This window comes from Drosophila bipectinata, chromosome 4, assembly GCF_030179905.1.
Source record: "Drosophila bipectinata strain 14024-0381.07 chromosome 4, DbipHiC1v2, whole genome shotgun sequence".
Classification (NCBI taxonomy): domain Eukaryota; kingdom Metazoa; phylum Arthropoda; class Insecta; order Diptera; family Drosophilidae; genus Drosophila; species Drosophila bipectinata.
The window spans coordinates 16,350,376-16,638,733 of NC_091740.1; the positions used below are offsets into that span (position 1 = coordinate 16,350,376).

The 288,358-nt window shown below is 39.9% G+C and overlaps 4 protein-coding genes and 1 long non-coding RNA gene across 9 annotated transcripts; 3 read left to right on the forward strand and 2 right to left on the reverse strand.

The window, feature by feature from the left end:
- The first annotated feature begins 7,727 nt into the window (after window positions 1-7,727).
- Window positions 7,728-212,625, forward strand: Actbeta (inhibin subunit beta). 5 transcript variants are annotated; one of them, XM_043213468.2, is made up of 6 exons: window positions 65,100-65,268; window positions 110,602-111,765; window positions 176,675-177,610; window positions 211,420-211,679; window positions 211,747-212,368; window positions 212,427-212,625. In XM_043213468.2, the coding sequence occupies exons 2-5, from the start codon at window positions 110,724-110,726 to the stop codon at window positions 212,365-212,367; spliced, it is 2,859 nt and encodes a 952-aa protein (XP_043069403.1). In that variant the 5' UTR covers window positions 65,100-65,268; window positions 110,602-110,723; the 3' UTR covers window position 212,368; window positions 212,427-212,625. The 5 variants fall into 5 exon arrangements, with proteins under 5 accessions (XP_070138469.1, XP_043069403.1, XP_070138467.1 ...); XM_070282366.1 differs by having other exon boundaries at window positions 211,591-211,679; XM_070282365.1 differs by lacking the exon at window positions 65,100-65,268 and adding an exon at window positions 65,314-65,613.
- Window positions 156,485-157,673, reverse strand: LOC108132259 (uncharacterized). The gene is made up of 5 exons (XR_011443534.1): window positions 157,391-157,673; window positions 157,213-157,323; window positions 156,987-157,158; window positions 156,845-156,926; window positions 156,485-156,743 (listed from the first exon to the last, which is right to left on the reverse strand). It is a non-coding gene; the product is annotated as an uncharacterized lncRNA (long non-coding RNA).
- An 11,285-nt stretch (window positions 212,626-223,910) lies between the features above and the next one.
- LOC138926920 (craniofacial development protein 2-like) lies at window positions 223,911-224,534 on the reverse strand. Its single transcript, XM_070282533.1, has one exon. It carries the CDS (start codon window positions 224,532-224,534, stop codon window positions 223,911-223,913), a length of 624 nt encoding a protein of 207 aa, XP_070138634.1.
- Window positions 224,535-255,577: 31,043 nt separating this feature from the next.
- LOC122322093 (uncharacterized) lies at window positions 255,578-258,782 on the forward strand. The gene is made up of 2 exons (XM_043213495.1): window positions 255,578-256,119; window positions 256,172-258,782. The coding sequence occupies exons 1-2, from the start codon at window positions 255,578-255,580 to the stop codon at window positions 258,780-258,782; spliced, it is 3,153 nt and encodes a 1,050-aa protein (XP_043069430.1).
- A 25-nt stretch (window positions 258,783-258,807) lies between these two features.
- LOC138926921 (uncharacterized) lies at window positions 258,808-259,779 on the forward strand. The gene has a single exon (XM_070282534.1). The coding sequence runs from the start codon at window positions 258,808-258,810 to the stop codon at window positions 259,777-259,779; it is 972 nt and encodes a 323-aa protein (XP_070138635.1).
- The last annotated feature ends 28,579 nt before the right edge of the window (window positions 259,780-288,358 follow it).

A 288,358-nucleotide genomic window follows, 5' to 3' on the forward strand; every position in this document is an offset into this window, starting at 1 on the left:
GAAAAATGTGGAATGTTGGAACTGCGGTCGTTACGGACATGTTTCGGCAAAGTGCTACTCAAAACAGAAAAACGCAAGATCAGAAAAGGATAACAATAGTGTGAGCAAACGCGAGGAGAACAAAAAGTCGTTCTCGGTTTTCGCTGCCGCAGCGAGCCAAAGTGGACTAACGAAGAATATTTGGTGCATTGACAGTGGGGCAACAGCCCATTTATGTGCAAACAAATCGTAATTTGTTTCAATTCGTAAGCATAAGGAAAAAATAATGCTGGTTGGAGAAAATTACATTGAGGCTGAAGGCATTGGAACAGTAAAACTGTTTTGGCAAGAAAACATTATTGAATTGGTTGATGTATTGTTCGTACAAAACCTTCAGTGTAATTTTATTTTGGTGTCGAGAGCAACTAATAACGGGTTCGAAATAAGTTTTTCGAAAAATAGTGCTAGTGTCAATAATAAGAACGGCGAAACGGTATTAAAAGCAAACAAACAGAATGACTTGTTTATTTTCGAAAATAAAAACAAAACAGCTTTTGCTGCAAAAGGAAAAACAAATCAAGTAATAACGTGGCACAATAGATTCGGACATTTAAATTTCGAAAGTTTAAAATCCATGATTCGAAAAGAACTACGTATGGTAACGTAAAGAACATACGTAATGTACGTATGTGGTACGTAAAGAACTGTATGGTCTACGTGGAGTAACCGGTAGCACGAATGACTTTGTTTGCGAGACTTGTGCGAAAAGCAAGATATGCGTGAAACAATTACCAAAAGTGGCGGAAAATCGTTCGAACAAAGTGTTGGGCCTGATCCATACGGACGTGTGCGGTCCTATGAGTACAGTTTCCAAAGGTGGAGCGCGTTATTTTGCTACATTCATAGACGACAAGACACGTTATGTATCGGTGTATATGCTTAAAACAAAAGACCAAGTTTTTGAGAAGTTCAAAGAATTTATGTTGTTGGCTGAGAAGCCAACTGGGCAGCAGATTAAAGCTATACGGAGCGATAATGGTAGAGAGTACATAAATGGAGCATTCGAAAACTTCCTGGTAAGCAATGGGATTAAGAGGCAGCTCACCGTTCCCCATACTCATTTATGTGCAAACAAATCGTTATTTGTTTCAATTCGTAAGCATAAGGAAAAAATAATGCTGGTTGGAGAAAATTACATTGAGGCTGAAGGCATTGGAACAGTAAAACTGTTTTGGCAAGAAAACATTATTGAATTGGTTGATGTATTGTTCGTACAAAACCTTCAGTGTAATTTTATTTTGGTGTCGAGAGCAACTAATAACGGGTCCGAAATAAGTTTTTCGAAAAATAGTGCTAGTGTCAATAATAAGAACATAAGAGGAACAAACAAACAGAATGACTTGTTTATTTTCGAAAATAAAAACAAAACAGCTTTTGCTGCAAAAGGAAAAACAAATCAAGTAATAACGTGGCACAATAGATTCGGACATTTAAATTTCGAAAGTTTAAAATCCATGATTCGAAAAGAACTACGTATGGTAACGTAAAGAACGTACGTAACGTACGTATGTGGTACGTAAAGAACTGTATGGTCTACGTGGAGTAACCGGTAGCACGAATGACTTTGTTTGCGAGACTTGTGCGAAAAGCAAGATATGCGTGAAACAATTACCAAAAGTGGCGGAAAATCGTTCGAACAAAGTGTTGGGCCTGATCCATACGGACGTGTGCGGTCCTATGAGTACAGTTTCCAAAGGTGGAGCGCGTTATTTTGCTACATTCATAGACGACAGGTTATGTATCGGTGTATATGCTTAAAACAAAAGACCAAGTTTTTGAGAAGTTCAAAGAATTTATGTTGTTGGCTGAGAAGCAAACTGGGCAGCAGATTAAAGCTATACGGAGCGATAATGGTAGAGAGTACATAAATGGAGCATTCGAAAACTTCCTGGTAAGCAATGGGATTAAGAGGCAGCTCACCGTTCCCCATACTCCACAGCAAAAGGGCGTGGCTGAGCGTGCCAATCGGACGCTAGTGGAAATGGCAAGGAGCATGATGGTTCACGCTAATGCGAACGAGTACCTATGGGGGGAAGCGATAATGACTGCGATGTATTTGAGGAACCGATCAGAAACGTCTATATTGCCAGACATGACTCCATACGAAGCATGGTTTGGGAAAAAGCCCAGCGTATCCCATCTTAAGGTGTTTGGTACAAAGGCAATTGTGCTAGACAAGACAATGAAAAGAAAATTTTCTCAGAAAGGAATAGAGCATATCCTGGTTGGGTATTCAGAAACTGCCAAAGCGTATAGACTCTTCAATCCTAAAACGCAAACTATCAAGGAAGCCAGAGATGTGGCGTTCCTTGAGCACGATATAACAAAAACCGAGGATATATCGACTGTAAAATTGGCAGAAAACGGAAGCGTTTTTGGTGAGGAGATAAATGGCGGTCACGATGAAAATGACGGAGATCATGCAAGGACGGACATTCGGGAGCCGAAGATGGTGAAGACGAGTTGGTTGATAGCGTTGAACAAGTTCAGCGAGGCCCAGGTAGGTCTAAGATAATTCGTACTGGAAGGCCAGGACGACCACGTAGGGAGTACAATATGCTTAACGCTATTGGAGTTGCCGACGTCCAAGTACCGAGTGGAGTCAAGGAGGCTTTGAGCTCGACACAGGCTGAAGAATGGAAGGTTGCGATGTAGAAGGATTATTCTCAACTACAGTTCACCAATACATGGAGTCTTGTAAATCTTCCTCCTGGCGAGAGAACTATTGGATGCAAATGGGTGTTTGCGGTTAAAGGAGACTAGTACGGCAACGTGAAACGGTTCAAGGCTCGCTAAGTCGCAAAAGGTTGTGGACAGGAGTACGGCATAAACTACACAGAAACATTTTCCCCAGTGGCTCGGTATTCTTCTATCCGATTGGTGATCGCACTGGCTGTCAAGAACAAAATGTTTATGCATCAAATGGACGTCTCAGCTGCGTATCTAAATAGCGACCTACAAGATGTAGTCTACATGCGGCAACCGGAAGGGTTCGTGGACACAGCGTATCCAAAACGGTTGAAGTTACACAAATCTTTATACTGTCTGAAACAGAATGGGCGTGAATGGAACCAGAAATTGGACAGTAATCTTCAGAGTATTGATTTGTACAATATCCCAGTGAGCCATGCATTTACACCAAGAACAACGGAGCAAAATTTAACTTAATTTTTGTATATGTCGATGATCTAATTATGGCCTGTTCCAGAAAAGAAGACCTTGTCGACATAAAACTTCAAATCGCACGGGAATTCGAAGTAGTAGATGGCGGAGAGCTGAAAAATTTTTTAGGCATGGAGATCGAGCGGGATGAAGAGACGGGCAGTGTGGCAATTGGCCACAAGCAGTATATCGACGGGCTGTTACGAGATTATGGCATGGAAGACTGTAAGCCAAATGCAACGCCTTTGGAGGTTGGTTATCAGAACCTATGTGTTTTGGAAGACTGTCCACGAGCCAACCAGAAGCAGTATCAATCGCTTATTGGATCACTGTTGTACCTAGCAATGACTACGAGGCCGGACATTGTTCATTGTGTGGCAAAGTTGGCTCAGAAGTGCAGTGACCCCCATAAGGAGCATGAGGTGGCCGCTAAGCGCGACCTTCGTTACCTAAGAGGAACTTCGAGCTTGAAGCTGCACTTTGTTTAAACTGGTGTGCCTGTTCACTGCTTTGTGGATGCAGACTGGGCAGGTGACTGAACTGACCGCAAATCGTTCAGTGGTTGGGCGTTCTTTCTGGCTGGAGCAGCGTTTTCGTGGGAGTCGAAGAAGCAGAGCATCATAGCACTCAGTATCACGGAGGCTGAGTATGTGGCGCTTTCAACAGCAGCTTAGGAGGCAGCTTACGTGCTGAAGCTGATATCTGAGATGGGTTTCGAGACGGCGCCAACATTGATGATCTACAGTGACAACCAGAGCGCCCAATGTTTAGCGAAGAATGCAAGTTTTCATGCTAGAAGTAAACATATAGATATCAAGTATCATTTTATAAGAGATTTATATAAGAAGAAGGTTATTGATATTGAATATGTTCCAAACGAAAATATGATTTCAGATGTTCTAACTAAAGCTCTATGTAAAGTTAAGCACACAAAATGTATTACTTCACTGGGGTTAAACTAAAAAAGAATCTTTTGAATTAGATATACCGCGGTGAGAAGGAGTGTTGAAAATATTTGTATATGCACCACTGGATATATTATTCCTCTTATGTTATACACTAAAGTAACGAGTAACGAATTATCATTCTTCTTTAAGTTCTGGTTCTGCCTGCGTGCAGCATTTTTTAGTCTCTAATAAATCGTCAAACCGAATAAAATTAATACAATTCAACAGCTTTCAGCTTTTAAATGCGTCTCCTAAGCCTAAAAAATCCGCTACTAAGGAGGGACACAGAGATCGTTGGACAGCCTGATCCACTCACAATCATGCAGCTGCTCATTTTCCTTGCTGCCCCAATAGAAGGAACGGTCGAAAATAAGTCAGCCCAAAAATGTTCCGTTGATGGGCTGGTGTGCAAAGTAAAACGAGTTCAAACCAGGCTCGGGACATTCATGTTTTTTTAATTTTAAATTTATTTACCATATATTATATTTTTATTCTTTTAATGTGTTTTCCTAAATTTGTAATCCAATCCAACCCGCTGTAAAAATGTCTATAAGTGCGGGTTCTAGCGATTTCATTAGCGGGCGGTTACAGTATATTTACTTTTATTTTTTATTCATTTTTTTTTTACTTTTAATTTTTACTTTATTATTATTATTAATTATTATTAGAAAATGCCGGAAGGACTCCCTTGAAATTTGATTAGCATTTTATTAGCGGGACATAATAAAGAATAAAACAATTTTACAATTGTATAATTAAAGAAAAATATTACAATTAAAGAAAAATAAAAAATTAAAAAATTATAAAAGAAAGAAAAAGTTCAAAGTCCTTACGAGTATTTGAACACAGAAAAATTACACATAGAGTAACTACTCTATGCATTACGCTACCATCCTGTCTCGATCTGCGGCGATTAAAAATACTATTTGTTCTACCAACTACCACATCGGCGCATCGAAAACAGAAACGAGAAATTGAAATTTGGAAGCCAAAACATTTTTACTCCGTCGTGCGAGCAGTCACAAATACAAACATGGGTTCACATTTTTGTTGACGGATACATGTATTTTTCTTGTTTTTAGACAAGAGTTCTTGTTTTTTCTTGTTTGTAGACAAGAGTTCTAAAAATAGAATCGTATGCATGTGCGTTCCCCCCTCACCAACAAGCTCGACGAAAAAAGTTGACCGTTTTGGGCCCTGATGTCCACTCTATGTACTTTATAATCTTTGCTCAAAATGAACCAAGCTTACCAATGCCTTAGAAATAATCCCCATATCATCCACGCAACTGGGTAATCCACCGCTGGGTCCCCAAAACCGGACTGACCGCGGTATTACCGACCGAAGCACCAAACCTCTTACCAAACGAGGATTACACTTGTTAGGCCAATTTTTTTCTCACTGCTCATGGCCTTCTGAGATTAGGAAATTAAAATATTTCTACTTGAGGCACATTTCTTTCTTCGACTTTATTTTTGCCTGTCTAGTAGCCACACATATTCGTGCAATAGTATTATCCAAGTACGGTGAACACAAAAATTCTAGCCCCGTTGGCGTCAAACTCCCAACTTCCGTTTAATATGATGACGGATTCGATAGTGACCGGCTTATAGTTCTTGGTGAATTTAATTTACCAGAACTCACTTGCTCAACTATGAAAAACTCATTCTCTTTATCCCTTTTCACCCATAATGTTTTCACGACGGGCATGTTTAATATATACCTAGGTCAAATCAAGCTAGTTAAAAATTTGTTAGGTAGGCTTTTAGACTTATGTTTTGTATCTGAACCGGATGGTACCACTTTTTCCGTAGCTTAGCTCTTTTCAAGAGAATCAAACCACGCTCGATGTATCAATTAAAGTCATATCTGGTGTCGATAAGAAGTATCCCTGCGTGGCAAATAAGATTTGCTATTTCCGTAAGGCTAACTTTCAGAAACTTAAAAGCCTTTGTTCGGTCCGATATTTATGCTTGGATCGATAAATGTCACCATTGGAAAATTGGGCCATACTTTAAATACATTCGACTCATGTGTGCCGGGAAAATATCCATCCGCTTCAAGAAATTCGTCTTCCCTCTTCCTTCAAATACTGAAAAAAGGCTTTTACTAGAGGTCTGCAAAAATACATTCTTATTGCCTCAGCCATACAATACATCCGTAGGAGTGAGTGAGAGAGCAAGAGAGCATTCTAACTCATGGGCATTATCTTGCTTTGTAACCGAGTGAGTTGTAAGAAGAGAGGTGAGTCGGAATGCAGCCGATTGTCTCGAATGGTTTTTAACACACTCTATGCATTCATTTATTTTCTTCTGTTAAGCAAAAAGCTTCTTTTAATACTTATTTTATAATGAGGGAGTTGACCGACAGGTACATTATAATGAAAGTGTTTTTTTCGCGAATGTATGAATAATGCCTTTATACTTCAAATCAGAGGTCGGCATGGCCCTATCTCGGAAGCCTAGGAAATTTCTCTGCCCGAGCTCTGCCCCACACACACAGTATAAATGTGTGAAACGTCATGCTCACAGCCTACTTTCTGCTATACGTTACTAACACTAATGCGGTAAAATTATATCAATGTATTGAGGTGCCAACCACTGCTTCAAATACATCGGATATAGTGGCCGATGAATAAAAATTCAATAAATTCAAATTCAATAAATCAAGAAATTACAATAAAATATATAAAAAAAAGTCCCAAGCTTCTATCTTCAAAAATACCAAAGTTGGTATATCTACCAAAAACCATTTCCGATCGTTCAGTTATATGACAGCTATAAGATATAGTCGACCGATAGTTATGAAATTTGGTAGGTTGGATCAACTGACAAAAATTGAATCTGTACTAAGTTCCAGCTTTCTATCTTCAAAAACACAAAAGTTGTGTCACTTCCGATCATTCAGTTTTATGGCAGGATAAAGTCGGTCGATACCGGTCGTTCCGACTTATATACTGCGTGCAAAGGAAAGAAGGGTGTGTCCCAAGTTTCCAGTCGATAGCATTACAACTGAGAGACTAGTTCGCGTAGAAACAGACAGACAGACGGACATGCTCATATCAACTCAGGAGGTGATCCTAATCGAGAATGTATAAAGTGACATATTCACTCTCACATCCATCTACTAATACCCAATTACTGCAGCATCAATATTTTGGTGACACATTCATTCTCACACCCATCCATTAAAGTCAAGTAAACAAATAACAAGACCTGCGCATCATTTTTGTTGTGCAGAGAATTTAATGTAAACAAATGACCGATATTCAGCGGCAATCGCGCCTTAAGCGTCTTCGCTTATACAAACCAAATAATCTATAAGCTCTCTCATCCAACGAATCCAGCGACCAACTGCGCACTCATTTTAATGTAAGCAATAGCCAATAGCCAAAACCGAGATTTTCATTCTCTTTGTAAATTAGTCGTAAGCTGAAGTCCAATTGACACACACGAAACCTTTCTTTCGTCGCGCACAATTTTAATAAACAATAAATAATAAAACATTTTAAACATTTGTTTTTAATTTATTAAAAAACGGATCTTAGCGTTGTCCTTAGTCTTTCGACGGGACATTTATTTGACTCAACTATTTCAGTGGCGCAGTCGGTAGGATACTACAAGTATCCGAAAAAAGAACCATGAGTGGAAAATAAGTTAAATTTTATAATCCGCAATTCGCAAAAATACGCGCTTTAACTGGGAAAATAAATCCAATTCGGTCATCCCAAGCAAGTGGAAACAAAACAAAAATTCAAAAACACAAAAACCTGTAAGTCCAAAAGCACGGTAAAAACATCAAATTAAATGACAATCAAACAAAAAAAAAAAAAAAAAAAACAACAACAAAAAAACAAATAAATGTTACAACCAGAGAATACATTAAACGAGAGCAACCTTGCTGAGGCCCGTGGACAACTTAAGAATGTCCCTCCATTTAGGGGAGAGCCAGAAACACTTTTTACCTTCATCAGCAGAGTGGACTACATACTGTCCCTCTACCATACCAATGATGTGCGACAACAACGCATCCTGCTTGGAGCCATTGAGCGGAACATAGAGGGTCATGTGACTAGAACATTGGGTCTGCCAATCATAGAAGACTGGCCGACCTTGAGGTCAAGAATGATCAGCGAGTATAAACCACAGGCGCCGAACTACAAGATGCTGGAGAACTTCCGCGAGACGCCCTACAGGGAAAATCTGAGTGCATTCTGCGAGGAGGCCGAGCGACGACGCCAAATACTCATCTCCGAATTACATCTCGAAGGTAATCAATAAAACCTTATTATTTATTTGCAAGCGGTCAGAGATTCCATGAAAACACTAATTCGAAAATTACCAGTTCAATGGTTTATAATTTTGGCCCATCACGACATTCCAGACTTGAGAAGTCTAATTAACATTGCACAAAATGAGGGCATTTATGAAGAACATATTAATTTTGAAACAAATAGACACATTGAAATAGAAAATAAAACTCCAAATTTTTACCAAAATCCGAAAGCATTTAAAAATTACCCAATCAATCAATCCCAACACCAATATCCTCCCCCATTACAACCCAGCTTCAACCCATACATGCATGCACCCCGACCCATTTATACACAACAATTATCTAACAACCAACCCATGGGACCCGGACAAACTTATCCCGGACCCAACAGGTACATGAATCCTCAACCAATTTTAAACAGAATTCCATTTCCCAAATCTCATTTTAACCTAACCCCTCAAACACAACAACCACGCATGCCATCTAACCCAAACTCCCCACTACAACAAACAGCCAAACGACCAAGGCCATCGGACAGCGAACAAACCAAAATGTTCATTGACGAACTTAGATTACAAGAAGCACAAGAATACGAACAACAACCATACAAACAAGACGAACGAACCATACGAACAAGAATACTACGACTACACTCAGTACCAAGACCAGACTCATGAAGAACAGTGTCAGGCACCACTCAATCAAGATCAAGCCGAAATCAATTTTGACGAAAATTTTCAGTCACCAGCCCCGGAAGATACCAATACTTAATAATTACCCACAAGGGCCACGCTTACAAATATTTTATTAACACAGGATCCACAATCAACATGATGCGAAAGAATTTTTTTTCTCTACCAATACACAATACTGAATGTAAAGTTTTTACATCAAATGGCCCAATGACATTAAAAGATTCAATAACTCTGCCAAGCAACAACATAATTAGGACACCGGAACAATTTTACTTACACGACTTTTTGGTAAAACCTACCCATCGATAGACACAGATTCAAACAAAGGTAAATTTTTCTACACACAAGATTCATATGAGAAACCAATCCCCAAATCAGATAAAAAAATAGACTTTTCACCATTCCGTCTGGATCACCTTAATCCGGAGGAAACCTCTAAATTAAAACATTTATTAAACAAATTTAAAGATTTGCAATATTCTGAAGGAGAACATGTGACATTCACAAACACAATCAAACATGTATCATTCAAAACAATACCCACTTGCTCAAACACAGGAAAATGAGATAGGGAACCAGGTGCAGGAGATGCTTGAGCAGGGATTGATCAGAGAAAGTAATTCACCCTACAATAGTCCCACTTGGGTTGTACCAAAGAAACCCGACGCTTCGGGAAAAGCAAAATACAGAGTAGTCATTGATTACAGGAAGCTGAATGAAATAACCATTCCCGATAGATTTCCTATTCCCGACATGGACGAAATACTTGGAAAACTGGGAAAATACCAGTACTTCAGAACAATTGATTTGAAAACCCCTAGTTTTCATCAGATAGAAATGGATACAGAATCCATACAGAAAACTGAATTTTCAACCAAACGCGGTCATTATGAATACGTTCGCATGCCGTTTGGCCTAAGAAATGCATCCGCCACATTCCAGAGGTGCATGAATAACATACTCCGACCATTAATTAACAAACACTGTTTGGTTTATTTGGATGACATCATTATTTTTTCCACATCTCTCGACGAACACTTAAACTCATTGCAATTGGTTTTTGAAAAACTGTCCGAAGCAAATCTAAAGTTGCAACTAGATAAATGCGAATTCCTGAAAAAGGAAGCAACCTTTCTAGGACACATCGTAACACCCGATGGAATAAAACCAAACCCTCTTAAAGTAGAAGCCATAGCATCATACCCAATCCCAACAAAAGTAAAAGAAATCAGAGCATTCCTAGGAATGACCGGTTATTGCCGAAAGTTTATCCCAAGCTACGCTGACATAGCAAAACCCATGACCCGCTACTTAAAAAAGGAGCAAAAATAGACATAAACAACCACGAATATGTGGAAGCATTCGAGAAACATAAAATCCTAATAACAAGCGAACCAATTCTACAACTTCCCAATTTTGAAAAGAAATTTGTACCAGACGCTAGTAACCTGGCTCTTCGAGCCGTCCTTTTTCAAAACAATCACCCCATATCTTTCATAAGCAGAACGTTGAATGACTATGATTTAAATTACAACACCATCGAAAAAAAATTTCTTGCCATAGTTTGGGCCACAAAAACATTCTGTTACTACTTGTTGGAAAGACATTTCCAAATAGCTAGTGATCATCAGCCTCTCAGATGGTTACATAATTTAAAGGAGCAGAGATGGAGATTTAGTACATATTGAGTACATAAAAGGGAAACAGAATTCAATTTCTGACGCACTGTCCAGAATCTAGGTTGAGGAGAATCATTTCAGTGAAGCCACCCAACATAGTGCAGTAGAAGACAGTAATGATCTTATCCAGTTAACAGAAAAACCAATAAATGTATTAAAAAAACAGATAATCTATATATATAAAAGAACAACGTGTTTTATGTTACAACACTTATAAATCAAGAACGGAAGAACAGATTTGAGTGAAAATTGGTAGGGAGGTAGCTTAGAGCCAGGAGAAGGATATAGGATACTTTTTGTCCCGTTCGACAGCGTTCCTCCCTGGCCCATACTTTTTTATTTAGGCAGACAGCTAAGAAGAAAATGTCAAATGTCAAAATGTCAGTTACAAACGAAGTCAAATTCATAGTCAGGCTCTCAAATTTAACAACGAACCAAAAAGATTGTGTTGCGCTTCCGGGAAAGTGAAATTGCCTCAACTTGAAGCACCACTAGAGCCTCTGCACTCTCTATTGATATTTGTAAGAAATCAATATTAAAACTATTTCTATTAAATAAATAATTAACAAGTGGATTGAAGTGAAGTGAAGTTTAATTAATAATGCCGCGACCAAGACGATCGAATCTTTCCCGACAAAGCCGTAATGCAAGAAGAATACAAAATACTGCATATGAAAGGACTGAAGAAGAACGAGAAATTGCACGTGAACAGAGCCGCAATAGTAAGGCTCGACTTCGTGCTTCTCAAATAGATTTTAATTTGCGACGAAAAATTTTAGCTGATTTGAATCGAGCTGCGTTTCGATACGATTGCAGCAATGATTACAGCTTGCATCCTAGCGTTTGCATTGGGCAAATGGACGTTGTTTGCGAGTATTGTGGTGCATTAAAGTTTTCCGGAGAAACGCCTGGATTATGCTGCGTTAATGATAAAGTGAAGTTGCCAGTAATTCCAAGATCTGCGGCTGCCGACGAAATAAACGCTTGCCTCAAATCGTCAAATCTATGGCGCTATGTGAAGAAACTGCAGCTGATAACAAACATGAGAGTTACATTGCTTAATGATACATCTGCTGAAGATTTCTCGGAGCAATTTCTGACTATCGGTAATGGTCAAGTACCTGTCGATGAATCGAGCGGATTAATATCATTTCCAAATAATTTTTGTAATTTTGTCTCATCAAAAGACGAACTTATCAACAATGTATTTCCAAATATTATTTCTAACTACAAAAATAATGAATGGTTGAGTGAGCGAGCAATTTTAGCGGCTAAGAATAAAGATGTAGATGACCTGAACTACATAATTCAAAATAAGATCATTGGAACAATGCATTCATTCAAATCTATTGACTGCGTCACAAATGAAGATGAAGCCACCAACTATCCAATTGAATTTTTAAACTCTTTGGACGTGCCTGGCTTACCACCGCACAATTTACGCCTAAAGGTTGGCTCCGTAGTAATCATGCTTCGAAACATAAACCAACCAAAACTGTGCAACGGTACGCGTTTGGTGGTTAGTAAATTGATGAACAATGTAATTTACGCTACGATAATGATAGGAAAATTCAAAGGTGAGGAAGTTCTAATTCCGAGGATCCCGATGATCCCAACCGATATGCCGTTTGAATTTAAAAGACTTCAATTTCCGATACGTCTTGCATTTGCCATGACAATCAACAAATCACAAGCCCAATCCTTAAAAGTTTGTGGTTTAAATCTAGAACATTCATGTTTTTCCCATGGTCAATTATACGTGGCATGTTCACGGGTCGGAAAACCATCTGCGTTGTTAAAAAAAATAAAAAAAAAAATGTCGTGTATCACAAGGTGCTTGAGTGAAGAGCTACCTATATACTAAAATACAGAAATAATAATGAATGATTAAGGAGGAGAAACAAAGAATATTGTATACCCACAAGTATTACAGAATTTAATTAATTTGAAAATTATTCTTTTTTGTTTGACTTATTTTTTATGCGTGCAACAACAATATGCCACAGCGAAACGTGGCAGGGTACTGCTAGTACTCATTAAATCAGATCAGAATAGTGTAAAGCAGACAACCGTTTTCGGAAATTCAATAACCACAATTCACTATAACAACATAACTGTTGAGGACGCCAAACAATTCTTACTTGACCACTTCATTTCCAAAAGCATTGCCATGTACATCGTGAGCGATGCCGATTTCGAGATCATCCAGACAGCCTATTGAACAACGTGAGCTCATGCTGAGTTTAAAGAAATCATACTTTAAGCCCATGAAAAACTGTTGCATCCAGGTATCCAAAAAATGACTAAATTATTCAAAGAAAATCATTATTTTCCAAATAGCGAACTTCTGATTCAAAACATCATAAATGAGTGCCGTGTGTGTAACGTAGCCAAGACAGAACACAGAAACACAAAAATGCCTTTTAAAGACACACCTAGCCCTGGGCATTGCCGCGATAAATTTGTAATAGACATCTATTCATCCGAGGGTAAGTTGCATTGCACACCTTAGTTGCATTGACATTTACTCAAAGTTTGCTACTCTAGAACAAATAAAAACAAAAGATTGGATAGAATGCAAACACGCCCTGATGCGTATCTTTAACCAACTCGGAAAACCTACACTGTTAAAGGCAGACAGGGACGGTGCATTTTCCAGCCTAGCTCTTAAGCAATGGCTCGAAAGTAAGTGGGTTAAATTACAATTAAACATAGCTAAAACGGGCGTGGCGGATGTTGAGAGATTACATAAAACAATAAATGAAAAAATTCGCATAATCGATTCCTCCAAAAACGATGAAATCAAACTGGGCAAAATGGAAAATATTCTTTATATTTACAATCACAAAACCAGGCATGACACCACTGGACAGACACCCGCACTCTCTTATATATATTTCTTTACGCCGGACAAGCAACCCTGGACGCACAAAAAATTAAAGAACAAAAAATAAAAAAAATAAACAAAAAAAATTAAATGATGATCGTCAGGAATACGACATAACCACAAAATACAGAAAAGGTCCCCTTCTGAAGGGAAAATTAGAAAACCCATTTCAAGAAAACAAAAATGTCGAACAAACCGACCCGGACCATTACAAAATCACTAATCGGAACAGAACTACTAACTATTATAAATCGCAGTTTTAAAAACGAAAGAAAATTAATGAGGTCCCCATTCCACAGGTATCTGGCGCACAGTAATGATTCTGTCTCTGTTGCTTACCATGAGCCATGCACAACAAATTCAGATAGGCGGCATCGATACAAACCATAGATATCTTCTTTTCTCAAGTAAACCAATTCAAAGACCATCAGCATTCGAACATAATTGCCTAACAGTCAACCTCACAGAAATAAACACTATAACCACATATTTTGGAAACAAAATACAAAACAGTACAGACACACCCCGGATCAAATTTTTGTATAACAAACTGATTAAAGAACTAAGCGGGATCACTCTACACATAGAACGTAGACAAAAACACGGCCTTTTCAATTTCGTAGGCTCAGCTTTTAAATTCCTTTTCGGCACACTCGACGACAATGGCATAATACAATTCGAAGAGAAACTTAATTCGGAGGCGAAAAATTCAATAAAAATGCACGAATTTAACGAAGTAATGCAGTTCGTTATTGATGGATTGCAGAGAATCAAATAGTATGAAAACAATAGAAATAACATTGACACCTTGGCTTATGAACTAATGCAGTTCATTGAGTACATTCAGGACCTTAAAATGGGAATGCAGCTCTCACGACTGGGACTGTTCAACCCAAAACTGCTTAATTACGACAAGCTCCAAAAAGTTAACAGCGAAAACATATTATTAACAAAAACATCCACTTGGATTAACTATAAGAATAATGAAATACTAATAATCTTACATTTCCTATTAATCATGAACTAATTAACACCATTAAAATAATCGCTTATCCCAACATACAAATGAAGGGAAATAAAATTAAAAGAATAACACAATGTAAAGTAAAAATCGAAAATATTATTTTAAGCGGAAATTATTTACACCCCACCGCTCAACATAACTAAAATCAAAATCTTAAAACACAATGACATTATAAAAATGATTTCACAAAACAATATCCCACTTTATACAATTATTATACTGGCTATTCTGGCTTAAAATGGGAATGCAGCTCTCACGACTGGGACTGTTCAACCCAAAACTGCTTAATTACGACAAGCTCCAAAAAGTTAACAGCGAAAACATATTATTAACAAAAACATCCACTTGGATTAACTATAAGAATAATGAAATACTAATAATCTTACATTTCCTATTAATCATGAACTAATTAACACCATTAAAATAATCGCTTATCCCAACATACAAATGAAGGGAAATAAAATTAAAAGAATAACACAATGTAAAGTAAAAATCGAAAATATTATTTTAAGCGGAAATTATTTACACCCCACCGCTCAACATAACTAAAATCAAAATCTTAAAACACAATGACATTATAAAAATGATTTCACAAAACAATATCCCACTTTATACAATTATTATACTGGCTATTCTGGCTTTGGTCGCAATTATTTTGTTTCTTAAGTACATAACATTTAATCCATTTATATTTTTGTATACAAAATTAAGAAAACAAACTGAAAGAAATCAGTTACAACTTCAAAAAAAAGAACTTGGAGAAAACCCATTACCCACACTGTACCCATCAATGCCAGCCCAAGTATAGGCTGCCTTTTTAAGGGGGTAGGAGTGACATATTCACTCTCACATCCATCTACTAATATCCAATTACTGCAGCATCAATATTTTGGTGACACATTCATTCTCACACCCATCCATTAAAGTCAAGTAAACAAATAACAAGAGCTGCGCATCATTTTTGCTGTGCAGAGTATTTAATGTAAACAAATGACCGATATTCAGCGGCAATCGCGCCTTAAGCGTCTTCGCTTATACAAACCAAATAATCTATAAGCTCTCTCATCCAACGAATCCAGCGACCAACTGCGCACTCATTTTAATGTAAACAATAGCCAATAGCCAAAACCGAGATTTTCATTCTCTTTGTAAATTAGTCGTAAGCTGAAGTCCAATTGACACACACGAAACCTTTCTTTCGTCGCGCACAATTTTAATAAACAATAAATAATAAAACATTTTAAACATTTGTTTTTAATTTATTAAAAAACGGATCTTAGCGTTGTCCTTAGTCTTTCGACCGGACATTTATTTGACTCAACTATTTCAGTATATACTTTATACCCAGGTCCGGCAGCAAAAATCTCCTTCAAAGACAGGAGGAGAGCAGCCTTCAGTTCGATAGATCTGTACAAGCGTATGATAGCCTCGCTTGGAGAAGTCTTCCCTGGGGAAAACTAGCGGCGGTTAACTGGGCTGAGATCTCAAGCAAGCCGATGGTGAGAGTATGGCTCGCCGAAAAGCCAGCCGACCCTAACCTCATCCTGGTGTCCTGGTCCGATGCTGAAGATGTTTAACCCAACTTTTACCCCGGCGGAATGGAGAGTCGTCAAGGTGGAGGAGGTAAAAGGACTTTTTTCCTAAAAAAGGAAAAAGCACGTTGTCCTCACGCTGAACGAGGAGACCGCGAAGATCCTAGAAAAGTGGGGGAACCGTATAAAACACGGATTAGAACATGTGATGATACAGATATACAAGTTCGATGCCAGGAGTAAAAAGGAAATGCATTGAGCTGAAGGCAGATGCACAAGAGCCAGACTTGGAGGAGCCAACCGGAGAGGGGCACCAGAAAGGAATGTCGGATGAGGAGGACGAAAGGTGCACCTCGGAGCAAGACTTGGCAAGAGCTTTTGGAGGCGTCGGGATGGTGGAGGATTCTCTGTTGAGCTCCGAGACGGAGGCAGAGGAGAATCGGTAGAGAATCTCAAGGATGTCTTTGACAATATAGCAGAAAAACCTCCACCACAGTAAGTGGAGGTAACTCCTACTCCACCACGCTGATGTGGCCCTTGGAGAGGGATTCTTGGGATGGGACCGTACGAGTACAAGAGCTCTGCTAAGCTGATACAACTGGCAAAAGGCGAGCCTGCATCCTCGCTAAGAAGAAACTTAACCTTTTGTTGCTAACTAATTGCAGCAATGAAGATAAAGTAGCCGACGTCAACGCCCATCATCATCAGGGGGAGAGGGGTGACACTAACGAGAGGGGTGAATCAATATTCGATTTTATCCTAAGCTCAAAACTTCTGGTGGGTAACAGGGGCTCTGAACCCACTTTTCTTCGTCAAGAACAGAACATTGAAGTGAAGGAAACGTCTCCCACCCTATAAAGTATATATATTCTTGATCAGAATCACCTCCTGAGTTAATATGAGTTTATATGTCCATCTGTCCGTTTGTCTGTCTGTTCCTACGCGAACTAGTCTCTCAGTTTTAAAGCTGTCGACTTGAAACTTTGCACACACCCTTCTTTCCTTTGCACGCAGTATATAAGTCGGAACGACCGGAATCGGCCGACCATATCCTATAGCTGCCATATAACTGATTGATCGGAAATGGTAAAACTTCAGTGTTTTTATAGAGTTAGAGAGTTTGAATTTTGTATGAATGCTATTTTTGGCAAAATAATACGACATGCCGGGCCGAAGGATCGGCCGACTATATCCTATAGCTGACATATAACTGAACGATCGAAAATGACCCAACTTTCATGTTACTGAGAATTGAAAGTTGGAACTTAGTACAGATTCTATTTTTTGGTCAGTTAATCCGACCTACCAAATTTCATAACGATAGGCATACTATATATTTTATGTCTTTATAAAGGGTACACCAAAAGTTCGGAGGTAGTTGGACCACGTCCAGCAACGAAACCCTGGAGGTTCTCACAACCACACATTTTATAGGGTGTTCTGAAAAGAAAACAATCCAGGAAACTCGGCGACAGGAGGCAGCTCACCCCTCTTGAGACAGCTTGAATACCTCCTTAGTAACAGGAATCTTATTTGAGATATTTTATTTTCTTAAAGCCGGGTCCACTTTGTGGTTTTGAGTTAGGAAAATCTTCACAGCAATCTTCAGAACGGCTCTCCACGAGATCACTACGTTCGTCGTAAAGACACTTAGTGACATGGAATACGCGCTTATTGCGTTTCTAGACATAGAAGGTGCGTTTGACACCATCCTCCCATGTTCAATAATCAATGCGTTGACGAGACAGGGGTAGCAGATCCTGGTAAACAGGACTTTTGAGGCGACACTAGAAGGAGAGTCAATTCCAAGATTCGTAAGGAGAGGCACTTCGCAAGGAGGTGTACTCTCCCCCCTTCTTTGGAAAGTGGCGATTAACAACCTACTGCGATCCTTGGAAGGTGGTAGATGCAAAGTTATTGCTTATGTGGATGATGTCGCAATTGCCTTCTCTGGAAAATTTCTCCAGACTCTATAAAACCGCTTGACGGACAAACTGTAGGTTCTCTCAGCATGGGCAGATAAGAACGGGCTGGGAGTGAATTCATCCAAGACTAAGCTTGTGATCTTCCCGATGAAGTAAAAAATACCGAGTATAAGGCTTCCAAAACACTTAGTGGTACCCTCAGTGGTAACGACAAGTATCTAGGAATTTCGCTGGGTAAAAAACGGGACTAGAAGCTTAATACTAAAGGAAACAAGGCGACTATCGCACTCTTGCGGCAAGTAACTCAATAGGGGAATGTCTCCAAAAATAGTAAGATGGCTATATACAGCGCTCATTAGACCTATCCTCTTCTACGGGGTAGGTAGCTTGCTTGAACAAACTCCATATTAGACTTCTGCATGAATGTATCCAAAATGACAAATGAATCATTTATTCTAAAAGTGGGCACACTTTTTTTTCAGCACAGTATATTTGGGTATGAATGAGTAGGGTAGTATTTTTTGTTTTATTTGACAGTTTTCACACTCATTCCATAGTTGTACAGCTATTAATGAGTACAGGTAAATTAGTGTGCCGTAGTCAACTTACTGTACAGTATTTTGGTGTTCAGTTGACTTACTGTACAGTGAGAGAAACTTCATGACTGGAACATACACATAAATATTTCTCGTGTTTATGTAATGTCTGATTAAAAAATTTATTTGTATTTTCGTTTCAAATGTATTTATTATAAAAATAAATATCCGAAGTAATACTATATCCGTATTGTTTATGCTCGTTAATTTCGATTTTCACTTCATTAAAGTGAAAATCATAAAGCGCACAAATGTTTCGCGATATAGTTGTGGGATGCGGCAATAAGAAGTCAATATTGACGTTTTCTCCTATTTTCGCACCGACAGAAATAAAAAACTGTGCCAAAGTTTTTAAACCAGAATCCGAAATTAAATTAAACGGTCGACCATTCTTTATTGTCCACTCCGTTGCCAGATTTGTGCACTTCTTTTTGGTGTCTGTGGGTACATCAATGACTGGATTACTGCGCTTTCGGCTATTGGCCATAATGTAGCACTTGTGTTTTACTAAATTTGATGTGCTTTTTTCAAATTTGTAAATGTTTTTGCATATGTTGCACACTACTGCATCAGTCGCCTCTATGCCGTTTGTATTGACCAGTCTAGAAAATGTGTCCCACACTTTGCTCCGACCACGTGAACCAATAGGCTTAAGCTCACCAGCTAATAATTTGGATTTTAGCGTGGCAGCGTACTCTTTAAAAGAGGATTCCGTTGTTTTGTCCTGATTGCAAATAATTTGGTTTTAATACATGTGTTAAAACCTGGTTCTCTGGCACTAAATAGCCACAAACATACAAAAGACAAACATAAACAAATAAAACAACACATAGACTATGTTACAAAACATATATATTTGGACAAAAACTTACGCTATCTTGAGAGTTCAAAAAAAATCCATATTTATGAACTTTTGAAAAAATATTTGTACACGTCAAATAGTTGTACACGTCAACAGACAAACTGTACAGTGTGTTGGAAAAGGCACAAATTTAGTACTCACTAACGACAAGTACAACGATATACTGTACTCACTCGAAGTGAGTACACTGAAAATGTTGTGCTACTTTGTTCCGACCTATAGAGTACACTGTGCAGTATAGAATGAGTGCAGTGTTTTTAAAACACTACACTACTGTACAGATCTGTTATGTCACAAATGAGTACATTCATGCAGAAGTCTACTCCATATGTCCGGAGAGGCTTAGGAAAATGCAAAGGATGGTGGAGGTCTGCATTTCAGGTAGTCTCTGTACCACACCAACAGACGCCCAAGCCTTCATACTTGACCTTTTACCTGTAGAGATAGTGGGGGTCAAGATAGCCACGCTAACGACAATCACGCTACGCGGAGCTATGGAAAAGAACTAATTATGGAAACACCAAAATGGACCTTCACCGTTTCACGCCTATGGCTCACCTTAGTCTTTAAGGTCTCCATTCCATCCAGAGAGGAATGGGCCCAATAAATCCCAGGACCAGAGGGTTTCCTTCATATATGTATACACAAACGGTTCAAAGTTCAATGGCCTGATGGGAGGCGGTTACCACTGCGAGTCTAAATGAGTCCTTCAGACTCCCCGACCACTGCAGTGTGTTCCATGCTGAAGTAATAGTAATCATGCAAGCACTTAGATCCCCAGAACTGACAATCAAGAAACTATTTGTATCGTCTTAGGGGCCACATATTGCGTGACGCGAATTTCAGACTTTTTTGACCCCCTCCCTCCCCTGCGTGACAAACCATGACGCGAGTTTAGACCCCCGTGACCACAGACCGTGACGTTAACCCGAACCGTTAACCTGAAAATTTTGCTCTCGCTCAAATGACGAGAAATATTTTCTGTTCCCAAATGCTCTGTTCTTTCCAGGACGGTTGGACTTTTTTTGACGATTCAAAAAGTCTTTTTTGATTGTAAGTGTGTATGTCAAAGTTAGTGTGTCTTGTTTCATTCGCCTTTATGACATTCAGAAAAATTAATTAAAACGAAAGTGGGACGGGAAATAAACAAAATTAGAACGACGATATACAACATTTTTATACAAATGTAAGGCTAAAATCGCTAAACTTGAGTCCACTTGCACATGTAGTCTTGGCCAACCCGGCTACTGAAGTATCTGTTGACAGAGCATTTTCAGCTTTACAATTTTTTCTATGCGTTGGACGGAGTTCAATAAATACCCAAAACCCTTACTCTTTATTGTTAGGCTAAACTTTGAATAAATATATTAGAAAAAAATTAAAAAAAAAAAATTCAAAAAGTTACACATTGCTCCATCGAACAGAATTCAAAATGTTGAAAAAACTTTTTGAATTGACTTTTTCGGTCAATCGGTCTTTTAATGAGGGCCTCTGTGCGAACTTCAATCATATCTCTCAGTGAGCGATGTTCAGTAGGCGAGCATTTTACAAATATCTCAACGTAAAACTCTCTCTGAGAGAAAGTGATTGTCAAATTTTTTTTTCGGTTGTTCCGAACATAAGGAAAAAAAAGGTTAACAGTTATTTGCGAGCTATGCTCACAACAGACATAAGACCTAAGGCAAGGGCTAACTTAACAATGATTCAAAACCGGCTTAAACTATTAGTTCTGCAACTTCGTCGTAGCCAGATGCCGCGGGATCAGTTTTGCTATCTATCGGAACAATCTTCTCTTTTATACAGGGACCGTAATTGTTATAATTTTTAAAATAATATTTATAAAATAAAAATTATTTGTTGATTTTTATGACAAAAATTGAAATATAACTCTTATTTTCAATTTTTATAATAATAATTAAGAATAAGAATTATTTTTCAATTTTTATAAAAAAAATAAAAATAAAAATTATGATTCAATTTTTATTAAAAAAATTGAAAATAAGTGTTACGATTCAATTTTTATTATAAAAATTGAAAATAAAAATTGAATGCGAATAACTTCTGTACCGAGTGGACTATTAAAAAACCGCTGATTATTAAAATCATTAAAAATTTTATGATCTGTGGCGCAGTACCCTTTCAAATGATGTATCGAATGTCCTTAAAGGACATAATCAAGGATTCCTCAATTATTCAATTTATTTAGTTATATTTCTAGTGTGGGTCAACAGGGGTATATTGGGAATCAATGTCCAATACTATCGAGACCACCGCATTGAAGTAAAGACGCTTGGCGTGATTGCGCTCCATGAAGCATGAAAATTGAAAATGTGCTGAACGAGTTTTTAATAAAAAAGGAGCAAGTCTACACTGTCACTTCAGACAATGGCAAGAATGTCATTAAAGCGATCGACTTCATGAACAAAGAATTGAATTCCGAATTTTGTGACGAGTTTGACGATGACGACCTTATGAAAGATATTCGCGTTCACTCTATACATTCGATTAGATGTGCCGCCTATTCCATGCAATTAGCTGTTCATGACCTGCTAAAAGAGAGGAGTCGGAGATTCCATGCGCACGATCCATAATAAAAACTTTGCGAACTCCGACTTATAGGTAAACAAATTAAATGCATAACATTACACTTAAAAATTACAATACTATTTTAAAATTATGGATACATCCCCCAACCTCTTATGGATGGGGGAGATGAAGGAGTTTTCAAAAGAAAATCTAAGAGAAACATTGCAGTTAACGGAATCAAATTGGGAGGAAATTAACTTGCTGTTGGCGGCACTAGAACCTATTTTTATAGCCACTCAAAAATTGCAAAGCGAACAATTACATTTCGGCGATTTTTATAAGCTTTGGCTTGAAACGAATTTAATACAACAAATATTTCAATATAATCGAAATAATTTTAAGTACTGTACTTTTACATGGTTGGCCCACACTTGAAAATTTCTAATAGAAATATAACTAAATAAATTGAATAATTGAGGATTCCATGATTAAAACATTTTTAGGACCTGTTTTTGTAATAAAGAGTAATATTATCATTGCAGATGCCATTATTAAAATCGAGAATAATCGAGTCTTCCTTTTGTAATGAACACTGTTATTTATGAAATTATTAAGGAATCCTTGATTATGTCCTTTAAGGATATTCGATACATCATTTGAAAGGTACTGCGCCACAGATCATAAAAATGTAAGCGGTTTTTTAATAGTCCAATCGGTTCAGAAGTTATTCGCATTAAATTTTTGTTTTCAATTTTTATAATAAAAATTGAATCGTAACACTTATTTTCAATTTTTTTAATAAAAATTGAATCATAATTTTTATTTTTATTTTTTTTTATAAAAATTGAAAAATAATTCTTATTCTTAATTATTATTATAAAAATTGAAAATAAGAGTTATATTTCAGTTTTAGCAATAGAAATTGAAATAAAAGTTTATTGTTTTTCTGGATTCACCGTTAAAAAATGATATATGTGCCCTTTTCCCACTCCCCACAAAGGCTTTTTTGTCGTTCAAGTTTTTTGAACTCATAAGTCTTATTTGCAGTCCCTGCTTTTATATTCAGCCAGGGATCTACCAAATTACTTTCTATGGATATGACCTTGTATAAACGCCAGATTGGGTCCTAACCGCGGCGCTCCTCACTTGTCCGTCCGTGCTAAGGTTCACCTACAGGATCTTGCCTTTCGGCCAGTGGCCACGCGGCTGCCCGGGATTACACACATACACGATATCCCCTTCTGCAAGAGACTTACTCACTATTATTCTTAAAGGTATTCTTAAAGCCATCGCTTCCAGAACGAATCCCCCAGTTCTTGAGATCCCCCACCCATTTGGGGAGATGCGGGTGGTATGAACTTCCATGTTATCTGGGGTCCAGTAAACTCGCGGGAGATTAGGTTCTTGTCCACATCTTGGAACGCCCAACGCAACTCCATGCAGGCCCCTTGAAAATTGATGCCGTTGGCGCTCCAGAGTTCCGTTGGGCACCCTCGTCGGGCTATAAAGCTGCACACGGCTAAAATACAAGAGTCAGTGATTAATGAATACGCTACCTCAAGATTTGTTGCCCTCGTAGAGAGGCAGGTGACGCCATATCGTTTCTCTCAACTTCGTCTGACCCGCACCATCAGAGGCCCAAAGAAGTCCACACCCGGTTAGCTAAAGGGTCTATTTTTAGATAAGGAAGTTCCGTCATGCGCGGCGGTTTGGGGGCCGCCTGTCGGTTCTTTTTATTGTTGGCAGGAGCGTCGTATCTGAGCAAGGGTGGATCTCAGCTTTGGTATCCAAAATTTTGGCGTAATTCGTTGAACACCGTCTCACGGTTACCGTGCAGAAATCTTCGATGAAAATTCCTAATGATTAGCTGCGTAATGTAATTGCCGCAGGGGATTATGATGCGGTCGTTCCCCTTTAATCATCTTAGCACGTTCATCAAGCTTTAATACTTCATCTGAATCCATAAACGGTACGAGCTTGTATAGAAGGTTATTCTTCTTCAATGATTTTCCTTTTAGTATTTGATTGATTTTCCTGGTAGTACTCTGCCTGAGCGTATGAGAGTTGCGCGTCCTACGTTTCTAAATTCGACACATACGTCGATGAATTTCGTCTTCAATTCCATTCTTGTTTCGTCTCCTTCTACCGCCTCTTTCAGCGGCTAAAATTGCCTCTCTGCCTCCCAAAGAAATATCGGGCCGTCCAACCAAGAAATTTGACCACTTTTTCTGGCCAAAAATAATATTTCACGAACGAAACAAGATATTAGTTCTGATTTTTGATTTAAGTTCACATGGTCAATAGATTTAATATTGAAAAAAATAAGGGCGTGGCACTGTCCTCTATTTAAGAAACACATTCTAACTCGAATAGATTTCGAATTTTGATTTGAGTTTATACAATCAAAAGAACTCAGATTTAAAAATTGTTGGCGTGGCACTTTTTAAAAATAACATGTTAATTCAGGAACTAAGCAAGACATTTCAATTTGGTTATTATACCCTTGCAGAGGGTATTATAATTTTGTCCAAAAGTGTGCAACGCAGTGAAGGAGACATCTCCGACCATATAAAGTATATATATTCTTGATCAGGATCACCTCCTGAGTTGATATGAGCATGTCCGTCTGTCCGTCTGTCCGTCTGACCGTCTGTCCGTCTGTCTGTTTCTACGCAAACTAGTCTCTCAGTTTTAAAGCTATCGACTTGAAACTTTGCACGCACCCTTCTTTCTTTTGCACGCAGTATATAAGTCGGAACAGCCCGGATCGGCCGACTATATCCTATAGCTGCCATATAACTGATTGATCGGAAATGGTATAACTTCGGTGTTTTTAGAGTTAGAGAGTTCAAATTTCACATGAGAGCTATTTTTGGCAGCGTTGTAATTTTAATGTTTAAATATGTTAACGTAATGTTTGGTAATGCTTATTTATTAGGCTTAAGTTTATACAAAAGCTTAGTTGATCGCAAGCCGACTCTCTCTCGGACGCTCGATTCAACGGGCTTTCTATTGAGAGTTTTAGCTCGCAGTGTCTAGGTCGGGCCGTCCTTGAAGCTTGCTTTGAACCTAACGTATCATTTTTATCTGTCGTTTTTTATCAAAAATTTTTTTTTCCCAAAACCAAACAAATATAAAACCACTGTTATTTACTTAATCTTGCGGCCATTCTCGGGCAAAACCAACACGATGGACTGGCAAGACGCCCCCCGCTCCATCAAAATCAAGCCGCCTTCTAAAAAGAAACCCCATTCTAACCTTCAAGATGTCGACTCCAGCGACTCCGAGCTTGGAGAAATGAAACGGAAGTCGGCTAAAAAACCCGTCAGGGATGACGAACCAACCACCAGCAAAGCAGCAAGAGCGGCATTGAAGGCTAATATTGAAAGTAATTATTATGCTATTCTATCTGATCTTGAAGATGAAGTTTTAGACAACGGCACGGAAGCGGTCGATGATAAAGAGGTACTTATGTCTTCTAAGTCCCCCAAGAAGAAGGAAATCAAGCCACCACCGATTTTTATCCCAGATGTCTCTAACATTGCTGCTCTGATTTCCTGCATCGAGGACATCGTTGGCAAAAAGAAGGACTTCTCCTACAAAGCCGCCAGAGACAATCAGTTGAGGATTATGATGCCGGATAAGGAGTCGTACTCTGCCCTCAAATCCCACCTCGATAGTGCCGGGAAAAGGTACTATACGTTCCAGCACAAGGAAGATAGAGCCTATCGAGTTGTTGTGAAAGGTCTGCATCATACCACTCACATCGATGACATTAAAGCGGACTTCCGGCGACAAGGACACGTGGTCCGAGATGTGCGCAATGCCGTAGGGCACATCTCCAAAACACCGATGTCGATCTTCTTTGTCAATCTGGAGCCGTCCAGCAACAATAAGGAGATCTTCAATGTCAAGAGAGTCTGCCACTCTGTGGTTACTGTCGAACCTCCACGCAATTTCCATGATGTGCCGCAATGCTACCGGTGCCAAGGATTTGGGCACAGTCAGCGATACTGCAAGCTGCAGCATCGCTGTGTTAAATGCGGCGATCATCACAGCACAAGCGAGTGTAAGAAGTCACGTGAGGAAGCGGCTAAATGCGTGCACTGTCACGGGGCCCATCCTGCGTCGTACAAAGGATGTCCGGCTTACAAGAAAGCCAAGGCCTGCATGGCTCCTAAGGAACCACGACCACCTCAACCACGCCGCTTAGCGTACCCACCCCCTCAGCCATATCCAATTACGGACACCACAGCCAGAAGCTATGCTGACATAGTTAAAAGAGGAGCCTGGCCTTCACAGACACCAGCGACAGCACAGGGGATGCCACAGGCAGACCAGATGGCGGCATTTATGACGAGGGTGGAAAACCTTCTTGAGAGAGTAATGGACAAAATATTCGAGCGAATGACAGCTATGATGAGCTCCATCCTCTCTCAAGTATGCAGCAAATAGGCCTGCACGTAGCCCTTTGGAACGCTAACGGACTTGTCCAAAACAGGCTTGAGGTGGAACATTTTATACACACTCAATGCATCGACATACTGCTTATAGCAGAAACCCATTTCACCCATAAGTCATTCCTGAAATTGCACGGATATGACGTAATACATGCAGACCATCCTAGCGGAAGAGGACACGGAGGAGCGGCGATCAAAGTCAAGGCCAGCATTGACTACAACGACATAGCAATACTCAAGGAAGACTGGATCCAGTGCGCCAGAATTTCCGTCTCCACTCCTTTGGGAAAAATCACCATTGCGTCTGCATATATACCCCCACAACATAAAGTCTCGGAAGGCCAGTTCGACCTCCTGCTGAGTGATATAGGCGACAAATTCATCGTCGCAGGAGACTTTAACGCCAAGCATCCTTGGTGGGGCTCGAGAGTGAGTAATCCCAAAGGTACTGCATTATTCAAATGCATACAGCGCAGAGCCTATAACTGCCATTCAACTGGAGAGCCCACGTATTGGCCCACAGACCCCCAACGACTGCCGGACCTTCTCGACTTCGCCATCTCCCATGGAATCCATCCGGACTCCATAGCCTGCTCGGCAAAGAAAGATCTCTTCTCTGATCACAGTGCGGTGGAACTCCACATTAACACCCCTGTAGAGAAGAAAGTCGCCCGACTCAGGATGATCAGACCTCGCACCAGCATAGAGAGCTACTCCGAGTGGATGGAGAACGCCCTAGAGAGCGCGCAGCCAGACCTTAGCACGGGTGCTGGTATCGATCAGGCTGTTGAGAATCTCACTCAAGAGATGCACAACGCTGCCTTAATTGCAACTCCTAGGGTTCCATGCAACAATAGGAAGTTGCAAAGGCATTTACACCTGTGGTCTCCTGAAGTGGCTGCACTCCTCAATGAGAAGAGACGACGGAGAAGGATTTGGTTCCAAACCAGGTACCCCAGCGATAAAACAGCTTTCAATCGTGCAACCAAAAAACTCAAGAAGTTGCTGCAGAGGTTGCGGACTTGCGCATTCGAAGAGTACCTGCGCCAGGTCGAGCCTGGGGACCCCCAACATAATTTGTGGAACTTAACCCGCCATTTAAAGCGTCCCAAGCAAAGGGTCGCCCAAATACGAAAATCCGACGGTGGATGGTGTCGTTCGGATCAGGAAAGGGCCGATGCTTTTGCTGCTCACCTCGAAGCAGCCTTCAAGCCATTCAACATGTGCACGGAAGAGGACAGAGCAGAAACGGAGTTTGTACTGGCCCTACCACCCACGAACCTTATCCAGATGGAGCCCGTATCGGAGGAAGAGGTCAAGGAGGAGGTGTCAGGCCTCAACGCCAAAAAATCTCCGGGTGCAGATGGGATAGAGGCACTCGCGGTCAAGCTTCTCCCACCTTCAGGAATAAGGAGGCTCACAAGGATCTATAATGCGTGCCTAGAAAGTGGACACTTCCCCACTTGCTGGAAACAGGCGGAGGTCATCCTGATCCCTAAGCCTGGAAAGCCTGAAACTAATCTCGCCTCATATAGGCCGATTAGTTTACTGTCTGTAATCTCCAAAATACTTGAGAGAGTATTTTTGCGCAGATTGCAGACAGTACTGGACGATGCTGGTTTGATCCCAGATCACCAGTTTGGTTTCAGGCGCTCCCACTCCACCCCCGAGCAATGCCACAGGATCGTGGCAAAAATCCTGGACAGCCTCGAAAGAAAACATTACTGCTGTGCTGTTTTCCTGGATGTCAAGCAGGCGTTTGACAGGGTCTGGCACCCTGGTCTAAAAGCGAAGCTCAAGAGGAACCTGCCACAACAGTATTACGATTTCCTTAACTCGTACTTGACCGACAGGAAGTTTAGGGTCAGAAGCGGAAATGCGACATCGGAGTACAGGCCCATTGAAGCTGGAGTTCCGCAGGGCAGTGTACTTGGTCCCATCCTGTACACCATGTACACAGCCGACATGCCTGTCGCTGAAGAGGAGGGCCTTCTAGTGGCTACTTATGCCGACGACACGGCATTTTTGGCCTCTTCAATCTTGCCAGAGGAGGCTTCTGCAAGACTCCAACGCCAGCTGGACATCCTCGACCCGTGGCTTCGAAGGTGGAACATCGCCGTCAACCATGAGAAGTCAGGCCAAACGACGTTTACAATGAGGAGAGGCGACTGTCCTGGAATCAGTCTCGGAGGCACCCCAATTCCAGCCAGCCCTACACCCAAATATCTGGGTATGACCCTGGATAGAAGGCTCACCTGGAAAACTCACTTGCAGCGCAAACGGACGCAAATCCGGATCAAGCTACGTCAGCTCAACTGGCTCATTGGAAGGAGGTCCAGACTGAAGCAAAGAGTCAAGCTCCTTATATATAAGGCCATTGTAAAGCCAGTCTGGACCTATGGTATCCAGCTATGGGGGACGGCGTGTCTAAGCAACCGAAGGATCATCCAGATCGCCCAAAACAAGGCCCTAAGAACTTTAACTGGAGCTCATCCGTTCCACGACATTGCGATAATCCACGCCCAACTGAGAGTCCCATATGTGAGCGAAGAAGTTCAGCGATTCGCCAATAGGTACGTGGAAAGGCTGGACCGACATCCTAACCCTGAGGCCATCAATCTTTTGGACAACAGCTACACCACAAGGAGGCTGAAACGGACCCACCCATTGGACCTCTGCCACTCGGGCGAAATAACTTAAATTCTATCGCTAAGGTTTACTGTTAAAATTAGTTTCCTAGGATAAGCAAACATTGTACTACTCAATATTTCATTAAGTTAAGGTCCCATTATAAAATTTAATAATTGTCCATATCTCCGGACAGATTTTAAATATAACTATTGATTGATTGATAATAAAAAAAAAAAAAAAAAAAAAAAAGTTTATACAAAGCTTAGTTGATCGCAAGCCGACTCTCTCTCGGACGCTCGATTCAACGGGCTTTCTATTGAGAGTTTTAGCTCGCAGTGTCTAGGTCGGGCCGTCCTCTCCATTATTCGAGAGCTTTAGCTTCGCAGTGACCAGCCGGCCCGCCTCAAAATGTTGAAATGTTGAAAAAACTTTTCAGAAGTTATTCGCATTAAATTTTTGTTTTCAATTTTTATAATAAAAATTGAATCGTAACACTTATTTTCAATTTTTTTAATAAAAATTGAATCATAATTTTTATTTTTATTTTTTTTATAAAAATTGAAAAATAATTCTTATTCTTAATTATTATTATAAAAATTGAAAATAAGAGTTATATTTCAGTTTTAGCAATAGAAATTGAAATAAAAGTTTATTGTTTTTCTGGATTCACCGTTAAAAAATGATATATGTGCCCTTTTCCCACTCCCCACAAAGGCTTTTTTGTCGTTCAAGTTTTTTGAACTCATAAGTCTTATTTGCAGTCCCTGCTTTTATATTCAGCCAGGGATCTACCAAATTACTTTCTATGGATATGACCTTGTATAAACGCCAGATTGGGTCCTAACCGCGGCGCTCCTCACTTGTCCGTCCGTGCTAAGGTTCACCTAGAGGATCTTGCCTTTCGGCCAGTGGCCACGCGGCTGCCCGGGATTACACACATACACGATATCCCCTTCTGCAAGAGACTTACTCACTGGCAGGTATTCTTAAAGCCATCGCTTCCAGAACGAATCCCCCAGTTCTTGAGATCCCCCACCCATTTGGGGAGATGCGGGTGGTATGAACTTCCATGTTATCTGGGGTCCAGTAAACTCGCGGGAGATTAGGTTCATGTTCACATCTTGGAACGCCCAAAGCAACTCCATGCAGGCCCCTTGAAAATTGATGCCGTTGGCGCTCCAGAGTTCCGTTGGGCACCCTCGTCGGGCTATAAAGCTGCACACGGCTAAAATACAAGAGTCAGTGATTAATGAATACGCTACCTCAAGATTTGTTGCCCTCGTAGAGAGGCAGGTGACGCCATATCGTTTCTCTCAACTTCGTCTGACCCGCACCATCAGAGGCCCAAAGAAGTCCACACCCGGTTAGCTAAAGGGTCTATTTTTAGATAAGGAAGTTCCGTCATGCGCGGCGGTTTGGGGGCCGCCTGTCGGTTCTTTTTATTGTTGGCAGGAGCGTCGTATCTGAGCAAGGGTGGATCTCAGCTTTGGTATCCAAAATTTTGGCGTAATTCGTTGAACACCGTCTCACGGTTACCGTGCAGAAATCTTCGATGAAAATTCCTAATGATTAGCTGCGTAATGTAATTGCCGCAGGGGATTATGATGCGGTCGTTCCCCTTTAATCATCTTAGCACGTTCATCAAGCTTTAATACTTCATCTGAATCCATAAACGGTACGAGCTTGTATAGAAGGTTATTCTTCTTCAATGATTTTCCTTTTAGTATTTGATTGATTTTCCTGGTAGTACTCTGCCTGAGCGTATGAGAGTTGCGCGTCCTACGTTTCTAAATTCGACACATACGTCGATGAATTTCGTCTTCAATTCCATTCTTGTTTCGTCTCCTTCTACCGCCTCTTTCAGCGGCTAAAATTGCCTCTCTGCCTGCCAAAGAAATATCGGGCCGTCCAACCAAGAAATTTGACCACTTTTTCTGGCCAAAAATAATATTTCACGAACGAAACAAGATATTAGTTCTGATTTTTGATTTAAGTTCACATGGTCAATAGATTTAATATTGAAAAAAATAAGGGCGTGGCACTGTCCTCTATTTAAGAAACACATTCTAACTCGAATAGATTTCGAATTTTGATTTGAGTTTATACAATCAAAAGAACTCAGATTTAAAAATTGTTGGCGTGGCACTTTTTAAAAATAACATGTTAATTCAGGAACTAAGCAAGACATTTCAATTTGGTTATTATACCCTTGCAGAGGGTATTATAATTTTGTCCAAAAGTGTGCAACGCAGTGAAGGAGACATCTCCGACCATATAAAGTATATATATTCTTGATCAGGATCACCTCCTGAGTTGATATGAGCATGTCCGTCTGTCCGTCTGTCCGTCTGACCGTCTGTCCGTCTGTCTGTTTCTACGCAAACTAGTCTCTCAGTTTTAAAGCTATCGACTTGAAACTTTGCACGCACCCTTCTTTCTTTTGCACGCAGTATATAAGTCGGAACAGCCCGGATCGGCCGACTATATCCTATAGCTGCCATATAACTGATTGATCGGAAATGGTATAACTTCGGTGTTTTTAGAGTTAGAGAGTTCAAATTTCACATGAGAGCTATTTTTGGCAAAATAATACGACATTTCAAATTTCGTAAGGATCGGCCGACTATATCCTATAGCTGCCATAGAACTGAACGATCGGAAATGACCCAAATTTCGTGTTTTTGAAGATAGAAAGCTGGAACTTGGAACAGATTATATTTTTGGTCAGTTTATCCGACCTAACAAATTTCATAACGATCGGCCGACTATATCTTATAGCTGCCATATAACTGAACGATCGGAAGATAGAAGTTTGGGACTTTTTTTAGATTTTGTATTGTAATAAATTGGATTATATATTCATATTCCCATAAGGAGCGGCCAACTATATCCGATGTTTGCGATATATATCCGGTTTTAACTGCAAGGGTATATACACTTCGGCTCCGCCCGAAGTTAGCTTTCCTTTCTTGTTTTTTAGTGTTTTATAAAGCCATAGTCTTTTGGAAAAGTAGAAAGGTAGGTGTCGTTTTTTTTTTAAATTAAAAATTTATTAATTTTTTTTTAAATTTAAATTGGTTATGCACTAGTAACACAGATAACAGATTCACATTAAAGGTTTTGAGGTTGCCTCCTTAAAATATGAATTTCTTCAAAAGCACATTGTCGGGTCAGGCAGCAGCGGTGTAATTTTAATGTTTAAATATGTTAACGTAATGTTTGGTAATGCTTATTTATTAGGCTTAAGTTTATACAAAAGCTTAGTTGATCGCAAGCCGACTCTCTCTCGGACGCTCGATTCAACGGGCTTTCTATTGAGAGTTTTAGCTCGCAGTGTCTAGGTCGGGCCGTCCTCTCCATTATTCGAGAGCTTTAGCTTCGCAGTGACCAGCCGGCCCGCCTCAAAATGTTGAAATGTTGAAAAAACTTTTCAGAAGTTATTCGCATTAAATTTTTGTTTTCAATTTTTATAATAAAAATTGAATCGTAACACTTATTTTCAATGGTTTTAATAAAAATTGAATCATAAGTTTTATTTTTATTTTTTTTATAAAAATTGAAAAATAATTCTTATTCCTAATTATTATTATAAAAATTGAAAATAAGAGTTATATTTCAGTTTTAGCAATAGAAATTGAAATAAAAGTTTATTGTTTTTCTGGATTCACCGTTAAAAAATGATATATGTGCCCTTTTCCCACTCCCCACAAAGGCTTTTTTGTCGTTCAAGTTTTTTGAACTCATAAGTCTTATTTGCAGTCCCTGCTTTTATATTCAGCCAGGGATCTACCAAATTACTTTCTATGGATATGACCTTGTATAAACGCCAGATTGGGTCCTAACCGCGGCGCTCCTCACTTGTCCGTCCGTGCTAAGGTTCACCTAGAGGATCTTGCCTTTCGGCCAGTGGCCACGCGGCTGCCCGGGATTACACACATACACGATATCCCCTTCTGCAAGAGACTTACTCACTGGCAGGTATTCTTAAAGCCATCGCTTCCAGAACGAATCCCCCAGTTCTTGAGATCCCCCACCCATTTGGGGAGATGCGGGTGGTATGAACTTCCATGTTATCTGGGGTCCAGTAAACTCGCGGGAGATTAGGTTCTTGTCCACATCTTGGAACGCCCAACGCAACTCCATGCAGGCCCCTTGAAAATTGATGCCGTTGGCGCTCCAGAGTTCCGTTGGGCACCCTCGTCGGGCTATAAAGCTGCACACGGCTAAAATACAAGAGTCAGTGATTAATGAATACGCTACCTCAAGATTTGTTGCCCTCGTAGAGAGGCAGGTGACGCCATATCGTTTCTCTCAACTTCGTCTGACCCGCACCATCAGAGGCCCAAAGAAGTCCACACCCGGTTAGCTAAAGGGTCTATTTTTAGATAAGGAAGTTCCGTCATGCGCGGCGGTTTGGGGGCCGCCTGTCGGTTCTTTTTATTGTTGGCAGGAGCGTCGTATCTGAGCAAGGGTGGATCTCAGCTTTGGTATCCAAAATTTTGGCGTAATTCGTTGAACACCGTCTCACGGTTACCGTGCAGAAATCTTCGATGAAAATTCCTAATGATTAGCTGCGTAATGTAATTGCCGCAGGGGATTATGATGCGGTCGTTCCCCTTTAATCATCTTAGCACGTTCATCAAGCTTTAATACTTCATCTGAATCCATAAACGGTACGAGCTTGTATAGAAGGTTATTCTTCTTCAATGATTTTCCTTTTAGTATTTGATTGATTTTCCTGGTAGTACTCTGCCTGAGCGTATGAGAGTTGCGCGTCCTACGTTTCTAAATTCGACACATACGTCGATGAATTTCGTCTTCAATTCCATTCTTGTTTCGTCTCCTTCTACCGCCTCTTTCAGCGGCTAAAATTGCCTCTCTGCCTCCCAAAGAAATATCGGGCCGTCCAACCAAGAAATTTGACCACTTTTTCTGGCCAAAAATAATATTTCACGAACGAAACAAGATATTAGTTCTGATTTTTGATTTAAGTTCACATGGTCAATAGATTTAATATTGAAAAAAATAAGGGCGTGGCACTGTCCTCTATTTAAGAAACACATTCTAACTCGAATAGATTTCGAATTTTGATTTGAGTTTATACAATCAAAAGAACTCAGATTTAAAAATTGTTGGCGTGGCACTTTTTAAAAATAACATGTTAATTCAGGAACTAAGCAAGACATTTCAATTTGGTTATTATACCCTTGCAGAGGGTATTATAATTTTGTCCAAAAGTGTGCAACGCAGTGAAGGAGACATCTCCGACCATATAAAGTATATATATTCTTGATCAGGATCACCTCCTGAGTTGATATGAGCATGTCCGTCTGTCCGTCTGTCCGTCTGACCGTCTGTCCGTCTGTCTGTTTCTACGCAAACTAGTCTCTCAGTTTTAAAGCTATCGACTTGAAACTTTGCACGCACCCTTCTTTCTTTTGCACGCAGTATATAAGTCGGAACAGCCCGGATCGGCCGACTATATCCTATAGCTGCCATATAACTGATTGATCGGAAATGGTATAACTTCGGTGTTTTTAGAGTTAGAGAGTTCAAATTTCACATGAGAGCTATTTTTGGCAAAATAATACGACATTTCAAATTTCGTAAGGATCGGCCGACTATATCCTATAGCTGCCATAGAACTGAACGATCGGAAATGACCCAAATTTCGTGTTTTTGAAGATAGAAAGCTGGAACTTGGTACAGATTATATTTTTGGTCAGTTTATCCGACCTAACAAATTTCATAACGATCGGCCGACTATATCTTATAGCTGCCATATAACTGAACGATCGGAAGATAGAAGTTTTGGACTTTTTTTAGATTTTGTATTGTAATAAATTGGATTATATATTCATATTCCCATAAGGAGCGGCCAACTATATCCGATGTTTGCGATATATATCCGGTTTTAACTGCAAGGGTATATACACTTCGGCTCCGCCCGAAGTTAGCTTTCCTTTCTTGTTTTTTAGTGTTTTATAAAGCCATAGTCTTTTGGAAAAGTAGAAAGGTAGGTGTCGTTTTTTTTTTAAATTAAAAATTTATTAATTTTTTTTTAAATTTAAATTGGTTATGCACTAGTAACACAGATAACAGATTCACATTAAAGGTTTTGAGGTTGCCTCCTTAAAATATGAATTTCTTCAAAAGCACATTGTCGGGTCTGGCAGCAGCGGTGTAATTTTAATGTTTAAATATGTTAACGTAATGTTTGGTAATGCTTATTTATTAGGCTTAAGTTTATACAAAAGCTTAGTTGATCGCAAGCCGACTCTCTCTCGGACGCTCGATTCAACGGGCTTTCTATTGAGAGTTTTAGCTCGCAGTGTCTAGGTCGGGCCGTCCTCTCCATTATTCGACAGCTTTAGCTTCGCAGTGACCAGCCGGCCCGCCTCAAAATGTTGAAATGTTGAAAAAACTTTTCAGAAGTTATTCGCATTAAATTTTTGTTTTCAATTTTTATAATAAAAATTGAATCGTAACACTTATTTTCAATTTTTTTAATAAAAATTGAATCATAATTTTTATTTTTATTTTTTTTATAAAAATTGAAAAATAATTCTTATTCTTAATTATTATTATAAAAATTGAAAATAAGAGTTATATTTCAGTTTTAGCAATAGAAATTGAAATAAAAGTTTATTGTTTTTCTGGATTCACCGTTAAAAAATGATATATGTGCCCTTTTCCCACTTCCCACAAAGGCTTTTTTGTCGTTCAAGTTTTTTGAACTCATAAGTCTTATTTGCAGTCCCTGCTTTTATATTCAGCCAGGGATCTACCAAATTACTTTTTATGGATATGACCTTGTATAAACGCCAGATTGGGTCCTAACCGCGGCGCTCCTCACTTGTCCGTCCGTGCTAAGGTTCACCTACAGGATCTTGCCTTTCGGCCAGTGGCCACGCGGCTGCCCGGGATTACACACATACACGATATCCCCTTTTGCAAGAGACTTACTCACTGGCAGGTATTCTTAAAGCCATCGCTTCCAGAACGAATCCCCCAGTTCTTGAGATCCCCCACCCATTTGGGGAGATGCGGGTGGTATGAACTTCCATGTTATCTGGGGTCCAGTAAACTCGCGGGAGATTAGGTTCTTGTCCACATCTTGGAACGCCCAACGCAACTCCATGCAGGCCCCTTGAAAATTGATGCCGTTGGCGCTCCAGAGTTCCTTTGGGCACCCTCGTCGGGCTATAAAGCTGCACACGGCTAAAATACAAGAGTCAGTGATTAATGAATACGCTACCTCAAGATTTGTTGCCCTCGTAGAGAGGCAGGTGACGCCATATCGTTTCTCTCAACTTCGTCTGACCCGCACCATCAGAGGCCCAAAGAAGTCCACACCCGGTTAGCTAAAGGGTCTATTTTTAGATAAGGAAGTTCCGTCATGCGCGGCGGTTTGGGGGCCGCCTGTCGGTTCTTTTTATTGTTGGCAGGAGCGTCGTATCTGAGCAAGGGTGGATCTCAGCTTTGGTATCCAAAATTTTGGCGTAATTCGTTGAACACCGTCTCACGGTTACCGTGCAGAAATCTTCGATGAAAATTCCTAATGATTAGCTGCGTAATGTAATTGCCGCAGGGGATTATGATGCGGTCGTTCCCCTTTAATCATCTTAGCACGTTTATCAAGCTTTAATACTTCATCTGAATCCATAAACGGTACGAGCTTGTATAGAAGGTTATTCTTCTTCAATGATTTTCCTTTTAGTATTTGATTGATTTTCCTGGTAGTACTCTGCCTGAGCGTATGAGAGTTGCGCGTCCTACGTTTCTAAATTCGACACATACGTCGATGAATTTCGTCTTCAATTCCATTCTTGTTTCGTCTCCTTCTACCGCCTCTTTCAGCGGCTAAAATTGCCTCTCTGCCTCCCAAAGAAATATCGGGCCGTCCAACCAAGAAATTTGACCACTTTTTCTGGCCAAAAATAATATTTCACGAACGAAACAAGATATTAGTTCTGATTTTTGATTTAAGTTCACATGGTCAATAGATTTAATATTGAAAAAAATAAGGGCGTGGCACTGTCCTCTATTTAAGAAACACATTCTAACTCGAATAGATTTCGAATTTTGATTTGAGTTTATACAATCAAAAGAACTCAGATTTAAAAATTGTTGGCGTGGCACTTTTTAAAAATAACATGTTAATTCAGAAACTAAGCAAGACATTTCAATTTGGTTATTTTTTAGTGTTTTATAAAGCCATAGTCTTTTGAAAAGTAGAAAAGTAGGTGTCGTTTTTTTTTTAAATTACAAATTTTTTAATTTTTTTTTAATTTCAATCGGTTATGCACTAGTAACACAGATAACAGATTCACATTAAAGGTTTTGAGGTTGCCTCCTTAAAATATGAATTTCTTCAAAAGCACATTGTCGGGTCAGGCAGCAGCGGTGCAATTTTAATGTTTAAATATGTTAACGTAATGTTTGGTAATGCTTATTTATTAGGCTTAAGTTTATACAAAAGCTTAGTTGATCGCAAGCCGACTCTCTCTCGGCCGCTCGATTCAACGGGCTTTCTATTGAGAGTTTTAGCTCGCAGTGTCTAGGTCGGGCCGTCCTCTCCATTATTCGAGAGCTTTAGCTTCGCAGTGACCAGCCGGCCCGCCTCTCTGTATTTACTTTAGTCTCTGCATGCACCATAAGCTGGTCTATCAGATGATCCCGGCTTCATCTGCAGGCAGAAATAAACATTTTTTATAACGTTCATACTAAATTCAAATTCGTCTTTTATTTACGTCATTGAAAATTATCAATGACCAAACACACATAAAAGTGCCATTTCATATTTTACTCATATGAAGAAAATTAAACAATCTACAACATGGACTAAATTACAATGTTTGACTCGGCTCGACTTAGTTAAAATCTCTTTTTAAAAATTAGATCAAATTCTAAAAATTCGTTTGCTTGACTACTTACATTTTCACTTTATTAAAAAGACAACACAAGTTTTTTGGGCCCTTGACATACACAAACACATAATACAAACAACATTGAAAAGTATTCATTTCAAAACTTTTGATTTTGTCCATAAAATGTTCTCTATTATCGTTTTTAAAATCGCCAGTGGCCACGCGGCTGCCCGGGATTACACACATACACGATATCCCCTTGTGCAAGAGGCTTACTCACTGGCAGGTATTCTTAAAGCCATCGCTTCCAGAACGAATCCCCCAGTTCTTGAGATCCCCCACCCATTTGGGGAGATGCGGGTGGTATGAACTTCCATGTTATCTGGGGTCCAGTGAACTCGCGGGAGATTAGGTTCTTGTCCACATCTTGGAACGCCCAACGCAACTCCATGCAGGCCCCTTGAAAATTGGTGCCGTTGGCGCTCAAGAGTTCCGTTGGGCACTCTCGTCGGGCTATAAAGCTGCACTCGGCTAAAATACAAGAGTCAGTGATTAATGAATACGCTACCTCAAGATGTGTTGCCCTCGTAGAGGGGCAGGTGACGCCATATCGTTTCTCTCAACTTCGTCTGACCCGCACCATCAGAGGCCCAAAGAAGTCCACACCCGGTTAGCTAAAGGGTCTATTTTCAGATAAGGAAGTTCCGTCATGCGCGGCGGTTTGGGGGCCGCCTGTCGGTTCTTTTTATTGTTGGCAAGAGCGTCGTATCTGAGCAAGGGTGGATCTCAGCTTTGGTATCCAAAATTTTGGCGTAATTCGTTGAACACCGTCTCATGGTTACCGTGCAGAAATCTTCGATGAAAATTCCTAATGATTAGCTGCGTAATGTAATTGCCGCAGGGAATTATGATGCGGTCGTTCCCCTTTAATCATCTTAGCACGTTCATCAAGCTTTAATACTTCATCTGAATCCATAAACGGTACGAGCTTGTATAGAAGGTTATTCTTCTTCAATGATTTTCCTTTTAGTATTTGATCGATTTTCCTGGTAGTACTCTGCCTGAGCGTATGAGAGTTGCGCGTCCTACGTTTCTAAATTCGACACATACGTCGATGAATTGCGTCTTCAATTCCATTCTTGTTTCGTCTCCTTCTACCGCCTCTTTCAGCGGCTAAAATTGCCTCTCTGCCTCCCAAAGAAATATCGGGCCGTCCAACCAAGAAATTTGACCACTTTTTCTGGCCAAAAATAATATTTCACGAACGAAACAAGATATTAGTTCTGATTTTTGATTTAAGTTGACATGGTCAATAGATTTAATATTGAGAAAAAATAAGGTTGTGGCACTGTCCTCTATTTAAGAAACACATTCTAACTCAAAAACTAAAAAAGATATTTAGATTTCGAATTTTGATTTGAGTTTATACAATCAAAAGAACTCAGATTTAAAAATTGTTGGCGTGGCACTTTTTAAAAATAACATGTTAATTCAGAAACTAAGCAAGACATTTCAATTTGGTTATTTTTTAGTGTTTTATAAAGCCATAGTCTTTTGAAAAGTAGAAAAGTAGGTGTCGTTTTTTTTTTTAAATTAAAAATTTTTTAATATTTTTTAATTTAAATTGGTTATGCACTAGTAACACAGATAACAGATTCACATTAAAGGTTTTGAGGTTGCCTCCTTAAAATATGAATTTCTTCAAAAGCACATTGTCGGGTCAGGCAGCAGCGGTGTAATTTTAATGTTTAAATATGTTAACGTAATGTTTGGTAATGTTTATTTATTAGGCTTAAGTTTATACAAAAGCTTAGTTGATCGCAAGCCGACTCTCTCTCGGACGCTCGATTCAACGGGCTTTCTATTGAGAGTTTTAGCTCGCAGTGTCTAGGTCTGGCCGTCCTCTCCATTATTCGAGAGCTTTAGCTTCGCAGTGACCAGCCGGCCCGCCTCAAAATGTTGAAATGTTGAAAAAACTTTTCAGAAGTTATTCGCATTAAATTTTTGTTTTCAATTTTTATAATAAAAATTGAATCGTAACACTTATTTTCAATTTTTTTAATAAAAATTGAATCATAATTTTTATTTTTATTTTTTTTATAAAAATTGAAAAATAATTCTTATTCTTAATTATTATTATAAAAATTGAAAATAAGAGTTATATTTCAGTTTTAGCAATAGAAATTGAAATAAAAGTTTATTGTTTTTCTGGATTCACCGTTAAAAAATGATATATGTGCCCTTTTCCCACTTCCCACAAAGGCTTTTTTGTCGTTCAAGTTTTTTGAACTCATAAGTCTTATTTGCAGTCCCTGCTTTTATATTCAGCCAGGGATCTACCAAATTACTTTCTATGGATATGACCTTGTATAAACGCCAGATTGGGTCCTAACCGCGGCGCTCCTCACTTGTCCGTCCGTGCTAAGGTTCACCTACAGGATCTTGCCTTTCGGCCAGTGGCCACGCGGCTGCCCGGGATTACACACATACACGATATCCCCTTCTGCAAGAGACTTACTCACTGGCAGGTATTCTTAAAGCCATCGCTTCCAGAACGAATCCCCCAGTTCTTGAGATCCCCCACCCATTTGGGGAGATGCGGGTGGTATGAACTTCCATGTTATCTGGGGTCCAGTAAACTCGCGGGAGATTAGGTTCTTGTCCACATCTTGGAACGCCCAACGCAACTCCATGCAGGCCCCTTGAAAATTGATGCCGTTGGCGCTCCAGAGTTCCGTTGGGCACCCTCGTCGGGCTATAAAGCTGCACACGGCTAAAATACAAGAGTCAGTGATTAATGAATACGCTACCTCAAGATTTGTTGCCCTCGTAGAGAGGCAGGTGACGCCATATCGTTTCTCTCAACTTCGTCTGACCCGCACCATCAGAGGCCCAAAGAAGTCCACACCCGGTTAGCTAAAGGGTCTATTTTTAGATAAGGAAGTTCCGTCATGCGCGGCGGTTTGGGGGCCGCCTGTCGGTTCTTTTTATTGTTGGCAGGAGCGTCGTATCTGAGCAAGGGTGGATCTCAGCTTTGGTATCAAAAATTTTGGCGTAATTCGTTGAACACCGTCTCACGGTTACCGTGCAGAAATCTTCGATGAAAATTCCTAATGATTAGCTGCGTAATGTAATTGCCGCAGGGGATTATGATGCGGTCGTTCCCCTTTAATCATCTTAGCACGTTTATCAAGCTTTAATACTTCATCTGAATCCATAAACGGTACGAGCTTGTATAGAAGGTTATTCTTCTTCAATGATTTTCCTTTTAGTATTTGATTGATTTTCCTGGTAGTACTCTGCCTGAGCGTATGAGAGTCCTACGTTTCTAAATTCGACACATACGTCGATGAATTTCGTCTTCAATTCCATTCTTGTTTCGTCTCCTTCTACCGCCTCTTTCAGCGGCTAAAATTGCCTCTCTGCCTCCCAAAGAAATATCGGGCCGTCCAACCAAGAAATTTGACCACTTTTTCTGGCCAAAAATAATATTTCACGAACGAAACAAGATATTAGTTCTGATTTTTGATTTAAGTTCACATGGTCAATAGATTTAATATTGAAAAAAATAAGGGCGTGGCACTGTCCTCTATTTAAGAAACACATTCTAACTCGAATAGATTTCGAATTTTGATTTGAGTTTATACAATCAAAAGAACTCAGATTTAAAAATTGTTGGCGTGGCACTTTTTAAAAATAACATGTTAATTCAGAAACTAAGCAAGACATTTCAATTTGGTTATTTTTTAGTGTTTTATAAAGCCATAGTCTTTTGAAAAGTAGAAAAGTAGGTGTCGTTTTTTTTTTAAATTAAAAATTTTTTAATATTTTTTAATTTAAATTGGTTATGCACTAGTAACACAGATAACAGATTCACATTAAAGGTTTTGAGGTTGCCTCCTTAAAATATGAATTTCTTCAAAAGCACATTGTCGGGTCTGGCAGCAGCGGTGTAATTTTAATGTTTAAATATGTTAACGTAATGTTTGGTAATGTTTATTTATTAGGCTTAAGTTTATACAAAAGCTTAGTTGATTGCAAGCCGACTCTCTCTCGGCCGCTCGATTAAACGGGCTTTCTATTGAGAGTTTTAGCTCGCAGTGTCTAGGTCGGGCCGCCCTCTCCATTATTCGAGAGCTTTAGCTTCGCAGTGACCAGTCGGGCCGCCCTCTCTGTATTTACTTTAGTCTCTGCATGCACCATAAGCTGGTCTATCAGATGATCATCCGGCTTCATCTGCAGGCAGAAATAAACATTTTTTATAACGTTCATACTAAATTCAAATTCGTCTTTTATTTACGTCATTGAAAATTTTCAATGACCAAACACACATAAAAGTGCCATTTCATATTTTACTCATATGAAGAAAATTAAACAATCTACAACATGGACTAAATTACAATGTTTGACTCGGCTCGACTTAGTTTAAATCTCTTTTTAAAAATTAGTTCTAATTCTAAAAATTCGTTTGCTTGACTACTTACATTTTCACTTTATTAAAAAGACAATACAAGTTTTTAGGGCCCTTGACATACACAAACACAAACAACATTGAAAAGTATTCATTTCAAAACTTTTGATTTTGTCCATAAAATGTTCTCTATTATCGTTTTTAAAATCGCCAGTGGCCACGCGGCTGCCCGGGATTACACACATACTCGATATCCCCTTCTGCAAGAGGCTTACTCTCTGGCAGGTATTTTTAAAGCCATCGCTTCCAGAACGAATCCCCCAGTTCTTGAGATCCCCCACCCATTTGGGGAGATGCGGGTGGTATGAACTTCCATGTTATCTGGGGTCCAGTAAACTCGCGGGAGATTAGGTTCTTGTCCACATCTTGGAACGCCCAACGCAACTCCATGCAGGCCCCTTGAAAATTGATGCCGTTGGCGCTCCAGAGTTCCGTTGGGCACCCTCGTCGGGCTATAAAGCTGCACACGGCTAAAATACAAGAGTCAGTGATTAATGAATACGCTACCTCAAGATTTGTTGCCCTCGTAGAGAGGCAGGTGACGCCATATCGTTTCTCTCAACTTCGTCTGACCCGCACCATCAGAGGCCCAAAGAAGTCCACACCCGGTTAGCTAAAGGGTCTATTTTTAGATAAGGAAGTTCCGTCATGCGCGGCGGTTTGGGGGCCGCCTGTCGGTTCTTTTTATTGTTGGCAGGAGCGTCGTATCTGAGCAAGGGTGGATCTCAGCTTTGGTATCCAAAATTTTGGCGTAATTCGTTGAACACCGTCTCACGGTTACCGTGCAGAAATCTTCGATGAAAATTCCTAATGATTAGCTGCGTAATGTAATTGCCGCAGGGAATTATGATGCGGTCGTTCCCCTTTAATCATCTTAGCACGTTCATCAAGCTTTAATACTTCATCTGAATCCATAAACGGTACGAGCTTGTATAGAAGGTTATTCTTCTTCAATGATTTTCCTTTTAGTATTTGATTGATTTTCCTGGTAGTACTCTGCCTGAGCGTATGAGAGTTGCGCGTCCTACGTTTCTAAATTCGACACATACGTCGATGAATTTCGTCTTCAATTCCATTCTTGTTTCGTCTCCTTCTACCGCCTCTTTCAGCGGCTAAAATTGCCTCTCTGCCTCCCAAAGAAATATCGGGCCGTCCAACCAAGAAATTTGACCACTTTTTCTGGCCAAAAATAATATTTCACGAACGAAACAAGATATTAGTTCTGATTTTTGATTTAAGTTCACATGGTCAATAGATTTAATATTGAAAAAAATAGGGGCGTGGCACTGTCCTCTATTTAAGAAACACATTCTAACTCGAATAGATTTCGAATTTTGATTTGAGTTTATACAATCAAAAGAACTCAGATTTAAAAATTGTTGGCGTGGCACTTTTTAAAAATAACATGTTAATTCAGAAACTAAGCAAGACATTTCAATTTGGTTATTTTTTAGTGTTTTATAAAGCCATAGTCTTTTGAAAAGTAGAAAAGTAGGTGTCGTTTTTTTTTTAAATTAAAAATTTTTTAATATTTTTTAATTTAAATTGGTTATGCACTAGTAACACAGATAACAGATTCACATTAAAGGTTTTGAGGTTGCCTCCTTAAAATATGAATTTCTTCAAAAGCACATTGTCGGGTCTGGCAGCAGCGGTGTAATTTTAATGTTTAAATATGTTAACGTAATGTTTGGTAATGTTTATTTATTAGGCTTAAGTTTATACAAAAGCTTAGTTGATTGCAAGCCGACTCTCTCTCGGCCGCTCGATTAAACGGGCTTTCTATTGAGAGTTTTAGCTCGCAGTGTCTAGGTCGGGCCGCCCTCTCCATTATTCGAGAGCTTTAGCTTCGCAGTGACCAGTCGGGCCGCCCTCTCTGTATTTACTTTAGTCTCTGCATGCACCATAAGCTGGTCTATCAGATGATCATCCGGCTTCATCTGCAGGCAGAAATAAACATTTTTTATAACGTTCATACTAAATTCAAATTCGTCTTTTATTTACGTCATTGAAAATTTTCAATGACCAAACACACATAAAAGTGCCATTTCATATTTTACTCATATGAAGAAAATTAAACAATCTACAACATGGACTAAATTACAATGTTTGACTCGGCTCGACTTAGTTTAAATCTCTTTTTAAAAATTAGTTCTAATTCTAAAAATTCGTTTGCTTGACTACTTACATTTTCACTTTATTAAAAAGACAATACAAGTTTTTAGGGCCCTTGACATACACAAACACAAACAACATTGAAAAGTATTCATTTCAAAACTTTTGATTTTGTCCATAAAATGTTCTCTATTATCGTTTTTAAAATCGCCAGTGGCCACGCGGCTGCCCGGGATTACACACATACACGATATCCCCTTCTGCAAGAGGCTTACTCTCTGGCAGGTATTTTTAAAGCCATCGCTTCCAGAACGAATCCCCCAGTTCTTGAGATCCCCCACCCATTTGGGGAGATGCGGGTGGTATAAACTTCCATGTTATCTGAGGTCCAGTGAACTCGCGGGAGATTAGGTTCTTGTCCACATCTTGGAACGCCCAACGCAACTCCATGCAGGCCCCTTGAAAATTGGTGCCGTTGGCGCTCAAGAGTTCCGTTGGGCACCCTCGTCGGGCTATAAAGCTGCACACGGCTAAAATACAAGAGTCAGTGATTAATGAATACGCTACCTCAAGATGTGTTGCCCTCGTAGAGAGGCAGGTGACGCCATATCGTTTCTCTCAACTTCGTCTGACCCGCACCATCAGAGGCCCAAAGAAGTCCACACCCGGTTAGCTAAAGGGTCTATTTTCAGATAAGGAAGTTCCGTCATGCGCGGCGGTTTGGGGGCCGCCTGTCGGTTCTTTTTATTGTTGGCAGGAGCGTCGTATCTGAGCAAGGGTGGATCTCAGCTTTGGTATCCAAAATTTTGGCGTAATTCGTTGAACACCGTCTCACGGTTACCGTGCAGAAATCTTCGATGAAAATTCCTAATAATTAGCTGCGTAATGTAATTGCCGCAGGGGATTATGATGCGGTCGTTCCCCTTTAATCATCTTAGCACGTTCATTAAGCTTTAATACTTCATCTGAATCCATAAACGGTACGAGCTTGTATAGAAGGTTATTCTTCTTCAATGATTTTCCTTTTAGTATTTGATCGATTTCCCTGGTAGTACTCTGTCTGAGCGTATGAGAGTTGCGCGTCCTACGTTTCTAAATTCGACACATACGTCGATGAATTGCGTCTTCAATTCCATTCTTGTTTCGTCTCCTTCTACCGCCTCTTTCGGCGGCTAAAATTGCCTCTCTACCTCCCAAAGAAATATCGGGCCGTCCAACCAAGAAATTTGACCACTTTTTCTGGCCAAAAATAATATTTCACGAACGAAACAAGATATTAGTTCTGATTTTTGATTTAAGTTCACATGGTCAATAGATTTAATATTGAAAAAAATAAGGGCGTGGCACTGTCCTCTATTTAAGAAACACATTCTAACTCAAAAACTAAAAAAGATATTTAGATTTCGAATTTTGATTTGAGTTTATACAATCAAAAGAACTCAGATTTAAAAATTGTTGGCGTGGCACTTTTTAAAAATAACATGTTAATTCAGAAACTAAGCAAGACATTTCAATTTGGTTATTTTTTAGTGTTTTATAAAGCCATAGTCTTTTGAAAAGTAGAAAAGTAGGTGTCGTTTTTTTTTTTAAATTACAAATTTTTAAATTTTTTTTTAATTTAAATTGGTTATGCACTAGTAACACAGATAACAGATTCACATTAAAGGTTTTGAGGTTGCCTCCTTTAAATATGAATTTCTTCAAAAGCACATTGTCGGGTCAGGCAGCAGCGGTGTAATTTTAATGTTTAAATATGTTAACGTAATGTTTGGTAATGTTTATTTATTAGGCTTAAGTTTATACAAAAGCTTAGTTGATCGCAAGCCGACTCTCTCTCGGCCGCTCGATTCAACGGGCTTTCTATTGAGAGTTTTAGCTCGCAGTGTCTATGTCGGGCCGCCCTCTCCATTATTCGAGAGCTTTAGCTTCGCAGTGACCAGTCGGGCCGCCCTCTCTGTATTTACTTTAGTCTCTGCATGCACCATAAGCTGGTCTATCAGATGATCATCCGGCTTCATCTGCAGGCAGAAATAAACATTTTTTATAACGTTCATACTAAATTCAAATTCGTCTTTTATTTACGTCATTGAAAATTATCAATGACCAAACACACATAAAAGTGTCATTTCATATTTTACTCATATGAAGAAAATTAAACAATCTACAGCATGGACTAAATTACAATGTTTGACTCGGCTCGACTTAGTTTAAATCTCTTTTTAAAAATGAGATCTAATTCTAAAAATTCGTTTGCTTGACTACATTACATTTTCACTTTATGAAAAAGACAACAACATTGAAAAGTATTCATTTCAAAACTTTTGATTTTTCCATAAAATGTTCTCTATTATAGTTTTTAAAATCGCTCCCAAAATCGTAAATTGTTAGCTCATGTAAATGTCAACATCAACAGCTGATTTCTTTGCAGTGGCGCCATCTATGGAAATTTCTGGTATGCAACATTAAAAATGGATCCATAGTGAATGATATGCAGTTAAAATTATTTAAATTCTTTAACTTTCAATAAATGATTTTTGGCCAGAAAAAGCGGTCAAATTTCCTATAGTGCAAGGACTTTCACGGTTGAAATCAGGACCCCTGTTCCACTTAGTGGCGTCATACACCAGTACCGCTACTTCCGCTAGTTTGACGCTAGTACTTTCCAAAATCTCGCTGACACGGAATGCTACAAGCTGTTTGTACTTCCTCTGGTCCGATCGCAGCCCTCCAGACGGTTCTCGAGTCGGTCCAGAATGTCCGTGTGCTCAGCTTCGCGCCGAGTGAGTGAGTAACTCACGGCGGCAAATCTATTCTCGCTCGCGTCTACGAAGATGTGCATCTTCACGTCTGAATCCATTAGCGACTCCTTCATGTGGGGGTGGTCATTTTCTCAACGTCCGAGATATACCGAGGCCATCGTTTCCATTTTATCCATTCTGCTTCAGATATGGGGTCGTCCCACATCCACTTTGTTGCCTTCCTTGCAAAAGTTTTCCATGGCGATATCGTAGGGATACACGTTGGCGAATGAGATCTTTCTTTGTGTCCTACCACATTCCCAGCCCCTTCTCGGTCTGTCTTTCCGTTGCTTCATCTAGTCTCACTAGCGTGGATGCTCCTTCACCGAGTGCGCTTATTACTTCTCTGGAATCTAATATCTTCTGGAATCTTTGGAATCTTCTTTCTCCGTGTCGACGCTGTCCAGCATGTTGTTTACATAGTGATTCTCCAGGATGCACTTTACAGCGCGTGGATATTTCTTCTTGAACGACTCTGCATTTTTTTTCTTCACGTACTGCGTCCAGCTAAAAGAGAAACTAGCCCAAACGACATTACCTGCATGGCGTAGCTCTCTGTCCTATGTGTGTATGGATCTATAAATATAAAACCTTGGTATCTCGGATCTTCGGTGTATATCTTAACCTGGTGAAACATCTCTGCGATATCGCCGCCGATCGTAATAAGTTTCTCTCTAAACCTGTGAAGTATTGGTTCAAACTCCGATAGCAGCATAGTGTTCAGCGAGACCCTTCCATCTTTGTGACTTCATCCCAGACTATGAGAAGCTTTCTCGGCTTAAAAATGACTGCACTGTATCCGGACAGTGGTAGGGGTTGAAGGTGTCTGTGCTGTGCTTTCAAGTGATCAAGTGACTTGACCGAGTGAACATCGCGAAGATCATTTACGTTTGGCCAATGTCGGAGATCCTTAAATCTAGTCTGACCGAGGTCTTCTCATATCGGTGCATTCCGGCAGTCCACTACATACATAGGGGCTGCGGTTGTCCGTTCACTCAAAGGTCTTCTAACAATGGGGTATTCAAGGTTAGAGATGACCCGTCGTCGATGGAGGCATACGTGTTGGCTTGCCTACCATTCCCATACAAAGTCACTGGCAATACCCTGAATAGCATTGCCACAGCCTCTTGTCGATGTTCATGGCACCTGGCTTCGACGGGATCCCAGATGTCGCGATGCAACAGGGAATGATGGCGTTCTAGGCAGCCATCTATTCCACCAGGATTGGGGACGCCGCATCTTTACACCTTGTGGCTCTGGAATCATATCCAGCACAGGCCTCACCGTCGAGTAGCAATTCAGCGATCATAAAGTATCAGTGATAAGGTAGTCATTTCCAGAAATACTGGACACTTCTGCAAGGTTCTGCAATTGATGGTGCACAGCTGGCATCCTTGGCGCACAGTGTGTCTATTTACCGTGCCCCTTCTCTCCATCCTTGACGACAAACTTGGAACTATCACATGGCTCGCTACTTCTGCCATCTGCGATAGCCACGTACTAAACTCTGTTATAGAGGCTTTGTGCATTCCTCAAAACGTCTGCACCATCGATGGCAACATGCTCACTAGCTATCAATTCATGAGCGCTAGGCTATTTAAATACTGGTCAAAATTGCAGGCTTTCATCGTAGCGCAAACATTTTGCTTAGCTTATTTGCTCCCACTTGAGAAAATTGTTTTATCCTTTTCCTATCCAACAAGTCAATGATAATTTCGGGTCGCCCAAATCGTATTCTCAGCGTGGCGATTATGTGCGTTTGTTTGAAATGCGTTCTTGGCTGGTCCTTCCTAAGCATCCCGAAGACGCATCAGATTCTCGGCATCGCATACGTTGCGATGAATAAGGGCCAGTCCTCCGGCCTACCGGAAAACTTCACCAACTCATCCACGCTAGTCTTCCTCACTGTCAAGTGTTTGCGAGATGGTCTGCCCACAGGTTTAATGATCTTAGCGGCTAAGTGGTCCTCCCCACTGGTAGAAAAGGACCAGGGGGGCCTAGCGTGGGCTCTCTGCGTACTGCCGTTCCCTTCCAAACGGGCAACTTCAAAATTTGTATCCGTACCAGCATACAAGAACCGTGTACTGGATGCTCCAGGCATCTTCTCTGCGAGGCCAGTCTCCGAAAGCCCCTCCTTTGGGAGCTTACACAGGAGTGCTTTCCGCCTATGTAGAAGTTGTTGTCGCAACTTCAACAACAACATCCTCCAACAACCTTAGCTCCGTCTGCAGGTACTGCGCTTCTGTTCGTCACCTGAGTAACTCTGGTAGTTGTCCCAAGCCGTCAGGCAGGTCAGATTTTCTGTCCTGATCGACGTCGAGTTATGTGCCGCCATTCTCTGGAGCAGCACTCATGCTCACGGAGTCGGCGCCCATACAGCAAACTGTAACGTGCTCGTTCTTCGCTTCGCAGAGGATCGCCATCACTCCACTGGATTCAGTAGGCATCTCCATGTTGATACCACACTCTGATTCAAGTATTCTCCAAGAATAGTGGGTCCAGTCGCTAACCACTGTTATACATTTCAAGCAGTAATAAGCACTTTAAATCCTAGGAAATTAAAAGTCGTACAATTCATAATCCAATCTTAATTCTATCCTCTCACTTTTCGTCCGCTTTCCTCGAGTGGCAAAGTAGAAAAGAAAGCTGACTTAACAAAGATTCAACACCCGCTTAAGCTATCGGTTCTGAAACTTCGGCATTGCCAGATGACGCTGGAGCAGTTTTACTATCTATCGCAACACTGGCGCTACAGAAATTCGCGAAAAATTGGTTAATTTTCGATCGTTAAGTTATATGGCAACTGTTTGGTCATTGAGAGTTTTCAATGTCGTAAATAAAAAATCAGAATTTAATTAGATTCAACGTTATAACTTTATTCAGGCCGCATATGAAATTAGGATTTATGAAGATTTATAGAAAATATAGGAAATCCAATTTAGGATGCGAGCGCAGTAAGGAGATGAACGAGAGTGGCGCCAACCTTGCAGAATAGGTTGCGCGGATGCTCGCTAAATATAAACGCCGAAGCAGCAAAGCCGAGCGGCCGAAAGAGAGTCGGCTTGCGACCAGCAAAACATCAGTGACTAATTAATTGTTGTGTTTAAATTAGTTGCTTGCTGCTTGACCCGACATTCTCCCCCCAGTTGGGGCTTCTACTCCAACTTCATCCTTAAGGGGGAAAAGGCACAGCTTAGTCACTGCTCGCTTGGTAATTCCAGATGAGGTTTTTATCACCGCCACTCGAAAGATACCATCCCGACCAGGGATTAACTCCATTATTCTCGCAAGCGGCCATTTCATCGGAGGTAGATTCTCGTCCTTTGCTAGCACCACATCGTTCGGGGCCAAGGCAGGACCGCAGGCGCGCCATTTGGAGCGCTGCTGGAGAAGACTTAGGTACTCCTCCTTCCATCGGGACCAGAAAGACTGCTGCAGGAAAGACACGCACTGCCAGCTGTCCAACCGGTTGAAGTTCAGCTTTGTGACATCAGGCTCGATAAAGCTGACTGACGGACCACCAGTTAAAAAATGAGCCGGGGTCAGAACATCAAGGTCTGCAGGATTTTCTGAAAGAAACAATAAGGGTCGTGAATTTATAACAGCCCCAATATGGCACAGCAGCGTTTGCAGCTCCTCGAATCCCAGATCTGCAGATCCGACAGCTCGGTAAAAATGGTGCTTGGCGGTTTTAACTGCCGCTTCCCACAGACCACCGAAATGCGGAGATCGAGGAGGAATAAAATGCCATTCGATGGACTCCATAGAGCACAACTCCAGCAGTGCCCGTTGATGCTCTTCACTTAGAAATAATCGGCGCAGCTCCTTTAGCTCGTTTTTGGCTCCAACAAAGTTGGTTGCGTTGTCAGACCAAATATGTTGAGGACTTCGGCGGGTGCATATAAAACGCTTCAAAGCCTGCAAAAAAGACATTGTGGACAGATCCCTTACAAGCTCCAGGTGGACGGCTTTGGTAGCAAAACAAATGAAAATGCTAATGTAACATTTTACTGGAGCCTTATTACGCACTTCCGGCTTATAATAGAACGGTCCACAAAAATCCACACCAGTGACTCCGAAGACCTGGGAGCCGCTAACTCTTTCCTCCGGAAGATCAGCCATAATGGGCTGCAACAGCCGAGGCTTAGTCTGGAAGCATCGGATGCATTTGTGTAATGCCTTCGTCACGGTTTTTCTCCCCCCAATTGGCCAATATTGGAACCGAATAATTGCCAACAGTGCGCGAGGTCCCGTATGTAAATTTCGCTCATGGAAGTCAACAATTATAGCCTCCGTAACTGGATGGCTTCTTGGAAGTATAATTGGATGCTGACTATCAAAATCCAACGACGAATTTTTTAGCCGACCGTCTACGCGCAACAGTCCAAATTTGTCCAAGAAGGGAGAGGATGAGGCAAGGGCACTGGATACCGCTATGTCCTTTCCATTTTGAAGAGCCTTTATTTCCTCCCAAAAATGCACACGTTGCACTAGCCGCAATAACAGCTGTGTTCCAGATTTTATATCGCTAGCCGTAACACCGTTGTGGTGAATTCGTTGAGAAAACTTGAATACGTAAGCGAATACCCTCTGCAGTGCTGGAAACGAATTAGCGTACTTAGAAACCGCTGTTATATCCACGTACGGAGACTGAATGAGCAGGACCCTTGCACGTAACTCCAGGGTTGATCTCTTAGATGGGACCGCGGTTGGCCACGCCTCTTGGGATCCAACGAGAAATGGAGGACCATGAGACCACAGCTTGTTCTCAACCAAATACCATCATCAAACTTTAGGAAAGACTCCCGATCTTCTTCAGGCACCTTATCCAGAACGTCAGCAACATTGGAGCACCACTTCCTTAACCGAAAATGGCCTTTGGCAAGGATCGCGGATGTTTGCTGCATTATGCTAATAGCTTCATCTATAGAGTCGCCTCCGGAAAGCAGATCATCCACATAAAAGTCGCGACGCAGAATTTCGGCCCCCTTTGGAAACATTATTTGCTCATCATCTGCCAACTGATGCATTGTCCGAACTGCTAAAAATAAGGCAGGCTTCGTTCCGTATGTGACCGTGTCCAGCTTAAAAACCTGTAACTCATCCTGGGTGGAATCCCGCCAAAGAATACACTGAAGATAGCTGTCCTCAGGAAAAACCCTGACGCAACGATACATTTTACAAATATCTCCAGTAATGGCCACCCGATGGCATCGGAACCTTAACAGAATATGCAGTAACTTTGGCTGAATAACTGGGCCAGACATCAACACGTCATTCAATGAATATCCAGAAGTTGTGACAGCAGATCCATCAAAGACAATCCTGAGCTTGGTTGTTGAACTGTCCTCCTTTAAAACACAATGGTGTGGAAGAAAGACTTGACCAGTGACGCTCGCATCAGAAGGGACTGGAGACATGTGACCCAACTCCAGATACTCCTTTATGAAGGCAGCATATTGCTCCTTTAATTGAGGACGGCGACAGGGCTTTCTTTCGAGGGAAAGAAATCGTCGAACGGCTTGGGGGTACGACTCTCCCAGCAGCTTAGAACCGCAATCTAGCTCTTCCTTCGTCCGCTTCACAATAGGCTCGGAGCAGTCTTCGATTTCCCAAAACCGGCGGAGCAAAGAATCCAGCTGATCATTCAGCATTGTTGCATTCCCCCCCCCCCCCCCCCCCCGTTGGGGCCTGTCATCCAACTCCATCCGTAAGGGGAAAGGCACTGCATAATCCGTCCCGCTAGAAGTCGTCCATCGAAGACGGGGATGAGCTCCATAGTTCTGGCCAGTGGTCACATCCAAAACCTCCAACGTCCTGCATCGTCGCTACGAGCTCCGAAACAGTCCATCGAAGGTCACTGCTGATCTGCAAAATGTCCAAATCCTCAAGCTCCCCGTGGATGGCCTTGAAGTCGCTGAACATGGTGGCTATCTGACCATGTCGCACGTGTAGCATGGCATCATCCACCTTGGAAATAGGCTGAAGAGCTCCTTGGATCCTCTGTAAGTCCTGGAGAATACCCAGGGCCTTGCACTTTAAAATTGACGGCCACTCCGGGTTGGAGTGGGTGCTCCTGTGACGGCGCCGCTGGAGCTCATGATTTATTATATTGAGTTCCGAACAACCGAAATAAATTTTATTCAGGCCGCGAGCCTTTTATTTTTATTTTTTTTTTTGAAATTAGGATTTATGAACAATATTTGAAATCCAATTTAGGATGCGAGCGCAATAAGAAGACGAACGAGAGTGGCGCCAACCTTGCAGAATAGGCTGAGCGGATGCTCGCTAACTATAAACGCCGAAGTAGCAAAGCCGAGCAGCCGAAAGAGAGTCGGCTTGCGACCAGCAAAACATCGGGGGAATGTCGGGTCAAGCAGCAGCACGGCGTTTTATGTTTATGTTTAAATAATGTTTAAAAAATGTTTATGTAATGCATAGTGTAATGATTAGTGTAATGTTTATTTAGTAGGCTTAAGTTTGTACAAAGGCTTTGTTGATCGCAAGCCGACTCTCTCTCGGACGCTCGATTCAACAAGCTTTCCATAGAGAGTTTTAGCTCGGCAATGTCTAGGTCGGGACGCCCTCTCCACTTTCGAGAGCTTTAGCTCGAGGTGACTTGTCGGGCCGCCCTCTCTCTGTATTTACTTGAGTCCCTGCATGCACCATAAGCTGGTCTATCTGCGGATCATCCGGCTTCATCTGCATGCAGGAATAAACATTTGTAACGTCCAAAATTAATTAAATTCGTCTTTTATTTACGGCATTGAAAACGCTCAATGAACAAATATTGGTGACCCCGACGTGATGTAGTTAATATAATTAACAATTTAAAAAACTATTGACCCGCGAAAAAACATTTAAAAACATATATACATACAATGTTTGGTCATTGAGAGTTTTCAATGCCGTAAATAAAAAATCAGAATTTAATTAGGTTCAACGTTATAACTTTATTCAGGCCGCATATGAAATTAGGATTTATGAAGATTTATAGAAAATATAGGAAATCCAATTTAGGATGCGAGCGCAGTAAGGAGATGAACGAGAGTGGCGCCAACCTTGCAGAATAGGTTGAGCGGATGCTCGCTAAATATAAACGCCGAAGCAGCAAAGCCGAGCGGCCGAAAGAGAGTCGGCTTGCGACCAGCAAAACATCAGTTACTAATTAATTGTTGTGTTTAAATTAGTTGCTTGCTGCTTGACCCGACAGCAACTTCTTATAGTTCTTCTAATTTCTTATAAGACCGGTTCTTAGATGAAGATGAGATTAGAAGATGTTTTATTTTTCGAAAACTAGAATCCGTAGAAAATCACAATCTCTTACTCTAAAACTGGCTTCACTGGTTTTTTAGTTATACGTTTTTGATTATTTGTGAATTTAGGCTTTTCTTTAAATTGTTGAAGTCTATTATAAAAAAATAGAAACATATCAGAAAAAATATGTTTGAAAATATTTAATAAACATTTCAATTTTTCCAAAATGTTCTGTTAGGGAAACAAACAGACAAACCCACAAACAGATGGACAAAGTAAACAAATTTTAACAAACAAAGTAAACAAAATAAACAAACAACAAAACAAAAATTAAAACAGGTGTGAAGAAGAAAAATTCAGGTTCTTATATAACTTTTGAACGGATTCAGATCGGGCTGATTAAAGTGTCAATCGACGCATATTCAAAATAAGAATGTTGTTTAAGATTTTCAGGTATTTTTTTTTAGGAGACTCCATTGTCCTCTCTAGCTTAAATTTAGTGAACAAAAATCCTTTTACTTACGCCAATTTCTCTAAATTGATAGACTTTTGGAACATTTTTTAACAAAAATGATCTGATTTTCAATACCTTTCAATTGTAATATCATACGTTCAGATCAAACGATCAAAGTTTTTGGATAAGGAAAAAACGGAAAGTGAACTCCACCTACCCCAAAAAAGGCGAATTCTAACCTTATTACTTTATGCAAATGCATTAGCCGCCAAGCACTGGGAATCGGCTTTTCTCTTATAGCGCCGCTCAGACCACCGCCGTCGACCCCCGCTCCGCTCCTCTTCATAAATGTTCCATGCATTCCCTGAAAAGGGAATCCATCTCTAACCACTTTGAGAGGCGCTCAGCTGTTCAAACACGTCCATTTCGGAGGCGAAGAAGAATTTTTTAAATTTAAAGAGGACCTTGCCGAGAGGACCTTTAGCCATATTTCGTATGCGGAGCTCGACATGGCAGAGGTGGACGCCTGGTAGTTCCGGACGGTAGAGAAACTCCACTTTGTGATCAGGATGCGCATGAATCTCCCGGATGACCATCACCTTCGATCTGATGGACTTTGGAAATCTGATCCGAATCCCAGAATGGAGGTAGAGGGTTAAAACCAAAGGAGGTTAAAAAAAAGTTATAACAAAAAAAAAAGTTAAAAAAGTTAAAAAAAATAAAATAATTTTTTCTTATAAAATCTTAAAAAGAGAAAATTTTCCCTTAAATGAAAGATTTTTATTTTCTCGATCCCCCTAACCAGTCATAACCTGATGCTGGTTTGTTCTGTCTATTTTTGTGTTTGCCCGTGGATGTCAGGCTCTGAGTTCGAAGTCAAAGTCTGAAGAAGATCGAGAGCTTGGTATGTTTCTGATATTCGTCAGAGTAACTCCGTTAAATAAATCCAACTATTATTTTGTAACGCAAACTTCGCAAACTAGGGTCTCAGTTTTAAAGCTATCGACCAAAGCCATGAATCTACACACCCTTGTAACGAACAGTTAACCTTAGGAGGTGGCATCCCTGGACCATCGGATGAGAAAAGGGGTTGCACGGTTGCCGGCCAGATCTCGTCGGCTAATGGGTGGATCTGGTAAGGACCGTCTCTCTCTCCCTGATGCTTGCCTCGAAGATCATAAATTATATCGATGATAGAATGCGTGCACAACCTTACAAATTGCGAAAGCCAAACAGATCTTATTTGGACACATCATGGTCCCCGAGACCGCAAAAGGTGGGGGAGGGCACCGGCAAGGCGGTGGCGAATCAAGCGAGGCGAATTATTTTTCTTTTTACTTTATTATAAAATTCAAGTTTATTAAATTAAAGTGTTACTTAAATGTCTATTAAAACTCCATCCCTACTTCCCTTCTTTTGCTAACAATTCAATTTTCTCTGTTGACTTATACTAGTATATTAACTAATAAGTTTCTATGATTAACAAATAAAAATGAGGACTTAAAACAGTGGTGCGTGTGCGCCAAATTCTAATGGAATAGCTCTTAAAGCTACCTTAAATTAGAAAATTATCGCATGTTACTTCACATACTTATTTTTATTTTTTTCTGAGCTTCAAATGAAATTTACATCCCACGCTTATTTACACTGCTCCTTACAAAGGTTAGCGCATGCAGAAACGCGACGTATCTGGGCAATTCTTTTCAATAGGTTCTGTCGACTTTATACACGGGCTACCATTACAAAATCCAGGTTTGGCGACGCTTTTATTTTTTTTATTGATCGGTTTTTTGCTGTAAAGGCTCGTCCAAGGTCTCAAGGTGAGGGCAATCGTTCACTTGGTGGACCTCCTTCGGCCGGGAATCGGACGACACGGTAGTTTAATGACCGGACTAATCCGTGTCGCTTCAATTGGCTTCGTATAAAATTACTAGGATTTACTCACCCCTTCCATCCGCGACGAGCTGATTGAAGCGCTTCCACTTGCTCGAGCCTGGAAAGGAATAATATTCCGGAAAAGCTTTCGCCAACCCGTTCACAAAACAAAATGTTTACTAAGCCAGCCAATAGATGCCTTTATTTAGAACGGAACCCTCCGCTCGCCAACTCCACACGTTCCTACGGGGCACCAGGAGGCCACCAGATAGTCTTTTCAGCTCTCGCCTCTCCGACGACTGCTCTAACCAGGCTGTCTAGACGGAACTCTAGGCCTCTCGCCGATTCCTCGCGGCCACGCCTCGTGGGCGGTCTTGCGCCGCGAACCATCCCAATTTAAGCCATGGACTGATCCTATACGTTATACGTTTTTGATTATTTGTGAATTTAGGCTTTTCTTTAAATTGTTGAAGTCTATTATAAAAAATAGAAACATATCAGAAAAAATATGTTTGAAAATATTTAATAAACATTTCAATTTTTCCAAAATGTTCTGTTAGGGAAACAAACAGACAAACCCACAAACAGATGGACAAAGTAAACAAATTTTAACAAACAAAGTAAACAAAATAAACAAACAACAAAACAAAAATTAAAACAGGTGTGAAGAAGAAAAATTCAGGTTCTTATATAACTTTTGAACGGATTCAGATCGGGCTGATTAAAGTGTCAATCGACGCATATTCAAAATAAGAATGTTGTTTAAGATTTTCAGGTATTTTTTTTTTAGGAGACTCCATTGTCCTCTCTAGCTTAAATTTAGTGAACAAAAATCCTTTTACTTACGCCAATTTCTCTAAATTGATAGACTTTTGGAACATTTTTTAACAAAAATGATCTGATTTTCAATACCTTTCAATTGTTATATCATACGTTCAGATCAAACGATCAAAGTTTTTGGATAAGGAAAAAACGGAAAGTGAACTCCACCTACCCCAAAAAAGGCGAATTCTAACCTTATTACTTTATGCAAATGCATTAGCCGCCAAGCACTGGGAATCGGCTTTTCTCTTATAGCGCCGCTCAGACCACCGCCGTCGACCCCCGCTCCGCTCCTCTTCATAAATGTTCCATGCATTCCCTGAAAAGGGAATCCATCTCTAACCACTTTGAGAGGCGCTCAGCTGTTCAAACACGTCCATTTCGGAGGCGAAGAAGAATTTTTTAAATTTAAAGAGGACCTTGCCGAGAGGACCTTTAGCCATCTTTCGTATGCGGAGCTCGACATGGCAGAGGTGGACGCCTGGTAGTTCCGGACGGTAGAGAAACTCCACTTTGTGATCAGGATGCGCATGAATCTCCCGGATGACCATCACCTTCGATCTGATGGACTTTGGAAATCTGATCCGAATCCCAGAATGGAGGTAGAGGGTTAAAACCAAAGGAGGTTAAAAAAAAGTTATAACAAAAAAAAAAAGTTAAAAAAGTTAAAAAAAATAAAATAATTTTTTCTTATAAAATCTTAAAAAGAGAAAATTTTCCCTTAAATGAAAGATTTTTATTTTCTCGATCCCCCTAACCAGTCATAACCTGATGCTGGTTTGTTCTGTCTATTTTTGTGTTTGCCCGTGGATGTCAGGCTCTGAGTTCGAAGTCAAAGTCAGAAGAAGATCGAGAGCTTGGTATGTTTCTGATATTCGTCAGAGTAACTCCGTTAAATAAATCCAACTATTATTTTGTAACGCAAACTTCGCAAACTAGGGTCTCAGTTTTAAAGCTATCGACCAAAGCCATGAATCTACACACCCTTGTAACGAACAGTTAACCTTAGGAGGTGGCATCCCTGGACCATCGGATGAGAAAAGGGGTTGCACGGTTGCCGGCCAGATCTCGTCGGCTAATGGGTGGATCTGGTAAGGACCGTCTCTCTCTCCCTGATGCTTGCCTCGAAGATCATAAATTATATCGATGATAGAATGCGTGCACAACCTTACAAATTGCGAAAGCCAAACAGATCTTATTTGGACACATCATGGTCCCCGAGACCGCAAAAGGTGGGGGAGGGCACCGGCAAGGCGGTGGCGAATCAAGCGAGGCGAATTATTTTTCTTTTTACTTTATTATAAAATTCAAGTTTATTAAATTAAAGTGTTACTTAAATGTCTATTAAAACTCCATCCCTACTTCCCTTCTTTTGCTAACAATTCAATTTTCTCTGTTGACTTATACTAGTATATTAACTAATAAGTTTCTATGATTAACAAATAAAAATGAGGACTTAAAAAAGTGGTGCGTGTGCGCCAAATTCTAATGGAATAGCTCTTAAAGCTACCTTAAATTAGAAAATTATCGCATGTTACTTCACATACTTATTTTTATTTTTTTCTGAGCTTCAAATGAAATTTACATCCCACGCTTATTTACACTGCTCCTTACAAAGGCTAGCGCATGCAGAAACGCGACGTATCTGGGGAATTCTTTTCAATAGGTTCTGTCGACTTTATACACGGGCTACCATTACAAAATCCAGTTTTGGCGACGCTTTTATTTTTTTTATTGATCGGTTTTTTGCTGTAAAGGCTCGTCCACGGTCTCAAGGTGAGGGCAATCGTTCACTTGGTGGACCTCCTTCGGCCGGGAATCGGACGACACGGTAGTTTAATGACCGGACTAATCCGTGTCGCTTCAATTGGCTTCGTATAAAATTACTAGGATTTACTCACCCCTTCCATCCGCGACGAGCTGATTGAAGCGCTTCCACTTGCTCGAGCCTGGAAAGGAATAATATTCCGGAAAAGCTTTCGCCAACCCGTTCACAAAACAAAATGTTTACTAAGCCAGCCAATAGATGCCTTTATTTAGAACGGAACCCTCCGCTCGCCAACTCCACACGTTCCTACGGGGCACCAGGAGGCCACCAGATAGTCTTTTCAGCTCTCGCCTCTCCGACGACTGCTCTAACCAGGCTGTCTAGACGGAACTCTAGGCCTCTCGCCGATTCCTCGCGGCCACGCCTCGTGGGCGGTCTTGCGCCGCGAACCATCCCAATTTAAGCCATGGACTGATCCGCTGGGAACCCCGCCCGACTCCAGCCCGACCAAAGGCCTGCACGCCTTGCACCAGGCCCTCCGATCTGGAGATTCAAAAAAATTTATATCAGGCACGCTCGATCCTGACCTAACCTAACACACTCACCGCCTCTGCGACTTGGAAAAACTTTGGAGCTTAAGATCTCCGGCTTTAACCAAGTTTCTGTAAAGCCTATAATATGGGATGCAAAGGAAGAACTATCAGAATATAGTTTAGGGAGTTTGCTACGGAGCCCCCTAGTTTTTGATAAGTAAGTGTTAGTGACGATACTAGTTTTTTAGGTTAATCGAGAAAGAAGATGTGGAAGGTTTGTCAGTGGTTCCGATATTGGGAAGTCTCACTCCCACTGGTTTTATAACTTTTTTCTTTACGGAACTAGGCTGATGTTCTTGGACGAAAAGATTCTCTGGCCAAAAACTGGAAGAACAAATCGTCTTGAACATCAGCGCGGGCACACCAATCTTGAAAGAAGACGTGCGCCGTTTATAATTATATTTAAATTTAGTTATGTCCTCCACCTTTATATCGGCTTTTGTTTTGGCTTTGATATAAGCCGAGATATCAATCTGTGAAGTATCAGGGGCAAGCCGAGAAACAAATATATGTTTCGATGGAGGAATCACCTGTAAGGGTTTTGGTGTCGCAGGTACGAGAACTGAAGCACCAGTTGGTGCCGGTGGTCCGGACTTTGGAATACCCTTTTGGGTGACCCTGACGGGGGTTTCATTTACAGGGGTTTCATTTACATGTCCCACAGGGGACATTTGCTTAGACAATTGCTCATTTTCCTTGAAAAATTCGGACGGTGAATTGATCTCAGTTCTAGCCCTTGGGGTGGCCAAAGATATGAGCGGCTGCGTTATTGACGGCTCACAAACAGCGGATTTCTTATGCTAAGGAGACTCCGTTAGTAGCTGAAGGCTGCTAAATTGAGTGTCAAGCGCACGGAGTTGGTCATTGACTTTACGAAAACCAGTGATCAACTCTTTTAATCCATTTTGATCTGTCTCATGAACGACCTCATTTCGCCTTGAACAGCACGACAATTTTCACAACAATAGTGTATACCAGACCTACGGGAAATGGCATCCGAAACTAAGGCAGTGAACCCGGCACACTTGGCGTGTACTACGTTTTCACATAGCCAGCAATGGATGGTAGGCTGGGATGTGGAAATTGTCTTGTTACAAGACTTTATAGCGCAGACAATTTTAAATTCCATTTTTTTAATAAATAAAACAAAATTAATATATAAAAAGTTAAAAAACACTATACGTTGAACCACTGTGCCAAATAGGAAGCCGAAGCGGGAGCTTTGGAGAGTGGAAAAGAAAAATGCAGAAATAGAGATAAGACGGGGAAGAAGCAGAGCTGAGCTATGCTTGGAATTGAAATTATTCAAATTATTAATTCGACTCCATTCACAAATGAGTAAACACCGGTTTACCAATATTTATCATAAACGCAGTGCGCACTAAAAAAACACGACCGTTCGCTTCAGAGAAAGAGAGGGAAGTGAAGAGAGGAAGATAAGAGAAAGAGAGGCTTCCAATATTATTTTGAAGATCTTTGTCTTGTTTTAAAGGTTTCTATTTACTACTATTCATTTATTTCATTTACAACTATTTAGTAAAACGGAAGCCACTTGATATCAGTTAAAGAAAATGACACGCAAAACTGTAAGAGAAGTCAGATGTTATAGATTTGCACTCTACTTATTTTTTTTAACAAATTTTTTTATTAATGATTTTTTAATAATGAGTCCACATCCCCTTGGACTTTACCAACTCTTCTATGCGATTAGGCATACTTTGGGTATACCGTTGTACCATTTCCGGAGGAAAAGCATTCCATACGTCCCATGTCCCTATTGTAAATAAACAAACTTTATCTTTTTATACCCTTGCAGAGGGTATTATAATTTTGTCCAAAAGTGTGCAACGCAGTGAAGGAGACATCTCCGACCCTATAAAGTATATATATTCTTGATCAGGATCACCTCTTGAGTTGATATGAGCATGTCCGTCTGTCCGTCTGTCTGTCCGTCTGTCTGTCTGTTTCTACGCGAACTAGTCTCTCAGTTTTGAAGCTATCGTCTTGAAACTTTGCACACACCCTTCTTTTCTTTGCACGCAGTATATAAGTCGGAACGGCCCGGATCGGCCGACCATATCCTATAGCTGCCATATAACTGATTGATCGGAAATGGTACAACTTTGGTGTTTTTGAAGATAGAAAGCCGATTAGGATCGGCCGACTATATCCTATAGCTGCCATATAACTGAACGATCGGAAATGGTATTTGGTAGAAATATAAACTTTTGTGTTTTTGAAGATAGAAGCTTGGGACATTTTTTTAGATTTTTTATTTTAGTTAATTGGTTTTATTATGATGTAATCATAAGGATCGGTCAACTATATCCGATGTTTGCGATATATATCCGGTTTTAACTGCAAGGGTATATCAACTTCGGCTCCGCCCGAAGTAAGCTTTCCTTTCTTGTTTTTTTTTTTGTTTCATTAATGTCGAAACCTCAAACTTATTTTTTAAAATTTTTCTTATTGTATTTCCTTGAGTTCCTTGAATATAAACCAGTATTTTAAATATTTAAGTATTTATTATAATAGTATTTAAAATATATTAATGCTCTCTGTTTGAAAAAAATGTATAAAAACCAAAATGTCCTACGGAAAAGATTAAGTCTAAACTTTCGTTTTTTTTCGACAATTGTATAAATTCTTTATTCAATTATACAATTCACATATGTATATACAATTTCACATATACAAATATGTGAAAAGTAAAAAATGTATTTAACAATTGTAAATATTATTAGCAAACTTATCTATGCGACATTTGGCAAATATTGGCAAATGTGGCTGGCCTTTTTTATAATTTATAATGTAATTTATGTAGGATTGGCAGTCCTATTTTATAATCGATAAGTTGTTAAGTTCCGTCACACTTTTCTTTAGTGTTGAAAAGCATGAAAAAATGAGAACGAGTAGAGATTGAGCATCAGCAGAGTAGAGCTGGGATACTATCGATGGTCGCGCCATTCGATAGTTTCGATAGTATAGTCATATTTACTTCGATAGTTTCGATAGTATAGTCATATTTACTTCATTTTTTCCCATACATAGGGTTTTTGATTTTTAAGCTATATACATAATAAAAAAGAGAAAATAAAGATCAAAATTATTCTATCTTATCAATAAGATAAATAATAAGGTAGCTTCAACAGAGATGAAGAGATTTTCATGAGAGATACAAAATTCAGGTCATTTTTGATATAAAATTAAAAAAAAAAAAAAAATTCTTTTATCCAGGAATTTTTCCGCAAAAATAACAAAATGTCCAAATTATTCGCCTTAAGCGAAGCTCTGCGGTTATTCATAACGAGTCCAGCCTTGTTGAACATACGTTCTGACTCAGTCAAGGTTGCGAGAACACATACAAATTTGGGCACTACCAAAACTACCTATCAAATTTGGGCACATTTCCGCAACCAAACCTCGTGTTTTATTGAAATTTCAGTGATGTGAAAAATGCCCAGCACCATCGATAGTGTCAAAAAACTATCGATGATGGTTCAGAAAAGAAAAAATTCGATATATCGATAGTATCCCAGCTCTGCTGAGCAGAGGAAGGTCGCGTGTATCTCAGTATATTGAAAATGTTAAACTAAGAAAACTAAACTGTATCAAAAACTATATTCATCGAAGAATAAATAGTGTCTAATACTTAAATGAAGTCAACGGATGCCTTTCTCTACATTTATAATGCCATCTTTTATTGTGAAGATGGCACCACCTAGTCAAAAATGGCGGTTTTCTACTTGTATACCTAATATAATAATAATTTCTTAATAATTAATAATAATTTCTTCATGGTATCTTTTTCATTATTATAAGCAAATTTTATTAGCTTGTATTTCGGTTTCCTAAATTTATAAATAAATTTATGACCCACTTAGAAATATCAACTCTCTATTTCTTCTATTTGAAAACAAATATAATTTTGGTCAGCTTGAAAAGTTATGTTTAACAAAAAAAGAAAGCTAAGTTCGGGCGGAGCCGAAGTTGATTTACCCTTGCAGTTCAAACCGGATATATATCGCACTTATGTAGTTGGCCAAATATCATAATTAAACCAATTTATTACAATACAACATTTTAAAAAAAGTCCTAAGCTTCTATATTAAAAAATACCAAAGTTGGTATTTTTATCAACTACCATTTCCAATCGTTCAGTTATATGTTCGGATCTTTTGTTGGTTTAGTTCGGATCAACACCAAAAATCTGCACAAAGTTCCAACTTTCTATCTCTTAAAACACTAAAGTTAAGTTTTATCTCTTAAAACACTAAAGTATAGTTACATTTTCGATCAATCAGTTATGTGGCAGATATGGGATATAGTCGGCCAAGATCGGCTGTTTCGACTTACATATGTATATACTGCGTGCAAAAGAAAGAATAAATGCATACATATTACATGCTATGTATGTATATATGTATATAAATGTATCTCTTTTCTATCCATGGCCTAAATTTTAAACGTTAAACATTGATTTTATAAGCTTTATTGAAATTAAAATTAACCTTTACAAAGCACAAAGCTTGAAAAAGCTTTTCAATTTTAAATTCAAACTTTAATTTTTTATATGCATATTAATTTTTTTGAGAATTGGTGGTTGAAAATTTCAACAGTTTCAATTTGTTTACTGTTAATAACAGTACTGTTCACGAATATTTTTGCATTTTCCAAAACAAAACGCAGAGGGTTGAAAAATGACCCTCGGAGAGCTTTTCCCTGCGTTTTGTTGGAAAACGCAAAAATATTCTTTAACAGTAACAGTCTTTTACCAGTAACAGCCATGTTGGGGGAAAACTTTCAACAAAACATGAAATTGATTTTCCGAAATTTCAAACAGTTTACCGATTAGTCTGTTCATAGCTGTAAGCGTCACCGAACCCTTGCTGAAATTAAATTTTAAAAAAATATAAATATGTGCAAAATAAAGCTAATTCTTAATATAAACCTAATAAAAATAAGATAATTTATTACTATGTAAAAAATTGCAAAGCATGATAAGGTAAAAAAATAAAATTATCTATTAGTTTTAACATTTCTTTGTTCAGCTGGCGCGTTTGTCACTTGGCGTCGTCGTGTCTGGTCTGTCTGGTATTGATATTTTCATCCCCAACTAAAATTGCATTGCTCATTGGTTGGTAAAGCCAGAAAAAAAAATACGCATATAAGTTCCAAAGAACGACAATTAAATTAACTACTAATATTATAAACTTCAATCATTTGAAAAAAAATTAAATTATCTTTACCATAGATAGACTCTGCTGGACTCACTCACCACTTTTAAAAAATTAGGTTTCATACGAAAAAATTTGTTTACAAGGCTGCTTTTAATTTTGTTTTATTTCGGGTGAGTGATTTGAACAAGTTATTTCCACGTTTGACACTCACAAACACAAAATATGGTCCACAATTTTCATGAAATAGTTTTTGGCCGGAAAAGGTGCGTAAGCAAAGACTTCAGTACTATACGGCCCAGAGTGGCCTGAAGTTAAGGGGTCCCATTCCTCGGTAGTCGTGAAAGTCCCGGGAGTTCTAATAAATGCCATTTCGCGGCATTTCTTATAGAGGTTATTACAAATGGGCTCGTATTTTTTTCAGGGAATTTTCGAAAACGAGCATGAAACGATCTGGAAGAAGTCGGGAATTCAAACTAGGATTCAAACAAAAAATTTCCGCTATTTTCCTTCATGAAATTCCTGCCCTTTTCTTGAATGAAAATGTACGCCCGGAAAATTACTCATCATAACAGTTTATAATTCATAAAAATTATTGTAAATTTTTATTTTTTATTTATTATCCGGAGGCTAGTATTTCGGTGGGATCTGCAAAATAAAATTTACTACATACCTCTTCAATTACGCCATAAATGTTGTAGCACTAATTAATTAAAATAATTAAATATGTGATAAAAACAAATAAAATGGTTTTTTTTTTTTTTAAATTGAGAAACTTACCAAATAGAAAGTTTATTAATGTACAAAAAGTTGTTTCACAAAAAAAAAAATTTGAAAAGTAGGCGTGTCCTAGTTTTTCGTTCGTCCTTTGTTGTTGGATTGCTTTTGGATATAGGGACAAAAAAGCTAACATCGAGCGGAGCGGAAGTTGATATACCCTTGCAGTTAAGAGCTAAGATCTTATGAGAATTTCATTATAAAACCAATTTCTTAGAATACAAAATGTTATCCTTGCAGGATACAATCATTATACCCTTGCAGAGGGTATTATTTATTTTTGTGAAAAGTGTACACCGCAGGGAAGGAAACATCTCTGACCCTATAAAGTATATATATTCTTGATCAGGATCACCTCCTGAGTTGATATAAGAATTTCCGTCTGTCCCTCTCTCTGTCTGTCCGCCTGTCTGTTTATACGGAAACTAGTCTTTCAGTTTTAAAGCTTTCGACTTGAAACTTGCACACACCATTCTTTCCTTTCCACGCAGTATATAAGTCGAAACGGCCGAGATCGGTCGTGATTGATCGGAAATGCTGTAACTTTGTGGTTTTTTGAGTTAGAGAGTTCATATTTTGGATGAGTGTTATTTTTGAAAGATACAGATTCTATTTTAGGTCAGTTGATCCGACCTACTAAATTTTATATCGATCGGCCGACTGTATCTTATAGCTGCCATCAAACTGGACGATCGGAAATGGTATTTGGTAACAAGAAAGAAAAGCTAACTTCGGGCGGAGCCGATGTTGATATACCCTTGCAGTTTAATTCAACTGTTATTTTTAAGCGGATTGTCATTGAAAAACCACACTGACCAAACAGTTTCTTTTAAGCCAACATTTGAAAGAGTGATAAAATAACATATCTTGCTTCGTGTTCATCGTCGCCAATTCTTATGATGGAATTTTCCTATTGGATGAGGTAGCTTCCATATAAGTCTACTTTATTTTCGTCTCTTTGCATGGTCTTCGTGGTCTGGAACATGATGACAAAGAGTGTTAAAAAAAGGTGTACCGTTACACAAGTATCTTTACTTAGATCTATATTGTTATCTCTACTAAAACACAAATAGTACAAATACAAATAGTACAAATACTAAAACAAATAGTTCTAGAATAGTTGTAGTTCTTCTACAAATTTAATTTTTGGGCGTTGCATATTGCATATATTACATTTTGTTGTTACATATCATAATTATTCGTATTTTATTACATTTATATTTTAATTTTTTTTTAATGGGTTTATCTTCATTGATTAACAAAGTTCATTTCCTTACAACGGTATGTTTACCATATAGAGCGTGCCTATTGAGGACTTTTTAATTTTTGCAAAATCTAGTAGTTTTTCAACATTCATAAACATTATATTTTCTTTTGTAATTTTTTTTTTCAATTTTACTTAATTTGTGACGGGTGAGTTTTTTGCCCATTCTATACCGTATATGGGATTTGAAAGAGGCTGGTTCCAAAAGTCTATTTAATATTCTGTGATCTAGCCTTTCTTTTAGCATTTTCATTAGGTCATAATCTGTATATAATAGTTTATCTTTGTAACTATGATCCTATGATCCTTGGGGAATGGTAATTCTTTAAAAAGTTCTTTTTTAAAAATATTTATTGAAGCTTCTCTAAAATATCTTTGTGCATTTCTTGACACTGCATCTGCTAACACGTTCGAATTTTTAGGCATATTCTTTCCATCTCTTATGTTTTACATTGCGATTCTTATTACTAAGAGCGTAAGTTAGGGATTGATGTGCGAAGATTAGTGCGAAGGTTCTCTACAGCTCATACTTTGGCAAACACTTCTTTATTATTGGATGCATAGTTTCCTTTAGTTTTGGTAAGGATACGTGATGTAAAGGTAATGGGATTACCGTCCCGTTGAAAAACCGCTCCTATGGCAAAATAAGAAGCATCGGTTGTAAGTTTGAATTTTTTTTTAAGTAGCATTCCTGCATTCATCATAAAGCTTGGAGGCCCAGACAACCGAGAGGCGCTCGAGAAACGGTTTATTAGTAACTTGTTATTTATTAAGCTAGGAGGAATTGGTAAGGAAATTTAAAATACTTGATTTTAAATTTGAAGGGGAGAAAAAGAGATGATAGAGTAAAGACCATTGTAATTCGAACAAAAGACCCTTAGAGGGTCGTGTTGTGAATATGTCGAACTACAATGGCTAAGGAGTAGAGGACTGAAGTTTCTTTTCCTTCTATTAGGAATATTAAAATGTAATCGTATTGGTAAAAGCTGGCTATCTAGATCACCATTGATGAGGTCTTCTAAAAAAAACTACACCCAGCATTGTCCTACGATTAGATAAGGTTTTTAAGGTAAGTTTAAGAGTCTGCTAAGGCTGCTTAAGTAAAAGTCTGCTACTGTAAGAGAGAAGATAAGGATTTAGATCCCAATTGAGACCTCTAAGTAAAAATGCTAAGAAATTCTTTTGTACGGATTCGATGCGGTCGTAATATTGGGGACTCCAGACACATGAACCGTACTCGTTTTGACCACCTTTTAATCGAACCCAGGACACCTTTAGCCTTATTAACCAATGCGAAATTATGGTTGGCCAATTTGAGTTTTGACTCTAATGGGACAACGAGATCATTAACGTGACTTAATTTTTCCAAAGCAATCCCACAGAGAAAATAAGTTAAGAAAACACACAGAGAAAATGCCCTAGAGAGGGAAAGAACGAAAAAATACATAAGTTTTTGTTCCATTAAGTATTAAATCATTCAGAAAATACTATATTTAAAAATTTTCGATCGGACTAAAGTTTGCATTGGGCAGAAGCGTATTTGTATTGAAGACAAAGCTTAACATCATACGCATACATGAGAAGTAGAGAGCTCGTTAAAGCAGGGGGCAAGTCATTATTAAAAAGAGTAAACAGTAAGTAACAGGCCAAGATGATTTCCTTGAGGGACGCCAGATGTTGCAAGGACCAAACGGGAATAAATATTTTTAAATAAGACTCTTTGTGTTCTTCCATCTAAGTAGCTGAAGATCCACATTAGGAAGTCTGTAGGAAATCCTAAAAGATTCGGTTTACTCAACAGGAGTCAGTGATTGACTGAATTGAATGCTTAACTGAAGTCTGTGTAAATAACATTAGTTTGAAATCCCGTTCGAAAACCATCTATGACAAAGGTTGTCAACCCTGTCAACAGTAAATTTGGTGGTGGTGGACCGACTCTAAATGAAGCAATGCTGATATGGTGCAAATGAGGGGTAACTAATTTTTCAAATAACTTTGGAATTCTCCAAAATTTAGACATTACTCTGTAGTTGGCAGCATCGGACTTTTTTCCTTTTATATTTAGGGGAATTTTAAAAGATTCCTTCCACATTTTGGGTTTCCAAAATTAAGTTGAAAAGTCTTAGAAGAGGTTTGCACAGAGCCCTGGCACAGTATTTTAGCACACAGCCTGGTACTCCATCGGGGTCTGGCGAATAAATGGGTTTGACCCTTAGAAGATCAGATAATAAGCTATTCATGGAGAAAAACTGACAGAAAATAAGATTTGGAGATTAAATGTTGTTTTGTCGATCAGCGTTAGGATGATCTGTCAATTTAGGCGCGGATTAAGTTGTTTGAAAAAATTCTGCGAATTGATCGGCAATGGCCTGACCAGAGATCGCAGATGAATTTTCAAACGTAAGCTGAAGTGGAAAAGATACGTGTTTACGCTTAGTGTTTACAAAGTTATAAAACTGATTTGGATCCTGCGTCAATTGTATCCGGCAGCGGCCAATATAATTCCTGTAATATTCAGCGTTATGCCCGGTAAATTTTACTGAGCTAGTAGGTTAGGTTAGGTTGAGGCGGCGATGCGGTGGCCAGTCACTGACACCCCCATCCACTGGAGCCGCTGGGGCTTCTTGTGATACCGCACAGGCAAGAGGTCCTACAAGGAGACCTCCCCCCTCCTATCTATTAATGTGCCCAAGCGTGTGCATTTTGGCTACATGTATCTAAGGGAATGCCTACTAGTTCCTTCTCCGAGGGACCACCCTCGTGGTCCCTATGTCCGCACACCCATATGAGGTGGATGTCATACTGTTCTGCCATCTCGTTAAAAGATTTGCGAAAGTCATTCACTGTCCTGGATTTGACTTGACTTGACTGTCTGAGAAGATATCGATTGTGTCTTGATTGCCAGTAAGTGCTGGGGATCGAAGTCCTTCCCCGATACCTATTACTTCTGCTTGAAACACATTACAGTGGTCGGGGAGTCTGAAGGAATCATTAAGACACAGCCGCTCGCAGTGGAAACCGCCTCCCACCTGGCCATTCAATTTGGAACCGTCTGTGTAAATATGAAGGGAACCGGCTGGTCCCGGGACTTTTGTGGCCCATTCCTCCCTCGTTGGAATGGATACCTTATATTTTAAGGTGGGATGATCTACAGGTATACATTAGTCTGTTAGGACCCCCGTTGGCGTTCAGTGATGTAAGTCCAACTTGGTATGTCCATATGTAAATGTAAAGCCATCTGACTATCTTTGGGGACATTCCCCATTTAAGGCCAATGGCTTTTCGGCATTTATAAAGCGCGATTGTTGCCTTGTTAGCTCTACCCATAGTGTGTGCCTTCCAGTCTAGTTTCCTGTCTTGCGTAATCCCTAGGTACTTGGCGCTACAGCTGAGGGTGAGTGTTTCCCCTGATAGTTTTGGAAGCTTTAAATTTGTTGTTTTGTACTTCCTGGTGAATCGGACAAGTTCGGTTTTGGTTGGGTTTACACCTAGTCCGTTTTCAACTGCCTATCTTGAGAGAAACCTAAGTTTGTCCGTCAAGCAGTCGCAAAGAGTCTGGAGAAATTTTCCAAAGAAGGCAATTGCGACATCATCTGCATAAGCAATAACCTTGCAACCACCAACTCTAGTGATCGTAAAAGGCTATTATCTGCCACGTCCCACAGTAGGAATGATAGTACGCCTCCTTGCAGAGTGCCTCTTCTGACGTATCCATGAATAGATTCTCCTCCTCTCAACAGTCATGTTTACCAAGATCTGCTTTATAAGGCGAACGCATTGATCATCTTTTTCTAGTCTCGTCAGTGCATTGATTATCGAGCATGGCAGGGTGTTGTTAAATGCAGCTTCTATGTCTAGAAAAGCAAAGAGTGCGTATTCCTTGTCACTAAGTGCCTTTTCGACGAACGAAGTAAAGTTTTCGAAGTGATCTCATAGAGTGCCGTCTCCGTGGATCGGCCCTTCCTATACGCATGCTGTGATCCCGAGATATCATCTGGGTTGATGGTAGGATTAATGTGGAGGCTGATTATTCTCTTTATTGTCTTGAGGAGGAGGGACGACAGGCGTATAGGTCTGAAGTCCTCAGGGGTGCAGTGTGATAGTTTTCCCGCTTTGGGTATGACTGCGACCTTTGTCCGCAACCACATTGCGGGGGTACGATAGTTGCGGGCCTATTCGTTAAATTGCTTAGAAAGCTTTCCTGACCCATGACCTCAGATTGGATCCGGCTTTGATTAATTGTGCCGGGACAATGCCATCTGGCCTGGGGCTATTGGGACAAGCTTTATTGAATGCCCTGGCGCAAGCCGCCTTTAGCGTGGGCACCATGGCATCCAGGTCATCCTTGCTGTCAACGTCCCTTGTCCGAGGTTTCTCCTTCTAATCTTTTCTTATATAACTCCCAGTTCGCTTTTCTCGGGTCGCGTACTGTTAGTCGAATAAAATTTGTCAATCTTCAAATTGACCAATTCTATATATCGATGGTCCGAGAAAGTGTGTTTCTCTAGGACTCCCCATCTAACAATCCTGTCAGCAAGGGAGTCAGAGTAAATCGATACAATCGATACGATACAATCCCCGGTCCTTCACTGAGGCAGACTCGCTCCTTTGCGAAAATGGCTCCAAGTGCGGTCGAAGTGGCGCTGAAAAAGTTCATCGCCACAACAGATCGAATTAGCCAATTTGAGGCTAACATAAATACTCCGGGCGCCCCAGAAACGGAAGTAGGCTCCCAATACATGTGCAAAGTCCATCGGGACCAAATTCGGGCACTGTGGGAGAAGGTGGAGACAAGCTATGAGAGCTGCTCCGATTTAGTAGCCGTGTCAGACGACAATGTGGCCACCTCGACAGTGCTGGAATCGAAGTACAGCTACTGTTACTCCGTCTATTCGAGATGTATTGCCCAGCTTCGGGAGAAAATTGCTTCCCAATCCAATCAGGCTTCCGTCAATGTACACACGCCCGCGCCTACAGGCTGCCGGTTACCTCCGGTGGATACCGAGGTCTTCGCGGGTGATTATCTTCGGTGGCCCACCTTCAGAGACTTGTTTACGGCCATTTAAATCCAAAACTCGCGGCTCACCCCGGTAGAGAGGTTGTTCCACTTACTATCCAAAACAAGTGGTGACGCCCACGCCATTGTTTCTAAGGCTCCGCTTACCCATGAGGGGTTTGTCGCCGCTTGGCAAAGCTTCACAGACCGCTTTGGGAACCGGCGGCTATTGGTCAACAGCCAGTTGAAGATCCTTTTTAACATCCAGGCTATTTCTGAAGCCCTGACAGCCCTAGAAATGTCCTCTATTAATTTTGAGGCTTGGGACTGTCTCCTGGTATTTATGGTTTCGTCAAAGCTCCCCAAAGTCACACATTCAATGTGGGAGCAATCCGTACATAATAAGGCCGAGATTCCAGCATGGAAGGAATTAGATAACTTCCCGACAGAGCGCCATCGCACTCTGGAGGCCATCGACGACGTCAGGCCTAGTGGCTCCGTGCAATTTCCGCCAAGGTCGGGACTTCCTACTGCCCCTGCTCGGAGGCTCACTTCATACGAGTCTCGAGTAGTTCCGGGCCAAAAGGGCTGCGATCTCTGTTCGAGGGAGGACCACCCCATTCGCTTATATCCGCGTTTCCTAGAAATGAATGTAAATGGGCGCTCTGACTACAAAGGGAGGAAGCAGTTATGTTTAAACTGTTTTGCCCGAGGGCACCAGCAGCGAGACTGCACGAGCGCCCATACCTGCTTCACATGCCACAGCCGACACCACACCCTCCTGCACCGCGGCAATCCGTTCGCCACCGCTCCAAGTCCGCCTACGCCGCCTACGCCAGCAAACGGCTCAGAGGATCAGTCGAATGTGCAGGTGTGTTTCGCTTCCGGGTCAGGAGCAGTCCTACTGGGCACGGCCCTTATCAACGTGTGCCATTTGGGGTGCACCGTCCAGGGACGAGCTCTGATAGACTCAGGGTCCGAAGCGACTTTCATAACGGAACGACTGTTCAACCTTGTCAAGTTTCTCTGTTCCAGTTTATTATGAGCTGACATTCTTCCGTCCATTCTCCTTGGTAATTCCAGACTAACATCTGCGGGTCGCTTCTCGGTCAGGAGACCATTTTCGGATGGGTGCTGACAGCCCCATTATCTCCGGCCAATCCCCGCAGCGTGTCTGTTTTTTCCGCACGAGTTGCCCCCAGCCTCGGTGACTCACTGGATCAGGGACAGGTGCCCACACAGATCAGTTCGGAATCGGATTCAGGTTGCGAGCACAATTCGGTCTCGACTCCTTCTTTAATTTATGCATCGCATCACGCTGCATGGTGGCAATCAGCTGATGATCCGTCTGATCCGGGCCAAATTCTGAATTCCACGAGCACTCCGACGGATCCTGTCGGCGTGGTGGCGGCTGTAAGACGTGTGGTCAGGATCACCACACGCTGCTGCACCTCGTGGAAAAGCCGCGGGCTCGGCGCAAGGCACGCCAAGAGGAGCACCGGTCACGGAGCTCGGGAGACAGGACACGGAGTGTCTCGTCTGGCGCCCGGCCGTCGTCCGCCAACTCCCGGCGCGGTTCGGGTGTTTCTTGGCTGGCGTCCGCCACTTTCCGGCATTCCCAAACCGATCCACGGCCACCGACTTCCCGGCACTCTTCGATAACTCCTCGGCATTCTTCCGGCACTGGCCGGCAGCCGTCAAGTGCTCCACGGCTTTCTTCCGCCACCCATCGGGTGCCGTCCACCGCTCGTCCGCCCGTGTCATCCACGCCTAAGCAATTTTCCGCCTCTCCTCGAGGGCCCCTGCAGGACGCGGTCGCTGCGCCCATCCTCTCGTCGCCGCTGAAGCGGAACCGCGTCAACACCGGGATCCGGATCTTCGACACGGGGGCATTCATCGACCCGTGTACGTCCTCGCCCTGTTGCCCGAGTGATTGCAAGGGGGGCGGGACGTTTATGTGAGGGGCCGTTGGGCCGCTGAACTTAAGAGCGCACTCGCGCTGAAGAGCTCATCCGCGCTAAAGAGTGCATCCGCGCTCTTCCCTCTATGCACTCTCGCGCTCTCGTCGGCCGTCAACGATCGTTCGTTCTTTTCTAAGTTAGGTTTAATCCTCTGTAAGCAGCCCAATAAAGGTGACCGCGTTATTTTTTAATTTGAACCAAAAGACGCCCCCGACTTCTTACTTCGATAATTCTGGGACCTTTTCCGGAAGCAACGCCCCCCTCCACATTTTGGTCCTTCGAGCCGGATTTTTCCTGGATGTTCTTCTACCAGCAGTTCTCGGCCTTGTTCCACCAAAATATAAGTACATTTTTCCGTCTCCGTCTCTCTGCCGGTCTTCAGCAGTGATCCGAACATTAAATTTCGTTTACACTGCTGCAAGATTGTTTTTCCCGCAGTGTCAGCTCCAAGTCCGAGTTTTCCGACACGATGGCAGTTTGAGATTTTCTACTCGTCTTTAAATTCTGCAAATTTTTCCATCCGTCTCCGTTTTGTGTGCTGCCCATATTCCTCGCCGTTTTCGGCCTCTCCGTTATCCATTCGCTTGCCAACGGTCGAGGCATATGTGCATCCACATACATACATACGCACATACATATTTTTTTATATCATATATTTCCAAATATTTTCTGCCTCCAATTTCAGGAAATATATAACCGATAAAATTTAACATATACAGTCCACTTATCGACGTTCCACTGTGCCATCATATGCCCCACATGCCCTTGCCCTACTTGCATGCATGTCCATATATTTTCAAATATTTTCTGCCTCCAATTTCAGAATATATTTAGCCAATAAAATTAAAAAAAACAAGAAAGGAAAGCTAACTTCGGGCGGAGCCGAAGTTAATATACCCTTGCAGGTAAAACCGGATATATATCGCAAACATCGTATATAGTTGGCCGATCCTTATGAGAATATGATAATATAACTCAAGTTATTATTAAATAGAATCTAAAAAAACCCCAAATTTCTATTTCCAAAATACCAGAGTTGGTATTTCTACCAAAAACCATTTCCGATCGTTCAATTATATGGCAGCTATAAGATAAGCCGGTCGTTATAAAATTTGGTAGGTCGGATTAACTGACCAAAAATATAATCTGTACCAAGTTCCAGCTTTCTATATTCAAAAACACAAAAGTTGGGTCAATTCCGATCGGTCAGTTGTATGGCAGCTATAGGATATAGTCGGCCGATCCTTATGAAATTTGGTAGGTCTGATTATCTGACCAAAAGTAGTATTTGTACGAAGTTTAAGATATCTATCTTCAAAAACACGAAAGTTGGGTTATTTCCGATCGTTCAGTTATATGACAGCTATGGGATATAGTCGGCCGATCCTTATGAAATTTGAAATGTCGTATTATTTTGCCAAAAATAGCACTCATGTCAAATTTGAACTCTCTAACTTTAAAAACACCAAAGTTATACCATTTCCGATCAATCAGTTATATGGCAGCTATAGGATATAGTCGGCCGATCCCGGCCGTTCCGACTTATATACTGCGTGCAAAGGAAAGAAGGGTGTGTGCAAAGTTTCAAGACGATAGCTTTAAAACTGGGAGACTAGTTCGCGTAGAAACAGACAGACAGACGGACAGACGGACAGACGGACCGACGGACAGACGGACAGACGGACAGACGGACATGCTCATATCAACTCAGGAGGTGATCCTGATCAAGAATATATATACTTTATAGGGTCGGAGATGTCTCCTTCACTGCGTTGCACACTTTTGGACAAAATTATAATACCCTCTGCAAGGGTATAAAAATTAAATTTTCTAAAACCAACAATTATAAACCGCCATTTCACTACAAATCCGTGATTGTGTCGCTTAAATTCTCGTGTTGTGTTTTTCGGTTCTTTTTTTTCCTTTGAGGTACGTACAGGGTGCCGACGGCATAACCGGCTGCGTAACAAATAAATTAAAAAAAAAAAATCAATTAATTATAAATTTATGTATTTATAATTATAACTACTAAAATTTATTTAATTCTTATTTTCCAATTAATTAAAGATTAGGTTTCAACTCCACCCTTCCATAATAATTAAATCCGACAATTAGTCAAAAATTAATTATTATTAATTATTTATTTTCTTTTTTTTCGTGTAAAAAATAAAAAAAATAAAAACATTAGAGAGCGGGTTCCACGACGCGGCCTGCCAAAATGCCGTAGAACCCGCACTTATAGACATTTTTACAGCGGGTTCCACTACGAACTGAGACGATGTTAAGGTGATTTTACAATTTTGTATTTTTTTTTAAAAACACATTAAATTTTTTTTTTTTTGAAAACACATTAAAAGAATAAAAATATAATATAAATAGATTTAAAATTAAAAAAATGGATGTCCCGAGCCTGCTCTGAACTCGTTTTACTTTGCACACCAGCCAAGCACTTTACCACTCGGCTATACCTCATTCGTTGTCGGGCGAAAAATTTCTTAAACTTAACTTGTTGCGCAATGGAACCCGCTCGTTCCAGCGGGTTCCACTGCTGAAACCCGCCATAGAAAATTTTTCTTTGTATGAGATGTCCCATCTATGTACTTTATAATCTTTGCTCGTACGGTGAACGGTGAAATCGCGGATGAAATGCGATTACAAGGCACAAGTGGGAATTATTAGCGCCGATGTCGAAAGGAACGTCGTAGGCGAAACAATTCGAATGTAGAAGAAAACTTTAGGAACCCAAATAAAACCAAAGGGGACGCGGTTTGTTGAGATTCTAGGCGGATGGTGCCTGATGCGGAGTAGAAGCAGCGTTAGAGGGACGAAAATGGAAGTACCGGAAAATTCGTGCTCGTTCGGACAAAAATTGATGACGGTCTATTTATGTATATTTCGACAAGTGTGGCTCTTACGTAGATATTGAATTGTCGAGTTTGCGTAGCCGGAAAGGTGGACTTGACCTTGGCTTGGATTTAACACGAAAAAAAAGAAAATAAATAATTAATAATAATTAATTTTTGACTAATTGTATGGATTCTCGCGCTTACTTTAAAACCAACTTTAAGTATTGCAAAATTAACTTCGACGATAGTATAGATGGAAAGCGCTCGCTCCTTAACCTTGGGGGTCAGGGTTCGATTCCACGGGTGAGAAAGGTTCATGCGGTTATTAAGAAAGTGGATTTTTTGATTATTTTTATAAATTTAATATAATATACTCTAATATTTTAATTTTGTGTTCCTTACAATCTCCGTCAAAGTATACCGGTGTCGATTTTTTACATGCGTCTATAATTTTTGCCTTTAAACCAATCGCTTCTGGATGTTGTTTAAAAATCTTATCAAAGACTCCTATATGCGTCGATGAGGCGTTTACAAAATATTGAGTTGGGGCAATTAGACTGCCGAAATCACTATCCGAGTGATAATTTTTGTGAAATAAAAATATTTCACTCCGCGCCGATATCCTTTCGTCCTGTTTTATTATATCTTTTTTTCAAGCGTCACAGTTTATTTTTGGAAGGGTCTTTGAGGCCACATAACCTATATAATACCTTTCAGACACAAGTTTTAAGTTAAAATTAAGAGATCCAAAATAGTCATTATCAATGTCAAGTACAGTGTTTGAAAAGCTACGATACTCCCGTAGTTTTTCGTTTTGCTCTTGCTACAGCTGTCACTTTTTCCAGAGCGGGAGCAGAGCCGTAGCAGAAAAATGAAAATTGACTGCTCGGCTCTGCTCCGAGCTACGAAAAGTTCAAAGCTATTGCTATTGCAACAGCAGAAAAAAATATTTTGTGCTCCTTGTAGCCGTAGCCGTAGCCAAAAATCTAGAGCGAGAGCAGAGCAGAGTCAAAAATATTTTTTCATGTGCTACTGCTCTAGCTTAGTTTTGTTTTTGTTTTTTTCTCCCCTGATTTTTATGCACCGTCACTGTGTGACCACTTTCTTTACCTTCTTTCTTCCTTACCCACTTTCTTTACCCTTGTAAGAATGATATTTAGGTAATAATAAATATAAATAATTAATAATATATAATATTTAGTTCATTCAGAAACAACATTTCTTTTCATTTTTCAACATTTGGATATTTCTGTGCATCTCCCTGCTACGGAGTAGTAAATGCAAACCCTGGTCAAGTATGGTATCTGTGTTGCAACTGTCTATGATGTCTTCGTCAAGTAATTGAGCTACGTCAAAAGAATTTTCTTTAGGGGTCATTGATATAATTGGTCGCTCAAGAGGCTCGTCAATTTCACAATTTGCAGATTAACTATATCTAATAACTTTAAAAGACATTATTCTTGCCATAGTCGAGTTTAATTCAGCCACAGAAGGATTATGATTATTTCCCCCCTTCTGTCTTAGCACAGCAAAAGTATTTTTTAGGCAGTCCTGGTTAAAGGATTTTGTCATAATAAAAAATTTACTTTCGTTCTTAAAAAGGTCCGAAGATAACATTACAATAGCATTTAAGGTCATCCCAATTCCATCCAAAAAGAAAACTTTTTTTTCTCATTTACGAAATGAACGTCCTTTATGTAATTCTTAAAATATTCTTAAGTAAAATATTTAGTTCTTTAAATATTTTATATATTCTAATGACTCGCTATTTTTTTGCAACGCTGATCTGTATTTATTTTGTCCATATAAAGTCCTACTATTCATGCATTCAAAAATCCACCTTTTCTATAAATACAGCAGTAGATATGGCTACTTCGTTAGAGACTGAACTAAATTTAGCAGTATCACAAATGTTTTTAATGGCCGCCTGAACGGTTTTGCTAAACAATTGTGTCGCATATTTTAGTCGCATTTTCTCAAAGGTGTTTGGAAATATAGGCTTTCTTGTTAATTTTGGCACATTTTTGTTTTTTGGTCTTCTTCCTTCTGCCACAACTCCTTCAAGACCTGATAGCTAACCTGCCCGTCTGGTGTAATGGTTTTATTAAATGTGGAAAATCGTAAAAAAGGGTTTTCCGTAGTAGCCCCGAGCTTAAAATAGCAACTTCGGTTGGCAGAAGCTTGATCACATATTATGGCCTTTACATCTATCCCTTAACGAAATACAATTTTCAAATTTTGTTTTATAATGTCACATAGGTCATTCGCTGAAAGGCCATTTTCGGAAACTAAATAATTTAAAATCATTCTAATTTGAAAAGATTGATTTAATTAAAATTACGCAAGTCTCGTAAGCTACATTATTATTTTTTTGTAGCCCTATGCATTCAAACCCATCTATTAAATCTAAATTAACTTTATACCTTAACTCTTTTCTAATAGCCATTTCATCCATTACAAGGTCGACTTGGGAATCATTATTTTTTTTATTTCTGCAGTCATTTTTTTTAATTTTTTAAAAGAATTGTTTGTAAAACTCGGTTGTAGTAATTTCATAGGAGCCCATCGGTAAAGAGTTTTTACGTGGGGCATGTTCAAATTTAAATTGTCCCTTAGAAAAGAATATGCTGAATGCGACATATAGAAAATGTTTTGGGCCAACCATTGTACCTCTGGGGAGTACTCCTTGGGTCGTCTACTCAAAAGTAATTGGCAAAACGTTTTTGTTTCTAGACTAATGTGTTCAATGGAATCAATTCTGTCAATTATACCAGTTTTTGAAGTTTCCTTTTTTTAAGCCGAATTGAAGGATATCTTTGTGATAATTTTTTTTGAAGATATTGAATTTTTTTTAATAGGGCTTGATTTTTTTTTTAAAGAACTTGTTGGCCTTTAACATTTTTTCGCATTTCTTACACTGGTCTTCTGTAATATATGCTTCGCAGATTGGCTCAAATGTTTCCTCATAGGCCACACCTTCCAACGCCATATCCAAATTTAATGTTGGAATAGCTTCCTTTTTCAAGAACTTCTTCCCAATGTAAGCTGTCGAAAAATCGTTTTCACAAAATCTTACATTCTTATTATAGTCCTCCAAGACAATGCCACATTTTTCCCTCCATACTTGTCCTAAAGTAAAATCCGCGGACGGAAATTTAAAAAATTTTAGGTTAGGAAAATGACGTCTAGATTTCATGCAGGATTTAACACAGCATTTCATTCCAGAAATCGCTAAATTTTTCTTTGTTCCACTCATGTTGTCGCTTCTAATACCATAGACCAGTGGTCGGCACCCTAATACATTGATATGATTTTACCGCATTAGTGTTAGTAACGAATAGCAGAAATTAGGCTGTGAGCATGACGTTTTACACATTTATACTGTGTGTGTGTGGCAGAGCTCGGACAGAGAAATTTCCTATGCCCCCGAGATAGGCCCGTGCCGACCTTTGCTGTACAGTGTATTCTCTGCCATAGACCAATTGAACATTTTTTTTTTAGCAACTTTCTTTATATACTTTTATTTAGTAATACCAGTTCCTTTAAGACAAATTTTCCAACTATGTATGTCTAAACTTAGGGTATTAATTATTTTCCGAATCCTTAATACTATGGTATTTTTAATATCCTTAGTATTTTCTTTATATCCCAAGCAGGGCCGTAGCTAGCATGGGGCAGGTGGGGCGGTGCCCCAGGGCCCCCGAAGGGAAGGGGCCCCGCCGGGGCAAAAGACTTCCGTATAGGGGGCCCCAAATTTACTTGTTGCCCCAGGGCCTCCGAGGCTCTAGCTACGGCCCTGATCCCAAGTCATTTTCATTTTATACAATCTATCGAAAGAGCTGAAATATAAATAAAAAAAAGAAAAATATCGAAGTCCTAAGGAGGATTTGAACCTAGAAAAATTGTACAGAGATCAATAACTCTACGCCATAAGCTACCACCCTGACTCGATCGGCGCGGAACAAAAGCACTATTTGTTCTACTACCACATTGACGTATTGTAAACAGAAACGATGAGAAATTGAAAATGAAAATTGGAAACCAAAACAATTTTACGCCGTCGTGCGAGCAGTCACACATACAAACATGGGTTCACATTTTTGTTGACGGATACATGTAAAGAGTTCTAAAAATAGAATCGTATGCATGTGCGTTCCCCCCTCACCAACAAGCTCGACGAAAAAAGTTGACCGTTTTGGGCCCTGATGTCCCATCTATGTACTTTATAATCTTTGGTACGAGGCACCTACTGCGCAAGTCAGTCGACAAGCGCTGACCAGCGAATTGGATTCTGAGAATGGCCACGGGAGACGACAAAAAGCCGCGTCCGATCCCAACTATCCGTTTGGATCTCCGTTAGATCCGTTAGATCTCAATCCGCATCTCCGCGGACGCCTCTGTTGAAGCCTAAGGCGACTAGTGCCATTCCAAGGGCAAAGAGTGACGAATCCGTCGATACAATCCCCGGTCCTTCACTGAGGCAGACTCGCTCCTTTGCGAAAATGGCTCCAAGTGCGGTCGAAGTGGCGCTGAAAAAGTTCATCGCCACAACAGATCGAATTAGCCAATTTGAGGCTAACATAAATACTCCGGGCGCCCCAGAAACGGAAGTAGGCTCCCAATACATGTGCAAAGTCCATCGGGACCAAATTCGGGCACTGTGGGAGAAGGTCGAGACAAGCTATGAGAGCTGCTCCGATTTAGTAGCCGTGTCAGACGACAATGTGGCCACCTCGACAGTGCTGGAATCGAAGTACAGCTACTGTTACTCCGTCTATTCGAGATGTATTGCCCAGCTTCGGGAGAAAATTGCTTTCCAATCCAATCAGGCTTCCGTCAATGTACACACGCCCGCGCCTACAGGCTGCCGGTTACCTCCGGTGGATACCGAGGTCTTCGCGGGTGATTATCTTCGGTGGCCCACCTTCAGAGACTTGTTTACGGCCATTTAAATCCAAAACTCGCGGCTCACCCCGGTAGAGAGGGTGTTCCACTTACTGTCCAACACAAGTGGTGACGCCCACGCCATTGTTTCTAAGGCTCCGCTTACCCATGAGGGGTTGGTCGCCGCGTGGCAAAGCCTCACAGACCGCTTTGAGAACCGGCGGCTATTGGTCAACAGCCAGTTGAAAATCCTTTTCAATCTCCAGGCTATTTCTCAAGAGTCCGGGGTCGCGCTGAAGGAGCTCCAAGCCATCATTCAGAGTTGTTTGACAGCCCTAGAAATGTCCTCCGTTAATGTTGAGGCTTGGGATTGTCTCCTTGTATTTATGATTTCGTCAAAGCTCCCCAAAGTCACACTTTCCAAGTGGGAGCAATCCGTACATAATAAGGCCGAGATTCCAACATGGAAGGAATTAGAAACTTCCTAACAGAGCGCCATCGCACTCTGGAGGCCATCGACGACGTCAGGCCTAGTGGCTCCGTGCAATTTCCGCCAAGGTCGGGACTTCCTACTGCCCCTGCTCGCAGGCTCACTTCATACGAGCGATCTCTGTTCGAGGGAGGACCACCCCATTCGCTTATATCCGCGTTTCCTAGAAATGAATGTAAATGGGCGCTCTGACTACAAAGGGAGGAAGCAGTTATGTTTAAACTGTTTTGCCCGAGGGCACCAGCAGCGAGACTGCACGAGCGCCCATACCTGCTTCACATGCCACAGCCGACACCACACCCTCCTGCACCGCGGCAATCCGTTCGCCACCGCTCCAAGTCCGCCTACGCCGCCTACCGCTCCAAGTCCGCCTACGCCAGCAAACGGCTCAGAGGATCAGTCGAATGTGCAGGTGTGTTTCGCTTCCGGGTCAGGAGCAGTCCTACTGGGCCATTTGGGGTGCACCGTCCAGGCACGAGCTCTGATAAACTCAGGCTCCGAAGCGACGTTCATAACGGAACGACTGTTCAACCTTGTCAAGTTTCCCTTCAAGACGATTCATGCACAAGTTTCCGGCCTTAATCAGACCATTTCCGCGCAGTCTACTAAATTGTGCCATTTCTCCATTCGATCGCCGTCTAGACCCGGGCTATAATTAGAAGCTGCGGCTTACGTTCTTCTGCAGTTGGCAGGAAATCTGCCATCATATCCGATTTCGCGAGATCGTCTCAAGGGGCTGCCCGACATTCCCCTGGCGGACCCCAACTTCTTTGAGAGCTCCAAGTCGATGTGTTATTAGAAGCTGACATTCTTCCGTCCATTCTCCTCGGTAATTCCAAGGCTAACATCGGCGGGTCTCGGTCAGGAGACCATTTTCGGATGGGTGCTGACAGGCCCATTATCTCCAGCCAATCCCCGCAGCGTGTCTGTTTTTGCCGCACGAGTTGCCCGCAGCCTCGGTGACTCACTGGATCAGGGACAGGTGCCCACACAGATCAGTTCGGAATCGGATTCAGGTTGCGAGTCTTTCGGTCTCGACTCCTTCTTTAATTTACGCATCGCATCACGCTGCATGGTGGCAATCAGCTAATGATCCGTCTGATCCAGGCCAAATTATGGATTCCAAGGTCATAGTCAGCACGATTTCGCCACGCCCACGCAACGCCCAATCGCTGGATAGCAGATGTTCTCGAGGTATTCAATCCTACCGTTGCCGAGTCTGCAATGGAATCCACGCCTTGAAGAAGTGTCGGCGCTTCCTACGCCTTAGTCCCGAGAATCGGCTCCGAGCGGTTCTCGTGAACCGGTATTGCTCGAGCTGCCTGGCCCACGAGCACTCCGACGGATCCTGTCGGCGTGGTGGCGGCTGTAAGACGTGTGGTCAGGATCACCACACGCTGCTGCACCTCGTGGAGAAGCCGCGGGCTCGGCGCAAGGCACGCCAAGAGGAGCACCGGTCACGGAGCTCGCGAGACAGGACACGGAGTGTCTCGTCTGGCGCCCGGCCGTCATCCGCCACCTCCCGGCGCGGTTCGGGTGTTTCTCGGCCTGCGTCCGCCACTTTTCGGCATTCCCAACCCGATCCACGGCCACCGACGTCCCGGCACTCTTCGATAACTCCTCGGCATTCTTCCGCCACTGGCCGGCAGCCGTCAAGTGCTCCACGGCTTTCTTCCGCCACCCATCGGGTGCCGTCCACCGCTCGTCCGCCCGTGTCATCCACGCCTAAGCAATTTTCCGCCTCTCCTCGAGGGCCCCTGCAGGACGCGGTCGCTGCGCCCATCCTCTCGTCGCCGCTGAAGCGGAACCGCGTCAACACCGGGATCCGGATCTTCGACACGGGGGCATTCATCGACCCGTGTACGTCCTCGCCCTGTTGCCCGAGTGATTGCAAGGGGGGCGGGACGTTTATGTGAGGGGCCGTTGGGCCGCTGAACTTAAGAGCGCACTCGCGCTGAAGAGCTCATCCGCGCTAAAGAGTGCATCCGCGCTCTTCCCTCTATGCACTCTCGCGCTCTCGTCGGCCGTCAACGATCGTTCGTTCTTTTCTAAGTTAGGTTTAATCCTCTGTAAGCAGCCCAATAAAGGTGACCGCGTTATTTTTTAATTTGAACCAAAAGACGCCCCCGACTTCTTACTTCGATAATTCTGGGACCTTTTCCGGAAGCAACGCCCCCCTCCACATTTTGGTCCTTCGAGCCGGATTTTTCCTGGATGTTCTTCTACCAGCAGTTCTCGGCCTTGTTCCACCAAAATATAAGTACATTTTTCCGTCTCCGTCTCTCTGCCGGTCTTCAGCAGTGATCCGAACATTAAATTTCGTTTACACTGCTGCAAGATTGTTTTTCCCGCAACGTCAGCTCCAAGTCCGAGTTTTCCGACACGATGGCAGTTTGAGATTTTCTACTCGTCTTTAAATTCTGCAAATTTTTCCATCCGTCTCCGTTTTGTGTGCTGCCCATATTCCTCGCCGTTTTCGGCCTCTCCGTTATCCATTCGCTTGCCAACGGTCGAGGCATATGTGCATCCACATACATACATACGCACATACATATTTTTTTATATCATATATTTCCAAATATTTTCTGCCTCCAATTTCAGGAAATATATAACCGATAAAATTTAACATATACAGTCCACTTATCGACGTTCCACTGTGCCATCATATGCCCCACATGCCCTTGCCCTACTTGCATGCATGTCCATATATTTTCAAATATTTTCTGCCTCCAATTTCAGAATATATTTAGCCAATAAAATTAAAAAAAACAAGAAAGGAAAGCTAACTTCGGGCGGAGCCGAAGTTAATATACCCTTGCAGGTAAAACCGGATATATATCGCAAACATCGTATATAGTTGGCCGATCCTTATGAGAATATGATAATATAACTCAAGTTATTATTAAATAGAATCTAAAAAAACCCCAAATTTCTATTTCCAAAATACCAGAGTTGGTATTTCTACCAAAAACCATTTCCGATCGTTCAATTATATGGCAGCTATAAGATAAGCCGGTCGTTATAAAATTTGGTAGGTCGGATTAACTGACCAAAAATATAATCTGTACCAAGTTCCAGCTTTCTATATTCAAAAACACAAAAGTTGGGTCAATTCCGATCGGTCAGTTGTATGGCAGCTATAGGATATAGTCGGCCGATCCTTATGAAATTTGGTAGGTCTGATTATCTGACCAAAAGTAGTATTTGTACGAAGTTTAAGATATCTATCTTCAAAAACACGAAAGTTGGGTTATTTCCGATCGTTCAGTTATATGACAGCTATGGGATATAGTCGGCCGATCCTTATGAAATTTGGCATGTCGTATTATTTTGCCAAAAATAGCACTCATGTCAAATTTGAACTCTCTAACTTTAAAAACACCAAAGTTATACCATTTCCGATCAATCAGTTATATGGCAGCTATAGGATATAGTCGGCCGATCCCGGCCGTTCCGACTTATATACTGCGTGCAAAGGAAAGAAGGGTGTGTGCAAAGTTTCAAGACGATAGCTTTAAAACTGGGAGACTAGTTCGCGTAGAAACAGACAGACAGACGGACAGACGGACCGACGGACAGACGGACAGACGGACAGACGGACAGACGGACATGCTCATATCAACTCAGGAGGTGATCCTGATCAAGAATATATATACTTTATAGGGTCGGAGATGTCTCCTTCACTGCGTTGCACACTTTTGGACAAAATTATAATACCCTCTGCAAGGGTATAAAAATTAAATTTTCTAAAACCAACAATTATAAACCGCCATTTCACTACAAATCCGTGATTGTGTCGCTTAAATTCTCGTGTTGTGTTTTTCGGTTCTTTTTTTTCCTTTGAGGTACGTACAGGGTGCCGACGGCATAACCGGCTGCGTAACAAATAAATTAAAAAAAAAAAATCAATTAATTATAAATTTATGTATTTATAATTATAACTACTAAAATTTATTTAATTCTTATTTTCCAATTAATTAAAGATTAGGTTTCAACTCCACCCTTCCATAATAATTAAATCCGACAATTAGTCAAAAATTAATTATTATTAATTATTTATTTTCTTTTTTTTCGTGTAAAAAATAAAAAAAATAAAAACATTAGAGAGCGGGTTCCACGACGCGGCCTGCCAAAATGCCGTAGAACCCGCACTTATAGACATTTTTACAGCGGGTTCCACTACGAACTGAGACGATGTTAAGGTGATTTTACAATTTTGTATTTTTTTTTAAAAACACATTAAATTTTTTTTTTTTTGAAAACACATTAAAAGAATAAAAATATAATATAAATAGATTTAAAATTAAAAAAATGGATGTCCCGAGCCTGCTCTGAACTCGTTTTACTTTGCACACCAGCCAAGCACTTTACCACTCGGCTATACCTCATTCGTTGTCGGGCGAAAAATTTCTTAAACTTAACTTGTTGCGCAATGGAACCCGCTCGTTCCAGCGGGTTCCACTGCTGAAACCCGCCATAGAAAATTTTTCTTTGTATGAGATGTCCCATCTATGTACTTTATAATCTTTGCTCGTACGGTGAACGGTGAAATCGCGGATGAAATGCGATTACAAGGCACAAGTGGGAATTATTAGCGCCGATGTCGAAAGGAACGTCGTAGGCGAAACAATTCGAATGTAGAAGAAAACTTTAGGAACCCAAATAAAACCAAAGGGGACGCGGTTTGTTGAGATTCTAGGCGGATGGTGCCTGATGCGGAGTAGAAGCAGCGTTAGAGGGACGAAAATGGAAGTACCGGAAAATTCGTGCTCGTTCGGACAAAAATTGATGACGGTCTATTTATGTATATTTCGACAAGTGTGGCTCTTACGTAGATATTGAATTGTCGAGTTTGCGTAGCCGGAAAGGTGGACTTGACCTTGGCTTGGATTTAACACGAAAAAAAAGAAAATAAATAATTAATAATAATTAATTTTTGACTAATTGTATGGATTCTCGCGCTTACTTTAAAACCAACTTTAAGTATTGCAAAATTAACTTCGACGATAGTATAGATGGAAAGCGCTCGCTCCTTAACCTTGGGGGTCAGGGTTCGATTCCACGGGTGAGAAAGGTTCATGCGGTTATTAAGAAAGTGGATTTTTTGATTATTTTTATAAATTTAATATAATATACTCTAATATTTTAATTTTGTGTTCCTTACAATCTCCGTCAAAGTATACCGGTGTCGATTTTTTACATGCGTCTATAATTTTTGCCTTTAAACCAATCGCTTCTGGATGTTGTTTAAAAATCTTATCAAAGACTCCTATATGCGTCGATGAGGCGTTTACAAAATATTGAGTTGGGGCAATTAGACTGCCGAAATCACTATCCGAGTGATAATTTTTGTGAAATAAAAATATTTCACTCCGCGCCGATATCCTTTCGTCCTGTTTTATTATATCTTTTTTTCAAGCGTCACAGTTTATTTTTGGAAGGGTCTTTGAGGCCACATAACCTATATAATACCTTTCAGACACAAGTTTTAAGTTAAAATTAAGAGATCCAAAATAGTCATTATCAATGTCAAGTACAGTGTTTGAAAAGCTACGATACTCCCGTAGTTTTTCGTTTTGCTCTTGCTACAGCTGTCACTTTTTCCAGAGCGGGAGCAGAGCCGTAGCAGAAAAATGAAAATTGACTGCTCGGCTCTGCTCCGAGCTACGAAAAGTTCAAAGCTATTGCTATTGCAACAGCAGAAAAAAATATTTTGTGCTCCTTGTAGCCGTAGCCGTAGCCAAAAATCTAGAGCGAGAGCAGAGCAGAGTCAAAAATATTTTTTCATGTGCTACTGCTCTAGCTTAGTTTTGTTTTTGTTTTTTTCTCCCCTGATTTTTATGCACCGTCACTGTGTGACCACTTTCTTTACCTTCTTTCTTCCTTACCCACTTTCTTTACCCTTGTAAGAATGATATTTAGGTAATAATAAATATAAATAATTAATAATATATAATATTTAGTTCATTCAGAAACAACATTTCTTTTCATTTTTCAACATTTGGATATTTCTGTGCATCTCCCTGCTACGGAGTAGTAAATGCAAACCCTGGTCAAGTATGGTATCTGTGTTGCAACTGTCTATGATGTCTTCGTCAAGTAATTGAGCTACGTCAAAAGAATTTTCTTTAGGGGTCATTGATATAATTGGTCGCTCAAGAGGCTCGTCAATTTCACAATTTGCAGATTAACTATATCTAATAACTTTAAAAGACATTATTCTTGCCATAGTCGAGTTTAATTCAGCCACAGAAGGATTATGATTATTTCCCCCCTTCTGTCTTAGCACAGCAAAAGTATTTTTTAGGCAGTCCTGGTTAAAGGATTTTGTCATAATAAAAAATTTACTTTCGTTCTTAAAAAGGTCCGAAGATAACATTACAATAGCATTTAAGGTCATCCCAATTCCATCCAAAAAGAAAACTTTTTTTTCTCATTTACGAAATGAACGTCCTTTATGTAATTCTTAAAATATTCTTAAGTAAAATATTTAGTTCTTTAAATATTTTATATATTCTAATGACTCGCTATTTTTTTGCAACGCTGATCTGTATTTATTTTGTCCATATAAAGTCCTACTATTCATGCATTCAAAAATCCACCTTTTCTATAAATACAGCAGTAGATATGGCTACTTCGTTAGAGACTGAACTAAATTTAGCAGTATCACAAATGTTTTTAATGGCCGCCTGAACGGTTTTGCTAAACAATTGTGTCGCATATTTTAGTCGCATTTTCTCAAAGGTGTTTGGAAATATAGGCTTTCTTGTTAATTTTGGCACATTTTTGTTTTTTGGTCTTCTTCCTTCTGCCACAACTCCTTCAAGACCTGATAGCTAACCTGCCCGTCTGGTGTAATGGTTTTATTAAATGTGGAAAATCGTAAAAAAGGGTTTTCCGTAGTAGCCCCGAGCTTAAAATAGCAACTTCGGTTGGCAGAAGCTTGATCACATATTATGGCCTTTACATCTATCCCTTAACGAAATACAATTTTCAAATTTTGTTTTATAATGTCACATAGGTCATTCGCTGAAAGGCCATTTTCGGAAACTAAATAATTTAAAATCATTCTAATTTGAAAAGATTGATTTAATTAAAATTACGCAAGTCTCGTAAGCTACATTATTATTTTTTTGTAGCCCTATGCATTCAAACCCATCTATTAAATCTAAATTAACTTTATACCTTAACTCTTTTCTAATAGCCATTTCATCCATTACAAGGTCGACTTGGGAATCATTATTTTTTTTTATTTCTGCAGTCATTTTTTTTAATTTTTTAAAAGAATTGTTTGTAAAACTCGGTTGTAGTAATTTCATAGGAGCCCATCGGTAAAGAGTTTTTACGTGGGGCATGTTCAAATTTAAATTGTCCCTTAGAAAAGAATATGCTGAATGCGACATATAGAAAATGTTTTGGGCCAACCATTGTACCTCTGGGGAGTACTCCTTGGGTCGTCTACTCAAAAGTAATTGGCAAAACGTTTTTGTTTCTAGACTAATGTGTTCAATGGAATCAATTCTGTCAATTATACCAGTTTTTGAAGTTTCCTTTTTTTAAGCCGAATTGAAGGATATCTTTGTGATAATTTTTTTTGAAGATATTGAATTTTTTTTAATAGGGCTTGATTTTTTTTTTAAAGAACTTGTTGGCCTTTAACATTTTTTCGCATTTCTTACACTGGTCTTCTGTAATATATGCTTCGCAGATTGGCTCAAATGTTTCCTCATAGGCCACACCTTCCAACGCCATATCCAAATTTAATGTTGGAATAGCTTCCTTTTTCAAGAACTTCTTCCCAATGTAAGCTGTCGAAAAATCGTTTTCACAAAATCTTACATTCTTATTATAGTCCTCCAAGACAATGCCACATTTTTCCCTCCATACTTGTCCTAAAGTAAAATCCGCGGACGGAAATTTAAAAAATTTTAGGTTAGGAAAATGACGTCTAGATTTCATGCAGGATTTAACACAGCATTTCATTCCAGAAATCGCTAAATTTTTCTTTGTTCCACTCATGTTGTCGCTTCTAATACCATAGACCAGTGGTCGGCACCCTAATACATTGATATGATTTTACCGCATTAGTGTTAGTAACGAATAGCAGAAATTAGGCTGTGAGCATGACGTTTTACACATTTATACTGTGTGTGTGTGGCAGAGCTCGGACAGAGAAATTTCCTATGCCCCCGAGATAGGCCCGTGCCGACCTTTGCTGTACAGTGTATTCTCTGCCATAGACCAATTGAACATTTTTTTTTTAGCAACTTTCTTTATATACTTTTATTTAGTAATACCAGTTCCTTTAAGACAAATTTTCCAACTATGTATGTCTAAACTTAGGGTATTAATTATTTTCCGAATCCTTAATACTATGGTATTTTTAATATCCTTAGTATTTTCTTTATATCCCAAGCAGGGCCGTAGCTAGCATGGGGCAGGTGGGGCGGTGCCCCAGGGCCCCCGAAGGGAAGGGGCCCCGCCGGGGCAAAAGACTTCCGTATAGGGGGCCCCAAATTTACTTGTTGCCCCAGGGCCTCCGAGGCTCTAGCTACGGCCCTGATCCCAAGTCATTTTCATTTTATACAATCTATCGAAAGAGCTGAAATATAAATAAAAAAAAGAAAAATATCGAAGTCCTAAGGAGGATTTGAACCTAGAAAAATTGTACAGAGATCAATAACTCTACGCCATAAGCTACCACCCTGACTCGATCGGCGCGGAACAAAAGCACTATTTGTTCTACTACCACATTGACGTATTGTAAACAGAAACGATGAGAAATTGAAAATGAAAATTGGAAACCAAAACAATTTTACGCCGTCGTGCGAGCAGTCACACATACAAACATGGGTTCACATTTTTGTTGACGGATACATGTAAAGAGTTCTAAAAATAGAATCGTATGCATGTGCGTTCCCCCCTCACCAACAAGCTCGACGAAAAAAGTTGACCGTTTTGGGCCCTGATGTCCCATCTATGTACTTTATAATCTTTGGTACGAGGCACCTACTGCGCAAGTCAGTCGACAAGCGCTGACCAGCGAATTGGATTCTGAGAATGGCCACGGGAGACGACAAAAAGCCGCGTCCGATCCCAACTATCCGTTTGGATCTCCGTTAGATCCGTTAGATCTCAATCCGCATCTCCGCGGACGCCTCTGTTGAAGCCTAAGGCGACTAGTGCCATTCCAAGGGCAAAGAGTGACGAATCCGTCGATACAATCCCCGGTCCTTCACTGAGGCAGACTCGCTCCTTTGCGAAAATGGCTCCAAGTGCGGTCGAAGTGGCGCTGAAAAAGTTCATCGCCACAACAAATCGAATTAGCCAATTTGAGGCTAACATAAATACTCCGGGCGCCCCAGAAACGGAAGTAGGCTCCCAATACATGTGCAAAGTCCATCGGGACCAAATTCGGGCACTATGGGAGAAGGTCGAGACAAGCTATGAGAGCTGCTCCGATTTAGTAGCCGTGTCAGACGACAATGTGGCCACCTCGACAGTGCTGGAATCGAAGTACAGCTACTGTTACTCCGTCTATTCGAGATGTATTGCCCAGCTTCGGGAGAAAATTGCTTTCCAATCCAATCAGGCTTCCGTCAATGTACACACGCCCGCGCCTACAGGCTGCCGGTTACCTCCGGTGGATACCGAGGTCTTCGCGGGTGATTATCTTCGGTGGCCCACCTTCAGAGACTTGTTTACGGCCATTTAAATCCAAAACTCGCGGCTCATCCCGGTAGAGAGGTTGTTCCACTTACTGTCCAACACAAGTGGTGACGCCCACGCCATTGTTTCTAAGGCTCCGCTTACCCATGAGGGGTTGGTCGCCGCGTGGCAAAGCCTCACAGACCGCTTTGAGAACCGGCGGCTATTGGTCAACAGCCAGTTGAAAATCCTTTTCAATCTCCAGGCTATTTCTCAAGAGTCCGGGGTCGCGCTGAAGGAGCTCCAAGCCATCATTCAGAGTTGTTTGACAGCCCTAGAAATGTCCTCCGTTAATGTTGAGGCTTGGGATTGTCTCCTTGTATTTATGATTTCGTCAAAGCTCCCCAAAGTCACACTTTCCAAGTGGGAGCAATCCGTACATAATAAGGCCGAGATTCCAACATGGAAGGAATTAGAAACTTCCTAACAGAGCGCCATCGCACTCTGGAGGCCATCGACGACGTCAGGCCTAGTGGCTCCGTGCAATTTCCGCCAAGGTCGGGACTTCCTACTGCCCCTGCTCGCAGGCTCACTTCATACGAGCGATCTCTGTTCGAGGGAGGACCACCCCATTCGCTTATATCCGCGTTTCCTAGAAATGAATGTAAATGGGCGCTCTGACTACAAAGGGAGGAAGCAGTTATGTTTAAACTGTTTTGCCCGAGGGCACCAGCAGCGAGACTGCACGAGCGCCCATACCTGCTTCACATGCCACAGCCGACACCACACCCTCCTGCACCGCGGCAATCCGTTCGCCACCGCTCCAAGTCCGCCTACGCCGCCTACCGCTCCAAGTCCGCCTACGCCAGCAAACGGCTCAGAGGATCAGTCGAATGTGCAGGTGTGTTTCGCTTCCGGGTCAGGAGCAGTCCTACTGGGCCATTTGGGGTGCACCGTCCAGGCACGAGCTCTGATAAACTCAGGCTCCGAAGCGACGTTCATAACGGAACGACTGTTCAACCTTGTCAAGTTTCCCTTCAAGACGATTCATGCACAAGTTTCCGGCCTTAATCAGACCATTTCCGCGCAGTCTACTAAATTGTGCCATTTCTCCATTCGATCGCCGTCTAGACCCGGGCTATAATTAGAAGCTGCGGCTTACGTTCTTCTGCAGTTGGCAGGAAATCTGCCATCATATCCGATTTCGCGAGATCGTCTCAAGGGGCTGCCCGACATTCCCCTGGCGGACCCCAACTTCTTTGAGAGCTCCAAGTCGATGTGTTATTAGAAGCTGACATTCTTCCGTCCATTCTCCTCGGTAATTCCAAGGCTAACATCGGCGGGTCTCGGTCAGGAGACCATTTTCGGATGGGTGCTGACAGGCCCATTATCTCCAGCCAATCCCCGCAGCGTGTCTGTTTTTGCCGCACGAGTTGCCCGCAGCCTCGGTGACTCACTGGATCAGGGACAGGTGCCCACACAGATCAGTTCGGAATCGGATTCAGGTTGCGAGTCTTTCGGTCTCGACTCCTTCTTTAATTTACGCATCGCATCACGCTGCATGGTGGCAATCAGCTAATGATCCGTCTGATCCAGGCCAAATTATGGATTCCAAGGTCATAGTCAGCACGATTTCGCCACGCCCACGCAACGCCCAATCGCTGGATAGCAGATGTTCTCGAGGTATTCAATCCTACCGTTGCCGAGTCTGCAATGGAATCCACGCCTTGAAGAAGTGTCGGCGCTTCCTACGCCTTAGTCCCGAGAATCGGCTCCGAGCGGTTCTCGTGAACCGGTATTGCTCGAGCTGCCTGGCCCACGAGCACTCCGACGGATCCTGTCGGCGTGGTGGCGGCTGTAAGACGTGTGGTCAGGATCACCACACGCTGCTGCACCTCGTGGAGAAGCCGCGGGCTCGGCGCAAGGCACGCCAAGAGGAGCACCGGTCACGGAGCTCGCGAGACAGGACACGGAGTGTCTCGTCTGGCGCCCGGCCGTCATCCGCCACCTCCCGGCGCGGTTCGGGTGTTTCTCGGCCTGCGTCCGCCACTTTTCGGCATTCCCAACCCGATCCACGGCCACCGACGTCCCGGCACTCTTCGATAACTCCTCGGCATTCTTCCGCCACTGGCCGGCAGCCGTCAAGTGCTCCACGGCTTTCTTCCGCCACTCATCGGGTGCCGTCCACCGCTTGTCCGCCCGTGTTATCCGCGCCTAAGCAATTTTCCGCCTCTCCTCGAGGGCCCCTGCAGGACGCGGTCGCTGCGCCCACCCTCTCGTCGCTGCTGAAGCGGAACCGCGCCTTACTTAAATATTTTTAAATAAGACTCTTTGTGTTCTTTCATCTTAGTAGCTGAAAATCCACATTAGGAAGTCTGTAGGAAATCCTAAAAGATTCGGTTTACTCAACAGGAGTCAGTGATTGTCAGAGTTGTCAACCCTGTCAACAGTAAATTTGGTGGTGGTGGACCGACTCTAAATGAAGCAATGCTGATATGGTGCAAATGAGGGGTAATTAATTTTTCAAATAACTTTGGAATTCTCCAAAATTTAGACATGCCTCTGTAGTTGGCAGCATCGGACTTTTTTCCTTTTATATTTAGGGGAATTTTAAAAGATTCCTTCCACATTTTGGGTTTCCAAAATTAAGTTGAAAAGTCTTAGAAGAGGTTTGCACAGAGCCCTGGCACAGTATTTTAGCACACAGCCTGGTACTCCATCGGGGTCTGGCGAATAAATGGGTTTGACCCTTAGAAGATCAGATAATAAGCTATTCATGGAGAAAAACTGACAGAAAATAAGATTTGGAGATTAAATGTTGTTTTGTCGATCAGCGTTAGGATGATCTGTCAATTTAGGCGCGGATTAAGTTGTTTGAAAAAATTCTGCGAATTGATCGGCAATGGTCTGACCAGAGATCGCAGATGAATTTTCAAACGTAAGCTGAAGTGGAAAAGATACGTGTTTACGCTTAGTGTTTACAAAGTTATAAAACTGAAAAAGGGGAAGTGAAGTGAAGGTTGGACGAGACGGACGTGGTTGTGCCGCGTCCCGCTGATCGCGCAGTCTTCCGGCCTCGCGGGGCCTAAAAAACAAGTTTGTGAACCCCTGGGCACATATCATGGCTCACCTGGGATGCAGGAACGAAGGGTTCCCAGTGGCTCCGTTTTCCCGGCTCGCTGGCCCCGGAGCAATAATCCGACGTCGCTGGACAGGGGGGGGCAGGGTAAGCTTTCTCCCTCTCTTTTGGTGGCATCGCTTTTCCCGCGTTGCAAATTCGCCCAAATTGGGTTGTGCTGGTCAGTGATGCGGATCGCAGTACCAGCTGATCACAGCTGACCGGCAGTGTGACCAGCTCCGACCAAAACGGTAGTACCTGAAGAGGGCGCCACTTGGCGCCGTATCGTCGCTGCTAACGCCACCCGCAGAGGGCGGCACCAGGAGAAATTTCCATAGCGCGCTTATGAGGGCGGGCGGGATCCTAGGAGCAGTGCACAAGGTCATGGACCCGACCATTGTCCAACCCCTCCGCCGCGGCGGTGCACTCTGGAAACGGGGCAATGGCGACCGAGCAGGGGCGGTATATCCCCCATCGTAGCCCGGATGGATCATGCCCACCCTCCCCCTTCTTCTTCCCACTCCAAATCTTCGTAGCGTCTGTCCCACAATGGGCGGCTACGGGGTCTGCGTCTGAGCCATAGTGGCCGGCAGCAAACCCCAACCTGGCAGAAGGTATAAAATGCAAACCTGGCAGTAGGTATAAAAAGCACAACTGGAAGAATGATGGATTACAACACAAATACTCCAGGTGGCAACCACTCAAGTGGAAATCCACCCGTGGGGAAACCCACGGTCGGGGCACGGATTCTGGAGGCCCCAAACACCATTCAACCCACGACTGACGAGGCGGTGGCTAGCTTGGCCGCCCCGGCAGTAAAAGCGACAAGCCAACAAAGTGCGGAGCAATCCTCAGCGTTTCTGAGCAGCTCCAAAATCCTGCGGTCACCCATTCTGCAGGCAACGCGGAGCACAGCGATGCCAACAGGCGGTGTTCCCGCGGGTGAAGACAAGGAGACCCCAAAAAGGACGAGGGAACAATCCAGTCCATCAGAGCCCCAGAGATCGACTCCAGCCAAGAGGACGAGAGCGTCAACAGAGCAGCCTTGCTCCAGCATGCTGGCGGAGTTAGAGGCGATATTGGAGGACATAATCCAGCAAACGCACGAGAAACAGGTGAGGAGCATCAACCTCAAAATGAAGAGGATGTTCTGCAGGATGAAGGAGCTACAGGAAGGCCTTAGCGGGATCCTCTCCAACCCCAGTGATGCAGGGACGACGGCGGCAGCTGCGGAGGTCGTCTGTTCGAGGTGCGGTCAGGCAGATACTGCAAAGACTGACCAAAAAACACAAACCCTCCTAACGCGGCGCAAGGAAGCGGCAGCCCAGACTGACCCATGGCGACGGCTTAGCCAGGACAGCGCGACTCCACTACCAAGAGGCGCGCTATTGGCCTCGGCGAAGACCCCGAAAATCCGGGCACGAGAAGGGCCCACCAAGCGGACTTCCAGCCACCCGGACCCCAGGACTGCGGGAGTAGGGGGTCAGAGCACGGCCGCACTGACAGCAGCGCCAGGATGGGAGACAGCAACACGGAGGAAGCCAAGGATGTTCACCCGACCCGACGCGATAGTTGTAGAAGCCAAGGGAAGGAAGTATAGCGAGGTGCTTGCCTTGGTCACTAGACGGCAGGACGGCCAGCTGAAGGAATTCAGCAAAAATGTCCATAAGGTGCGCCGCACCGCAACTGGGAACCTGCTGATAGAGCTATCGAAAAACCGTGTGGATAGCACGGACACCATGAGGGAGAACCTCGAAAAGGTGCTTCAAGGAGCTGCTGAAGTGCGAGCGCTGTCCGAGGACAGCAAGATGAAATATATAGAGATTAGGGACCTCGACCCGCTAGCGACGGAAGGGGACATTCGGCTTGCTCTGGCCGAGCAGTTTGAAGTGGATGGAAAGTTGGCCACGTTAAGGAGCCTTCGGGCAAGATCCAGGGACACACAGACCGCCATCATCGGTCTGCCCAGTAAAATTGCGACCGCAGTTGTGAGCAAGGGGAGAGTGAGGATCGGATGGACCGTGTGCCGGATCCGGGAGAGGCAGAGCCAGCCGAGGTGCTACCGATGCCTGGAAGTTGGCCACATTGCAAGCCAGTGCCGAAGCCCCACCGATAGGAGCGGATGCTGCATCCGCTGTGGCAAAAGCGGGCATAAAATCGCCAACTGCCCAAACGAGAGCACCTGCTACGTTTGCGCGTCAAAAGGCGAGAAGGAGGCAAAACACCTCGCAGGAAGTCGACGGTGTCCGCACTCCAATGGAGCTGTAAAAGATAGGGCAGGATGCAAGTGATCCAGCTCAATCTGAATCACTGTAGAGCGGCGCAGGACCTTCTGCGACACACCGTAGGCGAGATGAATGCTGACATAGCCATTCTCAGCGAGCCGTACAGCGTCGGTCCAGGCGAGGAGTGGTCGACCAACAACCAGGGCAAGGCGGCCATCTGGATATGCAAAGGTTCCGCGGAAGGGCCAAGGCAAGTGAGGAGAGGTGAAGGCTTCGTGAGAATCCAGTGGGGAGGCATATGGGTGTATAGCTGCTACCTAGCCCCAAGCCTCTCCCTTGATGCGTACTGCAAGGCTCTAGAGGAGCTAGCGATAGATGCCAAAGGCAAACACCCAGTGCTAATAGCGGGTGATTTTAACGCGTGGGCACAGGAGTGGGGGAGCACCACCACGAATGCTAGAGGCAGAGCCCTGCTGGAGATCCTAGCACCCCTGGACCTGGCCCTTCTTAACGAGGGCAACCAGGAAACCTTCAATAGAGCAGGCGCCGGTTCCATTATTGACCTGACCTTCGTCAGCAGTAGTTTGGCACGGACCTCAGAGTGGAGAATCGCCGACATCTACACGGCCAGTGATCACGAGGCCATACTCTGCTCGCTCGGAATCAGCCGGGCGACCTCGCGCATTCCCCCCTGCGGCAAGGCGTATCGACAAGACACGCTAGACGTTCAACAAATGGCAAACCACGTGCGGAGGGCTGAGCTCGATCTCCACACTACAGCAAACGACTCGGCGGCGGCGCTTGCTACGGCCCTTGATGCGGCCTGTAACGCATGCATGAAGGCGCGCACGACCTTTGCTCGGCATCATAAACCAGCTCCGTGGTGGACAAGCCATATCTCGGCTCTTCGTAAGGAGTGCCTAAGGGCTAGAAGATCCCTGCAGCGAGCTCGTGGCACTGACGCGCAGGAGCAAAGACGCCTTGAATTCAAGGCAGCGAAGAAAACGCTGAAAAAGGCCATACGGGACAGTAAGCGCGAGCTGTTCCTCAAGTTATGCGACGAAGCGGAACACGACCCATGGGGACGGGCGTATAAAATCGTAACAAAAAAGGTCAGGGCAGGGAGCCAGCCCCCTTCAGACCCGGTCGCACTGAGCGCCATAATAGACATATTATTTCCAAGCTGTCAAGGAGAAGGAACACGCCCGGCTATTGAGGACGTCGAAGAAGAGTCAGTGGAAGCGGTCACAGCAGAGGAGGTGCTAGCGGCTGCACGAAATCTAGCTCCCAACAAAGCTCCCGGCCCAGACGCGGTGCCAAACCGAGCACTCAAGGTGGCCCTGGCCCAAATACCAGAAAAGATTGCAGCAGTCTACAATCAATGCTTGCTGGAAGGATCCTTCCCGAAGGTGTGGAAGAAGCAGAGGCTCCTTCTACTAACAAAGCCCGGTAAGCCACCCGGTGAGGCCGCGTCTTACCGACCCATCTGCCTCCTTGACACCGTAGGCAAGGTATTGGAGAAGATCCTGGCCACGAGACTCCAGGCGGCGATAAGCCGGGAGGGCGGACTGGCGGAGGAGCAGTACGGGTTCCGGAAAGGGAGGTCAACGATAGATGCCATCATGAGGGTGAAGACCCTGGCAGCAAGCGCCATCCAAGGCACCAGATGGGAGGGGGGAACCAAACAATACTGTCTGGTTACCACCCTGGACGTAAAGAACGCATTCAACACGGCGAGCTGGTCGCGGACTCTCGAAGCCCTGAAGGAGCTTAGGATCCCGGAGTACCTGTTGAAGATGGTGGATAGCTACCTGAGTGACAGAATACTCCTATACGACACGCGGGAAGGCCAGAAAGAGCGAGTGGTCTCCGCCGGAGTGCCGCAAGGCTCTGTGCTAGGCCCGCTCTTGTGGAATACGATGTATGATGGAGTACTCCGATTACCCATGGATGAGGGTACTACCATCGTTGGATTCGCCGACGACATAGCCATAGTGGTGGTGGCGAAGACTGTTCGCGGGGTGGAAACCCAAACAAACTCCGCGGTGGCGAGCGTAGAGGCATGGATGTCTAGGGCAGGCCTTCAGCTCGCTCCACAAAAGACGGAAGCGGTGCTAATTTCGAGCCGGAAGAAGGTAGAAACAGCGACAGTTCATGTAGGAGGAGTGGCCGTTACCTCGGGGAGAGCTCTAAAATACCTGGGGGTCTGGCTCGACACAAGGCTCTCGTTCCGGGAGCACCTCGAGTACGCCCACAGGAGGGCGAGCGAGACGACGAGGGCCCTCTCGCGGATGCTCCTCAATATCAGAGGCCCGAGACAGGAAAGGCGCAAGCTCATCACTAGTGTGGTGAGCTCCCAAATCCTGTACGCTGCCCCAGTGTGGGCCGAGGCGATGGGAGTAAGGTCCTACGCACGAGGAATCGAGGCAGACTACCGCCTATGCGCGCTACGGACGTCCTGTGCCTTCAGGACGGTGTCGGACGACGCGGCCCTCGTGATCGCAGGTCTGATACCACTAGGAGAGCTAGTCCGAGAGAGGAAGGAGCTGGCCAACATGGCTCAGGACAGCCCCTCATCGGCGTCGGACAGGAAGAGGGAAGCGAGAGCCACTAGCTTGGCAAACTGGCAACGACGATGGGAGGCATCTTCCAAAGGACGTTGGACATTTCGACTCATTCCGGACGTGGGAGAGTGGACCGGAAGGAAGCATGGCCAGGTAGACTTTTACCTCACTCAGGCCCTCAGTGGGCATGGGTGCTTCAGAAGCTACCTGAAGCGTTTTGGCCATGAAAGTGAGGACTGCTGCCCGTCGTGCGGCAGTGGAGTCACAGAGGACTCACTCCACGTCCTCTTCGAGTGCAGGCGATTTGAGGAGGATCGCCTAACCCTGGAGGAGATCCTGGAAGAGGCCTTTACACCAAGCAGTATGGTGCCTCAAATGCTCCAGACGCCGGTCAAATGGGAAGCGATAGCCGTATTTGTGGCCAAGATGATGACGGAGCTGAGAGCCCTGGAGAGGGCGCGTAATGGGCGGGAGGAGTAGGGCGCCAGAGGTGTGCGAAGCATTGCTTCACGGCCGTACCGCACAACTTAGGCCCATGCTCCTACAGCCCAGTCGGGGAACAACAATGTATAGTAGGCATATAAGTTAGTTTTAATTAATAAACACGAATATAAAAAAAAAAAAATAAAAAAAAAAAAAAAAAAATCCTACAAGGAGACCTCCCCCCTCCTATCTATTAATGTGCCCAAGCGTGTGCCTTTTGACTACATGTATCTAAGGGAATGCCTACTGGTTCCTTCTCCGGGAGAAGAGGATTGAAGTCTGAAGTCTGAAGGAATCATTAAGACACAGCCGCTCGCAGTGGAAACCGCCTCCCACATGGCCATTCAATTTGGAACCGTCTGTGTAAATATGAAGGAACCGGCTGGTCCCGGGACTTTTGTGGCCCATTCCTCCCTCGTTGGAATGGATACCTTATATTTTAAGGTGGGATGATCTACAGGTATACATTAGTCTGTAGCCCCCGTTGGCGTGCAGTGATGTAGGTCCAACTTGCTACGTCCATAGTCGGTCCTTTTCCCCCACTATCTCTACCGGTAATAGGTCGAGTATAAAGTCTAGATCGTCTGTCGGTGTGGTACGTAGACTGCCTGTAATGCAGACCTCCGCCATCCTTTGGGTTTTCCTAAATCTCTCTCTACATGTGGAGTTTGTGAAAGCAGGCCACCGGACCACCACCCCGTAGAAAAGGATGGGTCTTATGACCGCTGTGTCAAGCCATCTGACTATCTTTGGGGACATTCCCCATTTAAGGCCAATGGCTTTTCGGCATGTATAGAGCGCGATTGTTGCCTTGTTAGCTCTATCCATAGTGTGTGCCTTCCAGTCTAGTTTCCTGTCTTGCGTAATCCCTAGGTACTTGGCGCTACAGCTGAGGGTGAGTGTTTCCCCTGATAGTTTTGGAAGCTTTAAATTTGTTATTTGTACTTCCTGGTGAATCGGACAAGTTCGGTTTTGGTTGGGTTTACACCTAGTCCGTTTTCAACTGCCTATCTTGAGAGAAACCTAAGTTTGTCCGTCAAGCAGTCGCATAGAGTCTGGAGAAATTTTCCAAAGAAGGCAATTGCGACATCATCTGCATAAGCAATAAACTTGCAACCACCAACTCTAGTGATCGTAAAAGGCTATTATCTGCCACGTCCCACAGTAGGAATAATAGTACGCCTCCTTGCAGAGTGCCTCTTCTGACGTATCCATGAATAGATTCTCCTCCTCTCAACAGTCATGTTTACCAAGATCTGCTTTATAAGGCGAACGCATTGATCATCTTTTTCTAGTCTCGTCAGTGCATTGATTATCGAGCATGGCAGGATGTTGTTAAATGCAGCTTCTATGTCTAGAAAAGCAAAGAGTGCGTATTCCTTGTCACTAAGTGCCTTTTCGACGAACGAAGTAAAGTTTTCGAAGTGATCTCATAGAGTGCCGTCTCCGTGGATCGGCCCTTCCTATACGCATGCTGTGATCCCGAGATATCATCTGGGTTGATGGTAGGATTAATGTGGAGGCTGATTAGTCTCTCCATTGTCTTGAGGAGGAGGGACGACAGGCGTATAGGTCTGAAGTCCTCAGGGGTGCTGTGTGATAGTTTTCCCGCTTTGGGTATGAATGCGACCTTTGTCCGCAACCACATTGCGGGGGTACGATAGTTGCGGGCCTATTCGTTAAATTGCTTAGAAAGCTTTCCTGACCCATGACCTCAGATTGGATCCGGCTTTGATTAATTGTGCCGGGACAATGCCATCTGGCCTGGGGCTATTGGGACAAGCTTTATTGAATGCCCTGGCGCAAGCCGCCTTTAGCGTGGGCACCATGGCATCCAGGTCATCCTTGCTGTCAACGTCCCATGTCGGAGGTTTCTCCAAGGATCTTTCTAATCTTTTCTTATATAACTCCCAGTTCGCTTTTCTCGGGTCGCGTACTGTTAGTCGAATAAAGTTTGTCAATCTTATTGGGTATTAAATTGGGTTATATTATCATATTCTCATAAAGATCGCCCAAGTTTATCCGATGTTTGCGATATATATCCGATTTTAGCTGCAAGGGTATATAAACTTCGGCTCCGCCCGAAGTTAGCTTTTCTTTCTTGTTTTATAAATAAGTAAGAGCCTATTTTTAGTATTTTTTATGTTAGTGAGGCACCTTGTAAACCAAGGTTGAAGCGGACGGATATTTTCATGGCATAAATGGTTCAAAAAATTTATTTAAAGTACAGTACAATTTTTCTAAGGTGACATTAATATCGGTGCATGCCAAAGTATGGGACCAATCATATGTATTGATAGCTCTGGAGAGAGCGGTACCATCAGGATCAGATACAAAGTATAAGTCTAAAAGCCACCCTAACGAATTTCAGACATGAATAATTTGACTAAGAGACATGTCAAGCATGCCCGCGGTGAAGTTATGGTGCGTGATAAGTGAAAAAAGATGGTGAGTTATCGACGTTGGACCACTTTAATTCTGGGATATTAAAGTCTCTCACAAGCTGGTCACGATCGGTCATAAGATTAAAAACGGATTGAATAGCGGGAAAATGCTGCCTATATGTGGGCGGTTAAGACGAAAGAGCTTATATATGAACATGTAATGAAGAAAGACTTAGCGGACGAAATGATTTTAATGCAAATAAATTCTTTTTCACCAAATTTCACTATTTCTTGTAATTTGGGAGTTGTGAGAACTCCAACCCCCTCTTCGATGAGGTCGATCACGTCTAAAAGTTGTGTACATACTTGGAAAAACTTCGGAGCTAAAGATATCCGGCTTTAAGTTTCTGTAAAGGCTATAATATGGAATGCAACGAAAAAACTATTAGAAAAGAGTTTAGGGAGTTTGCTACGGAGCCCCCTATTATTCTGATAGGTAAGTGTTAGTGTCGATATTAGTTTTTTGGGTTAGTGGACGAGGAAGAAGGTTGGCTCTGATATGGGGCAGTTTCACTCCTACTGGTTTTAAAACTTTTTTCTTCACGGAATTAAGCTGACGTTCTTGGACGAAAATGTTCTCTGACCAGAAAATGGACCAAAAACTGGTTGAACATCAGAGCGGGCACACGAATCTTGAAAGAAGGCGTGCGCCTTTTATAATTATATTTATATTTAGTTATGTCCTCCACCTTTATATCGGCTTTTGTTTTGGCTTTAATATAAGCCAAGATATCAACCTCTAAAGTATCAGGATCGAGCCGAGAAACAAATAAAAGTTTTGATGGAGGAATCACCTATAAGGGCTTTAGTGGCGCAGGTACGAAAACTGCAGCATCAGTCGGTGCCGGTGACAATTGCTCATTTTCCTTGAGAAATTCGAACGGCGAATTGTTCTCAGTTCTAGCCCTTGGAGTAGCCAGAGATATGAGCGGCTGCGTTAATGTCGGCTGAGAAGGCTGAGGCGGTTCGCAAACAGCGGATTTCTGACGCTTAGGGGACTCATTTAGCAGCTGAAGGCCGGCTAATCATTAATTTTACAAAAACCGGTGATCAGCTCTTTAAATCAATTCCAAGTCTGTCTCATGAACGACCTCATTTCGTCTTAAACAGCACGACAGTTATCACAACAATAATGTAAACCAGACCTACGGGAAATGGCATCCGAAACTGATGTAGTGAATCCGGCACACTTGGCGTGTACGACTTTTTCACATAGCCAGCAATGGATAGGAGATTGTCTTGTTAAAAGACTTCATTGAGCAGACGAGCTATAATTCTATTTTAAAAAATTAAGAATATAAAAAAAATATATATAAAAGTTTAACGGTATGCACATGTCCTAAAGGTACTTCGATCTACTAACAGGGTCCAACCGTGCTCAGGGAAAGTGGGCGTGGTTTTTGTATCTTCAGTAGGGACATGGTCGTCACGCGAATCATCGTAGATCGAATCGAAAAGGGGCTGGAAGAAGGATTCCGAAATAGCATTTGAGAGGGGGTGAAAACATTCCTTGGCTAAGGTCAATATTGGAAGTGGCTTTATGTTGTTGAAATATGTGGCGAGATTCCTTCAGGTGCCCAATGTCAGTTGGGGTCAGCTGAGCCTATTGTCAGATAGGTATGTATTGCCATATGTTTTGAAGTGAAACTTCTTTACGCGCGTCGGGGGCCCCAAGGCAGATTGAAAATTGGCGAACGAATGGTAAGACCGAAATCCGTCAAACGCAAGCGCTGAACGATGTTAAAAACTAAAAACCGCTACGTGGCCCACCCTGTATTTTACAAATTGTATATAGTTTAATTTTTACTTGTAAATTTGCTTAAGTGATATTCCAATCATGTAAGGTTTGTAGAAGTTTGTCCTTTATGTATACTCCAGTGTGAGATTTTCCGAGCTCTTTCATACCTAAAGTCTTTACAATAACCTAGGTTTTATCCTGGCTTGCGAGGACCGTTTGCAAATGTAATCCTAAAATGGCCTTATCCATTCTGGTGGCAACATCGATGTTCAGCGACACCAGCTCTCCCAAGAAGCTCTTTACAAGAGCCCTTTTGTTTTCTTTGACATCTTACTCGTTGACTCACACAAAACTCATAATATTTCCAGGGTTCATACCAATAATATATATTGCTCTTCATAGTATTCATAATATTTTAAAACGTTACAGGGTTCATCCCAATAATATATTGGATCCATTATTTCTTTCCTGTCTAGAAATACCTTCACTGTCTAGAAATATAAATGGTTTTCTGTCGGTGGTTACACTTTTATTCAAAGAAGAAACAATTGCTTCTTCGCTCGTTTGATACGATGTTTTTCTTTTTTCGTTAGGGTAATTTTGAATTTCAAGTATTGTTCTACTCATACTGAAATAATCATACTCATACTCATAATTGTATACATAATACATACATAATTGTATAATTGTATCATGGTGTTACCTAAGTAAAATTTCCACTAAAAGTTGATTTGTTTTCTTCATTAATTTAAATTTAAAGAATTGGTGCACTTTTTTATTCGATTCTTTTCCCATTTTACACAGAATTTTTTACAACTTCACACACTGAATTCACGATCGCTTAACAATTAACATACACAGTGCGACAAAAAAATGGAGGAACTTTTGAAGAGACCTAGTAGGAATTGTTTTATTAGGTCGGATATAATACAAAACCGTGTTTGAAATATTTCTTACACCTTCAAAATCTGCTATTATTTTGAAAAAAACGTTTTTTCGGAGCTTTTTTGTCTTAAAAATTCCTTAACGCAAAATTTTAAGCCGATTTTAAAATTTCTGACGTTTTTGAATAGTTAAATATTGTAGTTAAAAAAAAAAAAAATACATCTTCAATTAATTTAAACAAAAAGAATAAAATTTTTACACAAATTTTTTTTGTCTTGTTTTTTGGACTTTGCCGCCATTTTTTTGCGTCCAACTTACAAGATATGGTATCATTTTTGACACACACCAATATTGTCTCATTAATCCTGAATATAACGAGACCAATTTGATTACAAAATTATGACCAAATAAACAATTCCTAGTAGGTCCCTTCAAAAGTTCCAAATCACTATCGCATTGTGTTATCTTGCCTATACGTGTGAATGTATACCACTACATACGCAAGAGAGACAAAACGGTCTTGGAACCGCAGAACAAGACAGAATAGTCTGACAGAATAAGAATCTGAGTCTTTTTGTAAAAAATCAGGAAAAGACACTTATTTGCAGACAACGAGAAACGGCCAAGAGTTATTTCCGAGCTCTGCTTACAGCGGATTTCTTACGCTTAGGGGACTCATTTAGTAGGTGACTCATAAGGGCACATCTGAGTGTCAAGTGCGTGGAGCTGGTCATTGATTTTTCGAAAGCCTGTGATCAACTCTTTGAACTCTTTACTTTTGTCTCATGAACGACATTATTTCGTCCTGGACAGACCAGACACGGGAAATGGCATCCGAAACTGACTGACGAAACGGAAGCGGGTACTACGTTTTCACATAGCTAGCTATGGATGGTAGACTGGGATGAGGAGATTGTCTTATTACGCACAAATGCATAACCTCTATTGCACAATAAAAAAAAGAATAGAAGAGGAAGACGCAGATCCGAGCTATGCTTGGATTGAAATTAAACAAATTATTAATTCGCCTCCAAATATATCAAAGCAAACGCAAAAGGATACGATTTTTGTTTAAGTGAAGTTCTTCAAATCTAAAGTAGGTAAAAACCGGTTTATAGTAAAATTTATTTAAAACCCACTGAGCACAAAACACTACCGTTAGCTTAATAAGTAGGAAGAGAAGTAATAAATATGATGTATGAGCAAAGTTTCGATGTACTAGAAACTGTTATTAAAATTGTCATATAATAATATTATAATAATAAAATCCTTCGTCCTTTTACCAAAAAGGATGGCTATAGTCGATTTTCCCTATTATATATATACTCTTGAGTCTCTCTTATAAAAAATACTCGGTACTCGTGGAGTACAAGGTGGTATTGTAGTCGTGGGAATGCATTTAACGTTTCACAGGGGAAAATTTGCACTGTTTTTGTGTCATAAATGTGTTTTTTAAAAGTATTCAAATTTTGGATATTTAAGTTTTACATTATTAACAATACACTACTATTTTATCTTACATACTAGGGTTGTTGGTTTTTGAAAAAATATCGTATTGATGATATTTGCTGTGAAAAAAAAATCATTCGATAATATTAAGAAATATTACCAACAAAATCGATATATCGAGTATTTTTGATATTTTTTATGGTCAGCTAAAATTGAAAAAAGGTTATTTGTAAATTTAAAAAAAGGTTTTAATATGTGTTTTCATCCGCCATGAACTGCAAATAAGAGCTATTTTTTATTTAAATAGTAAATTGAAAAACAACAAATATTTATACCCACTCTCAAGCAACTTTTATTAACGTTCATTGAAATAAAAAATAACAAAATTATTAAGGACATTGTATTTAAATTTATTTATAACAAGAAAGGAAAGCTAACTTCGGGCGGAGCCGAAGTTTATATACCCTTGCAGTTAAAACCAGATATATATCTCAAACATCGGATATAGTTATAGTATATACCAAATACCATTTCCGACCGTTCAGTTATATGGCAGCTATAGGATATAGTTGGCCGATCCTAATGAAATTTCCTACGTCGGATTAACTGGCCAAAAATAGAATCTGTATTAAGTTTCAGCTTTCTATCTTCAAAAACACGAAAGTTGGGTCATTTCCGATCGTTGAGTTATATGGCAGCTATAGGATATAGTCGGCCGATCCTTATGAAATTTGGTAAGTCGGATCAACTGACCAAATATATAATCTGTACCAAGTTCCAGCTTTCTATCTTCAAAAACACGACTTGGGTTAAAGTTGGGTCATTTCCGATCGTTCAGTTGTATGGCAGCTATAGGATATAGTCGGCCGATCCTTATGAAATTTGGCATGTCGTAATGGCTTGCCAAAAACAGTTTTCATGTCAAATTTGAACTCTCTAACTCTAAAAACACCAAAGTTATACCATTTCCGATCAATCAGTTATATGGCAGCTATAGGATATAGTCGGCCGATCCCGGCCGTTCCGACTTATATACTGCGTGCAAAGGAAAGAAGGGTGTGTGCAAAGTTTCAAGACGATAGCTTCAAAACTGAGAGACTAGTTCGCGTAGAAACGGACAGACAGACGGACAGACGGACATGCTCATATCAACTCAGGAGGTGATCCTGATCAAGAATATATATACTTTATAGGGTCGGAGATGTCTCCTTCACTGCGTTGCACACTTTTGGACAAAATTATAATACCCTCTGCAAGGGTATAAAAAAAATTAATATAAAAACAAGAAAGGAAAGCTAACTTCGGGCGGAGCCGAAGTTTATATACCCTTGCAGTTAAAACCGGATATATATCGCAAACATCGGATATAGTTGGCCGATCCTTATGGCAATAGGAATATGTAATCCAATTTTTTACAATACAAAATCTAAAAAAAGTCCCAAACTTCTATCTTCAAAAATACGAAAGTTGATATTTCTACCAAGTACCATTTCCGATCGTTCAGTTATATGGCAGCTATAGGATATAGTCGGCTGATCCTAATGAAATTTGGTAGGTCGGATCAACTGACCAAATATATAATCTGTACCAAGTTCCAGCTTTCTATCTTCAAAAACACGACTTGGGTTAAAGTTGGGTCATTTCCGATCGTTCAGTTGTATGGCAGCTATAGGATATAGTCGGCCGATCCTTACGAAATTTAGCATGTCGTATTATTTTGCCAAAAATAGCTCTCACCTAAAATTTGAACTCTCTAACTTTAAAAACACCAAAGTTATACCATTTCCGATCAATCAGTTATATGGCAGCTATAGGATATAGTCGGCCGATCCGGGCCGTTCCGACTTATATACTGCGTGCAAAGGAAAGAAGGGTGTGTGCAAAGTTTCAAGACGATAGCTTTAAAACTGAGAGACTAGTTTGCGTAGAAACAGACAGACGGACAGACAGACGGACAGACGGACAGACGGACATGCTCATATCAACTCAGGAGGTGATCCTGATCAAGAATATATATACTTTATAGGGTCGGAGATGTCTCCTTCACTGCGTTGCACACTTTTGACCAAAATTATAATACTATATCCTATAGCTGCCTATTTTTGGACAGTTAATCCGACCTACCAAATTTCATAAAGATCGGTCGACTATATCTTATAGCTTCCATATAACTGAACGATCGGAAATGGTATTTGGTATAAATACAAACTTTGGTATTTTTGAAGATAGAAGCTTGGGACTTTTTTTTAGATATTTTATTGTAATTAATTGGTTTTATTATGATATTCTCATAAGGATCGGCCAACTTTATCCGATATATATCCGGTTTTAACTGCAAGGGTATATCAACTTCGGCTCCGCCCGAAGTTAGCTTTCCTTTGAAATGAATGAATATATGTTTTGAATGAATATTTCTTGAAAGCCGAAGCACAAATCAATAAAATTTAAAATGGATATACATACTTATATTTTGAACAAATTCGTGCCTGTGTTTCCAACAATTTGTAATTCTAGAAGGTTGTGTCCGTACAAAGCTTTCGTAATAAAAGATCAAATTTGGGAAGTTTTAAAAAAAATGTTTGGATTTGTTCAGTGAGTGTCTATATCCATCTTATAAAGCCATAAATTCTTGATTCAGAACATCTAGGCTCAACTGCGCCTTTTTTCGAAATTCCAATTTTTAGGAAGGAAGGTTACAATCAGAAATGCGGTTCTGGTGGAAGTGTGGGCCAAAAAAAAATTTGGGGCGGATGGGGCACAAAAACAGAGCGAATTCCCTGCGATTTCCCGCAAGAAAAAAGTTTGAAAAGCCCATTTTTTACAAAATAGCTAGCATTATTGTCATACAAGAAAAAGAAAAACATATTTTTTTTTATTTTTACCATAACATAAAATAAACCACGCCCATTTTTTAATTATCTTCATTCCATTGTTATTATTAATTTAAGAAACCGAATTAAAAAATGTTGGTTTGTCTTTAAGTTATTATTTAATTCCACAAAAACAGGGAAAATTCCCCACAGTTGCAGCGGTAGCGACGCGATAAACCACATGATGTTTTCCGTGGCTAAATCGCAGGTGTGAACGCGGCGAATTTATTTGCGGTTTTTTTTATTCGCAAAAATGTGAATAAAATGGAATGATTCGTATCATATTATTATAATTATATTGGATCAAAAGCCAGAGTATAGTAATTTAACATGTAGAAAAGGTAAAAATTAGATATTTAGTAAATATTATTAATTAATAGATAATATTAATAGATAAATTAAAATAGTAAAAATTACAGTTTTAATTAGAATATTAAATAGAATAGATTTCTAATAAATAGAAATTAAATAGAATAAATAGAATATTAAAAAAAAATTAATTTATCTTTCTATTTGCAGGGCTTTAACGGAAAAATAACGAAAAAACTTAACATGGCTTGGGCTTTATCTAAAAATAAGATATGTTAATCCATTTATTAAAACTGTAATACTAACTTAGTACTGCCTCAAAAAAAAAAACAATGAGGTTTTCTGTTGGACCTCATCAGTCTCAAAATGGACCGCCTTTTAAAGGCAACAGGTGCTTCTACAATTGCCAATGCATATGTTGCCGTCAGGGATGTTGTGTTGTTTTTATTGACAGCTGCTGTTGTTGCTTTAACTTCAATAGTTGTAATTGTTATGGAGGTAGAACAAAACTATCCCATACTCAGCAGCTTGCTAGTATAAAAGTTCCTGGAACTAAGTCCTTTGGATTTTCAAACCTAATGGCAATATTTTTAGTGCTTGTGCGTTGGGTAACAGCACTAACCACGCTTTTATCTAGCTGCATCCTACTTGATAGTGGTGCCGGGCTTAGTCCCTCTGGAATTTCAGGAGAAAGGCGGCCAAGTAACAAAACTATTTCCGTTGCCATTTCTAATGCTGCTACTGCCAATAACAATTCGATTTTTAAGCTCAGATCCCTTCATTCGTGGTACAGTTTATGCGAACTGACCAATGATGAACAGCTAAAATCAAAAAATTTTCATAAGATGTTTTGCAACAATCGTAACATAAGACGACAGCGAAGAAGAAAAAGACGTCGGCGCCGCAGACGAAGAAGGTATACTAAAACTGTTTTTAATAAGCAGCTTAACATACAACGACATCAAAAGCTGCAAGAAAAACTTCATATTGAACATGTGGAACTACAGCATGATACAATTTTTCAACAACGACTAAGTTTTGGCGAAGCAACATGCTCAACGTTTAAAATATTCAAAGTAAATTACAAATTAGTATCGGGGGTCAGGCAACTTTACGTTCCAACAACAAAAGCCGTAAAAGTATCGCCTTTAAAGTATTTTTTATCGACAAATATTTCAATGCGTAGCTGTTCCAAAAACAAACGAAACCGGTGCAATCTGATCTGGTTGCTAATCGGTCTTGTTTGGTTTGAGATTAAACTTATTAACTGTAACGGAATTAGCTCCAGCAACTACTTTGTTTCCAATTCGGTGAATCATAAGGGTTGTGCTTTTTGCCATGAAGGAGGAAAAACCCATATTTACAACAATAAAGGCAAGTATTTTCATTTTTTTAATGCGTTTCTTTGTTCCGACGAATAACCCGATCCATATTTAAATTTTCATGTGTCCACTGAACTTTTTACACCCTTGCAGAGGGTATTATAGTTTTGGTCAAAAGTGTGCAACGCAGTGAAGGAGACATCTCCGACCCTATAAAGTATATATATTCTTGATCAGGATCACCTCCTGAGTTGATATGAGCATGTCCGTCTGTCTGTCTGTTTCTACGCGAACTAGTCTATCTAGTCTGCACACACCCTTCTTTCCTTTGCACGCAGTATATAAGTCGGAACGACCGGGATCGGCCGACTATATCCTATAGCTGCCATATAACTGATTGATCGGAAATGGTATAATTTTGGTGTTTTTAGAGTTAGAGAGTTTAAATTTTACACGAGAGCTATTTTTGGCAAAATAAAACAACATGCCAAATTTCATAAGGATCGGCCGACTATTCCAAAGCTAATTTTCAGCAAAAATCCAATCAATTTGCGTTAAATGTTTTGTAGTTGCACAATTATTGATTGGAATAAGGTTAACTTCATTTAAAGATTCCTCCAGTCGATCAGTGGTTGTAGATCTGCGTATATTAGAATCTCCTAATATTACCAATTTTGTATTACTTTCTAAGCTGCGTATTCTTTCTACATCCGCCATAACTTAATTTCGAAATTGTGTTATAGGAAAGTCAGGGTTCCTATAAACAACAATAAAGGATGTATCGAGATATTTGAAGGCAATTGATTGGTATGTAGTTCTTGAGCTTAAAGACTTATTTGTCTCAAAAAAGAAAACTACATTTTCGGCAATATTTTGCTTGGCATAAATCATAATTCCATTTTTGCCAATACCATTCAATCGATTGCTATCAATTCTTCTTATAATGTCGAAACCTTGTAACGAAAAGTCTTCGCTGGGAACCAAGTTTCGACAAAACAAAGAAAATTTGCAGAACATATGGTCGTTGAAAATATCTTCGCGATGGCTTTGAAGAGACTCAACATTATGGTAATATAGGGAGATTTCTTCAGTACGCTGACTAAAATTTCATATTGCGTAGTCAAGAACTTTTCCTCCCTTAACTTTTGAAGTTCGTTTTGGACATTTGGGGCTCCAAATCTTGTTGGAGGAACAAAGTCGCCTAGAAGGAAAAGTCCTGATGCGCTAGTAGCCCTGCTGCATCCAACATATAGCAAAGCTCGCTTGATGCCTCTTTTAAGATGCACGGCGACTTTGCTATATGTTGCTCCTTGGCTTTTGTGGTTGGTAGCCTCAGCAGGAACAATTGGGATTTTTTTTCGGTCAACAGAGGCATGCTCCGATCTTCCACATTGAAAAACTCGAAAGGCTTTTAATATTGGAGTCCACTGTTCCGAACCTTTCATCTAGCGATAGCGCCAACCGTCGCGTCACTAAATTTGAGCGATTCACTAAGCAATGGTCAATTTGCATTAGTTGCTCCATTTACAAGTCCGTCACTTGTGTGTATATTGACGGTTACCATATATTTAGCGGTTGTTTTGAGATGAAAATTATATGCTAAACCTTGTGTTTCAGAGGTTTTCATATTTTGAGCATATCTTAACGTGTTTTCTCTGTTTCGTGCAGATATGTTCACTGTATCAACTGCAGTGGAAACCAACTCTTCCGTCCCAATTTCCGCTAGTTTTATGGAATTGTAATTGTTAACTTCTTCGTTAGCAGAAAATAAATGAATGGCATCATCAGGAACTTCGCTGGGTGAAACAACTCTTTGTTTTAGGAGCTCTATATCTGCAATTGTCATGCAAGCCTCAGATAAAAGATTCAGGGCTTGAGCAAATGCATGATCGCCTCTTTGGCGCAATATTTCTGTGAGCTCAAAATACTTAACGTTGCTCCATAGGTTTTTTCCTGCTGAAACGCTATAAGGATTAATTGTCCTTTCCGAAAATATCCAACTGTCTCCAACTGGGGAAAGCTGCTTTAGATCTCCAAAAACTATAATAGATATTCCACCAAAACATATGTCAGGGCTTCGGAAAATTTGACGAAGCCTTTGATCCAAAAATGAAAGCATCTTAGAACCAACCATTGAAATTTCATCAATTATAATTAATTGGAGATCAATCAACTTGCAATGAATTGTATTTAAACTGTCATTGCTTAAAGGTCTTAAGGGACCTGAAGCCTGATTAATTGGAAGAGAAAACACTGAATGAAGTGTCAGTCCTCCAATTCCAAAAGTAGCTTTTCCAGTTGGAGCACATAATAAAACCTTTGCCGAATCCGTAGCACCAGTCTGCTTTTTCCTACACCGGCCCCTCCACCAACATATTCGTAAAAAATATTTTTACAAACAACATTATGCATCACATGTGCATAATATTGTCTTTGCTTATGTTTGAGGGACCGAGTTAGCTAGCAAAGGTCATCATTGGAAACTAACAGGGGGAGTCTAATTAAGTGAAGTTCGCCGTCTTCTTCAGGGTTGTTTACCGCATTGTCATAGTGAAGAATGTTTACGTTCCGCTCTATATTTGGTACTGCCAAAGCTCAAACTCTTCGTCCGAAAATTGGGAGGCAGGTTCTTCCGCAACAGGAGCATTATCTCCCCTATCCTCTTGCAAATCTTCCAGAACTCTTTCTAAATCCATATCATCCAACACATCATAGTTCCTTTTTTTGTCTTAATGGCTTCGTGGTTTGCTCGGAAGGTGTTTTCAATGTCGTTGGAAAGAAGTTCAGCTTCTTCACTTCGCCAAGGATAGAAGAGCATTAAATGCTCTCGGAAATAATCGGAAGGTGAAGAGTTAATGCTAAAACGAACCCACCGTAGAATCAGCGGATGCCTGCGTTTCTTAACGCAACCAGACCCATCCATCAGTGGATAGCTTTGCTCAGCAACTTCATCTTCGTCATCTACCTCCACATCATTTGCTTCATCATAGTCTTCCCTATGATTAGCGGCAGATCGTGCATTTCGCTTGACAAATCTGTACCAAGCCGCGAATTCGGCTAAACTAATTCCTTCCAACTTCTCATGCCTTTGCACATATCGGTCAAGAATATTACGCTCAAAAATATCCACCGAGTTGTTTGGTAGTCGCTCCAATTCTTCATTTGAGCGAGTCAATCTAACTCGTTTGTCTGGATGGCAAGTGTTTATAAAAATAGTACCTTCACTTGCCTCCGACATATGCAGACCCAAAATATTGTAAGCTGCTTCTTGGGCCGATATTTCTGTAGCGTTAATAAACTTATTCCCGAGGTGCTGTAATTTCCTTTTAATAGAAATATTCCCATAGCTGGGAATATGGGAAAGATTGAATTCCCCAAAAATATCGGTTTTGAACAATTTCATTAATTGCCGCAACCTATAATCGAAGTACCGGGAGCACGTCACTGGATCGGATCGGATTAACCGAGCCTTTTCGGAGCTGGAAAGAGCTGCCGCTTCTTCCTCGCTTATAGCCCTATTGTCCAATAGATGGGAAAGGATAACTAAAAGTTCATTCCACTTAGTTTTAGCAGCGGAAAGAGTAATGAAAAAGGTTGGCAACCCAAATTGTCGATTCATAGCAATAACTTTTTTTTTCAGCCTCCCAATGAGCTGGTGCAAACCGTAAGCCTTTAAGGATGTGGTAGCCATCATCATGTTGAACAAGTCTGTCAACAAATGACTCATCCCGCAGATTACCAGCGGTAGCTACACCTGACTTGTTCCGTAAAGCAATTGAAATAGAATTTTGAATGCGCTGCATTTCGTACAATGTATACATGTACAAAACTTTAGGAACTACAGCGCAGCGACGGTCGTAAAATCGGATTTGAGATCTGGCTTTTTTTTTGCATAGGTTGTATTTCCTTTAAATATTTCTCCGCAAGAAATAGTTGGAAAGAAAAGTTCCTCTGCGTCTTCGTCAAGCGTTAAGCTGAAGAAGTTGCTCTACTGCTTCACGATCACATTCATCCGCAATAAAAGGAATTTCATTAATTCCTTGAAGTCCTGCTAGCCATGATTTGTTCAGTGAAATGTTATGCTTTCTGTAGAGCTCGGTATTCCCTAAGTACCGTACAGCTTCAAGGACCCGAGCCGGTCGAATAGTTTCAGTCATGAAATTGTGAGCGTACTCTAGTCTCCTTTTTAAATGGACTTGGATGGCATGAGTAGAGTCGAAAGAGCGCGGAAGCGCAGTCACAATATCAGGAACTGAAATTGGAACGTTCACTACTGCCCCTCTGATTCCGCATTGCCTTTCATAGCCGAGGGAAATAATCCTCATAAAAGGAATTCTCGGTGAAATAAGGCGTTCTTCGAGGTAGGTGAGTCCATTTAAGCACTCAGGAACGTTCACTACTGCCCCTCTGATTCCGCATTGCCTTTCATAGCCGAGGGAAATAATCCTCATAAAAGGAATTTCTGGGAAGTCGAACCCATTGCAAAGGCAGAGTGATGGTAGCTTGCCAAGAGAGATGACACGACGACAAGTGTTGCAAAAGTTATATTTGCCTGACGGACTGGGAAATTTTCGTTACAAATAAAAAGCGTTGCCAACGTTTAGAAGGGGAAATTTAGAGGAGCTAGCCAGGATGTATAATCCACTTACCTGCGAACGGAACCATGTTCCTCCACAGCAAATACAAATTTCCGTTGGTCCTTCCTTTATGTTCCTGTGATAAAGATTCCTCCGCCATTTGCCTAATTTGTTCTTAACGAATCCTCCGCTGTTGTCGTGTTTCCCGGCGTTGTGATGTGTTTATCCGTTGCTCCTGTGTTCTTGCGATGGGATTTCTCCTGGTTACTCTCCTGTAATCGGGGTCCCTTTCCCGTTCTCGCTGCCTGTCTTCCGTATCTCTTCGTCGCTGTCGGTGCTCTCCAGTGTCCACTGGGTCCTCGCGATGATTAGCTTTTTTTTAGCTACGGCGTCTCGAATCCGCTCTTGAATTCGAAATTCGGGATTGGTCCTCCGCGTCGCATGGTCAGCAGTATTTTGCACCTGCTCTTGTCGCCGCTCCTAGGAGTCCTCTCGACGAATAGCACGCGCTGTGGCGTCCCGAACCCGTTCCGGAATTCGGTATTCCGGAATAGTCCTCCGCGCCGCATGGTCAGCAGTAATCCTTTCGCTGCGTCTCCTCTGAGCCCGTGCTGCGGAATCCTGCGCACGACTTTCCTCCCGTAAGTCTGGGTTGCTTGCTCGTACATTGGCGATGTGTTACGAGTTCCTGTTTCTTATTTCCACCGCATTTTGTTGGTAGCGGGCTCTGCTGTGGTTTAAAGCAGCTTGGCGGCGTTGCTCCTGGGATGTGCGTGAAACACGTGGCATTTTTTGGATGCTGTTTAAAAAATTCAAATTAAATTGTAAAAAAGTAAACAATAAGAACAATAAGAAAATTTACGAAGGATTAAATTCCTTCTTCATAAATCTCATATTAAAGGACGCTTTTAGGAATAGACTTACCTAAATATATGTATCAACAATTAATTCATATATTTTTTAAACACACTTTTTTTGTTACTGGTAAAAAATAAAACTTGCACTTTTTAACTTTAACACTGGCAAAAAATACTTTTCACACACTTTAAATTTTCTGAAGTTCAACCGGCAGAGTAACGTCGTCACTCGACTACATTTGTTTTGGACTGATCTACAAAGTCGTTTTTTCAATATATAGGCAAGTTAGGCAATATTAAAAAAAAACCTATAATCCCTTAACCCTTTAAGGTTACACAGTTTAACCCTTTTTGTCCAGGCAATAAAGTGTCAGGATCATTTTATATACCTGTTTTACCTGTAAAAACTTACCAATTACCAAAAAACGGTAAACTTAACAATGAAAATGAATGAAATTTTATGATCTTTAATAACCTACTTTCCATAGCATTGTTCAAAATGATGAAAAAGCTAGCTATATCCTTATATAAAAGGATATAATTGCCTTATACAAAAGGCTAAATTAAAAAGTATACTAAATAAAGAAGAATATTTTCAGTGCTCAATTTTTTCTACAATTTACTGCAAGGGTATATCAATTTCGGCTTCGCCCGAAGTTAGCTTTCCTTTCTTGTTTTGAATTAATCCGAAAGGTACCAATTGAAAGGATCTGTGTCAGGTTTTTTGTTTTGGGAGAAATTTTTGTAAAAGTAAATTTCACAATTTTGGGGGCTTGAGGGAAATCCTTAGATATTATTATAGTATTAGATGATATTTATCGATACTACATTTTACTCCAAATTACGCATCGATTGGAACTTAACCATTTTGTTCCTAAATGAAAGAGTTTTTCTTGTTTTTGTATACGATTGTGTGTTTGGATGATTGATTTATTCAACCCCAATTAAAAATTTTTTTTTTTATGTATATATATTTTGCACATTTTTAGACCGGGAATATACAATTATATCCGTTAGCTGTCATAGGACTAACGCTCGAAAGTGACTAAAATATGAAATTCTAGGACTTTCAACAGATTTTATTTTGAGACAACTGATCGGATCTACAAAGTTTCCTCGACTTTTTTATACCCGGTACTCATTTCCTTTAATCTACACATTAAACAAACTTTTTCTTTTCGAGCGTTTTTCTTTTCTGATCAGGACACCATACAGTAGCATGGGTTTCACTACAGTTTCCTGCAAATTATCAATTAATAAATAAGTCCCATCAAGATGTACGACGATCTAGGCCATGCACACTGGTCCCAATAGATTGAAAAACAAGAAAGGAAAGCTAACTTCGTCAACATCGGATATAGTTGGACGATCTTAATGGAAATATAAATATATAATCCAATTTATTACACTACAAAGTCTTAAAAAAGTCCCAAAGTTTTATCTTCAAACATACCAAAGTTTGTATTTCTACCAAAAACCATTTCCGATCGTTCAGTTATGTGACAGCTTTAAGATATAGTCGGCCGATCGTTACGAAATTTGGGCGAAAAAAAGAAAACGAAAATTTACGAAAAAACTGAGCGACTAGCTTGCGTAGAAACAGACAGACGGACATGCTATACATATATACTTTATAGGGTCGGAGATGTCTCCTTCACTGCGTTGCACACTTTTGACCAAAATTATAATACCCCCTGCAAGGGTATAAAAATGAAACTACAGACTTGAAACTTGGCACACTATATAAATATTATATATGAGAAGTGTGGACAAAATCGGGCAACGCCTTCCTTTCCACCCCACAGAAACCAATGCACCCTGGGACAAAAATTTACAAAATATCCATGAAAATTAGACCAATGTATCCAATTAATGTTAAATATATTTATAAAATAACTTTAGTAAATATCCCCTCAATCCCTTCTCGCCAACTTAAACTTCCTAAATAAATAAACTAATAATGCTTATTAAACATCTACTTTATATTTACTAAATTAATTTGTAATCACTTTTAACATCTAAATCAAAGGAATAGGCATCGATACATTCAAATGTAACTGGAGTTAATGGTACAAGCTCAGCTTTCGTTGTGACTTCTTTTATGATAGCTGAAATTTCACTTGAAAACGTAATGCAAGAAAACTTCCCTCTCTTTCTTTCAAGCGAACGGTCGTGTTTTTTTTGTGCGCACTGCGTTTTTGATAAATATTGGTAAACCGGTGTTTACATACTTTGTGAATTGCATCTTGTGAATCATAATAATCTTAAAGCCTAAACCGTATCGCTTCGCGAGTGCTGCGGTATATTTGGAATCGAATTAATAATTTGTCTAAATTCTATTCCAAGCATAGCTCAGCTCTGCTTCTTCCTCGGCTTATCTATATTTTCTGCATTTCTCTTGTGCACTCTTTAAAAGCTCCCGCTTCGGCTTCTTGTTTGGCACAGTGGTTCAAGGTATTGTGTTTTTTAACTTTTTAAATATTAATTTTTGTCTTATTAAATAAAAAAAAAATAATAATAAATAAAATGGAATTTAAACTGGTCTGTGCCATTAAGTCTTGCAACAAGACAATTTCCACATCCCAGCCTAGTATCCATTGCTGGTTATGTGAAAACGTCGTGCACGCCAAGTGTGCCGGTTTCACTACATCAGTTTCGGATGCCATTTCCCGTAGGTCTGGGATACATTATTGTTGCGAAAATTGTCGTGCTGTGCAAGGCGAAATGAGGTCGTTCATGAGACAGACCAAAAATGGATTTAAAGAGCTGATCACTGGTTTTCGTAAAATCAATGACCAGCTCTGTGCGCTTGACACTCAATTTAGTGGCCTTCAGCTGCTAAATGAGTCCCCTAAGCGTAAGAAATCCGCTGTTTCTGATCCGCCTCAGCCTGCTCAGCCGACATTAATGCAGCCGCTTATATCTCTGGCCACCCCAAGGGCCTTAACTGAAAAAAATTCGTCAGAATTTCTCAGGGATAATGAGCAATTGTCCGATATGTCCGCCATGGCATCCCTTCAAGTGATGCCACAGGTCCTAGGGAACGAAACCCCCATTAGGGTCACCCAAAAGGGTATTCCACAGTCCGGACCACCGGCACCGACTGATGCTGCAGTTCTTGTACCTGCGACACCAAAACCCTTACAGGTGATTCCTCCATCGAAACATATATTTGTTTCTCGGCTTGCCCCTGATACTTCAGAGATTGATATCTCGGCTTATATCAAAGCCAAAACTAAAGCCGATATAAAGGTGGAGGACATACAAAAATTTAAATATAATTATACAAGGCGCACGTCTTCTTTCAAGATTCGTGTGCCCGCGCTGATGTTCAAGACGATTTGTTCTCCCAGTTTTTGGCCAGAGAATCTTTTCGTCCAAGAACATCAGCCTAGTTCCGTAAAAAAAAAAGTTAATAAACCAGTGGGAGTGAGACTTCCCAATATCGGAACCACTGACCAACCCTCCACCTCTTCTTTGGCCACTAACCCAAAAAACTAATTTCCTCACTAACTCTTACCTATCAGAATACTAGGGGGCTACGTAGCAAACTCCCCAAGCTATATTCTGATAGTTCTTTCTTTGCATCCCATATAATAGCATTTACAGAAACTTGGTTAAATCCGGAGATCTTTAGCTCCGAAGTTTTTCCAAGTAAGTACACCACTTTTAGACGGGATCGACCTCAGCGAAGGGGGGGTGGAGTCCTCATCTCGGTAGACTCTACTTTTGCTTCTGAAGAGGTGAAATCCCAAGAGTTTGGTGACATAGAATTTATTTGCGTTAAAATCACTATGTCCGTTAAAGCTTTATACATTACATGTTCATATATACCTCCTATGTCTGAACCGCCTACATATTGGCAGCATTTGTCCGCCATTCGATACGTCTCTAATCTTATGACGGATCGTGACCAACTCGTAGCGGTGGGCGACTTTAATATTCCAGAATTAAAGTGGTCCAACGTCGATAACTCACCATCTTTGTCACTTATAACTTACCACGACTTCACCGCGGGCATGTTTGACATGTCCCTAGGTCAGATCAATCATGTTAGAAATTCGTTAGGTCGGCTTTTAGACTTATGTTTTGTATCTGATCCTGATGGTACTGCTCTCTCCAGAGCTTTTCCCCTTTCATCCCCAGAGGATCCATATCACCCCACACTGGAGGTCTCAATCGAAACCACTCCTGGTATCGATCAGATGTCTCCGAGCGTGGTAAATAAGATTCGCTGTTTCCGTAAAGCTGATTTTCAGAAACTTAATAGCCTTATTGATACATTTGACTGGTCTGATATTCTGGCGTGCACTGATCTTAATGTCACTTTAGAAAAATTTTATTTTACTTTAAATAAATTTTTTGACTCATGTGTGCCTTGGAAATATCCGTCCGCTTCAACAAATCCTCCTTGGTTTACAAGGTGCCTTGCTAACTTAAAAAATAAAAAAAATAAGCTTTTACTTAAACATAAAAAAACCTGCAGTAGTGTTGATTTCTCAAGATACCTACTAGCTCGGTCGAATTTTACCGTGCATAACGCTTAATGTTATAGGAATTATATTGACCGCTGCCGGATACAATTTACTCAGGATCCAAAGCAGTTTTATAATTTTGTAAACACTAAGCGTAAGCACGTATCTTTTTCACCCCTGCTTATGTTTGAAAATTCCTCTGCGACTTCGGATCAGGCCATTGGCGATCTATTCGCAGAATTTTTTCAAACAACTTATTCTCCTCCTAAATTGACTGATCAGCCTTACGCATATAACATTCAAGCAGCAAATCTTGTTTTCTGTCCGTTTTTTTTCTGAGGACAACTTATTATCTGGTCTTTAATGGGTCAAACCCATTTATTCGCCAGGCCCCGATGGAGTACCAGGCTGTGTGCTAAAATACTGCGCCAGGGCTCTGTGCAAACCTCTTCTAAGACTTTTCAACTTATCTTTGGAAACCTCGATTTTTCCCCTTAAGTGGAAGGAATCATTTATAATTCCCCTACATAAAAAAGGGAAAAAGTCCGAGGCTGCCAACTACAGAGGCATCTCTAAGTTGTCGGCAATTCCAAAGTTATTTGAAAAATTAATTACCCCTCATTTGCAACACCTTTGCTCTTCGATTATCACTCCTTGTCAGCATGGCTTTATTAAGCGTCGCTCCACCACCACAAACTTATTGGAGTTGACATCCTTTGTCATAGACGGCTTTTGTAAGGGATATCAAACCGATGTAATTTACACAGACTTCAGCAAAGCATTTGATTCTTATGTATGCAGATGATGTAAAGCTTTGTCTTCAGTACAAATCCATCTCTGCCCAATGCAGTCTTCAGTCTGACCTTGATAACTTTCAAAAATGGTGTTTGGCTAATGATCTAATACTTAATGGATCAAAATGCAAGCATATGTCTTTTTATCGTTCTTGCCCTCTGCAAGCTACGTATTCCATTAATGGGATTGCCTTAGAAAAATTAACCCAGGTTAATGATCTCGGCATCCTATTAGACATAAAACTTAAATTTGCCGACCATATTTCCTTAATGGTTAATAAGGCTAAAGGAGTCCTTGGTTTTATTAAAAGGTGGTCAAAAGAATTTAATGACCCCTATATAACCAAAACTTTATTCATTTCTTTGGTCCGTCCTATACTAGAGTACGGTTCATGTGTCTGGAGTCCCCAATATGGAGTACATAAGGACCGCATAGAATCCGTACAAAAGAACTTTTTAATATTTGCACTTAGAGGTCTATACTGGGATGCAAATCTTCAGCTTCCATCCTACAGTAGCAGACTTTTACTTATTAACTTACCTAGCTTAACAAATCGTAGGACAATGCTCGGTGTAGTTTTTCTGCATAACCTTATTAACGGGGATGTAGATAGCCAGCATTTACTAACACGCTTAAATTTCAACATTCCTAATAGAAGGACTCGAAACTTTAGTCCTCTGTTCCTTAGCCGTTGTAGTTCGACATATGCACTGCACGACCCTTTTAGGGTATTATGTTCGAACTACAATGGTCTCTACTCTATTACATCTCTTTCCTGTCCCTCTAATTTAAAATATAGAATTTTAAATTTCCTTACTAACTCCTCTTAGCTTAACAAATTTCAATTAGCTTAATATGTACTAACAAATCGTTTCTCGAGCGCCCCTCGGTCGTCTGGGCCTCTAAGCTTTATGATGAATACAGGAATGCTAGCTGATGCTCCTATTGATGCACAAGCCATTTCCAAATTCTGAAAGACCGCGAAAAAAAAAAAAAAAAAAAAAAAAAAAAAAAAAAACTTTCTTTCGTGCCTTATACCTAGGATCTATCCGAGAGCATTTTTTTATTCCAGCATCAAAGTTCTTAATTCTTTTTTTCAAGGATCCTCTATGTTTTGCTTTAAGTTTCCAGTTCGATGCTTAAACACAAAGTTGTAAAGGCTTTGGGGTTCGCGCCCATGTGCCAGCCAATACAGTAGAATTTCTGCATAACTTCGTAAAATGGAGTAAAAACAAAAAAAAAATTAAGAAAAAATTTGCGTTAGTAGTTTTTATAATTCGGCACAATCCAACCAACTCTTATTCCACGAAACACGAAAAAATCTAGACTAAAAATGTTTAATAAACAACATTACAAAAGCACATATTGACAGACCCATCGCATTAAACAAATATGGCATTTAACACTTAAATTGTACATACCTCCACTAAAATTTTCCATTTTATACTGTTTTAAAACTTTTGCTTTTTTTTTAAAGTAGTATTTTTGCAATCTTATTTTAAAATGTGATATTATTATCGCGCCAAAAAGTCAATTTTTCTGATCAACGAACAGCTAACTTTCAGGGCCACCGAATTTAGCAGGGCTGCAATTTCAGTAACGAAATTGCGATTTTTAAATGCAACGTGTATTATTCTAAGGACATAATTATTTAAATGCTGTTCGGGCGTTATTTATTTTTTCGATTTATCGCTCCAACTTCAGCAAGCTTAGAATCCACCCAGAATTCTCCCTGTAATCTTCGTAAAGCTTTACCTGTCTTTTCTCTCCCTTAGTAAAGTAGTTGTTTAAGAAGAGTCGTAGAGCAAGCAAGGTAATCGGAGTGGTGGAAAAGGTCTGGGATAAACCACGAGGGATTAAAGCTGACCCATTTAATATTATTTGTTACCTTACCAACATAAACAACATTAATTAATTAGCAAGTAAATAAATAAATGAAGTTCAATGCATAACTCTGGCTTGTCGTTTGGATTCAAAACTCGCGAGCAGAACTGTGCTCAATTATGACATTCCGCCCATGAATGGCATTTGTGACAACATTTTTGGTGGCCCATTAGGGGAACAATCCACACACGACTCCACAATCCATGGTCATTTCCGACAGTTCCATCGAAGTCGTTAATGGAAACCTAATCTCAACACCATTATTCTCCTTTTTAACTCCTTCATTCTGTGACGAACTTTTTTTCTGCTTCCGCTCGCCACAATTCGCCGCGGCTAGCTCACAGAGTTCCGCGGATCCGTTCCACCACCAAGCTCAGAAAATAATACAAATAGATTGAAGTTTCCACACTCTTTATTTCGAGACCTCTTTACACTACAAAAGGTTTTCTTTCTCTCTTCGTCGTTGCTCCTTCCGTTTCTGCCGGCTCCGTCGTCGGCGTCCTCTGCGGGTTGATCAGGATACGCCGCCGCTATTCCGTCGCCGATGGTACTCCTGTTGCCGCGCTGCCAGCGATTCCGCTACCCTCCAATCTTTTGCCTTAAAAACACCCCCTTGGTCGACTACGACTGGTCAGACAATTGGCAGTGACCTTTCGCCCCCTACTCCCGAGAACCTCCGTGTATACGCGCCGGCGGGCCGGGATTAGAAGTTAGCTGCACCGGGACACCGTGCATACGCTCCGGTGCCAGGTTTGGGAGTTTGCTGACTGCCGCCTCCGCTACACCGGGACACCGTGCATACGCTCCGGTGTCAGGTTTGGAAGTTGCCTATGCGTGTCGTCTTCGCTACCAAGTTTGGAAGTTGCCGTGTGACTGACCATGCGACGCGCTCCCGCTACACCGGGACACCGTGCATACGCGCCGGCGAACCCGAGTCGGCCGATCCTTGTTTCGCAGAACCACGCCTGTTATCGGTAAGGCGTACGCCAGACTTATCCTTTCTTCACTTCCTTGCAAGGCTACCTGCCGTGTTCGGGAATGGCCCTACTCGACTCTGACGCCCCGGGCTCGTAGAGGAAATCGTCCAGCAACGGGTCCTTGTCTTCCTTGTCCTGTACGTCTCGTGACTACCGGGCGTGTGATACCAAGTCGGCCTCCCTGTTTCGCAGGACCACGCCTTTTGGTTGTGATTTCAGGAGTCGGTAAGGCATACGCCTGACTTATCCTTTCCTCACTTCCTTGCAAGGCTACCTGCCATGTTCGGAAATGGCCCAACTCGATCTCCCCACCCTGGTTTTGTCTTGTGTCTCGTCCTTTACGTTTCGTGTACACCGGGCGTGCGATCCCGAGTCGGTCTATCCTTGTTTCGCAGGACCACGCCTGTTGGTTGCGATTTCAGGAGTCGGTAAGGCGTACGCCAGACGTATCCTTTCCTCACTTCCTTGCAAGGCTACCTGCCGTGTTCGGGAATGGACCAACTCGACTACACGACCCTGGGTTTTTAGAGGAAAGTCCAGCAATGGATCCTTTCCTTATTTGTCTACTCGCTCTCCATGCGTTTGGCTGTCGGACTCTCCAAAGGTGGTCCTTCAACTGAAACAAAACCAAATCCTTTTTAGAAACGCTCTAACACTTGAATGGCGGACTCTCCACAGGCGGTCGTCCAACTCAACGCTGCAAGCTTCCTAAAAAGACTCGTCTCGAGCCGCTCCAATGGGCCTCCTTTAATACTGACTGGAGCGCCCGTTAATGCTCCTGGATTCTGCTCCTGCCGTTAATCCTGCTTCCAGAATCACGTCACTTTCTCGTTGGTGGGTCGCTGTCCGTGGTCCCTCGTTTCCCCCGGCCGCGGATCTCTGCTGCTGGTATGTGGTGCACCGGTGGGCTTCCAGGGCCCGCTGCACTCTGCGTCGCAACCCCTCTTTGCTCCGTGCCGCTCCTTTGCAGCTCACTCCGCCACTTTCTACGACACGCCTCCACATCGTGCTGATTTTCCCACTGGACTACTTTTCCATCGTTGCTCCGGGAACCATTACGTTCCACGTCGATTCCATCTTCCCCCGGGTGGCGGCATTTACCCCTTCACCGGACACCGTTACGTTCCACGTGGAATCCGTCCTCCCACGGGTAGCATTACTTCGCCCTTCGCCGGAACCGACGGTGACTGGCTTTCACATTCCCCCCAACCCCCGTACTGATCCTGATGATATTACATTCGGCTGCTTGGTTGATGACCGGTACTTGAGCCCCTTCTTCCGCTACCGCTATCCGTTTAATATTAATTATTACCTTACCAACATAAACAACATTAATTAATTGGCAAGTAAATAAATAAATGAAGTTCAAGGCATTACTTTGGCCAGTTGTTTGGATTCAAAACCCGCGAGCAGAACTGTGCTCAGTTATGACATTCCGCCCATGAATGGCATTTGTCACAACATTTTTGGTGGCCCATGAGGGGAACAGCCCACACACGACTCCACAATCCATGGTCATTTCCGACAGTTCCATCGAAGTCGTTAATGGAAACCTAATCTCAACACTTAACCATTATGCTCCTTTTTAACTTCTTCATTCTCTTCGACAAAGAGAAAGCGAAAATAATGGAATTCATCTTTGCATCGCATGCGTCGTGCAAACGCTAGCCCATTGTCGTTCTCTCACTTTGGAAGCTCATACCTACTAATTGTAACTTATTGTAATTGTGAGTGCATACGCAAGCACTTCCAGTGCAAAGTCTGAAACAATGGCAAAGGATGGATCTTCACAATCAGCTCAACCATCTCCAAGTAAACTTCAAGATGTGCAGCACTTCTCGGAAAACTAAACCCTATTTCCAACTGCGGCTTTCCAAACTCAACTTATTAAGCCCGAAATTCAACAAGAATCATCAGGAGTTTGTAAACGCTGGCTACCCCACACACCCATACTTCGTCGATAATGTAGCGGACCAGTTCGAAGAGGAATTTATCACAGCGTTCTGTTAAATATCTTCGGAGAGAATGTATCTCCGAAACACTTTTTCCCAGTCATCTACATTTCCCAAGCAACAAGCGTCACATGTTCCTAGTATACTCAAAATACAACTTCCAAAGTTGTTAGTACCTAATTTTTCTGGAAAGTATAGAGATTGGCCAGCTTCTTTCCATGATCTGTTTATGCAACTCATTCACCAGAACCAGGCGTTGTCAAATATTTAGCGGTTCCATTTCCTCAAGCAAGCACTGCCTAAAGAGCAGGAAGAAGACGTACACCAAATGGAACTAACGGATGGCGCCTACACTATCGCATGGGATCTTACCATCTACCGCTATGATAGCCCACGTTTACAATACATGCACCACATTAACGCCCTCTACGACTTACCCTTTATCTGAACCTAACCAACGTATCTGCTGAACGTTAGCCACGTATGCATCAACTAGTTCTTCCCAAAACGAATATCTTCGTATAGGGTGACCAGATAACTGAAGTGGAAAATACGGACACCGCCGTTTTCTCGTTTCCACCAACCCCCGCGTTCGCAATTTGCGTTGTGACAGGGAATCGCAAAGAAATATTGAGCAATTTTTAGTATTTCAGAACATGATTCAAGACAACTATTAGCAGAAAAAAATTCACAGACTTTTTCATTGCCTCTTTTTCTGAAAAAATTATCCTTTGCTTCTTTTTTATTCAAAAATTTTTTTAAATTAACAAACTGGTCAAACAATTTTGTATCATCAATTTCAATATTTTTGGATGCGAGAAATGCAACAGATTTTTCAACAGAATCATACCTCAAATCTTTTCCTGGCTTGAAATTTAACCATTCGAAGTCTTCCAAATGACGCAATGACTGGCTCCATTTCAGCAAATATTCACAAGATCTTTCATACACCACAAGCATGGATTCTGTAAAGTTTTGACACTCAGTTTCTTTACCTTCATTTGTTAGCTTTTCCATTTTCTGCTTGACTGCGAATGGTATAAATTTCGAATTAAGTCTTTCAGTCAAAGTCTCCGATGCTTCGTCAATGATTTGCAGAACTTCTAGAACAGAATTGTCTTCGCGTTCGATGCTTTTGGTTCTATTATGAAAGACATTCATAAGTGAACTTATAAACAGCAATTGCAATTCCGCAAAATCATCTTTGTAAAAACTTTCTAAAATAATTGGCGGATGGTCAGTGGATAAAAAAAATGATTTCAGAGCTGGAAAAATTTGTAAAATTAGATCAATTCTAGAGGGTTAGCCAACGTGTTTTGCTGTGAGATAGCAGTTTCCTGTACTCCACGTCAACGAAATCGCAAAAATTCTTTAATTGATTTGTCCGAACAGTGTAAATCGAGAAGTGATTGAAAATGTTCATTACAATACATTCAATGTCGAAAGAACCGAACCGATCTATACCATGGTGAGCTGAATTGTTCATGACATGGCCTGAACACCCAATGCCAATGATATTTTGGTTTATTTCACGCCTTAAATAAGTCAATACGTTTTCTCCTTCTTTGCGATTCAGCCCACCAAAGTTTGTATTGATATTATCGCCTCCGTATGCGACTGATAAACTAGTCAAAACATGTTTATCCAATTCACTATTTATCATGTTAGCAATAGTTTGAGCTTTTTCATCAAACTTTTCTTTGATATTTAACAATTTGACAACTATCCCTCCTTCAGCAGGATCAAAATATTGGACTATCAATGGAAACATTTTCAAATTACCATGATTACTCGAATCAGTGCCTATACTAAAGAAAGGTGTCTTTTTCAAATCTTGCACTACCATTTCAATGGAATTAACAGATAGAACCTGATTTACAATAGCTTCGGTTTTTGTACGTCCGCAAGAAACATTTTTTTCTGCATGAGAATCGCCAAAGAGTGAGCGAATGAGTTGACTTGTGCAGTCCATGGATCTGTAGCTTTGATGATGTTTTATGGTGTGGTATGCCAAAGTTCCTTCAGCCACCCAAACTGCATGTGCCTCTGTTGCTGATTTTTGATAAGTGAAGTCCAAAATGGAACGCGAAGTAAATGCATCTTGCACTTTTTTTGAATGTTTTGGTGTAGCGAGGTGTTTTTCCAGATCACGGGTTCCTACAATTTCACAAGAGCAATCAGGCGATATTTCATGAAAAATGAAAAAATACAAACCACTATTTGCAACTGACACCTCACAATCACAAACAATGCAATGAGCAAAATATGCAGATTTCCCATCGCTAAAACTACGAGAATAAGTTTTTGTCTCAACTCCTCTGTAAATGTACACTTGCGTTTGGTTGAATTCGGCGTGGTTTTCAAGCGTTTGTGATCGGGTGACTCGGACATTATGCCGTGTTAATTGTCACAAGCTTGTTGTCCCTATCGAGTGTCAGGTTAGATTTTCCTTTACCGAATTTCGCGTTGAAAACATTCAGACCATTCGATTACTTGAAACCTGAGCTTCCAGGATCTGCAACAACAAGTACACTTTTTTTTTACAATAAAGCTCTCAACTAATCTAATCGTTATTAGCGTTTATAAAACATCCAGAATACTTACGAGTTGGTTGTTTTGTTACAGATTGACTGATTGAGAATAAAAAAGTCAGCTGTTACAGAAATACACAAAGCAACGCTAAAAGCAATGTACATATGTACGCGACAGTATGCATACATACATAGCAAACCGAACAACCAGACGCAATCGTCCCATATTTCTAGGGAATTTTACCGTTAACGCGTGCTAAACTAATTGCGCGTTCTCTACGTCAGCTGCGAGCGCGGGCGCTTTCGAATGTTTAAGTCTAGAAACTCCTTTCGGAAAAATTGCAGGTGCAACCTGTTTTTTCGTTAAAAACGCGAAAAATACGGACATTTTACAAAAAAATACGGACTAACGGACACAGAGCTGAAAATACGGACATGTCCGTATTAATACGGACGCCTGGTCACCCTATCTTCGTATGCATCAACTAAATCTTCCCAAAACGAATATCCATTCTAGCACGCAATGGATAGTCCATCATTTGATCTAGTCCACCACTAGACAACCTACGACAAATGTACAAGCCTGGGAACATTGCTTGGGAAACTCCAGTAACATTCTGAGTTTCCTTGACTTGGAAACCTTCCTCAACAATCGGCATGTCAACATGAAAATCATTGAGATCCGGAAATGTTCCCAGCGCACGCAAAACTCTACGATCAACAAATCGACAAATTCTCCATGCAAAAATCCAAAAGGCAAAAGAGTTCTGGCTTCTACAAGGGCAGCACGTTCCACACCACGACTGGAACCAGCAGTCCCAACTCTTGCATAAACTGTAAGTGGCAACACATTTTGCGGCGATGTCTTGATTTTTTGTCAAAAAATTGCTTTGCCCGCAAACGAATTGTTGACCATACAAAGGCATGTATAAATTGTCTCAGCATCAATCATCTCTTGTCGTATTGTGGCAGCAACAAGAATTGTTTACAGTGCGGACAACGTCACCTTACGCTGCCTCACTTCCCCACGACGCTACCAGCTCATCACCGATTACTCAGGACGCAGCAAGGGAGAGCTCCGATCCTGCTCAACCTTCCGATTCCACTACAGTGCTGATAGCCACTGCCGCGCAGTCAACTCGATCCATTTTGCTGGCTCAAGTGCAACTACATAATAATAATACCGGACAAACTGCCGTTATTCGAGCCGTGATCTATCATGGCTCTGATGGCACGTTAATCACAGAACGTGCCACTCAGTTACTGGGACTTCCACGTCACCGAGTCACAGCACACATCACCGGGATCGGTGATTTCTCAAAGAACACCTGTAGATTTAGTACAGAGTTCTCCACAAGCTCATTTACGGACCTTCAAATTCACCATCGGGTGCGACCAGCGTATGTCCTCGATAACCTCTCATTTACCAAACAATGTCCACGTGGACACTTGTCAGCATCTTTAGGGATTAAACTTGGCCGATCTCACCGTAACCAGGCCAGGCCGCATCGACGCGTTATTTGGAGTATATATAATAACGTATTTGTTACTGCCAGATTTACGGAAAGGAGCTTCAATTGCTTAACTCACTCAATTAGGTTGGATCGTGTTTGGCCATAGTAATGAAACAAGGGCAAATGTGGTAGCCATTCGATGCTATCAGGCTAATCGGGATGCAATGGTAAAGGGATTCTTCGATCTTGATCAAATCAGCTCTGAGAGGACTTTCACAGCAGAAGCACAATGGTGTGAAGATCAAGATCCAGCGTACCTGCACCAGACAACCCAATGGAAAATACCTGGACCGGCCGGAAATACCTTTTCCGTTAAAAACTGAATTTGACAAGGAAGAAGTCATCGGAAAGTCTTACCAAAACGCACTCAATAGATTCCACCTCTTAGAACGTCGGCTAAACAGATACAACCCATTTAAACAGCAATATCACTCCATCATCAAGGAATATTTTGACCTTAAGAAACTCTCCGAAGTCACTACCGCAAAAACCTGGCCATCACATGATTACTCCAAGAGGTCAACAGTATTTCTCATCATGTACTCTCTCTCTATTAGAGAAAGATGTATCATGTAGAGTATCATATACTCTACTCATACCACGTAGTGTTAAAAAAGGACAATGAGCGTCTTGGATCTCTCCGAACATGTTTTACGTGGCGTGTTCCACACTGAAGGGATTACGACCACGGCACTCGAATATACCCACAAGAGGTATATAGTGCATGGGCACGGATGGTACGCCTACCAGCGCCCCAGACTAGAAGCTATAGCTATGTACATAGCGACCAGCCCAGTACCTTTCAAGTATGTGCTTGCCGGGCAGCATACTCCCTCCGGTAAAAGAGGACAGTACAACGACCAAAGTTCGGGTGGTGTACGATGCATCATGTACCACTTCGAACGGAAAATCCCTTAACGACATATTGTGCATCGGCCCACCGCTACAAAATGATTTAGGAGGAGTCATCAAGAAGTGGAGGTTACATCGTTACGTGTTTGCAGCAGATATCCAACGAATGTATCGCAGTATTGACGTGCACCAGAATGATGCTCAATTTCAACGCATCTTATGGGGGAATGATCAAAACGAAATAGCCGAGTACAGCCTAAATACAATCACATTTGGTACTGCATCAGCACCGTATACAGCCATATGCGTGCGCCGTCAGCTCGCTCACGACGAACAACATCGCTACCCATTAGCAACTCCATTAGTATTAACATTAGCATTAGCAATTAAATGAAGTATAGAGAGAGAAATGTAGAAGTAGATTTCTAGAAGACTATTAAAACTCTGGGACTTTATTGGAGTACACGAAGATTTCAATAGCTTCAAGGTTCTATTTGACCTCCTTCCGGCCTCCTTTACTAAACGTTTACTAGACAAAAACCAACCCGCTCTCGATTGGGATAGCTCGCTACCCTCAATTCTTCAAGCCCGATGTGAAGAATTCCGAAATCATTTACCAAACATTAAAAAGTTTTAAATACCTCGATGGCTTGGTCACCAGACCGGTGAACCACAGTCACACCAACTACACGCCTTTTGTGACGGCTCCTCGCAAGCATACGCAGCCTGTGTTTATCCCCGAATACAATGTCAATCCGGGAGAGTGTGCACGGCCCTATTGACAGCACGGAGTCAAGTCACGCCACTAACGATCCCTCGAATCGAACTCTCTTGTGCAGTGTTAGCTGCCCAACTAACTAAATGGGTACTAACGCAGTTTTCAGCCACCGGAATTCCCATGTCCGTTAATTTCTGGACTCGCATCAATCGTTTTATATTGGATTAAAGGAATTCCAACCAAGATTTTGGAAATAAGTACGACAACCCAATGGCAGCACGTATCTTCGGGAGAAAACCCAGCCGATTGCGCTTCAAGGGCTCTTACCCCTCATCAGCTAGCCAGGCATGACATCAGGTGGTTCGGTCCCGATTGAGAAGGTGGTGGCTACGGTAGAATGAGAATCGGTGGCCGAAGAACACGTACTCTCATCTCCCTGACCAACATCACGAAGAAAGAAAGAACGTCACATCACATTTTTGTTCAGTTGACGACTTAATCATCACCTCTTATTCATCATATAACAAATTTTTATTCGTTATGGCTTACGTCCAAAAGTATCTGCATAACTTACGCCACCCACTAGGACTTCATCATGTGGGCGAGACTCAAGTACCAGAATTTCGAGAAGCTCGAGAAGCATTATACCCAAAATGCATCATTTTACTGACCTCGCAGTGTTTTTAGTGTTTTTAGGCATATATTGCAGTGTTTATATGTTTAGCAACCACGGCAATACATCTAGAAGCCGTCACAGGACTGTGACGCTTCCTCTGGAAACTCAACACTTCCTCTGGGCTCTTCAACGCTTTATCGGAAGTAGAGGTTTGTGCAAACATCTATACAGCAACGGAGGAACCAATTTCATTGGAGCAGATAATTCTTATCGCATTTAGTAAAAGGAGTTTCGAACGCCATCGACACGGACATCGCACCCACTCTTACGGCCCGTGGAATCCAAAGGCATTTCAACCCACCCATCTGTATCGTTCCTTCAAACTCACTGCTATGACTATGAAGAACTATCCACAGTGCTCACCCAGTTCGAATCATGTTTAAACTCACGTCCACTTTGCCCCTTATCAGCAGATCCAAACGATCTGACCCCATTTACTCCCGGGCATTTCCTCATAGGAGGACCTTGTTTGGCACCCGCGGAACCTTCTGTTTCAGACAAGTCCGTCAACTCATTCATAGTTGTAATCAAGGATGACCGGCTCTCTCAAAACAAATGGAAGATGGCTCGAATAATCGATTTGCATCCTGGAGAAGAACCGTTTCTGGAACCTATAAGAGATCCCTTTCCAAGTTATGTCCATTGCCAATAACCACCAATCCTACTCCGAAACTAAGGAAGTCCAATAACACAATAGAATTCCGGGGGCGGCATGTACGGGTGTTATTTATCTTTTCGATTTATCGCTCCATCTTCAGTGAGCTTAGAATCCACCCAGATTTCTCCCTGTAGTCTCCCTGTAATGACCCATTTAATATTAATTGTAACTTAACCAACATAGACAACATTAATTAGCAAGTAAATAAATAAATAAATGCAGTTCAATGCATAACTCTGGCTAGTCGTGTGGATTCAAAATCCCGAGCAGAACTGTGCTCAACTATGACATTCCGCCAATGAAAGGCATTTGTCATAACAGACCATCCCGGGAAATGTGCATTTGTGAGAGCCTCCAGGGTTTCTTTGCTGGACGTGGTCCAGCTACCTTCCGAGATTTTAATGTATCCAAAAGCGGTGCAGTTGTTGCGAGGACCTTTCTGAGACGGGAGGCATTCCTTTCTGCCCTATGCAGGGCACTTGGGCACTTGCCCTATGCAGGGCCCTTTTTTGTTGTACTGCCTGAGGTGCTTTGGGCCCTGCTTTTGGGATAAGCTTTATTGAATGCCCTGGCGCACGCCACCGTTAGCGTGTCCACCATGGCATCGAGGTCTTCCCTGCTGTCAACGCAATTGCTTGCGCGTAGGTCCCCCTGTTGTTTCCGTTGGCTGACGGCCCCCAAAAAACGGCACCCGTTTGCTGCCGACCCCATATAAATACATATATAGGAAATATACATATGTATATAAGATAAGGTTTTCTTTAGTTGTGGAAGCGTGTTTGCCTACAACATTTTCCACTTGCACAGCTCCACCGTGGCACGTGCTGCTCACGGAATTATGGGTTTTGACGGAACCGATGCGGCAAGTTGCTGCCCACAACGGTCGGTCACTTTGTAGATGTCTCTGCATTCCTGTAATGATGCAGGGCATCGATCAAGACCAGGTGGAGGCCACGATCAGTGACGATGATGCTGCTGATCCTCTTCTTGTAAACTGGTAGCCGGGTCGTGGCTCCAGTTATTCCTCCAACGGTGATTATAAATAAAACACAAGACATGGAAGAGGTGCCTTTATTCTTCGGCTGTCAGCTCAGAACTAATTAACATAAGATAAGGAGAGCCCAAACTAATCCTAGCCTTACTAATCCTAACTAAGCCCTAGCCCTAATCGTAACCCTAACTCGCACATGCCATATTGTTTTAATGGCTTATCTACACCCACATAACAAAAAGCAGCCAAATGGGATAATTTTTAGAGAAGTTATAGACTTTTTAGTCGTTTTTAGGGCCGATTTCTATAAAATGTAGTATGTCGTATTATTTTCCCAAATATAGAATCCATTTATTTTAGCAGCTATGAAATATATCTGCAGCTATGGATAGCAGCAGCAGTATGGGATATTCTGGGCGTATATACGGATTGATCGGAAATGCAATATTTTTGGTGTATTTAGACTTCGAGATTTGGTCAGACTATTTTTGTCAAAATAATACGACTTAGCAAATTTCATAGGGATCGGCCGCCTATATCCTACACCTGCCAAACAACTGAAAAATCGGAAATGACTCTAGCTTATTTTTTGCGAAGATAGAGAGAAGTATTTATTTATCTTATAGGTGCATATGTGAATCCTTAGCAGCTGTTATTTCCTCCGCGTTTGTTACCTCTGTTATTGTATGGGGCTCTATTTTGATTGTCATTATAGTTTGGCCTATAGGCTAGAATACAAATATTTACTAAAGCCTCAGGGTGGGGAAATAGCTACACACTAAGTCCCTGTATGAGGAACTGAAGTAGATCTAAGTGTATCGGGCCTGACCAACAGTCCTAGTCCAACATAACCCAGTCCAACCTTATCTTTCCTTGTTTCCTCCTTTTTGTTATTTTTTTTTGTTTGCCGTTTGCCTTTATGTGAAAGTTAGTTGGTTTTGTTTTAGTTGCCTTTATAAAATTTGGATGTGCAGAAAAAATAATTAAAACGAAAATGGTTTACGTCCCATTGTTTTTTTTTTAGTGTTGAAAAAACTGTTTGTGTTGCCTTTTTTGGTCAATCGGTTCTTTAATGAGTCTCTGTGCAAGCGTCAATCATATCTCAGTGAGCTATGTTCAGTAGAAACGCATCTTACAAACCTCTCAACGTAAAACACACAACCGAAAACCAAAATCAAAAGAAAATAAGTCTCCTGCTCGGAGAGTGATTGTGCTTATTTTTTTCGGTTGCTCTCGTGAACAGAACATAAGGAAAAAAAAAGGATAACAGTTACTTGCGAGAAATGCTCTATAATAAGAAACGACTCTGTTAATGGTGTAAATTATACTGTGGCTATTAGATTGCAGTGTGCTTTAGTGTATAAATTTGGTTACTGTATCGTTCATTGAGTTAAATGTTCTCTCCTCCAGTATTACATTTAGTTTACCACTATCGCAATTTATTAATTACTGAAATGGGTTATTTTTTGCTGAATTTGTCAGCATGTTCTTCCATCAATATGTGATGATTCAAGAGATTTGCGGATATTCTCCAGTTCATTTACGAATTGGGCTGGCGTTTTAAATATTTTATAAATAAATGCTAGAATCACTGAAAATAATCGATTTTCATTTTTCTATTATTGCCTTGATAGTTGTTTCGGTTTGCACTTCGTATAGTGTTATTTCTATTACTACACATACTATTTTTGACTTGAGCATCATCTATTTTTGAGCATCTACTGCAATATTGTTAAATGCGAGTTTGGTTAGATTAGGTTAGGTTTAAACGTCTGTCGGCTTTTTTATGGAGTTGCCTTTTATGTCTCTGAAACCTGGGCCCAAGTAAGCGTAATGTCATACTGTGGTGCCATCTCGTGATGAGATGATCTACAGGCTGAGACTATTTTTGAGTTACTTGAGATCGATCCGGGTCTAAGGTTTGCGCGTTTCATTCTTTCCTTTTGGGAATGATGGTGTTAAAGAGGGTTTTTGTGTGGTTTCTGGGAGTACAGTAGTCTGTGCTGATAGGGATTAGTGGTTCGTTTTGCCGTAATTTTCGCCTGCTCCATACCATCTAATTCTGGATTGGGTAAATTAAATAAGGTGTTTAGAGAATCGTTCGGAATGGTTCTGAGAGCGCCATCCTGATGTACGCTGAATGACAGCCTCTGTTTATTCAGTATTGGAGGGTTGAGGAAAGGAATTTCTGCTGAAGAGAACTAGCTTGCGCCTTTACCCCAGGCCGTTGCTGCTTGTTCAGTTGACTAGGGCTTTTAGTTTTGTGCTCATAAGGTCACAGAGTGATGGAGCATAATTTCCTGTGAATGTAATTCCTACGTCGTCCGCGTACGCCACTAATTTACAGACCACTCTTTCATCTTGCATAGTATTGAATTGACCCCAATGTTCAATAGAAGAGGGGAGAGGATTCCTCCTTGCGGGGTTCCTCGACAGACGGACCTTGAAAAAATAATGAGCCCGCTTGTGCTTGTTAGCAATTGATCAATTAGTCCCACCAAGTGTCCATCTGCCCCATGATTCTTCAGGGCTTCGGGTATGGTGTTGGGGAGAACGTTGTTGAAAGCCCCTTTTACATCTAAAAAGGCATCAAGGGCGTGTTCCTTGTGGAAGAGTTATTTTTCAATCTTAGAGTCAAGCGCATGAAGGGCAGTTTCTGTGTATGTCCCTTTTCTGTATGCGTGTTTTGCATTGGATATGAAGGTAGGGCTATGGATTCGTCAGGGCTTCGGGTATGGTGTTGGGGAGAACGTTGTTGAAAGCCCCCTTTACATCTAAAAATGCATCAGGGGCGTGTTCCTTGTGGAAGAGTTATTTTTCAATCTTCGAGTCAAGAGCACGAAGGGCAGTTTCTGTGGATTTCCCTTTTCTGTATGCGTGTTTTGCTTTGGATATGAGGGAAGGGCTATGGAAGCATCTTAAGTGGAGGCCTATGACACTTTCTAGGTCTGAAAAAGTGGGAGGCAGGGTCCTATTCCAGGGGCATAGAAAATTTTCGTGTCCGACCACTGGTTTAAAATCTTTTGAGGTCGTATAAGATGGTTTGTCCGCTTTGGGTAGAAATACAATACATTACTTGAGCCACGTTTGTAGCAGTTTTCCCAGCAGTAGCAGTTGATCTTATAAAAATGCTCGAGAGTCAGTTTGGATTTCGCCCGTATGTTAGATTTGCAGAGGTAAATTTTTTGTCGTTACCAGCCGATTTGTAAGGCTTGAAGCAGTGAATTCAAATCAAAGTGTGTGGGAGGTATGCTTTCGTCCGACGGCATGCTTGGTCGAGTATCTAGAAGCATAACCAGAAATTCTTCACTCGTAGTACGAATGTACTCATTTCTGACATAACAGATCTGTACAGTAGTGTAGTGTTTTTAAAAACACTGCACTCATTCTATACTGTACAGCAGTGATCGGCACCCCAATACATTGATATGATTTTACCGCATTAGTGTTAGTAACGAATAGCAGAAAGTAGGTTGTGAGCATGACGTTTCACACATTTATACTGTGTGTGTGTGGCAGAGCTCGGGCAGAGAAATTTCCTATGCCCCCGAGATAGGCCCGTGCCGACCTTTGCTGTACAGTGTATTCTATAGGTCGGAAAAAAGTAGCACAAAATTTTTAGTGTACTCACTTCGAGTGAGTACAGTATATCGTTATACTTTTTGTTCGTGAGTACTAAATTTGTGCCTTTTCCAACACACTGTACAGTTTGTGTGTTGACGTGTACAACTATTTGACGGGTACAAATATTTTTTTATAAATTCATAAACATGGATTTTAAGGAGAACGGCGCTCGTGCAATCAACTCACAAGACAGCGTAAGTTTTTGTCCAAATATATATGTTTTGTATCAAAGTCTTTGTGTTGTTTTATATGTTTGTGGCTATTTAGGCCAGAGAACCAGGTTTTAACACATGTATTAAAACATGGGATTATGGGTATAATCCTTTAATAAAATATAAATCCTTTTTTATATGTGGGCAGGGAGGCCTTCTAGTCAGTCCAGAGGCTTTTCTCGTCTCTGACTTTTGCCTAAACAGGGTTCTACTTTCCGATTGGAGTAAAATTAGCATTAGTGATGTTCTACTCAAGGGTCTGGGAATATTTGGTCCAGTTAGTTTTCATGGGGTTTTGAGCTTTTGAAAAGTAGGGATTTTTTTATGTATCTATGGTCGGAGAAGAATAACTTGTCCAACACTCTCCAATGAGATACGGAGTTGAGTATCTGCTTGTATACAAGTCCAGTTGTTAGTTGTAAGGCCAGTTCTACATCTGTTCCACCTTCGCCACTCCGCACTCCGTTGTGGAAACATGTGGACTACATCTCTGAGGCGTGGTGACAATCTGGGCCGGTTCCTGGATTGTTTCCGGAATCTAAATTCTTGCTCGAGGCCTACAAGCGACGTTGCACCAGCTCAACGCAACCAGTTTGACGCCCTCGTAAACCTCACCGAGCCTTCCTAACTCAGTTTTCCTACCTACCTCGAGGACTTGCACCTCGAGGCCTTGTAATACCTTGCAGACGGTATTATAATTTGGTCCAAAAGTGTGCAACGCAGTGAAGGAGACATCTCCGACCCTATAAAGTATATATATTCTTGATCGGGATCATCTCCTGAGTTGATATGAGCATGTCCGTCTGTCTGTCTGAAACTTTGCACACACCCTTTTTTCCTTTGCACGCAGTATATAAGTCGGAACGGCCGGGAACGGCCGGGAACGGCCGACTATATCCTATAGCTGCCATATAACTGATTGATCGGAAATGGTATATCTTTGGTGTTTTTAAAGTTAGAGTCAAATTTTACGTGAGAGCTATTTTTGGTAAATTAATACGACAACCCAAATTTCATAACGATCGGTCGACTATATCCTATAGCTTCCATATAACTGAACGATCAAAAATGGTTTTTGGTAAAAATACCAACTTTGGTATTTTTGAAGATAGAAGCTTGGGACTTTTTTTAGATTTTTTATTATAATAAATTGGGTTATGTTATCATATTCTCATAAGGATCGGCCAATTATATCCGATGTTTGCGATATATATCCGGTTTTAACTGAAAGGGTATATCAACATCGGCTCCGCTCGAAGTTAGCTTTCCTTTCTGGTTTTTAATGTTTTTTTTTGGCTCATTAAAAATTTTTGAAGAGGCAACCGTGAAAATCCTTCATCTGTTTTGCTTTTGTCGGGTCAGCCAGTAGCTTCTCAATTAATTTATAGTTTATCTATTATGCTTAAGTATGGACATATCGCCTTAGTTCGTCGCCAACCGACTCTTTTTCGGACGCTTGATATCATCAGTCCTATCTTGAGAGAGCTTAAGCTTCGCAATGTCTTGTCAGGCCACACTATCTCTTAATTACATTAAGCCAGTGGTCGGCACGGCCCTATCCCGCGGGCATAGGAAATTTCTCTGCCCGAGCTCCGCCACACACACACGATATAAATATGTAAAAACGTCATGCTCACAGCATACTTTCTGCTATTCGTTACTAATACTAATGTGTTAAAATCATATCAATGTATTAAGTGCCGACCACTGCATTAAGTCACTGCTTAGCACCATATACTGGTCTATCATATACTACGTTTATGCAATGGAAAAAACGGTTTCTTGAAAGCGCGAAAAAGAAATAACCCCTGTTTGCGACACATATCAATTCGTTATTTTATTTTAGTAGAGATGCCAGACATATCAAATTAGGTTTTTAAGTCTTGTCAGACTTTCACAAAAAGTAAACAAACCAAGCAACGCGATGGATAAACATAAATTCTTCAGTTACAATCGGCAAATAAGAAGATGAAATTAATTATTTATAATACTTTATTGCATTATTATGTACAAAAGTATTATTTAATACTTTGATGCACGGCGTTGCCCCCTGATTTGTACTCGTTCTTCGAGGCTGAACTCATTCAACTTTCGTGTGCTACTGAACTCGCGGTTTGGCCTTTATGCACATACAAATCGTATATGTCAACCTCCAGTTTTATCTGCCTGCAGAATAAATAACTTATAAGGTGCAATTATTTAATTCAACTGTTATTTTTAAGCGGATTGTCATTGAAAAACCACACTGACCAAACAGTTTTTTTTAGCCAACATTTGAAAGAGTGGTAAAATAACATATCTTGCTTCGTGTTCATCGTCGCCAATTCTTATGGTGGAATTTTCCTATTGGATGAGGTAGCTTCCATATAAGTCTACTTTATTTTCGTCTCTTTGCATGGTCTTCGTGGTCTGGAACATGATGACAAAGAGTGTTAAAAAAAAGGTGTACCGTTACACAAGTATCTTTACTTAGATCTATATTGTTATCTCTACTAAAACACAAATAGTACAAATACAAATAGTACAAATACTAAAACAAATAGTTCTAGAATAGTTGTAGTTCTACTACAAATTTAATTTTTGGGCGTTGCATATTGCATATATTACATTTTGTTGTTACATATCATAATTATTCGTATTTTATTACATTTATATTTTAATTTTTTTTTAATGGGTTTATCTTCATTGATGAACAAAGTTCATTTCCTTACAACGGTATGTTTACCATATAGAGCGTGCCTATTGAGGACTTTTTAATTTTTGCAAATCTAGTAGTTCTTCAACATTCATAAACATTATATTTTCTTTTGTAATTTTTTTTCAATTTTACTTAATTTGTGACGGGTGAGTTTTTTCCCATTCTATACCGTATATGGGATTTGAAACACGAGGGTCTTTGAAAATTTGAATATTTATTATAGTACCGATATTAGTTATTTTTTGAATTTTTCTTCGGTCCGGCCAACCATTTTTAGGCTGGTTCCAAAAGTCTATTTAATATTCTGTGATCTAGCCTTTCTTTTAGCATTTTCATTAGGTCATTATCTATATATAATAGTTTATCTTTGTAACTATGATCGTATGATCCTTGGGGAATGGTAATTCTTTTAAAAGTTATTTTTTAAAAATATTTATTGAAGCTTCTCTAAAATATCTTTGTGCGTTTCTTGACACTGCATCTGCAAACATGTTCGAATTTTTAGGCATAAATTCTATCATATGGACAAACTTTTTATGTATTCTTTCCATCTCTTATGTTTTACGTTGCGATTCTTATTACTAAGAGCGTAAGTTAGGGATTGACGTGCGAAGGTTCTCTATAGCTCATACTTTGGCAAACACTTCTTTATTATTGGATGCATAGTTTTCTTTAGTTTTGGTAAGGATACGTGATGTAAAGGTAATGGGATTACCGTCCCGTTATAAAAAACCGCTCCTATGGCAAAATAAGAAGCATCGGTTGTAAGTTTAAATTTTTTTTGAAGTAGCATTCCTGCATTCATCATAAAGCTTGGAGGCCCAGACAACCGAGAGGCGCTCGAGAAACGATTTGTTGGTAACTTGTTATTTATTAAGCTAGGAGGAATTGGTAAGGAAATTTAAAATATTTGATTTTAAATTTGAAGGGGAGAAAAAGAGATGATAGAGTAAAGACCATTGTGGCTCGAACATAAAACCCTAAGAAGGTCGTGTTGTGCATATGTCGAACTACAATGGCTAAGGGAATAGGGAACTGTCCTTCTATTAGGAATATTGAAATGTAATTTTATTGGTAAAATCTGGGTATCTAGATCACCATTGATGAGGTCTTGTAGAACAACTACACCCAGCATTGTCCTACGATTAGATAAGGTTGGTAAGGTAAGTTTATAAGTAAGAGTCTGCTACTATTAGAGGGAAGATCAAGACTTACATCCCAATTGAGACCTCTAAGTGAAAATGCTAAGAAATTCTTTTCGATTCGATGGATTCGATGCGGTCTCAGTATTGGGGACTCCAGACACATGAACCGTACTCTATTACCGGACGGAACAAAGAAATAAATAAACTTTTAGTAACATAGGACACCTTTAGCCTTTAGCCTTATTAACCAATGCGAAATTATGGTTGGCCAATTTGAGTTCTGACTCTAATGGGACAACGAGGTCATTAACGTGACTTAATTTTTCCAAGGTAATCCCACAGAGAAAATAAGTAGCCTAAAGAGGGCAATAACGAAAAAAAGACATAAGTTTTTTATCCATTAAGCATTAAATCAGTCGGAAAACACTATATTTAAAAATTTTCGTTCAGACTAAAGCTTGCATTGGGCAGAAGCGTATTTGTGTTGAAGACAAAGCTTAACATCATACGCATACATGAGAACTAGAGAGCTCGTTAAAGCAGGGGGCAAGTCATTATTAAAAAGAGTAAATAGTAACAGGCCAAGATGATTTCCTTGAGGGACGCCAGATGTTGCAAGCAACAAACGGGAATGTATATTTTTAAATAATACTCTTTGTGTTCTTCAGATGTGAAGAGAAGTGTTTTTGTGTTTTTAAGAAGTGATTTATCAACTCCAGTGGACCGACTCTAATTAATTTTTCAAATAACTTTGGAATTCCCGACAATTAAGAGATTTCTCTGTAGTTGGCAGCATCGGAATTTTTTCCTTTTTTATGTAAGGGAATAATGAAAGGCTCCAAAGGCTTCATCGTCCAATCTTACTTTAATTTCTCCTGAAACATTTTTTGAAAGTTGCTGATTTCACCCCTTAGGAGTATTGTCAGTGGCTTAGCCATATTTGTGAAGTCACGAATAAACCCTTTGTAATGTCCAGATTATCCCAAAAATGATCTAACGTGTTTTAATATTTGTAGTTTAGGGAAATCTTGTATGGCCTTTACCTTATCAACCCTGGTTTTGATCCCATCTGCCGAAATAATGAAGCCCAAAAATTTAACTCCATCTCCATCATTCATTCATTATTAACAATTATCTGTTATTTCTATATTATTATAACTAGGAGTAAGGATAAGGATAAGAGTAAAGATAAATTAAGTTAAAAGATATTCCATAATTTTGGATTTAATTACATCTAGGGATAGTTCAGGGGACAATAAATGAGACAATGAGTTATAGATTTTACAAATAACGCGGAATGGATCGTGTTCTGCAAAATTAGACCTAGAAATCGGTAACCAAAGGGGTCGGAAGGATCTAGTTACTCTATTAGGCACACAAAACATTAATTTTTTAAGAAGTACTTGTGAGTCAACCTGTCCAAGCACATAAGCACATGAAGTAGCATAACCCCAGCACAAGTACGGCGCTCTTTTAAAGGAGGGTTTAGTAGTTTTAATCGGCAATTATACGACGGAAGGGAAGTGGCAGTATCCCAGTTTAAGCTTTTTAACGCAAATAGCAGAAACTGCTTTTGGACTGATTCCGTCTCTTTCTTTTAAGCGAACGGTCGTGTTTTTTTTTTGCACACTGCGTTTATGACAAATATTTGTAAACCGGTGTTTACATACTTTGTGAATTAAATCTTGTGAATCTTAACAATCTTAAAGCCTAAACCGTATCGCTTCGCGAGTGCTGTGGTATATTTGGAGTCGAATTAATAATTTGTCTAAATTCTATTCCAAGCATAGCTCAGCTCTGCGTCTTCCCCGGCTTATCTCTATTTCTGCATTTCTCTTTTGCACTATTCAAAGCTCTCGCTTCGGCTTCCTATTTGGCACAGTGGTTCAAGGTATTGTGTTTTTTTAACTTTTTAAATATTAATTTTTGTTTTATTAAATAAAAAAAAAAAAAAAAATAAATAAAATAGAATTTAAATTTGTCTGTGCTATTAAGTCTTGTAACAAGACAATTTCGTCATCCCAGCCTGCCATCCATTGCTGGCTATGTGAGAATTGGACTACATGCCAAGTGTGCCGGTTTCACTGCATCAGTTTCGAATGCCATTTCCCGTAGGTCTTTGTCGTGCTGTGCAAGGCGAAATGAGGTCGTTCATGAGACAGACCAAAAATGGATTTAAAGAACTGATCACTGGTTTTCGTAAAATCAATGACCAGCTCTGTGCGCTTGAAACTCAGTTTAGTGGCCTTCAGCTGCTAAATGAGTCCCCTAAGCGTAAGAAATCCGCTGTTTCTGATCCGCCTCAGCCTGCTCAGCCGACATTAATGCAGCCGCTTATATCTCTGGCCACCCCAAGGGCTAGAACTGAGAAAAATTCGTCAGAATTTCTCAGGGATAATGAGCAATTGTCTGATATGTCCGCCATGGCATCTCTTCAAGTGATGCCACAGGTCCTAGGGAACGAAACCCCCATTAGAGTCACCCAAAAGGGTATTCCACAGTCCGGACCACCGGCACCGACTGATGCTGTAGTGACAGGTGATTCCTCCATCGAAACATATTGATATCTCGGGTTATATCAAAGCTAAAACTAAAGCCGATATAAATGTGGAGGACATACAAAAATTTAAATATAATTATACAAGGTGCACGTCTTCTCTCAAGATTCGTGTGCCCGCGCTGATGTTCAAGACGATTTGTTCTCCCAGTTTTTGGCCAGAAATCTTTTCGTCCAAGAACATCAGCCTAGTTCCGTGAAAAAAAAAGTTAATAAACCAGTGGGAGTGAGACTTCCCAATATCGGAACCACTGACCAACCCTCCACCTCTTCTAACCCAAAAAACTAGTTTCCTCACTAACTCTTACCTATCAGAATACTAGGGGGCTACGTAGCAAACTCCCCAAGCTATAATCTGATAGTTCTTTCTTTGCATCCCATATAATAGCTTTTACAGAAACTTGGTTAAATCCGGAGATCTTTAGCTCCGAAGTTTTTCTAAGTAAGTACACCACTTTAAGACGGGATCGATCTCAGCGAAGAGGAGGTGCAGTCCTCATTTCGGTAGACTCTACTTTTGCTTCTGAAGAGGTGAAATCCCAAGAGTTTGGTGACATAGAATTTATTTGCGTTAAAATCACTATGTCCGTGAAAGCTTTATAAATTACATGTTCATATATACCTCCTATGTCTGAGCCGCACACATATTGGCAGCATTTGTCCGCTATTCGATACGTCTCTAATCTTATGACGGATCGTGAGCAACTCGTAGCGGTGGGCGACTTTAATATCCCAGAATTAAAGTGGTCCAACGTCGATAACTCACCATCTTTGTCACTTATAACTTACCATGACTTCACCGCGGGCATGTTTGACATGTCCCTAGGTCAGATCAATCATGTTAGAAATTCGCTAGGTCGGCTTTTAGACTTATGTTTTGTATCTGACCCTGATGGTACTGCTCTCTCCAGAGCTTTTCCCCTTTCAACCCCAGAGGATCCATATCACCCCACGTTGGAGGTCTCAATCGAAACCACTCCTGGTATCGATCAGATGTCTCCGAGCGTGGTAAATAAGATTCGTTGTTTCCGTAAAGCTGATTTTCACAAACTTAATAGCCTTATCGATACATTTGATTGGTCTGATATTCTGGCGTGCACTGATCCCAATGTCACTTTAGAAAAATTTTATTTAACTTTAAATACATTTTTTGACTGATGTGTGCCTCGGAAATATCCGTCCGCTTCAACAAATCCTCCTTGGTTTACAAGGTGCCTCACTTACCTAAAAAATAAAAAAAATAAGCTTTTACTCAAATAAAAAAAAACCTGCAGTAGTGTTGATTTCTCAAGATACCTACTAGCTCGGTCGAATTTTACCGTGCATAACGCTGAATGTTATAGGAATTATATTGACCGCTGCCGGATACAATTTACTCAGGATCCAAAGCAGTTTTATAATTTTGTAAACACTAAGCGTAAACACGTATCTTTTTCACCCCTGCTTACGTTTGAAAATTCCTGCGTCTTCTGATCAGGCCATTGCCGATCTATTCGCAGAATTTTTTCAAACAACTTATTCTCCTCCTAAATTGACTGATCAGCCTTACGCATATAACATTCAAGCAGCAAATCTTATTTTCTATCCGTTTTTTTCTGAGAACAACTTATTATCTGGTCTTTTAAGGGTCAAACCCATTTATTCGCCAGGCCCCGATGGAGTACCAGGCTGTATGCTAAAATACTGTGCCAGGGCTCTGTGCAAACCTCTTTAAAGACTTTTCAACTTATCTTTGGAAACCTCGATTTTTCCCCTTAAGTGGAAGGAATCATTCATAATTCCCCTACATAAAAAGGGAAAAAGTCTGAGGCTGCCAACTACAGAGGCATCTCTAAGTTGTCGGCAATTCCAAAGTTATTTGAAAAATTAATTACCCCTCACTTGCAACACCTATGCTCTTCGATCATCTCTCCCTGTCAGCATGGCTTTATTAAGCGTCGCTCCACCAGCACAAATTTACTGGAGTTGACATCCTATGTCATAGATGGCTTTTGTAAGGGATATCAAACCGATGTAATTACACAGACTTCAGCAAAGCATTTGATTCAGTTAATCACTCACTCTTGTTGAGTAAACTGAATATACTGGGTTTTCCTATAGACCTCTTAACGTGGATCTCCAGCTATTTAGATGGAAGGACACAAAGAGTTTTATTTAAAAACCTACAGTCCCGTCTGGTCCGCCCCCTGCTTTAACGAACTCTCTAGTTCTTATGTATGCAGATGATGTAAAGCTTTGTCTTCAGTACAAATCCATCTCTGCCCAATGCAGTCTTCAGTCTGACCTTGATAACTTTCAAGAATGGTGTTCAGCTAATGATCTAATACTTAATGGATCAAAATGCTAGCATATGTCTTTTTATCGTTCTTGTCCTCTGCAAGCTACGTATTCCATTAATGGGATTGCCTTAGAAAAATTAACCCAGGTTAATGATCTCGGCATCCTATTAGACATAAAACTTAAATTTGCCGACCATATTTCCTTAATGGTCAATAAGGCTAAAGGAGTCCTTGCTTTTATTAAAAGGTGGTCAAAAGAATTTAATGACCCCTATATAACCAAAACATTATTCATTTCTTTGGTCCGTTCTATACTGGAGTACGGTTCATGTGTCTGGAGTCCCCAATATGGAGTACATTAGGACCGCATAGAATCCGTACAAAAGAATTTCCTAACTTTTTCACTTAGAGGTCTAAACTGGGATGCAAATCTTCACCTTCCATCTTATAATAGTAGACTCTTACTCATAAACTTACCTAGCTTAACAAATCGTAGGACAATGCTCGGTGTAGTCTTTCTGCATAACCTTATTAACGGGGATGTAGATAGCCAGCATTTACTAAAACGCTTAAAATTTAACATTCCTTATAGAAGGACTCGAAACTTTAGTCTTCTGTTCCTTAGCCGTTGTAGTTCGACATATGCACTGCTTGACCCTTTTAGGGTATTATGTTTAAACTACAATGGTCTCTACTCTATAACATCTCTTTCCTGTACCTCAAATTTAAAGTATAGAATTTTAAATTTCCTTACTAACTCCTCCTAGCCTAATAATTGAGAAATAGCTTAATATTTACCAACAAATCGTTTCTTGAGCGCCCCTCGGTCGTCTGGGCCTCTAAGCTTTATGATGAATGACAGGAATGCTAGCTGATGCTCTTATAAATGCACAAGCCATTTCAAAATTCTGAAAGACCGGAAAAACAAAAAAAAAAAAACACGCACTTGTCAGGTTGAATTTTCATCTTCGCTTCTTGTAAAGTCGTGAAGACTTATTTTAGATCTCTGGCATGATCTGATTCAGTTTTGCTGATTATAATCGATTTTGACGATTATATCGTCGACATGAACGTAGCATATTTTGCTCATTTATACCCTTAGTATGCCGTTTAAGGCGTGTTAAAATATTGAATGTGAATTCTTGGGTAACCGTTGGGTAACCTTGTGAATTAAAATTTTCCCTTGTTGACTGCAAATGGTGTTTTTTTCTATATCTTTTTCGGACAAAGTAATTTGATGAAAACCGCCTTTTAAATCTATGACTGAAATTAATTGATTCTCTCCCAGCTGAGCGATATTTCGCCTATTTCTGGAATAAGAATTAAAGAAATCGTTATAGTATTGGGTTTCTGGTAGTCAGTAACTACAACAAATTGTCTCTCCCCAGGCGAGTCCAAATTATTTGGTACAATCCAAACGGGTGCCTTGTACGGAGACCGTGAAGGACTAATTATGCCATCTCGAAATAATTCTTGGATTTGAGTGTCTACTTTTGTTCGTAGGAAAGCGGGGTACGGTATGTCTACTTTATCGTCCAATTATTTTAAAGTGTCGTTCCCATTTAAAGTTTTTAATTTCTGTTATGCCAAGAAGCTAAAGACTAAGATGAATAGTCTTAAAGATTTTAAAGACGGATGAGCAGCGGCAGCACTATCAGCATTTTCTTTTTATACCCTTGCAGAGGGTATATGTATTATGTATTATAATATCGTCAAAAAGTGTGCAACGCAGTGAAGGAGACATCTCCGACCTTGAAAAGTATATATATTCTTGATCAGGATCGCCTCCTGAGTTGATATGATCATGTCCGTCTGTCTGTCTGTTTCTACGCGAACTAGTCTCTCAGTTTTAAAGCTATCGACTTGAAACTTTGCACACCCTCAACCCTCCTTTTTTTGCACGAAGTATATAAGTCGGAACGGTCGGGATCGGCCGACTATATCCTATAGCTGCCATATAACTGATTAACCGGAAATGGTATAACTTTTGTGTTTTCAAATTTCAAAGTTCAAATTTTACGTGAGAGCTCTTTTTGGCAAAATATTACGACATGCCAAATTTCATAAGGATCGGCCGACTATATCCTATCCTATATCCTATAGCTGCCATATAACTGAACGATCGGAAATGACCCATCTTTCGTGTTTTTGAAGATAGAAAGCTGAAACTTAGCACAGATTCTATTTTTGGTCAGATAATCCGCCCTACCAAATTTCATAAGCCGACTCATCGGCCGACTATATCTTACAGCTGCCATGTAACTGAACGATCGGAAATGGGTTTTGGTAGAAATACCAACTTTCGTATTTTTGAAGAAAGAAGTTTGGGACTTTTTTTAGATTTTGTAGTATAATTAATTATACTACATGTTATGGGTTATGTTATCATATTCTTATAAGGATCGGCCACCTATATCCAATGTTTGCGATATATATCCGGTTTTAACTGCAAGGGTATATCAACTTCAGCTCCGCCCGAAGTTAGCTTTCCTTTCTTGTTATACCCTTGCAGAGGGTATTATAATTTTGGTCAAAAGTGTGCAACGCAGTGAAGGAGACATCTCCGACCCTATAAAGTATATATATTCTTGAACAGGATCACCTCCTGAGTTGATATGAGCATGTCCGTCTGTCTGTCCGTCTGTCTGTTTCTACGCAAACTAGTATTTCAGTTTTAAAGCTATCAACTTGAAACTTTGCACACACCCTTCTTTCTTTTGCACGCAGTATATGAGTCGGAACGGCCCGGATCGGCCGACTATATCCTATAGCTGCCATATAACTGATTGATCGGAAATGACCCAACTTTCGTGTTTTTGAAGATACAAAAACATGCCAAATTTCGTAAGGATCGGCCGACTATATCTTATAGCTGCCATATAACTGAACGATCGGAAATGACCCAACTTTCGTGTTTTTGAAGATAGAAAGCTTGGAACTTGGTACAGATTATATTTTTTGTCAGTTTATCCGACCTACCAAATTGTATAATGATCGGCTGACTATATCTTATAGCTGCCATATAACTGAACGATCGGAAATGGTTTTTGGTAGAAATACCAACTTTTGTATGTTTGAAGATAGAAGTTTGGGACTTTTTTTAGATTTTGTATTGTAATAAATTGGATTATATATTCATATTCCCATAAGGATCAGCCACCTATATCCGATGTTTGCGATATATATCCGGTTTTAACTGCAAGGGTATATAAACTTCGGCTCCGCCCGAAGTTAGCTTTCCTTTCTTGTTTTTTTAATTATTTTTTTTTTATAAATTTTTTGTGTTCAAAAGAAAAGAGTTAGAAATATAATTATAACTTATATTATACAAGAAACAAATAACAAACATATACATTATATAAAAAAATTATAAATAAAATTATTATTCTAAATCTTGACTTACAGAGTCGGAAAAATCGGTTCAAAGATTCTCTGATGAAAGCAAGCTATTTACGTCTTTGTCGAAATTGATGAGCCATTTGACATTGAAGATATTAGAGGATCAGAAGAAACAAAAAGCGTATTCATTATATCCTCGATTGTGTTGTTTCTTGAAATTTTCCTTGTATTATTCTCGCGTATGTTTCGATAATCTTTGTTTCTTGTTTCACGCGCTTCCTCGGACATCATACCAATTGGAAGACAAAAACTGTTTATGATGTCTGCTCCAAGAATTAAAATTCTGTGAACGTACGATGGCATGTAAAGCCAAGGGTATTTCTCAACAAAAATGTTTGCAGTTTCCATAGCGTACGATCTGAATGCGTCCGTGTTTAAGTTATGTCCACAGGCCAATGCTCGCAGGACAAAGCTAAATCGGAATATTAACATTTGGTGTACTTCTTTTATGCGCGCATTTAAATTTGGTTGCTGAAAAAATCTTCGTGCAGTGTTTCCATTGTTAGAACTTCCAGTACCGGCGATTGGTATGTCCACCAATAATTTCGTTTCTTCTCTCAGCTTCTGCTATATACTTCTCTTATTTTGCTAAACAATATCCTTATCAGTACCTCGAACTTGCCATTTTTTATTGGTATTCTGTATGCAAAAAACTCTCAAAAAAAATAATCCATGCGTGGACCCTTGATACCCCATGTTATCCATTTTAAGTCGTTCATATTTTTTGGTGTTGCGGCGTACAGATTCCGCATGTTTGTGAAGAGCTTTCCGAAATGACGCCTAATGTTTTTCCATCAATCATGGTCATATGGAATTGGTGATGAATTATAAAGGAGCCAATGGTAAAATATTTAATTTTTTTTTTTTTTTTTATATTTTCAACTTCCCTTCGAGTCAACTCCATCGTTTCTTTCTCGCAAAGTATTTTGCTTAGACGACTTTACCGCGTAAAAGAAGGTCAATTGTTTTTCCATAGGACTAAATTTCCTTTCTGCACTTGGAATGGGACAATAAAAATTGCAAATAAATATTGGCCTATCATGTTACCATCGCAATCCTTAAACTGTTGCCTATAAGTTGAATGGCCGCTGCTGCCATCACATCATATATTGTTATTCTCAATCTGATAAGTTTGTAGGCTTGCATCCATGATCCGTTTTATAACACCAAATGTATGTTCCACCAAACTTTGTAGAGGCACTTCAGCATAATAGTCCGTGACTGTGATGCCACTTGGATAGCATTTTTTTCGCGACAGCAATTTGTCGTAGCACAGATAAATATTAGCGTTTTGGCCTTTTGAATTTTTTTATATGTTCCATGTGTACTTAATATGTTCAAAATCTATAAATAGCGCCAGCGCTTTTTCGTGAAAATTCTTGAAAAATTACGCCTTCCGTCCTTATACAAGCTGCTACTTGCAGCCAGCAACAATGCATCCGTCGAGACTTTCTCCGAAATGCCTGATAGTTTGTAGATTTGAGTTTTTCTGCAACACTCTGAAATACCTTTCTCGGGCGTCCAACATTTCAAAATGATGATCTTTCTATTAACACCAGAGGCTTGTCTACCCATTCTTTATTAAATTTTTCAAAAGCTGCCTTATTTCTATCGCATTTCTTCCACTTCTGGACAAGCCTACTATTAAAATTGCGCAGATTTGTCCCAATTTCGGAAAGCTCCTTTTCGTTACAATCATATTTGTTACAAACTTCTCCTAATGCAAAGCTTTCCATTTCGAAGAAATTCTAAGTGGGGATCGCTTCGCCGTGCCGTTCTAAGAAAATGTAAAAAGTAATAACTTGTAGATACGCAGGAATACGCACTTAATTTTTGATATTTCGGACATATAACACAGTGCGACAGTGATTAGGAACTTTTGAAGAGATTTAGTAGGAATTGTTTATTAGGTCGAAATAGTATGAAACCGTTTTTGAAATTTTTCTAACACCCTCAAAATCTTGATTTATTTAGAAAAAACGGTTTTTCGGGACTTTTTTGCTCTTAAAAATTCCTAAGCGCGTAATTTTAAACCGATTTAAAGAAATTGTATCCTTTTTGGCACATATCAATCAGTAGGGGCAAAACGGATACATTTTTACAATTTGAGTGTAAGCGTAGCAGAGTAAAAAATTAGAGCACAGCATTCACTGAGCAAAAAAAAGTAGTTTTTTATTTTATTTGTTTGGTAATTCAAAAGTTGCAATGGGCACTAAAATAGTGTATTTTATTTTAAAGAAAGCTTTGCTAGCAACAGTTTTTAAAAAAATAAAAAAACTACGCTTCCCTATTTCTATTCTCTATAGAAAAAACTTTATCTAACCCAATTTCTGAGAGGACTAAAGTTTCTAGTGCTTCTATTAGGAATATTGAAATGAAATCGTGTTAGTAAATGGTGGCTATCTACATCACCATCAATGAGGTTATGTAGAAAAAATACACCCAGTTTTGTCATATAATTTGTTAAAGGGTGTAACAACATTAGCTTGAAGTCCCTTTTGGAATAAAATGATAAATAAATTAGTGGTGGTGGAGTGACGCTTAATGAAGTAATATTATAAGCGTAAGCCTAATATAATATGCGTAAGCCTGATCTGTCATTTTAGGCGGATACTAAGTTGTTTGAAAAAATATTGCTGCAATAACCTGGTTATAGGTCGGCAATGGCCTGATTAGAGGTCACAAATAAATTTTTAAACGTCAGAAGAGAAGAAATATATAATTCCTATAACATTCAGCTTTATGCCCGGTAATATTGGACCAAGCTCGTAGATATCTTAAAAAATGTGTACTACTGCATGTTTTTTCACATTAAAGTAGTATAAATATATTTTTATTTATATTTTTAATATATATTAAATAAATTTATATTTTTTAATTATTTTTTTTTTTATTCGGACCGCGAATTGTTCCTGTTTTATTTGGGGTGGCCAGAGATATGAGCGGCTGCTTCATTGTGGGCTGAAGCGGATTACTAACAGCGGATTAGGGTACTAATTTAGCAGCTGAAGGGCGCTAAACCGAGTGTCAACTCTTATCATCCGTTCTTAGTCTGTCTCATGAACGACCTCATTTCGCCCTGGACAGCACGACAATTGCCTTGATTGATAATGGAGACCCGACCTTCGGGAAATGGCATCCGAAACTGACTAAAGAAACAAAAGCGGGTACTAGGTTTTCACATATTCAGCAATAGATGGTAGACCGGGATGAGTAGATTGTCTTACTACAAGACTTCATTGAGCAAACGAGTTTAAATTTCATTTTAATATTAAAAATACAATAAGTTTAAAAAATGTACCTTTAACCACTTACTTATTAACATTCCTAAGAAAACTACTTATTAATATTCCGAACTTAATGTGGCATTCCAAAATTAATGAACTTAATCATAAGTTTCTGTATCTAGAATTCCTTTTCGAAAGCCTTGAAGCCAAAGTAGATCATGCCCTAGTAAATGGAGCGGCTGGACCCGTTGGGCCCGAGACCTCTACTGCTGGCATATTGTTACACTCGGCTAGGCCCCAACGGCATCAAATGTGGCTGTCCCGAGGAAGAAGCGCATCAACCCTAATAGGCGCATTTTGGGACAATTACCCAGTTGCGCTCAGCTTCAAGTGTTTCCCACCTTAAAATACCTTCATATTGGTAAATTCGCGACGTCTATCCAACCGGATGCAATGTGCAATTTTGTCGCAGATAAGCTGAGCGTGGAGCCGAGTTGCTTAGCCTGTGCTAGGCTTGTCAAAAAGGATGCTGACATCAACGTTAAATTTAAATTGGGAGTTCCGGAGCAACATTTCCCTACAGTCTTCAATGATGACATTTGGCCTATGTCGGTGAAAATTAGCCGTTTTGTGCATAGAGAGCCTTCTAAGGCTATTGACCTCCCGGCTATTCTCCCTTTACCACAAACGCGATCTTCAAAAAACCTCCAGTAAACGGCTCTGATGGTGCCGTTATTTCTTCCCCTTCACAAGCTTCTATTCTATTGTCACACCGATTGCTCTCTGCTGCGCTACCAACAACAAACGGCGTGGGTGTTAATGGTAACGGTTGACGCTTTCTTCAATTCCTCCGATAATTTGCTTTGTTTGCTGATTGATATTCTCCAACAACAACAACTATTTTCAAGGCGAGTTGCAACAACAAGACGATGGGAATCGAGACGTTGGCAGCGCACCGCTGCTCATCTTATCTCTTTTCGCTGGGCCACTCCCTGATGCTTTCTTTTCGCCGATGGAAGATGTTTATTTACATTTTGGACGTGAGAGTGGATCCTTGCTGCGTTTGGATGTGCCTGACTATAAACGCTCTATAAACGTTTCCACCTGGCACTGGATTTGCCTTGCAATTGGACACTCGCAGGTCTACTGTGGAGTCTAATGAAAATTTGTATGTGTCCTTGTTTTCTATCTTGAAAGCTATGCGTATTCGATACGCCTCCACATGCACCAGTACCAGGAATGTACCTTCGTTACTACCGCCTAGCCATCCAATGCCCAGTTTGGACTGTAGCTACTCGTCCTCGGACCCCAATAAAAGCATAAAAATTCTATTTTAAAATATATCGGGAATGAGGACCAAGTCCCGGATGGTATTCCTGAATTCTTCTGGCGGCGATTTTGATGTAATCATCCTTGTGGATGATGTAATCATGTAATCATCCTTGTGGCTCAATGACAACTTTAGTTTCTCTGAGTTCTTTGAGCCTAACTTGTATCATGTATTTCAAAAAGACCGAGATACATTCTGGTGTGTGAGGTGGTGTGATCATCGCGATCCGTCGATCTCTTCAGGCTGCACCACTAGCCTTTCGGTGGCCGACCCTCAACCGTTCAGCTTGCCGTTTCAATCCAGGGCGTCCATGGCCCGTCGTCATCATTGCGTCGTATATCCCCCCATACAGCGCACTTAGTATCACAAAAAAATCACTACACTCAAAAAAAAATTAACCCTAAGATTTAGAAATTCGCCCTATTTTTGTCTTCAACGGCACCGCACCATAAAATTTAGGGTAAATTTTTCTAACATTAATGGCATTTCCTTTCTAAAATATAAGGAAAATTGCCCTAAAAATAAGAAAAAAATTTCTAAAAAATAGAAAAAAATTCTTAAATTTAGGGTAAATTTTTCTAAAATTAATGGCGTTTCCTTTCTTAAATCTAAGGCCAATTTCCCTAAAAATAAGAAAAAAATTTCTAAAAAATAGAAAAAAATTTCTTAAATTAAGGGTTTGTTTTTCTAGGTTTTAGAAAGTACTTTTCTAAAACTAAGGAAAAAATGTCTTGATTTCATGGCGATTTTTTCTAAGCCCCAGGGCAAGGCGCCCTAAAATTAAGATACCTTTCTACAATATATACAAATATTTCTTAAATTAAAGGTGACCTTTTCTAAATTCTAGAAATTTTATTTCTACATTTTACATTACATATTACATCATACATTTACATATTTTTACATTATTTTTACATTTACATTTGTTTTCTTTGATAGCTCTCTTCAGTTCTTACTTTCACATAACACTTTATTTATGGTATATAATAAATTTGACCCTCGAATCTTGAATTGTATACTTGACTTATAAATTTCCAGTAGCACCATGTTTTCCCCTTTTGGTGGGGACTAGAATAGCGTGAATCATTTGCGTCCTTTTTATCTGTGGAAAATAACGTCAATTAATATTGCGATATAAATATATTAATATACTATTTAATCGTGAATGTTTTAAAACATCTTTTAAGGTAGTGTAATTATTACCTTCGCTTTGTTGAGGGAATGTTTTAGTAAGATAAAACTCTGGACTTCCTTTTAACGAAATGAGAGAAAAAATTGCCACAATCTAAGAATTAATTCAATAAATGCATTAAATAAAACAAAATTAATGTATAAAAAATATTACCAATTTGTCTTCACAATTCTGCTTAAGAATGGGCAATTCCTCCTAAGCTAAGTGTAGCTACACTTGTATCGTCCTAGAAAAAGAAACTTTTGCGCCACTCAAAAGTAAGATCAAATTTTGCGTTTGCAAGGCTAAGCTTCACCTCTTCACTATTGAACATCAGCCATATTACCTGAAAATGTATTTGGGAAATTATTTTTAACCTTTGAAGTGGGGCGTAATTTACCAGTTGATAACTTTTTCTCCTTAGCCTTCAAATGATAAATTTTGCCATATGCAGCAGACCTTCTGGCTTTTTTCCGATGTTAAGATCTATCATGTCTTTCCACAATTAGCTCTAGATTAATTTAATTAGTAATTAAATTAAATTATTTATGAAATTAGTAACGTTTTTAGTAACTTACCAGCGAAAAAAAAGAAAAGGCTTCTCAGTTTATCTTTTTCAGCAAGGAATCAATTAGCACTTTTTAAATAAACTTTTTAATAAACTTGTAATGTCAACATCTTAGAGATAGTTTAAATATCGTTACATTATATCTTAACATGATTTTTTGTATTTAACATGTTAAAACTTTATACATAAAATATAATATAGATCAGTATGCATTTATCTGCCCGTGCTCTGCCACACACACAGTATAAGTGTGTGAAACGTCATGACGCGTCATGCTCAGAGCCTACTTTCTGCTTTCTGCTATACTAATACTAATGCGTTAAAATCATATCAATGTATTGGATGCCGACCACGGACAGAGATAAAATATAAAAAAAATTATATATTAAAAAAAATATTTATATTTTCTAGGGTTACCTAAATTAAAGGGTAACACTGTGCATTTTTAGAAAGGAATTTCTATATTATAGAAACAGTTTTCTATTTTGTAGGGTTAGTATCTTTTTTAGAAAGGAATTTCTATATTGTAGAAACAGTTTTCTATTTTTTAGGGTTAGTATCTTTTTAAGAAAAGGATTTCTATATTGTAGAAACAGTTTTCTATTTTTTAGGGTTAGTAAATTTTATGGTGAGCCTTTCTATTATTAAGAAAATATTTCCTGAAAATAAGTCATAATTTGCCTTAATTATAGAAAAGTTTTCTTGATTTTAGGGCGATTTCAGTTTATGGCGACTATTTCTATATTTGAGAAAAACTTCTTTGATTTAAGAAATTTTTCTTGTTTTCAGAAAATTTTTTCTAGAAACTAGAAATTTTTTCTTGTATTTAGAAACAATTAAGTTTTATGGCGAATTTCTAAATTTAAGGGTAAATTTTATTTTGAGTGTAGTGTCTGTGCTAGAGCGTCGGACCCTACTGCTTTGATGGTAGCAGTATTCAATTTAAACTCCATTGTCTGGTCTCGGGACCCGGAGTTTCCCTACATGCTAACTAACTACATGATTTTAGTCAGGGCCTCTCCCAAGTAAATAATATTTTTAATGACCCTTCTAAAATTCTTGATCTTTTAAATAACGTGGTTAATAGTAAAGTAGAATTATGCAATGTACCATTAAGTCCTTAAGCAGAGCTATACCGACAATTTAAGCGGGAATTTGAATTCCTCAATAAGTTTCTTTTTAACAAGTATATATCCGATGTTAAAGCGATGTTAGTCCTAAAGCTTTTTCTCTTGTCCTAAAGTAAAGTCCAAAAAGTCAAAATCGGACATACCTTCTTTCATATGATATGGTAATTTAGTAGCCGACTCTGATCAGAGCGTTTCGGAACTTTTTGCAAAATACTTTGCAATTAACTTGGAGCCAAATGTTCCTTGGACCGATAATGAAACTCTTCTTAGCATTGAGCCTTTTCTCAATGTGAGTAACATGGACATATTGGACTGTGACCTAGATGAATCCATAAGACATTTTACCGAGTCACACATACCTGACTTGGATGGTATCTTCTCACTTCCCTTTAACTTCTGTTCTCCTTGTCTCTCTTATCTGGTAGATTCCCCTATCGGTGGAAGATTACTTCTGTAACGCCTACTCACAAAGCTGGCAGTAGGTCAGATGTTACTAATTATCGATCTATAGTCAAAATTTGCAACGTCGCTAAGATATTGGAGTGGATAAATACTTAAAAAAGTTACATTTCTGGCTCGTAATTTTATATCCCCCAACCAGCATGGTTTCTTGCATGGTTTCACTACAACTAATTTAGCGGTCTTCTCTAAGCACTGCTTTGAAACTTTTTTTTTCGCGGTCTTTCAGAATTTTGAAAATGGCTTATGCATCAATTAGAGCATTAGCTAGCATTCCTGTACTCATAATAAAGTTCCGTCGTCTGTGCCGACAGAGGGGCGCTCGGAAAACGATTTATTAGTATATTTTAAGCTATTTGTAATTTGTTAAGCTAGGAGGAGTTAGTAAGGAAATTTAAAATTCTATACTTTAAATTTGAGGTACAGGAAAGAAATGTTATAGAGTAGAGACCATTGTAGTTCGAACATAATACCCTAAAAGGGTCATGCAGTGCATATGTCGAACTACAACGGCTAAGAACAGAGGACTAAAGTTTCTAGGCCTTCTATTAGGAATGTTAAATTTTAAGCGTATTAGTAAATGCTGGCTATCTACATCCCCATTAATTAGGTTATGCAGAAAAACTATACCGAGCATTTCCCTACGATTTGTTAAGCTAGGTAAGTTTATTAGTAAGAGTTTACTACTAAAAGATGGTAGGTGAAGATTTGCATCCCAGTTTAGACCTCTAAGTGAAAAAAGTTAAGAAATTCTTTAGTACGGATTTTATGCGGTCCCGATGTATGGTACTCCATATTGACTCATGACTAGAGACTCTTGAACCGTACTCCAGTATCGGACGGACCAAAGAAATGAACAAGGTTTTAGTTATGGACGGGTCATTAATATCTTTTGACCACCTTTTAATACAATGAAGGATTCCTTTAGCCATTAACCATTAAGGAATTCAAAACCGATTTCAGGTTGATTCCATATACACTGACTTTTCCAAAGCCTTTGACAAAGTTTGTCTTACTGCCCTTCTGGCCAAGTTAGATAAATTAGGTATTCATTCCTGCCTTTTAAGTTGGTTTGAGTCTTATCTGGCTGACCGACCTTGCCACGTTTCTGTTGGAGACGCTATCTCAAGTCCATTTGTCACCTCTTCTGGTCTTCCACAAGGCAGCTCTCTGGGACCTCTCCTATGATATTTATTATTTTCATCAATGACATCTCTTTATGCTTTCGTCATTCCTACTTCTTAATGTATGCGGATGACCTTAAAATCTATAAAGCCATTAGCTGCATTAGTGACAGTTGCTTGTTACAGGAGGATATATCCAGAGTTTAATCATGGTGCTCCCGTAATCTTCTTCCATTAAAATTATCAAAGTGTCTGTTTACCCGTTATAGTAAGCGGTCTCTTGACATCTGCACGGGTTATTCCATCAATAATTATAGTTTGGCAGCTAAAGAGGAGGTATTGGATTTTGGTGTCTTATTCGACAGAAAATTTAAATTTTTTGGTCACTTAGACTATATTCTGCCTAAAGCGAATGCTATGCTGGGCTTTGTGAAGAGGCACGTGAACCAATTCAAGAGTCCACACTCGAGCCTCAGCGTCTACGCTGCATTTATTCGGTCGAGGCTAGAATATGCTTCAATCATTTGGAATCCGGCTTGTAAAGTTCGTTCCAACAGAATAGAGCGACTCCAGAAGAAATTTTTAAAATTTGTTCTTCTGCCCCTAAGGTTTAAGGATCCTCTATCTTCATACCTGAGCCGCTGCCTTCTTCTCAATGCTTGCACGTTGGAGGATCGGCGTACACTGGCAGCTTTAACTTTTGTGAACAATGTAGTCGCTGACAACATTGATTGCACTTTTTTACTGGGACTCATTAATTTTAATGTTCCTCAAAGGGATCCTTTGCCACAGGGCCAATTATCTTTTAAATGAGCCGATTGAGCGGGCTCTTTTATATTTAAACTCCTTGCCGCCTAGCCTCCGAATTGAGAATGGCTCTGATAACGTTGTCTTAAAACGCTTGTTGATCAGGCACCTATTAAGTTTGTATAAGTCTTGTATTATTTTGTATTAGTTTGTAAGTTGTTATTTTGTAGCCATGAAAGATTTATTCGTTGGCGAAATATATTCTAGTTATATTTTAGAAGTTATTCTAAATAAAAATCTTAAGTAGGTTAACACCGGTTTATAGCAAGAATTTTTATAAACGCAGTGCATAAATGAAAAACAAGAAAGGAAAGCTAACTTCGGGCGGAGCCGAAGTTTATATACCCTTGCAGTTAAAACCGGATATATATCGCAAACATCGGATATAGTTGGCCGATCCTTATGGGAATAGGAATATATAATCCAATTTATTACAATACAAAATCTAAAAAAAGTCCCAAACTTCTATCTTCAAAACTACGAAAGTTGATATTTCTACCAAATACCATTTCCGATCGTTCAGTTATATGGCAGCTATGGGATATAGTCGGCCGATCCTAATGAAATTTGGTAGGTTGGATCAACTGACCAAGAAATAAATCTGTACTAAGTTCCAGCTTTCTATCTTCAAAAACACGAAAGTTGGGTCATTTCCGATCGTTCAGTTATATGGCAGCTATAGGATATAGTCGGCCGATCCTTATGAAATTGGCATGTCGTATTATTTTGCCAAAAATAGCTCTCATGTCAAATTTGAACTCTCTAACTCTAAAAACACCAAAGTTATACCATTTCCGATCAATCAGTTATATGGCAGCTATAGGATATAGTCGGCCGATCCGGGCCGTTCCGACTTATATACTGCGTGCAAAGGAAAGAAGGGTGTGTGCAAAGTTTCAAGTCGATAGCTTTAAAACTGAGAGACTAGTTCGCGTAGAAACAGACAGACAGACGGACAGACGGACAGACGGACAGACGGACAGACGGACAGACGGACATGCTCATATCAACTCAGGAGGTGATCCTGATCAAGAATATATATACTTTATAGGGTCGGAGATGTCTCCTTCACTGCGTTGCACACTTTTGACCAAAATTATAATACCCTCTGCAAGGGTATAAAAACACGACCGTTCGCTTAAGATCAAGGAAGAGAATTGACTGATATTACTAATATGTACATTTTTGTTCTCTGTTGGTAATTTTTGCTGAGCGATTTCGGAGCTTCAGAAAGTAAACATAAAGCAAAAATCATAAACGCATCTTTATGCTGAGCGATTTCGGAGCTGCGGGAAGTAAAGATTGCAAAAATACCGCAAGACTCATACGAAGTTATTTGTTATGTGCGTTTTGGGAGCACAATGGTAAGTAAACACAAAGTAAAGGGCTCGATTAGAATAACCACTAACCATACAGCATATAGACAACCCATTTCATACAACAAAAATGGACGCAAGAATTTCTTGCGACAGGCCCCAGAGAGGATTTCTTACGCTCTCTTACGCTCATCGTTCGTTCATCTTACGCCCATACTCTCATTAAATGCTTTCTGTTTCTCAGTCTCGGTACGGAGCTCGATGAAGAAGGTTGGCCTGCGCTTCGGTTGATCTTTGTATGTATGCGTGTCACCAATTCACATACACGAGTGTATGTGTGCGTCCGATTTCGTTTCGAAGCCAGCGCACAAAATTTTGATTTTTCTATCTTTTCAGGCTGTCTACCCTAACAAAATTCGGGTATTCGTTATTTGGTGAAATGACGAAAGAAATAATATTATTTGTTATATTATATTGTTTAATATTTCATCATACAATTTAAATTTATTTAGGAATGAGATTAGGTGTTAGCAGTAAAATGTTTTGTATATATGTATACATTTTTAAGAAGCATTAAAAACAATATACTGAGAACGGAGCAGGGTATATTTCAGTCGACATCACTTAAAACACCGATTGCTTTTAAGTTTTTGTTGTTCTGCATGAGAACTGTGCTTGCACACCCTACCGATGGATGACTTTTAGGGGAGTGAGCAGACACAAATCTTTACTTTGACTTTTTTCAGTCTGTTTTTATGAATTTTCTTAAATTGAATTTTTTTTAAAGTGAAGTTATTTTCTTATTTTGTCAACTTTAATGTAGTCAATGAAACCAATATTTTCCAAAAATTTTCTTTGCTACAATTTGTTGTAAACATCAATTAAAACAAGAAAGGAAAGCTAACTTCGGGCGGAGCCGAAGTTTATATACCCTTGCAGTTAAAACCGGATATATATCGCAAACATCAGATATAGTTGGCCGATCCTTATGAAAATAGGATAATATAACCCAATTTAATATAATACAAAAACCAAACCTAAAAATATCCCAAACTTCTATCTTCAAAAACACAAAAGTTGGGTAATTTCCGATCGTTCAGTTATATGGAAGCTATAGGATATAGTCGGCCGATCCTAATGAAATTTGGTACGTTAGATCAACGGACCAAAAATAGAATCTGTATTAAATTTCAGCTTTCTATCTTCAAAAAAACGAAAGTTGGGTCATTTCCGATCGTTCAGTTATATGGCAGCTATAGAATATAGTCGGCCGATTCTAATGAAATTTGGCATGTCGTAATATTTTGCCAAATGTTTTGTTCTCTCAAATTTGATCTCTCTAACTCTAAAAACACCAAAGTTATACCATTTCCGATCAATCAGTTATATGGCAGCTATAGGATATGGTCGGCCGATCCTGGCCGTTCCGACTTACATATATTCTGCGTGCAAAGAAAAGAAGGGTGTCGGCAAAGCTTCAAGACGATAGCTTTTAAACTGAGAGACTAGTTCGCGTAGAAATGGACAGACAGACAGACGGACAGACGGACATGCTCATATCAACTCAGCAGGTGATCCTGATCAAGAATATATATACTTTATAGGGTCGGAGATGTCTCCTTCACTGCGTTGCACACTTTTGACCAAAATTATAATACCCTCTGCAAGGGTATAAATATATAAATGGAATTTTTGGAATGGAATTCAGTAAAAAACAAGAAAGCAAAGCTAACTTCGGGCGGAGCCGAAGTTGATATACCCTTGCAGTTAAAACCAGATATATATCGCAAACATCGGATATAGTTGGCCGATCCTTATGAATACATCATAATAAAACCAATTAATTACAATAAAAAATCTAAAAAAAAGTCCCAAGCTTCTATCTTCAAAAATACGAAAGTTGATATTTTGAACCGATCGTTATGAAATTTGGTAGATCGGATTATCTGACCAAAAATAGAATGTGTACCAAGTGCCAGCTTTCTATCATCAAAAACACGAAAGTTGGGTCATTTCCGATCGTTCAGTTATATGGCAGCTATAAGATATAGTCGGCCGATCCTAATGAAATTTTGTAGGTCGGATTAACTCACCAAAAATATAATCTGTACCAAGTTCCAGCTTTCTATCTTCAAAAACACGAAAGTTGGGTCATTTCCGATCGTTCAGTTATATGGCAGTTATAGGATATAGTCGGCCGATCCTAATGAAATTTGGTAGGTTAGATCAACTGACCAAAAATATAATCTGTACTAAGTTTCAGCTTTCTATCTTCAAAAACACGAAAGTTGGGTCATTTCCGATCGTTCAGTTATATGGCAGCTATAGGATATAGTCGGCCGATCCTTATGAAATTTGGCATGTCGTAATGTTTTGCCAAAAATCATGTCAAATTTTAACTCTCTAACTTTAAAAACACTAAAGTTATACCATTTCCGATCAATCAGTTATATGGCAGCTATAGGATATAGTCGGCCGATCCGGGCCGTTCCGACTTATATACTGCGTGCAAAGGAAAGAAGGGTGTGTGCAAAGTTTCAAGACGATAGCTTTAAAACTGAGAGACTAGTTCGCGTAGAAACAGACAGACGGACAGACGGACATGCTCATATCCACTCAGGAGGTGATCCTGATCAAGAATATATATACTTTATAGGGTCGGAGATGTCTCCTTCACTGCGTTGCACACTTTTGGACAAAATTATAATACCCTCTGCAAGGGTATAAAAATTCATAGGCAGTGCCCAAAAAAATAATTTTTTTTTGGGCGGAGCCGAAGTTGATATACCCTTGCAGTTAAAACCAGATATATATCGCAAACATCGGATATAGTTGGCCGATCCTTATGAATACATCATAATAAAACCAATTAATTACAATAAAAAATCTAAAAAAAAGTCCCAAGCTTCTATCTTCAAAAATACGAAAGTTGATATTTTGAACCGATCGTTATGAAATTTGGTAGATCGGATTATCTGACCAAAAATAGAATGTGTACCAAGTGCCAGCTTTCTATCATCAAAAACACGAAAGTTGGGTCATTTCCGATCGTTCAGTTATATGGCAGCTATAAGATATAGTCGGCCGATCGTAATGAAATTTTGTAGGTCGGATTAACTCACCAAAAATATAATCTGTACCAAGTTCCAGCTTTCTATCTTCAAAAACACGAAAGTTGGGTCATTTCCGATCGTTCAGTTATATGGCAGTTATAGGATATAGTCGGCCGATCCTAATGAAATTTGGTAGGTTAGATCAACTGACCAAAAATATAATCTGTACTAAGTTTCAGCTTTCTATCTTCAAAAACACGAAAGTTGGGTCATTTCCGATCGTTCAGTTATATGGCAGCTATAGGATATAGTCGGCCGATCCTTATGAAATTTGGCATGTCGTAATGTTTTGCCAAAAATCATGTCAAATTTTAACTCTCTAACTTTAAAAACACTAAAGTTATACCATTTCCGATCAATCAGTTATATGGCAGCTATAGGATATAGTCGGCCGATCCGGGCCGTTCCGACTTATATACTGCGTGCAAAGGAAAGAAGGGTGTGTGCAAAGTTTCAAGACGATAGCTTTAAAACTGAGAGACTAGTTCGCGTAGAAACAGACAGACGGACAGACGGACATGCTCATATCCACTCAGGAGGTGATCCTGATCAAGAATATATATACTTTATAGGGTCGGAGATGTCTCCTTCACTGCGTTGCACACTTTTGGACAAAATTATAATACCCTCTGCAAGGGTATAAAAATTCATAGGCAGTGCCCAAAAAAATAATTTTTTATACCCTTGCAGAGGGTATTATAATTTTGTCCAAAAGTGTGCAACGCAGTGAAGGAGACATCTCCGACCCAACAAAGTATATATATTCATGATCAGGATCACCTCCTGAGTTGATATGAGCATGTCCGTCTGTCTGTCTGTCCGTTTCTACGCGAACTAGTCTCTCAGTTTTAAAGCTATCGTCTTGAAACTTTGCACACACCCTTCTTTTCTTTGCACGCAGTATATAAGTCGGAACGGCCCGGATCGGCTGATTATATCCTATAGCTGCCATATAACTGATTGATCGGAAATGGTATTACTTTAGTGTTTTTAAAGTTAGAGAGTTAAAATTTGACATGATTTTTGGCAAAACATTACGACATGCCAAATTTCATAAGGATCGGCCGACTATATCCTATAGCTACCATATAACTGAACGATCGGAAATGACCCAACTTTCGTGTTTTTGAAGATAGAAAGCTGAAACTAAGTACAGATTATATTTTTGGTCAGTTGATCTAACCTACCAAATTTCATTAGGATCGGCCGACTATATCCTATAGCTGCCATATAACTGAACGATCGGAAATTACCCAACTTTCGTGTTTTTGAAGATAGAAAGGTGTAACTTAGTACTGATTATATTTTTGGTCAGATAATCCGACCTACTCAATTTCATAAGGATCGGCCAACTATAGCTGTCATATAACTGAACGATCGAAAATGTTTTTTGGTAGAAATAACAACTTTGGTATTTTTGAAGATAGAAGTTTGGGACTTTTTTTTAGATTTTATATAATAACAAATTGGGTTATATTATTTTATTCTCATAAGGATCGGCCAACTATATCCGATGTTTGCGATATATATACGGTTTTAACTGCAAGGGTATATCAACTTCGGCTATCCCCCCGAAGTTAGCTTTCCTTTCTTGTTTTAAATATTTTTATTGCTATTATCCCTAAAAATCATTTATCGGTAGGGTATGCAAGCACAATTCTCATGCAGAACAACAAAAACTTAAAAGCAATCGGCGTTTTAAGTGATGTCGACTGAAATAGACCCTGCTCCGTTCTCAGTATATTGTTTTTAATGCTTCTTAAAATGTATACATATATTCAAAACAGTTTACTGCTTACACCTAATCTCATTTCTAAATAAATTTAAAATTTATGATGAAATATTAAACAATATAATATAACAAATAATATTATTTCTTTCGTCATTTCACCAAATAACGAATACCCGAATTTTGTGAGGGTAGACAGCCTGAAAAGATAGAAAAATCAAAATTTTGTGCGCTGGCTTCGAAGCAAAATCGCACGCACACATGCCCCCGTGTATGTGAATGTGTGACACGCATACATACAAAGGACAATTCAAGCGCAGACCAACCTTCTTCGTCGCGCTCCTTTCAGCGACTGAGAAACAGAAAGCATTCTATGAGAATATGAGCGTAAGATGAACGAACGATGAGCGTAAGAGAGCGTAAGAAATCCTCTCTGGGGCCTGTCGCAAGAAATTTTTGCGTCCATTTTCGTTGTGTGAAATGGGTTGTCTATATGCTGTACGGTTAGTGGAATAACGGACTTCAGATTCTTGCGATAAGTTTGCTCATTACGAAACTGAAAGTCGGACGTTTTAACACGTGAAGTGCAAGATAAATTTAAATTCTAAAAAAATAAACGTTAATATCTTAATAAATATATAAATATAAATTGACATATAAATATTAAAAATGAGTTATCGAAGATCAAGCCGAAATGAGTCGAGGAAAATAATTAATGCTCTTAGTGCTAAGCAACGCCGCAGTGAGTCCCCACCGTCAGTGATGCTCAGCGAAGAAAATAAGCATATATTGGATCCAGATAATTATATTAACCAAAATTGTATAGAAAGTGATGATGACTATTTAACTAGCGACGGTTCTGATGAGTGTAATAAAAAATCTTTGCGTGAGGAATTATCAAGCTGGGCAGTTTCTTTTAATATTTCATACTCTGCTTTAAACGAACTTCTGCTTATCTTTTTGGGGGGATTTAAGTGCGGTTTAAAACGCGCCTAAAAGTATTTTTAAGGGATGATTTAGGTGTCTTGAAAGGCTACTTTTATGTGCGTTTTCTGAGGGCTTTCACTGCTTCATTCTAAGGGTGAAAACACCTATTTAGGAGTAAAAAAAAAACACTTATCGGACTTTTAAATTACCATCCTTATGACGGACCATTTTCAAGGGAAAAACGCTCTTTCCGGTATCTTTTCGGAAGACTTTATGGGTGTTTTTACCCAAAATAAAGTATAAAACAAGAAAGGAAAGCTAACTTCGGGCGGAGCCAAATTTTATATACCCTTGCAGTTAAAACCGGATATATATCGCAAACATCAGATATATATGGCCGATCCTTATGAGAATATGAATATATAATCCAATTTATTACAAAACAAAATCTAAAAAAAGTCCCAAACTTCTATCTTCAAACATACAAAAGTTGGTATTTCTACCAAAAACCATTTCCGATCGTTCAGTTATATGGCAGCTATAAGATATAGTCGGTAGGTCGGATCAACTGACCAAAAATATAATCTCTACCAAGTTCCAGCTTTATATCTTAAAAAACACGAAAGTTGAGTCATTTCCGATCGTTCAGTTATAGGATATAATCGGCCGATCCGGGCCGTTACGACTTACATATATTCTGCGTGCAAAGAAAAGAAGGGTGTCGGCAAAGCTTCAAGTCGATAGCTTTAAAACTGAGAGACTAGTTTGCGTAGAAACGGACAGACAGACAGACGGACAGACGGACAGACGGACATGCTCATTTCAACTCAGGAGGTGATCCTGATCAAGAATATATATACTTTATAGGGTCGGAGATGTCTCCTTCACTGCGTTGCACACTTTTGACCAAAATTATAATACCCTCTGCAAGGGTATAAATATATAAATGGAATTTTTGGAATGGAATTCAGTAAAAAACAAGAAAGCAAAGCTAACTTCGGGCGGAGCCGAAGTTGATATACCCTTGCAGTTAAAACCAGATATATATCGCAAACATCGGATATAGTTGGCCGATCCTTATGAATACATCATAATAAAACCAATTAATTACAATAAAAAATCTAAAAAAAAGTCCCAAGCTTCTATCTTCAAAAATACGAAAGTTGATATTTTGAACCGATCGTTATGAAATTTGGTAGATCGGATTATCTGACCAAAAATAGAATGTGTACCAAGTGCCAGCTTTCTATCATCAAAAACACGAAAGTTGGGTCATTTCCGATCGTTCAGTTATATGGCAGCTATAAGATATAGTCGGCCGATCCTAATGAAATTTTGTAGGTCGGATAAAATCACCAAAAATATAATCTGTACCAAGTTCCAGCTTTCTATCTTCAAAAACACGAAAGTTGGGTCATTTCCGATCGTTCAGTTATATGGCAGCTATAGGATATAGTCGGCCGATCCTTATGAAATTTGGCATGTCGTAATGTTTTGCCAAAAATCATGTCAAATTTTAACTCTCTAACTTTAAAAACACTAAAGTTATACCATTTCCGATCAATCAGTTATATGGCAGCTATAGGATATAGTCGGCCGATCCGGGCCGTTCCGACTTATATACTGCGTGCAAAGGAAAGAAGGGTGTGTGCAAAGTTTCAAGACGATAGCTTTAAAACTGAGAGACTAGTTCGCGTAGAAACAGACAGACAGACAGACGGACAGACGGACAGACGGACATGCTCATATCCACTCAGGAGGTGATCCTGATCAAGAATATATATACTTTATAGGGTCGGAGATGTCTCCTTCACTGCGTTGCACACTTTTGGACAAAATTATAATACCCTCTGCAAGGGTATAAAAATTCATAGGCAGTGCCAAAAAAAATAATTTTTTATACCCTTGCAGAGGGTATTATAATTTTGTCCAAAAGTGTGCAACGCAGTGAAGGAGACATCTCCGACCCAACAAAGTATATATATTCATGATCAGGATCACCTCCTGAGTTGATATGAGCATGTCCGTCTGTCTGTCTGTCCGTTTCTACGCGAACTAGTCACTCAGTTTTAAAGCTATCGACTTGAAACTTTGCACACACCCTTCTTTTCTTTGCACGCAGTATATAAGTCGGAACGGCCCGGATCGGCCGATTATATCCTATAGCTGCCATATAACTGATTGATCGGAAATGGTATAACTTTAGTGTTTTTAAAGTTAGAGAGTTAAAATTTGACATGATTTTTGGCAAAACATTACGACATGCCAAATTTCATAAGGATCGGCCGACTATATCCTATAGCTGTCATATAACTGAACGATCGAAAATGTTTTTTGGTAGAAATAACAACTTTGGTATTTTTGAAGATAGAAGTTTGGGACTTTTTTTTAGATTTTATATAATAATAAATTGGGTTATATTATTTTATTCTCATAAGGATCGGCCAACTATATCCGATGTTTGCGATATATATACGGTTTTAACTGCAAGGGTATATCAACTTCGGCTATCCCCCCGAAGTTAGCTTTCCTTTCTTGTTTTAAATATTTTTATTGCTATTATCCCTAAAAATCATTTATCGGTAGGGTATGCAAGCACAATTCTCATGCAGAACAACAAAAACTTAAAAGCAATCGGCGTTTTAAGTGATGTCGACTGAAATAGACCCTGCTCCGTTCTCAGTATATTGTTTTTAATGCTTCTTAAAATGTATACATATATTCAAAACAGTTTACTGCTTACACCTAATCTCATTTCTAAATAAATTTAAAATGTATGATGAAATATTAAACAATATAATATAACAAATAATATTATTTCTTTCGTCATTTCACCAAATAACGAATACCCGAATTTTGTGAGGGTAGACAGCCTGAAAAGATAGAAAAATCAAAATTTTGTGCGCTGGCTTCGAAGCAAAATCGCACGCACACATGCCCCCGTGTATGTGAATGTGTGACACGCATACATACAAAGAACAATTCAAGCGCAGACCAACCTTCTTCGTCGCGCTCCTTTCAGCGACTGAGAAACAGAAAGCATTCTATGAGAATATGAGCGTAAGATGAACGAACGATGAGCGTAAGAGAGCATAAGAAATCCTCTCTGGGGCCTGTCGCAAGAAATTTTTGCGTCCATTTTCGTTGTGTGAAATGGGTTGTCTATATGCTGTACGGTTAGTGGAATAACGGACTTCAGATTCTTGCGATAAGTTTGCTCATTACGAAACTGAAAGTCGGACGTTTTAACACGTGAAGTGCAAGATAAATTTAAATTCTAAAAAAATAAACGTTAATATCTTAATAAATATATAAATATAAATTGACATATAAATATTAAAAATGAGTTATCGAAGATCAAGCCGAAATGAGTCGAGGAAAATAATTAATGCTCTTAGTGCTAAGCAACGCCGCAGTGAGTCCCCACCGTCAGTGATGCTCAGCGAAGAAAATAAGCATATATTGGATCCAGATAATTATATTAACCAAAATTGTATAGAAAGTGATGATGACTATTTAACTAGCGACGGTTCTGATGAGTGTAATAAAAAATCTTTGCGTGAGGAATTATCAAGCTGGGCAGTTTCTTTTAATATTTCATACTCTGCTTTAAACGAACTTCTGCTTATCTTTTTGGGGGGATTTAAGTGCGGTTTAAAACGCGCCTAAAAGTATTTTTAAGGGATGATTTAGGTGTCTTGAAAGGCTACTTTTATGTGAGTTTTCTGAGGGCTTTCACTGCTTCATTCTAAGGGTGAAAACACCTATTTAGGAGTAAAAAAAAACACTTATCGGACTTTTAAATTACCATCCTTATGACGGACCATTTTCAAGGGAAAAACGCTCTTTCCGGTATCTTTTCGGAAGACTTTATGGGTGTTTTTACCCAAAATAAAGTATAAAACAAGAAAGGAAAGCTAACTTCGGGCGGAGCCAAAGTTTATATACCCTTGCAGTTAAAACCGGATATATATCGCAAACATCAGATATATATGGCCGATCCTTATGAGAATATGAATATATAATCCAATTTATTACAATACAAAATCTAAAAAAAGTCCCAAACTTCTATCTTCAAACATACAAAAGTTGGTATTTCTACCCAAAACCATTTCCGATCGTTCAGTTATATGGCAGCTATAAGATATAGTCGGTAGGTCGGATCAACTGACCAAAAATATAATCTCTACCAAGTTCCAGCTTTATATCTTAAAAAACACGAAAGTTGAGTCATTTCCGATCGTTCAGTTATAGGATATAATCGGCCGATCCGGGCCGTTCCGACTTACATATATTCTGCGTGCAAAGAAAAGAAGGGTGTCGGCAAAGCTTCAAGTCGATAGCTTTAAAACTGAGAGACTAGTTTGCGTAGAAACAGACAGACGGACAGACAGACGGACAGACGGACTTGTTCATATCAACTCAGGAGGTGATCCTGATCAAGAATATATATACTTTATAGAGTCGGAGATGTCTCCTACACTGCGTTGCACACTTTTGGACAAAATTATGATACCCTCTGCAAGGGTATAAAAACGCTCCGAAAACGCTCATATTGCATGCTGGGCGCACAAAAATTTTGATTTTTCTGACTTTTCAGGCTTGCTACCCTAACAAAATTCGGGTATTCGTTATTGGGTTAAATAACGAAAGAAATTATATTAAATTTTTAATAATTCAGAATAAATTTTAAATTTATTTAGGAATAAGAATATGTGTTAGCAGTAAAATGTTTTGAATCATTTACGAATCATTAAAAATCAATATACTGACAAAGAAACAAGGTATGTTTCAGTCGACATCAATAAACACGCCGATTGCTTTTAAGTTTTTGTTGTTCTGCATGTGAATTGTGCTTGCATGCCCTACCGATGGATGATTTTTAGGGGAGTGAGCAGACAGAGACGCGAACGTACGTTCGTACGCAATTAGTGCAAAAAATTAAAGAAAAAACATTTTCTGAACCTTTTTTTTTGTATCGATAGCATTTGGTGAGTTCTTTTATTAGTGTATATTATGGACCTAATGGATTTTTCATTTTCTAATATTGGCAAAAAACATTAGGTCGCGAGCGTACGCGAAATGGAAGTCGGTTTCAGCTTGCTCTGGCAAAATCAAAAAATCTGCGAATTGGAATGGAATATTTTAATGCAATAACTTTACTTTTAAAATATAGGCATGTAGCTTTCTATTGAGTATATTCCCAATTAAATATCTCCATTAGTTTTTCTTAAACTAAATTAAGTAAGGGTCGCGAACGTACGATTTTTCCATATACGTATAACATATTTTGTTTTTTTTTTTTGTTTTTTACCCCTTTGTTTTTAGAAATAAATAATAAACTTATATTTTTATAAAAAAAAAAGGTTTCACCAAATTTTTTTTTATTTTTTTATACAAATTAATTTTTAATTTAAATTTTAAATGTCACTTCTTTTATTGCTTTTTTTATCCATCTTCAAATATTTACAAGCTTGTTAAACAAAAATAAAAATGTAAAAAAAAACAAGAAAGGAATGTATAAGCTTTCTATCTTCAAAAACACGAAAGTTGGGTCATTTCCGATCGTTCAGTTATATGGCAGTTATAGGATATAGTCGGCCGATCCTTATGAAATTTTGCATGTCGTAATATTTTGCCATAGCTCTCCTCTCCTGTAAAGTTTAAACTCTCTAACTCTAAAAACTTTAAAGTTATACCATTTCCGTTCAATCAGTTATGTGGCAGGTATAGGATATAGTCGACCGATCGCGGTCGTTCCGACTTATATACTGCGTGCAAAAAAAAGAAGGGTGTGTGGAAAGTTTTAAGTCGATAGCTCTAAAAATGAGAGACTAGTTCGCGTAGAAAGAGACAGACACACGAATAGACGGACATGCTCATATTAACTCAAGAGGTGATCCTGATCATGAATATATATACTTTATAAATTCGGAGATGTCGCCTTCACTGCATTGCACGCTTTTGGACAAAATTATAATACCCTCTGCAAAGGTATAACAAGGAAGGAAAGCTAACTTCAGGCGGAGTTGAAGTTCATCGGATAGTTTACATTAGTTATATGGCAGCTAGAGGATATAGTCGGCCGATCCCGGGCGTTCCGACTCATATACTGCGTGCAAAGGAAAGAAGGGTGTGTGCAAAGTTTCAAGTCGATAGCTTTAAAACTGAGAGACTAGTTTGCGTAGAAACAGACAGACGGACAGATAGACCGACATGCTCATATCAACTCAGGAGGTGATCCTGATCAAGAATATATATACTTTATAGGACAAAATTATAATACCCTCTGCAAGGGTATAAAAATTGGCTTGCAAACGTCGGAATTTTTTTTTTAATTTCAATAGTTTACACTAAAATGACTCAACATATGAAGTTTCATCCACCTGCTTTCACTTAATGCGAATCAAGTACAATAAAATTATGTTTTGTGGTCGCGAACGTACGATTAGAAAATAGTTAAGAAACAAAATACAAATTAAGAGGTAATTGATCCTTCACATTGAGAGATTTATTAAAAATGTATGAATGTAAAAATGTAAAGTAAAAATGTAATGTAAAAATGTATGAAAATACCATACATAAAAAGAATCAAGAAATATGGACATTTATTTTTGGTCCTGGTTGACCATCTGCCAAATTAGCCCATATATCATTAACAGATTAGACAATTTTATAATAATACAATAACCGAAAAACCGAAATGCATTGTCGCCTCTTAAGCTTTAGCGCATGTGCAACTGGACCTTTTCCACCCTCTCTTGCCAATGCCAACTTGCAACGATAGTTTTGAAGTTTTTAGTTATATTTGAAATGTTCTTGCAAGTTGTGTAAAGGACACGTGCCGTGTAGGAAAATTTTTTATTGTGTAGCGTATTGTTAAATTTAATTGTGTATATCTACACTGACGAGCAAAACTGTAACACGAGTTCAATGTTTCAACTTCAAAGGTCTGTAACTTTTTTTTCTAAGGCACGCATTTTAAAGATCTTAGTCTTTTTTTGTAGGTTATATAATTTACTACTATTGAGTTAAACTAGAAGCCATTTGATAAAGGTTAAAGAAAATGACACGCCAAACTGTAAAAAAAGTCAAATGTTACAGTTTTGCACTCTGGTTATTTTTTTAACAAATATTTTTATTTATTGTTTTTTAATAATGAGTCCACATTCCTTTGGACTTTTTCAGCTCTTCTATGGGATTGGGCATACTTTGGGTATACCGTTGTACCATTTCCGGTGGAACAGCATTCCATATGTCCTGTGTCCGTTCCCACAACTCCTTCAATCTACTTGGAGGAACTGCATATTTCAACAGCCGCGATTTCACAGGACTCCACAATTTTTTTATTGGAGTCATGTCGGGAGATTGTGGTAGCCACTTTATAGATTGAAATTTCTGTTTCGCAATCTTATTTTTCACCATTATGGACGTGTGCTTCGGGTCGTTGCCTTTCTTTGAAAACGCATTTTTAGGCAAAAAGACCCATATTCTCAATAACCTTCGGAAGATTCTCTTGTAAAATGGCTACATATTGCTCCTTTCGCATTATCCCATCGATTAACACTAAAGGACCAACTCCATTTAAATGTTCCATACCAAGAGCGTCCATCTGACTCGAAGCGATTATTTTTTGTTTCATCCGACCATATAACCTTGGAAACCCAGATGGACGCTCTTGGTATGGAACTAGAGATCCTAAGATGCAGTCACCAAGGAATGTGCGAAAAACTGTCAAGCACGGTGCCGGTTCCAACATGGTTCGGGGATGAATTCATTTAAATGGAGTTGGTCCTTTAGTGTTAATCGATGGGATAATGCGAAAGGAGCAATATGTAGCCATTTTACAAGAGAATCTTCCGAAGGTTATTGAGAATATGGGTCTTTTTGCCTAAAAATGCGTTTTCAAAGAAAGGCAACGACCCGAAGCACACGTCCATAATGGTGAAAAATAAGATTGCGAAACAGAAATTTCAATCTATAAAGTGGCTACCACAATCTCCCGACATGACTCCAATAAAAAAATTGTGGAGTCCTGTGAAATCGCGGCTGTTGAAATATGCAGTTCCTCCAAGTAGATTGAAGGAGTTGTGGGAACGGACACAGGACATATGGAATGCTGTTCCACCGGAAATGGTACAACGGTATACCCAAAGTATGCCCAATCCCATAGAAGAGCTGAAAAAGTCCAAAGGAATGTGGACTCATTATTAAAAAACAATAAATAAAAATATTTGTTAAAAAAATAACCAGAGTGCAAAACTGTAACATTTGACTTTTTTTACAGTTTGGCGTGTCATTTTCTTTAACCTATATCAAATGGCTTCTAGTTTAACTCAATAGTAGTAAATTATATAACCTACAAAAAAAGACTAAGATCTTTAAAATGCGTGCCTTAGAAAAAAAAGTTACAGACCTTTGAAGTTGAAACATTGAACTCGTGTTACAGTTTTGCTCGTCAGTGTATATACATATATTAGTCACCAAAATTAAAATTCGTTATTTGCACCTGAATTTTACCACGTCAAGGGGTTTCAAGTCCCAAGAATCAAATGGGTACAAGAAAAAGCCTTTTTAAGAAATGTTTACTTTTCAAGAATTTATTTTTAAACACATTTACATTTACGAACCTACATTTTATTTAAAATAAACTTACATATTACACTTTACATTTATCACATTTACACAGATAATGCACCCACAGAATACAACATCTACAATAAATACAATAACAACAACAATTTCTACAAAAAAACGAATAAACAACATTATAACATTTCACCGGGAGATTTAATTCGTTTGGAGTCCATTAAACGGCAAATTTTAACAAAGCTTGGACTTACCCATAAGCCAAATGTATCTAACCCCCTTCCAAAACAATTTATTTGGGAAACAATATATCGAGCAGATGGTGATCGGATTATCAACAACGCTTTCGAGAATATTAATAGCAAATTTCGTCAAAAGAGTTCAAGATTAAATGAAAATGATGGAACATCACAGCATGCTTCCATCAGTCGGTTCCTGTTTATTAATTCATTAAACTCTAATAAAAGCAATAGATACGAGAAATCCCTGGAAAATTATAGATCATTTAGACAAGGGCATCAGGGCGAAGAATTCGAAACAAAAAAAATATTTAATAAAAGTTGGTCACATCGTCCATGGCAAATGAGTACTCATATTTGGTCTCAATCTGCGAAACATCATTCAAGTCTTTCTTCTAAAGTTCTACAAAGATCTGGCGAAAGTAGTGCCAGCAAGAGTTTTAATGACATCAGCATTACGAAAAGCAATGCTAGTCCGTTTAGTAAATCCACATATCTGATAAATATAAATCCTAGTAGTGATAGTAGCGACAGTATTCACGAGAAAAATGATGCAGTCAAGCCCAATGATCATGAGTATTTTAACGATTACAGTGTTCAAAGCCCCTACAAAAATCAAGATCCGGAAACAACAAAGAGCGGATATTATCGAACGAATACCAATATTTTTAGTTCCAATATGAATATGGAAAAACTAAAACAGCGTTATAGTTCGGCGGAGTTTAATGATCATGAAAATTTTGAACAAGAAGACTTCTTTGGAAATACTCAGGAAATAATTACGTTTGCTGAAACAGGTATGTATAGAAATGTAAAGAAATATTTAAATTTTATTTTACTACTTAAAAATTACAAAAAATTGCCCAAAATAGAGAAGAGAGTTATTAACAAAGACAGTACTTACCCGAACATTCCGACGACTGAAGAGAAAGAGATAAATCAACGTTTGGTCATAACAATTATTAATACAATATTACTGTTATTTTTGAAAACTTGCAAATGGTATTTAAATTTTGCAGCGAGACGACTGCTCCGACTCTATAGGTATATTTTGCCTTTTAAATTTTGCGAAATAATTGTTTAAAAAGTGTGGTGGTGTTCACTGCACAATATGACAAGCTTTTAAATTTTCAATTTCATTTGTATTTTTTAGCCTAATTTGCATTAGCCTAGTTTACGATCTAAGTATAAAATAAGTTAGGATCGGAAATGTATCACATATGTATATTTGATACTTTATCCGATACAAAAAAAAAAATCCCAAGCTTTTATCTTTAAAAATGGCAAAGTTGATCAGCCGATCTTTATAAAATTTGGTAGAATGAATCAAAATTTAAATCCATAGAAAATCCCAAATTTCTATCTTTAAAAACACCAACTACGGATTTTCCGATCAATCAGTTTTGTGGCAATTTAGGGTATAGTCGGCTGAGCCTGGACGTTAAGACTTATAAGCTGCGTGGAAAGGAAGGGGAGTGTTCAAAGTTTGAAAGCGATAGTTTTAAAACTGAAAGACTAGCTTTAACAGCCCAAAGTTGGCTGTTAAGGTATTTTACAAAATTTTTCAACCAAAAAATGGTCATATTTTAGTAACTAAAATCTCTACTTTTTTCAGGATGGGGGGAAACTAAAATAATGAATGCATACAAACAGAAGGAGACACTAAGTTTTATGTTCGCGTTGAGAGATCTGCGACAGCCATTCACCGTGATAGAATTGGATTAAAATTCGTCAAGAGCCTGGAGTGCCGTTTGACTATTTCAGAAAATAAAAATTGTTCCTTGTGTGCCAGCAAGTGCTAGCGATCTAAGTGCGTTCATGATAGCTATTATTTCAGACGCTAGCAGTGGAAACCGCCTCACACCTGGCCATTCAACTTAAAATTATCCACATATATATGAAGAAAGCCCGCTGGTCCCGGGTCCACAGTTAGTCCACTTCCATAGACCCGCCTCATGTAGCCTCATTGCCAATAGCTTGGTTATCTTGAACCCCAATATCTCTAAAGGCAGTAGATCGAGGATGAAGCCTAGGGCGTAGTTAGTGTTGTACGGAGACTGTCTGTGAAGCATACCCCCGCCATCCTTTGCGTCTTCCTTAACCTTTCCCTACATATGGAATATTTTAGGGCAAGCCACGATACCAATACCCCGTAGAACAGGATAGGTCTAAAACCCGCTGTATAAAGCTATCTTACTATTTTTGAAGACATACCCCATTTGAGTCCAATGGCCTTGCCGCAGGTATAAAGCTCGACAGCCGCTTTGATGCTCTATCCATAGTGCTTAGCTTCCAGTTCAGTTTTCCGTCTTGCGTAATTCCTAGGTACTTGTTGTTACCACAAAGGGTAAGAGTTTCCCCTGACAGCTTTGGAAGGCATAAACATGGTAGTTTGTACTTCCTAGTGAAAAGGACATGTTCGGTCTTGGATGGGTTTACACCTAGTCCATTCCTAACTGCCCATGTTGAGAGGACACTAAGTTTGTCCGTCAAGCGGTCGCATAGAGTCTGGAGAAATTTTCCAGAGAAGGCAATTGGGACATCATCCGCATAAACAATAACCTTGCAACCACCAACTCTAGGGATCGTAAAAGGCTATTATTCGCCACGAAGATGACAAGCTCAGTCTTGGATGAATTCACACCTAGCCCATTCTTATCTGCCCATGTTGAGAGAACCCTCAATTTGTCCATCATGCGGTCGCATAGAGTCTGTAGAAATTTTAGTAAAGACAATTGCTACCACCATTGCTACACCTCCTCGGGGAGTGCGTTTTCGAAAAACATGGTGATCTCGTGGAGAACCGTCTCCGTGGATCGGCCCTTCCTATACGGCCCTTCCATTGGGTATGAAGGCATCTTTCGTCCGCAACCACTTCTCGGGCACGATACCTGTTCTGAAGATTGCTGTGAAGATTTTCCTAATTCAAAACCACAGAGTGGACCCGGTCTTAGTTAGTTGTGCTGGCTTCAAACTGTTTATCGCCCAAATAAGATTCCTTATACTAAAGAGGTCTTTGAGCTGGCTCAAGAGGAGTTAGCTGCTCCCTGGCTCCGAGTTTCTTTGATTGTTTGCTCCTCAGAAGAACCTTTAGGGTTTCGTTGCTGGACGTGGTCCAACTACCATCAGAACTTTTGATGTACCTTTTATTAGGTGCAGTGGTTGCGAGGACCTTCCTGAGGTGGGAGCCCTCCGAGGTTCCTTGATTGTTCGTGCATGATCGGGTCCATCATGGCGTTCAGGTCTTCAGTGTTGTTAACGCCCATTTTTGGAGGTTCCCCCAAGGATCTATCTAGTTTCCTTCTTTAGCGCTCTCAGTTCGCCGAGAAGGAGTGTTTCTCTAAGACTCTCCATCTAACAGCCCTTTCTGTTATAGAGTCTTAGTAAAAAATGATGTCAAGTACCTTTCTTCTGTTCTTGACGGATCAAAGTTCTTGACGGATAGGTTCAGAGCCCCTGTTACCTACCAGAAGTTTTGAGCTTGGGATAAAATCGAATATTGATTCACCCCCCTAGTGCTTCCCTACTGATGATGATGAGCGTTGACGTCGGCTACGTAATCTTCATTGCTGAAATTAGGCAGCAAAAAGAGGTTACGGTGCTTTTTTGCGAGGATGCAAGTTAAATTGTTTGTAGTTCGGTGAATTAATAAATGTAAATTTTATTTTTTAATTATACAACTTGGTGTTAAACCTTTATTTATTAAACGTAATTATTACAAGACACTTTTGATTTCTCTTGAATATTTTTTGTCAACCGTTCGCGGTCTCGGTCAAAAAGGGACTGACTTCTTAATTCTAAATCTGATCCAAAGAACTTTGGCCATCAGTTGTGTTTAGATTAGAGGCTTAAGATGAAAATGTCGCATCTTATTGTGAAATTCGATTAAGCTGATCGATGCAATTTGGTGGGTACTTGAAACGCAAAAGGAGTAATTGATTGGGCTTCGGAGGGAAGCTGATGTTTACTTTTGATTTTGATTTGTTTATGGGGAACCGAGATCGGACCTCAGAGCCAAAGACAAAGCCTAAGGCAAATGCAGAGTTTGGAAATATTGTTTAAAAAATTCATAAGTGGCCTGGATTTATGGGTTGGATAATTGAGCCAAAGATCAAGCCTAAGGCAAATGCAAAGCTTGAAAATATTGTTTATTAAAGCCATAAGTGGCCTGTATTTAGGGGTTGGATAACTCTCCCCCTTTTAAAATGGATCGTCCCGATTCAATATGAAATTCGTTTAAATGATCTCTTAATTCTGTTAATAAATTTTCTTGGTTAATAGATTTTTCTGGTTCAGGCCGATGTTTTTTGGTTACAAATAATATAGCATTTTTGTATTTTATAATAAGTGAAAGAATCAAATATATAATGATAAAAATTAATAATATAAAGGTAAGTGGTATTTTACCATAGTATTCTTAATTTTAACGAAAGGGTTTAAAATGTTTATATTATCTAAAGAAAAATCAGAGTTATTTGATAATATGTAATCGGATATTTCATAATTTTTAAAGTGGTTCGTAGTTACGTATTCAAAAATTTTATTTTCCAAATTGGTATATGAGATATTATTAATTTTAGTTGTACCATTAAATGTTATTAAAAACAAACCGTTTAAATGGGAGTTGTTAACAATATTGTTCCCATTTATAGGAATGGCACCATCTTGTATGATGTCTATTTTTTTATTTTTTTCTCTTATTTTTTTACAGGTTGATTTCTCACCATTTAATAATCGGGTAAAACATGTTTTTTTGTTACTTAGAGTGCAATAATTATTGAAAAGTTCGTTCTTAAAATTAGAAATTTCATAAAAAATATTTTCGTATTTTGCGACTTGATTGCTTAATACTAGTTTTCCATTAATTTGGGAAATCGCTCTAGCGTGATATATTTCACATCTGTTTTTTATTATTGGGTATTTTATATAAATTATTAAAAGTTCTTTATGCAATGCGATTTTTAAAGAAGATATGTCCATTAAATCAGCAATAGTTACTGGTTTTTGTTCATGTTTTAATATTTCCAATATGTCATCATTGTTTAAAATTTTTGTATTAAAAACGTCTATTTTTGCTAAAGTGATTGTGTCAATTAAATTTTGCAGATCAAATGTTAATAATCGCAAGCGATGTTTTCGAAGTGGTAGATCTTGATCAATAAATACTTTTTTAAAATCATCGGAAAGAGATTCTATTTCTTTGAATAATCGGGAATTGATAATAGACTGCTTATTATTGTTTTCAATTAATTCATTAATTTTATTCTGAACTGTAATAAAATCATCATGGTCCGGAGTTCCAGCTAACCATTTCCACACGGTGCCTAACTCATTTATCCCTCTTTTTGATCTAGTTGATATTAATTGTGATAAAATGAGTTCTATTATTTCTATGTCATATTTAATTTCCCATTGTGACCTTTTATTAGTATCCCTTTTAATATTATCTGATTCCAAATTTATTATTTCTTTATGAAAGCTTAAGTTAGATACATGGAATAAATCTGCGTATTAATCGTACGTCAATACGTCTTTATTGTCCTTAAATAGAAGATATTCGTGACTTGTATAGTCAATTATTTCTGATTTTGTTAATAAAATAAGGTGTAGTATGAGCACCTGAAAAAACATTTTCTGGGAAAGGAAAGAAAAAAAGGATGATATATAAATACTTAGAATTTTATATTATCTTTGTGAATAATTCTATTTCTATTTTTGATTATTATTTTGTTGGGTAAATTTTCTTTAACTATTTGTTTTTTATATTTGGTTTTAAGTTTATTTCTTTCCCCGTGTTTCTTTTCATAGACTACCTGTCCTACATGATATTCTTTTTCTTTGCTGTTTTCATTATGTGTTTCCAACATTTTCTCTTGAGAACTTTTCAAAAGTTCAGGAATGTTATCGTGCTCTATTTTATTATATAGTACGTCAAAAGGTTTTTGGTTCGTTGTAGAATGAATGCTCTGATTATATTCTTGAGCGGCTCCTATTACTATTTCGGAAAAGTCAGTTAAATTAAATTCTTCTTTAATGCATCGAGCTAATTCTGTTAATGTAGAATGTGCCCTTTCAACCTGTCCGTTTGACGTGCTGTGCCTCGGGTCTGCGTAATGTAAAGTTAAATTGCACCTTTGTGCGAAAGATTTAAATTGGGCCGAGGTAAAGCCACCTTTGTGCGAAAGATTTAAATTGGGCCGAGGTAAAGCTCGGTTCATTATCGGTCATTATTACTTTTGCTTGTGGAAAATGTTGAAGAAGTTCCATTACTTTATTTTCGATATTTAATTTATTTTGTATTTCTTTTACTACTAGAAATTTTGAGTAAGCGTCAATACAAGCTATGAAAGTAAGACCTTGCGCGTAATATATATCAATGTGTAAATTTTCTCCTTCTTTACTTGGGTTTCCCCAATTGGAATTTTTATTGGGTGCCTGTTATATTTATTTTCGTTACAAATCACGCAATTTTTGATATATTCTTTTAATTTTTTAAAACAGTTGGGCCAATAATATAATTTACTGATCTGTTTGTAATTCTCTTCTAGCCCCCTATGAGCACGGCTGTGAGTTTCTTCTATTATTATAGCTTTATGTTCCTCGTTTTCCACGTCTTGTAGAAAGATTCTTGTAAAAAGGAATGTGTGTTTGTGAAATTATTTTTTAATGGTAATTGAATTTGAAATAAGTCCTCTAAGGTACAATGAATTCCTACCGTAATGTTAGGTAGAAGATACTCTCTTAATATAGTTATTACATTTTCTGGTGTGTCATATTCAATTAAATGTCGTGTCCTGTCAAAGATTTTCAGTGACTCATGTATTGTATAGCTCCCCGTTGTTAATAACAGTTGTTGTTTAAATTGATTTAACAGTTTACGGGTCTCTTGTATTACGTTTTCAAAACTACTTTCAGCTGAATGCTGTGTGTTCTGATCTGAGTCTGACTGGTCTGTTTGTTCTATGTCGCTGTTAGTAATATTATTTATCTGAATTCGAGATAATGCGTCTGCAACTACATTTGTTGTACCGGGCTTAAATGTTATTTTCGGTGTAAAACTTTGTATGAAAGAATACCATCCTTTCATATCTACAATGTGGTTTTAATCCAAAATTGTGTAAGATAAAGTTTGATGGTCGGTTTGAATTTCAATTCCAATAACGCCGTATAAGTAATTTCTTAGATTTTTAAGAGCCCATACTATCGCTAAAAGTTCCTTCTTATTAGTAGCATAAGCTTGTTCTGTTTTAGACAAGGTTTTTGAAATAAAAGTAATTGGTATTCCTTCTTGAGATAAAACTGCACCAATTGCGACGTCTGAAGCGTCGGTGGTCAAGGTAAATTTTTTATTATAGTCCGGTTGAACTAGTTCTACTTGAGCAATGAGATTTTCTTTCAGCTCGTTAAAAGCTTTAATTGCTGGTTCATCCAGCTGAATTAACATTTTTGTTGACATTCTTTTTGAGATTTTGCCATTATGACCTCCAAGATATTTTGTTAGAGGTTTGGCTATGTAGGCGTAGTTAGAAACAAATTTTCTATAATAGCCCGTAAAACCTAGGAAACTTCTTAGTTCCCGAATATTTTCTGAAAGCGGATATTTTCTAATGGTTTCACTTTTCTTTGGGTCTGTCTTGATGACGTTAAAGGATACCATGTATCCTAGAAAACGGGTTTCGCGTTTGAAAAACTTAGATTTTTCTAAAGAGATTTTCATGTTTGCCCTCAATAATATATTTATAATTTTGTTTAGACATGACATGTTTTCCCTATTTGTTCTCTTAGAATATCGCTCTCTATCGAATATCGAATATCTTAGAACATTGCTCTCTAAAAGATTCTTGGTGCATTTGTTAATCCGAATGGCATTCTTAAAAATTCGTATTTTCCATTATTTATTGAAAAGGCTGTTTTTTCGACATCAGATTCTTTCATTAGTATCTGATGAAATCCTTTTTTTTTTTTTTAACGTTGCTTTTATTTCTTGAATCTTCTTTTTGCGAGACTAACAAGAGGTGTATCAAATCTTATATTTTTAACTTAACTAACAGTCATATTGACTGACACGGAGTTAGACGGCCCTAAAAATCGATTGCTGGGTTGGGAGGTCGTTGCGTCTAAGGCGGGATACGCTAGAAACCCGAGTCAATCCCCGAGCGAGAAAATTTGGGTGCGAAGACAGTTTTTCTTTGTATGACTCTTTTTGCTTCTAGATTTCGTCTTTCACTGCGAAGATGCCCAGATCCCGGTGGATGTTTTCGTTGCGAACATACCAAGGTGCCCCTGTGATAGTTCTCAGGATTTTTGATTGTGCGCGCTGTATGATGTCTATGTTGCTGCTGCTCGCGTTCCCCCACAGCTGGGAGCCATACGTCCAGATTGGCTTTAGGACTGAATTGTACAGTAGTAACTTGTAGTCCAGGCACAGTGGCGATCGTGAGTTTATGATCCAGTGGAGGCTGCTGGCTTTTAGTTTTAGGTGCGTCTTTTTGCATTCGATGTGCTTGCGCCAGGTAAGTCGTCAATCAAGGTGAACGCCAAGGTACGTTACGTCGTTAGCTTCAGGGATCTGCATACCGTTTAGTAAAAGCGGAGGGCATGTTTGTCTATTAAGAGTAAACGTTAAATGTTTACACTTTTGTTCGTTTAAAATCGCGTCGTTCGCATTAAAATACGCCAGTCGGACAGCCACCTTTCCACCATTGTGAGATGATTAGCCAGTTGGGTTGTTGCCTGCGTTGGAGCGACTAAGGATAGCGGTATCGTCGGCGAACGTTGAGGTTGTTAGTTGTGCGCTCGTAGGAATATCCGCAGTATACAAAACATATAGACACGGGCCGAGTGCGCTTCCTTGTGGAACTCCAGCTTCGATGGTGTAGTCACCCGAAGTAGCTGCGTTGCATCTCACTGAGAATACCCTATTGTAGAGGTATGATTCCAGTAGCTTGTGGGTGTATGTTGGCAAATATGTTTTAATTTTGTGCATGAGTTCGATGAGCCAAACTCGGTCGAAAGCTTGAGTTACGTCGAGGAAAATAGCGCTGCAGTATTCTCGCTGTTCGAAGGCTGAGCGTATTTCGAATGTTAATCTGTTCACTTGTTCGATGGTTCCATGGTTTCTTCGAAAGCCAAATTGGTGTGCCGGGATAATATTGCAAACAATTTAGAAAAACAAGATAGAAGGCTTATTGGTCTGTATGATGACGGAATTGTGTGGTCTTTTCCAGGCTTCGGTATCATTATAATGATGGATTTCTTCCACTTTTTTGGGAAATAGCCAAGATTAATGATTCCATTAAATAGTTTGCAGACGACCTCTATAGCGCATTTTGGAAGTTCGATCAGCATCTTTGGGGTCAATAGGTCACCACCGGGAGCCTTTTTTGGTTTTAGCTCTCTTAGACTTTTTCGATTTCGTTCGGCCGGAATGAAGGTGCGGCTGGCTGAGGGGAGGACTCTGGCTGAATTTCTGGCAGGAGGAATGAATTTGAGGCTGGGTTTGGCTGGAAGACACTTTGGAGATGTGTGGCGAATGTTTCAGCTCGGTCTTCGTCGCTGTGAGCCCAGCATCCCGAAGAGTTTCTTATCGGGGTGGTCGTTTCAATTGGGGCACTAAGATTTGGGTGGGCCCTCCACAGGGGGTACTTTGTGCTTGTTGGCGAGAGATTCTGGATGTACCTCAGCTGTGCATTTTCTTCCTGTTGGTGAAGAGCCTGGTCGAGTGATCGGGTGGCTTCCTTAAGGCGTTGTTTTGAAGCTGGTGATCTGCTGTTTTGCCAATCACGACGCGGGCGCCTCTTTTCTCGCACGAGCTATTTCATTTGCTGATTTGATTTGAAGTATAATATTTGTTTCGGTCTACCTCTTTCCCATGAGGAGTAGAGATTTTAGCTGTCGCAACGAGTACTTTTTCAAGGGCGCTCATAGTGTATTCGATGTCCGATTCCAAGTTGAATTCCGAGGCGAGTTCTATGAGTGCACTCACGTACTTTTTGTATTTTAGCCAGTTCGTTTTTGGCGTCGGCAGGCTGAAGGGGTGTTCGGTTATTTCTGGGCTTTGAAGAAGCGTAAGAAGCACAGGCGAGTGGTCTGATGATAAGTCCGAGACAGCTTTGGCACTTATTAGATTGCGAGGTGTCACTGCAAAATCAATAAGGTCTAAGAGCTTTCGTGAGTCTGTTGGCCAGGATTTGGGACTTCCAGGGGAAGGGTAGTCCAGTTTATTTTTCACATTTATAATTGCATTGTACAATTGTCTTCCTTTGGGAGTCACTAGACGTGATCAACAGTGCGTATGTTTGGCGTTGTAGTCTCCTGCGGCTATAAATCGATCCCCAAGTGAATTGTAGAAGTCCATTAATTGTCCTTCCAAGATTGAAAAACGAGGAGGGTAGAAAACTGCAGCGATTGAAAGGATTCCGTTGTTTGACTGAATTTGTATCGATGTGGCCTGCAAGAAGTTTGTTGCAAACCTTTTGTGAAAGTAGTGTTTAATGCGTTCTCTGATTAGAGCTCCAGTTCCGCCGTGGGCTTTCCCATCTGGATGATCTGTGCGGTAGATTGTGTAGCCTCTTATATGAAAGTTGTATTTGCTTGTAAGATGCGTTTCCACCAGTAGCATAACGTCAATATGGTTTTCGGTCAAGAATCGTGACAATTCTAGTTTATGCCGTGAGACACCATTGGCGTTCCACATTGATATTCGTAGCACCTGCAAAGATTATTTAGACTGTTGTTCTACGAGCAGCTGTATCACCATGTTCTGGTTTTGAACAAGCGTTTGCATGGTCGTTTTCATGAATGACATAAGCTCCATCATACTTTGTTGAAGGGTAAGCATCATAGTTTCCGTTCTGCTGTGTGGCTGTTCTGGGGCCTGTTGAGCGCTTTGAGAGTTAGGCTGAATTGGAATTTCCCTTCCAGATCGTAGAGCATCGGCATAGGAGAAGCCGTTGGTGGTGTTTAGTGGACCGAATGAGGATCTCGCAGCTTTGGCGAAGAAGACGTCTGGCGTAGTTTTTGACGCAATGTACGCATTCTGTGGATTTTGGTTGCGCGTTGCGGTCGCATGACGCATGCGACTCTTTTACTCCTTATACACCATACATCCTCTATAGTTTGCCGTATGGCTGCCTCCGTAGTTTCCACATTTCTTCACGGTACTGTCCTTGTTTGTAGTGCAGCAAGCGGACTTGTGGGCGTCTCCGCAGACTACACAGACAGCCCGAAGTGTGCAGTAAGACCTCGTGTGTCCATACTCTTGACAGTTAGTACATTGCACTGGACCGTTGCGTTTATGTGGCTGTTCAACAGTGATTTTCCGATGAAAAAGATTTTGCAGGTTGTAGATTGGGTGGACTTCGTTCTTCTTCAGCGACCTGCTTTCTGATGGGTTACTGATGGGTCTTGCATTGGGTACCTGTCAGGTGTAGTACTTTCATTTAATTTTTATTAATCAATGACGAGTCTTAACTTACGGCTTCCGTCTTGATTCTCTCCTTTCTTTGGGACTACCAGAAGTGGTGAATTGTAAGGGCTTCTGCTAGGCCTTATTATTTTTTCTGATTATTATTATTTTTTCTTCTGCTATTTCGCTATTCACGAAGTCGTTGACAGATAAAGCATACGGATATTGCTTCCCGTATATTCGCCTATCGTGGATAAGATTTATTTCCCCCTTTATGTCTGTTCTAAAAGGAATTTGCAAATTTATCATTGAATGCTCCTTTTCAATAAAGTGAACTATCTTTTCCCTCAATCCGCCTAATTGTTCGTTACCTATATTATTAATTTGATTTTTGACGGTATTTACTTCGTCGGCACTCTCAGGATTTTTAATTCCCAAGATATTTTATTTTTATTGACGGATATTTCTACGTCGGCGTTCTCGGGATTTTTTGTTTCCAAGATATTTGTATTTTTGTTGACGGATATTTCTACGTCGGCGTTCTCGGGATTTTTAATTCCCAAACTTTTCTCACTATTTTCAACAAATAATGAATCTGTGTTTTCGCTACCATTATCATCAAAATACTTTTTTATAATAAATTCTTTTAACGGAAGAATATTATTTTCTTCAATTAAACGTATTTCATTTTTCTCCTCATTATCATAATATTTTAACTTCTCCTGTTTCCCATTATATTCCAAGATTTCCTTATCTATATTTAGTATAGCTCCAATTTTTCTTAATAAATTGAATCCAATTAGAATATCAGATTCTAAACCTTCGATTTCATAAAATAATTGTTTTGTTTCAAATATATTTATAATATGGTAATACCTAATAATTGAGTAGCCATGAACTGTTGTTACCTTTTTGTATATTGGTAGCTCGTTTTTATTTTCAAAAATTGCCCTTTTTATGTAACAAGCAGTGGCTCCTGTATCTATTAAAACTTTTAGCTGCTTCTTGGTTTTTCGATCTATCCTATTTAAATAAGGCATTCCTATATGGGGTCTGGTCTAAAAATGGTCTTCATTAATATTATTTAATCTGGTTACTTTATTAGCTGGCTGACTTTCTGTTCCATCTGATTCCCTTTTTTGAGCTTGAGTTTGCTCTCTATTTGGATTTGTGTTATAGAAATTTGAACGATTTTTATTTTGTTGATAATTATTATTATATCTACCTTGATTATCGTTTGCCTGCCAATTATTATATCTTCCCTGGTTACTATTTGACTGCCAATTTTGGCTCGGCTGCCGATTGTTATTAGATTTATTCTGGAGTTAAATCGGTGGATCAATATCCATTGGCTCGATAGCTTGTTGCTTATGATTATTATTTTGATTATTATTTTGCCAAAAATTTACCTTTTGTGGCCAATTGTAATTTTGGTTATGATTAAAATTATTTCCCATTTTAGTGGTATTATTATTTTGCCGTATTTGATCAAATCGTAAGTTGTTTCTCCGATATTTACTTTCATTTTTAAACCCATTAAACCTATTTGGGTTTGAAATAGATCCATTAAGTCCGGATATTAATACTCGTAGAGCATTTCCCCTTATTGAATTGTTTGTTTCTTTGGTAATTACACTCTCCTTTCCGTATGTCATTATGGTTTTATTTATTAGTAAGGTCAATTTTTTATTGACTTCGTTATAGTACTCAGTAATTGTCATTCGTCCTTGCCTGAGGATACTTCTGACTCGAGTTCTGACTCGAGAACATGTATTGGTCGTGTGTCACTATATATAAAGCCCAATCGGGATAAGATTGCTTTAAAGTTTAAAACTGTGCCATGATTGGTAAGAGCATCATGGGCAGCTCCCATAATTTTATTTCGTAAAATTGTTAGGGCGATAAAATATTGTTCACTTTCAATTTTATAGAGACTCATTGCAGTTTCTGCAGCTTCCCTCCAACCTACATATTGTGTTGTTTCCCCTGTGAAATTTGGTAAGGATTTTACCACTTCAAGTGTTGTATCGCATTTTATAGCTGGGTCAATTGTTTGTACTTTATAATCTTCCACAGTTTTTGCATCTGTGGCTAGCCTTCCTTCTAAACATTCTACTTTCCTGCTAACTTCATTCAATGGAACGTTTATTAATCTGTTTATCAATTCTACTGTTAAACTGCCGGCTGTGGCTACACTGCCTGCAGAAAAATTTGGTGCTGAACCTCCGTTTGCCATTGTTAGATTTAATTCACAAAAGCTATTTATCAAATCTTCCAGAATTATTCTTTATATTTTTTGTTAAATGGCGAATCTTACTTTTTGCAATATATAAATCTTATATTATTTTTCTCAAATTCACAGATCTTAAATTATAGTCTTTAATTTTTTTTATTATTTTAAATTAATTCCTAATTTCCTTAATTCCTAATAATTAATTCGGACGATATTGTCCCGTTGGGGTCTTCCTTCTGTGTGGTTGGTGGTTGATTGTTGATAAATGGATAGAGAATGTCCTGTCTTCCTTCCTTGAATTTTTTTGTTGGAGCGAGTTTTCGTTGTTATTTGAGAATTCCTTCCTTCCCTGGTTTTTCTTGTTGGAGCTGTCGTTTTATTTGTTTTTGTTGTTCTTGTTTGTTTTTTTTTGTGAGTTGATTTTTTTAGTTTTTGTGTTCTTGTAATTGTTTGGTTTAAAATTTCGGTCCATCTTTGTTTTAATTCACTCTTTATGGATTATTTCATTAATTAATTTCCATTTACTTTGTTGTTAACGATCACTATCACTTGGTGTCGTTTGGTGGATGTTTTAATTTTTCCACTAAAAATGTTGAGTTGTTGACCGCGCGAGTTCCGTTTATGTTTAACTTATTTTTCATTAAACAATTTTTTTGGAGCTTTATGTGACGCGGCCCCTTGAGTTGGGCGCCAGTTAAATTGTTTGTAGTTCGGTGAATTAAAAAAATGTAAATTTTATTTTTTAATTATACAACTTGGTGTTAAACCTTTATTTATTAAACGTAACAATTACAAGACACTATTGATTTCTCTTAAATATTTTTGTCAACCGTTCGCGGTCTCGGTCAAAAAGGGACTCAATTCTTAATTCTAAATCTGATCCAAAGATCCTCGGCCATCAGTTGTGTTTAGATTAGAGGCTTAAGATGAACCTGTCGCATTTCATTGTGAAATTCGATTAAGCTGATCGATGCAATTTGGTGGGTACTTGAAAAACGCAAAAGGCGTAGTTGATTGGGCTTCGGAGGGAAGCTGATGTTTACTTTTGATTTTGATTTGTTTATGGGGAACCGAGATCGGACCTCAGAGCCAAAGACAAAGCCGAAGGCAAATGCAGAGTTTGGAAATATTGTTTATAAAAGCCTTAAGTGGCCTGTATTTAGGGGTTGGATAACTTGCATGCTCGCCTTTTGCCAGTTGTTTACCGCCTTACTGTGGTGAAAGCTTATCTGCAAAATTGTCAGAGACGTCCTTGAAATTCTCCACCAAAGTAAAATTTGCTTCCGTCTCGGAGCTTAGCAGTGAACCCTCCACCATCCCGACGCCTCTAAAAGGCCTTGCCAAGTCGCTCCCTTCCGAGATGTACCCTTCCAGGATGCCCTCCTCATCCAACATTTCTTCCGGGTGTCCTCTTTGGTCGGCTCCTCCAAGTCTGGCTCTTGGACCTCTGGCTCCTCTGACGCCTTCAGTCTTGCTCCTGGCAGCCGACTTAAAAGCCCGGACCGTAACATGTTAAAAGCCGTACTTAATCCGATGTCCCGTTCCTGGAGGATTCCAGAAACCTCGCCCTGCCGCCATCCTTCACTTTCCAGTCTGCCGTGGGATGTCGGGTTGCACATTTTCAGTACCTCCAGGATGGTGTTAGGGTCGGTTGGCTTTTTGGTCATACATACTCTCGCTTTCGGATTGCCGTGGCGTCTTTTACGACGCAGAGCAAAAGCTCTTACAAGGATAAAAGGAGAGCAGCGGAGAGCAACCTTTCATTCTGAAAGGAGTTGACCCATCTGTGGAATCTTACCCAAACTATCCCGATATCATAAAGAGAAATCTTGCCCGACTTTCAACCGGCAAAGGCGTCAATGGCTAGCCCCTCTTTAAAGGAAGATACCTTAGCCCTCTCCCCCGCACCGACGCTTTTCCTCCCCGGATGTTGACCCTCTTTGAAAAGTTCTCCATCCCAGCAACTCCTTGGCTTTGGAGCTTGACGAGTCATTGACCCCATTTCCGAACTTTTTGTGGGAGTTACATTTTCTACTTCGGTTTTTATTTAGGTTTGTTGAATTCATATTGTGGGCCGACGACTGGGGTGGAAGGGGTTTGTCCATCATGACATAACCCGCTTGTCAAGACAATCCTGGTTATAACTGGAGAGTCGGTCCAGTTCCAGAGCTCGCATATTAGCGTCTAGGCCCCGGACACGCATTCTTCGTCATATTCTGTTCTACCACTAACCATACAGCATATAGACAACCCATTTCATATAACGAAAATGGACGCAAAAATTTCTTGCGACAGGCCCCAGCAGGCCCCAGAGAGGATTTCTTACGCTGACGTTCACTCACAATTACGTTCACTCACAGAAGTAAAAAAAAAAATTAAATTAATTGAAATTCGTTGAAAAAATCAGTTTTGTTGGAGACAACGATTAATTTCGCTATTTTGCATTATTTCATTTACATGAGCTTAAAAGATCATCCAACGAACGCACAGTCTTCGCACGAACGCTCACAAAGGCAGGACCGCAGCCGAATATTTCTCCCAAACTGATAGACTTTTGGCAAATTTCTTGAGAAAAATTATCTAATAAGAGCAATACTTTTTATTGGTATATGTTTTATTCAGATCGGATGGAAAAACCATTAATGTAAACAATTCTTACATATAAGATTATCAAACAAGTATCAACCTAAAGTTCGTTCTAAAGAACGAACCTTCTAGAAAAGAAATGAATGCGTATTCCTTCTAACTAAATGCTTTGACGAACATAGTGATCTCGTGGACTGCCGTCTCCGTGGATCGGTCCTTCCTATGCGCATGCTGCGATCCCGAGATATCATCTGGGTTAATGGTAAGATTAATGTGGGGGCTGATTAGTCTCTCCATTGTCTTGAGGAGGAAGGACGACAGGCTTAAAGGTCTGAAGTCCTTAGGGATGCCAATTCTGAAAATTGCTGAGAAAGCTTTCCTGACCCAAGACCTCATATTGGGTCCGGCTTTAATTAGTTCCGCCGGGACAATGCTATCTGGGCCTGGGTATTTGAAAGCCTTGAAGCTGCTCATCGCCCAGCTGAGATACCTATCACTCAAAAGGTGTTCGAGTTGGTTTGGGTGGTGGGAGCGTTTCACCTTGAGAGCAATTTGGGAAATGTGAATTTGTGAGAGCCTCCAGAGTTTCTTTGCTGGACGTGGTCCAGCTACCTTTCGAGGTTTTGATGTATCCTACATTTGGTGCAGTTGTTGCGAGGACCTAACTGAGTCGGAAGGCCAGAACTTGGTCCAGGCATTCCTCTTTGCCCTACGCAGGGTTTGTTGTACTGCCTAAGGTTCGCTTTGTACGTCCCCCAGGCTGTCACCGTGTTCGCCTTACCGGCGAAATTAAAGGCTTTGCGGGCCCTGGTCTTAAATGGCGCAAGTGCCCGATCTGCTTTTGGGACAAGTCGATTAAAGTTCTCAAAATTGACCACTAATTCTATGTATCGAGAAAGATTGTTTCACTAGGACTCCCCATCTAACAATCCTGTCAGCTAGGGAGTCAGAGTAAAGAGTAATGTCAAGTACTTCCCTTCTGTTCTTGAATATGAAGGTGGGTTCTGTATCCCTGTTACCCACCAGAAGATTGGAGCCTAGGATAAAATCGAAGATTGACTCACCCCTCTCGTTCGTATCAGTGCTTCCCCACTAATGATGGGCGTTGGCATCGCAACCTAAGATGAGGTCGATCTTATGCTTCCTGCTGTCTTCCACCAAGTGTTTGAGTAGCGGTTGCTGGGGGAGGGCTTCCTGGTCGTAGCCCATATACGCCGAACACACCCTTAGAGGACCTTTTGGGTTCCGCTGCGGCTACGTGGTCTTCATTACTGAAATTGGGTAGCAAAAAGAGGTTAAGGTTTTTTTTTGCGAGGATGCAGGCTCTCCTATTACCTGTTGTATCGGCTTTGCAGAGCCTATACTCCGACGCCCCCAACCCAAGAATACTGTCTCCAAGGATCCAGGGTTCCTCGATGAGGGCCACATCAGCTTCACTTTCGGCGAGGTGGAGTAGGAGGGCAGCTGACGCCGATTTGCTGTGATGGAGGCTTATCTGTAAGATTGTCAGGGACATTCTTAAGATTCTCCACCACAGTAACTTCTGCCTCCGTCTCGGAGCTCAACAAAGAGTCCACCTCCATTCCGACGCCTCTAAGTGCCGTTGTTAAGTCGGTCTCCTCTCAGGTATTCCCTTCCAGGATGTCCTCCTCCTCATATGACATTCCTACCGGGTGCCCCTCTTCGGTCGGCTCCTCCAAGTCTGGCTCTTGCGCGTCTGCCCCCAGCTCAATACCTCCTGGCTTGCTCTTCTCTTCAGATTTGTAGATACAGACCATCACATGCTCGAATCCGTACTTAATCCGCTTCTCTGACCTTTCCAGAGCTTTCACGGTCTTCTCCTTGAGCGTGAGAACGACCTTCCTTCGCAGTCCTACCGCCTCCTCGACCTTGGCGACTCTGCAGTCCGCCGTGGAAAGGGTCGGATGGCACATCCTAAGTATTGTCAGGAAAGTTTAAGGGTCGGCTGGCTTTTCTGTGAGCCATACTCGCGCCCTCGGTTTGCTTGGGATCTCCTCCCAGTCAACCGTTACCAGCTTTCCCACGGAGTAGATCTCCCCAGGCGATGCTACCATTCGCTTGTAGGTCTCCATCAATCGCGCGTCTTGGCAGGCAATTACCAGGACGCTACCCTGACCATTCTGCATCTTCGCATTCTGGTCCTCCGTTCTGTAGCATTTCCTCCACGAAGCGTCCATGCAACTCGTTGACCACTCGTCGCCAAAGGTACTTGGGGATGAGCCCATCTTTGGAACCCTTGTCCAGGACTCTAATTAGGGTTCTTCACTTCGTCACTTCGGCAAACGAGTGGTTGGACGGCTGCGGCTGAACCTTCCTCTTCTTGGCCTGGGGGGCTTCTCCCTTCGAGGACCTCTGCCTTTTTACGCTTTGCGCGATCTCCTTCGCAGGATCTGACCCAGCACGTTTTTTCGGATCCTCTCTTGCCCACTTAATAATCTCGGCCTGGTCCGAGTTGGCTTTGGCCGATGGGTCCGCCCTCATTAGAATGAAGGCTGCTCTCCTCCAATTTTTATAAGAGCAATTACGCTGCGTCGAGTGAGTTGCTCCCAGACCAGGGTTTGCCTTAGGACCCTGGAGTCTTTCTCTCCAAGCCGTTCGGTAGTCCCATGGCTAGCCCTGCTTTGAAAGAAGAAGTCTTGGCAACCTCCTTCGCACCGGCGCGTCCCGCCTCCAGATGTTGACCCTCTGTGGGGGGCTTCTCCATCTCAGCAACTCCTTGGCTTTTGAGGGCCTTGGAGTTTGACTAACTCTTGGTTACTAACCCCATTTTCGGACTTTTTTAGGGAGTCCCGTTCTCCGCTTTGGTTTTTATTTGATAAGGTAGTATTCATGTCTGGGTCCCACGAGTAGGCGGGAGGGTTTCGACCGATGTCACGATAAGCCTGGTTAAAACTGGGAGGTCGGACGGTCCCCCAGAGTTTGCATATGTATTAGCGTGTTAAGGTGCTGTTCCCCCTTGGATTGGGGTGACTTAAGGAAGGGAGTGTTCTTCTCCCCGCCCGACTACAATTAGCCAGTATCCTCGGCAGAAACATGACCTTTAAATTTGTTATGATTACGTTAAAAATTTAAAAAAAAAAAACTTTGTAAGCTAAACATGAAACACGGGGGTAGTCAAGTTTTTTTTTATTATTTGGCACAAAATTGGACATATTCGCACAACCAAAAGTACATGACACATAAACAAAGTCACTAATATGACAACGCAGTTTCTTTTTTAAATGTCTAGGTTAAGTTTATCACGGATTCGATATCAAAATTGATCACCACCAACTGCTGGAGCCATCTATCGACAAACAACGGGAACTTAGTTGCGCACCTAACCAAATATTATATCTGGTGATTACATATTTCTTAAAAGTGATAAATGTATTGCTTTTTGCTTTGGAAATAAAAATAAAATCAATCCAGTAGGGAAGCAAATTAATAAGTCTACAACTTCTCCATACAAACCTATCTTTCTTGGTATAAAACGTTTTTCAACGTTTAAACCAAAATTGTGCAGTTGAAATAGAACTGCATCGCGTTTCTCTTAGCATTAAACAAACTTGAGCTGCGTGGGTATTATAGAAGTCTCCATGCCGAATCCTATAGCTCTATCTCTTATAGTCTCTGAGATTTAAGTGGACAGAAAGACATGGCTCCATTAGACTCGGCAGTTAATGCTGATCAAACAAAAATATAAATTTGATTAGTCGTATTATTTTGACAAAAATAGAATCCGCCAACCGTCAAGGCTGTACAAATGCGCCTGCACAAAAATGGTAGCTCCACTTATACGACTGGAGGGAAAAAAACAGACAAACCCACAAAAAGATTGACAAACACGACATTTATTGAGCTGTGAAGAAGAAGAAAAAATTTTAATTTCTTAAATTATAATTTTTGAACGGATAGTCGGTTTGGCCGGTTTCAAAATTAAAATGTTGTTGAACAAAAATATTCTATCTGGAGACTCCAATGTCTCCCCTTGCCCAAGTTTAGCAAATCTAAATTCCATTACTTGTACAGACATCTCTCACAAGCTGACAGCCTTCCAAACCTTTTTCCGAAACTTTTGACAAAAATGATCTAATTAAAGAAATACTTTTCGATTGGTACACCACCATTGGGTTTCAAAGGCAAATATAAAATTTCGAATTCATCAGCTATATATAGTGTCTGCACACGCTCGCTAAAGCTTGCTTCGTCACCCGCAGATTGCCGTCCAAAGTGATAATCTTAAATGTTCCACTCCTTCTTAAGCGAAAAGTCGTGTTTTTTTGTGCGCGTTTCATACTTGAAAAACTTCAGATTTTACTTAAATCGTATCGCTTCGGGTGTGCTGTGGTACATTTGGAGGCAAATTAATATTTCGTTTAATTTTAATTTCAAGCAATTCCGCTTTGCTTCTTCCTTTTTTTTTCTTTCGTGTGCAATAGAGTTCTGATCTCTATTTCTGCAATTTTCCTTCGCACTCTTTAAACCTCCCGCTTCGGCTCCTATTTAGCACAGTGGTTCAAGGTATAGTGTTTTTTAACTTTTTATAAATTATTTTTATGTTCAATGAAGTCATAAAGTCCTACCATCCATTGCTGGCCATTGCTGGAAACCCATTGCTGGGTTCACTGCCATAGGATGCTATTTTCCGTAGGTCTGGTTTACATTATTGTTGTGATAATGGACGTGCTATGCAACATGAAATGAGGTCATGAGACAGACTAAGTATGGATTTAAAGAGCTGATCACTGGTTTTTGTAAAATCAATGACCAGCTCTGTGCGCTTGACATTCAGTTTAGTGGCATACTAAATGAGCTGCTTCCGCAAAGCTAATATTCACAAACTTAAAAGCCTTATCGATACATTTGATTGGTCCTATATAATGGCATGCACCGATGTATATGTCACCTAAGAAAAATTGTACCGTACTTTAAATACATTTCTTGACTCATGTGTGCCATGGAAATATCCGTCCGTTTCAACAAATCCTCCTTGGTTTACAAGGTGCCTCACGAACTTAAAAAATACTAAAAACAGGATTAATAAAAATAAACCTGCAGTGGTGTAGATTTTTCAAGATATTGACTAAATCAGTCAAATTTTACTGTGAATAACGCTGAATGTTACAATAATTATATTCGCCGCTGCCGGATACAATTTACTCAGGATCCGAAGCAGTCTTATAAATTTGTAAACACTAAGCGTAAACATGTATCTTTTCCGCCCCTGCTTATGTTTGAAAATTCATCTGCGACCCAGGCTGTGTGAAAAAACAGTCGCTTATACGGACTTTAGTAAAACATTTTATTCAGTCAATCACTCACTCCTGTTGAGTAAACTGAATCTTTTGGGATCTCCTACAGTCCTCCTAATGTGGATCTTCAGCCACTTTATCCGTGCTACATGTGGAGTCCGTGCTACTCAATGAAGTCATCTTGGCCCGTTACAGCTTACTGTTTTTATTAATGATTTTTTCCCTGCGTACACAAACTAAATAGCACTTATGTATACCTCTTCAATAAAAATCCGCTCAATGCTAAATGTCCGATCTGGAAAATTTTCAAAAATGGTGTTTACCGAATGATTAAATACTTAAGAGGGGCGTATGGGAAAAAGGGCCAAACAAAAGCGTTTTTAAAGATTTTTATTGGAGAAAACTACAGAATATTTTTTAAATACTTTTATTATCATATTATTAAGTAACATTTCAAAGATGTTTTCGAATTTCTAGACAACAAAATGTCGAAAATCAACGAAGTTGCAGCCACTTGAAGTAGTGTCATAGGATAACTCCAGGGGTTAAGTTTTAGTTGGATTTTTATTGGGAAGGAGCAGCTGAGGTGCCGCTCCAACGATCAAAACGTCTTTATTCTTTTACAATATTTCTTAAGTCTCTCGTAGCAGCGCTGCTCGCAGGCGGCGGCAGAGAGACGGCTTTGTACTTATATATAAAGGAATATAATAATATACGTTGTTATGCGCTCTCAAGTGGAGGCGCGAGGGGGTATGCATATGCTGACCGTTTGTTACGATTATGCTGACACTAGCACTTTCTGTGTGCGGGCTAAGCCATAACGATCGGTTCATATTTCGGCCACTTAGGGTTTATGACCGGGACTTTGGATTATGTAAACACTGCAACAAAGTGTTACAGTGCGCACCCTTTAAGTACTCCCTTCGGTACAGTGGGTATTCAATATATGTGCATACTACATCTCCCTCCTTTTGAAAAATAACGTATATAATGAAGTTATTTTCATAATAAAAATTTCTAATTAATACATCTTTTTTTTTTTTAAATTATTTGTTTTGTTTTATGTGGTTAGAATCATAGAAAATAAAATTATTAAAAGAATATGTGTATTTATTTATCTATGTATGTGTGTCTTTGTATGGCCATACTAAGTGCAATTTATAAAATAAAGATTTTTAATCTATCCTTATGAACTGTTTGTTTTTTATGTTTATTATTTGTTATTACTATGTTATCTCTATCTCCTATTTCCGTTACTATATACGGACCTGTATATTTAGGATCTAACTTATGACCTGTCTCGTTTTTTAATAAAACTTTGTCACCTACTAATATATCTATATCCCTTACTTTATGATCGTATAGTAGTTTATTTCTATTCTTATTTGCTTCTAACATAACTCTAGCTCTTTTATTGGCTACTTCTAATCTATACTTACTTTCCTTAGCATAGTCATCTATATTATATAGTGCTTCTACACTATCTATGCTATTAAAATGTTTTGGCAAATTACTTGTTTTACCGAATACTAGCTCATATGGACAATATGTATGTGCCATAGAGGCAGTCGTGTTGAAACAAAAGACAAAATATTGAAGCCATACGTCCCAATCAGTTGTATCAACCGATATGTAAGATCGTATGTATTCATTGAAAGTTCTATGACTTCTTTCTATGGTTCCAACTGTCTGGTGGTGGTGTGCTGTGGATGTAATATTTTCAATATTTAAATATTTGCACAATTCGTCTATAATTGAATTCTTATATTCTGTTCCCATGTCCGTAATGAACGTCTTCATTGGACCGTACTTCAGGATAAAAGATTCAAATATTGCTTTAGCGACAGTATTGGCATTTTTATTCGGAAGAGGTATGGCAACTAAATACTTAGTTAAATCACATATTAAAGTGACTGCATTCTCATTGCCATTTTCTGATTTTGGCAGTGGACCAATAGTGTCCACTATCACTCTGTCGAAAGCATTTATTGGTGTGTCTGTAATTGTTAAAGGGGTCTTTGTGTGTTTAGTTATTTTTGATTTCTGGCATTTTTGACATTTTCTTACGTACTCAGTTATATCTTTAGACATGCTTTTCCAGTAATAGTGTCTTTTTACTTTGGCCAAAGTTTTTGATATGCCAGTATGACCTCCTTGAATTGGATCATCATGAAATGTAGACAAAATTGCTTCTTTTTCTTTTAAATTTGTTATTTGGGTCACCGGGTTGAGTAGCGCTACTCTTAATGTTTTCAATATTTTATTGCCCATTAATTTAAATTTATCTATTGAAGTATATTCAAAGATATTTTCCCAAGGTGCCACTTTGAGTTGGCTGATTTTATGTATACCGGCTTGCATTTCAAGCCTTTGGAAAAATTGATCTAAATCAATAACTCCATTGGTATATAAATCGCTAACATCATATCTTACAGTAATTTTTCTGCCTTGTTTAAATAAACATAACATATTTTTTATCTGCAAGGTCACTACTTTACGTACTTCATCATTGTTTATGACGTCGTATACGTTGGGCTTAGAAGCTTTATTTAAAGATTGCCTTGGCAATTCTTGTTCTTGATTTTCCGCGCGGAATTTTTGTCTACTTTGATATCTAGTAGTGACTTTTAATACATTTCTAGTTATATTTTGTAAATCTTTGATGGTTATTCTTGATAACGCATCAGCTACATGATTGTCTTTTCCCTTTAAATATTCGACTGTAAAGTCGCATTCTTCTAGTTCAAGCCTCATACGTGTCAGTTTAGAACTGGGGTTGGTCATTGAGAAAAGGTATATTAAAGGTCTATGGTCTGTTCTCATTAAGAAATGTGTTCATTATATATATGGTCTAAAATATAATATCGCCCAGTGAATTGCAGCTAATTTCTGCTCAGTAGTACACTTGTTACTTTCACCTTTTGTAAATGCTCTTGATGCGTATGCAATGGGAAGTTGGAGACCATTATGATTTTGAGTTAAAACCGCTCCACATGCTTGCTTACTTGGGTATTGTAGCAAGGTAGGTTCCATAAGTTTTGTTTTTAAGTATTGGAATGCATTTTCACACTCATCCGTCCATTTAAAAGGAACATTCTTTTTACATAATCTTGTTATGTGCCGTGAATAATCGGCGACATTTTTTATAAAGCGTCTATAATAGTTACAGAATGCTACAAAACGTCTAGCACTGTCCGCGTCGTGCGGAACTGGGTAGTTCATAATGACATCGTATTTCTTGTCATCTGGAAGTATTCCTTTATCAGTGCATTTATGACCTAGAAAAGTCACTTCATGCATAAAAAATGAACATTTTTCTGGATGTAGCTTTAGGTTGAATTTCCTACATTTCTCAAAAACATCTGTTAAGTTTTTAAGCATATGTTTTTCGGAACAACCGATTACTATTAAGTCATCCATATAAAGAAACGTTTGAGAAGGTTCTAGACCAGAGAACGCAATAGTCATCATTCTCTGAAACGAATTAGGAGCTATTTTTAATTCGAAGGGTAATCGCGTGAAGCGATATGAGCCGTTGCTCGTTGAAAAATACGTTATATCTCTTGAACCTTTTTCTAGTTCAATTTGATGGAATCCTGACATTAAGTCAAGACATGAAAAGTATTTTGCTCGACCTAGTTGATCTAAAATCAAATCATCCTAATGACCTAAAATCATCAATTCTAGGTAATGGGAATTTATCAGATAGTAATTTTTTATTAATCTGGCGGTAGTCAATAACTAATCGCCATTTCTTTACATTTGATCCGGGGGATGATTTCTTAGGAACAAGTAACAATGGGCTATTATATTCGGATACTGACGGTTCGACAATCCCGTCTGAGATTAATTTTTCTACTTGCTTTTGTATTTCGTTCACCTGACTATGTGGGCTTCGATAGTTCTTTATATAAACTGGTTCATCATCTTTTAATCTCAGTTTCTGTTTGTAAAAATTATTTGTGGTTATTGATTCGGTTTCCAATCCGAATATATCGCTATACTGGGTGCATAGGCTAGTAAGCTGAGACTTGAACTGTGGAGGGAAGTTTTTTGATAGTTGTGATAGTACGGATTTTTTTCTATTGTCTGAATTTGTGTTGACTACATCGTAGTTCAAAAGTGATTCATATGTTAGGTTATCTGTACTGACTACTTGGTCGGTATTTGTTGTGTTTAATAGTCTTATGAAGGCATTATTGGATGTTGCTATGGTATTTGCAACGTAAATACCATGTTCAATTTCCTGATTTGGAATTAATACACTGTCTGCTTTTGAATTAAGTTCAATTTTCCGAATAACTTGGGATCTTGCTGGCAGAAGTATTGAATTATTGCCAGAACTTTGAGCTATTGGTACTTTAATTGGGAATTTTAAATTATTGAGTCTAATTATAAGCCAATCTTCAGATGGCTTGAAGTCTAATTGACAGTTGTATTTTTTGATAAAGTCGATGCCTATTATTCCATCGCATGGAATTAGGAAATGTGAATTTAAGATATGAAAATCGTGTGGAATTATGTAATTGGTGGTCTGTATCTCTATAGAAACTAAACCTTGGGATTTTATTATTTCTTGACTTATGCCTTTTATGTCTATGATGTAATCATTTTGGATGTTTTGGATATTATCCGAAGTTTCTTTTAGAATGAAAATGTCTGCACCTGTGTCTATTAAAAATATAAGTTCTTTCCCAGTAGCTACATTAAAAAATGAAACGAATATATTTTGGCTGAGATTAATAGTCTCACTTCATTTATTGTTGAATATTTAAAGGGTTTGGGAGTTTTCCTAAGTGTTTTGGTTATTATTTTGTGTCAATCTTACATTTCCTTGGTTATTGCTATTGTGGCCTCGGTTTGAGTTACCACTGCCTTTAAAGTTTCCTCTATATGGGCCTCGCCCTCTATTGTTATTTTGATAATTGTTGTTATAATTATCGTTGTTGTAGTTATTGTGATTGTAGTTATTGTGATTACCACGAAAACTACCTCTATAACTGCCACGTCCGCGATGAGCCGCGCTATGGATACTGAATGTTCCAGCTTGCATGATAAGTTTTACCTTATCGATTGTGCAGTTTTTAGTCATTGCTTTGACTGCATGCTGCATGGAATAATTCCTGGCTAGCTCTAAAGATAAACCATCTGATATATATGCACCTTCTAAGGCATTCGTCATCTGCTCAATTTCTTGTGTGTTTTGGTTAGCAGTTTTATTGCGCTGCTGTAGATTCATCAGCTTCGCTGATAATACCTCAACAGTTTCGCCTTTGACGTTGCTTCTTAGTCTAACAATCACCTCAGTAATTGTTGTTTCATTACCGATTAGATTCCTGGCGACACCTTTTAGCTTTGTTTTAATAATGGAAATAGCTAATTCTTCGTGCTCACCTTTTATTGATTGTATTATTTGTAAAGCATCAATGAAACTTGTTAAATTTTCAGCCTTACCATCAAAAACTGGTATAAGCTTAGATGCTGTGTTAATAAAATCAATATTTGATTGTGCCATTGTGATGGATTTATATATTTTGTATTCTATGACACTCGAAGTATCTGAATCTGTAGAGTTATCCAGATCAGTGTATACCGCCGGAATAGTAAGATTATTTAAATCTTCATCTTCTATTTTGGGGTTTACTTTGGGAAGCTCTTCTGACTCTTTCGTTTCTGTTGATTCCGAGTCAGGTGCAGTGTCAACTGCTATTGGAGTGTTTAGAACGGTTGGTAATGATATTTCTAAACTGAACTTTTGTTTAATAAATATTAAATTAGATCGTAGTCGTATCAAAATTTTCGATACCTGTGACCAATGATCTTGGTTTAATCTTTCCCTATGATCATGTATTAGCATACGCGCTTCATTAAAGCACTCTACTAATATTTCAACGTGCTTCCTAACCGTATTCTTTTGAATGGGTCTATTCTGAGTTAGAGACTTGTACGACCTGTCAAAATTATTTTTAATTATAGATAACTCCTCGTACAATTTGTTCCAATTCATGCCTTTAGTTTAGCCATACTTTTGTAAAGAGAATTACGTAATATATTTTAATTTTTATTTTCTGTTATTTCATTTTCTTAGATTTTAGGTGTTTACATTTGTGTATAATAATTTTGTTTTTTTTCGGGGTTTTTTATTTAGATTTTGCCAGGTCATTTGCTTGACTCTGGAATTTTTTCTTTAAACATTTTTTGTGTAATTTATATAATTTTAGCAAAACGCTAAAACATTATAATGACGATTATCATTAACAATATTTTAATTGTTTGAAGATCGATTTTTCCGGGTTCAATTTTATTAACGACATTTGCCGTGGAATCTACAACTTTCGTGTCTACTAAACCCATTTTAGATATTGTATATGTTTTTGTTTTTCCAATTTCTATTATATTTTTCTCTGAGTCATATTTTGTAATGTTAATTAATTTTTCTGGGAAGTAATAGTCAGAATCATTTATTTGATCTGTTTTACTTATGCTATTACTTCTCATTAAAAAGGTATTAAAATGTTTCATAAATTTTAGGAATTTATGCTTTTTTTGAATTTATTTATTTTTTTTTTCTTCATTAGAAAAGAATTAAAATTTTACATAAATTTTAGGAATTTATGGTATTTTTCCCTTTAAATAAAAAAAAATTTTTTTTTTTTAAATCTGAGTTTTTATCTAACATTTTTTCCTACCTATTTTTTGTACAGCTATACGTGCCATACTTTGAAATTGGGCAAAAGAGGTTCCGCTCAATTTTTCAAAACATTATATTACATAAAAAAAATATGCATCACAGTGCAATCAAAAAAATTAGGCAACGCAGTGCATGGGTTAAAAAAAATGTTTCTCCTCAGTTGATTTCCCTTTTTTTTCCCACGTCAGCTGGTCGTTGCCGGTTTGGCTACCCTGACGTTCCCTCGGTGGCGCAGGAGGTGGCGTATTCCCGCACTCTGTTTGCTGCTGCTGCTGTCCGGGGCCTTTTGGACTCAGGCGTTACCGGTGCCGGTCCTCGCACAGGTGTGATTGCAGTTGGGGCTGTCCAGTGGTCCAGGGCAATCCTTCGGGTACGTCTTTTTTAGTTTCGGTAATGGCTTTGGTGGTGGAGGTTTTGTTATTATTTTTTCATTAATTTTCTTTATCGGTACTGAGTAAGTGGTGGCAATTTTTGGGCTTTTATTCTTGTTGCTTATTAATTTTTCTTTCAGAAAATCTAGTTCTGTTTGAAGTTTTTGGGCCGTAGCCCACGCGGGAGGTGGAGTGTTTACGTAGAGTAGCCACTTTAGGTGTGCTACTCTTTTTTTTATTTTTTTCGCAACTCCTCCGCGATTGCGTATTGCTTTCACTCTACTCACTCAGATTTCTTTTTTGTCAATTTATTTTGCATTTTTCAGTTTATCCAGTTTTTTTTTGATTATGTGTATCCTCCTGGGTATATCCTTGTTGGTATATCCTTTTAATCCTTAGATTTCCTTCGATGTCCTTCCATCGCTGTCACGGTCGCCATTTCATAGGATAACTCCAGGGGATTAGTTTTAGTTGGATTTTTATTTAGAAGGAGCAGCTGAGGTGCCGCTCCAACGATCAAAGTGTCTCTGTTCTTTTACAATATTTCTTAAGTCTAAGTAAGGCTAAGTCTCGTAGCAGCGCTGCTCGCAGGCGGCGGCAGAGAGACGGCTATGTACTTATATATAAAGGAATATAATAATATACGTTGTTATGCGCTCTCAAGTGGAGGCGCGAGGGGGTATGCATATGCTGACCGTTTGTTACGATTATGCTGACACTAGCACTTTCTGTGTGCGAGCTAAGCCATAACGATCGGTTCATATTTCGGCCACTTAGGGTTTACGACCGGGACTTTGGATTATGTAAACACTGCAACAAAGTGTAACAGTGCGCACCCTTTAAGGACTCTCGGTACAGTGGGTATTCAATATATGTGCATACTACAGTAGGCGTTCAACGGAATTCCGCACATTGCGGTGTCCCGTATATAATATCGTAGAATCATCTGAAACTCATGAAATATAAAAAAATTAGTACTTTAGAAGCCAGCCAACGTTGCCCTTTTAAAAGAAAAATTTTTTTTTCATTTTTTCAACGGCCGGTGAATGTAAAAGTACGTTTTTAGCCCTAAAAATGCTCCATTTTGGGGCTGTAAAATCGAATAGAAGCAAAAAATAAGTAAATATGAAACAAATAAGTAAAAATGTTGGCTGCGAGTCAATTCTATGTTGCACAAGTGTGCAAAATTTCAATATGATCGGTGCATAACTCGGTGTTTGACGTCATATCTGAAAAAAATCATTATCATCATTAATTATTAGTAAATAATTAATCGTCGTCTTCAAATAAACTCAAGTTGTCAATCGCATTATCTAAGTTTGTTGAGTTTAGGCGAACAAGGAGTATATTTTCTTATGTTCCGTGGCTTAAACGATTTCTGTTGTCCGACAGCACCAGTTTTAATGAAGAAAATGCCTGCTCTATTGTTACCTACAAATATTTGGAAATTTAAAATTTGGTTCGCATTAAGTAATAGTTCTTACTTTAGTTGCCGGTATGGCAAAACATATTTCTGGCTATGAGAAAACCAGTTAACTCCATTTGGCAATGGAGTGGTGCCTATGCGAACCAGTTCGTCTACTATGCAGTTGCCTGTTATATTTCTTTGAGCTGGGCCCAAGTGAGGCTAGTGTCATACAAAAATAAAAAATTAAAAAAAGAAGTCTTTTAACACTAAAAAAATACCAGAAAAGAAAGAAAGCTAGAGGTGAGAATGGATACAGGACCATAAGGACAACGACAAGGAAACGATAAAAGACCAACGACATGCGACAACAGAGCGGGAAGTTTGCATTGCATGTCATCTCGTGAAGAGATGATCTACAGGCTGAGACTGTTTTTGAGTTGCTTGAGATCGATCCGGACCTGAAGTTTGCGCGTTTCATTCTTTCCTTTTGGAAATGATGGTGCTAAAGAGGGGTTTTCTGTGGTTTCTAGGAGTACTGTAGTCTGTGCTAATAGGGACTAGTGGTTCGTTTTGTGGAAGTCTGCAATTTCCGGTGTGGTTGGGTTTTCACTTAAGTGTTTCTCCTAGTGTAATTGCCGTCATTTTCGTTGTTGTTGCCGCTCAATCTTTATTTAAGCCCTATTGCTTTTTTGCAGATGAAGAGAACAGTCACTGCCTTCAGTCCTTCACCCCAATTTACGTTGAATGTCAGCCACTGTTTATTAAGTATTGGAGGGTTGAGGGAAGGAATTTCTGCTGAAGAGAACTAGCTTGCGCCTTTACCCCAGGCCGTTGCTACTTGTTCAGTTGACTAGGGTTTGCATTTTTGTGCTCATAAGGTCACAGAGTGACGGAGAATAATTTCCTGTAAATGTAATTCCCACGTCGTCCGCGTACGCCACTAATTTGCAGACCACTCTTTCATCTTGCATAGAATTGAATTGACCCCAATGTTCCATAGAAGAGGGGAGAGGACTCCTCCTTGCGGGGTTCCTCGACAGACGGACCTTGAAAAAATTAATGAGCGCGCTTGTGCTTATTAGCAATTGATCAATTAGTCCCACCAAGTGTCCATCTACCCCCTTTTGACGTTGTTAGCCCCTTTTAAATCTAAAAAGGCATCCAGGGCGTGTTCCTTGTGGAAGAGTGATTTTCAATCTAAGAGTCAAGCGCATAAAGGGCAGTTTCTGTGTATGTCCCTTTTCTGTATGCGTGTTTTGCTTTGGATATGAAGGTACTATGAAAGCATCTTAAGTGGAGGCCTATGACACATTCAAGGGTCTAAAGCAAAAAGGCTGATAGACTGATTGGTCTGAAAAAGTGGTAGGCAGGGTCCTATTCCAGGGGCATAGGAAATTTCCGGATCCGAGCTTTGCCGCTCACACACTATGAGTGCCGACCACTGGTTTCAAATCTTTTTGGGTCGTATAAGATGGTACAATACATTACTTGAGCCACGTTTGTAGCAGTTTTCCCAGAGAGAGTGATCTTTTGAAAATACTCGACAGTCAGTTCATGCTGATTTCGTGCGCATGTTAGATTTGCGGGGGTAAATTTTTGTCGTTACCAGCCGATTTGTAAGGCTTGAAGCTGTGAATTGCCCAGGGAAGTTCCAGCTTTCTATCTTTAAAAACACAAAAGTTGGGTCATTTCCTATCGTTCAGATATATGACAGCTATAGGATATAGTCGGCCGATTCTTATGAAATTTAATAGGTTGGATCAACTGACGCTAGGAAGCGCTAGGATATTCGTATAGGTCGTATTATTTTGCTAATCATAGCACTCTTGCAAAATCCGAAACTCTAAAAAACTTGCGGTCCCTAATATATGCACATGGGTATGTGCATTAGCTTTAAGCATTCTTACGGAATGCTAAGAGATGCGCTACCATACAAATTGGTTGGATATACTTGTTCTCGATGGCAACCAACTATTTTTTAAATACTCTGGGCCTCGACTATTAAGATTATTCGACCATCAATTAATCAATTAATTATTTTATCGCTTTTTGCGAGAAGTTTAATTAATTCTTAGTAAAGACCGAGCTAGAGTGGAAGTTTCAGGTCTTAAATGAAACTTGGAATGCCTTTATTGTTCTTAAGGCTTCACCAGAGAGGTAATAAATAAAATTTTTCAATAACAGGAATTTTTACGTCCTTGTCTACTATTGTTCGAAGAGACTTATAAACTTGCCTCAAACAGGATAGATAGCAATTTGAAAAAATTCTGGGTGTTGGTAGAAGCACCAACATCTAAAAAGCTTTTGTCATCTGAACAAGAGTTATGTTAGGAGCACTATCAGAAGAACTCTGTTCTACTGACTTAAGTTCGATTTGAAATCAGACTTCCATTTAAATCGGATCCAAGCGTTTTGGGAAACTCTTTCGAGGTAGCTAAACGCCGTTTTTTGTCGATCGAGAAAAGATTATCTCGGGACTCGAAATAAAAAAAATGTTTTTGGAATTTATGGAAGAATGGGAATCCTTAGGCCATATGTCCTCTACAAGAAATTATGTTCTTGCTACTCCACACTACGTTATACCCCATCAGTGTGTCTTTCGGCCTCAAAGCACATCGACCATACTGATGTCATTTTTGATGGTGGGTCAACGATTTATTGATGGTGGGTCCTGCAGTTCAGGAGAAGCTAAATTCAACACTTCTTCGGGTTTCGCTCTGTCACCCGACATAAAAAATATGTATCGCCAAGATATGGTAAATTAAGCCGATAGGCGATACCAGTTAATAATGTGGAGGAAAAACTATCAGAGTCCTTGACACTGTGCAAGCTAAACACCGTTACATATGGTATGGCGTCTGCCCCATTCCTGGCCATAAGGTTTTTGAAGAGATTGAGTGAATCCGTGAAAAATAAATTCCTATGGAGCCTGCGTCTATATTCGTTGCGAATCTGCAGAAGGTATTACAATTTCATTCCTGACGGCAAAGTTCAAAGTAGCGCCGCTCAAGACAAAGATGCTCCCCCGTCTTGAGTTATGTGCCGCTCACTTTCTCGCAGATCTCTGTCGCAAGATAAAGCCTCTAATAAAAGTTCCGATCGAACGAAGTGTATTTTGGTCGGATTCAGAAGTAACTCTACATCGGATTCGTTCCCATCCATCGTCGTTGTCAACGTTCGTATCGAATAGAGTAGCTGAAATTCAAGAGTGGTTGAATGATAGCACATGACGGCATGTACCAACTAAACAGAACCTGACAGATAAAGTGTCCAGAGGAGGAGACGTAAAGAAGACTGTAGAATCGATCTGGTTTACAGGTCTATCATTTTTAAAGGAACCGGAAGATAAGTGGCCGACGAGCCCTCGGTTTAATCTGTCACCAGAACTTCTTCAGATGGAAGAACTGCTGCCAACTGCTGCGAGTGTTCGTTTATATTTTCTGCTTTATAAGGATATCGAAGAGATTAGTAGTTAATTCTGATATTGTTCCTTCACCTGTCAAATATAAGCCTTTAAGAAAACCGTCGAACTAGTCCAAGAGCACGAGTATCAAGAAGAAATAGAAAAGATCCGAAAAAATTTAATTGTTGGCCCTAGTCTACAAAAGCTACGCTGCTTTAAATGCAAGCCACGTCTGATGACTCAAATAATGGTAGATTTACCCTTAGAAAGAATTCGTGCTCTCCGCCTAGTCTCCATATGTGCTGTTGATTTTTGTTACCCTATTGATAAGACATTGAAAAGTCGTGGTAGGCCACCCTATAAGTCCTACATTGCTTTATTTGTTTTTTTCGTCTAAGGCAGCACAATTAGAAGTAGTTTCCGACCTTTACACTGATTCCTTTTGATTGGCTATTCAAAGGTTCGTTGGGCGACGTACTTCGTCGGAGCGAGTCGCCACTTCGCGGAGCTTCGACGGAGAATAGGGGACGAGGTCGACGCGGCCACTCAATACGCATCAAGAAACGGATGCGTATTTGCGTTCATACCGCCGCAGACTCCGCACATGGGCGGACTATAGGAGGCAGGTGTGAAGTCTGCCAGCCACCTACTATGAGCGGTAGGCAATACGAAGCTGACCGCAGAGAAGAAGGAGCTGACCGCAGACCGTTCTCGTCGAAGGCCGTCGAGCCCGTCCTGGACTCAAGACCCAAGCGACGGCGCTTACTCCCGGGACCCGCTTGACATGCGGGCTGCACATCACCCCACCAGTATCGCGGACCCCGGACCAGCAAGGTCTTACGTGCTTGAATTTTTTTTAAATTAAATTTTGTATTGAATTTACATTTTGAATTTGTTAGTTATCTCTAGTTAATTAGCTCTAATCTATTATAAAGGCTTAAGATTTAGAAAATAAAGCGAATCATAACGTTGAAGAGGCAGCATAGTTCTTTTATTTCTCAATGATTAATAAGCCGCTACTTTTAATTTTTTTTTTGTTTGAGAAATAAAATAGTCTCGATCAACAAACACCTTTTCAGAATAGAAGCTTGTGGCCTTAAAAAATGTGTTTTATAATAAAATTCTAATAAGTATCTGCCAACTATACCCGATATTTGCAAAATATATCCGATTTTATCGGCTAGAGTATATCAACTTCGGTTCCACCCGAAGTTAGTTTGTCTCTCTTGCTTAATTCTTATTTTACTTTTAGGTGCGCAATATCGACAATACCGGATATTTGAGTTTTCTCCTCAAAATCGTCGCGTTCCAAACCAAAAATTGACTATACGAAGTGCACAAATCCACATACGTATAGAAAAGCCGCAAAATTATTGGCTTGCGAAAGTAAAACCCAATTTATATACAGACAATTTACTTTCAGGAAATACAAAATGGAGAAAAAAAAAGACACGCCATAAAATAAAAATTTGGATTTTTCAATTAGCAGAAGGGATAAATATCACTGAAAAGGTATTTAATAATGATAAAATAATTTCTTTTAAATAATCGTAATAATCAAAAACCATTTTAATTAAAGGGAATTGACCATTCTATTACATTCCGAGCTTCTTTTGAAGTTAACACAAAATTGTTAGGATGGAAAAAATTTGATTTAACAAAAACAATACGGGAGTGGTATACACAAAGTAAAAATGAAAAACTACGATTGCTTATTGATTGCACGGGCTGTGGTGACCGCTACTCAATACACTCATTTCAACCCGCGGATCTTAATAACACACGTTATTCTAATAGCAACCGACCATTTCTTGTTCTCCATACGGAATCTCTAAAGAAAAGACGAATTAGAAGGCGTGCAGTGGACTGTGGAGGCGCTTCAAATGGACAATGCTGTAAGGAGTCATTTTATGTATCTTTTAAAGCCCTTGGCTGGGATGATTGGATTATTGCCCCTAGGGGATACTTCGCAAACTATTGTAGAGGTGATTGCACAGGATCGTTTAGGACACCTGATACATTTCAAACATTCCACGCACACTTTATAGAGGAGTATAGAAAAATGGGACTGCTAAATGGAATGCGACCATGTTGTGCGCCAATCAAATTCTCTAGCATGTCCCTAATTTATTATGGAGATGATGGAATTATAAAACGAGACTTGCCTAAAATGGTCGTTGATGAGTGTGGTTGTCCTTAGCGTAAGTAAAAAAATATTGTTAATTTAGATCAATAATTTGATTACATTTTATTTTGCAGCTTCGGTACTTCTTCGTATTATAACATTTTTTCCGTCCGGTAAAAACTAAGCTTTGTATAGGTTTGGCAAGGATAATTGTACATACATTTATCCCGATTTCAATTCACCATAAGTGCTAAGCTGATGACAATATTAGTATGTGTACCAAACCAAAATATGAAAGTGCCTAAATAAAAATACTCTTTTAAAACTTCTTAAGTGTGTTGTAACTTCTTTAGTTAACTGAAATTAACTGATCCTAGAAGTCTTTAATACTTAATTTTTGTCACCCGTCAATATCCTGTCAAAAATTTCATACAAAAACATACCACAGCCACAAATACATAAACTCCTGAGTTTATGCAGAAAACATCCATCTTATCATATAGCACAACTGAAATAGTTTTCAGTCAGGAACCATTAAGGAACCTCAAACCTTTGTTTAAGCATCAAGATGGCTGGCTTGGACTCGGTCCTCTAAAATAGCAATGCAAAACCTTACACATTTGTCGTTAACACGACTGGAATTCAAAAAGATTAGCATCTGGCAGTCCACAAGTATAAAACCAACACCACAACTTTCTACCTAATTGTTAAATCAATATAAATATCCAAAAATTTACCGTTGCTTACCTTTTTTTTTTAGGTTTTTTTGTTTTTTAAACCACCATTACCGCTGAATTAAAAGCTGCGCTCTTTGCACTTTGCATTATCCCACCTAAAACCTTCTTTCAGAAGCCACAATTACCCCATAAAGTTGAGAGTTTCTAAAAAAAAAAAAAAAATGTAAAAATTTTATGAACTTTATAGAAACTTTGGAAAAATCAATAAGACCGAAATAAATTACCAATCTCCAAGCATAATCGGCAAAAAAAAAACAAGAAAGGAAAGCTATACCTTTCTTGATATATATTGATATACCCTTGCGGTTAAAACCGGATATATATCGCAAACATCGGATATAGTTGGCCGATCCTTATGAGAATATGATAATTTAATCCAATTTACTATAATACAAAATCTAAAAAAAGTCCTAAACTTCTTTCTTCAAAAATACCAAAGTTAATATTTCTACCAAAAACCATTTCCGATCGCTCAGTTATATGAGAGCTATTAGATATAGTCGACTGATCGTTATGAAATTTGGTAGGTCGGATAAACTGGCAAAAAATATAATCTGTACCTAGTTCCAGCTTACTATCTTCTAAAACACGAAAGTTGGGATATTTGCGAAAAATAGCGCTTATGTAAAATTTGAACTTTCTAACTCTAAAAACATTTAAGTTATACCATTTCCGATCAATAAGTTATATGGCAGCTATAGGATATAGTCGGCCGATTCCGGTAGTTCCGACTTATATACTGCGTGCAAGGGAAAGAAGGGTGTGTGCAAAGTTTCAAGCTTTAAAACTGAGAGACTATTGATAGCTTTAAAACTGAGAGACTAGTTTGCGTAGAAACAGACGGACCGACGGACAGACGGACATGCACATATCAACTCAGGAGGTGATCCTGATCAATAATATATATACTTTATAGGGTCAGAGATGTCTACTTCACTGCGTTGCACACTTTTGGACAAAATTATAATACCCACTGCAAGGGTATAAAAAGGTATGATAATATAAGCAAAAGGTAGATTCCTTACTTTATATTGGCCCTGCTTCTTCTTATCGCACAGGGTGTCGCACAGCTCGATTTCACACAGAACGAAATTATTACTGGGGTAGGCTCTCCTATCAGCGGTGTCGCACATGGTGGCATCCACGTTTCTACACAAAGAACCCATCTTGGCGCTGCTCCTCCTGTATCAGCAGTGCATCGACTTCTGGTGTCACACAGGCCCATCTATGGGTTGGCTTCCACATATGAAGTTCCAAAGGGTGAATCCGATTTTAATACTGTTGCGTACATGACTTGCAGCCAGCTATTAGATATGGCTTATGGATATTCCATTCTTGAAAATTTGTTAAGACTCCAAAAGCGGTTACAATTTCAATACGGCCAATCAGGTCTACTTATAAGAAGCCAGCTAGATAAAGTATCAAAAATATTGCCAATCTCAGATAATTGCCTGGACAATATTTTCCCAGGTTTGCAGCTAATATTAAAAATATTAACTAACTTAAAACTTAATTTTACCTAACTTAAAACTCAAACTTAAAAATATTTCAAACTTAAAAATAACAAGAAAGGAAAGCTAACTTCGGGCGGAGCCGAAGTTTATATACCCTTGCAGCTAAAACCGGATATATATCGCAAACATCGGATATAGTTGGCCGATCCTTATGAAATTTGGTAGGATGGATCAACTAACCAAAAATAGAGTCTGTACTAAATTCCAGCTTTCTATCTTCAAAAACACGAAAGTTGGGTCATTTCCGATCGTTCAGTTATATGACAGCTATAGGATATAGTCGGCCGATCCTAATGAAATTTGGTAGGTTGGATCAACTAACCAAAAATAGAGTCTGTACTAAATTCCAGCTTTCTATCTTCAAAAACACGAAAGTTGGGTCATTTCCGATCGTTCAGTTATATGGCAGCTATAGGATATAGTCGGCCGATCCTTATGAAATTTGGCATGTCGTATTATTTTGCCAAATATAGCTCTCATGTCAAATTTGAACTCTCTAACTCTAAAAACACCAAAGTTATACCATTTCCGATCAATCAGTTATATGACAGCTATAGGATATAGTCGGCCGATCCCGGCCGTTCCGACTTATATACTGCGTGCAAAGGAAAGAAGGGTGTGTGCAAAGTTTCAAGACGATAGCTTTAAAACTGAGAGACTAGTTTGCGTAGAAACAGACAGACGGACAGACGGACATGCTCATATCAACTCAGGAGGTGATCCTGATCAAGAATATATATACTTTATAGGGTCGGAGATGTCTCCTTCACTGCGTTGCACACTTTTGGACAAAATTATAATACCCTCTGCAAGGGTATAAAAATAATATAAAAACACAGAACATTTATAACCCTGTATTGCTAAGTGAATTTATTAGTAAGATCAAATCGCGATGAATGTATCATAACCCACCTTGTTAAGTATGTTGAGTAAGCCCTATGGAAGACTTCATAATAGGTCAAATCAAAAAGCGCTCATGAAATAGGTAAAGAAGAAATTAAAAAGGTTTAAACGTGAAATGTTTTCAACGTCAGTAGAGAAATTAGAGAAGTCCCTACTGTTACTGATAAAAACCCTGCCAACGAAAATTCAGATCGTGAAAATGCATTATAGACGAAGAATCCTACGGCACTTTAATAAATGAACATTTTGCAAAAAAAAAGCGTTTCAGCAAATCCTAAATACTTTACACTCTGTTGGATGGAAAATCACAAGGAAGGTTTTCCATCTACAAAATTTCGACTCAAGACTTATTACAGAAGAAATGCATCCAGCTAAAAAATTGTCCAATAAACGGTTAGGACAATATTAGGCCGAGAATACTAATTGGAATAGACAATGATGATTAGAGGTCGATACTATTAATTAAAAAATTGTGCTAGAGGGTACAAAAAGATTAGAAAAAAATACCAAAAAAAATACCACAAAAATACCAAAAACAAGAAAGGAAAGCTAACTTCGGGCGGAGCCGAAGTTTATATACCCTTGCAGTTAAAACCGGATATATATCGCAAACATCGGATATAGTTGGCCGATCCTTATGGGAATAGGAAAATATAATCCAATTTATTACAATACAAAATCTAAAAAAAGTCCCAAACTTCTATCTTCAAAAATACGAAAGTTGATATATCTACCAAGTACTATTTCCGATCGTTCAGTTATATGGCAGCTATAGGATATAGTCGGCCGATCCTAATGAAATTTGGTAGGTCGGATCAACTGACCAAATATATAATCTGTACCAAGATCCAGCTTTCTATCTTCAAAAACACGAGTTGGGTCAAAGATGGGTCATTTCCGATCGTTCAGTTATATGGCAGCTATAGGATATAGTCGGCCGATCCTTACGAAATTTGGCATGTCGTATTATTTTGCCAAAAATAGCGCTCGTGTAAAATTTGAACTCTCTAACTCTAAAAACACCAAAGTTATACCATTTCCGATCAATCAGTTATATGGCAGCTATAGGATATAGTCGGCCGATCCGGACCGTTCCGACTTATATACTGCGTGCAAAGAAAAGAAGGGTGTGTGCAAAGTTTCAAGACGATAGCTTTAAAACTGAGAGACTAGTTTGCGTAGAAACAGACAGACGGACAGACAGACAGACAGACGGACAGACGGACATGCTCATATCAACTCAGGAGGTGATCCTGATCAAGAATATATATACTTTATAGGGTCGGAGATGTCTCCTTCACTGCGTTGCACACTTTTGACCAAAATTATAATACCCTCTGCAAGGGTATAATGACTACGAGACGGCTCTATTATGGCGTAACTATAAACCTTCCAAAAAGTTATTACATGGCCCTAAGCTGACTCATATCCACAGAAAAGTAAATTCAAGCGTCCAATAAAGCCTTTTAGATAGAGGATATGCAATCAAGTTATCGGAAGAGCAAAGCAAGAAAGGCTCACCCCGAACTTGGTATCTCCCTCATTTTTGATTTAACAACATAAAAAAAATCCAAAAAAAAGCGGCTGGTTTTTGACACCGCAGCAAAGGTTAATGGAGTTTCGCTTAATAGTTTCTTATTCAAAGGACCAGACAAAAATCCGCCACTTCTAAAATTATTATTTCAGTTTCGTTTAGGTTAAGTAGCAGTGTGTACCGGTATAAAGGAAATGTTCTTTTACGTTAAAGTAAATACTACATGGATCAATAAGTGCCGAGACTAACCCTGAGATGACGCTCGTAATAAGCCAGCCAGGTCTTTCTAGAGTACTAACCTTTAAAATTTAAAATTTTAAAATTTTAATTTTAAATTTTAAGTGACTAAAATCGTTTTGTAGGTTTTTTTGTAAATGGAAAAAACCGAGTTCGGTGTTCTGATAAATCATTGTTTTTTTCATCGGTAAAAACACCGTGCAAGCAAAATAATGGGTTCAAAAATGATACCCGGACTCTTGTCCATCAAAAGCAACGATTTGTCGGTGGTCTTCCGAGCTTAGACGTGGGCGCACCGACACAAACGACGCGAAACGCTCGGGTAGACCTATGGAAGCTGTTACACCGGAAATGTGAGTGAAGTGACAAAAATTATAATGAAAGATCGTAAAGTAAAGCTCCGTGAGATTGCTGAGATGACACAGGTATTTTATGGAAGTGTATTCATTATTCATCATCAAGAATGGATCATGAAAAAAGTGTTTTCCATGTGGGTGCCGCGATTGCTTTCGATGGAACAAAAACAGCAACATGGTACTGAAAAATATTTTATATAAATATGGTATTGAAAAATTGGAAAAGCGTTTGAACGTTTGTGTCACACTAAAAGCTGATAAGGTTGATGAATAAAAAAAAAAATTGTTTAATAAAAAATGTTGTTAGCCTCGGGACTTATTGATCCCTGAGTTGATCCCGGACCCAGAAGATTTAAGGTTCCTATGGAGAGATTCTCACTGGAAAATTTAATTCTATAAAATTCAGGCATTGCACTAGATGCTCACCATGCTGGGCACAATACGTAAAAAACATCAATGCTATGAATGCTACACAGAATAAAAAGGCCATCTTAAAGGCCATCAAGCATAACCACTACGTTGATGATTTTTTCGCAATTTCTGAAAACGGACAGGAAGCGAAAAAAATAAACTCGAAGGTAAAGGAAGAAGCACATCAATCGGTGCTACTCACAAAACTTTTTATCGACAAATGTAAAACGAAAATTGCATGTATTTTTCGATACCAGCGAAGAAGCATTTATAGCTGTGGCTCATTGGCGAATTATACCTACTGACAACATAAAGGTAGCATTTGTAGCTGGCAAGCAGAATTCGTCCCTCTGAAACTCCTTTCGATCCAAGGTTGGAACTCCATGTCACAGTTTTAGATACTATCTTAAAAAACTCTATAATAGATAGTCAAAGTCAGATTTTTAAACAGTCTTAGCTTGGGTTTGCTCTAATCATCGTCAATATAAGCAATTTTATGCACACTAAAAATCTAAGATATTAAAGACTGTAAAGAAAAGTAATGGCTGTGGATAACGACATTACTGATTCAGCTGAAAAGGTACCAAGACGACAAAGACATGGCCAGAGGTACTTTTGCTTCATACGGCAAACGATGATCAAGATGAAAAGTGACAAATCGTCTCAGCTACGTCAGACGAACAGCTCAAGGATTTAGGACGCTTTTTCAAACGACTAGCATGGGTGTTAAGATTAATAAAAGGGAACAGTCAGTCAAAGCTCAAATGCAAAAGGGTGAATTATCCCTCCAGGAGCTAATAATGGCGATCGGAAATGTTCGCTGACGAGATAAACTCATTGAAAAGGAACTTTGGATATCTAAAAATATCCCGATATCCCGAAACCAATAAAAAAAAATTTGTGGCTGATAAAGATTAAAGCAGAATTAAACAAAATGAAAGAGGCTGCTTCTTCATCGATCGATCTATTTTTTTTTTCTCTAATCTTAAGCCTATCTTATCTATTGCGGCGACGCGGGCCGAATTCGCACAAGACGGCTGGTGATCCTCCGCATCCGTTTATTGATGCGTATTGTGTGACCGTGTCGACCTCGTTCTCGATTCTCCGACAGGGCTCCGCAAAGTGGCGATTCGCTCTAACGAAGTTCATTGCATTGTCGCATTGTACGATCTGCGAACATCCTCGGCGCCCAACAAACCTTTGAAAAGCCAACATAAAGGAAAAAAACAAATAAGGCAATGTAGGACTTAAAGGGTGGCCTACCACAAATTTTCAATGTCTTTTCAATAGGGTCACAAAAATCAACAGCACATATGGAGACTAGGCGGAGAGTTACTTCTGAATCCGACCAAAATACACTTTGTTCGATCGGAACTTTTATTAGAGGCTTTCTGTAGCACGAATTCTGTCTAAGGGTAAATCTCCCATTAATTGAGTCATGCATGTCCATACTATCTTACTGCCGACTTCTTGGGCATTTACGTACTGGGATTCATATGTACTGTGGCAACAGACTCACAAGTGCTCGTGAACCCACATGAAAATTCGACTTGTACAAGTATCGGACGTAGCTCTGAACAAATTGATATCGCTTTGTCAACAATACTGAAAACTTGGCATCGTACGATTTAGCATTTGCTAGTTGCCCCCGTCCAGTAACAACGAAAAGGTAACCCCAGCCTAGAGGATTCATGAAAAAACGGATTTAGCTTTTGTAGACTTGGGCAGACAAATAAACTTTTTCGGATCCTTTACATTTCTTCTTGATACTTGTACTCTTGGACTATCTCGGTAATATTTATTAGGGCTTTATTATATTCGGCAGGTGAAAAAACCATATCAGAATTCAATACCAATTTTTAGAATTCCTTATAAAGCGGAAAATATAAACAGCAGGAAAATTCATCTATCACTTTCAATAAATATGAGGTACAGACGATTGTGGTTCATCCGACCTCATTTTTTTTGCTTCTACAAGTTCTGCTGACAAATTACGCCACTTTTTTCCGGTTCCTTTAAAAACGATAATTTCTGAATTTGACCATAATACACTTCGTTCGATCGAAACTATATTAGAAGCTTTATCTTGCGGCAGAGATCTGCGAGAAAGTGAGCGGCACATAACTCAAGATGGGGGTTTGTCTTTGTCTTCAACAACGAATACGAATACCATCGAAACTTCAATACCTTCTGCAAATTCGCTCTCATCGATGCGTCAAAAAAGGTATGAATTCGAATGGGTGACCTCTAATTTCAACAATGCAATCTGTAGATTGTTCCCATCCCAATCTAGCTTATTTAACCAAAGTTCCAGCAATAGGATCTTTTGTTTGATGAGTACTTCCCTTGGCTCAATAAGCCAAGGGGGTCAAGCAGCTTCGATGTCACCGAGAGAATGTTCTGCTTAGTTGGATTTTGACCCACGACTGTATATCATATTTGGAATATCATCTTATTGGATTAACTGTGCTCTCGGATGCAGTAACTTCAGGCGAGTTTGAAAACTAATTGCTCGATTAAAGACCTGCGTTTTACAAAACCTGAGTTACTTCAGACTTAATTGTCTTTAGCGCCTCAATGCAAGCAGAACCCGTTGACATGTCGTCGACGTAAAAGTCGGACACAATAACTTCGGCAGCTCGAGGGAATGTATTTTTCACAGATTCACTCAATCTCTTCAAACGGAAACTCACTACCATTAAATGTTGTATCTTATGTGTATGTCTGTATATGTATATTTTTCTTAACCTGGGAATTAGCTTAACCAATTCGAAGCAAGTTGATACACGATTCCTTCCTACGGATCTGTAAGCGTTGACCAAGTTCTTCAGTAATGAAGTTCATTTGTGACCCAGAGTCAAGTAATGCTCGGGCCAATATGTGCTCGACATTTTTAGTTCTAACGCTTACGATCGACGTCGCTAACAAAACCCTTTCTAAGGATGACGCATGCAAAGCATGTAGAAGGGCCATCAAGATGTAGCGCTGGAGGAGGATGTTCATTTGGTGGGGGTAACGCCAAGTTATTTTCGGTCACAATAAATTGGTGTAGAAGTTTGTGGTGCGATCTTGCAATAAATTTGACACCTAGTCGATTTACTCTTCGCAACCGTGTGACCTTTTCGCAGACAATTTAAAGGATGATTTGAAAAACTCAAACCGTTGCATTACAGCAAGGCGAGCGAACGGACTACACTGGGCAAGACTATGGTCTTGTGCGTTGCAATAACTGCAAGCTTGTTTGTTGGAAGTGGAGCAAGCCAACGAACTCCTATTGTGCTGCTTTCCGAACCCAGTTTTCTCCTGGTTAAGCTTGCCAGTCTCTTCAGCGGACAAGTGCTGGTACCTACGATTTAATAGGTTTTAGAAGTCGGACCACAGTGGCAGTTTCTCATAATCCAGTGACTCTTCCCAATTTTTGTCTATTCATTGGATCTACTCTACTCAAAACTAAGTGAACGATCATTGAGTTTGCAATTTTAGTGTAATTTCCTTTGGATAATAATGACCCGTAAATCAATGAGACCTTTCAACGACGGCGCATATGGCTGTTGTTTATTTGATTCGCAAAGATGAGACATTCGTTATCGTAAATCTCTTTATCGCTACTAGCGATAGCTTTATCATAATTAGTCTCGGTGACGTGGAAAGCCTTGATAGTTTCTAAGGCTTCGCCAGAGAGGCAAGAAATTAAATGGTTATTAAATGATTAATTTCTCGATAACAGGAATGTTCTATTTGGTCTTTTTTTGTATTTCTTGACTAATGTCATGAAGAGACTCATAAAATTTTTAAACTTCGAATAGTTTTTATTGAATTTTGGCAATGCCAAACTGAGAAGTCGTGCTCAAGTTGGGGCGGCAGAAATTGTAGTAGCGTTAGGGGAGTCTTCATTTAATAGAGACATCATCCTTGCCTTAGTTGTTGTCTCTAATTCTTCTAACTCGGCTTCAAATTCATCTTCTCCATCTAATTTATCGATTTGATCTTGCAACTCATTCACCTTAAAAGTTGTCCCATTCAAAACCTGAAGAATGCACTGTAGCTCGGTCTTTACTAAAGGAACTGACCCAGTTTCCAAACGTTCCTCTAGCCGGCGAATGCTTTTTACTCTGACATTTAATCTTCTTTCTAAGTCATCAAGGGTCGTGGATTTTAGTTTTGGTTTATTATTATCCATTTTATAATTTTATTTATTTTTTATAAACAGAAAACATCTATAATTTTGTTATTTATTATAAATACAACATTTTCAATAAAATTTTGTATTTTATTAGTGTTTAGCAACGCCCCCCTACAAACATTATTAATTAAAAAAGACTTAAATAATATAAAATATTTATTATTTTTATCATTTAATTATATTATTTAATTATTTACCAGAAAATAATTAATTAACATGGCTAAAAATTGAAAATAATGAATTAGTTAATGAACAGTCGAATAATGTTGATAGTCGAGGCACTGAGTATCCAAAAAAATAGTTGGTTGCCAATGACACCGAAAAATAAGTATGCCCAACTAATTTGTAGGGTAGTGTATCACTTGGCGTTCCGTTAAAATAAAATGCTCCAAACTAATGCATATACATACGTAGTACGTATTAGGGGCATCAGCGGATAAAGGTAGAAGCGAAAACGAAAAGTTTACCGCTGCATATATTTTTTTGTACGCCAAATTATTTATGCACGTAAATATGTATTTTTTTTTTGTTGTCCTTATTAGTCCTCTCGGGAGCTTAGGGCCTTTACAAGGGCTCTCGACCTAACTTTATTTAGCGCTGTTTGTTTTATCGTGTTCCAGCTGATGTTTTCCCGGGATATTTTTAGGAGTGCTGTACGGCGCCAGGTCATCTTTGGGCGACCCACTCTTCTACTTCCTTGTGGGTTCCATTCCAGAGCCATTCTTACGATGCTTCCTGGTTCCTTCCTCAGAGCGTGGCCAATCCATTTCCGTTTCTTTATTTTTTTCTGGACTGGGACCTCTCCTGTGCAGTGCCATAAGTCCTCATTGGATATTCTGTCTGGCCAGTATTATTCTTAGGCACTTATTGATGTAAGCCTGCAGCTTCATCAATATCCTTTGAGTGGTCAGCCACGTGTCCGATCCGTATAGCAGTATGGATTTTACACACGATTTGAATATGCGCCAAAAAAAAGCTTTGTTTTTCTGTTTATCTGCTGGTTTCTCCATACTCGGTGTAGTCTTCCAAATGCAGACCTCGCTTTGCGCAGTCGGTTCTCCACATCACTTTCCACTCCACCATTTGATGTTATGATAGTACCGAGGTAGGTGAAGCTGTCAACGAAGTCGATGGTTTTATCTCCGATTGTGATGTTGTGTGTGTTGGAGTTTTTGGTCTGCATAGCTTTCGTTTTTGATGCGTTGATCTTTAAACCTACTGCGCTGGTTCGGATCTCGAGGACCCTAGCTTTGGCTTGTTTGTCTTTGAATTTGTGAGCCAAGAGACATATGTCATCCGCGTAATCCAAGTCTTCTAGATGTCGGGTGAAGTTCCAAGTGATTCCGCGTCTGTCCATGCATACTTCTCTCATAATTTCGTCGACTACCAGGTTGAATAGAAGTGGTGATAGAGGACATCCTTGCTTGACGCCTGTGTTCGTCTGGAAGGGTGCACTAATTTTCCCGTTGTGCAGTACCGCCAGCTCCGAATCATCATACATAGCTTTCACTATGTTTATGATTTACACTGGCACTCCCTTTCTTTCAAGTGCTCTTCATATCGCTGCTCTGTCTACCGAATCGAATGCCTTCTGGAAATCTATGAACAAGAGGTACAGTGGCGGTACTGATCTCCATAAAGTGCTGTCGCCATCTCTGGAGTTGTGCCTTATCATCAGTAAGGAATCTTCCATCTGGGTCCCGAACTGGTTGGGTTCGCTTATGGCTGCTTCCGGTCCGTTGACTAATTATCTGGTACAACGAGCCCATGTTGTTCATGTTGGCTGCGCTCTTTGTGTTCGTCGCGAGCTCTGCAATCATGATCTGCTTTCGACTTTAGGCTGTTCCGTTTGTCAATTCGGAGAGGTCCATGTGTATTTATGGATTTCCATAAATTTTCCTTGTGGGGGAATACAGTGCCACCAATAACTAGTTGGAAGGTCTGACATAAGTCGACTAGCCTGTCACCATTATTGCTGCGTGTGCCAACACCATGTCGGCCCATGATTGGTTCCAATCTGTTGTTGTTGGGGCCGATTTTTGCATTGAAGTCTCCCTTACGAATTTTTATGTCACCTCTTTCGGTCCTAGTGAGTGAGGATGTGAGGGCGTTGTAGAAGTCGTCTTTGATGTCATCGCTGGCGTCTTCTTTCGGGGCATAGCACTGCACGATGGTGATGTGTCTAGCATTGCATCGAAATCTGCCAATGATGATTCTGTCGGATACTGGGCTCCAGGAAATTAGTGCCTGTTTGTACTGTTTGGACACATATATCCCGACTCCGCTCCTGCCTCCATCAATGGTCCCGCTGTGCATCACTAGATTGCCTCTTGATGTTGTTGTTGTCCCGTTACCTCTCCATCTCATCTTACTGATGCGATTGAGATGACATTGCGATCTGCATTTTCTCCATTTTTCCTTCAAACTGCGCCAGTCTGTTTGGTTCCATTAAAGTCCTCACGTTCCATCGTCCAATATGTATTATATATGTACATATATTTGTATATAACCAAATGTTTGGCTGCACTAAATTTAATTTTTTTGCTTGGCGAAAAATGAATGAAATGAAATGTGTGTTTCAGCTCTACTAATTTTCAAGTACGTATGACCCAAGAATTAAAAGGAAGCTGGAATATTTCAGCACAGCACTTGGATTTAATTTGTCTTTTCTCGACTTTCTCGAATATTCAAGTAAATTACAATAAATCCACAGCCATTACATTTTCTCTCCGTCCAGGAAATTGCCCACCAGTCAACCTCAACTGCTTCCCCATCCCACAGGTAGAAAACCCAAGATACCTGGGCTTCAAGCTAGATAGGAGGCATACTTGGAAGTCTCACCTAGTCGAAAAGCTAAAGCAGTGTGAAGTAAGATTAAAGTAAGGCGTACTGTTGGATGATGGGTGTGAGGTCGAAGCTGAGAGCTTCGAAACTCTTCGAAAATCCAAATTTACAAGGCGATTATTCGGCCAATTTGGATACACGGGATCCAACTTTGGGGCACGACCAGCAAAACTAATATTCGGACTATTCAGACATTTGAAAATGGAGCCCTCCGTATCGCCACTGGGGCCCACGTCTACCACGACAACCAGACAATCCACGAGGGGCTTAGCTTCCCATGGGTGAAAGAGGAGATACAGAGAAGCAGCAAGTACATCCAGAGGCTACACAACCACCCCAACGAGTTGGCGACCACTCTCTTCGACAACAGAGGACAGATGCGGAGGCAGCGCAAAACTCACCCGCTCGACCTCATTTATTTGAATTGAAGTTACACTTCACAGACGCGTCACGAGCAGCTTTTTCTTTTGTTGTAAATGTTTTGGTATATTTTTGTTTGTGTAAAAACACTGTGTCACTGTCACCTTTCATTACCCATTTTTTTTTAAAACTTAGCACCAAGTCCACTTGGGGGCGCCAAAATGTTTATCGATATTAGTTTATCTCTCACAAACTATAAAATAATAACCAATACTTACTAGGAAACCTAGGAAACCCGCAAGTTAAGTCAAATTTGCTCCGCGAAATCTTATTATGCCAAATGTGAAAAAACTAGTGGAAATAGTTCAAATTTATTGTCGCACCTCCTGTTAACCTCCAACAGTCCAGTTTACCAAGATCTGTTTTATAAGGGGTACAGAATTGATCGTCTATTCTTAGTCTCTTGCGCGCATTGATTATTGAACATGGCAGGATGTTGTTGAACGCACCTTCTATGTGTAGAAAAGCAATGAATGCGTATTCCTTGTCACTAAATGCTTTGACGAACGTAGTGATCTCGTGGAGTGCCGTCTCCGTGGATCGGTCCTTCCTATACGCATGCTGCGATCCCGAGATATCATCTGGGTTAAAGGTAAGATTAATGTGGGGGCTGATTAGTCTCTCCATTGTCTTGAGGAGGAAGGACGACAGGCTTATAGGTCTGAAGCCCTTAGGGATGCCAATTCTGAAAATTGATAAGAAAGCTTTCCTGACCCAAGACCTCATATTGGGTCCGGCATTAATTAGTTGAGCCGGGACAATGCCATCTGGGCCTGGGGATTTGAAAGGCTTGAAGCTGTTTATCGCCCAGCTGAGATACCTATTAGACTTCTGCATGAATGTATCCAAAATGACAAATGAATCATTTATTCTAAAAGTGGGCACACTTTTTTTTCAGCACAGTATATTTGGGCATGAATGAGTAGGGTATTATTTTTTGTTTTATTTGACAGTTTTCACACTCATTCCATAGTTGTACAGCTATTAAAGAGTACAGGTAAATTGGTGTGCCGTAGTCAACTCACTGTACAGTGTTTTGGTGTTCAGTTGACTTACTGTACAGTGAGAGAAACTTCATGACTGGAAAATACACATAAATATTTCTCGTGTTTATTTATCATTTTGTATTGGTGAGGATATTTTTGTTAAATTATTGATGTGTGGAACAGTTAAATGTAATGTTGCTTCCCTCCAGCTTTTTGGAACACATTTCAAACGGTGGAAGAAGTTTGACAATTCCGCTAATATTGTTCAAATTTATGTCTTGGATTCTTGAAATTTCATTTTTATCCACCAAAATCTGCGAAATTTCCATCCAGTTTTGCTCAACTGACTTCAAGAGGTTAAATATTGTATTCCAACGAGTTGGACAGTAGCTTTTTAAGGTGCTTGTTAAGTTCCAGTTTTGTCCAGTTTTTTTAAAATATTTAACAAGTTTGCTGCAGCGATTAACCAAATCCAGGAATTCTGGTACTTCATTCAAAATGTGCTTAAGCTCACCAGCTAATAATTTGGATTTTAACGTGGCAGAGTACTCTTTAAAAGAGGATTCCGTTGTTTTGTCCTGATTGAAAATAATTTGGTTTTAATACATGTGTTAAAACCTGGTTCTCTGGCACTAAATAGCCACCAACATACAAAAGACAATCACAAACAAATAAAACAACACATAGACATTGTTACAAAACATATATATTTGGACAAAAACTTACGCTATCTTGAGAGTTCATTGCGTTCTTGAGAGCGTCGTTCTCCTTAAAATCCATATTTATGAATTTATGAAAAAATATTTGTACACGTCAAATAGTTGTACACGTCAACAGACAAACTGTACAGTGTGTTGGAAAAGGCACAAATTTAGTACTCACTAACGACAAGTACAACGATATACTGTACTCACTCGAAGTGAGTACAATAAAAATGTTGTGCTACTTTGTTCCGACCTATAGAGTACACTGTACAGTATAGAATGAGGGCAGTGTTTTTAAAACACTACACTACTGTACAGATCTGTTATGTCACAAATGAGTACATTCATGCAGAAGTCTAATACCTATCACTCAATAGGTATTCGAGTTGGTTAGGGGGGTAGGCGCTGACCCCCTGTCTGTGCGTTTCCAGGGTAGTTTCTTCTAGAGAGCATTCCAGCAAATGTGCCTCTGTGAGAGCCTCTGATATTTGTTGAATGTTCGTGCAGAACTTGGTCCTGGCATTCCTCTGGCGCACGCCGCATATATACGGACCGTTGTTTTTATATTTTTTATATTCTTGCTAATTAAGGTTCATTTTCATGCCTTCACTAAATCCGACCCGCACACACATGTTTAGAATTTTAGTTTTTGTTATTGCCTAAGCAAAAATAAAACATAAATCGCATACCCTAACTTTATGATTTTTATTTTTATACCCTTGCAGAGGGTATTATAATTTTGTCCAAAAAGGTGCAACGCAGTGAAGGAGACATCTCCGACCCTATAAAGTATATATGTTCTTGATCAGGATCACCTCCTGAGTTGATATGAGCATGTCCGTCTGTCCGTCTGTCAGTCTGTTTCTACGCGAACTAGTCTCTCAGTTTTAAAGCTATTGACTTGAAACTTTGCATACACCCTTCTTTTCTTTGCACGCAGTATATAAGTCGGAACGACCGGGATCGGCCGACTATATTCTATAGCTGCCATATAACTGATTGATCGGAAATGGTATAACTTTGGTGTTTTTAAAGTTAGAGAGTTCAAATTTGACATGAGAATTTTTTTTGGCAAAATAATACGACATGCCAAATTTTATAAGGATCGGCCGACTATATCCTATAGCTGCCATATAACTGAACGATCGGAAATGACCCAACTTTCGTGTTTTTGAAGATAGAAAGCTGGAATTTAGTACAAATTCTATTTTTGGTCAGTTGATTCAACCTATCAAATTTCATTAGGATCGGCCGACTATATCCTATAGCTGTCATATAACTGAACGATCGAAAATGACCCAACTTTTGTTTTTTTGAAGATAGAAAGCTGGAACTTGGTACAGATTATATTTTTGGTCAGTTGATCCAACCTACCAAATTTCATAAGGATCGGCCAACTATATCCAAAGTTTGCGATATATATCCGGTTTTAGCTGCAAGGGAATACAAACTTCGGCTCCGCCCGAAGTTAGCTTTCCTTTCTTGTTTATTACCTACATTTTGTTATTATGATATTTATTGATGATAATTTTTATTCTAATTTTATAAGAATTATAAACCTTCACATTATATACATATGTATATACTCACAATTCTTTGAATACCTATACATTTATTTAAAAATTTTATTTAACTTTTGCCTTGCTTATATTTAGGCTACTTTTATTTGAACACAGAAAATTAGGAATAATGTCAAACATCTTATTAGTTTTAGCCAAATTTTGTTTTAATTTTATGAATTAAATTGAATTATGAAACGTTAATTATCTCTTGTTTGAACTGAGCTGATGACTCCGCGGTTGTAGGGTGTTTTAAGGGGTCACTGGAGCTCTGGCCTATCGGACTTTATTTATTTAAAATTTTATTTTATTTCAAATAAAATTATAATTTTAATAAATATAATAATAATTTTATTTAAAATTAATGCGTAGGCAGTGTTAGGATTTGTACGAAGCAAGATCTCCATCCCCAAAGCCGAAGAGATAGAGCCGGACTCCATAGCGTGCCCTCGCTACATCTTTTTCGCCAATACGCAATTCGGTGTTTGAGCGACATTTGTACCGTGGCATGACCCGCGGGATGGAGGATGTTTCACCGAGTTCCTTATGCGATTGCGTCAGCAGATGAGGAAGTGCAATTTTGGTACTTCCAAAACAGAAATAGAAGAGATCTTTCTCAAGGATAAACTAATTGATTCTTGGGCACTGGCTGAGCGGAAGAAAAAGTTGCCGTCACTTTGAACACTTTGAAAATAGCGGAATGTAACAGATGTTCCAAAGTCGGACACTTTCATAAGAAATGTCGGACAGCTGAGAAAAGATCCAGCGGAAATCATCGAGGAGGTACAAAGCGGCGCTATGTAGATGAACCATCAGTCCGAGCAGTATGTGGTGGTCAACAGTTTACAATTCCTGTTTACAAAAAAATACAATTTTCGAGTTGCAAGTGATTGTGACATGGGCGAAGTCATTTCTTGCCGACTTGGTGGCTTACCGTTTCATCGATTCCGGATCCAAGTATAACTTATTAAGTCAAGTTGGTTCTAACTATCTACAAGAAAAAGGTGCAGCTATATAAAATCTGTGAACTGAGTCGACAAATCAATTTCGGGCATATGCTGCGGATCAGTTGTTACAGATTTCATTAGTGTTTGAAGCATCAATTGCTGTTGGAGGGAAAGCTTAGCCGATTGAAGCCTTCTTTGTAATAAAAAAAGGGTTTCTTGGACACGAAACAGCCATAAAACTCAACTTGTTTAGACAGGGCATAGCTATAAATAGAGTCGAAAAGTTGGCACCTTTTTTATAGTGGAATAACTTGAGATATTTCAAAAATTGCTAGAGGAACAGATAGCAAAATGCCCGAATGCATAAAATTATGTATATGATGTAATTGTTTTCGGGAAATCATTGGAGGAACACGATAAAATGCTGAAGATGGTAAAACTTATTTTCAAGGAAAACAATATATTTCTCAACAAAGATAATTTCGTACGGGAAACACAGCGACTTAAGTTTTTCGGGCATATATTAACGGACACAGGTATTTCTGCTGATCCGGAGAAAGTAAAAGTAATTACGGCATTCAGGTCATTAAAGAATAAAGAGGAACTTCGTAGTTTTTTAGGCCTGGTCAGGTACTTGGGAAGGTTCTTGCCTGAATAGGCTGATACAAGAGAACCGTTGAGAAAGTTACTTAAAGCGGATGAGAAATTTCTCTAGAAGCAATAAAAGGAGCAAGCATTCGACAAATTAAAAATTGGAGCTTGACGAGTTTCGGAGTTGGCATATATTAATGTGAAATTAAAAACTCATGTAATATCTGATGCAAGTCCAGTAGCGCTGGGATCGGTCTTAATAGTTTGATGCCAAAAATACTACATGTATCATATCTTTTGCAAGTGGTCGCAAACGGTCTGAAATTGGAGTTGGTAACTGACCATAAGCCATTGGAAGGGATTTTTAAGATTTCTAAGCCTCCAGCTAGAATTGAGAGGTGGTTACTACGTCTACCATTTCCAAGTCTGGGAAGGCAAATATTGTTGAATCGATCTCACGCTTATGTGATATTTCAAGTACTAAATCATATGATTGGGGTGGAGAGGAAAACATATTACTTATGATTTCAATTTCTACTCCCTCATCTTTAAATATATCCAGAGATTTCCAAAATGAATACAAGAGACGAGGAAGTATTAGATGGCATAACATGCCTGGACAAGGACTGCTGAAATTATGCAACAACAACTAAACTCCGTTTCGCAATGAAAAGTCGCAATGAAAAGGCGACTAAGATCAACAGTATGGTTACCAAAAATTGACAGGGATGCAGAAAAATTTGTCGAGGATTGGATTATATTGGTATCTTTACCAGATAATCCAGTCCCAATGGGACGTCATGCATTTCCGAGTAGCCCATGGTAGCCACTGATTTGTTAGGAACGTTGCCAATTAATGAGCACTTGCTAGTTCTCATCTATTACTATTCTAGATTCAAAGAAGTAAAATTTGTACAATCAATAGGGTCGAAGGTGCTTATTGAAGAGATGTCCGAAATGTTTAGTAGATTGGGGTATCCAAAAAAGTTAAGAACAGACAATGGCAGGCAATATGTTAGTGTAGAGTTTAAAAAATAACTAGATGAGTTATTTTTTAAATTACTCATTACTCATCATTACTGACCCCTCCATATTAACCCCAAGCTAATGGCGAGGTAGAAAATATGATTAGGTCGTTAGTAAAGCGGTTGAAAATAGCACATGTAAATGATAAAAATTATTAACAGGAGATTCGAAAATGTATATGGTATTAATGTACAATGTTACTCCCCATGGTACTACGGGCTCGCCACTATTTGAGCTTATATTCAAGTACATAATTAGAGACAAGTTCCGGGAGTTCCGGATATAGTAGGAGAAGTGGGACAATCTGAAGAGAGAGACAGTGATTTAATTAACAAGAAAAAAGAAGAGGATGTGGCAGACAAAACTAGTAGAGCCACGGAATCTAAAATACAACTGGGAGATAAAGTAGTCCTAAAGAACTTGAATTTTCCTAACAAGTTAACTCCTAATTTCGATACAACAGTCTATGAGGTAATTCAGATAGGTAGAAGAAGATATCGGAAAAAGGTACAACGTATTTGAAAAATATAAGTCACTAGCTGACACGGCAAACGTTGTTTTGCCACCAAATGACTTTATAATTTCTGCACAAAATGTACTCAGCTCTAGACCTATGTATTATAAAGTCATCTGGACCGCTGTGAACCAAAAGAGAATATAAAATAACAAAAGGCAAACATTATTTTTAAGTTTTTACTTGATCGTAATTCAGCAAGTTAATCTGTTGGTGCTATAACGTGAACCATATTTTTTGTTAGTCCATCTTTAGCTAACACAAACAATTGTCCGTGTGAAAAACATGGTGTTCTTAAATCTAAGCCACAAAATTGACCTTGGGATTTGTTGATAGTCATTGCAAATGCAAATCTAATCGAAAACTGAATACGTTTGAATTGGATCTGTAAGTATAATAGGAATCCGTGGTATTAGTATATTTTCATCTCTAAACTTTACATTTAAAATTCTGGCTTTGATCACGTTTTTCATTAATTTTTGAATGACTTATCACGTACCGTTGCACAGTCGGGGCGGGTTCAAATTACGAAGTAGGATTTAATTGGAACCTTTAATTGTACATCATGCGCTGGAATGCCTTGCCTTTTTAATTTTCAGAGCATGACAATGCGGACATTCCTTGTCTATAGCACCAATTACCACTTTTGAATGAGCATAATACTCAATATCAGGCTCATACTAGAATGCTAACCGCAGGAATGAATCAGATATAAACGCTCGATGTACCTGTTGCCGTTATTGGTCATTTGTTCTGCGTCTATTGTTGTTGTCCCAATCTTCTTACTTCATTGCGTTCAGCTCGTGTATCTTCTGGATCTTCTTCATACAATTGCGCTATTCTAACACGTACATCAGTATTTTGTTGCTGAATTTGTTCTTCGGTTTTTTCAGATCTTGCTTTTCGCATGTTTCGTGATCTACTTGTATCACGGCTTGAATCACCCCCTTTGCGTTTTTTTTTGGCATTGCTCACTGTACAAAACACTCATAAATAGAATAAATGTATTTACTTAATGATGAAGGATTTTCGCCCCAGTTTAAATTGAGTAACAATGCTGTGGTAGCGTGATATTGTCAGTGTGATAAGGTAGTACCTCACTTTATATGCGAATTTTTGAATGTCGAACAGGATTTAAGAGGATGAAAAATAGATGATGGTGGATTTTCAGACCTCTCAATACGCTCACAAAATATCATGAGAATCGGAATAGCCGTTTCGGAGGAGTATAGTAACAAAAACTGTGACACGAGAATTTTATATATATAGGTAGATGTTAAAAAGATCTGGGGTTCTGGTTTGCACATGGTATCTTCTCAACAGCCGGATGTCAGCGAGCAAGAAAATAGTGCCCCACTTAGAACACAGCCACCAGCGTTACCGCAAGACGAATCGATTCTCGATATCTCCGTGGAGCAGCCTTCAGATGTGCAGCCGAACTTGCAGCTGAAGGTGAAAAATATTGGAGGGATGTGCCTGTCACTGTGGGCGTTGCTGAGAGCGAAGAGCATTCTGGCCCACAATAAGTCAGTCGTTTAAATACTCTTGTAATGTGCGGATCGCACCAAAGCAATAATAAATATTGTTTGTATATCTGAGTAAGTTGGTCTGTAATTATTTGGGCTATTTGCAGGTCATTAAATGAGCTAATATCTTGTAAATATACTAATTAATTTTTACTAAATGCTTACAGCGCTCGTCAATTTTGGAACCGCCGGAATAATTGGATATAACACAATTTAAACGCCAAGAAAGTTTTCTTGAGGGTCATAATCGAAGCATTCAGTAAACCCAAAGTTCAGACAGCCCCTACGAAAAAAAGTATCACTTATATATATTTCGGAGATAAGTTAGATTTAATTTCAAATACCGTATTTACTAATTAATTATAAGTTAAGTGTATAGTCTAAGAGGCAATAAATAAGCTTTGCTAATGAAGAGAATATGAAGAGAGAGATGCTTTGTGAATGAGAGCGCGGTGGGGAAGGAGAGTAAAGCCCTGCTGAGCTTGGCGCAATGATGGAAAGGAGGAAGAGGAAAGGGAAGGCAATCAAGAATAGCCCTCTGAAGTGAACAGACGTACAAGTAGATCATTGCGACTCGCTGAGCGTTGTGAAATATAAATGGCAGAGGGAAACGACCAACATTTCCCGACATCAGAAGTGGGATCACCGCCCCTACAAGATAACTCGGAAAAAGCTAGCGCAGGCTATTAGAATCGCAAAATAGAGTGATAACTGAACTACTAAAAGCAACGCGGCAGCGTAACACGCCCGAAGCTGCGGAAGCCGACGCGGCAGCATGGTGCAAAACGGCGGATATGATTCTAAGTGAACATATACAAGAAGGTGCATCCTTGGTGATGACGCTAAGCAAATCGCTGCTCGGAAGTGCATCTCAGTGGCTGTCGCAAATTTGTTTTCCTGGAATGAGCTGGTCGCAATTCCGAGAATTGTTCATGGAACGCTACGAAGGCAACGAGAAGCCGGCAGCAATATTGCTCAACATGCTCAAAGGACGTCCGAATGCAAATGAATGCCTCTCGGTGTATTTCAGTCGACTAATTACATCATTATTGACCAAGTGGAAATCAATGACCCATGAGGAGACTGCCATATCCCTAGTCTTGGCTCATGCATCCCAAATTGACTCTAGACTGCAGCGTGTAGCGTTCACCACAAACATAAAAACGCGTGCTGAACTGCAACAACAACTTAAGGCACACACGTTCAGCAGAAATGTAGAATTTTCTGGATCAGAGGGACCCGAAAAGAAAAGGTTCAAAATGCAGACGCCGATTAGATGTCATAATTGCGGGAAACTTGGACATAAGGCAATGGAGTGTCGCAAGAGGAGAACAGAAGAGCGAAACGAGACTAGACTAAGCCATAGCAACAACAGAACAACGACGAGAGAGAGATCAACACTAACTTGTTTCAAGTGTGGCGGCGTTGGACATATCGCGTTAGTGTGTACGAGGGGAACAGCAACAGCGAGCCGCAGCAGCACCGAAAAAAGGGTAGACATGGGCGCAGTACATCAGCCTAACGGGACTGCAATTCAATTTGGTGAGAAGTTTCCATTTTTCTTTGATTCGGGATCAGAATGCTCTTTGTTAAAAGAAACAGTCGGCGCGAAGCTGGCCGGTAAAAGAATCCATAACATGGTTGTTTTGAAAGTCATAGGCGACAACGTTGTCAAGAGCAATATGCAAATTCTGTCCACCATGCAAGTCTCTGAATTTAATTTTTAATTGTTATATCACGTAGTAGATAATAAGTGCCTAAAATATGATATGGTAATTGGACAAGACATTTTTGAGCTTGGTTTTGGAGTAACTTTAGAAAGAGATAGATTCGATATCTACAGAACTTAAACCCTATTATCCTTAAACAACGACAAAAATGTAAATGCGATAGATCATAAAAGTAATGTTAATGTGGAATTAAGTAATAGTGATAAGTTAAAATTAAACGACATACTGGCAAAATATTCCAAATTTCTCATTGATGACATTCCAAATAGACGTATAAATACAGGTTGTTTAGAAATACGTTTAGTAGACGTAAACAAAACGGTACAGAGACGACCATATCGTCTTAGCGAGGGTGAGAAAGAAATAGTGAGAGAAAAGATTCAGCAAATGCTAGAATCCAACGTAATTCGACCAAGTAGCTCCACTTTCTCTAGACCAATGTTACTAGTAAAAAAAAAGGACGACAGTGTAGACTATGCATAGATTATCGAGAACTCAACGCAAATACTGTGTCAGATAGATACGCCTTGCCATTAATATCAGACCAAAAAGATCGCCTGCGGGGCGGTAAATATTTCTCTAGTCTAGACATGGCCAGTGGCTTCTATCAGGTGCAAATTCACCCCGATTCGGTTGAGCGAACTGCATTCGTGACCCCAGAGGGTCAATATGAATTTTTAGGCATGCCCTTCGGCCTCAAAAACGCTTCTTCTGTCTTTCAACGTGTCATAGTTCATAGCTTTAGGAGACTTGGTTAATAAACACGCAGTAGTTTACATTGATGACGAATTAATTTTTTCTAGTACTAAGAGGAAGCATTTGACAGATTGGAAACAGTTCTAAGCGTATTATCAAAGTCAGGCTTTTCCTTTAACATTAGAAAGTGCAAATTTCTGCAAACAGAGATAGAGTACTTAGGTTTTCTTATAAGAGATGGCAAGCTTAAGCCCAATCCTTGAAAAATACAAGCACTAACCCAAATGCCCAAACCAGAATCTGTCACACCAACTAGACAGTTTATAGGTTTAGTATCTTACTTTAGGAAATTTGTTCCACATTTCTCAGAAGTAATGAAGCCTCTTAATTTGCTAACATCAAAAAAGAACGAATTTGACTGGAAAGAAAAGCATGAGGAAATTCGTAAAAAGATTATTAAGTTGCTAACTAGGGACCCCGAGTTGACCATATTCTCATAACTCAAGACATTGGCGGTGTACAACGCGATCAGAAATTTCCGACATTATTTAAGCAGCAGAAAGTTTACAGTACATACTGATTGTAATTCTGTTACAGCAAGTCAAAAGAAAGCGGCATTGACACCGCGGGTTCATGTTTGGTGGTCATTTCTGCAGGCATACGAATTAACGACGAATACAAGAAAGGGAGTCAAATGGCTCACGTTGACTGAGCCAACTATAACTATAACCCACTACTGGCTTATATCCGAACAGAAGCGTGATAAAGACATATCGCAATATGACCGATTTAAATAGTGATGAAATGCAGAAAGAAATAGCAAGTTCTTATGAAATCAGAAATAGTTTGCTGCATCGTAAAATTCAAAGAAATAGGAAGACGCGATGCTTGCCAGTCGTACCCAGGGCATTTAGGTGGTCAGTCGTTAATCATGTTCACGAAGCCATAATGCACTTGGGGTGGCAAACAAAAAAAAAATGCAATATTGGTTCGATGGAATGTCGAACTACGTGCGAAGATTTGTAGAAAATTGTGTGACATGTAAATTGTCAAAATCAGTGTCAGGTAAAATAAAATCGGAGTTACATCCCATTCCCAAGTTAGAGATACCGTGGCATACGGTACACATAGATAGTAGTGGGAAATTAAAAGGAAAAAAGGACGAGAAGGAATATGTCATCGTTCAAATTAATGCCTTCACCAAGTTTGTTTACCTGTACCACACATGAAACTTGGACACGGTGAACTGCATACAGTCAGTGAAGTCTGCGATATCAGTATTTGGTGTTCCTAAAATTATAGCGGACCAAGGTAGATACTTTACAAGTAGCGATTTTTGAAAATTCTGTTCCAATAACAAAATTTACGTCCATGTAGTAGAAACGGGTGTCAGTAGAGAAAATGGTCAGGTGGAGCGTGTCATGAGTGTGCTAAAGGGCATGCTAACGGCTGTAGAGACGAGTGAACGATCATGGCACGAGACATTTGTTGAAGTACAATTGGCAATAAACCGAACCATGAACCGTGTAACTAACCATAGTCCATTAGAGTTGATGATTGACAAAAAAGCGAGACCCCTGGGAATGCTTACTGTAAATGAGGAAGAGCGAGTCGACCTGAATAAGGCTTGAAAGGAAGCTAAGAAAGGTATAAGTAAGAATGATAAGGGGATAATAAGGCAAGAGTGCATAAAAAGCACGCGCAGGTAGTAAGGCATAAAATTGGCGATCATGTACTACTGAAAAACAAAGAGCGGCATCAAACGGAGTTGGATCCAAAATTTAAGGGACCATTCGAAATTGTGCAATTGCTAGATGGTGACCGATACTTGTTGAAATCATTGACAACTAAACGAGTGTACAAATATTCACATGATAGTGTGAATAGACATTAGAATTTGCGGAAGAGCTTGATGACGGCAAAAAAGTAGTGCGTGTAACCAAGAGATCTGTAACCTAAGAGGGGTGCAGAGGAGAGATTTTTATGCAGAAGAGAGCGTAGTACTCTGATTTGTATGTGAGAAGCCTGCTAAAATGATGTTTTGATGATGATTGAATTGATAACCAAATGATTGAGCGGAAAAGAGCGTGTAGTCTAAAATATGTAAAAGAAAAGAAAGTTATCCTGCTAAGCTAGTCTCTGATGGACATCCAAGTGGTTGGGCTTGAACGGAAGAGAGCTTGTACTCTAGAGAATTTGAGAAGTGTTATCCCGTCAAACTAACGCTTGAAGGCACAAGAACTGCAATTAAATTTGTCTTAAAGAATAAGTGAGCTTTGTAATCATAGAAATAGGATAAGTAAAATAGGATATTGATAATGATGTGTTATGATAAGTCTTGTACTATGCAGAGCAACACGAGGACGTGTTATAATCAGGAAGGCCGTGTCGGAGATAAGTTAGACTTAATTTCAAATACCGTATTTACTGATTAATTATAAGGTATCGGTATCTTCAGAAAGAGTGGCTTAGGCTATTAAATGTATAGTGTGTGACTTACTCAACCGTATGACTAATGGACACATAACTCATCGTGTGTTTTTAAAGTCATGGCCAAACAAAACTGCAAATAAAGCTTGCAGATTAAACAAGTTTCTTAATTTTGGCGATCTCGTATTTTTAAACAGTTTGACCAATTAAAATACCTTAAAAGGGAAAATGTTTTGCATGGTATGTAGAAAATATTTGAATAAGTGTTTAGTCATATGTAGTTTCATGTTGTCTTATTTTTAAGGCAAAAAATACAGATATTTCTCATATTCTAAAAACGAAAATAATTAATTTTAAAATTAAGCCAATAAGTTTCATTGAAAGAGCCTTTACCATTATCATCTGATGAGGCCTTAGCATTTATTATAGAAAATTAAGTTTCCAAGCGGCATATATTAACTCAAAGAGTATCGAAAAAAAACTGCAATACATATCCAAGCTACGAAATGGTGAAAAAAGCTAAGGAAAAGTGTCGAAGCTGTCAAAAACCTTTTCCGAAGGGCCAATGAAGAACTTATTGAATTATACTGCATCTCGGATCATTTTATATCAGAAGCCAGTTTTCCAACAATTTCTTGATATAAATAAAGTAAAGCTTATAGCAAAGATTATAAATAACATAGATGGGACATCTTATACAAAGAAAAATGTACTATGACGGGTTCCAGCGCTGGAACGAGCGGGTTCCACAGCGCGACAAGTTAAGTTTGAGACATTTTTCGCGCGAAAACGAATGAGTGCTACCCGAGTGGTAGAGTGCTTGACTGATATGCTCCATTCCATTCTTTTTAAATTTTAAATCTATTTATATTATATTTTTATTCTTTCAATGTGTTTTCCTAAATTTATAATCCAATCAAAAAATTACAAAATTTTAAAATCACCTTAACATCATCTCATTTCGTAGTGGAACCCGCTGTAAAAATGTCTATAAGTGCGGATTCTACAGCATTTTGGAAGGCCGCGTCGTGGAACTCGCTCTCAAATTTTTTTATTTTTTCCGTCGTGGAACCCGCTGTAAAAATGAAAACATTTGAGAGCGGGTTCCACGACAAACGGCTGGCAGATAAGATAGGGAGAGAGAGAATTCTATTTTTAGATCGTAGCATCTTTGGAACGATGAAAGTTTGAAACGTTCAAATCGAACCAATGTGAGAGCAAAGAGATCAGAAATATCTTCTACTATTCTTACTCTTCAGATCTGTTTTCGGTATGGATTCTAGCGCTTACTTAAAAACCAATTTTAAGTATCATTAGATCAACTTCGAGGGTAGCCTAGGTAGATGGATAGTGCGCGCTTCTTATTCACGCGGTCCTGGGTTCGATTTCATTAGTGGGCGGCTATTTCAATTTTTAGAAAGATTTAGTTTTATGATTATTATACCCTTGCAGAGGGTATTATAATTTTGCCCAAAAGTGTGCAACGCACTGAAGGAGACATCTCCGACCCTATAAAAAACAGTCGAGTCCCGATAATTCGAAATGGCAAGGGGATCACTTTTTTTACGAATTAGACGGGAATTCAATTTATCGAGATTTCTATTTAACGGGGCTCAAAAATGAAAGAGTTGAATAAACGGGGTTTTTACATATCACATTATGTTTATAATGTATTTATCTTTTTTAAAATTAAACAAACATTATAAGTATGTACATTTTTCAAATGAGGGGAAAATTAAACAATAACATTAAATTGTAATAATAAAAAATTAAACAATTAAGCAGAAACACTAAATTATAAAAAACAAAAATTCAAGCTTTAAAATAATTGGTAATTTTTGGTAACAGCAAACTAAACGAAAACAGTGAGAGAAACACAAAGTTCATGATGCATAGCGACATAAAGGCGGCATAGCTGTCTGAAAAATCTAACGGGGCCTTAAATACAAAAAATTTCGCATCGCATTACGATTTATAAGAGGTTACGAAACAAAATTACGATTTATAAGAGGTTCAATACTCTTTGCGTTGCGCCAAAACCTACGAATTAACGAGGGGACCAAAATGTATGGAATTTTTACGAATTAACGAGTTTTTTTCAAGGGGTCAGAATTTTTTACGAATTATCGCGATTTTCGATTTAGCGGGGTACGAATTATCGGGATTCGACTGTATATATATTCTTGATCAGGATCACCTCCTGAGTTGATATGAGCATGTCCGTCTGTCCGTCTGTCTGTCTGTTTCTACGCGAACTGGTCTCTCAGTTTTAAAGCTATCGACTTGAAACTTTGCACACACCCTTCTTTCCTTTGCACGCAGTATATAAGTCTGAACGACCGGGATCGGCCGACTATATCTTATAGCTGCCATATAACTGAACGATAGGAAATGGTTTTTGGTAGAAACACCAACTTTGGTAATTTTAAAGATGGTAGTTTGGGAATTGTTTTAAATTTTTTATTATTATAAATTGGGTTATATTATCATATTTTCATAAGGATCGGCCAACTATATTCGATGTTTGCGATATATATGCGGGTTTAACTGCAAGGGTATATCAACTTCGTCTCCGCCCGAAGTTAGCTTTCCTTTCTTGTTTTTAATATTTTTTTTTTACTATTCATATATACTCTATTATCATTTTAATTGCATTTTAATACAATTGTTGTTAAACAGTGGTGGGCAAAACTAACACAGAGAAAAACAAGAAAGCAAAGCTAACTTCGGGCGGAGCCGAAGTTGATATACCCTTGCAGCTAAAACCGAATATATAGCGCAAACATCGGATATAGTTGGCCGATCCTTATGATTACATCATAATAAAACCAATTAATTACAATAAAAAATCTAAAAAAAAGTCCCAAGCTTCTATCTTCAAAAATACGAAATTTAATATTTCTACCAAATACCATTTCCGATCGTTCAGTTATATGTCAGCTATAAGATATAGTCAACCGATCCTAATGAAACTTTGTAGGTCGGATTAACTGACCAAAAATAGAATTTGTACTAAATTCCAGCTTTCTATCTTCAAAAACACGAAAGTTGGGTCATTTCCGATCGTTCAGTTATATGGCAGCTATAGGATATAGTCGGCCGATCCTTATAAAATTTGGCATGTCGTATTATTTTGCCAAAAAAAATTCTCATGTCAAATTTGAACTCTCTAACTTTAAAAACACCAAAGTTATACCATTTCCGATCAATCAGTTATATGGCAGCTATAGAATATAGTCGGCCGATCCCGGTCGTTCCGACTTATATACTGCGTGCAAAGAAAAGAAGGGTGTATGCAAAGTTTCAAGTCAATAGCTTTAAAACTGAGAGACTAGTTCGCGTAGAAACAGACTGACAGACGGACAGACGGACATGCTCATATCAACTCAGGAGGTGATCCTGATCAAGAATATATATACTTTATAGGGTCGGAGATGTCTCCTTCACTGCGTTGCACACTTTTGGACAAAATTATAATACCCTCTGCAAGGGTATAACAATGAGAGCAGAGAATTCACTGAGCGAAAAAAACGTCTTTTTTTATTTCATTTTTCGTTATTCAAAAGTTTGAATGGGAACTAAGAAAGTGTATATTATTTTAAAGACATCATCTAGCAACATTTCTTAAACAAATGAAAAACTACGCTTCCCTATCTATATTCTCCATGAAGAAAACTTTTTCCAACCCAATTTCTGAACGATTTGTCTTTTTCCAACCCAATTTTTCTCAGTGGAAAAATTTTGATTTTTAAGTTTGGGCTGTCAAATGAGTCAAAATGAGAGCAAATGAGAGAGCTTCTAAAAAAAATTGAGAATGCTCACACTGTCAGTGTGCCGGCAGCGCTGCGGCAGAATTTCCTACCCTATACTCGCGTGCTATGTAAAATGAGAGTTTGCCCACCACGGTCGGACGGACTCTCTTAAAATTTTATTAGCCGGACATAATGTTTAATTTTTTTCTTTAATACTACAATTAAAGACAAAAAAAAAAGAAGGATTCGAACACAGAAAAATTATACATAGAGTAACTACTCTATGCATTACACTACCACCCTTTCTCGATCTGCGAAAATTAAAAATACTATTTGTTCTACTAACTACCACATCGGCGCCTTGAAAACAGAAACGAGAGATTGAAATTGAAATTTGTAAGCCCAAACATTTTTACGCCGTCGTTCGAGCAATCACACATATATACAAAGGCTTATGTACTTTATAATCTTTTCTTATAGTAAGCTGTGGTTTTGACGGTTCAACCGGACAAATCGCTTAAAAGCAAAGGTTTAATGAACCCGAACCCATTTTCCTGGACCAATCTTTGTTTTTCACTACAATCATTCCCCTACAAATAATGGATCAAAATGGTAAATTATTTGGAGGAATAGATATCCACAGTTAGATAGTAAAATGTTGCAGGCCCTTAAAAATTGAGTTTGCTAAAGAAAGACGGGATCACATTTTGAATTTCTAATTTCTTTTGGATTCGCAAATTTTTATATGAGGCGGAACAATTGAGAATGGAGAGTGTTTGACGTACACATGACTCTTATAGATAAAAAAGTGTTGAAAACATTAACGGGCACTATCCTATTCATCAAAATCCTGTCCAATTTCACAGAGAGGGCTATATCTAAGCCATTTATTTATTTATTTATTTCACCAACGGATAAATCCTTACATGGCTATATAGTAACAACTTACAAACTAATAAATAATACTAAAATACTTATAACAAGAAAGAAAAGCTAACTTCGGGCGGAACAGAAGTTTATATACTCTTGCAGTTAAATCCGGATATATATTGCAAACATCGGATGTAGTTGGCCGCTCCATATGAGAATATCATAATAAAACCAATTGATTACAATGAAATATCTAAAAAAAAGTCCTATGTTCCTATCTTCAAAAATACCAAAGATGGTATTTCTACCAAAAACCATTTCCGATCGTTCAGTTATATGGCAGCTATAGGATATAGTCTGCCGATTCTCATCCAAATTTGGCATGTAGTATTATTCTGCCAAAAATAGCTCTCATGTAAAATTTGAACTCTCTAACTTTAAAAACAGTTATATGACAGTTATAGGATATAGTTGTGTGCAAAGTTTGAAGTCGATAACTTTAAAACTGAGAGATTAATTCGCGTAGTAACAGACAGACAGACAGACATGCTCATATTAACTCAAGGGGTGATCCTGATAAAGAATATATATACTTTAAAGGGACGGAAATGTCTCCTTCATTGCGATGCACACTTTTGGACAAAATATTAATACCCTCTGCAAGCGTATAAAAACTTAATAAGTGCCTGATTAACATACGTTTAACCAAAGATTATAAAGTACATAGATGGGACATCAGGGCCCAAAACGGTCAACTTTTTGCGTCGAGCTTGTTGGTGAGGGGGGAACGCACATGCATACGATTCTATTTTTAGAACTCTTTACATGTATCCGTCAACAAAAATGTGAACCTATGTGTGTATGTGTGAATGTTCGCACGACGGAGTAAAAATGTTTTGGCTTCCAAATTTCAATTTCGCGTTTCTGTTTTCGATGCGCCGATGTGGTAGTTGGTGGAACAAATTGTATTTTTGATCAATGCAGATCAAGACAGGATGGTAGCGTAATGCATAGAGTAGTTACTCTATGTGTAATTTTTCTGTGTTCAAATCCTCGTTAGGACTTTGAACATTTTCTTTCTTTTATAATTATTATTATTTTTTTTTTAATTGTAATATTTTTCTTTAATTTTACAATTGTAAAATTGTTTAATTCTTCATTATGTCCCGCTAATAAAATGCTAATAAAATTTCAAGGGAGTCCTTCCGGTATTTCGTCATCCGACACGTCCGTCACTTATTTTTACAACTGTTTCTGTTTTTACAACTGTTTCAATTCTCTCTCTCCCTATCTCATCTGCCAGCCGATTGTCGTGGAACCCGCTCTCAAATGTTTTCATTACTACAGCGGGTTCCACGACGGAAAAAATGAAAACATTTGAGAGCGGGTTCCACGACGCGGCCTGCCAAAATGCCGTAGAACCCGCACTTATAGACATTTTTACAGCGGGTTCCACTACGAACTGAGGCGTTGTTAAGGTGATTTTACAATTTTGTATTTTTTTTTATTGGATTATAAATTTAGAAAAATACATTAAAATAATAAAAATATAATATAAATAGATTTAAAATTAAAAAAAAATGGACTTCCCGAGCCTGGTTTGAACTCATTTTACTTTGCACACCAGCCAAGCACTCTACCACTCGGCTATTCCTTATTCGTTGTCTCGCGAAAAATTTCTCAAACTTAACTTGTCGAGCAATGGAACCCGCTCGTTCCAGCGGGTTCCACTGCTGGAACCCGCCATAGAAAATTTTTCTTTGTATGAGATGTCCCATCTATGTACTGTATAATCTTTGGTTTAACACAACCTTATCAAAGCCCCACTCAATTTAAAGGCTAGGCGGCAAAGAATTAAAATAAGAAAGAGCCCTCTCAATCGGCTTATTTAAAAGGTAGTTGGCCCTGTCACATTTGATCCGAAAGGGGGCAAAGGTACGAAGATCCCTTTGAGGAACATTAAAATTAATGAGTCCCAATAAAAAAGTACAATCAATGTTATCAACGACTACATTTTTGAGAAAAGTTAAGGCTGCCGGTCTACGCCTATCCTCCAACGTGCAAACATTGAGAAGAAGGCAGCGGCTCTGGTATGAAAGTAGAGGATCCTGAAACCTTAGAGGCAGAAGAACAAATTTTAAAAATTTTTCTGGAGTCGTTCAATTCTGTTGGAACGAACTTTACAATCCGGATTCCAAATGATTGAGGCATATTCCAGCCTCGACCGAATAAAAGCAGCATAGACGCTGATGCTCGAGTATGGACTTTTGAACTGGTTCACGTGCCTCTTAACAAAGCCCAGCATAGCATACGCTTTAGGTAGAATATAGTCTAAGTGACCAGAAAATTTAAATTTGCTGTCGAATAAGACACCAAGGTCTAACACCTCTTCTTTAGCTGCCAAATTATAATTACTGATGGAATAACCCGTGCAGATTCCAAGAGACCGCTTACTGTAACGGGTAAACATACACCAAGATAAGTTTAATGGAAGAAGATTACGGGAGCACCATGAGTAAGCTCTGGATATATCCTCCTGTAACAAGTAACTGTCACTAATGCAGCTAACGGCTTTATAGATTTTAAGGTCATCCGCATACATTAAGAAGTACGAATGACGAAAGCATGACGGGATGTCATTAATAAACATAACACAGCCACACAAAAAAAAATATTTTTTCGGGTCTGGAGGTCAGACCATGTTTACTATATGTTTTCGGGGTCGCTGAATCTAAATCTGAGGTCCAAAAAACCCTGGCACGTTAGGGTTCTGACATAACCTCAAAAACCTCATACCAAATTATATTCGAGTCCGGGGGTCAGACCATGTTTATTATATGTTTTTGGGATCGCTGAATCCGAATCAAAGGTCTAAAAAACTCTAGAATGTCAGGGTTACGTCATAACCTTAAAAAACCTCATACAAAATTGTATTTGAGTCCGGTTGAAAACATATTATAAAAATCGTCTGACTCCGGACTCGAATATAATTTTTTATGAAATTTTTTGAGAATATATCGTAGCCCTGACATTGTGAAGTTTTTAAGACCTCGGATTCGAATTCAGCGACCCCGAAAACATAGAGTAAACATGGTCTGACCCCCGGACTGGAATATAATTTTGTATGAGTTTTTTTGAGGTTATGTCAGAACCCTGACGTGCTAGGGTTTTTAAGACCTCGGATTTAGATTCAGCGACCCCGAAAACATATAGTAAACATGGTCTGACCTCCAGACCCGAAATAATATTTTTTTTGTGTGACTGCGTTATTTTCATTAATGACATCCCGTCATGCTTTCGTCATTCGTACTTCTTAATGTATGCGGATGACCTTCAAATCTATAAAGCCATTAGCTGCATTAGTGACAGTTACTTGTTACAGGAGGATATATCCAGAGCTTACACACGTTGATAAGGGCCGTGCCCAGTAGAACGGCTCCTGACTGATCCGACTGATCCTCTGAGCCGTTTGTGCTTCGGGCAGTCTGTGCGGGTCGAGCCCTTGCTGTCGTAGGCGGACTTTGAGCGGTGGCGAACGGATTGCCGCGGTGCAGGAGGGTGTGGTGTCGGCTGTAACATGTGAAGCAGGTATGGGCACTCGTGCAGTCTCGCTGCTGGTGCCCTCGGGCAAAACATTTTAAACATAACTGCTTCCTCCTTATGTAGACAGAGCGCCCATTTACATCAATTTCCAGGAACCGCGGACTTAAGCAAGTGGGGTGGTCTTCCCTCGAACAGAGATCGCAGCCCTTTTGGCCCAGAACCACTCGAGTCTCGTATGAAGTGAGCCTCCGAGCAGGGGCAGTAGGAAGTCCCGACCTTGACGGAAGTTGCACGGAGCCACTAGGCCTGACGTCGTCGATTGCCTCCAGAGTGCGATGGCACTCTGTCAGGAAGTTTTCTAATTCCTTCCATGTTGGTTTTTCGGCCTTATTATGTACGGATTGCTCCCACATAGAAAGTGTGACTTTGGGGAGCTTTGACGAAATCATAAATACCACGAGGTATTCCCAAGCCTCAACATTGATGGCGGACATTGCTAGGGCTGTTAGACAACTCTAAATGGTGGCTTGCAGCTCCTTCAGCGCGACCCCGGACTCTTGAGAAATAGCCTGGATATTGAAAAGGATTTTCAACTGGCTGTTGACCAATAGCCGCCGGTTCTCAAAGCGGTCTGTGAGGATTTGCCAGGCGGCGACAAACCCCTCATGGGTAAGCGGAGCCTTAGAAACAATGGCGTGGGCGTCACCACTTGTTTTGGACAGTAAGTGGAACAACTTCTCTACTGGGGTGAGCCGCGAGTTTTGGATGTAAATGGCCGTAAACAAGTCTCTGAAGGTGGGCCACCGAAGATAATCACCCGCGAAGACCTCGGTATCCACCGGAGGTAACCGGCAGCCTGTAGGCGCGTGTACATTGACGGAAGCCTGAGTGGATTGGGAAGCAATTTTCTCCCGAAGCTGGGCAATACATCTCGAATAGACGGAGTAACAGTAGCTGTACTTCGCTTCAGCACTGTCGATTATCGTCGGACACGGCTAGTAAATCGGAGCAGCTCTCATAGCTTTTCTCCACCTTCTCCCACAGTGCCCAAATTTGGTCCCGATGGACCTTGCACATATATTGGGAGCCTACTTCCGTTTCTCTGGCGCCCGGAGTATTTATGTTAGCCTCAAATTGGCTAATTCGATCTGTTGTGGCGATGAACTTTTTCAGCGCCACGTCGACCGCACTTTGAGCCATTTTTGCAACGGAACGAGTCTGACTCTGTGAAGGACCGGGGATTGTATTGACGGATTCGTCACTCTTTGCCCTTGGACTGGCACTGGTAGCCTTAGGCTTTAAATGAGGCGTGCGCGGAGAAGCGGATTGAGATCTGTCCAAACGGATGGTTGGGATCGGACGCGGATCTTTCTCGTCTCCCGTGGGCATTCTCAGACACCAATTCGCTGGTCAGCGCTTGTCGACTAACTTGCGCAATAGGTGCCTCGTACGAAGCGGTGGCCGGTCACCCTAATGTGATGAGATCGCGGATGAAATGCGATTACAAGGCACAAGTGGGAATTAGTAGCGCCGATGTCGAAGGGAACGTCGGATGCGGCACAATTCGAATGGGGAAGAAAAACTTCAGGAAGCCAAAAAAAACCAGATGGGACGAGGTTTGTTGAGATTGTAGGCGGATTTTGCCTGATGCGGAGTAGAAGCAGCGTTAGAGGGACGGAAAATGGGCAAGTACCCGAAAATTTGTGCTCGTTCGGAAACAAATATAACTGTCTATATATGTATATTTCGACCAGTATGACTCGTACGTAAATATTGAATTCCTAACTATTTTCAAATTTGATGTTAATCATCACGGAGCTGGAACGGTGGAAACGAAACCGCGGCTCTATTCATACAGAAGGTTGACAATTAAATTATTAATAATTTTTGACTCTAAGTATTGAGTGGCCGGGAAGGTGAATAAAAAAACCTGGCCCTTCGCTCGAACGGAGAATAATAATTATAATTAAGTAAATTGTGGCTGATATAATAATAAATATATAAATTTATAATTAATTGATTTCCTTTTTTTTTAAAGTTATGCCGGTTATGCCGTCGGCACCCTGTACGTACCCCAAAGGAAAAAAAAACCAGCACCAAACAAAACACAACACGGCTTCTAAGGCGGCCAGTTCGAGAATTTACGCGACACAATCACGGATTTGTAGTGAAATGGCGGTATATAATTTTTGGGTTTAGGAAATTAAAAATTTTTTTTTTTTATTTTATCGGTTATATATTTCCTGAAATTGGAGGCAGAATATATTTGGAAACATATGGATATGCATGCAAGTAGGGCAAGGGAATGTGGGGCATATGATGGCACAGTGGAACGTCGATAAGTGGACTGTGTATGTTGAACTTTATCGGTTATATATTTCCTGAAATTGGAGGCAGAAAATATTTGGAAATATATGGACATGCGCAGGTACGGATATATGTAAGGGCATGTGGGCATATGTTGGCACAGTGGAGCGTCGATAATATCTAAGTGGGGGAACAGAAAAGTTATGTGGTGGAAAAAATTGGGGAAGAAAAACAAATATTACGACAGCGGCGGACTGTTCGGTGAATTTGGAAATTACCGGAACTACTTCACACCGGCTGGCCAATATTAATTATGCCCTTTTTTTCACCATGAACTTTCACTGTTCACTTGCGAATTTTTTTTCGCGGATTAATTGCACCAAAAACAATGTATGTGTGTATGCATGCACATATGCCTTGACCTTTGGCGAGCGAATGGATAACGGAGAGGCCAATGTATAAACGGCGAGGAATATGGCGAGGCACACAAAACGGAGATGGATGGAAAATTTTGTAGGGTTTTTCAGAAAAATCTCAAGCTGCCGTGGTTTTTTAAAACTCGGACTTGAAGTTGACACGGTAGAAAAAAAAACAAATCTTGGAGCAGTGTGAACGAAATTTAATGTTCGGACTCCTGCTGAAGACCGGCAGAGAGACGGAAAAAATTTCGTACGTATCCTTTGGTGGAACAATGCCTGGACTGCTGGTAGAAAATATCCAAAAGGTATCTGGCTCGAAGGACCAAAATGTTGTAGGGGGGCGTTGCTGCCGCAAAAGATTCCAGGAGTAGATGAAATAAGAGGTCGGGGGCGTCTTCAGTGGCTGCTTACAGAGGATTAACTTAACTAGTACAAAAAAAATGACGATCGACGACGCGGATGCGCTCTTCTCCATAGCTGAGCGGCACCACGGCCCCTCACCTAAACAACAATAATTGCGGCACCTCCAAGAGCTCTTTCTGACGGATGGTCAGCTCTTACTGTGTCGTATCCAATAACTCTAAAAAAGAATTTGCTGGTGTGTTTCTCTAGAAGCTTTTCTATTCTTTCTAAAGACGTGTTCGAGATATTTCCTGCAGCAACTTGAGCGTATAACTGGAAGTCTTTGGGTTGTTGTGTCGAATGGCTAAAAGGAAAAAATGATTGAGATGTACCAAGGTCATTTTTATTATTGTTATCTTTGGTGTTTTTCAAGTAGTTGCTTCCGCTTACAAATTTTTTTGATATAAGTTTCTGATAGACTTTAGATCCTTTGTAGCTAGCAGAATGATCTTCTTTGCAGTTGGCACATTTTGCTAGTTCCTCTTTATCTTTTGGGCAAATGTTGCTGGGATGGTTAGTAAAGCATTTCACGCACCTGTGAGTTTTGGCACAATATGACTTCGTGTGTCCCAATTCCTGACATCGGTAGCACTGAACGATCTCTTTAGTTTTACGGGGAGGTTCTATGTTAACAACTGCGTTACCAATATGTTTGACTTTGTTAATGTCTAATTCTTTGTAAAATTCTTATTGTTGGGCTCAATGTCTAAGAAGAACAAATTCAATGGCTTTTTGGTTACACGACTTTTCCTGTATTCTTCAATGGACTTTACCATTATTCTCACATGACCATCGCGTTGTACTTTATAAAAAAAGAGCTCTTTTTTAATTTTAGAGCTAGAATTAGCTAGCTAGATAAGCTAGCATTCCTTTAATATCGTTGACTTCAGATAGGAATATAGGTGGTGGCTTGGCAGATTCATCGTGTGTTCGTGTCTTCAGTTATCATATCCAGTCCGTCTTCATTTCCGTTGTTTGGCGTGCTGTCGCTTAAGATAGAGAATTGATTGGTGCTGGTGCTGGTGCTGGGAGCAGGGTATAGAGAGATTTTTTTCTTTAGTAGGATTGGATACTATTTGGTCTTTTTATTGCCTTGGGTTTCGGTTTTACTTTCTGCCAGCCCCAAACCGTTATGTCGTCTTCGTCGCCGTTCATGTTAACAACAACACTTTCTTGATGCTTATCAGCAACCACTGTATGGTTTTGTTTTGTGATTCGAGTAACTGTTAATTATGGCTTTAGCGCTAGTGCAGCTTAGGCGAATATTTTAGGCACGTCTTAACTCGGGGAGTGTTTGATGTTTGATCGCGACTGGTCAAAGAATTTCAAGATCCTTTGACAACTAAGACTCTATATTTTTCTTTGGTTCATCCTATATTGGAATACTTTTCGTGCGTTTGGATTTCGCGATACTTTCTTCATCAAAGACGGATCGAATCTGTCGAAAAGCAGTTTATATTATTTGCATTAAAAAATAATCTGCGATACTGTCAATTGCCTTTCGTAGCATTGTTGCCGGTTAAAACTATAAAACTTACCTCCTTTACAAGAGCACCGTACTTGTTCTGGGGTTATGCTACATCATGTGCTTTTACTCAGACAGGTGGACTCAAAATCACTTCTTAAAAAAATAAAATTTTCTGTTCCTAATAGAGTAACTAGATCCTTCTGACCCCGTTGTTACCAATTTCTAGGTCAAATTTTGCTGAAAACGATCCATTTCGCCTTAATTGCGCGAAAAAATTACATTTTTGTACATCTTTTTTAAAAATTACATCTCATTGTCATCTCATCTCCCATTTATTATCTCCTGAACTATACCTAGATGTAATAAAATCTAAAATTATGGAAACTCTTTTAGATTAATTTTTCCTTATTTTTAGTTATTATATTCTAGAATAACAGATCATTATTAATAATAAATAAATAAAAAAATAATATTTATCTAAAAATAAATTTCATACAAATCTGCCGATTTTGGAGGACGTATACCAAATAGGGGGGAAGCAGTTGTTTTTTATACTCAAGCGCAAAAGTATGCAACACAAAAGTGCAATTTTAAAGGTAAGTTTAATTGTGATGAGTACCGGGTATAATACGGTCGGGAAACTCTAATATATGGCCGTCCTCTCTTGTTTTAATTTTGGAAGATCCTTCGGAAAATGACCGTAATATCAGCAAAGAAATCGGCCGAGAGCCTCGCCAGCTGTCGACTTTCTTCCGCGAAGGTTTGGCAAGTTCAAAAGAATCGCAAAGTTTCACCCTTAAGGAGGCCAGCACCGAAAAAAGAAAAGGAACGAAGGAAAAAGAAGATCAAAAGAAAGGGAAGTCTGCTTCTCTACTGAATGGTAGCATGGCCGTAGGTTTGTTATTGTTGTTTTGCCCAAGCGCATAAATATGCAACAAAAATATGTTGCTCAGAATCTACACCGTTAAAGTTTAAGCTTTAAAGGTAAATTAAATTGAAGAAATGAGTACCGGGTATAATACGGAGTACCGAGTATCGGGACTTTATTTTTATTTTATTATCTTTTAATATATTTGTACAGTTACAGACATAAATTTAGGGAAACGAAGACACCCTCTTCATTTGCAATACCCATTTGCAATGGCCGCACCCAATCCAACAAGTGCTTATTTGGCGTCAGAGAGACGGCTATTTTGGAGTGAACCTGTACCTCATCCAGTTTCGCATAGCTGTACCATGAGGAATATCCACGAGCCGCCATTTTGCGCAACCGGTACTACGGTGAAGTGACCTGCGAAAAAGCTGCTTACGTTCGAAGGGAAGCCGGAAGACTGGCCAATCTTCTAATTCACGGAGATGAGGCTTTCGGAAAAAACGCAAGCGTATGGTTGTACGGATCTAGAGAACCACTAGAAGTTACTAGACGATAATGCTTCATGTGCTTGCGAATTGGGCATATGACTGGATCCTGCGCTGTGTTAAGAGAATGCCCTGTCAGTGGATGCAGGAGGAAGCATTAACGACTTCTTCATGAAGCAAGCAATGAAGGCTCCAAGAGACCACCACAACTAGGAGGAAATTGGGACAGCGGTAATTGGGTCCAACGAGGGAAGGCGTCCGAGTAAAAGAAGCAGCATTGTCATCTATTAATGCACAAGCGACTCCAGAAAAAAATGTATCCACGTTACACTCAAAACAAGCTTGCCAGCCACGTGGTTGGATGATAACGTGGAACGCAGTAGAACGACAAGGACTACTTAGAGATCGAGAATTTCGGTGTGAAGTTGGCGCCAACAGTTGCAGCCAGCTACGGTGTGAAGGCCTAGCATATATTGGAGGTTACTACGTTGCAAGTTGGACGTCGACACTAGACGGGATTATTATGGAAGAAGGATCACATTGTAATGCCACATAGCTATGATGTGGCGTACAATCCGCTGATCAATATTGATAAAAAAAAATGAAGACGTCGTCAAAAGATTCGCTATGCGTTTTAAACGACTAGAGATCGCTATAAGTCTTGGTACTTGCCTTATTTTAGAGTGGAGAATGCCAACAAGCTGGGAGGTGGCACGAGTCGGAGAAATTTCATTGAATTCGGCGCTGAGGGCCAAACGGCCACAACACTAAAAGCCCTTGGCATATATTCTCTTCCATTTTACGGAAAGTGCTGTCGGAGTCTAAGCTAACATCAAGGAGATGTTCTGATCCAGTACTGATCCTGAAGATACCTGAAGATAGATGTGCGCAACGATTCTTGTGGAGAGACGCAGATGACCAACGTTTATCCCAAAGTTTATGAGATGTGCGTGATGACAATATCATGCGATTTTTAGAATCAGACCCAAGAGCGGTCAAGGGCATCGTGGATTACCACTAGGTAGACGACGTTGTGGACAGTTTCGCCACGGAGATCGAGGCTATAAAAGTATCTACAAGAATAGACGAGATGAACGTGGAAGACGGAATCCAGCTGTGAAAGTTTTCGTCTAGTTCGCCCACTGTAGAAGATGCTTAGAATACAGGTTTGGAGTTAATCATGCTAGATGGGAATAGAGTACACATAAACGAAATTCTTGAGCATGGTTATTTTGACGTTTGATCCATTGGGATTCCTGTGTTGCCTAACGATAACAGCGAAGCTATTAGCATAAGACAAGAAACAAGATTGATGGATACCGCTATCCAGTGCCGCTTGAAGCACGCACGATTGGCAGCACGCATAGGCGCACAGTGGTTGGGCTTGTATTGAGCCGCGGCCATAAGTACTTCTAGTTTAGATATTGTAACGAAATTTTCACCAAAATTCTAAAAAAATATTTGAAATGCATAGTAAAAAAATTGAAATTGATATCATATAGCTGCCATAGAAACAATAGGATAGAAATAAGTATATAGTATGAAAAAACTTTTTTGTTTTTCAAGATATGTAAACCAAAGTTACAAATTGTATGTTTGGACCAGTTTTATATATGCTTGCCAAATATAGTCCAAATCGGAAAACTATATCAAAACTTGTAAACAGAAATAAGTACGAGTTTCAAGTAATATTCAAATACTTTAATAATAATACACTTTTGTAAACAAATAAGGAGCCATATCAAATAAAATAAAAAAAACATATATTAAATAAAAAAACAAAGAAAACATAATAGTTAATCAAATTCTCCGTTTTCAAGTGATCCGTTTTCGCTATTTCAGCAATCCTTCGACGTTTCGCTCTATTCGAACAATCTTAAAATCAATTTTCGGCTGTCCAAGATTTACACTTTCTTGTGTTGGTTGAGACAACTCACGACCACAGGTCAACACAATTGTTTCTATTTTATTCAGCCAACTTGATTGATATTGCATAATTGCAGTTTTCTTCCGTTTGTATCTATCCCAAAAAGTAGCAATTCTTTTGCATATGCAATCAATTCGTTTTGGTAGTTGGCTTAGCTCGGGAATGTAACCGTTGTTTTCAATTTGCTCTTGCATAAATTCAACAATTTTTTTTTAATCTTTCAGCGTTGGTGCCACTTTCTGCACACCAAAGATCAAAAATATATAGTCGTGTAAATGCACACTTATGGGAATCTCCTAAAAAGTGAATTTCAATGAAATGAATAACTAAAAATATTTCAAAAAACATTACAAACACGAGCGACGAGAACAAAACAACAGCACAATAAGGAAAAACTTTCCCTTGGCAAACGCTAGATGGCATCAGTATTTTTCCGATTATATTAACAACTGCAAATGACTGCAGCTGATTTTAGGCATACAGTACCTTAAAAGTTAGACGAACACATTAACATACATACTATTTGTGGGATTTCGTGGGATCACAACTAAAACTTTAACTAAACATGAAAAAGACGTTCACAAAATAGACAAAAAAGGGTTATTCGATCTAAAATACACAAATAAAATTTAATTAGTCAGATAAATGTAATAAAACTAATTTAATAAAGTTAATACCTTTAACTTTAAAATGCATTTTAAATAATTAAATTTAGTGAATTTTTGCGAACGTCCGACCACTTTGAACTTCACTTTTGTTTTGACGAAAAGCTCTTTAACGTAGCTGCAGCAGCAAAATTGAACACGTGTTCACACTTTGCATTCTATTTTTAAAAAGTCCCGTTAGATTTCCGGAAAAAGCAAGGTTGCAATGAAAAAATGTGGTCAATTTAGAGACTAAATGTTAACATTTTGACTAATTATTTTTAAGTCGATTTTTCGATTTATGGCCTACGGGCGCAACCACTGTGAGGCGGTTTAAACAGTTCTAAGGGAACAGAGTATCCAAAATTCAAGAGTCAACGAAGGTGGCCTAATTAAGATGGCTACAGTCCGCCGAAAACGTAGCAGATGATCCGACTTGATCGCAGTGCAACGTGGACCTAAGTGAGGAGTCACGCTGGTTAGGAGGACCAGCGGATGCAGAAGGAGAAGGAGGAGGATGAAGAAGAGACGTATCGGCGCAAGTGATACGTTTATGTCGTTGCAGAGGTTCTCCAGCTACAGGGGATTGGAAAGGACAACGGCCTGGGTTTTGAGACTTACGCGTCGATGCCTTGGACAACCAGAGGAGCTACGGCCATACTGTCGCAGCAGAGTTTTTTGGTCCATAGAACGCAATGTGAGGATTTCCCAGATGAGATGCGGGACTCAAAAAACGGAATGAAAAAATGGAACGGCGAGCGTATGCTAGGATCCTTCCGCACCATCACAGTCCCACTTCACTCTGTGAAGTGGAGGACGAGCACGTGACAGTTGGCTGCATTGGCGCCGGCTGCGTGAGCATGTGCCATCCTAAGTGTGCTGCTCTAGAGGATGGCGGCGTAGGATGGATCTGTGCAGAGTGTGACGTAGACATCCATGCGCAGAACTCGACGTTGATCAGGACAGAAAAGCTGACCAGCCTGACGGCTGGGGACAACTACCAAAGTTACTCAGGTGGCGACCAGATGAGGATCGGAACTAATGACGTCGATGAGGCCTCGAAGGAAGCGCAGGACCTGCAGACGGAGCTAAGGTTGTTGGAGGAAGAAGATCAGTTGCTGCAGTTGCGACAACAACTTCTACATAGGCGAAAGGCGCTCATGGGCAAGCTCCCAAGGGAGAGGCTATCGGAGACTGGCCACGCAGAAAAGATGCCTGGAGCATCTAGTACACGGTACCAGAATGCTGGTACGGACACAAGCCAGGTGCCATGCACACCGACAAGAAGGTGTGGAAATGCTGTTCAGGGTATTGCCAGTGACTTTGTATGGAAATGGTAGGCAAGTCAACACGTATGCCTTCATCGACGACGGGTCAACTCTAACCTTGATCGACGCCCCATTGCTAGAAGACCTTGGAGTGAAGGGACAACCGCAACCTCTATGTATGCAGTGGACTGCCGGCATGCACCGGTATGAGGACAGCTCGGTCAGACTCGACTTAAGGATCTCCGGCATTGGCCAAACGAAGCAATATGATCTTCGCGACGTTCACTCGGTCCAGTCTCTTGATCTCCCGTCACAGTCGTTGGATATAACCCACCTGAAAGCACAACACACACACCTTCGACATCTACCACTGTCCGGATACGACTCAGCACAGCCCAGGCTCTTGATAGGTCTCAATAATTGCAAACTAGGGCGCGTGCTTCGCACCAAGGAAGGCACAACAGAAGAACCGATCGCTGAGAAGACCCGCCTGGGGTGGACGATTAAAGGAAGAAGCTCCAACAGTGTGGTTGATGACATAACCCCAAACTACCACGTGTTTCACATATGTGCATGTGAAGCTGACGAGAACAAGGAGATCTTGCGCCTGCTTGAGCAGTGCATGTGGTCGGACGGCGGCCCTAGACCGGAGATGAATAGCAAGAGCGTATCCAATGATGACCAGTTGGCTATACAGCAGCTGGAGAAGAACACGAGGCGTATAAATGGCCGATTTGAAACAGGTCTGCTGTGGAGGTATAAAGATGACAAGCTGCCGGATAGTTTACCTACAGCCCTAAAGCGGGCACGATGCCTGTACCAGAAACTGACTCGCGAGCCGGAGCTTGCGAAGGGAATTCGCCGACAGCTAGATGAGTACGTGAAGAAAGGATATGCACGGCCCATTACGTCGGATGAAGCTGAGGAAAAGCCATATTGGTATTTACCTATCTTTTCCGTGCTAAACGTCAACAAGCCAGGAAAGCTTCGCATAGTCTGGGATGCGGCTGCGAAGACGGAAGGGATCTCGCTGAACACAATGCTGCTGAAGGGACCGGACCAACTAGCGCAGTTGGTACCAATACTTCACAGGTTTAGAGAGAAACGTATTGCTATCGGCGGCGATATCGCCGAGATGTTTCATCAGGTCAGGATACACACAGAAGATCAGAGATACCAACGCTTTGTATTTATAGACCCATACACACAACGGAGAGAGAACTACGCCATGCAGGTAATGACGTTTGGGGCTAGTTGCTCCCCCAGCTGTGCCCAGTACGTGAAGAACAGAAATGCAGAGTCGTTCAAGAAGGAATACCCACGCGCTGTGAAGTGCATATTGGAGAATCACTATGTAGACGACATGCTGGACAGCGTCGACACGGAGGAAGAAGCTATAAGCCTCGCGCGTCAGGTCCACTACATTCATCTTGAGGGCGGATTCCTCATTCGAAAATGGGTATCGAATTCCAGAGAAGTATTAAGCGCACTCGGCGAAGGAGCACCCACGCTAGTGAGACTAGACGAAACAACGGATGGACAGACCGAGAAGGTGCTGGGAATGTGGTGGGACACGAAAGAAGATCTCATCCGCTACCGTGTATCCCCACGATATCGCCATAAAGAACTTCTCCAAGGAAGGCAACGACCCACCAAACGAGAGTTTCTCAGTGTGTTGATGTCTATATATGATCCTTTAAGGCTCATATCCTTCTACGTGATGTATGCAAAAATAATATTTCAGGAAATGTGGCGAAGTGGATGTACCTGGGATGACCCCATACCTGAGGCAGAATGGATTAAATGGAAGCGATGGCTTTGGTATATCCCGGACGTTGAGAAAATGACCATCCCAAGATGCCACATGAAGGAGTCGCTGATGGATTCAGAAGTGGAGATGCACACCTTCGTGGACGCAAGCGAGAATGGATTTGCCGCCGTGAGTTATATACGATTTCAAAATGAGGCAGGTATCCACTGCAGTCTACTGGGCAGCAAAACCAAGGTAGCCCCTCTAAGACCGACATCCATACCAAGGCTTGAACTCATGGGAGCAGTGCTTGGAGCGAGGTTAGCTCAAACTCTGGAGCTTTCACTTGGCGCGAAGCTGAGCACACGGACTTTCTGGACCGACTCGAGGACCGTGCTGAGTTGGCTGCGATCGGACCAGAGGAAGTACAAACAACTTGTAGCATTCCGTGTGATCGAGATTCTAGACGGTACTAGCGTCAAGGACTGGCGCTGGGTACCTTCCTCCGAGAACGTGGCGGACGACGCCACTAAGTGGAACAAAGGACCTGATTTCAACCGAGAAAGTCGATGGCTGAACGGGCCGAGATTTCTTTGGCAAGAGAGGCAATTTTGGCCGCTGACAGAGGCGGAAGAAGGAGACGAGTCAGGAATGGAACTGAAGGCGCAATTCATCGGCGTATGTGACGGATTCACAGACGTAGGCCGCGCGACCCTCATAGACTCTGAGCGGTTCTCAATCTGGACCCGTCTGCTATGGAGTACCGCGAGAACGGTATGGTGTATGAGGCGATGGAAGGCCAAGGCTCTACAACGATCGGACATCGAAAATCAGCCATCACAAGAAGATACCAGGGAGTACTCACGCACAGGCGGAGTACTACCAGACGGAGATACGGTTAATCTTACAAGGAAAACCATTGAAGAAGAATAACCTACTATACAAGCTGGGACCGTATATGGATTCCGATGGCGCATTAAAGCTGGATGAACGTGCCAAGATGATTAAGGGAAGCGACCGCGTCGTACTCCCCTGCAGCAGCCACATTACGCAGCTCATCATAAAGGAATTTCACCGAAGATTTCTGCACGCTAACCACGAGACGGTGGTCAACGAACTACGACAAAGATTTTGGATACCAAAGCTGAGATCCACCCTTGCCCGGATACGACGCTCCTGCCAGCAATGCAAGAACCGACAGGCAGCCCCCAAACCACCGCGCATGGCGGAACTTCCCTATCCAAGAGTAGCAGCCTTTCATAGACCTTTTAGCTACACGGGTGTGGACTACTTTGGGCCTCTGATGGTGCGGGTCAGACGCAGTTCGGAGAAAAGATACGGCGTGCTCTTCACCTGCCTCTCTACAAGGGCAATACATCTAGAGGTAGCGTATTCATTAACAACCGACTCTTGTATTCTAGCGGTGCGCAGTTTTATGGCCCGACGAGGGTGCCCAGTGGAACTCTGGAGCGACAACGGTACCAATTTTCAAGGAGCCTGCACGGAGTTGCGTAGGGCGTTCGAAGATATGGACAAGGATCTACTCTCTCGCGAGTTCACTGGACCCCAGATGACATGGAAGTTCATTCCACCCGCATCTCCCCACATGGGTGGGGCCTGGGAGCGCTTGGTGCGTTCCGTGAAGACGGCGTTGGAATCAATCCTCCTTGACAAACGACCATCGGATGAGTTGCTGAGAGCCGCTCTAATGGAGGCGGAGGCGATCGTCAACTCGCGACCCCTAACATACATCCCATTTGAAGATGAGAACGAAGAATCACTGACACCGAATCATTTCCTGCTTGGAAGCTCAACTGGAAGAGGACCGACGATGGACCCGAAGGAGTGCAGCTCAAGAAAAGCTGGAGGGAATCACAACAACTGGCGGACTCATTCTGGAGGCGATGGCTTCAAGAATACCTGCCAGTGATCACTAGGCGGACCAAGTGGTGCGAAAAGGCTAAGCCTCTTGTAGAAGGGGATATCGTGTATGTGTGCGATCCCGGACAGCCGCGTAGCCAGTGGCCGAAAGGAAGAATCCTGAAGGTGAACCTTAGCTCGGACGGTCAAGTAAGGAGCGCCGCGGTGAGGACCCAATCTGGCGTTTATACCAGACCCGCGACGAAGCTGGCAGTTCTATCTATCAAGAGTAGTTTGGTAGATCCCTGGCGGAATATACAAGTGGGGAGTGTTACGATAGATAGCAAAACTGCTCCCGCGGCATCCGGCAACGCCGAAGTTGCAGAACCGATAGTTTAAGCGGGTGTTAAATCTCTGTTAACTCAGCCGGTAACCATGTGCCTAAGCTTTCTTTTCTATTTGACACTGGAGGGAAGCGGACGAAAAGTGAGGAGATAGAATTAAGTTTTCATTATGAATTGTACAACTATTAATTTCTTAGGAATTTAAAGTGCTGCTATCGCAGAGTGGTTACCGACTGTACCACTGTTAGCCCTTGCTGCCCCGTTATAAATGAAGTAAGCAATAAACAATTATCAACAATTATCTACACGGGCGTCTTTACTCGGGCGGCGCTAAACAAATTCGAATTCCCGCAACAATGCTGTTTTAACTGCAAGGGAAGGGTATATCAATTTAGGCTCCGCCCGAAGTAAACTTTCCTTTCTTTTTTTTTTTTACATGACTACTTACAAAAATAAATTGTATGAGTTGAGTTGATATACATATTTCCGTCTGTCTGTCTTCATTCACCATTCATTCTTTTAAGCGCAGTATGTAAGTCGGAACGGCCGGGATCGGCTGGCTATATCATAAAGCGCTGCCAACTTTTCCGGACAATAAAATGCTAAAGTAACCTTCCAAACCTGATAGAAACGGCTAGATCGGATTTAAAGAAAACCAAGAAAAATGTCATTATCGATGGTTGGCCTGAACCTCCCTTGTGTTCCTCCCTTGTGCGTCCGAGCGCGATGATATCGTCCAGATATGCGAATGATGTGTGGAGCCATATCCAGACTTATGACCTGGTTAAGTGCCCTCTGAAACGTTTCCGAGGCTAAGTGCAAACGGTATGGCATCACCTTCCACTGGTATAAGCCTTTCCCTGGTACGGTGAAGGCGGTGAATTTCCTGCTTCCTTTCTTTAGAGGGATTTGCCAATACCCGTCCTTAAAGTCGAGACTGCAGAAAAATCTTGGCTCCCTAAGCCAAAATGAAATTACTCCGTGGCATCGAGTACGCGTCCTATATGAATTTTGCGTTAATCTGTCGGAAGTCTACGCACATACACCGTTGACCCGTTTTCTTCCTTACTATCACAATTGGTGAACTGCTCAAGAGCTCGAACCATCCTTACTCCAGCTCTTCTGCCTTCACGTTTATCTCTCCCTGTGTTTATGGGTTTTTGGGATAATACCGTTTCTTTATGGGAATGTGGTCCCTCATGGTAACTCTGTTCTGGGTAATGGTCGATCAGCCTCTTTGGCCTGCGAACGCCTCCAGCTCTCCAGTACAGGGTCTTTTTCTTTCACAGAAGCTTTTTCTTACCTGGAATGCGGCGCGTATCTCCGTGTGGCTTTATTGGCCATCTTCACCTGTCTTCTTGTCGTGATGCGTTGCCCGGTGATTTCCGGGCTGTCCGCAAGTTCCTACGAGCTCGCCGTTGCTCCTGTGTCAATCATGGCCTAAATTTCCGTGTCTCCGACCTCGATGATTGCTGACAACTGCTGCTCGTCTCCTGACAGTCCTCCAATTCATTTTGAGAGGCAGGACTGCTGCGCATTTCCTGACCACTTGCAGCATTCTGTGCTCCTTACGTCAGTCGCGCCGCACATCTTGCAGAACAACATCCATTGGTTCCTGCATCCACTTACCCTTTGACCCATGCCACTGCACCTGTTGGGTTCTCTACAGGACCCTGCCTCGGACCTGCTGTCCACCGCCGATTCGGTCGTTGCTGAGCCGATCTTTGCTGGCCCTCCGGCTGCCATCTGAGCATCCATCCTTGTCTTAGGGTGCTCTGCTGCTCCGGCGGGCCTTGGCGCAGTTTCCCTCTCTGCCGCCCTGGTGTCGTGTTTTGGACGACCGGTTGGTGAAACTCGTTCCTCTGTCCTCCCTGGGTCCATTAATCCCTATGTCAACCTTCTGCCTCGCTATGCTGCGGTTCCTCTCTTTTCCACCTTTCGTCCACGGCCTGTTAATTGTAGCTCCATCGTGGTTCTGTGGCAACTTCCCTGTTAATGGCCTCTTCTTGCTGCGCCAACTCTTCGAACTCCTCTGCCAGGCCCGTCACCTCCTCAAAAGATGCGCACTTGTACGGCCTTTGGAACATTTTCATTCTTGGCATGCAGTTTTCCACGCGCCTCTCGATCATCTGTCTCTTGGTTTTTCCCTAATTTCTTCATTAGGGACTGAAGGTATACCATGTATTCTTTGAACGGCTCTCCTTGTCGCTGCTTCCGTTTACGAACCTGATCTGCTAATGTCTCGAAATATCCTTACGACTGGAAACAGTTGTCAAAGCTTGCCTTGAATTTTGCCCATGTTGGACACTTTTTGTCGTTCGTTATAAACCATCTTTGAGCCCTGCCCTGTTTCTTTGCGGCATACGTTTTTGCGGACCACGTCCCTCGAACCAAACACTTTCGCATAGTCCCCCTGAACCGGCACATACTTCCTTGACTGTGGCTCCCTGCTCCTTTCTATTCTAAGCTCTGGTACCGCCAAGCTTTTTGTGAGCCTTTCGGTCTTTCTGGTCACACTCTGCCTATGGGTGGGTCTGAGTCACCTTTGCATGAACCTCTCTTGGAACCTGCGCGTCACCGCCAGCACCTTGTCGTCCTTGGACTCGTCGACCAACTTCGCCACCAGGGATCTTATGGTTTTCACTGCTCCATCCGCTGGTAGTTTCATTGCACACTTTGCTCAGCTCCTCCTTTTTTAAGCGTGAATATCCAGTTGATGAGAACTATCCAGTTAATTACCTGAGAACTAAAGAGTACGTTAACTCAGGGGTCAATTCGTTAACAAAAAGAGTACAGTAACGGGCCAAGATGACTTCCTTGAGGAACACCAGATGTACCACGGACTTCCATCAAGTAGCTGGAGATCCACCGTAGGGGGTCTGAAAGAAATCCGAAAGATTCAACTTACTGAACAGGCGTGAGTGATAGACTGAATCAAATCGTTTACATCAGTGTAATGCCAGAAATGGTCTCGGTTGAAACCTCACGCATAGTGTGATACGCATCCTCTGGGGTTGAAAGGGGCAAAGCTCTGGAGAAATTGGTACCATCAGGATCAGAAACAAAAAATAAGTCTGAAAGCCGACATAACGAATTTCTAACATGGTTACTTTAATCTAGGGACATGTCAAACATGCCCGCGGTGAAGTCATGGTGCGTGGTAAGTGATAAAGATGGTGAGTTTCCGACATTAGACCCCTCTAATTCTGGGATATTAAAGTCACACAAAGCTACAAGCTGGTCACGATCGATCATAAGCTTAAAAACGGATTAAATAGCAGACAAATGATGCCACTATGTAGGCGGTTCTCACGAAGGCGGTATAATTGAACAGGTATAAATATTAAGCGGACAAAATAATTTTAATGCAAATAAGTTCTAAAGCACCAAAATATTGTGATTTTACCAGAAGCAAGTTAGAAGTCTACCGAAATGAAGATTTCACCCCCCATTCGCCGGGTTTTCCACTTACTTGGAAAAACTTTAGAGTTAAAGATCTCCGGGTTTAACCAAGTTTCTGTAAAAGCTATAATATCGGATGCAAAGACAGAACTATCTGAATATAGTTTAGAGAGCTTTCTACGTAGCCCCCTAGTATTCTCATAGGTAAGTGTTACTGGAGAGCTAATGCCATTAAATGGATTTGTTCAAGAACAAATCGTCTTGAACATCAGCGCGGGCACACGAAGTTTTAAAGAAGACGTGCGCCTTATATAATTATATTTATATATAGCTATGTCCTCCACCTTTATATCGGCTTTAGTTTTGGCTTTGATGTAAGCCGAAATATCAATCTCTCAAGTATCAGGAGAAACAAGCTAGCCGAGAAACAAATATATGTTTCGATGGAGGAATCCTTACAGGTAGGATTTTGGCCCAGTTTTTCATTTTATATATAAATAAGTATTTTTTTTATTTATTATTTCGGTTAAAGTAAATGAAATAAATTGTTTAAAAAAAACTTTATTTTTTTTTTAAATTTATTATTAGAAATGTTTTTTCCTATGTATGGCCTATGTATATAATGTTTTTCAATTCTCTCTCTTCCTCTTAAGCGAACGTACGTGTTTTTTTCTGGCTTCCTATTTGGCACAGTGGTTCAAGGTATAGTGTTTTTTAACTTTTTATGTATTATTTTGGTATTGTTAATTAATAATATGGAATTTTAACTGGTCTGTTCTATGAAGTCTTGTAACAAGACAATTACCTCATCCCAACCTACCATCCATTGCTGGCTATGGGAAAACGTCGTACACGCCAGGTGTGTCGGGTTCACTGCCTCAGTTTCGGATGCCGTTTCCCGTTGGTCTGGCTTACATTATTGTTGTGCAAATTTTCGAAATGAGGCGAAATGAGGTCGTTCATGAGAGCGACTAAGAATGGTTTTGAGGACGAGTTGATCACTGGTTTTCGTAAAACCAATGATCAGCTCTGTGCGCTTGACACTCAGTTTAGCGGTCTTCAGCAGCTAACTGGGTCCCTTAAGCGTAAAAAATCCGCTGTTTGTGATTCGCCTCAACCTGCTCAGCCGTCAATAACGCAGGCGCTCATATCTTTAGCCACCCCAAGAGCTAGAACTGAGAACTATTCCTTCAAGTGATACCACAGCACAGTAGTTGCTGCCATAGGCCAAAAATAAAAAAATTGATAACGGCAAAAATGTAAGAAAAGTAAAAAAATCGCCTCTAAAATGGCCAAGATTCTTCATGACAAACCAGATTTTTCTAAAAATCTAAGTGGATTTTCTAAAAATTGATTTGAAGATGTGAACAGTTGCTCATTTGTAAAGCGCGGCAGCGCGCATCACGAATATTTCACAACTAAACCGCACTTTGAAGTGGTCAGATCATTATTTACGTGTTCAAATTCAAATAATTTGTAATGGATTTTGAACTTGAAGGTATTTTCTATAAAATGAGATACAATTTGATATATTAATAATAATTATTGTTATTATTATATTACTATGAACTAATGCATGTTTTTTGCCTATATTTTGAACGTATTTTTCATATTTAGCTGAAATTTTAGTAGTGATCCCACAAAATTCTACAATTCATTTATATACCAATGTGTTTGTCGGTCTCCAAGGGTAACAAATGTGCAAAAATTGTTTGCCAAAATTTGCCATCCAAATCCATCTTAACATGAAAGTTGGGCAATTTCCGTTTTTTCAGTTATATGGCAGCTATAGGATATAGTTGCCCGATCTGGCTGTTCTTAACATATTATTTTAAAATAAGAATATAAATATTTTGTGCCAAGTTTCCAGTCCCTACCTCAACTAGAAGTATTTTTGGCCGCTCTCTTCATACAAGCTGGACCACTGTGCACAGGTCCTAGTAAAATAAACCCCCGTCAGAGTTATCCAAAAGGGTATTCCACAGTCCTGTGAAACCAAAACTCTTACAGGTGATTCCTCCATTGAAACATATATTTGTTTCTCGACTTGCCCTTGATACTTCAGAGATTGATATCTCGGCTTATATCGAAGCCAAAACTAAAGCCGATATAAAGGTGGAGGACATAGCGAAATTTAAATATAATTATGTAAGGCGCACGTCTTCTTTCAAGATTCATGTGCCTGCGCTGATGTTCAAGACGATTTGTTCACCCAGTTTTGTGCTAGAGAAAATTTTCGTCCAAGAACATCAGCCTAGTTCCGTGAAAAAAATGTTGGAAAACCAATGGGAGTGAAACTTCCCCACATTAGAACCACTGACCAACCTTCCACCTCTTCTTCGTCCACTAACCCAAAAAACTAGTATCGTCACTAACACTTACCTATCAGAATCCTAGGGGCTATGTAGCAACCTCCCAAAACTATATTCTGATACTTATAGTTCGCTAAGCTCCACTCTTGCTTCTGAAGAGGTGAAATCAGGTGTTTGATTACATAGAATTTATTTGCATTAAAATCATTTTGTCCACGAAATCTTTATACATTACATGTTCATATATACCGTTTTCGTCTGAACCCACATATTGGCAGCATTTGTCCGCTATTCAATCCGTTTTTTATCTTATGACTGATCGTGACTACCTCGTCGCTGTGGGCGACTTTAATATTCCAGAATTAAAGTGGTCCAACCTTGATAACTCACCATTTTTATCAATAATCATTCACCATGACTTCACCGCGGGCATGTTTGACATGTCCCTAGGTCAAATTAAGCATGTTAAAAATTCGTTAGGTCGGCTTTTATACTTATGCTTATGCTGATCTTGATGGTACCGCTCTCTCCAGAGCTTTCCCTTTTCAACCCCAGGGACCCCTTTCCCCCACCCCCAAACCCCAACCCCTTTCCCTTTTCATATCACCTCACGCTGGAGGTCTCAATCGAAACCATTTCTGGTATCGATCAGATGACTCCATGCGTGATAAATAAGATTCGCTGCTTCCGTAAAGCTGATTTTCAAAAACTTAATAGCCTTATCGATACATATGATTGGTCCGATATTCTGGAATGCACCTATCTTAATGTCACCTTAGAAAAATTTTACTGTACTTTAAATTTTTTTTTTTGAATCCTGTGTGCCATGGAAATATCCGTCCGCTTCAACAAATCCTCCTTGGTTTACAAGGTTCCTCACTAACCTAAAAAATACTAAAAATAGTAAAAAAACCTAACCTAAATAGCTCTTACTAAAATATAAAAAAAACCTGCAGTAGTATTGATTTCTCAAGATATCTACTAGCTCGGTCAATGTTACAGGAATTATATTCGCCGCTGCCGGATACAAATTATCTCAGGATCCAAAGCAGCTTTATAACTTTGTAAACATTAAGCGTAGACACGTATCTTTTCCACCTCAATTTACGTTTGAAAATTCATCTCTGACCTCTGATTAGGCCATTGCCGATCTATTCGCAGAATTTTTTCAAGCAACTTATTCTTCGCCTAAATTGACAAATCAGCCGTACGCATACAACATTCAATCAGACAATCTTATTTTCTGTCCGTTTTTCTCCGAGAATAGCTTATTATCTGATCTTCTAAGGGTCAAACCTATTTATTCGCCAGGCCCCGATGGAGAACCAGGATGTGTGCTAAAATACTATGTCAGGGTTCTATGCAAACCTCTTCTTAGACTTTTCGACTTATCTTTGAAAACCTCGATTTTTCATACATCATACATAACTCCCCTACATAAAAAAGGTAAAAAGTCCGATGCTGCCAACTACATGCTGCAACTCTAAATTGTCAGCAATTCCAAAGTTATTTGAAAAATTAATTACTTCTCATCTGCGACACCTTTGCTCTTCGATCATCTCTCCTTGTCAGCATGCCTTTATTAAGCGTCGCTCCACCACAACGAACTTATTGGAGCTGACATCCTTTGTTATAGATGGTTTTCGTGAAGGATATAAAACCGATGTAATTTTCACAGACTTAAGCTAAGCATTTGATGATTGAATCTGGTTACATTTGGCGTCCCTCAAGGAAGTCATCTTCCTTTCACGAACTCTCTAGTTTTTATGTAAGTTATCCAACCCTTAAATACAGGCCACTTATGGCTTTTATAAACAATATTTTCAATCTCTGCATTTGCCTTTGGCTTTGTCTTTGGCTCAATTATCCAACCCATAAATCCAGGCCACTTATGGCTTTCCACTTATGAATTTTATAAACAATATTTCCAAACTCTGCATTTGCCTTCGGCTTTGTCTTTGGCTCTGAGGTCCGATCTCGGTTCCCCATAAACAAATCAAAATCAAAAGTAAACATCAGCTTCCCTCCGAAGCCCAATCAATTACGCCTTTTGCGTTTTTCAAGTACCCACCAAATTGCATCGATCAGCTTAATCGAATTTCACAATAAGATGCGACATTTTTATCTAAAGCCTCTAATCTAAACACAACTGATGGCCGAGGATATTTGGATCAAATTTAGAATTAAGAAGTCAGTCCCTTTTTGACCGAGACCGCGAACGGTTGACAAAAAATATTTAAGAAAAATCAAAAGTGTCTTGTTATAATTAGGTTTAATAAATAAAGGTTAAACACCAAGTTGTATAATTAAAAAATAAAATATACATATTTTTAATTCACCGAACTACAAACAATTTAATAGGCGCCCAACGTGGGGCCGCGTCACATAAAGCTCCAAAAAAAATTGTTTAATGAAAAATAAGTTAAACATAAACGGAACTCGCGCGGTCAACAAACTCAACATTTTTAGTGGGAAAATTAAAACATCCACCAAACGACACTACCAAGTGACAGTGATCGTTAACAACAGAGTAAATAGAAATTAATTAATGAAATAATCCATAAAGAGTGAATTAAAACAAAGGTGGACCGAAATTTTAAACCAAACAATTACAAGAACACGAAACTAAAAAAATCAACGCATTAATTTAAAATAATAAAAAAATTAAAGACTATAATTTAAGATCAGTGAATTTGAGAAAAATAATATAAGATTTATATATTGCAAAAAGTAAGATTCGCCATTTAACAAAAAATATAAAGAATAATTCTGGAAGATTTGATAAATAGCTTTTGTGAATTAAATCTAACAATGGCAAACGGAGGTTCAGCATCCAATTTTTCTGCAGGCAGTGTAGCCACAGCCGGCAGTTTAACAGTAGAATTGATAAACAGATTAATAAACGCTCAATTGAATGAATCTAGCAGGAAAGTATAATGTTTAGAAGGAAGGTAAAAAACGCTGTGGAAGATTATAAAACAGAAACAATTGACCCAGCTATAAATTGCGGTACAACACTTGAAGTGGTAAAATCCTTAACAAATTTCACAGGGGAACCAACACAATATGTAGGTTGGAGGGAAGCTGCATAAACTGTAATGAGTCTCTATAAAATTGAAAGTGAACAATATTTTATCGCCCTAACAATTTTACGAAATAAAATTATGGGAGCTGCCCATGATGCTCTTACCAATCATGGCACAGTTTTAAACTTTAAAGCAATCTTATCCCGATTGGACTTTATATATAGTGACACACGACCAATACATGTTCTCGAGTCAGAACTCGAGTCAGAAGTATCCTCAGGCAAGGACGAATGACAATTACTGAGTACTATAACGAAGTCAATAAAAAAATGACCTTACTAATAAACAAAACCATAATGACATACGGAAAGGACAGTGTAATTACCAAAGAAACAAACAATTCAATAAGGGGAAATGCTTACGAGTATTTATATACGGACTTAATGGATCTATTTCAGAAACTCTTTTCTCATTAAATCCACCAGATTTGCCCAATGCTTTGGCAAAGGTCCAAGAATTAGAATCAAACAACTTCCGTGCTCAATTCGCAAATAGGTTTAATGGATTTAAAAATTAAAGTAAATATCGGGGAAACAACTTACGATTTGATCAAATACGACAAAATAATATTATCACTAAAATGGGAAATAATTTTAATCATAACCAAAATTACAATTGGCCACAAAAGGGAAATTTTTAATCAAAATAACAATCATAAGCAACAAGCTATCGAACCAATGGATGTTGATCCACCGATTCAACTCCAGAATAAATCTAATAACAATCGGCAGCCGAGCCAAAATTGGCAGGCAAATAGTAACCAAGGAAAATATAATAATAGGCAGGCAAACGATAATCAAGGTAGATATAATAATAATTATTATCAAAATATATAATAAAAAATATATAATATTATAATAAATATTATCAGATGGAAGACCATTTTTAGACCAGACCCCTACAGAGGAATGCCTTATTTAAATAGGATAGATCGAAAAACCAAGAAGCAGCTAAAAGTTTTAATAGATACAGGAGCCACTGCTTGTTACATAAAAAGGGGAATTTTCGAAAATAAAAACGAGCTACCAATATACAAAAAGGTAACAACAGTTCATGGCTACTCAATTATTAGGTATTACCATATTATAAATATATTTGAATCAAAACCATTATTTTATGTAATCGAAGGTTTAGAATCTGATATTCTAATTGGATTCAATTTATTAAGAAAAATTGAAGCTACAATAAATATAGATAAGAGAATCTTGGAATATAATGGGAAACAGGAGAAGTTAAAATATTATGATAATGAGGAGAAAAATGAAATACGTTTAATTGAAGAAAATAATATTCTTCCGTTAAAAGAATTTATTATAAAAAAGTATTTCGATGATAATAGGAGCGAAAACACAGATTCTTTATTTGTTGAAAATAGTGAGAAAAGCTTGGGAATTAAAAATCCCGAGAACGCCGACGTAGAAATATCCGTCAACAAAAATACAAATATCTTGGGAACTAAAAATCCCGAGAACGCCGACGTAGAAATATCCGTCAACAAAAATACAAATGTCTTGGGAACTAAAAATTCTGAGAACGCCGACGTAGAAATATCCGTCAATAAAAATAAAAATATCTTGGGAATTAAAAATCCTGAGAACGCCGACGTAAAAATATCCGTCAATAAAAATAAAAATATCTTGGGAATTAAAAATCCTAAGAGTGCCGACGAAGTAAATACCGTCAAAAATCCAATAAATAATATAGGTACCGACCAATTAGGCCTATTGAGGGAAAAGATAGTTCACTATATTGAAAAGGAGCTTTCAAAGATAAATATGCAAATTCCTTTTAGAACAGACATAAAGGGGGAAATAAATCTTATCCACGATAGGCCAATATACGGGAAGCAATATCCGTATGCTCTATCTGTCAACGACTTCGTGAATAGCGAAATCAATGTTATCAGAAAAAATAATAAGGCCTAGCAGAAGCCCTTACAATTCACCACTTCTGGTAGTCCCAAAGAAAGGAGAGAATCAAGACGGAAGCCGTAAATTAAGACTCGTCATTGATTATAAAAAATTAAATGAAAGTACTATACCTGACAGGTACCCAATGCAAGACCCATCAGTAATTCTATCCAATTTGGGAAAAGCAAGATATTTTTCAAAAATAGATTTAGAGTCAGGATTTCATCAGATAATAATGAAAGAATCTGATGTCGAAAAAACAGCCTTTTCAATTAATAATGGAAAATACGAATTTTTAAGAATGCCATTCGGATTGACAAATGCACCAAGAATCTTTTAGAGAGCAATGGACGATATTCTAAGAGAACAAATAGGAAAAACATGTCGTGTCTATATGGACAACATTATAATATTCTCAAACTCAATTGAACAACACTATACAGATCTAAACAAAATTAAAAATATATTATTGAGGGCAAATGAAAATCTCTTTAGAAAAATCTAAGTTTTTCAAACGCGAAACCCGTTTTCTAGGATACATGGTATCCTATAACGTCATCAAGACAGACCCAGAGAAAATTGAAACCATTAGAAATTATCTGCTTCCAGAAAATATTCGGGAACTAAAAAGTTTCCTAGGTTTTACGGGCTATTATCGAAAATTTGTTTCAAACTACGCCTACATAGCCAAACCTCTAACAAAATATCTTGGAGGTCATAATGGCAAAATCTCTAAAAGAATGTCAACAAAAATGTTAATTCAGCTGGATGAACCAGCAATTAAAGCTTTTAACGAGCTGAAAGAAAATCTCATTGCTCAAATAAAAATAGTTCAACCGGACTATAATAAAAAATTTACTTTGACCCCCGACGCTTCAGACGTCGCAATTTGTGCAGTTTTATCTCAAGAAGGAAAACCAATTACTTTTATTTCAAAAACCTTGTCTAAAACAGAACAAGCTTATGCTACGCTACTAATAAGAAGGAACTTTTAGCGATAGTATGGGCTCTTAAAAATCTAAGAAATTACTTATAAGGAGTTATTGGAATTGAAATTCAAACCGACCATCAAACTTTATCTTACACAATTTCGGATAAAAATCCCAATGTAGATATGAAAGGATGGTATTCTTTCATACAAAGTTTTACACCGAAAATAAAATTTAAGCCCGGTACAACAAATGTAGTTGCAGACGCATTATCTCGAATTTAGATAAATAATATTACTAACAGCGAAATAGAACAAACAGACCAGTCAGACTCAGATCAGAACACACAGCATTCAGCAGTAGTAGCAGTAGTGAAAGTAGTTTTAAAAATGTAATACAAGAGACCCGTAAACCGTTCAATCAATTTAAACAACAGCTGTTATTAACAACGGGGAGGTATACAATACATGAGTCACTGAAAATCTTTGACAGGACACGACATTTAATTGAGTATGACACACAAGAAAATTTATAACTATATTAAGAGAGTATCTTCCACCTAACATTACGGTAGGAATTCATTGTACTTTAGAGGACTTATTTCAAATTCAATTACCATTAAAAAATAATTTCACAAACACATTCCTTTTTACAAGAATCTTTCTACAAGACGTGGAATACGAGGAAGATAAAGCTATAATTATAGAAGAATCACACAGCCATGCTCATAGGGGGCTAGAAGAGAATTACAAACAGATCAGTAAATTATATTATTGGCCAAACTGTTTTAAAAAATTAAAATAATATATTAAAAATTGGGTGATTTGTAAAATCATTTGTAAAAAACGAAAATAAATATAACAGGCACCCAATAAAAATTCCAATTGGTGAAACCCCAATTCCAAGTAAAGAAGGAGAAAATTTACATATTGACATATATTACGCGCAAGGTCTTACTTTCATAACTTGTATTGACGCTTACTCAAAATTTCTAGTAGTAAAAGAAATCCAAAATAAATTAAATATCGAAAATAAAGTAATGGAACTTCTTCAACATTTTCCACAAGCAAAAGTAATAATGACCGATAATGAAACGAGCTTTACCTCGGCCCAATTTAAATCTTTCGCACAAAGGTGGAATTTAACTTTACATTACGCAGACCCGAGGCACAGCACGTCAAACGGACAGGTTGAAAGGGCACATTCTACATTAACAGAATTAGCTCGATGCATTAAAGAAGAATTTAATTTAACTGAAATAGTAATAAGAGCCGCTCAAGAATATAATCAGAGCATTCATTCTACAACGAACCAAAAGCCTTTTGACGTACTATATAATAAAATAGAGCACGATAACATTCCTGAACTTTTGAAAAATACTCAAGAGAAAATGTTGGAAACACATAACAAAAACAGAAAAGAAAAAGAATATCATGTAGGACAGGTAGTCTATGAAAAGAAACACGGGGAAAGAAATAAACTAAAAACCAGATATAAAAAACAAACAGTGAAAGAAAATTTACCCAACAAAATAATAATCAACAATAGAAATAGAATTATTCACAAAGATAATATAAAATTCTAAGTATTTATATATCATCCTTTTTTTTTCCTTTCCCAGAAAATGTTTATCAGGTGCTCATACTACACCTTATTTTATTAACAAAATCAGAAAAAATTGACTAACAGGTCACGAATATATTCTATTTAAGGACAATAAAGACGTATTGACGTACGATTAATACGCAGATTTATTCCATGTATCCATGTATGTAGCTTTTATAAAGAAATAATAAATTTTGAAGCAGATAATATTAAAAGGGATACTAATAAAAGGTCACAATGGGAAATAAAATATGACATAAAAATAATAGAACTCACTTCATCACAATTAATATTAACTAGATCAAATACCCAATAATAAAAAACAGATGTGAAATATATCACGCTAGAGCGATTTCCCAAATCGATGGAAACTAGTATTAAGCAATCAAGTCGCAAAATGCGAAAATATTTTTTATGAAATGTCTAATTTTAAGAACGAACTTTTTAATAATTATTGCACTTTAAGTAACAAAAAAACTTGTTTTACCCTGTAAATGGAGAGAAATCAACCTGTAAAAAAATAAGAGAAAAAAATAAAAAAATAGACATCATACAAGATGGTGCCATTTTTATAAGTGGAAACAATATTATTAACAACTCCCATTTAAACGGTTCGTTTTTAATAATATATAATGGTACAACTAAAATTAATAATATCTCATATACCAATTTGGAAAATAAAATTCTTGAATACGTAACTACGAACCACTTCAAAAATTATTAAATATCCGATTACATATTATCAAATAACTCTGATCTTTCTTAAGATAATATAAACATTTTAAACCCTTTCGTTAAAATTAAGAATACTAAAATATCATTTACCTTTATATTATTAATTTTAATCATTATATATTTGATTCTTTCACTTATTATAAAATACAAAAATGCTATATTATTTGTAACCAAAAAACATCGGCCTGAACCAGAAAAATCTATTAACCCAGAAAATTTATTAACAGAATTAAGATATCATTTAAACGAATTTCATATTGAATCGGGACGATCCATTTTAAAAGGGGGAGAGTTATCCAACCCCTAAATACAGGCCACTTATGGCTTTAATAAACAATATTTTCAATCTCTGCATTTGCCTTTGGCTTGATCGTTGGCTCAATTATTCAACCCATAAATCCAGGCCACTTATGGCTTTCCACTTATGAATTTTATAAACAATATTTCCAAACTCTGCATTTGCCTTCGGCTTTGTCTTTGGCTCTGAGGTCCGATCTCGGTTCCCCATAAACAAATCAAAATCAAAAGTAAACATCAGCTTCCCTCCGAAGCCCAATCAATTACTCCTTTTGCGTTTCAAGTACCCACCAAATTGCATCGATCAGCTTAATCGAATTTCACAATAAGATGCGACATTTTTATCTAAAGCCTCTAATCTAAACACAACTGATGGCCGAGGTTCTTTGGATCAGATTTAGAATTAAGAAGTCAGTCCCTTTTTGACCGAGACCGCGAACGGTTGACAAAAAAGATTCAAGAGAAATCAAAAGTGTCCTGTAATAATTACGTTTAATAAATAAAGGTTTAACACCAAGTTGTATAATTAAAAAACAAAATATACATATTTTTAATTCACCGAACTACAAACAATTTAAATTGTATGCAGATGATGTAGCTTTGCAGTCTTCAGTCTGACCTTGATAACTTTCAAAAATGGTGTTCAGCTAACGACTTAATACTTAATGGATCAAAATGCAAGCTTATGTTTTTTTATCGTTCTTGCCCTCTACAGGCTACGTTTACTCTTTATGGAATTTCCTTAGAGAAATTAGCTCAGGTTAATGATCTCTTCTGGAGTCCCCAATATGGAGTCTGTCAGGACCGCATAGAGTCCGTACAAAAGAATTTCGTCACTTTTTCTCTTAGAGGTCTAAACTGGGATGCAGATCTTCACCTTCCATCTTATAAAAGTAGACTCATACTTATTAACTTAACTAGCTTAACAAATCGTAGGACAATGCACAACCTAATTAATTAGTAGTTTTTCTGCATAACCTAATTAACAACTAGCTTACAATTTACTATTTATTCATTTCTCGAGCGCCCCTCGGTCGTCTGGGCCTTTAAGCTTTATGATGAATACAGAAATGATAGCTGATGCTCTAATTGATGCAAAAGCCATTTAAAAAATTCTGAAAGACCGCGCAAAACAAAAAAAAAAAAAATAGGCTATTTGGTAATCTATTTTTATGAAAAATTTGTTTTTTATTCCTGTTAGTGATCGTAATATATTTTTTATATTTTACTGTACACGGTATATTTGAAATCTTACTTATGCCCTGTTTGGATTTTTAATAAATAGCTATCTCCTTTTATCTTCTATTGCTATATCTAATGTCGTTACTTTTACGGTGATAAAATTCTTTATACTTCTTTTTATTTTTATAATTTTTGATATATTTTTCATAATTCTATCTCTTTTATGTGCTATTTATAATTCTAATAACTTTCTTAAGCTTAATCTTCTAAATTTGAGATTACTTCTATATTAATTATACTATTGAAAGGTTTTGGAAAATTATTGGTTTTCCCAAAAACTAATTCATATGGACAAGAAGAAAGGAAAGCTAACTTCGGGCGGAGCCGAAGTAGATTTACCCTTGCAGTTAAAAGCGGATATATATCGCAAACATCGGGTAAAGGTTGCCGGTCCTTATGAGAATATCATCATAAAACCAATTAATTACAATAAAATATATAAAAAAAAAGTCCCAAGCTTCTATCTTCAAAAATACCAAAGTTGGTATTTCTACCAAAAACAATTTCCGATCATTCAGTTATATGTCTGCTATAAAATATAGTCGACCGATCGTTATGAAATTTGGTAAATCGGATTAACTGACCAAAAATAGAATGTGTACCAAGTTCCATCTTTCTATCTTCAAAAACGCAAAAGTTTGGTCACTTCCGATCGTTCAGTTATATGGCAGCTATAGGATATAGTCAGCCGATCCTTATGAAATATGGCATGTCGTATTATTATGATCAAGAATATACTTTATAGGGTCGGAGATGTCTCCTTCACTGCGTTGCACACTTTTGGACAAAATAATAAAACCCAGGAACGCACTATCCATCTAGGCTACCCTCGAAGTAGATTTTATGATACCTAAAATTGGTGTTAAAGGAGGCGCTAGAATCCATACCAAAAACAGAGCTGACGAGTAAGGATAGTGAAAGATATTTTTGATCTCTTTACTCTCACATTGGTTCGATTTGAACGTTTCAAACTTTCATCGTTCCAAAGATGCTACGATCTAAAAATAGAATTCTCTCTTTCCCTCTCTCATCTGACAGCCTTTTTTCATGGAACCCGCCCTCAAATGTTTTCATTATTACAGCGGGTTCCACGACGGAAAAAATGAAAACATTTGAGAGCGGGTTCCACGACGCGGCCTGCCAAAATGCCGTAGAACCCGCACTTATAGACATTTTTACAGCGGGTTCCACTACGAACTGAGACGATGTTAAGGTTATTTTACAATTTTGTATTTTTTCTTATTGGCTTATAAATTTAGGAAAACACATTAAAAGAATAAAAATATAATATAAATAGATTTAAAATTAAGAAAAAAATGGATGTCCCGAGCCTATTTTGAACTCGTTTTACTTTGCACACCAGCCAAGCACTCTACCACTCGGCTATTCCTCATTCGTTGTCGCGCGAAAAATTTCTCAAAATTAACTTGTCGCGCAATGGAACCCGCTCGTTTCAGCGGGTTCTACTGCTGGAACCCGCCATAGAAAATTTTTCTTTGTATGAGATGTCCCATCTATGTACTTTATAATCTTTGCTGAAACTGAATCATGCAGATTATATTTTTGGTCAGATAATCCGACCTACCAAATTTCATAACGATCGGTCGACTACATCTTATAGCTGATATATAGCTTATAGCTGAAATGGTTTTCGGTTGAAATACCAACTTTGGTATTTTTAAAGATAGTAGTTTGGGAATGGTTTTAAATTTTGTATTATTATAAATTGGGTTATATGTATTATATTATATGTATTATATGTAATATGTATTATTATATTATATATTTATTATCATATTCTCATAAGGATCTGCCAACTATATTCGATGTTTGCGATATATATCCGGTTTTAACTGAAAGGGTATATCGACTTCGGCTCTGCCCGAAGTTAGCTTTCCATTCTTTTTAAGAATAAAATCTTCAAATATAGCCTTTGCAGCTGTGTTTGCACTTTTATTGGCAATTGATGTGGAAACTAAATATTTTGTTAAATCAGACTTAAGCGTGACTGAGTGAGGAGTTCTATACGAACTACCGAACTGAGCGGACGTGGTTTGTCCGAGCTCCGGGAAAACTGCACCATAATACAGCTAATCAAAAAACTGGGGTAACCCAATATAAGCGAAAAGACGCTGAACTACAATTTACTAAAAGCGAAAAATAAAAGTTTTTTATAACAGTTGTGATGTGCTAAACCAAAACTAGTGCATTGTTCAAAAAAAATTAGAGCCACGCAATGAGCTTATTGAGCAACGATCAAAAGAACGAGCGTAGAAGTTCAGTGAACCAAAGAAACGGCTTCTACTCTTACTTTTCAACCCGCGATACCGAAGTGGAAAAATCGGCGATTATAAGCAACCCGGCTTTACTGACCGCTGAAACCCAAAATTTACAAAATTTAAACCCAAAATACAAAATTTAAAACCATTCCCAAACTACTATCTTTAAAAATACCAAAGTTGGTATTTCTACAAAAACCAATTTCAGCTATAAGCTATATATCAGCTATAAGATGTAGTCGACCGATCGTTATGAAATTTGGTAGGTCGGATTATCTGACCAAAAATAGAATCTGCATGATTCAGTTTCAGCTTTCTATCTTTAAAAACACGAAAGTTGGGTCATTTCCGATCGTTCAGTTATATGGCAGCTATAGGATACAGTTGGCCAATCCTTATGAAATTTGGCAGTTCGCAGTGTAAAACCCCCCTTCCAATATCGGAAACAAATTTCGCACCAACAACTAGCAGTGCTACAACTTCTGCAACAACAGCAACTCAAAGTATCGCGACGTCAACGACTACAGCGAGTACAAAAACAACAACCTCGGAAAGTGCCAAAGCGGTAACGGCCACACAGACTGGAATGGATCGCTACATCCAAATTAAGCGCAAGCTTAGCCCGCAGAGTAATCCGGCAGGCAACAACCAACCAGCCCAAGACACCGCAAAAAAACCCAAGCTCCCTCCAATCTATATTAGGGAAAAAAGCTCGAGTGCCCTGGTCAACAAAATTGCGTCGCTGATCGGGAACGGTGACAACTTTCATGTTGTTCCGCTTATCAAAGGGAACATCCAAGAAACAAAGGTGCAAACCAAGTCTGAAGAGCACTTCCGAATCGTGTCCAAATATCTGGACACTGTAAAGAAAAACTATTACACATACCAGCTGAAAAGCAGTAAGGGCCTACAAGTGGTAGTAAAGGGAATAGAACCTGATGTTACCTCGGAAATAAAAACCGCCCTTAAAGAAAAGGGCTTCGCCGCCAAGAATTTTATTAACATTCTAAATAAAGATAAAACACCACAACACCTCCTCAAGGTCGAGCTCGAGCCAGAAAGCAGGTCGCTGAAGAAGAACGAAGTCAACCCAATCTACAACCTGCAAAATCTTTTTCATCGGAAAATCACTGTTGAACAGCCACATAAACGCAACGGTCCAGTGCAATGTACTAACTGTCAAGAGTATGGACACACGAGGTCTTACTGCACACTTCGGGCTGTCTGTGTAGTCTGCGGAGACGCCCACAAGTCCGCTTGCTGCACTACAAACAAGGACAGTACCGTGAAGAAATGTGGAAACTACGGAGGCAGCCAGAATGCGTACATTGCGTCAAAAACTACGCCATACGTCTTCTTCGCCAAAGCTGCGAGATCCTCATTCGGTCCACTAAACACCACCAACGGCTTCTCCTATGCCGATGCTCTACGATCTGGAAGGGAAATTCCAATTCAGCCTAACTCTCAAAGCGCTCAACAGGCCCCAGAACAGCCACACAGCAGAACGGAAACTATGATGCTTACCCTCCAACAAAGTATGATGGAGCTTATGTCATTCATGAAAACGACCATGCAAACGCTTGTTCAAAACCAGAACATGGTGATACAGCTGCTCGTAGAACAACAGTCTAAATAATCTATGCAGGTGCTACGAATATCAATGTGGAACGCCAATGGTGTCTCACGGCATAAACTAGAATTGTCACAATTCTTGACCGAAAACCATATTGACGTTATGCTACTGGTGGAAACGCATCTTACAAGCAAATACAACTTTCATATAAGAGGCTACACAATCTACCGCACAGATCATCCAGATGGGAAAGCCCACGGCGGAACTGGAGCTCTAATCAGAGAACGCATTAAACACTACTTTCAGGTTTGCAACAAACTTCTTGCAGGCCACATCGATACAAATTCAGTCAAACAACGGAATCCTTTCAATCGCTGCAGTTTTCTGCCCTCCTCGTTTTTCAATATTGGAAGGACAATTAATGGACTTCTACAATTCACTTCGGGATCGATTTATAGCCGCAGGAGACTACAACGCCAAACATACGCACTGGGGATCACGTCTAGTGACTCCCAAAGGAAGACAATTGTACAATGCAATTATAAATGTGAAAAATAAACTGGACTACGCTTCCCCTGGAAGTCCCATACATACTGGGCAACCGACTCACGAAAGCTCCCAGACCTTATTGATTTTGCAGTGACACCTCGCAATCTAATAAGTGCCAAATAATAAGCCCAGAAATAACCGAACACCTCTTCAGCCTGACGACGCCAAAAACTAGCTGGCTAAAATACAAAAAGTACGTGAGTGCACTCATAGAACTCGCCTCGGAATTAAACTTGGAATCGGACATCGAATACACTAAGAGCGCCCTGGAAGAAGTACTTGTTGCGGCAGCTAAAATCTCTACTCCTCATGGGAAAGAAGTAGACCGAAACAAATATTATACTTCAAATCAAATCAGCAAATCAAATAGCTCGTGCGAGATCACCAGCTTCAAAACAACGCCTTAAGCCACCCGATCACTCGACCAGGCTCTTCACCAACAGGAAGAAAATGCACAGCTGAGGTACATCCAGAATCTCTCGCCAACAAGCACAAAGTACCCCCTGTGGAGGGCCCACCCAAATCTTAGCGCCCCAATTGAAACGACCACCCCGATAAGAAACTCTTCATGATGCTGGGCTCGCAGCGACGAAGACCGAGCTCAAACATTCGCCACACATCTCCAAAATGTCTTCCAGCCAAACCCAGCCTCAAATTCATTCCTCCTGCCAGAAATTCAGCCAGAGTCCTCCCCTCAGCCAGCAGCACCTTCATTCCGGCCGAACGAAATCGACAAAGTCACAAGAGGGCTAAAACCAAAAAAGGCTCCCGGTGGTGACCTATTGACCCCACAGATGCTGATCGAACTTCCAAAATGCGCTATAGAGGTCGTCTGCAAACTATTTAATGGAATCATTAATCTTGGCTATTTCCCAAAAAAGTGGAAGAAATCCATCATTATAATGATACCGAAGCCTGGAAAAGACCACACAATTCCGTCATCATACAGACCAATAAGCCTCCTATCTTGTTTGTCTAAATTGTTTGAAAAATGCTTGTTAACTCGCATAATACCACATCTGGAAGCTTGCAATATTATCCCGGCAAACCAATTTGGCTTTCGAAGAAACCATGGAACCATCGAACAAGTAAACAGATTAACATCCGAAATACGCTCAGTCTTCGAACAGCGAGAATACTGCAGCGCTATTTTCCTCCATGTATCTCAAGCTTTCGACCGAGTTTGGCTCATCGGACTCATGCACAAAATTAAAACGTATTTGCCAACATACACCCACAAGCTACTGGAATCATACCTCTACAATAGGGTATTCTCAGTGAGATGTGAGACGCAACTACTTCGGGCGACTACACAATCGAAGCTGGAGTTCCACAAGGAAGCGCACTCGGCCCGTGTCTATATGTTTTGTATACTGCGGATATTCCTACGAGCGCACAACTAACAATCTCAACGTTCGCCGATGATACCGCTATCCTTAGTCGCTCCAGATGCCCAACGCAGGGAACAACCCAACTGGCTAATCATCTCACAATAGTGGAAAGGTGGCTGTCCGACTGGCGCATTAAAATAAACGAACAAAAGTGTAAACATATAACGTTTACTCTTAATAGACAAACATCTAACGAAGTAATGTACCTTGGCGTCCACCTTGATAGACGACTTACCTGGCGCAAGCACATCGAATGCAAAAAGATGCAACTAAAACTGAAAGCCAGCAGCCTCCACTGGATCATAAACTCACGATCGCCACTGTGCCTGGACTACAAGTTACTACTGTACAATTCAGTCCTAAAGCCAATCTGGATTTTGGCTCCCAGCTGTGGGGGAACGCGAGCAGCAGCAACATAGGCTAGACATCATACAGCGCGCACAATCAAAAATCTTGAGAACTATCACAGGGGCACCTTGGTATGTTCGTAACGAAAACATCCACCGGGATCTGGGCATCCTCGCAGTGAAAGACGAAATCCAGAAGCAAAAAGAGTCATACAAAGAAAAACTGTCTTCGCACCCAAATTTTCTCGCTCGGGGATTGACTCGGGTTTCTAGCGTATCCCGCCTTAGACGCAACGACCTCCCAACACAGCAATCGATTTTTAGGGCCGTCTAACTCCGTATCAGTCAATATGACTGTTAGTTAAGTTAAAAATATAAGATTTGACACACCTCTTGTTAGTCTCGCAAAGAGAAGATTCAAAAAATAAAAGCAACGTTCACAAAAAAAAAAAAAAAGGCTGATGAATCAACTGGAATTTATTCGCTCGCAAAAAAATTACTCGACGCATTATCGGGTTGGAAATGATTTGAGGGATTGGCTTTTGTGTCGCAAAGATTCCCAGTGGTGGGCGATGATCTGTAATAAGCGTGAACTTTCTTCCATATAAATAGTTATGGAAATTTTTGATACCTGCTACTAACGCTTCCGTTTCTCTGTCGATCTGGGAGTAGTTCCTCTGTGCCTTTGACAGCGTGCGAGAGTAAAACGCAATCGGGTTCTGTTTTCCGTCTTCCATTTCGTGGCTAAGCATTTGTATGGTGACGCATCGCAAGTTAAGATCAGTGGGCGGTCCGGAGAGTAATGAATTAGGACCGCATCCGATGCGATCAGATTCTTAAGTTCTGCGAATGCTTTTTGGTGCTTTTTTCTCTTCTTCGTCTAATCTACTCGCAAGTTCTTCTTCTGATTTACCCATTATTACAATATCGTCAAAAAACGGAAGGACGCCCGGTATGTTTTGCACTATTCCTTCAATGCAGCTTTGGAATATTCCTGGGGCAGCTGAAATTCCGAATTGTAGTCTTGTTACCTTAAATGCTCCTTTGTGAATAGCGATTGTTTGCATCAAAGCTGATTTCTCGTCTACTACCAATTGTTGATACGCTTGGGCCAAATCTATTTTTGCGAAAATTCAGGCTCCTTCTATCGAAGCTAATAGCGTGTTTATTTCAGGAATTTGATGGCAGTGGGGCTGTACCGCTCTGTTAAGCGTAGACTTATAATCTCCACAAATTCGAATGGACCCATCAACGAATGGCCCATTCAGAATACTCTACAGGCTCAAGTATTCCTTGGGCACAGAGACGGTCCAGCTCTTCTTCATATGGCTTGAGGACTGCATAAGAAATTGCCGCGTAGTTGCCGCAAAAGATTCCAGGACTAAAAATGTTGAATTAAAGAAGTTGGGGGCGTCTTGCAGGGAATGTAACGCAGTCAGCTTTATTGGGCTGCTTACAGAGAATACTGAACTTAACTTCCAAAGCATAAACGCTAAACGTAAATATAAACCAGAGCGGACGATCGACGACGGCCGACGAGAGAGGAAGAATGCATAGAGGGGCGAGCGCGGATGCGCTCTTCAGCACAGATGAGCTTTTAAGCGCGGGTGCGCTTTTCAGCGCGGATGCGCTCTTAAGTTCAGCTGAGCGGCACAACGGCCCCTCACCTAAACATTCTCCCTCCCTTGCAATCGCTCGGGTTGCAACAGATCCCTCGTCGCTAGCTATGCTTCACTGCAGCTAGAGGGCGTACACGGGTCGATGAAGGCCCCCGTGTCGAAGATCCGGGTCCCGGTGTTGACGCTGTTCCGGTTCAGCAGCGACGATAGGGTGGGCGCAGCGACCGCGTCCTGCGAGGGCCCTCGAGGAGAAGCCTAGGCGCGGATGACGCGGGCGGACAAGCGGTGGACGGCACCCGATGGGTGGCGGACGAATGCAGTGGAGCACTTGACGGCTGCCGGCCAGTGGCGGAAGAATGCCGAGGAGTTATCGAAGAGTGCCAGGAAGTCGGCGGCCGCGGATCGGTTTGGGAATGCCGGAAAATGGTGGACGCAGGGCGAGAAGCACCCGAACCGCGCCGGGAGTTGGCGGATGATGGCCGACGAGAGAGCGAGACACCCCGTATACTGTCTCCCGCGGGCGGTGACCGGTGCTCCTTGGTCACGGGGTGCAGCAGCGTGTGGTGATCCTGACCACATGTCTTACAGCCGTCCCCACGCCGACAGGATCCGTCGGAGTGCTCGTGGGCCAGGCAGCTCGAGCAATAGCGGTTCACGAGAACCGCTCGGAGCCGCTCTTCGGCACTAAGGCGTAGGAAGCGCCGACACTTCTTTAATGGATGGATCAGACTGGGCATCGGTAAGATTGTATACCTCGAGTACATCTGCTCTCCAGTGACTGGGCGTTGCGTGGGCGTGGCGACATAGTTCTGAATATGATCTTGGAATCCAGAATTTGGCCCGGATCAGACAGATCATCAGCTGATTGCCACCGTGCAGCGTGATCCGAAGCGTAAATTAAAGAAGGACTCGAGACAGAATTGTGCTCGCAACCTTAATCCGATTCCGAACTGATCCGTGTGGGCACCTTTCCCTGATCCAGTGAGCCACCGAGGCTGCGGGCAACTCGTGCGGAAAAAACAGATACGCTGCGGGGGTTGGCTGGAGATAATGGGCCGGTCAGCACCCATCCGAAAATGGTCTCCTGACCGAGAAGCGACCCGCAGATGTTAGCCTTGAAATTACCGAGGAGAATGGACGGAATCGATTTGGGAGCTCTCAAAGAAGTTGGGGTCCGCCAGGGGAATGTCGGGCAGCCCCTTGAGAAGATCTCGCGAAATCGGATATGATGGCAGATTTCCTGCCAACTGGGGAAGAACGTAAGCTGCAGTCTCTAATTGTAGCCCGGGTCTAGACGGCGACCGAATGGAGAAATGGCACAATTTAGTAGACTACGCGGAAATGGTCTGATTAAGGCCGGAAACTTGTGCGTGAATCGTCTTGAAGGGAAACTTGACACGGTTGAACAGTCGTTCCGTTATGAAAGTCGCTTCGGACCCTGGGTCTATTAGTGCTCGTGCCTGGACGGTGCACCCCAAATGGCACACGTTGATAAGGGCCGTGCCCAGTAGGACTGCTCCTGACCCGGAAGCGAAACACACCTGCACATTCGACTGATCCTCTGAGCCGTTTGCCGGCGTAGGCGGACTTGGAGCGGTAGGCGGACTTGGAGCGGTGGCGAACGGATTGCTGCGGTGCAGGAGGAAGTGGTGTCGGCTGTGGCATGTGAAGCAGGTATGGGCGCTTGTACAGTCTCGCTACTGGTGCCCTCGGGCAAAATAGTTTAAACATAACTGCTTCCTCCTTATGTAGTCAGAGCTCCCATTTACGTCCAGTTCCAGGAACCGCGGACATAAGCGAATGGGGTGGTCCTCCCTCGAGAGATCGCAGCCCTTTTGGCCCGGAACCACTCGAGTCTCTTGTGAAGTGAGCCTTCGAGCAGGGGCAGTAGGAGTTCCCGACCTTGGCGGAAGTTGCCCGGAGCCACTAGGCCTGACGTCGTCGATTGCTTCCAGAGTGGGATGGCGCTCTGTCAGGAAGTTGTCTAATTCCTTCCATGTTGGAATTTCGGCCTATTATGGACGGATTGCTCCCACATGTCGCCACGTGGCGACAAACCCCTCATGGGTAAGCGGACCCTTAGAAACAATGGCGTGGGCGTCACCACTTGTTTTGGACAGTAAGTGGAACAACTTCTCTACTGGGGTGAGCCGCGAGTTTTGGATGTAAATGGCCGTAAACAAGTCTCTGAAGGTGGGCCACCGAAGATAATCACCCGCAAAGACCTCGGTATCCACTGGAGGTAACCGGCAGCCTGTAGACGCGGGCGTGTGGACATTGACGGAAGCCTGAGTGGATTGGGAGGCAATTTTCTCCCGAAGCTGGGCAATACACCTCGAAAAGACGGAGTAACAGTAGCTGTACTTCGCTTCCAGCACTGTCGAGGCGGCACTGACACGGCAAGAAAATCGGAGCAGCTCTCATAGCTTGTCTCCACCTTCTCCCTTAGTGCCCGAATTTGGTCCCGATGGACTTCGCACATGTATTGGGAGCCTATTTCCGTTTCTGGGGCGCCAGGAGTATTTATGTTACCCTCAAATTGGCTAATTCGATCTGTTGTGGCGATGAACTTTTTCAACGCCACTTCGACCGCACTTGAAGCCATTTTTGCAACGGAGCGAGTCTGCCTCTTTGAAGGACCAGGGAGCCTTAGGCTTCAAAAGAGGCGTCCCCGGAGATGCGGATTGAGATCTGTCCAAACGGATGGCTGGGATCGAACGCGGCTTTTTGTCGTCTCCCGTGGGCATTCTCAGAGTCCAATTCGCTGGTCAGCGCTTGTCAACTGACTCGCGCAACAGCTGCCTCGTACGAAGTGGTGGCCGGTCGCACTAATGTGATGAGAACGGTGAGATCGCAGATGAAATGCAATTACTAGGAGCAAGTGCGAACTAGTCGCGCCGATGTCGAAAGGAAAGCCGTGTGCGGCACAATTCGAATGTGGAAAGAAAAACTTCAGGCACCAGAAAAACACAAAAGGAGACGAGGTTTGCTCAGATTGTAGGCAGATGTTGCCTGATGCGGAGTAGAAGCTGCGTTGGAGGCACGGAAAATGGAACAATTCGTGCTCGTTCGAAAAACAAATTGATGACGAACTATAACTATGAACTATGAAACCTTAATCTTTAATTAATTGGATTTAGTTATCCCGTAGCCGGAAATGTGGAATTGAAACGGAGCGAGTCTCCCTCTTTGAAGAACCGGCGATTGTATTGATGGATTCGTCACTCTTTGCCCTTGGACTGGCACTGGTACCCTTAGGCTTCAAAAGAGGCGTCGCCGGAGATGCGGATTGAGATCTGGCCAAACGGATGGCTGGGATCGAACGCGGCTTTTTGTCGTCTCCCGTGGGCATTCTCAGAGTCCAATTCGCTGGTCAGCGCTTGTCGACTGACTTGCGCAACAGGTACCTCGTACGAAGTGGTGGCCGGTCGCACTAATGTGATGAGAACGGTGAGATCGCAGATGAAATGCAATTACTAGGAGCAAGTGCGAACTAGTCGCGCCGATGTCGAAAGGAAAGCCGTGTGCGGCACAATTCGAATGTGGAAAGAAAAACTTCAGGCACCAGAAAAACACAAAAGGAGACGAGGTTTGCTCAGATTGTAGGCAGATGTTGCCTGATGCGGAGTAGAAGCTGCGTTGGAGGCACGGAAAATGGAACAATTCGTGCTCGTTCGAAAAACAAATTGATGACGAACTATAACTATGAACTATGAAACCTTAATCTTTAATTAATTGGATTTAGTTATCCCGTAGCCGGAAATGTGGAATTGAAACGGAGCGAGTCTCCCTCTTTGAAGAACCGGCGATTGTATTGATGGATTCGTCACTCTTTGCCCTTGGACTGGCACTGGTACCCTTAGGCTTCAAAAGAGGCGTCCCCGGAGATGCGGATTGAGATCTGGCCAAACGGATGGCTGGGATCGAACGCGGCTTTTTGTCGTCTCCCGTGGGCATTCTCAGAGTCCAATTCGCTGGTCAGCGCTTGTCGACTGACTTGCGCAACAGGTACCTCGTACGAAGTGGTGGCCGGTCGCACTAATGTGATGAGAACGGTGAGATCGCAGATTAAATGCAATTACTAGGAGCAAGTGCGAACTAGTCGCGCCGATGTCGAAAGGAAAGCCGTGTGCGGCACAATTCGAATGTGGAAAGAAAAACTTCAGGCACCAGAAAAACACAAAAGGAGACTAGGTTTGCTCAGATTGTAGGCAGATGTTGCCTGATGCGGAGTAGAAGCAGCGTTGGAGGCACGGAAAATGGAACAATTCGTGCTCGTTCGAAAAACAAATTGATGACGAACTATAACTATGAACTATGAAACCTTAATCTTTAATTAACTGGATTTAGTTATCCCGAAGCCGGAAAGGTGGAATTGAAACCGCGGCTCTATTCGGACAGAAGGTTGATAATTAAATTATTAATAATTTTCGATTATTAATTTTTATACCCTTGCAGAGGGTATAATAATTTTGTCCAAAAGTGTGCAACGCAGTGAAGGAGACATCTCCGACCCTATAAAGTATATATATTCTTGATCAGGATGACCTCCTGAGTTGATATGAGCATGTCCGTCTGTCCGTCTGTCTGTTTCTACGCGAACTGGTCTCTCAGTTTTAAAGCTATCGACTTGAAACTTTGCACTTACCCTTCTTTCCTTTGCACGCAGTATATAAGTCGGAACGGACGGGATCGGCCGACTATATCTAATAGCTGCCATATAACTGATTGATCGGAAATGGTATAATTTCCGATAATTTGGTGATATAATTGGTATTTTTAAAGTTAGAGTTCAAATTTGATACGAGAGCTATTTTTGGCAACACATTACGACATGCTAAATTTCATAAGTATCGGCCGAATGACCCAACTTTCATGTTTTTGAAGATAGAAAGCTGGTACAGATTATATTTTTGGTCAGTTGATCCGACCTACCAAATTTCATAACGATCGGCCGACTATAACTTATAGCTGCCATATAACTGAACGATCGGAAATGGTTTTTGGTCGAAATACCAACTTTGGTATG

Bases quoted from the DNA above. Each gene is read 5' to 3' on its own strand.
- Actbeta (XM_043213468.2), top strand. From the start codon at position 110,724: ATGAGGTTTTCTGTTGGACCTCATCAGTCTCAAAATGGACCGCCTTTT. The intron at 111,766-176,674 runs GCAAGTATTTTC...ACATTTACACAG, and splicing joins CCATATTTACAACAATAAAG to ATAATGCACCCACAGAATAC. The intron at 177,611-211,419 runs GTATGTATAGAA...TTTTACTTTTAG, and splicing joins AATTACGTTTGCTGAAACAG to GTGCGCAATATCGACAATAC.
- LOC138926920 (XM_070282533.1), bottom strand. From the start codon at position 224,534: ATGAGATGGAGAGGTAACGGGACAACAACAACATCAAGAGGCAATCTA.
- LOC122322093 (XM_043213495.1), top strand. From the start codon at position 255,578: ATGGAACGGCGAGCGTATGCTAGGATCCTTCCGCACCATCACAGTCCC. The intron at 256,120-256,171 runs GTGTGGAAATGC...TGGAAATGGTAG, and splicing joins CCATGCACACCGACAAGAAG to GCAAGTCAACACGTATGCCT.
- LOC138926921 (XM_070282534.1), top strand. From the start codon at position 258,808: ATGGATTCCGATGGCGCATTAAAGCTGGATGAACGTGCCAAGATGATT.